The sequence below is a fragment of the Sycon ciliatum genome, chromosome 13 (assembly GCF_964019385.1).
Source record: "Sycon ciliatum chromosome 13, ocSycCili1.1, whole genome shotgun sequence".
NCBI lineage: Eukaryota > Metazoa > Porifera > Calcarea > Leucosolenida > Sycettidae > Sycon > Sycon ciliatum.
The window spans coordinates 4779694-5068051 of record NC_088655.1 but is presented as its reverse complement, the minus strand read 5'-3'; the positions used below and the strand labels follow the sequence as shown (position 1 = coordinate 5068051).

At 48.3% G+C, this 288358-nt stretch overlaps 11 protein-coding genes and 2 long non-coding RNA genes across 15 annotated transcripts in view; 4 read left to right on the top strand and 9 right to left on the bottom strand.

The window, feature by feature from the left end:
* The window catches only part of LOC135829902 (ankyrin repeat domain-containing protein 42-like), a 107587-nt gene extending 63879 nt beyond the window's left edge, over window positions 1–43708 (top strand). Inside the window, exons 6-7 of one of the 2 annotated variants that reach the window (XM_065342282.1) lie at window positions 5763–5861; window positions 43482–43708. In XM_065342282.1, coding sequence (XP_065198354.1) covers window positions 5763–5861; window positions 43482–43619 — 237 coding nt within the window. In that variant the 3' untranslated portion in view covers window positions 43620–43708. The remainder of the gene's footprint in view (window positions 1–5762; window positions 5862–43481) is intronic. The other variant, XM_065342284.1, reaches the window with a different exon arrangement.
* An 11145-nt stretch (window positions 43709–54853) lies between these two features.
* Window positions 54854–56044, bottom strand: LOC135829079 (uncharacterized). The gene has a single exon (XM_065341484.1). It carries the CDS (start codon window positions 56042–56044, stop codon window positions 54854–54856), a length of 1191 nt encoding a protein of 396 aa, XP_065197556.1.
* A 7847-nt stretch (window positions 56045–63891) lies between these two features.
* On the top strand, window positions 63892–206732 carry LOC135829588 (uncharacterized). The gene is made up of 16 exons (XM_065341979.1): window positions 63892–63983; window positions 65161–65259; window positions 73273–73371; window positions 90073–90171; window positions 164102–164200; window positions 175924–176040; window positions 181896–181964; window positions 183303–183696; window positions 186727–186953; window positions 188177–188383; window positions 189862–190962; window positions 191383–191560; window positions 191893–191953; window positions 197755–197831; window positions 200369–200692; window positions 205084–206732. Exons 6-15 carry the CDS (start codon window positions 175930–175932, stop codon window positions 200686–200688), a joined length of 2745 nt encoding a protein of 914 aa, XP_065198051.1. The 5' UTR covers window positions 63892–63983; window positions 65161–65259; window positions 73273–73371; window positions 90073–90171; window positions 164102–164200; window positions 175924–175929; the 3' UTR covers window positions 200689–200692; window positions 205084–206732.
* On the bottom strand, window positions 86968–89410 carry LOC135829825 (uncharacterized). Its single transcript, XM_065342215.1, has 2 exons — window positions 87572–89410; window positions 86968–87473 (listed from the first exon to the last, which is right to left on the bottom strand). Exons 1-2 carry the CDS (start codon window positions 89042–89044, stop codon window positions 87471–87473), a joined length of 1476 nt encoding a protein of 491 aa, XP_065198287.1. The 5' UTR covers window positions 89045–89410; the 3' UTR covers window positions 86968–87470.
* On the bottom strand, window positions 102934–106071 carry LOC135829078 (uncharacterized protein K02A2.6-like). The gene has a single exon (XM_065341483.1). The coding sequence runs from the start codon at window positions 106069–106071 to the stop codon at window positions 102934–102936; it is 3138 nt and encodes a 1045-aa protein (XP_065197555.1).
* Window positions 109931–110557, bottom strand: LOC135829077 (uncharacterized). Its single transcript, XM_065341482.1, has one exon. The coding sequence runs from the start codon at window positions 110555–110557 to the stop codon at window positions 109931–109933; it is 627 nt and encodes a 208-aa protein (XP_065197554.1).
* On the bottom strand, window positions 111643–113754 carry LOC135829075 (uncharacterized). Its single transcript, XM_065341481.1, has one exon. The coding sequence runs from the start codon at window positions 113752–113754 to the stop codon at window positions 111643–111645; it is 2112 nt and encodes a 703-aa protein (XP_065197553.1).
* Window positions 141133–141612, bottom strand: LOC135829074 (uncharacterized). The gene has a single exon (XM_065341480.1). It carries the CDS (start codon window positions 141610–141612, stop codon window positions 141133–141135), a length of 480 nt encoding a protein of 159 aa, XP_065197552.1.
* Window positions 142067–143788, bottom strand: LOC135829073 (uncharacterized). The gene has a single exon (XM_065341479.1). It carries the CDS (start codon window positions 143786–143788, stop codon window positions 142067–142069), a length of 1722 nt encoding a protein of 573 aa, XP_065197551.1.
* LOC135829072 (uncharacterized) lies at window positions 156053–157791 on the bottom strand. The gene is made up of 3 exons (XM_065341478.1): window positions 157383–157791; window positions 156757–157302; window positions 156053–156606 (listed from the first exon to the last, which is right to left on the bottom strand). The coding sequence occupies exons 1-3, from the start codon at window positions 157789–157791 to the stop codon at window positions 156053–156055; spliced, it is 1509 nt and encodes a 502-aa protein (XP_065197550.1).
* Window positions 206733–221750: 15018 nt separating the features above from the next.
* On the top strand, window positions 221751–263477 carry LOC135829695 (uncharacterized). 2 transcript variants are annotated; one of them, XM_065342085.1, is made up of 24 exons: window positions 221751–222790; window positions 225296–225353; window positions 226247–226427; window positions 226712–226822; window positions 229783–229911; window positions 230235–230381; window positions 230890–231282; window positions 231677–231796; window positions 233510–233588; window positions 234711–234910; window positions 235539–235605; window positions 236675–236885; window positions 237666–237978; window positions 238501–238777; window positions 239355–239445; window positions 240748–240803; window positions 241705–241831; window positions 252412–252573; window positions 253127–253219; window positions 253403–253465; window positions 258523–258605; window positions 259558–259657; window positions 260015–260053; window positions 262891–263477. In XM_065342085.1, exons 1-24 carry the CDS (start codon window positions 222771–222773, stop codon window positions 263023–263025), a joined length of 3255 nt encoding a protein of 1084 aa, XP_065198157.1. In that variant the 5' UTR covers window positions 221751–222770; the 3' UTR covers window positions 263026–263477. The 2 variants fall into 2 exon arrangements, with proteins under 2 accessions (XP_065198157.1, XP_065198158.1); XM_065342086.1 differs by lacking the exon at window positions 225296–225353 and having other exon boundaries at window positions 221752–222790.
* A 305-nt stretch (window positions 263478–263782) lies between these two features.
* Window positions 263783–274118, bottom strand: LOC135829920 (uncharacterized). The gene is made up of 4 exons (XR_010555947.1): window positions 273818–274118; window positions 267125–267284; window positions 265180–265231; window positions 263783–264433 (listed from the first exon to the last, which is right to left on the bottom strand). It is a non-coding gene; the product is annotated as an uncharacterized LOC135829920 (long non-coding RNA).
* A 581-nt stretch (window positions 274119–274699) lies between these two features.
* LOC135829446 (uncharacterized) lies at window positions 274700–276348 on the top strand. The gene is made up of 2 exons (XR_010555825.1): window positions 274700–275022; window positions 275602–276348. It is a non-coding gene; the product is annotated as an uncharacterized LOC135829446 (long non-coding RNA).
* The last annotated feature ends 12010 nt before the right edge of the window (window positions 276349–288358 follow it).

The window sequence follows — 288358 nt, the reverse complement described above, 5'->3', positions numbered from 1 at the left end:
CTGAAAAAAGGTGACGTCAACTGCAGATTGTGCAGGAGAGATCCGGAGTTGCACACTCTTGTTTATCTACTCTTGGTATTACTTATAGATTATTGTCCCCACCGTCACCTGTTCACAGGTCTTTGTGTGGATGGATTTTCATTGAGCATCACATTCGTTGAGAACTTGGTAGTTATGTGCTCCCATGCATCATTACGGTAATAAGCGTATCCTTGTGCTATCTATTTGTTGCAGGTGTGCTGATCTTCAGAAGCTTGCGGAACTGAGTGCCGCTGAACATTTGCATGGCCATGAGCAATGGTGAAGCTTGCTATTGCACTCTCAGCATGTGCTAGTATTATGCTGACTACTGCACTATGTTACTCTCTTACACTACTACATGTATGTAAACGTGCGTGCATCCGCCCACGTATGCATTCGTTTCGTATAATTATTTGTTATTCCTCTTGACTTTACGTGTAAATGGGTGGACGTTTGCATGGCTGTTGGAGTTGCGTGTGTATTGTGTCTCTACTCTTTTCTTGGTGTTTTCTTGGCGTTGTATAAATTTGTGTGTGTGTGTGTGTGTGTGTGTGCGTGTGTGTGTGTGTGTGTGTGTGTGCGCGCGCACAATAATTTGAAAACAAATAATTAATCCTTGGCTCTCCATTATTCTCTTTCGATTATTGGTTTTTTCTAGGTATTTTCTTGGCGTTGTGTGGGTGTGTGCATGTGTGTGGGTGCGTGCACAATAATTTGGCAACACCACATAATTGAGATATTGTAATTTGCAGCGTCTGCGAAGAGACCACTTGATTTGAGGATGGTGTTTGTAGGGTTTTTCATGTAATGAAATGGCTGCAGTGGCGCGCCTCAATACTTATTTTTTTATCTTGAGAAGTAAATGATGTAAAAAGGATGAAAGGGAGAGGCCGTTTTCTGGTTAATATTCACTGCTTACAGCAGATCCTATGTCTAATTTCGAACTCTGGATAGGGGATGCCTAATTGGCTGGACTTTATACAGGGAGTGTTGTCCACATAAAGACTCCTTATAGTTGATTTCAAAGTTTGGACTCCATACAGTTGATTTATGACCAATGGACTCTATATAGGGGTGAAGCCAATTGGCTGGACTCTATACAGTGGGATGGTCTAAGACCATGATTGAGAAACAGAGGGTACCAGGTTCAAGTCCTGCTTGGAAGCGGAAGGATTTTTTCCAGCCGTGCTGCGACCCACAGTTAATTGGGAACTCGTGGCCTGGCACGAGGAAAACATGGATGCAGTGAATGGGATTTTCGGTCTTTGACCACTTGCTGGTGAGCTGATCTACTCACCTCCCACCGCTTTAGGAGCTGCATCTGCGCCTTGATCCTTGAAGGGTGGTGGCGTTCCTACGGATGTGGAAAACCCGGCTTCCAGCCGAGTCTCACGCGAACCGTGAAATTTTTTATACAGGGAGTGATGTCCATCTAAACTTTGAGCTCACAGTTGATTCAAAGTTTGGACTCTGTACAGTGGATTTTGGACCAATGGACTCTATATAGGGGTTGGACATCATATAGGGGCTGGACGCTCTACTGAGTCCAACATGTATATGTACAGTATGGTGTAATATTATGCTATATGCATTATAGAAGGTCCCAGCCGGTGCTTGTGTTAACTGTTAATAACCAAGCAACTAAAACTGAATCACTATCCGGACATTGTCATCAACGAGGCGCGCACACGAGCTAGCAAGCCAAAGCGTCGGCGTTGGACAAACCCATCCAGTGCCTTCTTGAAATAACCATACAAATCTGACCAAGTGGATTATGCTGTAAACAAAGCCATACGAATATATAAAATACCCGTCAGAGTCGTGTACGAGAATGCTGGAAGCCTGAAGCGTATATTGTGCCAGTCTGCCCTAGTACGTCCATTATGCCTTAAAGCCAAAAACCCAACTCAGCGGAGAACGAGAGGTCGGCCCAAGGGACCGTGCCTGACATGCCAGACTGGGGCCCAGGATGCATGCATGCAGAAAAATGTGGTATACGAAACATAATGCAAGAAATGTGTACAGCAATTTGTTGGCGAGACGGAGCGATTCCTTGAGACCCGGCTGGATAAGCATACTGGAGAAGCACGAAGGAGGACAGTAGACAAGCCCTGGGGGACCATTACAGAACCAAGCACCCTGACTGCACTTTGGCTTGCGGAGAAAGTGCATTCTCGGAAGTCACCGTCATCGCCAGAGAGCCCGACAGAGCCCGTCGCAAGCTTCGTGAGGTTATTGAAATACGTGACACCAAGCCACCAGTTAACACAAGCACCGGCTGGGACCTTCTATAATGCATATAGCATAATATTACACCATACTGTACATATACATGTACTAGTATACTACTTTCATTACCTGGGCTACCATCTGCACTTGCCTCTTTTTCACTTTTTGACCACACTGCTTCATCACACTTGACATACATGTACTTTGACTTTTTCTGCGACTCGGCGACCCGCCATCGGGGGCAAGTCGTCACTCTACACCTGTTTCCTACCACCCTGTCTCCCTGCTTCACACCTGACTCATACTCCCAGTCGACTAGTCATAGTGTAATGGGTAGCCGAGTGGTAGGCGCGGTGCAATTAACAATAATTACTTTTATTCTACTTTCAGGTACACACCTGAGATATAATCGTTCGTGAAAGAAGAAGCGGCAAAATAACTAACTTTCTCTCCGGTGCTCACCTAGAGGCTGAATCCTTATTCTCCGAGTTAGCTTTCATTGCTATCCAATCTAATCTGATCTTCTCTTCATCAAAACAGAAATGCGCAGCCGCTTTTATGCAGCAGACGACGTACGCTTACATACGGAGATACACTAAATATACATCAGGCAAGCTCCGTATTAGTTCCGTACTGCTTCCGTATTGGTCGGGCAGGGATACTACACCCTCCCTTCCTACAGATAATCACGCCCTCGTGATTTTAAAAAATTAGTGAAGAGTTACGAACACAGCGTCAACCGGAAGATGGCAAATTATATCGGAAATGATAACGTTCAGAGTAGACAGAAGAAATGAACTGATAACAAATCATAAAGTAGAAGCACACCAGTTTCACACGATCTCACGGGGTCAAAAGGGGAAAGAACTGTCCTCCAAATAGGACCTGAAACCACAGCACTCTTGCTGCACTACGCTGGCACAACCCGCCAGGAACATCGCAGTTCAAAAACCGAACTGAATACACTATAACTATAAGGGGCGTTGTCACACACATTGTCCCACGTTAGCTGGGTAAACCGTGGCTCACCATGATCAGACGCCTACCAAACTAATCTGGATTCACACACTCGCATAAAGGAAGACTGAAGAGAACAGGGAGACTTAAGGAAGACAGGAAAGAAAATGCCATACCTGGAATCAGCGTTAGTAACCACGGCGGCGGCTGGAGCTACGGCGGAGAGCAAGCCAGGTTTTATCTTCATCTTGGTTGAGCCGGTCACCCAGAGCGGCTAGCTCGGCGTCAGACAAATGACCTCCCTCCTCGTCTTGAATCGTGGTCTTCACATTGTCGATAGCATCACTTTGCGCGACGTAAAGAGTGATGGTCTAGCCAGGAAGAGTGTGACGAAAATCTGCATCAAACCACGGAGGCGAAGTACCAAAGTGAAGAGTGGGCTCCTGCTTCCGACTGCGTGCCGGCGAAAATCAAACGCTGCTGGTCTTGGGGAATACCCTCCTTGTCTTGGTCAGCAGCCTGCATGTCGTCGTCCTCATCCGCTTCGCTATCACCACCGGTAGTATACATGTAGGTGGCGGGTCGCTTGGAATCGCCATCGGAGTCTCCAGTGTGTGCCGTGCGGAAAGAATGGTGATCCACGTTAGCACCCTGACTGTGCTGCAGGCTAATAAGCAGTGCCAGGCCGAGGAAGGCAAGAAACATGATTCTCATCTTGATTCGTCGCACGGAGCTGTAGCGGGTTGAGCCATCGGAGTCTGGGGTCGAATCACGTTGTTTTATTTAAAACTACACCGCTGCCACCAATGTAATGGGTAGCCGAGTGGTAGGCGCGGTGCAATTAACACGAATTACTTTTATTCTACTTTCAGGTACACACCTGAGATATAATCGTTCGTGAAAGAAGAAGCGGCAAAATAACTAACTTTCTCTCCGGTGCTCACCTAGAGGCTGAATCCTTATTCTCCGAGTTAGCTTTCATTGCTATCCAATCTAATCTGATCTTCTCTTCATCAAAACAGAAATGCGCAGCCGCTTTTATGCAGCAGACGACGTACGCTTACATACGGAGATACACTAAATATACATCAGGCAAGCTCCGTATTAGTTCCGTACTGCTTCCGTATTGGTCGGGCAGGGATACTACACCAGCTTGCTACTGCCCAGCGCCCTGCCGTCGGTGCGGGTGGCAAACTTCTCTCCCCCCCCCCCCCCTCTGGATAGCGGTGACATAACTCGCATCCCTTTTTTTGGCGCTACACTCTGCGTAACGCCATGGCATGCGCGCTTACTTCACAGAGCAAAGTGCAATGGCGCGCTACCTTCTGCTGCTTCTTCTCCGTGATGTGCTAGTTGCACCTTCTCTCTCTCTGCCCCCCCTCTTCATACTAGGTGACATAATTCGCATCTTTTTTGGCGCTATACTCTGCGTATATATACTGCTCTTGTGTGGCTTCCACGGTATTCATTGTTATTACCGGACGATGGCCAAGTGCCGAAACGTATTATAATGGAATGGTTCAGATTTGCAGAGAATTGTGGAATGGGTGAGTTCACCCAATTGTGTAAATACTATGAAACTGCAGGCAGCCTCAAAACTTCTTCTCAAAAATGCTTCAGTCGGAGAAATGAAAAATACATAACATCTCTTCGTTTTTTTCGCCTAAGTCATCAAGGTGGTGGACGGTGTCGTATTACCCTCGAATGCAAAGAGAACGTTTATATAAACCAATAAATTCTGCAATTACTTTTGCGTAACTCGTATTCAAACCGATTGAAATGTTTTTGCAAAACAATGATGTAACCAATCAATGGAAAAAAACATTTCCATCAGTTCTAATAACATGCATGATGAACTAGGCATAAAAGCATAGCGTAGGGCACTGACCTTCCAAGCTCTCACTTTAATAATTCTTTTTTCAAACGGGTCCAAGTAACCCGCCTCCCCCCCCCCCCCCTCCCCAGCCCCCCCCCCCCCCCACAGGGTCGCTGACCTGCTTGAACTGGCACTGGAGCTGACACTGCTCAAAGCCCATAACCAACTTAACCCTTTATGTACAGAAAAAATTGTACACAGACTGAATTTGATCTCGACTCACCTCAAATTCTATAATTATCTGGGTCATAACTTTAGTCTCCTTTTGTCGATTTTTTCAATCTTGGGCTTCCTGGAAAGCTCGGCGCAAGAGGAACACATTGAGCCCACGCTTGCCACCGTGAAGGGCAAAACGCCAGCGCTACAGCCCAGCGTCTTAGCTGCAAAGCCAATATTCCGACAGAAGTCGTCTTGCATCAGCCATTTCGCTCTCCTTGCTCGTAACAACTAACTGTTACTTCAAAAAAAGTTCACAAACTGCCATGAGTCCGTTTACCATTTTGAACGTGTTTCTACGTCACTGCATGCCCAGAATGATGGGGAAATCCCTCATTCAAATTGTGTGCACACGCATGTGCGCGCATATGCGTTTATGTGTGCATGTGTATGTATGTATGTGTATGTGTTTGTGTTTGTTTGTGTGTACATGATTTGTATTCATTAATGATGCTACTTCCAGGGTGGTTGGACACCACTCCACTATGCAGCACAGGAAGGTCATGTGTCCGTACTAGAATATCTACTTAATGCTGGACACCCATTGGAAGCGAAAGCTTCGGTAAGTCAGGATATCCCTGGTGCATGCTTGTTTGTGTAGGAGCAGAAAAGAAGGATTACCGTGCTTTCGCGATTAGACCCCTCTCTTGAATAGTGCTCTATGTTGAAGAGTGCCCCAGTCTATAAGAGCACGTGAAAAAAAATAGCCCTCTATTGAATTGTGTCCCCCCTATCCCCCCCCCCCCCCCCCCCCCCCGGCTTGCTACGAAGCACATGTGCACATTTGGTGTTCCAGGCCATGTGATAAGAAATCATGGTCGTTCTGACGTAATGTCCTGGCACTTCACGGACATACCATTTTTGCCGCAGAAGTCTTTGAAAGCCAACATTTTTTAAATCTCGACCCAACGATAAAAGACTCCGGGAAGCTTTTGAACGAACACATTTTCCCTGGAAACCGCACAGAAACCTTGTTGCTCTCAGCAGTCCACTTGTCAAAATTGGTGGCACGCACAGCGCGGAACTTCATGCCATGAGGAGGGCCATCGTGGCCACCTTTTCTCTTCCCAATCTTTAAGGACTAGAACTGATCTTGTCGAATGCGAAATCGGCATTCTTGCACATACTTCTTCTCCCACGATAAGTTGAATAACTCCACTAACTTGAAGGTCGATTTTCACAATCTTGAGCTTTCTGGATGGCTCCATCCATAAGCAATACACTTCCTGTAGACATGACGAGCATCAACGTAAAAGCACAGTGAGCGAAGCAAGCGTACACGCCAGGGTGATGTTAAGGAGGTTTGGGACAGTTTAGGCAAAATTTCATAATCATGATATGGCCCAGAATCTGCGAAAACCAGGCTTAGGGTGAAAATCTTTTTTTTGAGAAAAATGATGTTTTGTAAAAAGGTTGTGTCGCGTGGACGATCGAGTGCAGTGAAGTGGAACCAAAGAGAATCTCGCTCGTTTGAAGAAGTAGCAGTCATGGCAGGAAGGGTTTCAGCAGTCAGGGAAGTCAAAGGGCTTCCGGTAGAATATTCCCTGCTACTCCTCTAGTCACAACGAACAGTTTTTGAGCTGATCGAACGGATTCCATCTCCTAAACTCAGGGAGGGGGAAATTTCTGCGCTAGCTGCTGCTTGCGGAAAATGGTGAAGAAATCGTCTCCAGTTAGAGTCGTGATGGCGATAGCGAGGAGAACCTGGACGACATCGATCCAGCCAATCGAAGTACGGAGCTACTAGCTGTTTCTGGGCCTCACGCAAAGGGAACGCGCGCAGCAGAGCTCATACGTTTGCAGCAAGTTCACAAAGAAAAAGATTTGAAGCGCAGTGTGAAAACTGTTTTGAATTGAAGTCCTTGGCGATGAAGTGCTACTAAATGCCAGGCGAATGAGCGAGCAGATCGAGCGGCCTCCACTCGAAACTTTCCTCGCTGGACAGCTAGCTGCCAGGGATTGTACGGCGTGCCGATATTTCACTTGCTGATCAGCACCAAGCAGACACTGCAGCACGCCAGCACACTACTCAGTATGCGCTTACTATGAACAGTGGAGCAGTTTGAAAGGCTGTGTTCTTGCTTGTTTCTGAACAGTTGTACTAGATTCACCCTTCAAAAGGTGCCATCTCAACTGGAGTCAGGTTTCCTTGTGGTGTGTAGCGCCAGAGCATGCCAGTACATGACTCAGCCCCAGAATGTGCTGAGTGAGGAGCAAACAAAATTCATGCACAACTGTGCATGGCCACTACAGCCTGCAGCATAAAGGCGCCACAACAAGCCTGCCCCCAGATGCCTACCTTGTCATGTCACCTAAACAAAAATCATCCATGTCTCTTCCTTGAGTCTGGTGGATCTCTCTTCATTTCTTTCCTGTGATAACAATTTTGTTTGTGTTTTTTTGGGATTTTTTAACACAAAACCCTGGTGTGTTTGAGATACTTTTAATACCACTATGAGTCGACCCACACATGTAATATTTTGTTTCCTGACCTCCCATGCCCAGTAGAAGCTGAAAATGGGAAAAGTCATTTTGTGAAATTTCACCCTAAGCCTGGTTTTCGCAGATTCTGGGCCATATTGTGATGTGAACAGATTGCGTGGAGTCTTAGGTACCTTAGGTTTCAAATTCTGAAATAAAAAGGATGGTCCCCATATCCGTTTTGTCAACTTCAGCCACTTTTCGACCCCTAATTTTGACGGACATTGCTGAGTGGTTGCACATTTTCTACTATAAGTATTATCTTTGTTATGTTCACGATTTCACATATGCACGCACTTGCACACTCGTACGCACTCGCACACTCGAACTCACCTTTACAGGCGCGCACTCACTTTCACTCTCGTACTCACCTTTTCAGGCGTGCACTCACTTTCACTCTTGTACTCACCTTTTAGGGCGCGCACTCACTTTCACTCTCGTACTCACCTTTACAGGCGCGAACTCACCTTTTCGGGCACACGCTCACTTTCACTCTCGTACTCACCTTTTTAGGCGCAAACTTACCTTTACTCTCGTACTCACCTTTACAGGCGCGAACTCACCTTTTCAGGCGCGCACTCACATCCACTCTCGTACTCACCTTTTCAGGCGCGCACTCAACGTACTCACCTTCACAGCCTCGTACTCACCCTTGGTGCTTTTCCTAATCTTTTCTTTCTTTGGCCTGGGTAGCTGGACTCGCGCTTTAGCACATTTATCTCCATAGCTACCCAGGCCCTAGATAAGCCACGTACGGCAGCTCCTGCCTTAAATGACCTCCACATCAAGGTGCGTGACATGATTGAGGAGGCCACCGAGTCCAGATTGCGCTCCAACAATGTCATACTGCGTGGCCTGGAAGAGCTCCCGTCCGAAGACCTCGCTACTCTAGTTCCGACACTGGTGCCCAATTTAGCCGCCGCTGACGTGAAGTCCGCATCCCGTATCGGCACGCGCGGTTCAAATAATGCAAGCACCACTGCCCACCAAATAAAGCCGCGGTTAGTCCACGTTGCCCTAACTGAGAGCGGGAAGGCAACCCTGATGAGGCACCGTCGCGACGCTACCTTCAAAGGGGCTAATGTTTACATTCAGCACGATCTGACACGGCCCGAACAAGCACGGAGAAGGGCTCTGGTGCCCAAAATGAAGGCCCTTCGCAGTAAGGGTACACAGTGCCACCTGCCCCGCGATACAATTATCTCCGGAGGCAAAGTGCTCACAGATGAGAACATTGAACGGATGCTACATGACCATGACGTGACCCAATAGGACACACCAAGGGCATCCCCAGTGATACAACCACCCACTGACACCAACGACGGAAAGCTAAGTATCACCCGTGCATGCATTTCTAAAAAAGATTCTCCTTTGTTAATTGCCCACATAAATATCTGTAGCCTTTTAAATAAACTGCATGAAGTTCAATACATTCTATTCAAACACAAGATTGACGTCCTAGCAATCTCGGAGACATGGCTGAAAACAGCAATCCCTGACGGCTTAATCAAACTGCCTGGATACGAAGTACACAGAAGAGACCGCAAGCTAAAGACAGGAGGCGGTGTATGTATCTACATCAATGACAAACTTAAGCACAGACAATTACATATCCTCCAAGATATCGAAGCCGTTTCCATCCAGTTAGTATTGCCGCACAATCCCCTGAACATAGTATGCACGTACAGACCCCCTTCATCCCCCGTCACATTTTGGGAGGAGTTGCTCAACACCGTTGATGACATCGAATCACACACGAGAGAAGCTCATACCATCGTGCTAGGCGACCTCAACGTCAACATCGCAGACCACCAACACCAGCAGTACAGGCACTTCCTAAGCTTCTGCCATGCTACCAACTTACAGAACGTAGTTACGTCCCCAACCAGATTTCCGAGCCAATCGGTGCTAGACTTAATCTTACTACCCCGTACAATTTATCCACCAGCACGCATCTCTCATTCCTCAGGGAGACAGAGCATCATCTACCATGGCTGTTCCGTTGAGCCATGCGACGCTTCCGATCATCAACTAGTAGTTTTAGAGCTGTTGGCTACATCGCACTCTGCGCCGCAGAATCCACCAGTCAGAACCCGGAAGCCTCCAATAAGAACCATAAACGCACAGGCATTCCAGACAGAGATCACTTCGAAGATGTCAATCGTCGAGAACCAACCAACTGACCTCAATGCAAACATTGAACTTTTTCAGGGCTCCATCACTGAAGCACTTGATCACCATTGCCCCGTGAGGATAGTTACCTTTTCCACTAAGTATAAACCCGCACCATGGGTCGACGACGAGCTACGTAAACTGCTCTACCGCAGAAAACGAGCTCATAGACTCCTGCTGAAACAGCCGGGTGACCAGCAGCGAATCCAGTCTTTCCGAGCGCTTCGCCGACAGTGCAAAATCACCATGCGCCGTAAGAAAGCCAATTACTTTCAGGCCGAGTTCATCAACAACAGACGGAACCCTAGACGTCAGTGGAGCGCTATGAACAGCCTACTTGGCAGAACGAAAGTCAGCCGTGAGCCTGGAGCTAGTATTGCAGACATTACATCTGTATTCTCAGAAATAGTTGGACCTTTGCTGCCGACAGAGACTTCTGACGCCCTGACGCTGGCATCCATGCCTGATCAACCATCCAACATTCTACCTGGTCTGCCGTGTGGCCCCCAGTCAGACGGCACTCTAGTTTCTTTTACCCGAATCACAGCGGAGGACGTTAAGTTCCATCTCCGTGCTATGGACAGTCGCAAAGCAAGCGGTCCTGACGCCATCCCCCCGCTCGTTAACAAACTTGTGCCTGATCAAATTGCACCAACGCTTGCCTCTCTCTTGTCGTTATCCCTCGAAACTGGAGAATTCCCAACGCCCTACAAGCTAGCACATGTCCGTCCGATCCACAAACGTGGGGACGCTTCCGACCCTCGCAACTACAGACCCATCTCCCTCCTTCCTCTCATGTCCAAACTTCTCAAGCGGTGTGCGCTAGAGCAACTTACGCAATACATGGATAGCGCCAGTCACATGGAATCCCTCCCTGCAGTTCAGTTTGCGTACCGCAAAACCCACTCCTGCGACGATCTTCTCGCTCTGGTGGCAAATGATTGGAGTCAAAGTCTAGACCAGAACGAGTATGTGGCTGCAGCTTTCCTCGACATGTCCAAAGCCTTCGACACTGTCATCCACAGTTTGCTCCTCCAAGAACTGTTCGAGATTGGCGTGGGAGGGGTTGCACTGCGTTGGTTCGCATCATACCTCACTGACCGGCAGCAGAGAGTTGTCACCAAGTCTAGCAGAGGTGCCTGTTATTCTGCCTCCAGAGGTGTACCTCAAGGATCTATCCTTGGACCTGTCTTGTTCAATCTTGCTGTCTGCAAACTGCCAGAGTGTGTTGCTAGTACCAAGGTCCGTCAGTTTGCTGACGACGTTTCTGTCTACAAATCCGGAAGGGATCCACAGAAGCTCACTGCAGACTTGGCCAGAGACGTTCTGTCAATCCGCAACTTCCTCCGGGACCACGGCCTTAAACTCAACGCGGAAAAGACACAGTTCATCATATTCCGCCCAAAGTCCAAGGCGGTCCCAGCTAATCTCCAATTGTCAATTGACAGCACTAGCATACCGCCTTCAGCCACGATCAAATACCTTGGCCTCCTGTTCGATGAGCATCTTACGTACCGAGATCACATCACGCTCCTGGAACGCAAGATAGGCACTAAACTCGCTGTGTTCAGGAAAATCAAACACAATCTAACACCTGCTGCCAAACGAGTCTTCTACTGTTCCTTCATTCAAGCCCAACTTGAATACGGCTCTAATACATTTGCGCACAGCCTCCAAGTCTCACAAATGGACCGCATTACTCGTATCTCCAACCGTGCTGTTCGGATTGTCTTCGGCTACCCGAAGTACTACGATGCTTCTCTTGTTCTAGCTAGGAACTATCTCGCTGCTATCTCCCTTAGATATCAATTTCGCCTGTTTGTACTGGTGTTTCGAGCCCTCCATAAGTTGTGCAGTCCACTACTCTCGACCTGCTTCCTCCCTCGCACTGCCACTTCACAAACCTCAGCCCGTACACGCTCTCAATCCACTTTGTCACTTAGTCTTCCTTTAGTTTCTCGCCGCTATGGTTTATACTCGCTTAGCTTTCTTGGTTCTGATCGTTGGAATGCGCTTCCTGCTGATATTCGCACAATCTCCTTGCTCAGAAACTTCCGTTCATCTATTCAACAATTCATAGGGTACCCTGTAAAAAGGCCCTAGGCCTGTGGGACTGCCCTATTCAAAATTTAATAATAATAATAATAATAATAATAATAAGCTCTTGCTGGAACATTTTCTCTTCCCTTGTCTTGCTTGCCTTGTCTTGCCTGTCTTGCCCTTGCCTTGTCTAGTTAGTCAGCCTTGCCTTGTCTAGTTAGTCAGTCTTGTTTGTCAGTTTATCGAACTTCTGCGATTCTCTTTCCTTGTCGTTGTCGACTGGAACCTGTTGATCCGCTCGTTCTATTGTGACTGTGCTTGATCTTACCATCTTTATAATCTCTTGCAGCACTGCATTGAAACTTTCGGAAATACAAACCGACTCGGTTTGGATTGTAAAGAAAGAAGGAAAATGTCATTGGGACTAAGCAACCCACCGAAATTGCAAAATGCAAAGCTGCGATTTTCCTTGAAAAAGGAGAAAAGAAAGTAATTTAAAAGAGAAAAGGACATATGGATACGAGTTAAGAGTAACTCTCCATCACTGTAACATGATACTTTATGCAGTCAGAAAGTGCAATAACTAGTTTTCGCAAAGCTTCCCTTTCTTTACTTATCTTTGATATTTATGACCCACCCAAGTTGGGTGGTGTGCTGCTTTGCTGCTTCGAATTGTAGTTAGACCGCTTTGTCAAATATCGTACCGGTCTCGTCATCGTCCAGTAACAATCGACATTCTTTGTTCCGTTGGGACTGTAGCTTTTGCTCGTTTTCGTTGCGCTTGCCTTCCCCTCTTTGGTCTTTCCATAACCTTGAACCTTCCAAGTTGGAAGGCTGTCGGTTAGCGCTACGGAGATGTGTTGAAGCTAGGTGTCAGGACGTCGAATGTTTCAGTACTCTGTCAGTTTTGTGCCTAGTTATTGCACTTTCTGACTGTATAAAGTATCATGTTACAGTGATGGAGAGTTACTCTTAACTCGTATCCATATGTCCTTTTCTCTTCTACATTTATTTATGGCTCAAAATCCGAGTTTCAGAAAGTAATTTCTCACATGATTTCCAACGTAATATTTTATGAACCTGGGTTTATGGGATCCTTTCATGGAAAGGAACAGGTTTGCCAAATAAAACACAGGGTGTCCCCATATTCGCTGAGACAATAAACACTACTAATGAATGTACGAAAAATGTCATATTTTGATACTGTATGTTCAGGCATGCAAAGTGGCTGAATTTGATTTGTTAAAAAGGTAAAAACAACCCAGATAGTTCTGTCTTTTTTGGTAATGCCTCCTAGGCGATTTAAAAGCAAGTATCAACGTAGTTGAGAAGAAGTATCGACGACCCGGCCATTATGGAATCCAATGCACCACACCACCACATTGCGCTCTTGGCCGATCCAAACCCTGCACTCACATCACCATCACCACAGCGAGGACAATTCCGGTATATAGATTGATTTTGACAAAGACCCTCCAGACAGCTGTTTCGCTCCTCCTGAGCACATCAGTGGAGGCATACGATGTTCAATGAAAGAATAATAAGAATAGACTGATCTTTATAGGGATAAATTGTCTGTAGGGTCATTGTCAATATCAATCTATAATATTATACCGGAATTGTCCTCGCTGTGGTGATGGTGATGTGAGTGCAGAGTTTGGATCGACCATAAGCGCAATGTGGTGGTGTGGTGAATTGGATTCCATGAGCAGGCGCGTAACGCCGTATCGCAAAACTCGCAAACAAAGCAGCTAGAGTTTGCCGCACTATGTTCGCAAAACGCCCAAATAAAAGCAGGATAAAAAGTATCACAAAGTGCCCGCATTAAACATAACCTCGTTCATCAGTGTTTCGATGTGTGCACTGTACTTGTACAATCATGTACTGAATAGGTTCATCACACATGTTTTCTACACGCTATACTGTATATCAGTCTTGAACAGGATTGTACATGCAGCCATTTTCGGCACCTTTGAAACCGTACAACAGCTGCGCGACCTGAGCGCGCGGCGGGGGGGGGGGAGCTGAGTGTGAAGCAAGGAGCAGCAAGTACCGGTGTTTTAATGCTCCATGGTGTGAACTGACTACACTGTGCTGTTTTTGTTCCAACTTGCTGCTCCCTGTTATTTGAGGAAAAGAAGCCATGCTTGTTTGCAAGTCCAACTGTCGCAGCCTCCAGAAAACCCTTTTTAAGAAGCAGCCGATAGTACATGTACATGTAGTTCAAGATCAAAGGGAATGATGTACATGTACAACGTATACCATGGTATACAATGTAGTCTGCTGCATCACACTCATTTCTGTGTGCAGTTTACCACGAAACTTCAAAATAAAAGGAGCTGGCCGAGCAAAAATCCTTGGCTGCAAAAATATATATATAGAATTTTGTACCGTATGTCACGTCACATGACCGTCCAAAGCAGACTAATAGGAGCTACGCTACGCCCCTGCATAAGTATCAACGTAATTGAAAGAAAAAGAAAATTGCCCATATTGGGATTCAAACCACAAACCTTGATTTGGGAAAGAAAAAAGAAAAAAAAGGTCGCCAAAAGTGGGGTTCGAACCCACAAACCTTGATTTGGAAAAGAAACAAAGAAAAAAAGGTTCCCGAAAGCGGGGTTCGAACTCACAACCTTCGGTCTTGGCCAAAATGGCGATAACTGTCGCCAAGAGTACATAAACCAGAGTGTGCAACTCGGGATGGTTCCTATGGGAGCGTAATTCGTGCAGTACGTCATTTCTGACGGCATGGTAAGCCACAGGTACGGTGAAAAGTTGCGCTATGAAACATGAAAATTTGAGCTGTACGCAAGTCGCGGCTTGGCTGACCTCATCAGGGTGGCGTAGTGTACGAACTGCGCTGTTTCAGATCTGATATGCACAGTTGCACACTCTGGTTTATGTACTCTTGCTGTCGTGAACCTCCTTAATTGCGAGGGAAATACTCAAAGCAATACAATTCCCTCAAAGTTTATCGTAGAACGCTGGGATTTTTGCAAAGACTTCGGGATGCCCGTAGCCTGATTGGGTCGTAGCACCTGACTGGCTAGGGAAGCGCAAAAAATGGGCAAAACCCAGCTTAAGTGCATTTTACAAGCTCATAATAAAGCTTGAGATATAGCCCCACTGTCGACGTCCGCACCCTGTGGTGTTCTGTCACGTACTGAGTATGATGCTGCTGACTGATTCTGACATTGGACGCGATGTGCTGTCCCAATTCCTTGCGAGATCACTTTGGGTGGGGGAGCACTGCATTTTAAGCTTCTAAAGCTGACATCGCTCCGCCGAGCCATGATAGTGATGGCAAATGAGAGCACGTTCTTCGCTTGCGGAGTCGTGAAGTGATACTTCCATTTTCAGAGGTGACGGTTAACGCCGTGCTAGACAAGTCGGAAGGGTTGCTGACCTGTGCCTTGAAGATACCCGATCGGTGATTTCAAGGGATGAACAATGTGATGATGGCGCATGCGCTAGTGGGGCCTACAGTGAGTGGTGTTCCCGTACGGGTGTTGAATTACTCTGACGAGGCAGTTGCTCTAGAGAGGGCGCTGCAGATTGGTCGGTTAGAACCAATATCTGAGGTCATGAACATCGGGACCGAAGATACTGTGGCCGATGGCCAGCGAGAAACCTCGGTTCAAATAGGTAAGACAGAGGATCCCATCAGAGTCTTGAAGCAGTTGTGTATTGGCGCAAAGGGTCCAGTAGCAGGCCCGCGTTGCAGGTTGGACGAGCTGGACTCGATCCTGGAGCCTGGTGGGTTGGACGAGCTGGACTCGATCCTGGAACCTGGTGGGTTGGACGAGCTGGACTCGATCCTGGAGCCTGGTGGGTTGGACGAGCTGGACTCGATCCTGGAGCCTGGTGGGTTGGACGAGCTGGACTCGATCCTGGAACCTGGTGGGTTGGACGAGCTGGACTCCATCCTGGAGCCTGGTGGGTTGGACGAGCTGGACTCGATCCTGGAACCTGGTGGGTTGGACGAGCTGGACTCAATCCTGGAGCCCTGTGGGTTGGATGAGCTGGACTCGATCCTGGAGCCTGGTGGGTTGGACGAGCTGGACTCGATCCTGGAACCTGGTGGGTTGGACGAGCTGGACTCGATCCTGGAGCCTGGTGGGTTGGACGAGCTGGACTCGATCCTGGAGCCTGGTGGGTTGGACGAGCTGGACTCAATCCTGGAGCCCTGTGGGTTGGACGAGCTGGACTCGATCCTGGAGCCTGGTGGGTTGGACGAGCTGGACTCGATCCTGGAACCTGGTGGGTGGGACGAGCTGGACTCGATCCTGGAGCCTGGTGGGTTGGACGAGCTGGACTCGATCCTGGAACCTGGTGGGTTGGACGAGCTGGACTCAATCCTGGAGCCCTGTGGGTTGGATGAGCTGGACTCGATCCTGGAGCCCTGTAGGTTGGACGAGCTGGACTCGATCCTGGAGCCTAGGTGTGTGGACGATGTGTACTCGATCCTGGAACACACGGGAACGCGGGGTGCTAGAGACGGCCTTGGGACCGGTTTCGGACAAGACATCTCCTTGGAGGAGATGGGTTGCGTACAGACTTTTGTACTTCGGTACCGTGATGCGGTCGCATTGAACCCATACGAACTTGGTCGCACTTCGGTGCTTCAACATAAGATTGAGACACGTGATCGTGGCCCTGTTGCACAGGCTGCAAGGCGTATGCCATGGAATTCTCGTGAAACTGCTCGCGAGCTTGTTGACAATATGAAACAGCAGAGGTTGGTGGAAGATTCCACTGGTCCTTGGTGGTCGCCTATTGTACTTGTGGAAAGACATCCAGTTTGACACAAATTAGTGTTGACTACAGAAAGCTTAGTGCTGTGACAAAGCGGGACCTGTATACCCTCCTGCAAATTGAAGAGACGCTTAGCGCACTGTAAGATGCAAACATGTTGCACCCTAGACCTGTGTTCAGGTTGTTACTATGCCTTTGGCAGTTGCAGACAAGGAGAAGACTGTCTTCTCTAGGCCCGGTGGCAATTATCAGTTCTTGTAATGCCATCCAGAATGTGCAATGAGCTCAGCTCATTTCAACGGCTCATGAATTTACTGCTCAGGGACCATTGCGGCGTATCTAGTTTATCTAGAATTTTCTAGTGGATCTAGAATGAAATCACTGTTTCAGCGTTCATTGATGAACATCTGGAATGTTGCGATGCTGTGTTCAGCGAGTTGGTTGCAAAACCGTACTGTACTACCACAGAACTGTGCTACAGTGTGTGTGGATTGCATCTGTCCTTGTTGGCAGCAATGAACCTACCGTGGAAGTATTGGCGAGGTCGCCAAGGTCTTTTGTAATCGATGGAGTGTGGGTGCAACCGATTCGTTGGATACCACCTAGTCTATGAAATGGCTCTTGGAGCTCTGCGGCAGTTTGTACTGAACCCGATACCTACGTGGTAGAGGGGTGTGTCTACCACACGTTATGGCCTATGGTCTACCTCCATCTCGGATGGCACGAAATGGCGAACCGTCATACGTATACGCTCTGAGTGAGTGATTGGCAAACGTGCATTCAGTTGCACGTGACAAGCTGTGTGCTGTTCATCAGCACCAGGCTCATATCACGATAGTGGCACCAGGCTCATATCACGATAGTGGAGCAGTACCAGTTTCAGCTGAAGTTGGATTTTTTGATGGAAATTTCCCTCCAGTTGAGCCACATTTCGTACTCTATGCCTGTACCTGTTGTGGTACTGAACAAGTTGGCTTGGCCAACGAGAGCTAGGCGGTTACATTCACGACTCGCTGACTTTAATGATGGTTGAGATCACGGGACGTGATTCTTGAGAGGCCGGGGAATTGTCATGACCCGGATCAGACTCGTCGTGAAAGCGACCACACATTGAGTTCAGTAGCCAAAAGCTGGGCTCCGGAATATTCTAGAGTTCTGTAACGACCATAATTAGTCCTTCGTTAGTTGAGCAATCATGGCTTAAAGCTCGTGGCCTAGATTCGTAAAGTGTTGTCGTACGTCGGCAACACCTTCAACACAAGTCGTCAGCATTGTACTCACTACATTGTTGATGTTGCATGACAGCACTGACTCACGGCACCCTTTTCGTTTGTGCTTTGCCCAGTCCGCTCTGGCTGGTGAGTGGCCTCCTCAGGTGACAGCTTCCGGGCATACCCCTGTTCCAAATAGCTGTCGATCTTGCTCTGGTAGCCTACAAGTGCAAGGCAGTCACACACCATGAATCTCACCACCCACCATTTCATGGCAAGGCTGTCCACTGCCAAGGACTTGCCTCAGTTCTCTGGACATGCTGACGAGTGGCCAGCATTCATCTTCGCCCTGGAGCACACAACCAGAGAGTGCGGATTCTCGAAAGGGGAGAACCTTGGACGACTGCAAAAGGCGCTGCGCGGAAAGGCAAAGGAAGCTGTACAGGGGATGATGACTCTCCCCGACAATGTAGGGGAGGTCATCTCCATCTTGAGGATGAGGTTCGGCCGCCCGGACCAGATTGTCCAGAATCTCATTCTGAAGACGAAATCACAGAGAGGCATGAAGTCGGAGGAGGCCATCGAGGTACTGATTGAAATCAGCGCCCTGTGCCGCAACCTTGTGGCCACTATGCGAAGCACAAAGTGCACCGGCCATCTCTACAACCCTCAATTGGTCAAGGAGCTAGTTGGCAAGCTGTCTGGGGGGCTTCGGATCCAGTGGGGAGAGTACGTGCTTAAAACCAGCACAGACCCGCACCTGGACACCTTCTCTGCCTGGCTTCAACAGAGGGCAAAGGCTGCACGCCTAGTCGCTCAGCCGAGCCCATGTGACGTCACTCATGCCACTCCACGCACAGGCCAAACGTTCAAAGTCGTGGAGGCCACCGCCGGTAAGCCACATTGCCTATTCTGCAGCAAAGCTGGGCACACCACAAGTAGCTGCCGTCAGCTAGCCGCGGAGTCACTTAACGCCCGTCGGCAGTTCGTTAGTGACAGACGGCTGTGCTTCCGCTGCCTTGGCGAAGGCCACCTGGCGAGGGTATGCGAGGAGAAGGCCTGCTCGTGTGGCAAACCCCACCATCCTCTACTACAACGTGATGGCCGCGGAAGTGTAGCACCGCTAGGACGCATGTCAGAGACGACATACACCTCGGCAACCCACGTGTCTGAACACAGTGGAAGGGTGCTGCTGAGGGTTATTCCGGTCACGGTACGAAACGGAGACACAGCGGCTGATACGTACGCACTCCTGGACGAAGGCTCAACAGTGTCCTTGATTGAAAGCGAACTGGCGGAGGAACTTGGACTTGCAGGACCAACACGGCCCCTGAGGTTGTCATGGACGGATGGCAAGCAGCACCAGGAGTCCAGCTCCAAGGTAGTAACATTCAGCGTAGCTGGCAGGCAGAGACAGGACAGCTTCACCTTAACAAACGTCCACACTCATGCCAAGTTCAACCTGCCAACACAATCAATCAACCCTCAACGGCTGAAAAACTGCCCCCACCTGGAGGGACTTGAACTACCAACGCTGTCTTGTGCCAAGCCCAGACTCCTAATCGGACAGGATAATTACAGCCTGATCGCACCACGGGTGATCGCGGAGGGCCCTCCAAACGCACCCGTAGCTACACAGACCAAGCTAGGGTGGGTTGTTCATGGCAAAACGATCGCCGACCGCTGCAGAATCGATGAAGGCGTGGTCCTCTCCACCTGGGGTCTCGACAGCGACCTCCATGACCTGGTCCAGCAGTCGTTCGCCCTAGACTCCCTCGGGGTCAAGCCCGCGAAAATCCGCAGCAAGGCTGACGACCGCGCACTCCAGCTGCAAGACACTCCCACCACGCGTACCGGACGCCGGTGGCAAACGGGTCTTCTCTGGCGGGAGGACAACATCACCCTTCCACGGAGCAAGGCAACGGCTGCCCAGCGTCTCGAGCAGCTGGAGAGGCGCCTGCGGAAGGATGACACGCTTGCACAAGGCTACCAGAGCAAGATGGACAGCTATTTGGAACAGGGGTTTGCCCGGAAGCTGTCACCTGAGGAGGCCACTCACCAGCCAGAGCGGACATGGTACCTGCCACACTTTCCTGTGTACAACAAAGAGAAAGGCAAGGTGCGACTGGTGTTTGACGCCGCGGCAAAGTCGCATGGAAAGTCTCTAAACGACTTCCTCCTCACCGGCCCGGACCTCCTGACGCCGATCACACAAGTTCTGTACAACTTCCGACTGTACGAGGTTGCCTTTGGTGCAGACATCAAGGAGATGTTCCACCAGGTGAAGATGCGTCCCGAAGACCGTCATGCACAACGCTTCCTCTGGCACGACATGGATGCAAGCAGACCAGCTGATGTGTACCAGATGGACGTCATGACGTTCGGTGCAGTCTGCTCACCAACCGCCGCCCAGTTTGCGAAGAACATCAATGCACACGACTTGGCTTCCGGAGATGCGCGAACCGTGACGGCCATAGAGGAGTGCCACTATGTCGACGACTATTTCGACAGCACCCCAACAACCGAGGAAGCTGTAGCACTGACTCGCAAGGTGATGGACGTCCACGAGGGGGGAGGGTTTGTGATCCGTAACTGGGTGAGCAACTCTCCGACGGTCCTCGAGAGCCTTCCATCAGATCTGAAGTCACCAAGAATCGTGAACGTCCACAGCCACGACCTCCCCATCGAGAAGACCCTGGGCCTCCGATGGGACCCTGCGAAGGACACTCTTAGCTTCTCCTGCGGTACGAAGCCAGATCCAAAGGCACCAGTCACGAAGCGAAGCGTCCTGCGACACACAATGTCGGTATTCGACCCACTCGGCCTGGTGTCCTGCCACTCCATCATCGCATGCATGCTTCTCCAAGACGTGTGGAGAGCTGGCATAGGCTGGGACGATGAACTCCCTGCATCTCTGGCAATGAGATGGACAGATTGGGCTGCAGAGCTAGACCAGGTGGCCACCGTAGAAGTTCCACGGTGCTACACACCGTTGATTGCAGTCGCTACAGACATCCAGCTGCACGTGTTCGCTGACGCAAGCGAGAAAGCATACGGCGCCGCTGCGTACTGGAGAGTAGAGAACCACGGTACTCAGCTGGCAGTGTCCCTAGTTGCAGCGAAGGCACGCGTTGCTCCACTGAAACCGGCCTCGATACCTCGTCTGGAACTCCAGGCTGCGGTCCTCGCCTCGCGCCTATCCAGTACCGTACGGGAGCAGCTGCGTATTTCAATTCCACGGGTCATATTCTGGACAGACTCCAGAACGGTGCTGTTGTGGATACGCTCAGACGCCCGGCAATTCAAACCATTTGTGGCCCACCGGATCGCGGAAATAACAGACACAACAGAAGTAGATCAGTGGCACTGGGTACCAACAAGACTGAACCCAGCCGACGACCTCTCCAGAGGCATCTCTGCCCAGCGCTTGCAGCCGGACGATCGCTGGTTTGGCGGCCCGGACTATTTGAGGCAAGGCGAAGCAGACTGGCCCGCCGAGGAGACTCGTACGCCGGACCCGGATGATCTCGAGCTGAAGCGTGCGTTCAGTGGCGTCCACGCAGCAGCCGGAGACAGCTCAGAGCCACCCAGCCTGAAGGCAGCACTACCAGAGATCGAGCGCTTCTCAAGCTGGTGTCGCCTGGTAAGAGCAACCGCCTGGGTGCTACGCTTCACTCGCCACCTGAGACACGGAGGAAGAGACACTGCCAAGCCGTCGCTGACAGTCCCCGAGCTACGAGCCGCGGAGAGTCTTTGGTGGAAAGCTGCACAAGCGGAAGGCTTCCCAGAAGAACTCGCTGCGCTCCGCAATGGCAAGCCAGTCAACAAGGACAGCCGCCTGGTCCAGATGACACCCTTCATCGACGACAATGGCATCATGCGCTCTGACAGCCGCGTGCGGAACGCAAAGGTTGAAAACAAGAACCTGCGCCAACCTGTCTTGCTCCCGCCGAAGCACGCCTTCACTAGGCTGCTCATACAGCAACACCACGTCTGGTCGTTACATCAAGGACAGGATCGCGTAGTGAACGAGCTGCGTCAGAAGTACTGGGTACCCGGTATTCGCACAGCGGTAAGAAGCACCTGGAGCGAGTGCCAGCATTGCAAGAATCTCCGTGCCAAGCCGCAGCCACCAATCATGTCGGCCCTGCCAGAGTGCCGCACTGACGCCTTTCAGCGACCCTTCACACAGACAGGACTGGACTACTTCGGCCCGCTGTCTGTCACTGTTGGGCGCGGACATGAGAAGCGGTACGGCGCTCTCTTCACTTGTCTCGCCACTCGAGCCGTTCACGTGGAGCTGGCGCACGACCTGTCCACAGACTCAACGCTAATGGCCATCCGGCGATTCATCAGCAGGCGAGGCTGTCCACTGGTGATCCACTCAGACAACGGAACCAACTTCAAAGGCGCCGCCAAAGAGCTCCGCCAGGCCATTCGTGAGCTGAATGAAGCTCGCATCCAGGACCAGCTTTCTCATGACGGCATTACATGGTCGTTCAACCCGCCGGCGGCACCCCACATGGGCGGAGCCTGGGAGCGGCTCGTTGGATCCGTCAAGACCGCACTTCACGCCATCCTCAAAGAGCGCCATCCCAAGGAGGAGACCCTCCTGACCGCACTTGCAGAAGCAGAGGCACTCGTGAACAGTCGACCTCTCACACATGTCAGTCTGGATGCCGCCGACGACGAGGCCCTGACTCCAAACCACTTCCTGATCAGTTCCTCGTGTGCCATTCTTCAAGGAATCGCGCAGGCAGGAGATGTCTCGCTGCGGCGCCAATGGCGCGTTGCGCAAGCCCTTGCAGATATGTTCTGGCGCCGTTGGGTTCGCGAGTACCTTCCAACTCTCGCTCGCCGCACAAAGTGGAACCGCCAAACTTAGCAGCTTGTCGTAAACGACATTGTCATTATCGCGGACAACAATGCACCACGGGGTTCCTGGCCCAAAGGTGTCGTCTCAGCTGTCCATCCAGGCCGCGATGGTGTTGTCCGTGTTGTCGACGTCAAGACCGCATCAGGTAGCGTTTTTCGCCGACCCGCCGCGAAAATTTGTGTACTGGACGTGCGGTCGTAGAGCTGTTATGCCTCCCGCACTTCTGAGCTGCAGCTAGCTGCGCTGTTTTTTCTCTTTTTCTTGTTTTCCTTTTTTCTTGTTTTGTGCGTCCATGGACCATCCACCTCTATTTCTACTCGAATAACACGATGGTTGCTAGGTTTAATACAGTCTTCTTCGCTCTTCTTCTGTTCTTTTTTGCATGTTTATGTTAACTCTCCCACGTTTCGTAACCAGGGGGGAGAATGTTGCTGCATGACAGCACTGACTCACGGCACCCTTTTCGTTTGTGCTTTGCCCGATTGGGCACCCATTGTAAAGAGCACGATACAACACTTTTCCATGCATGTCCGACTCACTTTCCACACTATTTTTCCTATAATCACACAACTCCCGAGAACAGGGACAGATCAATAAAGAACACCTTCTAACCAACAAGAGAATTAGGAGCTTGTGTCTGTGACGAGGGTTGTGCCACGGGGCACTAGGATCTCACGAAAACAGTTGAGCTTGAGGGGACCACGCTTAATCCTGCAAGGGAGCTGATACATTTGTTAGTTGAGCAAGAGTGGCGCCTTTTCTCATGTCGTAAGACGCAAAGGGTAGAGAGTACTTCACGTACTCTAGACCGCAGGCCCGTTGGAGGGAGCACGGCATTGCTGTCTGCTGCTATGTTTGGGGGAAGAGCCCATATTGGGTGAAGCCACGAGAACGACATAGCTACGCTTTCTGCCTGTTGCAATGCATCCCAGCCACCGGATCGCGGGCCAAGATCATGCCAGCATTTGGAAAACACTGTATTCACATTTGTGTGAGCGGGCTCCCGTACTGATCTTTGTACTAACGTTATATCCTAGTTTGCCTGATTGCATTACTGTTTGAAATATCGAAAAGTATTCTTTCTAGACCAAAGAGTGGTATATTTGATAACATTTAATAACTAGGCACAAAGGTGTCAGGACGTCGAATGTTTCAGTACTCTGTCAGTTTTGTGCCTAGTTATTGCACTTTCTGACTGTATATAGTATCATGTTACAGTGATGGAGAGTTACTCTTAACTCGTATCCATATGTCTTTTTTCTCTTCCACATTTATTTATGGCTCAACATCCGAGTTTCACATTTAATAACGATAGAATTTTTTTTTTTTTAGAAATTTTTGGAAAAGTATCGTAAAAATTTCTATCGTTATTAAATGTTATCAAATATACCACTCTTTGGTCTAGAAAGAATACTTTTCGATATTACAACGAGAGTGAATAATCAACGGCTTGTCCACCAACTCTTTGACTGTTTGAAATATTGAATTAATCCTTACGCATTCTTTTCGCTGTTGCCTACTTTTGATCACATAATGTAGCATATACAAGGAGCTGTTTTTCATCCTCGACTCTTGGGGAGCTGACTACTCCTCCGACTTTCTCCTGTTTTGGGTCTTTGACTGTTCACGCTTGATTCTTTCGATTCAGCATTGCAATGGTTCAATAAACTCTGTTCAAGTGGAATTAGAAACCTGTTGTTCTGTGTGAGCTAGCTAACTTGGATGGCGACTATATTGGTCTTCTACCTGGTTAGCCACTAGACTGATCTAAGGCAAGTCACAAACCCTCCAACGCACGGCCATGACACTAGCGCAGACGCCGTAGCTGGTCCGAACCTGGAAGGCTTGGCGGACGGCGGTGACTGGGAGCCCAGTGTTGTGTTGGCGATGCTGTGCAGCATCTAATCCGCCTCCGTGCAGAAGTCTGCTTCGCGCAGCACCCACTGCAGTAGGTGGGGTACAGACTTTTCAGCACCTGTGTCACATCGCCATCTGTTGTAGTTGGTCAGCAACTCCGGGCCCAACTTCTGCTGCAATTGGGCGCAGAATGTCCTTGCAGCCAATTCGGCATGTCGCCCAACATCCTGCAGGTTTATGATCGCGACTTGCAGCAAGTCAGCAATTCGCTCGAACTCTGCGGCAGTGCCCCAATCCCGGATGTGCGTAAACTGCGAGAGTGCGGTCATGTGGACGGCCGTCTTTCGACGGAGGCCACCATACTTGTGCTCCAGGCGATTTATTGCAAAGAACGCAAAGAACGCTCCTTCGCACAAAGACAGCTCAGCAAAACTCGTCTCCAAAAAATTAGACGCCGCCTCCACGACTGTCCATAAAATTTTGACAGGCCACACACTGCGCACGCGGCTTAGTCACGAGGTAGTCACGTGACACTCACTCGCAGCACTTCACCACCAGCATGCGTGTGCATGAGCTAACTGGGCTTTGCTGCGCAAAGCCCACCTTTTTCTCGTTAGTTGCATGCAAGAGAGACGATGCGACAGAAAGCAAAGCCCTTTGTAGTTTTCTCTCTCACACTGACAATGGTCTGCTGTTGGAGTTGAAATGCTAAGACACAATCCTGGTTTCGCTCTTATGTGTACAAGTAGTGTGAAGAGGTCAACGAACATGTAGAGCTCACTTTGGTACAGTAGGCAAGGCCGTGAGCGCTGTGCGATAGGCCGTAAATCTCACGAGATATTTCGAGTGCTATTGTTTGTTGCGAGCGCTTCGTCTTCGATGAGTCCTGCCTCTTTCCTGGCAGGTGCCCTCCTATAGGACCAACCACAAAGTGACGGTACTCATCTGCAGCCGATCAATGTTTTATTGCACAAGAAGATAGCGTTTTCGCCAAGCCTGTGCCACGCCAAAGACCATCACCGTGTCACACCGTCGGAACGAGTTCATGATGAGAAACATCATTCGTGCGAGCGTGATGAAGAACTATTCGAAAGACAACATAGTCTTTACCTCCGGGACGACAACTATGCGCACACCCTGCAAGTGGAGAATGTCACCAGCGACATCAACGAAGACGACGGCAGTATTTCGGAAACCTGGAATCAACGAAAGTCGTCAAGCTCCTCCGCGACCCGGTACATGTACAGTATAGGTGACATGTCGACACGAGCGTGCGGAAACACAGCATACACTGTCGTAATGTTGCGAGAGTTTGCGGAATGTGTCCAAGTCGGGAAATCCATCAGCTCCAAAAGCTACCTGCAGGTGGGCGATGAGACTCCAGCTTCAGACTATAACAGTCAGAACTTGTAAATACCGGTAGTTGAACTTTGTGAAGCAGCGATCGAGAAGTTAGTTGAAATCGTAGCTGTTGCAGTAGGTCGACGCTATGTAGCTTGTATTATTTTTACGGAGAGTCGATCGCCACGCGAATGTTTCTCTCCTCAGCGAGAGCTAGCTGGCCTCCAAACTCCGTCAGGGTCTGCCTAAGGTACCGAAAGTCCTTTGACTAGCTGCTGGCAGAACTCCATCAAATCCTTTAGCTTCAGCTCGGCGAGCAAAAGTCTCTCTCTCCTCTGCCATGAGCTGACACACACAAACTGAATACAAAACTATGCACTTCACACGAGCTGGCTTGCACACGTGCTCCCTTTAACGAACCCAGACAATCTTTTCGGGATTGGTCTATTAGGTAGAAATGGTTCAAGTAATGTGTAATGTTTGGTGTGGCCAAACTTGGCTGGTAGAGTTTTTATTTTATTTATTTATTTATTTATTTTTCACTGAATACCACAGAACCATCAGATGCTGCAAAACGGGGTGGTGGCATACTGGATGGAAGTCGGGGCGGGGCAAAAGTAACTCCTGCGACCAAAGGTCTCGGATTCATCATTACTCATGTGTGCCGATACGTAGGAGAAAAGAACATGTGCATCCAAGAGGGAAGCACATTTGCAAACGATAATGGGGAGAATTTGAGATTGAGATAATTGTGACATAACGCAATAGTAAAAAAGCAGTGCACCGTGGGTTAGGAAGATGGAGAGAACTGATAGTCGTACAAGGTATGATGACTGGGAGATATAAGCTAGATTTAAGGCTGAGAGAAGGGGATCAGACAGGGGTAGAAGGGAGCTGGAGTTCTAGGTGAAATGCACCGCTGTTTAAGTTTATGACTTCGTCAATCTTTTTCTCTCTCTTCTTTTTTCATTAGCACATGCATTCGTGATTTCTCTTGCTTTGGTTTTTAAAATTCACACTTGTGTTGATTACTCCTGTTGGTATTGGTGTTGTTTTACGTTAGTTTTCTATAATGTGTAAAATGGGGGTTTGTCAACTGACAACCGCTATATCCCTTTGCTATTCACTCAGCGCATGAGCTGTATGAAATGATTCTATTAGTGATTGATAAATATGGTGGTAAAGACACACCTGGCAATATGGCGGTAAACACACGCCTGCCAACACACGCTCTGGCACAGAGCTCTCCTTCTCACCACCACCACCATCAGTTCGCGCCTGGCGCCTAGTCGATGCATGGTTTGCGGTATCCGACATAGCAGGCTGGTACATCAAGTAGCGCATGGCACATAGAAGATGACACAGCAACAGCATTGCTCGATTGCGACGTACTTTCCGTCCCTGCTGGACTCATCAGGCAATCTTCTTCTTGGATGTCTTCATACGGAGCTTGACTCGGGAGAATACAGTTGAAGACACCACTGCAGCTGTACTTATGCTTTTACCACCATATTTATCAACCATAAGTACAGCTGCAGTGGTGTCTTCAACTTCATTCATTAGTGATGTCGAACAAATTATTGACGTTTCGGGCCAGTCACTCATCGTCAGAAAATGGTTCTGATGATGGGTGAGGGCCCGCAACGTCAATACGTTTTTCGACATCATGTATATAATAATTTTCATCCAGCGCATACGCCGAGGGAAAAGCACTAGAGCAGAAGTCAGTTGACTAACCCCCTTTTACTGACAATGCAGTTGCGTGATGTCCACCACTTTCTGAATTTCTATAACATTAGGAAATAATTGAAGGTGTATCCAATTTCGAAAGAAATGGTGTCAGCACCGGCGCAATCCACACAGTTCAGTAAAGTCAATTTAGTAACCGAACGTTTTCGTTCCCTTCTCATTATGGCTAAGTACAAGGAATAATGGAAACATGTTTCTTTTTTATGTTTCTTTTCTTTCTATAATAGTTCAATTTTGTTTCATTGACAACGACAGTTCACTTTACTGTATAGTCTCGGACCCGACGCCGACCCTGTGTTTAAATACCAGCTGGGCTTGTCCGCCGCCGACAAAAAGAAATATGCTGAGGTTGTCGAAGCATTCGACACGTACTTCCGTCCTGCAACGAATGTCGTCCACGAGCGGGCGCAATTCGAAAACCTCATCCGACCAGGACAAACTCTAGAGGAATTTGTCCGCGATCTGTACAAGGGAGCCGAATTCTGTGACTTTGGCGGAGAGAAAAACCCCGGATCAGGGACCGTCTTGTGGCGCACATGTGCAAGAAACGCGTCAGCCGTGAGATCCAGATGAAGGCAGACCCTTGCCAAGGCACTCGCGTATGCCCGGCAAGCGGAGAAAGTTGAGGACCAGGCTGCAGTTCAGGGTCGCTCTGCAGCTGCTTCGTCCGTATCGAAACCAGTCTCCTCATCAGCCGTCTCTAACTGCCCTGGGGACTCGGAACGCAAGCAACCGACACAGCAGCAGCCCAACAGTGGCGCCCGGGGGAGTGCTCGAACTGTGGCCGAGCTCATGCTCAGGGTAAGTGCCCAGCTCACGGCAAGTCGTGTAATGCGTGCGGCAAGCGAAATCACTTCGCACAAGTGTGTCGGTCCAAACGCCAGGTATCCGATGTCTAAGAGTCTGCACCAGTGCGTGACAGTGACAGTGAAACTGTATTCATCGGTTCTGCTGAGTCAAGTGGGCCTACTTCACCGTGGTTTGCTGATGTGCGAGTTGGAAACCGCCCTGTTCTATTCAAGCTGGACACCGGCGCGGACGTTACAACGATGTCATTAAAGGCATTCAAACGACTGTCGCCAACACCTAGCCTTTCTGCCTCCACCATTCAGCTACGTGGCCCTGTTGATCACCTTTTACCTGTTCATGGTGTTTTCACAGCATACTGCTCACATCACCACAGATCCACAGACATTCCTGTGTATGTCCTGGAAGGAGCTACCACTTGCCTCCTAAGTCGGTCAGCATGCTCTGATCTCGGTTAGATCCAGCGCCTGGGATCTGTGTACAGCAAACCTGAGTTGGTACAGTGTATGAAGGGCCCAGCTGTAAACATCCAGCTCATGTCTGAAGCCACACCTTACCACTGCATGACTGCCCGAAGAGTGCCTCACCACCTCTACTCCAAAGTGCGCGACGAACTAGCACACATGGAAGAAGGTGACATTATCGCAAAGGTGGATGAGCCGACTGATTGGTGTTTACCAATAGTTCCAGTGTTAAAGCCCAATGGGAAAGTGCGCATCTGTGTTGATTTGAAGCGCCTCTACGCATGCATGAACGAGAAACTCTCCAGCTGCCAACACTGGATGACGCGCTTGCCTCGCTGGCTGATGCCACGGTGTTCTCAACACTAGACGCAGCTAATGGGTTTTGGCAACTGCCGCTCGCGCCAGACGCTGCGCACTTTACGACATTCATCACACCGATTGGCTGGTATTGCTTCAAACGGCTGCCGTTCGGTATTACTTCGGCACCAGAGATTCTTCAGAAGCGCATCACCAACCTCCTGGATCAGCTCCCTGGTGTCACCGTGTATATGGATGACAACATTGTCTCTGGACGCACCGTTGAGGAGCATGATCGAAACCTGGAAGCTGTTTTCGACATCCTCAAGAAAGCCAACGTGACCGTCAATGAGTCCAAGTGTCACATTAGGAAGAGTGAAGTGAAGTTTCTGGGCCACATCGTCTCCAAGGACGGTCTGCGGCCGGATCCACGGAGAGTGTCTGCTGTTACTGACCTCAAGCCACCGAAGAATGTCATGGAGCTGCGACGGCTTCTTGGCATGTTCAACTTCATGTCACGGTTCATCCCGAATCTGTCAGAAGTCAGTGCTCCACTTCGTCTTCTGCTGGCCAACGACGCAGTCTGGGAATGGTCTGCAATGCAACAAACAGCCCTGGATCGGCTAAAACTGCTCGCTGCCGACACCCCCTGCCTGTCATTCTTTGATGCGAGATGGCCGACAGTCATCAGTGCAGATGCAAGTAGCTATGGTCTCGGCGCTGTTTTGCTGCAGAACCACGACGGCAGTCTTCGTCCAGTTGCGTACGACGTCGACTGAGCAGCAGTATGCGCAAATTGAAAAGGAGTGCCTCGCCGTGGTTTGGGCCTGTGACCGGTTCCATGGCTTTGTGTACGGCGACCCGTCATTGACGGTCCATACTGACCACAAGCCATTGATACCTCTGATCAACACGCCCGACTTGAACCGTGTACCACTGCGCTGCCAGCGACTGCTCATGCGTCTTATGAAGTACAACCCCGCAGCTTGTTGTAGCGGACGCCCAATCACGCGCTCCGGACGCGTCGGTCGACACGCCAACTGGCGGAAGAGATCTTTCTTCACATATCAACGATCACCAGTGAAATTGTCTCGGCACGCAAAGCGGAAGAGCTTGCGGCCAACACTGCAGCAGACACCGTCTAGCAGCTAGTCCTGCAGTACACGAAGTCTGGGTGGCCCGACTCAGCCCATCTTGTAGAGGATGCAGTCCGCCCTTTCTTTCACGAACGTGCCCTACTGTCATGCAGCAATGGCGTCCTGTATCATTGCACCAGGATCGTCATCCCACCCAAGCAGCGTGCCTCGGTCCTTGCCACTCTACACGAAGGCCACCAGGGAACCACGAAGTGTAAGGCATTAGCGCGAAACTCAGTGTGGTGGCCAGGCCTTGCCAAAGAAGTATACGCACTGGTTTGAGCATGTCCCGTCTGCTGTAAACACCGCCTCCAGCACCGCGAGCCACTTCAGCCGGTTCCGCACCCTCAGCTCCCAAGGCACACCATTGGCTGTGATCTGATGGAGCATAATAGTAAAGTGTACCTCCTGGTAGTTGACTACTTCTCGCGATTTCTCGCCGTTATCCCGCTGCGTTCCACGACGTCTGCCAGCATTGCCTCCAAGCTGCATGGTCTCTTCGCCACCCATGGCATCCCAGCATGCCCCAGTTTGCAAGTGCGGACTTCCGTAGCTTTGCCCACTTGTACGACTTCAGTCACAGAACCTCCAGTCCTTGCTACCCCCAATCGAACTACTAAGCAGAACGAGCTGTCCGAACTGCTAAGGAGCTTCTCAAGAAGAACTTGAGTCTGCCTGATGCTCTCCTAGCGTATCGCAACACGCCGCTAGCCAACGGCTTTGCGCAAGCTCAGCTTTTGTACGGTCGACGTATCCGCACGACCGTCATGACGTCTGCAGAGCAGCTTCACACAGAATGGCCCGACATCACCGCTCCCCTGACCACTGAGCACACCCTGCAGGAGAAGCAGAAAGAGGTTTACGACAGCCGCCATGCTGCCCGACCTCTACCGCCATTAGGGCCCGGTGACAAGGTGTGCATCCCAGACTTGAAGAAGGAAGGGAAAGTAGTGGAACGCCTGTCAAACCGTTCGTACAATGTGGAGACAAACACCGGCACTGTTCGTCGCAACCGCGGACACACCATCAAGCAACCCTTGGACGACACCGCAGTTGTTGTTGATGTTGAGCCAAACACCGCTGACCAGCCAGCAGCACCACGTCGTTCGGAACGGGCAACTCGAGGTGTCCCAGGAAACCGTCTCGAGGTGTCCCAGCAAACTGTCCCACAGTACCGTACCATCAAAGACAGCTGGCCACAATATTCAAATAGGGGTTTCAAATGCAAGATCATAACGTGAAGCAACTTGGAAGAATGAGTATGTATGCGAAGTGTATCGGGATAATGCATGCAGGACGATAGTGCGGGTTCGAATCCTAGGTTATATTATCTTGAAAAAATACTTCAGTATTTACACAATTGGGTGAACTCACCCATTCCACAATTCTCTGCAAATCTGAACCATTCCATTATAATACAACGTTTCGGCACTTGGCCATCGTCAGGTAAGAACAATGAATACCGTGGAAGCCACACAAGAGCAGTATATATACGCCGAGTATAGCGCCAAAAAAAGATGCGAATTATGTCACCTAGTATGCAGAAGGGGGAGGGGACGGAGAGAGAGAGAGAGAAGGTGCAACTAGCACATCACGGAGAAGAAGCAGCTGAAGGTAGCGCGCCATTGCACTGTGCTCTGTGAAGTGAGCGCGCGTGCCATGGCGTTACGTAGAGTGTAGCGCCAAAAAAAGGGATGCGAGTTATGTCACCTCTATGCAGAGGGGGGGGGGGGGGGAAGAGGTTTGCCACCCGCACCGATGGCAGCGCACTGGGCAGTAGCAAGCTATGACTAGTCGACTGTGAGTATGAGTCAGGTGTGAAGCAGGGACACAGGGTGATAGGAAACAGGTGTAGAGTGACGACTTGCCCCCGATGGCGGGTCGCCGAGTCGCAGAAAAAGTCAAAGTATGTCAAGTGTGATGAAGCAGTGTGGTCAAAAAGTGAAAAAGAGGCAAGTGCAGATGGTATCCCAGGTAATGAAAGTAGTATACTAGTACATGTATATGTACAGTATGGTGTAATATTATGCTATATGCATTATAGAAGGTCCCAGCCGGTGCTTGTGTTAACTGTTAATAACCAAGCAACTAAAACTGAATCACTATCCGGACATTGTCATCAACGAGGCACGCACACGAGCTAGCAAGCCAAAGCGTCGGCGTTGGACAAACCCATCCAGTGCCTTCTTGAAATTACCATTCAAATCTGACCAAGTGGATTATGCTGTAAACAAAGCTATACGAAAATATAAAATACCCGTCAGAGTCGTGTGCGAGAATGCTGGAAGCCTGAAGCGTATATTGTGCCAGTCTGCCCTAGTACGTCCATTATGCCTTAGCCAAAAACCCAGCACAGCGGAGAACGAGAGGTCGGCCCAAGGGACCGTGCCTGACATGCCAGACGGGGGCCCAGGATGCCTGCATGCAGAAAAATGTGGTATACGAAATAAAATGCAAGAAATGTGTACAGCAATATGTTGGCGAGACGGAGCGATTCCTTGAGACCGGGCTGGGTAAGCATACTGGAGAAGCACGGAGGAGGACAGTAGACAAGCCCCGGGGGACCATTACAGAACCAAGCACCCTGACTGCACTTTGGCTTGCGGAGAAAGTGCATTCTCGGAAGTCACCGTCATCGCCAGAGAGCCCGACAGAGCACGTCGCAAGCTTCGTGAGGTTATTGAAATACGTGACACCAAGCCACCAGTTAACACAAGCACGAGCTGGGACCTTCTATAATGCATATAGCATAATATTACACCATACTGTACATATACATGTACTAGTATACTACTTTCATTACCTGGGCTACCATCTGCACTTGCCTCTTTTTCACTTTTTGACCACACTGCTTCATCACACTTGACATACTTTGACTTTTTCTGCGACTCCGCGACCCGCCATTGGGGGCAAGTCGTCACTTTACACCTGTTTCCTATCACCCTGTCTCCCTGCTTCACACCTGACTCATACTCACAGTCGACTAGTCACAGCTTGCTACTGCCCAGTGCGCTGCCATCGGTGCGGGTGGCAAACCTCTCCCCCCCCCCCCTCTGCATAGAGGTGACATAACGCGCATCCCTTATTTTGGCGCTACACTCTACGTAACGCCATGGCACGCGCGCTCACTTCACAGAGCACAGTGCAATGGCGCGCTACCTTCTGCTGCTTCTTCTCCGTGATGTGCTAGTTGCACCTTCTCTCTCTCTGTCCCCCTTCTGCATACTAGGTGACATAATTTGCATCTTTTTTTGGCGCTATACTCTGCGTACATATGTTGGACTCAGTAGAGCGTCCAGCCCCTATACGATGTCCAACCCCTATATAGAGTCCATTGGTCCAAAATCCACTGTACAGAGCCCAAACTTGGAATCAACTGTGAGCTCAAAGTTTAGATGGACATCACTCCCTGTATAGAGTCCAGCCAATTGGCTTAACCCCTATATAGAGTCCATTGGTCCAAAATCAACTGTATGGAGTCCAAACTTTGAAATCAACTATAAGGAGTCTTTATGTGGACAACACTCCCTGTATAAAGTCCAGCCAATTAGGCATCCCCTATCCAGAGTTCGAAATTAGACACAGGATCTGCTGTAAGCAGTGAATATTAACCAGAAAACGGCCTCTCCCTTTAATCCTTTACATCATTCACTTCTCAAGATAAAAGTAAGTATTGAGGCGCCACTGCAGCCACTTCATTACATGAAAAACCCTACAAACACCATCCTGAAATCAAGTGGTCTCTTCGCAGACGCTGCGAATTACAATATCTCGATCATGTAGTGTTGCCAAATTATTGCGCACGCACACACACACACACATGCACACACCCACACAACGCCAAGAAAATACCAGAAAAAAACCAAGAATCGAAAGAAAATAATGGAGAGCCAAGGATTAATTATTTGTTTTCACACACACACACACACACACACACACACACACACACACACACACACACACACACACACACACACACACACACACACACACACCTGTCCTGTCCTGTCCTGTAGAGTCACTGCCGCAAAAGGGTCACGTGATCCCATCACTGGGAAACTTGAGAAGAGAGAGAGAGAGGACACGACGCTCGATGACGCTCCAGGTGCACGGGTAGTCGCATCCGCTTGCCGCATATGCACACGTGCTGGAAGGCTGAGCGCTCCTCTGCTGTTGGTCTATGAGCCACCCTTGAACAGCGATGCCTTCCCCGTCCCCGGACACCGCGAAAGCAGCGACCACACCTGTCACAATGCGCGGCACAACATCCCTCCGCCGGTGCCGACGCTCCGGTAGTTCCAGGTGGCACTGCGGCATCCACCGTTGAAGCACACACATGCCGGACCAAGCCACCGCGGCTTCTCAGCCACCGCCCACACCGCCCGCACTGACTGGCGCCCCGCTGCTCAGACACAGGCCGCGCACGCTCCTCCAGACACTTATGCCGAGCCATGTCTCCTTTCCGTGCAAAATCCCGTCCGCATACCGTACATACCACTCGGGGCGGAGGCTCAGGCACATTGTCAGGCTCTTGGTAGGTGCTGCGCCACTCCGCGCGAGACTCACATGCAACATCATACCATGATGCCTCCACGCCACGGGCACGTAGATCTCGGACAGCGCAGTCCTTCCATCTGCGGCGTGGGCCATGTGCTGGGCGACGCTGCAAGAAGGAGCCAAACAGTACCTGTTTTGGGATGCGGTTGTCCGGCATCCGCGCCACATGCCCCAACCACTCCAACCGCCGATGTGCAATTTTGTCTTTAATCGTCTCGGAGTCTCCCCAGCGCACCAGCAGCTCTTCGTTGGTGATGTGTTCGTCCCACATCCGGCTTCGAGAGACCCCGAGGATGGATCGGATGCACCTCATGCTGAAGGTTGAGAGCTTCTGCAGGTCATGCTGAAGGGGCGTCCAGCACTCAGAGCCATACAACAGCAGGGACAGAACGCAAGCATTGAATACGCACCGCTTGGTGCACACGCACGCACGCACGCACGCACGCACGCACGCACGCACGCACGCACGCACGCACGCACGCACGCACGCACGCACGCACGCACGCACGCACGCACGCACGCACGCACGCACGCACGCACGCACGCACGCACGCACGCACGCACGCACGCACGCACGCACGCACGCACGCACGCACGCACGCACGCACGCACGCACGCACGCACGCACGCACGCACACACACACACACACACACACACACACACACACATACACACACACACACACACACACACACACAAACTCATACAACGCAAAGAAAAGAGTAGAGACACAATACACACGCAACTCCAACAGCCATGCAAACGTCCACCCATTTGCACGTAAAGTCAAGAGGGATAACAAATAATTATACGAAACGAATGCATACTTGGGCGGATGCACGCACGTTTACATACATGTAGTAGTGTAAGAGAGTAACATAGTGCAGTAGTCAGCATAATACTAGCACATGCTGAGAGGGCAATAGCAAGCTTCACCATTGCTCATGGCCATGAGAATGTTCAGCAGCACTCTGTTCCGCAAGCTTCTGAAGATCAGCACACCTGCAACAAATAGACAGGACAAGGATACTCTTATTACCATAATGATGCATGGGAGCACACAACTACCAAGTTCTCAATGAATGTGATGCTCAATGAAAATCCATCCACTCAAAGACCTGTGAACAGGTGACGGTGGGGACAATAATCTATTAGTAATACGAGGAATAAGATCGTTTGTGCACACTCAAAACGCACAGACACACCACCATACATGTAGTGTACGTATATAATATAACCTACTCAGTTGATTATATGGGAAATATAAACCTGTATACAAACCGAGGCGAAGCCGAGGTTTGTATATTGGTTTATATTTCCCATATAATCAAATGAGTAGGTTATATTATGCTTATACTGAGCTGATACAAACTCCCCTCTCCCCCACAACTCACAAGGGTAGAGATTACCAACCCACAACCATGGCTCGTCGAGTCTTCCTTTCACCAACCCAGTGCGGATCAAGTACAAGACTACCACTGACTCTGTGCAGTACATGCAGTGCAGTACCATCACACACTCTTTGTGACTTCAGTTTAGTACTGAAGTACTAGTTACATCGGAAGTAACAGCTATGCGCCAAGTAAGTTAGTTTGAACCTCACAGTGCTAGTGACCGTTACCGCGCGCAGATCTCACCGCGGGCTCTGTAAAAGAACCGTTTGCTCATTAGACTTTAGAGACATAGAGTTCGTCTCCTTTCCAAAGTAAGAGTAAAATGAATCAGCACGAGCCTGTTGAATCGACTCCCAAACGTTTCTTCTGGGGACGACCACGAATCACGATGTCATTATTCAAGCAGCAGTTTCTAAGAACACTGGCAGTGCCACGGATTATGGCTGCGCATGTTCCGTCCGCTCTGCGAGGGACGCGGAAAGGAGGGGGGGGGGGGGGGGGGGGCGATTGGAAAACCATCAGTAGTGAAGTTCCGTCGCCCCTGCTATCTGCATTCTATGTCCATGCAAAAACGCAGGAGGAGCGGCACGCGGGCCGGCCGCGGGGCTCTTCAGCCGCACATGTCGAGTGCTGCGCTTGACAGACGGAGTGCTGAAACAGCGAAAGAAGGACAGCCTCGAACATCAGGTGCAGCACATGGCACATGTTACAAAGGACGACGTTTGAATTCTTTATTCTCACGATGGCACCATCGCCAATAAGAGATAAATTGATGAGAAGGTGAGATTGTGGGTTAAACAGTTGGAAAGTGATTTACATCACTTTGAACTTTACAAGTATGGGAGAGGGTGAGCGCTGCAGGAGCAGATTGAGTTAATCAGCAGTGAGCAGATTTCTTGTTTGAAAGCAGGTCGGGAGGAGATGTCACGAATGCTAGCAGGGAGGGCATTGTAGTATTCTAGGGACTTGTACAGTGGGGAGTCTTTACAGCGATCGGTTCTGGAGGGTGGGAGGTGCCAAGTGCGTGCGTGTCGAAGGCTGTACTGGGCCGTAACTTGAGCGGGGGTGTTGAGCAAGCGTATGTGTTGTGGGGCATATTGGTATTTTATGGAGTGAGCAAGAAGGGTGAGCTTCACTTTGCGGCGAGAGAACATTGTCGGCCATTTGAGCCGATGGAGCAGTGTTGAATGATCCAGAGGAGTGTAAAGGGGGAGACGGAGGCAGATTCTGGCCGCCTTGCGCTGGATTCGCTCAAGACGGTCAAGAGCTGCGATTGAGAGCGGGGTGACAGCAATGCATGCATATTCAATTATAGGCAGGATATACGTTTTGTAAATGAGAGAGAGTGATTTAGTGTGTAGAGTTGATTTGAGCCTAAAGAGAATATTAAAAGATTTTACGGCTTTCTTCAGCACAAAGTCAAGGTGGGCTGACCATCTTAGGTCGTGCTGAAAGATGATGCCGAGGTGACGATGTTGTGTTACTGTTTCTAATAGGGTTTGGCCAAGTTTTATTTCGGGTAGTCGTGGTGGGGGTCGGTTAGCATGGTAGAACGGGAGGATGACGGTTTTCGTTTTATTGACTAGCAGGTGCCAGCGCTCTAGCCATTCTGCTGCGGCATCGACGCTTCTTTGTAGCGCAGCCTCACACTCAATGTAGCTGCCTGCAATGGCAATCAATGCGGTGTCGTCCGCGAACTGGCTACACGAGGTTGTAGCATTTTCACAGGCAGTGGGCAGGTCAATGGTGTACGCCAGGAACAGAAGTGGTCCCAGGACCGAGCCCTGGGGCACTCCTGCTGGTATTGGTATGAAGGCGGATGTTGCCCCTTCAACCTGCACCCGCTGTCTGCGTCCTGTCAAGTAGGCTTCGAGCCAATTGTGAGCCTTGCCGTCGACACCATAGTGGCTCAGCTTTTTCAGCAAGCCTTGATGGCATACACGATCAAAGGCTTTACTGAGATCGAAGAAACACGTTACAACATGCTTCCCCGCATCCCTAGCTGTGGATATCTGGTGGACGATCCGTGCGAGTTGCAGTTCGGTCCCGTCTTGTTTCCTGAAGCCGGATTGGTTGGAGGGTAAGTGCGGTGCTATGTGATTGTACAGACGAGAGTGGACTATTTTTCTTGTGTTTTTGATATTATACTGAGCAGGGAGATGGGTCGGTAGTTGGTAGGATGGGAGGGGTTGCCCGACTTGGGGATGGGTGTAATAGTTGCGTCTTTCCAATCCTGTGGTATTTCTCCGGTTCTGAAGGACAGATTGTAGAGACTAGTGAGAGATGGGGAGATTTCCTTTGCAGTTTCTTTCAGGAGCCGAGTTGGGATGTTGTCAAAGCCTGGGCTCTTGCCAGTGTCTAGACTGCATAGAAGCTTCTCGACCTCTTCCACTGTTGCTGCGATTGTATTTAGAGTATGACTGATGTCAGGGGTAGTGTTGATGTCTGGTGTAGTACAGGTGGTCTTGTCGATGGAATGTTGGCTTTGGGAGATAAAGAACTTGTTGAGAGCTGTTGCTTTCTCCATAGCCGTGGCTGCAGTGGAGTTGGCTGTCGATAGTGTGGGAATTGTTTGCTTAGGCGGTTTTTTCAGGTGCTTCAGTAGACGGTGGAGGTTTGTACCCGTTGACGTTGTTTGCTGGACAAAGTCGGACTTAGCCTGTCGCAAAAGAGCGGTTACTCGGTTACGCTGGGCTGTGTACAGTTTCCAATCTGAGTCTAGTTGGGTCGCCTTGTAGGTGCGGAACTGTTTGTGCTTTGTTTTGATCTGGCTGAGGAGATCCTTCGTCATCCAGGGACGAGTGGGCGTAGAATTTTTGCGGGACTTGCTTCTGGTCACTTGGCAGTGGTGCACGGCTAGTTTCAGTATCTGGTCTCTCCAGAAGTTCCAGAATGAGGTTACTGGCTGAGGGTCAGTGGGATGTGGATCGTACTGCAGATTGCAGGTAGCAAGAGCTTCACGCAGGGACGCAATGCGTTCCTCGCTCCACAACCAGTATGTGCTGGAGGTGCTTTGCTGTGTAGTACTGCTCTCATTTTTATTATTATTTGTATTATTGTTTCTGTGGGTGGTGTGCTGCTGGGGTCGTATGTTGCCTTGTATGACAACATGATCAGAGGCACCCATAGGGGGCAGGCTTGTGATGGTGATGTTATGGCGGCTGAGGCTAGAGATGGCCAGGTCCAGGCACGATGTAGGTGTGTGTTGGCGTAGGTGGGTGGCAAAGGAGACGTGTTGTGTGAGGCCACGAGTCTCGCACAGCCAATGCAGGTCCTCACCTAAGGCATCCGTGGTGTCGCTGGGGTGCCACAAGCAGTTCTTGGCGTTGAAGTCGCCAAGGAGAAGTATCTCATCCTGGGGTCTTTCAACTAGCTTTATGGCTCTCTCCAGTTCCATCACGAACTCTGCGGGGTCGGACCGCGGGGGACGGTAGATGTTCCCTACCACAAGGGAGGCTTGGCCGATTGTTATTCTAATCCAAATACATTCCGCTTGAGTCATGGGAATGGTAATTGTCTCGTGTTGGCAGCTGTGTGGTATGTATGTGGCGACTCCTCCACCAAAGGTGTCCCGGTCCGCTCTTATGAGTTTGTAGCCGTTGATGGCGTACATCCCGTCGCTGTCCGATGGATCCGCCCAGGTTTCCTGGATGGCGATTATTGACGGTTGTTGCAACTTTGCCACGTGGCTAAGCTCGTCCATCTTGTTGAACAGACACCTGACGTTCGAGCTGATGAAATTCGCGACTTCCATTATTTTTTATTTATTTTTGTAATTTGTTTCGTTTTTTTTTGGGTATTTCCGCAATTGAAAGTATTGTTCTCACTGATATTGTGTGGAGGACAGCGCTAAGATTGAGTATTGTGTGACACCAGTGGGCTGAAGCGTGAGCCCTGTGCCGGGGCAAGGGGTTGGCTTTGGCCAGGGTCGATGGTGTTGCTCTCTTTTTGTTTTTTGAAATCAGGTGAGGATTCCGCATTGGGACTGGGTCTCCTGCGTCGTTCGGAGACGTTGTATTCTTCATCGTTGACGGGAAAGAGATCCTGAAGTTGGGACCGTCGTGCATGTCGAAAAACCATCAAGGCGGACTGCAGGTCACTAGTGTAATCCTAAAAAAAAGGAGTTTATATACCAGTTTATACACCAGTTTATATACCAGTTTATATACCAGTTTATATACCAGTTTATATTCTCGTCATCGAAGTACCTGTTATATGCAAAATACAAGTCTGGAGTGTTGTGTGGGGAGAGATGGGAGTTTGTATACAAGCTCAGTATAAACAGTGTTTCACTTCACTGCAACTAAATTGAAATGATATGATTTTTTAAACAATCTGTACAGCGTTGCCGTCAGTCAGTCTTCCCCAAGATGGAAATGCAATGATATGTTGTCACGAGGCAGTTTCACTGACACAATGTCATGTTTGTGACATCAAAACGGTTACTTCATGGAATACGAGTACATGTATTGGCTTGAGAAGCTTTTTCTTGTCATTGGCATACAAGAAATCCTCCTCCTCCTACTACTACTAGTACACTGGCACTGCGGTTGTAGATTCCATTGCATTTGACATCATACTAGAGCCTAGTAGTAGAGGAAGAGTGTCGTGGAGTTCACATAATTATCACAGGGATAAAAATACATTTCTCATGAAATAAAATTATTGATGATAGCTAGACGATCGTATACGATTGATGCAAAGACAGTACTTGCAGTCCTTGAGGACTATTACGAAGTGGTTGATTACTTTTAGGGCATTCATTCAAGCAACATCAAACAAACGCGATACGATCCTTGAAAATGGAAAAAAATTCAAGCATAACAACAGAACAGCAGACCAATCGAAACGAGTAAAAGCTTCCTTACCTCAGTCATCGTCCTGCCATGTAGTTGGACAGCCTTTTGACACGGTGGTACAGGCAGCTCTTGTCCAGTCTAACAGGGGTATCCTTGTGGCGTCGAACGAAAGAGAGTGTCAGTGTATCTGACTCGTCAGATTGGAACTGTGCTGAACGTTTCTCGTTCTCCGCTTTCTGCTTTCATCCCTCGCTCTGATGAAACCGTTCAAACGCCTTACTGGCAACAATGGCCAGCCAAACAGGGGATCCTTGTGGCGTCGAACGAAAGAGAGTGTCAGTGTACCTGACTCGTCAGATTTGAACTGTGCTGAACTTTTCTCGTTCTGCAATTTCTGTTTTCATCCCGCTCACTGATGAAATGTCTTCAGAGAACCACAAGACGCTCGCTTTCCAGATTTGATTTTGAACGTTTCCTTATCCTCCTTGGTTACCTCGAGACAGATTACTGTCAGCAACTGCACAGCAGAACTGGCAGCCATGGCTGAAGTGAAGAAAGGAATGCGCTGCCACGAGGCAAGCAAAACTGAAAAGGTGTTTCTTCTCTTTCGGGCACAACACACAGGACGGCGTGACTGGATAAACTGGACTCCTGGACCGTGAATAGGGGACTTGTAGAAAAAGTGTACTCCTTATAGGGGATTGCGCGGCAGGATGAAGCTGATCAAAACTAAGTGGACTCCTGGACTCTGTATAGTGGATTTTGGACCAATGAACTCTATATAGGGTGCTGGACATCATATAGGGCATGGACTCTATACTGAGTCCTACATAATTATATACTGCTCTTGTGTGGCTTCCACGGTATTCATTGTTATTACCTGACGATGGCCAAGTGCCGAAACGTTGTATTATAATGGAATGGTTCAGATTTGCAGAGAATTGTGGAATGGGTGAGTTCACCCAATTGTGTAAATACTATGAAACTGCAGGCAGCCTCAAAACTTCTTCTCAAAAATACTTCAGTTGGAGAAATGAAAAACTACATAACATCTCTATGTTTTTTCGCCTAGGTCAAGGTGGTAGACGGTGTCGTATTACCCTCGAATGCAAAGAGAAAGTTTATATAATACAATAAATTCTGCAATTACTTTTGCGTGACTCATATTCAAACCGATTGAAATGTTTTTGCATTACAATGATGTAACCAATCAATGGAAAAACACATTTCCATCAGTTCTAATAACATGCATGATGAACTAGGCATAAAAGCATAGCGTAGGGCCCTGAGCTTCCAAGCTCTTTCGTTAATAATTCTTTTTTCAAACGGGTCCAAGTAACCCCCCCCCCCCCCAAGCCCCCCCCCGTCCCACAGGGTCGCTGACCTGCTTGAACTGGCACTGGAGCTGACACTGCTCAAAGCCCATAACCAACTTAATTGAAGACCAAACCATCTCAGATGCTAAGTACAGTAAAACCTGTAACTAAAGATCACCATGACTAGCGACCAGCCTGGTACTAAAGATCACCGTGACTAGCGACCAGCCTGGTACTAAAGACCACCGTGACTAGCGACCAGCCTGGTACTAAAGACCACCGTGACTAGCGACCAGCCTGGTACTAAAGATCACCGTGACTAGCGACCAGCCTGGTACTAAAGACCACCGTGACTAGCGACCAGCCTGGTACTAAAGACAACCGTGACTAGCGACCAGCCTGGTACTAAAGACCACCGTGACTAGCGACCAGCCTGGTACTAAAGACCACCGTGACTAGCCACCAGCCTGGTACTAAAGACCACTTCGCCAGGCACAGAAGGTCTCACATTCATACATGGTTGGGCGGTGCAAACCTGTAACTAAGGACCACCTGCCACTAAAGACCACTTTCTCTGGCCCCAAGGGGTGGTTGTTAGTCACAGGTTTCACTGTAGAAGGCATCAATTCCCTATGAATTCTTCATCGATAAGGATGCGGAACTCTCTATGCCAGTGCCTGTGTTGCCTTTACTAACTAAATGCATGTGTGTGTTTGTGTGTCTCTGTGTGTGTGAGTGTGTGTGTGTGTGTGAGTGTGTGTGTGTGCATGTGTGTGTGTGTGCGCGCATGCGCGCGCTTGTGTGCATGTGTGCACACGCACGTGCGCGCATATGCGTGTATGTGTGCATGTGTATGTATGTATGTGTATGTGTTTGTGTGTGTTTGTGTGTACATGGTGTGTATTCATTAATGATGCTACTTCCAGGATGGTTGGACACCACTCCACTATGCAGCATCCGGAGGTCATGTGTCCGTACTAGAATATCTACTTAATGCTGGACACCCATTGGAAGCGAACACTTCGGTAAGTCAGGATATCCCTGGTGCATGCTTGTTTGTGTAGGAGCAGAAAAGAAGGATTACCGTGCTTTCGCGATTAGACCCCTCTCTTGAATAGTGCTCTATGTTGAAGAGTTCCCCAGTCTCTAAGAGCACGTGAAAAAATATATAGCCCTCTATTGAATTGTGCCCCCCCCCCCTGGCTTGCTACGAAGCACATGTGCACATTTGGTGTTCCAGGCCATGTGATAAGAAATCATGATCGTTCTGACGTAATGTCCTGACACTTCACGGACATACCATTTTTGCCGCAGAAGTCTTTGAAAGCCAACATTTTTTTAATTCTCGACCCAACGATAAAAGACTCCGGGAAGCTTTTGAACGAACACATTTTCTCTGGAAACCGCACAGAAACTGTGTTGCTCTCAACAGTCGACTTGTCAAAATTGGTGGCACGCACAGCGCGGAACTTCATGCCATGAGGTGGGCCATCGTGACCACCTTTTCTCTTCCCAATCTTTAAGGACTAGAACTGATCTCGTCGAATGCGAAATCGGCATTCTTGCACATACTTCTTTTCCAACGATAAGTTGAATAACTCCACTAATAACTTGTAGGTCGATTTTCACAATCTTGAGCTTTCTGGATGGCTCCATCCATAAGGAATACACTTCCTGTAGACATGACGAGCATCAACGTAAAAGTACAGTGAGCGAAGCAAGCGTACACGCCAGGGTCATGTTAAGGAGGTTTGGGACAGTTTAGGCAAAATTTCATAATCATGATATTTTGATGTGAACAGATTGCTTGGAGTCTTAGGGACCTTAGGTGTCAAATTCTGAAATAAAAAAGGGTGGTCCCCATATCCGTTTTGTCAACTTCAGCCACTTTTCCACCCCTAATTTTTACGGACATTGCTGGGTGGTTGCACTTTTTCTACTATAAGTATTATCTTTATAATCTTTTGCAGCACTGCATTGAAACTTTCGAAAATACAAACCGACTCGGTTTGGATTGTAAAGAAAGTAGGAAAATGTCATTGGGACTAAGCACCCCACCAAAAATTGCAAAATGCAAAGCTGCGCTTTTCCTTGAAAAAGGAGAAAAGAAAGTAATTTCTCACATGATTTCCAACGCAATATTTTTATGAACATGGGTGTATGGGATCCTTTCATGGAAAGGAACAGGTTTGCCAAATAAAACACAGGGTGTCCCCATATTCGTTGAGACAATAAACACTACTATTAAAATTAATGTACTGCATAAGTATCAACGTAATTGAAAGAAAAAGAAAATTGCCCATATTGGGATTCAAACCACAAACCTTGATTTGGGAAAGAAAAAAGAAAAAAAGGTCGCCAAAAGGGGGGTCGAACCCACAAACCTTGATTTGGAAAAGAAACAAAGAAAACAAGGTTCCCGAAAGTGGGGTTCGAACTCACAACCTTCGGTCTTGGCCAAAATGGCGATAACTGTCGCCAAGAGTACATAAACCAGAGTGTGCAACTCGGGATGGTTCCTATGGGAGCGTAATTCGTGCAGTACGTCATTTCTGACGGCATGGTAAGCCACAGGTACGGTGAAAAGTTGCGTATCCAGTCGCGGTGGTGCAGGTCACTGAGTTTGTCCTTTTTGTTTGTTTGTTTATTTAGAGTCGAAGAACAAACAGGCAAATTTGCCTAATTACATGAGCCGCGCCAAGCTAAAAAGTGGCTTAGCGTTTTGCCAACAAATCGAGAAAATCACCAAAACGTTACAGTCGGCAAAATTCTACTCGAGCGCAGTCGCGAAAATATTCACTTTCGAGCACCCTTTCAAGTAAAATAGTTTCCAAGAAGAAAGAGGGCTTTTTATTTTTGAGCAACACTTCTTCAGTGTTCCCTCTTTCATCGGTGTGGGGATTTCTTGCCGCTGCCAGAGATCGTAATGGAGCGTTCTGGAGAATGTGGAGGTGAGCAGGATGACATTCTGTCTCCGTGTGCGCCCAACCCTACTTGACGAGGAAGATTCGCTCATTCATAGTGGCCGTGTTTCTCATCGTGGCCACGACTAGAGCGGCTAGTATAGCTATGGGGAGACGTCTACAAGCCGTCCGACTATCATTCTGACAAGCTGCCTAGTGAGTTGGCTCTTGCTGCGATGTTTCACTTTATTTCGGCACCTTGAAATATTCATGACGTGGCGTACTGTATTCCAAAATTTCCTCATTTCAAGGCCACTGGTGCCACACAACGAAGCGACGCATTGACTCTACCTGCTAGCATATCGTCCCGTGGTGCCTTCTACCACTACCTACACCAGGGAAGGAGAATGACATGGACTAGGGCGGACAAAGAATCAGTGCCGCTTTTTAGTGATGTGCAGTCTGCTGGACCTACGTGCAAGGGACCTATGGAGCTTGATCTCTGGCACAACACTACAAGCTACATGAAAGGATCAATTCATGCTGGCATAGGTGATTGGAGAGAGTATGACGGACTGTCTTGGTAAGATGCCATGGGTTCCCAGCCCAGCGAAAATGTAGTTAGTCACAGGCTCACAACATCATTGAAGGATATGAAAATTCGTGTTGCGTGAATAAATGACATGACATACATAGATCAATTATTCATTCTTTTTTGGATCTTCTAATTAGAACACAAGTGCTCGTTCTTCTTGCATTGCTTCCACACCGGCTAAGCTTTATCTCCACTTGATGTCCCATGGTTTTTGGAGTTTGGGCAGGTCTTCAAATCCTTAGTTTCATTGATACCAGGTATGCTGTGACATGTGCGCAATGTATACGTATTTATGGCACATATACATTTCAGATGGGCACCAAATTTTCCCTGATGGAAGTTGGATAGGTAGACATCACTTTGGCATGAAAAAAGAAATTTCCAAAAATTATGCCTAAGCCACCTTTTTGCTTGGCTCGGCTCACATGATATCGACTAAAAAGGAGAATAAATTATAAAAGGCCAATGAAGGTAATGACACTGAGTAGAGTGGGTAGTAAAGTATTACTTTGTTAAAGCCAGTTAGGCCAGTAAAGGAAATAATAGTACAGCGGGCAGTGGCATTACTGAAAAGCAGCATGTGCTGGGAGGGATCGCATGAAACGGTGGTACTGTGGGATTTTCCTGATGTCGGGCTGGAGCCTGTTCCACAGTGATACACATTGGAATGAGGCAGAATGTGTGCCAGCGGATGTCTTAGTGACTGGAAATTTAAGTGCTCGATTTCCCTGACTACGTGTAGCACGGCCGGCATTAAGAGGACTGAACATATCGGTAAGCAATGTGCTGCATTTACCCTGAAGGCAGCGCCAAGTGTAGCCAAGCAGCTTGTGGCAGTACATAACTTCTAGCGAGTGCAATCGCAATTGGCAATACAGCGGCGCAGATGGTGATGCAAATGGAGCGTTGTAAACACAGCGGACTGCGCGCTTGAGTAGCCGCTCTAGGCGCTCGAGCTGATGTGAGGTGAGGCCAGCAGAGAAACAGTTGCTAGCATACAGGAAGTCAGGAAGGATCAGGGACTTCAGGTATGTGATGCGGCACGGGAGGGGCATGCAGCGCCTGTTTCTAAACAGGACAGCTATTTTACAGGCAGCTCGCTTGGCGATCTGGTTGACCATTGTGGTCCACTTTAGATCTTGGTCCATGTGGACACCAAGATACTTTGCGGATTCTACTTGTGCCAGTTGAACCCCAGAGCACGTAACGCTGACACGAGGATTCACAGAACGATGGGCAGGGATGAACAAAATCTGGGTTTTACTCTCGTTTAGTACCAGGTTCCTGCTGGCAAGCCATCTGGCCAGGTGTGTAACTGCAGAAGACATATTGCGTTCCAGCTGATGTTTGTCCCTGCTACTAATATAGAGCATGATGTCATCTGCGAACTGAACTGTCCGCACACCATACGGTTGCACTTCAGCTGCCACACCACGGACATAGAGGACAAACAGCAGAGGACCAAGTACGGAACCCTGGGGCACACCACTGCTGGGCTGGAATACCTTGCTGTGCTGGTTCCCAATGACAACTCTTTGCTGCCGGTCACTTAAGTAGTCTGCCAGCCAATTCAGCGCACTTCCACCAACACCAATACTGAAGAGGTCGCGGATGAGGGTGCCATGTTGAACCTTGTCGAATGCCTTCGACATGTCAACAAAGGCGGCGCAAGTTGAGAGTCCGGAGTCTTTGGCATTGGCAAAGGCCTCTGATGCCATCACAACAGCATCCTCTGTTGAGTGCTGTTTCCGGAACTGTGCCCCAAAGATGCAGGCACGGCGCCCTAAGAAGCGACAACATCGCATGATGCAGATAGAGCGGTAGCGTACCGAAACTAGTATAAAATACAAACAAAAACAAAATAACTGAGAGAGAGAGACATGCAGATACACAATAGAATCGACTCGACTGCATGTAGAGTAGCTGCCTCTAACTGCAGCAGATTGGAGCACGCAGGTACGTGATCAACTCGGGAAAAGTGACAAGTGAGTGAAACAAAATACAAATTAATTCGAACGAGCAAATACAATAATTTTGAATTCACGTGCAAGTGTCTGTAACACCATGGATGTAACATTCTCCCCCTGGTAAGCCAACCCGGTAAGGCAACCCGGTAAGCCAACCTGGTAAGCCAACCTGGTAAGGCAACCCGATAAGGCAACCCGGTAAGGCAACCCGGTAAGGCAACCCGGTAAGGCAACCTGGTAAGCCAACCCGGTAAGGCAACCCGGTAAGGCAACCGGGTAAGGCAACCCGGTAAGGCAACCCGGTAAGGCAACCCGGTAAGGCAACCCGGTAAGGCAACCCGATAAGCCAACCCGGGAGACTTACCAATTAAAAAAAAAACATAACAGACATTCTAGGAAAAAGCGGGAAGTCTAAGCATTGGCTTTTGCGAAAAACCATAAACAAGTCACCAGTGTCCGCCGCCACACGAGAGTTCATACCTGCTTGTGTACGTCCAGCTTACACAACCGAGCTACTGGCCTGCGGTATGTACCCGTCTGAGTCTTTACATCCACAACACGTACACGACCATCCTTGCCGGGGTGAGTGGCGACGACTCTGCCACAAATCCAACTCCCTGGGGGTAGGTTGCTGTCGGCGATGATGACCACATCATCCATTGCCAAGTCAGCTGCACTTGCGTGGTCCTTGTGCCACTTCGTTTGCCGAGACAGCTCTGGCAGGTACTCTTTCACCCATCGCTGCCAGAACATGTCAGCTAAACACTGAGCGATACGCCAGCCCTTGCGCAGGCACAAATTGGCATCAGTACTTGCGGTGATGTGGTGGTTGGGACTGGACGTGCCGATCAGGAAATGACTCGGCGTCAATGCCTCCGGATCGTCTGGATCAACGGAAATGTGTGTCAGTGGCCTACTGTTTACAAGGGCTTCAGCCTCTGCGAAAGCTGTAGCGAGCACCTCGTCGGACGGCGTACGCACATCCATGATGGCCCGGAGCGCACTCTTCACCAAACGCACCAAACGCTCCCAGGCTCCACCCATGTGCGGCGCGGCTGGCGGGTTGAAATGCCACTGGGTGCTGTGTGTTGTCAGCTCTGCGGTGAGTTGATCTTGTTGCAGGGCTGACAGTGCTGTCGACAGCTCCTTATCTGCTCCATGCAGGTTTGTGCCATTGTCGGAGTACATGATGTCGAGTAGCTTTTGGCACCACGAACGCCACCGAGCTGGTAGACTAGTTGGGAGCTCTTCATCCCAGCCGATGCCACTGAGCCATACGTCCTGCAGCAATACTCCGGCAGTCACTGTGAACGCACCTAACAGACCAAGTGGATCAAACACGGACATGACGTGACTCAGGACCGCTCTCTTGGTTGGGCGTAATGACGAATCCGACAGCTGGTTGAGGCGTGATGGATGCACGGCGAACAGGAAGCGGTTACTGTTCGGGTTCCACCTCAACCCTAGCGCACGCTCCACTGGCAGCTCAGTGTTGGCGGTGAATGTGACGTCACCCTCGGCGCGGAGCTCTGGGGTGATGCTCTGGAGGACAGTGTGCAAACTGCTCACCCAGTTACACACCTTGAATCCACCACGAGCTTGAACTTCGATGTTCTGAGCCACCATCTTGGTTGCCTCAGCTTCTGTACTGCGGCTATCGAAGTGATCTTCTATGTAGTGGTCCTCTTGGATAGTGGCGGCCGTCTCTGGGCACTGAGTAGCGAACTGCTGTGCGTTGTGTTGCATCACGTACTGCGCTGATGCGGGCGATGAAACCGCACCGAAGATCATGGACCGCATGCAGTATTGCTCAGGGTCACCATGGCGGCAGTTACTGCGCCAGAGGAAACGCTGTGCCGACTGGTCGTCCGCCCGGATATGCACTTGGTGGAACATCTCTTTGATGTCTCAGCCGAAGGCTAACTTGAATTGTCGAAAGCAGAGTGGGACACCAACCAGAGGGTTAAGTAGGTCAGGACCCAGGACTAGCGCATCATTCAGACTTGTGCCACCGGACTTTGCAGCCGCGTCGAAAAAAATCTCAATTTGCCGGGCTTGTTGACTTTGTACACCCCGAAGTGCGGTAGGTACCAGGTAAGGCCGCTGATGTTGGTAGCTTCATCGGGTGAGAGCTTGCGCGCGTATCCCTTTTTCAGGTAGTCATTGACCTTGGACTCGTACTTGGCTGCAAATTCTGGCTGGGCATCCATCTTCCGTTCCAGGTGACGGTGGCGACCGAATGCCATGTCGTAGCTTCCTGGGAGCTGTGGTCAGTCCTGCTTCCACAGCAGGCCCGTCTCGTAGCGGCCATCGGTCCATCTGCTCGTCTGTTGTAGCAAAGTTTCAGCGCGAGCAATCGCTGGCGACTTCAGCGTTTCTGCGCACAGCTTTATGCCAAAGTTCTCTACTGTGAATCTGTCCTCGACCAACTGGTGCAGAGTGTCATGGTCGGACTTCTCCCACATAGTCAGCGTGACATGCGGGTCCGCTCGGTTGCGAAACTGTCCGCAAAGGCTGCCATGGATGACCCAGCCGAGTTTGGTCCGGGATGCCATGGGAGCATTGGGCGGTCTCTCAATCACTTCCCGTGCCACAGTCAGGTGGCCGTTGTCCTGACCAATCAGCAGTTGCGGTGGTGAGCCGTTACACTTCGACAGGTCAATGCCGTGCAAGTGGCCCCACTTGCTCTTGACCTTGTCCAGATCGACCGATGGCGCTGCTAGAGTTAGGCCTAGCCTAGTCCGCACATTGGTGAGGATGAAAGATGCAGAGCTGCTAGTATGGATAGTGAGGTTGACTCTCTCACTCGCTCTATCCTGCTGTGTGATGCCGTTGGTCCACTTCAGGAACAGAGGATCACTGGGCCCAGTAGCGCCTAGGCGCCGTGCCAGGTCTGCGTTGATCAATGTCACTGTGGATGCCTCGTCGAACAGTGCTTAGGTCTCAACTGTTCCACTGGGTCCTTCCAGTGTGACCGGCATGACACGGAGCAATACATTATTCCGTGTGGCCGTTGCGCTGACAGATTCCGCCGCATCGGTTGACTTTGTTGCATCGGCCGGCGCTTCGTCAGCGGATATATCATGGGTGGCATTCATCACGTCTGACCTGGGGGCGTGATGAAGCAGAGAGTGGTGTGGCTCCTGACAGCCATCTACCTCACACTTTTTGCTGTGAGAGCAGTCTTTCAACATGTGGCCGCGGTTTAGGCAGGCATAGCAGAGGCGGTTCTCTCTACAGATCTTCCACAGCTGACGGATAGGCTTGCCACCAAACTCCGAGCACTTGCGGATGTCGTGCTCGCCTGTTCCACAGCCATCACAGGATTTCTTGCCATCGCGTTTGCTTGACGACTTGGCATCAGCTGGTCCCTGGTGATTGTGTAGTTCACCTCTGGACGACGACCTGCCTTGTCCAGCACTTGAGTTCCGGTACGTGGTACGTACACATGTGCGGCAGCTTCTGCTATTTCCAATAACCATTTGGAAAATAGAGCGATACTGATGTCACCCGACGTTGACGACTGCATCACTTTCCCCCACTGCAGCCGCAGACTTGCTGGTAGCTTGGAGACAAGCTCCTGGCGGAGTTGCGGGTTATATAAGTGTCCGACGCTGTTCAGCAGACTCATTGTGTGGACGAGTGTCTGGACGGACGTAGTGAAAGCCATTATGCCGTCAAAATCATCATTTCTGATGGTGCTGAAGGACCTGGCTCTCTGGATCAGGGCGCCGATCACAAGCTCAGGCCTGCCGAAACGGAGTTCAATGGTACGAAACACTTTGTTGATGTTGTCTGGTACTGCTAGCAGTCCAGACACGGCGTCCTTGGCCTTTCCCCGCAAACATTTCTGAAGGTGCACGAGATTATCGGCATTTGAGAACCCACACTCCGTTGTGGTGGCTGAACAAAGGCCACTCCTCTGGGGCTCCGGAAAAGAGTGGTAGATCCTTTGCCATCGTCTGCCGAGCAAGGAAGCGGTTGGTGGTCCTGGATTGTGGTTCCGGAGGTGCTGGTGGTGGAGGGGGCACCTTCAGTTGGGTGGCCTGAGGAGGACCCTCACTCAATGTCTGGTGGATGGCCAGCTCAGAATGCACACGTTCCAGCTGCTGTTGCAGGAACAGTCCCCGGGGAGATGGTGGGTCACTGTGGGTCAGCACAGGTGTAGCCGGCGTTGCTACGAACAGGGCTGCTGTCGCATTTAGCAGGACTGTCCGCCCTGGCACTGGACCATTTCTTGCTGGTGGCACAAACTGCCCTGCACCCAAGAAGGTCACCTGGTGCGTGACAGGGTGCTGGAATTGGCCTACTGCCGGCGTTTTGCGCTGTGCGAACAGCTCGTGCGTAGACGACACACTATTCAAAGTTAGAACGGCGGGCTGAGCAGCATGTATACGGGCCGGACGCATGCAAAGTCGAAACGGGTAGACCGTGCTGCGCAAACAGCTCACGCTGAGGGGGCGCACTATGCTGTGGATCAGGCACGGGTCTAGTTTGTGTGTCAGGTGCACATGGCTGCGCAGCACTCTGGGTGTTTGGGAACGGCTGCAGCAACTTCACAACGCCATCGAGCATTGTCTTTCCCAAACCAAAAGTGAATTTATGTATTTCCAAAACACAAATTATATGAATGGAAAACATGGAAAACCTCCAGTCAAGTACGCGCTGGTACTATGAATTGCCAGTACAGAACTGTCTCTCGTACCGCGTACATATGTATGACAAAAAACTCCACAGCGCGACACAGCGCCGCGGCTCGATCCCAAAGTGACAAGCGAACAGCATGCACACATCAAATAAATGCACAACGTAGAAACAGAAATCTTTGAACAGAAACAATAACAAAGTAACTGGAATGTAAGATTGTTCATCTACAGATATTCAAAGACTTTCACACTCAATAGTGGTTGCACGACATCCTCCCCACCAAAGTCTTCTCAGGCGTAGCGAGCTGGAGGCCGAATTGTGCGCGTACGGGTCGATCTTGCAAGCGGACCCGCTGGCGCTGGCTCTGATGACTGTGGAGCCTCTGGCCATGGCACCGCAACTGGCGTGACCGGCGTCGACAACTAGCACGGGTTCGTCCGCAGGCTGCTCCTCGACCACTCACACCGGGTCACGATCGCCCGAGGCGACCAGCTCCAAAGGAACCAAGCGCCGAATCGGACTCAGCACAGAAGAGCACTCTCCATTCTCCTTCATGACACGGACCTCAGCCACTCTGACTCGCCCGTCACGCCCAGGAAAGAGCTTGACGACTCTGCCCATCTGCCAGCGCTGGCGCCGCTTGTTGTCAGCAATGATGAGGACGCCATCATCAACCACGATCGGCGACGAGCGCCCAGCATGGTACGCATTCAAGGTGACCAGGTCCTCATCTTGCCACCGGCTTTCTGGTGTCCCGTCAAAGCAGTGACGTACTTCTGACGCCGACCCAACTGCTCAGCCGTCACGTGCTGATCGGTGACCTCCGTCACGCCGGGCCAGAGCTTCCCACACAGCATCGCCAACGTGTGTCAGTGGACGGTCGTTGACAGCAGCCTCGATCTCACACAGCAGGGTGCGCAACTCGCACTCCTTCACCAACGCCTTGCCAAGCACTTTGACTAGCGGGCGCTTCACGGCGGCAACGAGCCGCTCTAAAAACCCGCCGAACCACGGTGCCGCTGGTGGGTTGAACAGCCACTCTACCGACAACGTCTTCGCCGCTGCTCGGAACGTTGTGCCGTTGTCTGAACGGATGCAGGCTGGCTCTCCCCACCGTGCTCAGAACCGCCGGTACGCCAGGAGAAACTCTATGTTCTCCAAGCTCCGCACCAGGTCGATGTGGACAGCTCGGGTGGTGCCGCACACGAACAGCACGATCCATGCCTTGCCGCCATCCTTGACATAGAGAGGGCCGGCATTCCACTCCGCATAATCCAAAGGGATGCTGGTGCACCACGCGGTCTCGTGGAAGCGGTGCGGAAACTTCATCCGCGGCTCGCACATCCTGCCGACGACAGATAACGCATTTGCTCTTCACGCTGCGCAACGCGCGTCGACCGCCAATGATCCAATACTGCTGCCGCGCAAGAGCTAGCACACTCTCGACACCCTGATGTAGCGACTTCAGGTGGAGATGGCGCAAAAACATCTCGGCGACGTGGTGTTTAGCGTGCAGGACCGGGTGCTTAGCGCCGTACGTCAAGTCGCTTGACGCCAGCCGGCCGGCCGCCAACTCGCATCACCCCGTCGTCGTCGATGAACGGCTGGTACTGGAAGAGCTTCGACTCCTTCAGCACCAGTTGACCTGCCAACAGCCGTTTGACTTCCTCCGGGAAGAGCTCCAGCTGCACCTTCTGGAACACGAGTGCCCTGGCTCGTCTCTCCAGATCTTGAGTCGACAACGGTGGGCGGCTCTGGGGACGCCAGCTCAGCAGACACTTGGCGACTCCCAGCAAGCGCGGCCACCTCGATAAGCGCGACCACCAGAGCTGCTCGGGCTCCAAGCTGGCGATGACGACATTCACCTTCACTGGTAGCGACTCTTCTTCGGTGCACTCTACTGTTGGTCATATTGGCCAGGCGGGACCATGCTGCCAGCTCGATTGATGCAGCTCCTTCAGTGTCGCACCACGACTTGCCAGGTCGGCCGGGTTGTCGCTGCCTGGACAGTGATGCCACTCCATTCCGAGGCCGTTGGATACGTCCTGGATTTCGCTGACCCGGTTGGCGACGTACGTTCGCCAGCGATGGGGTTGGCCGGCAATCCACTGTAGCATCGTCATCGAATCCAACCAAGCGTGCGTCTCCTTGATAGGCAGGCGCACCTCTCTTGCGACGAAATGCAGCTAGCGACTGCCGACAAATGCTGCCTGCAGTTCCATCAGTGCCAGGGTCTGCTGCTTCATCGGAGCAACCTTGGCTTTGCTGAAGATCAGCTCGCTGACTCTGGGCCACGTGGCGTAGATACAGCAGCTGAACCCGCTCTCAGAGGCGTCGACAAACAGATGTATCACTGCTTCGGCGCTGCAGCTGAGGTAGCGCGGCAGTGGCTGGTGCTGCAGAGCTGTCCTCTCTCTCCACCATCGCCGGATCAACACCTGCATGCTTGCAGCCGCCTGGTCATCCCACGCGACAGCCTCCTGCCATAGCTCCTTGAGGAACAGCTTTCCCTGCAGGACGTACGGCGACGCGAACCCAAGAGGGTCGTACAGGCTGGCCACGCAGTGCAGCAGCTGGCGCTTTGTCGTCGGATCGTCACAGTCTGGAGGCACCGGAATGCGAAGCGAATCCTCTTCGCCATTCCAGCAGAGACCGAGCACCTTGCCGCTCGACTGTACCTCGTCATCTCCAAGCGAAACATTGCACTTCCACTTCCGCAGATCCATGCCCGCTGTCTCCAGGCACGCGGTGCCGATCTTCTTGAACTGGCGTGCCGCGTCATTCGTTTGCACGCTGGCAATGCAGTCATCGACGTACAGACTGTCGCGCAACCGGCCAAAGACGTCTGCCTCGGTCGGCGTGGCATGCTCCAGCGAGGACTCCAGGTGCGTCCGCAGCACTGCTGTGAGCAGAAACGGTGAACAATTCACCCCGAACGGCACCCTCGCCAGTCGCCAGACCTGCATCTTGTCTGACGCATCGCTCCACAGAAATCGGAGATAGCGCCGGTCGGCCTCCTTCATACCGATCATAACGAAGGCCTTCCTGATGTTGGTTTGCACGGCGACCGGCTGTTCCCGGAACGGAATCAGCAAGCCTGCTAAGCTCGGTAGTAACGACGGGCCCGGGTCCAGCAGAGCGTTCAACGACTCGCAGCCGGCCTGTGACGCGGACGCATTGAAAACGACGCGCGTCTTCGTCGTCGTGGATTCGGCCTTGAATACTGCATGATGTGGCATGTAGTATCCCGCCGTCGACGGGTCCGGCTCAAGCTCGATCGCGCCCAGCTCACCGTACTCGCACAGAAGGACGTCGTCATACAGCGCCCGCCGGCCGTTGCGGTCGAGCCTTGCCATAAGTCGCGACGCCGTTGCCATGGTCTGCGCATAGTTGTCGGCTGGACGCTCCGCCGACTTCCAGAGCAGGCCGACTTCGTAGTGCTGTTCCTTCCGATCTCCACAGAGAACTGTTCACTCTTGTGCATGGTGTCTGCAGTGAACTGACCCTTGATGGATAGAGGTGCACCAGATGGACCAAGGAGTTTGGTACTGGATGGTGTGAGTACAGGGCGTTGTACGAGATTCTGTTAGTGGAGTGCATGATACACGATACATCAGCACCTGTGTCGATCTTGAATATCAAATTTGTCGAGCAAACAGGCCGACTTACTGACCAGGTCAGTTGACTGGGAAGGACTGGTGTTAAATGACAGCTCTACCACAACACCCATGAGTGGCGACGGGGACGCAATGATTCATTTTCGACAGCTCTGGCACCACGCGTGGTTGCTGGAGTGGAAAGACAGACGGCGGCAAAGTGGCCCTTCTTTCCGCATGAATTACACTTGCGACCAGATGCAGGACACGCAGAACGGTTGCTCTTGTGCGAACCAGCGTGGCCACACCACGGACTTGTTGAAGATGTAGTGCCGCTCTTCCTCTGCATGGATGGCGTTAATGCAGGCTTCAATGGAATGTCACTGCGCTGGAGACGACTCCTTGCATCTTGCTGCTTTCCTCCAAAGCGGGATGCAGCATTGACTTGCGGCCTGGCGGCTTGTGCTGCAACGTCTCCGGAGATTTTCTTGGCCTGCCTGGCCCTGAGAACTGCATCCGTGAGGGTGAGTTTTGTGGGCTCAATCTGCTGCAGCTCCTTGGCGACTTGACGATCCAGAAGGTGAGCCACGAGGCGATCTCGAATTCTGTTGTCCTTCTGGTCACCGAAGTCACAGAATTTCGCTACGGCGTGAAGTTTCCGAACAAATTCTTCCACGGACTCTCCTGGAAGATAGACGCACTGTTGGAAAATGGTCCTCTGGTGAAACACGTTCAGTGCTGGCGTAAAGTAAGCGTCCAGCTTCGTCATGACCTTGTCATGCTTGTCCTCGTCTCCAAAGGCGTCAAATACCAGTTGATCGAGGACAGTTTCGGCCTCTGGGGCCAGCCAGTAGAGCAACGTAGAGATTTGTGCTTTCTCGTCTTTCGCGTTGAGCTCTGAGGCGAGGCAATATCCCACAAACCTGCGTTTCCAAGCCGGCAAGGCATCTGGAATGGAGAAATCAAAGTCTGCAGGCAGCGCGAGCTTGGCCATTTCTACTCGAAGTGTAGACCTGGTTGACTAACTTTTGACACCATGTTGTGCCATGCACTGACATAAGGAAGTGGTTTATTTTACAGACAGATGAGTGTAGATAATTATAGTGAAGAGTCAGGGAGGCCATGCCCAGCAGAGCATGGAATCGTGCGTAGCACGGGGGTAGTGTGCGGTCACGTACCGTCTATACATGGCGACAGCCAGGGGAAGGACTGTCGTGAATGGGTGAAAGGATAACATGATACAGGATAGGACACAAACCAAATGTACAAGCATGAGGAATAAGAAACATGCATGACGAATTTAGAAAAGGGAAATTAAAGTTGCTGATGCGATTTCATGATAAGTATTAAATTATATGCCCAAGGTCCGAGTCTAGAGTCGTACTGCCACAGTATTCCCACCCAGAGAACGAGTGCGGGAACAATCAAGTGAATGATAAGAAATCAAAAAATACAGGAAAGAAGTACAGTATGAAACACTAGTAGCGGAAAGCGGATGATGCCCAGCGCAGCAAATCAATCAAGCAAATGCGCAGGCTTAACACGATCAACAGAGACAGTCTTGTCCATACCATTGATACGCTGAGTGAAGTACTTGGGAGTGCGCTTGACCACGGGGAAAGGACCATCATACGGCGGTTGGAGTGGTAGCCGAACTGCGTCACGGCGCAAGTACACTTCAGCGGCTGTGTCCAAATCGCTGGGCAGATAGACAACAGGATTCATGCTAGTACGGACGGGAAGAGGACGGATCTGCCGCAGGAAGGTAGACAGATGAGATGCGTAATCACTGCGGTAGCTGGCAGGAGTCAGGGAACTAGATGGGAAGAATTCACCAGGAAGGCGCAGCGTTGTACCGTAGACCAGTTCTGACGTTGAACAGTTGCTATCAGGCTTTGTCGATGTCTGGATACTGAGCAGAATAAGCGGTAGCGCTTCTAGCCAGTGAGTTGAGTCAGAGAGAGAGTCCGGAGTGATGACTTGACATGCCGATGGAATCGCTCAATTAAACCATTGCACTGGGGATGGTAGGCGGTATTGCGCTTACGCTGGTATCCCAGTAGCTTCATCAAACTGTTCCAGAGGGCCGACTGAAAATGAGCACCACGATCTGTGACAAGAGAACAAGGTACACCAAACCGGGCAATCCAGCCTGAAGCTAAGGCAGACGCAACAGTGGATGCAGTGGCATCGGGGATTGAAAACGCCTCAGGCCACCGGGTGAATCGATCAATGCATGTCAAGAGATAACGATTTCCGTTGCATGAAGGAAGAGGACCAACGACATCGATGTGGATGGAATCAAAACGCTGAGCCGGCACAGGAAAGCTACCAATAGCAGAGTGGGTATGACGCTGGACCTTAGTTCGCTGGCACGAGTCGCAGGCCTTGGTCCAAGTGGCAACATCCTTCTGCATAGATGGCTAAACAAAGCGAGCAAAACCGGGTAGCACGAACACCAGGATGACGGAGACTGTGGATTATTATTATTATTATTATTTAATATTATTTGAACCTGGTACCCTCTGTTTCTCAATCATGGTCTTAGACCATCCCACTATGCCTGCCTGCTTGGAAGCGGAAGGATTTTTTCCAGCCGTGCTGCGACCCACAGTTAATTGGGAACTCGTGGCCTGGCACGAGGAAAACATGGATGCAGTGAATGGGATTTTCGGTCTTTGAGCACTTGCTGGTGAGCTGATCTACTCACCTCCCACCGCTTTAGGAGCTGCATCTGCGCATTGTTCCTTGAAGGGTGGTGGCGTTCCTACGGATGCGGAAAACCCGGCTTCCAGCCGAGTCTCACGCGAACCGTGATTTTTTTATTCATTTTTTTAATATTATTATACGCACTATCGCCATGCAAGCGGGAATGCCTACTTCACTTGTGCCATTCAGGATGATGATAAAGAAAAAGACAAACAGAAAGCTCAGAATCTTGAGGAACAATGCTGCAGAGCAGAAAAGCTGTGATCGATAGGATGCGCTACAGAAAGGTGAAAATTATTACTTCATTGATAATAGCTGGTGAGTTGTCTCTCGAAACTGTGGATAGACAGACATATATCATGGCGAAATTTATGCGGCACAAATGGGCGAGCTACACCAGTAGACACGTCACAGATAAGCAGAGAGGGACTGCCGGGCACTGGAAGGCGCTGGAGCTTGAGTGGTGAGTCGGGCTTCGACATGTAGGTAGCCAACTAAGCATCAGTCTCTTGGGCAGTGGCAAAAGCGGTGAAATCAACAGCGTGCGATTGGCTAACAGCATCAACGTCAGGGCGGGATAGAGCATCAGCGACAGTATTCTCCTAGCTAATCATGTAGCGAGTGTCGGTCGCAAACTCGGCAATGTACAACAGTTGACGAAACTCACGAGAACTCACGTGAATGACGTGAAGAGGACAGATTAATAGCAAATGTCAGCTGCTTGTGGTCTGTCAGGATATGGAATGAACGGCCCTCCAAGTGATGCTGAAAATGCCGGATTGCGAGGTAGATACTTGGCAGCTCACCACGTCGGCGTCATCATGGCATTTGTATGTGGCGCGCAACGTGGGCGACATGCAAAATCAGGTTGACGTCGCACTCGACGTGTCTTGCCAGAGTTTGCCTGGCTATATGTAGGACTCAGTGACCAGTCAAGGCCCCGTGACCAATCACGGTCCCCGTGACCAGTCAAACAGTCACAAACCCCCCATGACCAGTCACAAATTAGTTTACCAGTCACAATGCCCCATGACCAGTCACAAATCACCATACATGTACATGTGTAAAGTACACAGTTCGTGACTGCTCGCGGGGTGCTTCGTACTGCAGGATTTGTTGTGGAAACTATAATTCCCTATGAGCGGTCGCAGAATACAGTTGTGACCACTATAATTCCATGTGCAATGTACAGTTGTGACCACTCTTTCTCTGTGAGTAGTCACAGGCAGAATATAGGTATATCTGTATTACAAGAGAGATTGGAGGCTTTGTCACAACTCTGAGTTTCACGGATTACTACGATCGTCAGGCAACTGATGGCTCCTAAACGGGCAGCCTGAACATAAGGGGGAGCAAGGGGTTAGGTGGGAAATTCTGAGGGGTATCATAGGCGACGGGTATTATAGTGCAAGAGTCAGGTGCAGGCGTGAAGTTGCCAAGTCCTCAGACTTGGGGCTATGCAGCAGCAGTTCCAGCGTGAATGACATAGAATAGAGCTGGGGACCACACATGCCCACACCATTACACACACATACACCCACACTCTCTCCCTTTTCTCACATACACTCACACACGCGCGCGCGCGCGCGCACACACACACACACACACACACACACACACACACACACACACACACACACTCATTCTCTAAATCTCTCTCTCACACACACACGCACATATGTCATTCATTCTCTACATCACACACACACACACACACACACACACACACACACACACACACACACACACACACACACACCTGGCCTGGTGTACAGCTGCCAAATGCTTAGCCACGCCGCCCCCGAGACAGGGGGAGAGTAGAAGAGAGAGTTTGAAACACACACACACACACACACAACTGGCCTGGTGTACAGCTGCCAAATGCTTGGCCACGCCGCCCCCGAGACAGGGGGAGAGTAGAAGAGAGAGTTTGAGACACACACACACACATCCACACACACATACACACAAACATCCACACACACACACACACACACACACACACACACACACACACACACACACACACACACACACACACACACACACACACACACACATCCACACACACACACACACACATCCACGCACGCACACACAAACACACACACACACACACACACATTCTCTCTCTCTCTCTCACACACACACACACACACACTCTCTTTCTCACGCATGCACACACACACACACACACATGCGCGCGCACACTTACTCACACACACACACACACACACACACACACACACACACACACACACACACACACACACACACACAAATAGGCAGCGGGACTACCAGCTAGATTCACGTGACCTTGCGGACAAAGTTACGGAGGTAGAACTTGTTTTCATGACGACACTTGGACACAAGTACTTCTTTCTGTATTATTATTTTATCTCTTTTCAACCAATCCACAAGCCAAGAAGAGATGCGTAGACGGAAGAACCGTACTCTTGGTGATACTGACCGCAAACATGATTAATTCCTCCAGGCCTTTGAGCACCCAATTCTAAACCTTATCTAAGCAAAGCAGCATGCCAGTTCAAGAACATGTCGTCAGACATACATATCGATACATGTCTGGTGCACTCTCACTAACAAGCAGGCATCGCGGGCTACATTCGCACCAGCAATCAAAAGAAGTTGAAGTGAGTGAATATTTCTATAAAATTAATAATTGGAAGACAAATGAAGGTGTGGAGGATCGCCCAAAAACACTGACAAGGAGAAAGTAAACGGTACACAGTACTCGTATGCATGTACTTACACACGTTATAGCAGCACAACGAGAAAGACCATGATGCATGATGATTAATGTTGCATCAATAAATTTTACAGAGTTATTTTGGGAGTAGAAATGAAGATGTGTTCGAAGCAGTAAACTGCGTAAGCACTACGTTGAGCCAGAATATTGAAATACAGTTTCCTGCAGTCAAAACAAGACACTCACACTTCTCTGGTCTAGTTCGCCATTCTTATCGATAAACATGACTTGATTTAATTTCTTACGATGGTTCTTGAGAATGGATCAATGATGTCTTGAATAGATGTCTTCCTGAACGACTTCAACTGAGAGGCAGTTTCAGTTTCAACAAGCTGGACATTGTTTTTCTGTGGAGTCTTCCACAAGAAAGACAGAGCTACACACACGAAGGTGCTTGATGTACTCAGTACCTTCTTGGAAATGAACATATTTTCATTTCCATCTTCATTATATTTTCGTCTCTGCATCGTCGACGATGTCCACTTCTGACTCCGTAATCTTGTCACCTATCCTCTCCAAAAACACAAATCGAGTGCTGCTTGCATGCTGGTTCAGTTGAAGTCAGTCTCTGCTCTAGCAAGATCGGCATGCAAAAATTACATGACTGAAAATATTCCGGAATAGCTTTTCTGAACGACGAAGTTTGTTCTTCAAATATGATGAATAGCACAACCTACTAGCCAGAACGTCCTCTCAAAAGAGATTCTATCTGAAGCCTGCAAGATTTTCGACCACCCTTCGTTTTGGAGAGGAGCCCACACACACTCGAGCTACAAGTAAACTACGCGGAGATCGAGAGTTGATCGAAATCTTTCTTGCTCACTTCTGAAACCTGTGAAGGAAAAAAGTATGCTGAACGCGTGAATGCCTACAGTTGAGTCGTAATATTTTGACGTGGATCCTGTGACCGTTCACAGAGAAAGTCGCGGCCGTTTCTGACTGGTCATCGGGATTCAAACTGGTGTGTGACTTTATGACTGCTCTTCGGGGATTTGTGACTGTTTGATTGGTCACGGGGATCGTGATCGGTCATCGAGACGTGACTGCTCACTGAGTCCTACATATATATTTCGATCCGTTCTGTGTTTGAATCATTCTTGTTTGCTTGTAGTGTTTTTAAACCATCCCACCTCCCTTTTCTCATCACTAATTCACTTTGATAAAGTGAATAAATGAGGTGTTGGCCACGTTCATTTCCAGCTACTCAGGGTCGTCCCTCGGACTCAGACTTTTGTAGAAACTTGGCTCCGCCAACATTCTGCTCCGGCAGTGTCTACCAGGCCGACTCTGAATCCTCTCTCGTAGAAACTTGGCTCCGCCAACATTCTGCTTCGGCCATGTCTACGCATTTCTCTCCGTAGCCTCTCACTCTGATGGCCGGTACTCCCCAGTACCGCAAATTGCTGTGTGTTGTAGTAGATGTGCGTGTGCGTGTGTGTGTGCGCGCGCAATTGGTGTTCGGCGAGCTGCCTGCCCCCCGTCCTCGTCACGGCCCGAAGAAGAGGTGGCAAGATGTGATGTCGAATGACCTTGCGGACCTCGGCATGACCACCTGGCTTGAGAGTTGCCAAGATCGTCCCGGCTGGAGACGAGTTGCGAGTAGCACTCCGCCGCCACAGCCCGCTCCTGATCCTCTTCTCTGTGTCTGTGGTCGCCCGTTTCGTCGACCAGGAGACCTGAAACGACATGCCAAGTTCTGCGCTCGCGTTCTCACTTGAACTTTACGACATTCGCTATCATTGCATACGCAATGGGCAAGATCAAGGTCAAGGTCAAGGTGTGTGTGTGTGTGTGTGTGTGTGTGTGTATGTGTGTGTGTGTGTGTGTGTGTGTGTGTGTGTGTGTGTGTTTGTGTGTGTAATCCCAGCACTAGTTGCTGTGTCTAACGTAGCTGTTCGCTATCATTGCTTCTGTGTTGGGCAGGTCTGAGGTCTGGGGTCTGAGGTGTGTGTATGTATTTATGCGTGTGTTTTTGGATGTGTGTGTTTGTGTGTGTGTGTGTGTGTGTGTGTGTGTTTGTGTGTGTGTGTGTGTGCGTTCATGCATGAGTATGTGTGTGCGTTCATGTGTGCGTGTGCATCAACATGTATATGCTCGTGGGTATATGTGGACATGGTTTTTCTTTGTTGTTGCTGCTACTTCCAGCATGGTTTCACACCATTACATGTTGCAGCAGGGGAAGGTCATGTTTCCGTAGCAGATTGTCTACTTAATTCTGGACATTCGTTGGAACCAAAGGATGATGTAAGTCAGATTATCCCTGATGCTTTCTCGTTTTGTATGAGCAGAAAGAAGAATTAAGCAGTTAAATATTTTTTGGGAGTATACTTCTGTGCCTTCTCTTCATATCGTGACGTACCTTCTCCCGTACGTTGTCTCCTTCCGCATCACCAAGGTGATATAGCGGCACGAGCAAATGAGAGCAAGAACAATGAATTATAATGTATTATTGTGAAAAGAAGAAGGACAAAATGTTACGAGTTCTGACAAACTGTCCACTAACGTAACCAGATCTTATCCAGTCAGTGAGCGCGACAAATTGGCACAAAACTGACAAGGTTTACTGAGACATTCGGCGACCTGACTCCTAGCTCTAACAATTCTCCAAGGTGCAAAGGAAAGCACAACGAAGAAGAGCACGAGCTATGCGCCACGGCAACAAAAATGCCTAAAGTTACTGGATGATGGCGAAAATAGTAAGACTCTTGGACATACCGGCCTTACTACAACTCGACGACGCAAAACAACTGACCACCCAACTTGGGAGTCTCAAGTTTATGTAATATACATAGAAAGGGGAAGCTAACCAAAGACAAATTGTCTCAAACAAAACGTCAATATCCTACTGAACTCCACTATTATGTAAATGTGATGGACTAGTTATGTACAACAACAATGCTCTCATGCGTGCACACACGTGTGTACGCCTGCGTGTGTGGGCTCAACATTCCTGGACATGCACGAGCACACACACTTACACACAACATGCGCCATGCCATGTTCATTAGATTTTGCCTTTATCCACCTAATGATCAGGGATGAAAGTATACTAGTGAAAATTGTATTCTTGTCTCCAAGTTAATTGTTCATCAATTCCCAAAGAAATCTAAATTGATAATGATCCAGAACTCCCTATGTTATTGCCGATGCTACCTTTACTCATTAACTGTGTTTGTTTGTTCCTGTGTGTGTGTTTTTGTGCATGCATGGTTGTGTGTGTATGTATTTGTGTGTGTGTGTGTGTCTATGTGTGCATGTGTATGTGTGTGTGTGTGTGTGTGTGTGTGTGTGTGTGTGTGTGTGTTCATGCATATGCGTATTTTTATGTGTTTGTGAATCGTCATGTGTATGTGTGTATTTGTGTATGTTTATGTGTGTTTGTGTGTACTTGGTTTGTATTCATTAACAATGCTACTTCTAGTATGGTAGAACACCATTACACTATGCAGCATGGAATGGTCATGTTTCCGCAGCAGAACATCTACTTAATTCTGGACATTCGTTGGACCCAAAGGATAATGTAAGTCAGGATATCCCTGGTGCATCCTTGTTAGTGTATGAACAGAAAAGACAGATTATATGGGTGTACATAGTGAGGTCCGGTGGATGTTTACCAGGTCTCATGTTCATCTGTTGTACGCACAATAATACATGCACAATTGGAAAACATTTTCCAATGAGAACAACAGTGTTCACTATCTTCAACAGCCTAGACAACACTATTGAGTTCCTTGGGTCACCTCAAAAATACTTATAAGTCCAGTGTCTTGGTGAGATTTGGTGTATGTTTTCATGTGAAATCGCAATGAACACAATTTTGGTTCTGTAAAGCAACCGGCTACTAGATTGGAATTCTTTGGTATTTTTTACACCTGCACAATGTTACACTTCCAGTGGCAGGTAAGATAGTTGAACAGCACAATCAGTCATGTCTTTGTGCGTAACTCGTACAATAATGGTGGTTTGTGTAAATCTGCATGAAGAAGTCACATCCGAACTTGGTTGGTTCAATTTCCAGTGGCGTACTTTCTTGTCCTGAACAAAACCAATTTACCAACCCACATGGGGAGAACACTCCGGTATGCCAATGTGTCACCAGTTTTTTGTTCATTGCAGGCATCCATGCTGTGCTTTTGAATTGCCTGTCGTTGGCAGCAGAGGATTGGGCGTATTTTGGAGTCTTCTTTTATATTGCTTCCTACGTTAAGCAAAACTTCGTTGCGTTTTTACAGTTCAGTCCAAATCATTCTATGGCTACAAACACGCTTTGCAAAGTGGAAAACGGCAGCATATGAAAGATATATAATTACAGATGACACACAGCTCGTTTCTAAGCCGTCCAGCTTCACTCTTCGTCTGAATCTGATGACGACTCACTGATGACATCGAGTCTGGATCCTCACTGACTTTTGCCTCCAGCGCTGCCAGCTTTTGTACCGCAGCATTTACAAATTGCCAAGACACAATTTGATCGTGGAGATCGCCAAGTTCTTCGCTCGAACTGTGAGCTTGACGACCTCCACGGTGGCGCTGGTAGTTGTGGCCACTCTCCGGAACGCCATGGAAGGAGCCATACAGACCCAAACAAACGCTCCCCATCTTTGCAGGGGTGTAGTCGTGCCAGAACGTTTCCACACCCTGCAGAAGCTCCTTTTAGGTTTCCTTCGCCACGAGTAACACGGCTATCTACAGGCTGTGGAAGAACGCCAAATCGTCGACGTTGAGATCAGGATTTTGCGCCGATTGCATGACAACATGAATGTCGAACATTTTTGATTTCCCCTGCGCTGCAAACAAAAATGCATTGATTTTGGTTGTGTGCGGATGCACACCATCGACTCGTGCTAGTACAGCAGTGCCTGAGCGCTGGCAGGCTCCTGGATACTTCTTCGAGCCAGCGTCTTTCAAACTGTTTCTCACTTTCGCACTTTGGTGTCATGCGTGCACGCCTGGGGTTGTGTTCTGGTGACATCCTGTCGAGAAACGGTTCTGCTTCGCCGATTTTTCAAAGGACTCCACGCTTTTCGGAGGTTCAAAAACCTGTCAGAACAATGGACGACAACTCGGCTACCCTACGTAGGGGATAGATCACTAACATGTATGTCTAATACCCACAGAAAATATCATGACAAGAACACTAAAAACGCAACGAAGCTTAGCGGAGGTAGTAAGTTCTTACCCTATCCCTAATGCCTTCGAGTTTATCACAGGCAAAAACGACCTTTTGGGGAATTAGTGTGCTGCTTTGAGTAACTTGTATTGCCATGCAAATGTTCAACAAGCTTGAATGCAACGCCACACTGCTGCCTGGAACTAGCTCGGGAATACCTGCAATACACTTACAATAGTTGTAAAGTGAAATACCAAGCAATGGACAGCAGCTGGCTAATGAGGAGCTATAGCTGACTTGTAATGAGCGGGAACAAGTGAAGCCAATGCCGGTTAGAAAGAGCAGAGCTAAACTTCCCAATCTACCATATGGAAGACGATTTTATTAGAGAAATGGAGCATGAAAAAAAAGGAAATTATCGTATCCGTTCCAGAAGGGAACTCACGACGGCCGCTAACACCCGATAAACCCTAGCGGCAGATGCAGCGCCTAACGGTGGGGGTGAGTGGATAAGTCTCACAACCACTGGCACAAGTGCCGAGAACGACCCTATTAGCTGCATCCATGTACCCCTTGTGCCTGGCCACAAGTTCCCAGTTGACTGTGGGTAGCAGCACGGCTGGAAAAAACGCTCCCAGGCAGGACTTGAACCAGGTACCTCTCGTATCTCAATCATGGTCTTTGACCAACCCACTGTGCCTGCCTGGTCTAGAAGCAAACAAATATGTTGACGTTGCATGGATCGCACTACAAAAAAGAAAGTGAAAGTAAGCAGTCATGCACATACAAGAGCAATGTCATTATGGTTGGTGTTGTTGTCAACTACCCTGTCTACACTGGCCAACATGCAACACTCACTGCCCACTCGACATTGGGCTAGTTACTTGGTTTTGCACAAGAAGAAATAAAAATTTTAAAAAATTCAAAAATTCACGGTTTGCATATGCATCTGCATCTTCGCAGCTGCATCTGTGCCTTGATCCTTGAAGGGTGGTGGCGTTCTTACGGATGCGGAAAACTCGGTCTCTATATATAAAACTAAAAGAGCTAGAGAAAAAGGATAAAGGCTTGCGAACCAACATGACACGGACACAATGGCGACCTACATCATCATGTGCACGCACAATAATACTGGAAAAAGGAAGAACGTCACGACCACAGCGCGAATTAATACTACAAAGCCTAACAATAATTGGTACGTAGTGATCAACAGTAAATGTGCTTGATATAAAGAAAGGAATAGACAGAGAGATAGAGAGAGAGAGATAGAGAGAGAGATAAATAGATGAGGTGGCGTCGACAGTTACTTAGTCAATCTATTACAACTCTGCCTCCAGACGCCAATACTCCAGAACAATATCGCATTGGTACTGAGTCACTGCCTCCGCCGTCAAATTTCAGGCCCCAGGCTCCACTATCACTAGTGTCACTCTCACTGTCACTCTCGGCAGGGCTCGGCTGAGCGCTGTGGACATCCGCAGTGTCTGGTAATACAGGAGCTGAGTCTAGCTTCATAAGGTCAATGTTGACCACTTACTCTGCATCATTGGCATGTCTGATCACAATGGTTGATGGTGACATCATCTTCTCCACCTTCCAGGCACGTACGCAGGGTAACCTCTAGAGGGTTTCCAGCCGAATCACAACCAATAAGTTTTAAAAATCTCAGTTGAGGCGTAGTATTAACTGTAGTTAACACGCACCTAACGATCTCTCAGCGCGTGTTAACTGTACTTAACACGCACGTAACGCTCTCTCAGCGCGTGGCCGCCTGCGTTTACTGCACATAGCACTCCACATTTACCCGTAGCTACTTCACACTGCATTCCACATCTACCCGTAGCGCTGTCGTTGAGCTGCTTTCCCGGTTGATGCGGTTGATGCAATCCGAATTGATGCAATCCGAATTCGGACCCCACGCGGAGGTCTCTGAGACCCCCGCAGTGGCTGCGCGACAAAATGTCGAGGACAGGGACACCCACGAACCTACTTTACCTGTCGCTCCCGTGTCCGCCGCCATCGCGACCGCCATGAAACCGTTTATGGACCGACTGGACCGTCTGGAAGGTGCAGCGCAAACAGCAACCTCAGCCCTAGGTACGTCCACTTTGCATTCGTCTAGTGTTTTCTGCGCCGTGCTGCATGATGAAGGGCCTGTAAAAATCAAGCGCACCCCAGAGCGTGATCGACAAAATCATAACGCACCATTTTGTTGACTTACAACAACTGTTGCCACTGACCGCCACGGACGTGCCAAGCCCCCACGCTCTGGTGTTGGGCGAGGAGGCACCCGGAAAATTCACGCTGTCCTCCCAGCCACGCATGTCCCGGCCCATTTCGGACATCGAAAATTGGCTTGAAGCATGTACGATATTCGCAGCCGTCTATCTAGATGCGCATCCGGGGAGAGCAGTAGAACTGTTGGCGTATCAGCACCATATTCTGAACGCCAACAAAAAATACACGTTTTCCGCAGTTGCGGAGTATGACTGCACCTTCCGCCACAGCATCGAGTCCCATCCGTCACGTCATTTGGACACAACACCACACACACTGTATACTACCGTGTTCGATGCCCGTGCTGTGCGGCCCTTTCGGCCCAGCTCCGCGGCAGCCCCCGGCGCCGCACGCTCATCAACCGAGCGGTATCGACTCTACAACCGGGGCTTGTGTTGTCGAAACCCCTGTTTGTACGCTCGCCAATGCAGCACCTGCAACGTCTCCGGACACGGCGCATGGGAGTGTCGCACAGGGCAACCAGCCGGCAGGCGTTCCGTTGCGCCAACAGTCGCACTAGACGCCCGTTCACCTGGATCGGCTTGAGTCGGCTCTGGCTAGGCACCCTGACCGCGCATTCGTTAACTCCCTTATGCATGACATGTCCTCTCCATTTTTGTTGAACAGGCTCGCCGATGCCCTTTGCTGGGTAGCCACGAATAGATTCTATGTGCATGACCTGCTGCAGTACCTCGATGATTTCCTCACAGTTCAACCTCCACAACCGCCAAACTATGTTTGTCGGCAATTTTACACATTACTCGCAGTCATGGACCACCTGCAAGTCCCGTTAGCCAACTGCCCTGACAAGGTGTGCCCGCCGTCCACAATTGTCACATTTTTGGGCATAGAGTTAGATTCCCAGGCATGGGAGATGCGGCTGCCAGCCTCAAAGCTGTTGGAACTAAAGGGCACCCTTGACACCTGGGTACACCTAGTACAGCGCACCAAACAGGAATTGCTCTCGTTGGCAGGCTCTTTGTCATTTGCCGCCAAAATAGTACTGCCCGGGCGCACTTTCTGCCAGCCAGTACACGTCTCTTGACAGGACCCAGCGCCTGAGCCAAGAGGCTCCAAACGATATAATCCCGGTGGCACGCTTGCATTGAGTCATGGAACGGCCGGTCACTACTGCTAGACCCATCCTGGTGCAAACACACCGAGATGCAGCTGTTTACGCATGCTTCTGACCATGGCTATGGCTTGGTCTGTGACAAAGAATGGGCGTATGGCCAGTGGGAGGCACTCCACAAGGATCTGTCCATAGAATGGCCCTTATCTGTGTGACGCTAGGCAAACGACTGTGCAAGCGTCGACTATTAGTTCAATGTGACAACGAAGCGGTCTTGCCAATCTGGCGCACAGGAATGTCTAGGTGCCCAGAGATCATGACACTTGTCAGGATTGCGTTGTTAGCGGCTGCCAAGCATAACATGGTTGTGTTTTCACCACACATACGTGGTGTTGACAACGTCCTTGCTGACTGTTTGTCCCGGCTGTAGGTCGACAGCTTCCGGAAGCTACATCCCCAGGCGTCTCCATGTCGCTAGAAGCCCGGCAGCTGATATGACCACTGACCACACCATGGGCCTTATCCTTGCGGGAGTGGCAACAAGTACCGCCCGGTCGTATGCTGCCGGCGTGACAGCATACGAGAGATTATGCCAGCCTTCACCGTGTCGCGCCATAACCCATTCAGGCCACCCACCTACTGGATTTCCTAGCGTACCGTAAAGTCTTGTATAAAAGCCGCACTTGAATAGAAGCCGCTCTCGAATAGAAGCCGCGATTTTGGGCCCATCAAATCACACATAAGCCTGGTTTTAGTGTTGACATACATAGAAATACCTGTCTTGTATAGAAGCCTGTCTGACATAGAAGCCTGCAAAATTTCACGAAGAAGGTCATAGAAGCCGCAGCTTTTATACAAGACTTTACCATACATGTCATCCAAGTGCCGGCTGGCAACTATCAAGGTCTACCTCCATGTCCTCTGGCATTACAAAATCGTCAACATCCTGTCGTTGTCCCCGTTCCAGGACGGGCGACTGGACTTGCTGCTCCAGGGTATCGCCCGCAACCAGTGCACGAGCAGCCAGGTGCAGGAACGCCGTGCTGTCCCGCTGCAACACCTCCGTGCAATCCAGGGCTTCCTGTCGCACTCCGGTCTATCACCGGCCGACCAAGCCATGCTCTGGAGCACTATCACACTCACCTACTACGCGTTCCTGCTAGTCAGTGAGTACGCCTCTACCGACCCGCAGAAGATGTTGACGCGGGAACGCGTCTGCATCCGGGAGAACGCAGTGAGGCTGGCTGTCTCATTCTCCAAAACAATGCAACTGGGAGAGGAGAGAGGACGGTCGGCGCCACCAACAATAACACCTGCCCGGTAGCCGCATTAGGGAAGTACGCACAGCTGCGCCCCCAAGTGGCGGGAGCGTATTTCCGCTACCAGTCTCGCCAGCCGCTTCGCCCCTCGGACATGAACGACTTACTTCGCCGAGCTCCCCCTGGCCAGAAGATCTCCAACCATAGCCTGCGTATCGGTGCAGCCACTGCCACCGGAAGGAATGGCCTGCCACCTTACGTCATCCAAAGGGCCGGCCGATGGCAGAGCAACGCTGACCTCTGATACATCCGTCTGTCAGAATCGGACATGGAGCCAATCGCGAAGGCACTGGTGACAGTGTGAGTACATGCACCGCCTTCCTAGCACTATCAGCTGCCTGAGTGACGGCACTGCCCTCTTCACACTATCTGCTGTATGAGTGACAGCACTTCCCCCTAACACTACTCGCTATATGTCGTGGTGACCACACTACTCCCATAAGCACTGCTGGCAGCAGGAGCGTCTGCACTGCCCTCCTACCACTCCTCTCTGTACGAGTGCTCGTGCTCTCCCGTGCTGCTCCCTGCATAGTTAATGGTACCTGCCCTCTTGAAACTAACTGCTGTAGACTCAAAATTATGTCCTTGAACATCGCTGTACACTTTCATGTAGTTTCCATGTTAAGGTCAGCTAGATTGGGGCTTACGCCTCCCCCAGCAATTTCATTTTTGGGTGGCATCCACATGGAGTGGGTGGCTGCAAAGCACCCCGTAAGCCTTTGAGCTGACACGCAACTCTAGGTTACCAGCCCCTCTGCATTCGTCCTACCATGCAGATGTCCGGGTGTAAGCGTAACCCCGTTAGCAGCCTACTTCCACATCTGTCCTACCATGTGGAAGTGCGGTGTAAGCCTAACCTTGTTAGCGGCCCCCTCCACATTCGTCCTACCATGTGGTGACCTGGGTGTAAGCCTAACCCCATTTCCCTCCGTGAATCCCAGTCTAGCCTAAACCTTGTCTTCAATATTGTGTGTGCAATGGGATGTTAACCCTTGTTTAAAGAGCCACAGGTAGCCCTTGGCAGATCATGCTGGCATAATTTCTGGCATAATCTTCGGATTTTGCCTAAAAATGATGCCCTGCCATAATGGACTTCTGAGACCAGACAGTTAGCATAACCTTAAAATGCTGGCCGAAGATGTATTGCTCCATGGATATTTAGGCATGTTAAAGGAAATAACCTGATGAAACTAGGCCAGCAGTGAAAGGGTTAATGGGGTGTTGCCCACGCTCATTTCCGGCTACTGAGCGCCGTCCCTCGGCCGCAGAATCTTGTAGAAGCTTGGCTCCACCAACATTCTGCTCTGGCAGTGTCTACCCGGCCGACGCTGAATCCTCTCTCGTACATACTTGGCTCTGCCAACATTCCGCTTCGGCCGTGTCTACGCATTTCTCTCCGTAGCCTCTCCCTCCGATGGCCGGCACTCCCCCGTACCGCAAGTTGCTGCGTGTTGTAGTTAATGTGTGTGTGTGTATGTGTTATCCCAGCACTAGTTGCTGTGTCTAACGTAGCTGTTCGCTACCATTGCTTCTGCGATGGGAAAGTCTGAGATCTGGGGTCTGAGGTGTGTGTGTGTGTGTCTTTATGTGTGTGTTTTTGGATGTGTGGGTGTGTGTGTGTGTGTGTGTGTGTGTGGGTGTGTGTGCATGTATGCATGATGTGTGTGTGCATGCATGTGTGCGTATGCATCAACATGTGTATGACTGTGGGTATGTGTGTACATGTCTTGTCTTTAATTTTGCTGCTACTTCCAGGCTGGTGACACACCATTACATGATGCAGCACAGAGAGGTGATGTTTCCGTAGTAGAATGTCTTCTCACTTCTGGACATTCGTTGGAACCAAAGAATAATGTAAGTCATATTATCCCATGAATGCTCGTTTTATGAGCAGAAAGAAGAATTACGTAGGTGAATACTTTTTAGCGAGTAGACTTCCGTGCCTTCTCTTCATGTTGTGACATACCTTCTCCCGTACATTGTCTCCTTCCGCATCAACAAGGTATTATAGCGGCACAAGCAAATGAGAGCAAGAACAATGATGTATGTATATGCATGGTGTATAATGGTCACGCATTAATCATTGTTGTTTTTCGCTATTCTGCTTTGACCCGGTTTTATCACTACACTGCTGGACATACTTCAGTGTGAAAAGGAGAAGGACAAAATGTTCCGAGTTATGACTAACTAACTGTCCACCAACGTAACCAGACCTTATACAGTCAGCGAGTGTGAATTTTTTTATTTTATTTACAATGAACACAGCTCGCAGGCAAAGACAAAAAATTGCATAGTGGGCTTGCACACGGTCGAGTCTTGCAAGATGGAATCGGGCTTCTTACATCCAGATGATGGGGCAGTACTCCATCACTGGGCGCACAAAGGCATTGTAGGCTTGGATGCGACCGGGCGCGTCAAAAACGTGGAAAGCCTAACACAAAGCGCCAAGTCGCTGCTGTGTTGCCGGAAGGTAAGCTGACCATCAAAACTGACGCCCAAGATTTTGAGCTCCACTTGTTCCCTCAGGTTAGATCCGTTGAAATCAATCTGTGGCATGTTCCATTGGGTGCGGTGGAAGCTGACAATCACTACTTGGGATTTGGCTGGTTCAAATATCTATCTTCCATTCTTGACCCCAGAGGGAGATGTTGTTGACTGCTAGCTGGAGGGCTTGGGTGGTATCTTGTTGGATGGGGGGGGGGGGGGTGATGTTGGTATGCAGTGTAGTGTCGTCTGCGAATGAGGCTAGGTCAGCACCGGCTGGTAGGTGGTCCTCGCAGTCGTTCACGTATATGAGGAAGAGAGTCGGACCCAGAATACTGCCCTGGGGGACTCCAGCCTGAATTGGGAGCCTTGAAGATGTCTGGCCACAAATGACCATTTTGATGGTAGCATTCACTAAGGTAGCTGCTGAGCCACTGGTGCAGTTGCCCACGTAGGCCGTATACGTTGGACTTGTGTAGCACACCGGGGTGTGATACACGATCAAACGCGCCGGCTATGTCAATGGCGAGTATGCGTACTACGCCTTTCTCCCCGGCTGTATGCAGCCACTGATCGTGGAGGCTGGAAAGGAGGTCGGCTACATGATGGCCATGGCGAAATCCAAACTGTCTTTTGGAGAAGACGTTGTTCGACTCGAGGAAATTAGTTATTGTTCTGTTAATAATTGTCTCCATCACTTTGGCCAGAATACACAAGAGCAAAATTGGACGGTAATTGGAGGGTAGAAACTTTGATTTCCGTTTAAATATAGGGACTATGTTGGCAATATACCATGTCTTGGGCTGTATCCTAGTGTGGAAGCACCGCGTGAACAGTGTAGAAATAGGTTGAACCAGTTCAGCAGAACAGGTTTTCAACACTCGTGCCGGTATCCCATCCGGCCCGGTTGCCTTTGATGGGTTGAACTGCCGAAGGGTTCGCTCGACAACAGCCACACGGAAACGGACATCCGAAAGAGCCTGTTAATTTCGAGGCTTGACATATGGGAATGAGGCTGACAGGTCATCTTGCAAAATAGCGGGCCATGCATTCTCCTTTGTCTGCGCTGGCTGTGTACTCACGTCCATCGGGATGACGTATTGTCGGAACAGTTTGACTACACCCATTCCCAGAGGCACACTAGACGGTGTGCCACCAGTCACTGGGTGGCAGCTGCTTTGTTTGTTTGTTATTTGTATTCTTTATTTAGAGTGGGAAGTCCAAAACAGGCCCTAGCCTAATACCAATGGTCCCACTAGAGAGGGAATGCTGTATATATGTGCATAAGGATCAGTGAGGGTAACAGCAACTAGTAGGGAAAGAAAAAGAGAGAATAAATACAACTCAAAACAGGAGTTGTGACTTGCATAGGAAGAAAATAATGGAAATAGCAGTATTTTGAGGTCATTTTCTGTCTCAGTTTCGCCATGAAAGCACTCTTCGCAGTTTTGAGACAGGCAACCGTTGAGAGCCTAGCATCTTGGTAAGCTTACTGCCGATCGTCGTCAGACGGGTCATCTCTCAGGCATCTCCATGCACGTCATTTCCTCACTGTGGCAGCAGTGCACTCAGGGTCCACTATGGAGGATCGAATGCACGGGTTTTCAGGGTTTTAGAGGGTATGAATCTCTTCATTCCCGCCAGGATCCTCTCTGAGATGCCAGTGCATGACAGGTCTAGATCAGTTCGAGCAATAGCTGCCCAATTGGTGGTTCTGAGGAAGTGACGAAGCCTGGCCCAATCAGCATGCTGATACCTCCATACAGTTCATGATATGGGAAGCTCGCGTGACACACGGATCTGGAAGTTGGCAAGTAGACAGGCATGGTCAGATTTGCCAAGAGGTGGCAAGACAGAAACCAATGATTCTACGGGTAGGTCGGATATAATCAGGTCCAGTGCGTTGCAGCCGTGCGGTGGTTGATCGACTAGCTGTTCAACACCGTGCATGTAGCACATGTCCTCTGCATGCTCGACACCTCAAGTTGTTCTGCTACTGTGGAGCCACTCTTGGTTGTGTACATTGAAGTCCTAGCAACTATCACAGCAGAGTTGCGGCAAAATGGCACAAAACTGATAAGGAGTACTGAGACATACGGCGACCTGACTCCTAGCTCCAACACTTCTCAAAGGCGCACAAACCAACAACCTCCCAACTTGGAAGACTCAGGTTCGAAAAGGTCCAAGAGGGGAAGGAAAGCGCAATGAAGAAGAGCACGAGCCCCGCGCCACGGCAACAAAAATGCCAAACGTTACTGGATGATGACGAAACTAGTAAGACTATTGGACATACCGGTGTACTATAGTAGAATGACCCCCCAGCAGATGGACCCCGGGCATTGTACTATAATTATAGTAGAGTGACCCCGGGGGCAATCTACTATATAGTACAATGACCGGGGCGTCGTTCTACTATATAGTAGATTTCCCCCTGTCATTCTACTACAGAGTCCACCAGACGGGTCGTTTCGCATGTGCAGGTAGAAAGGGATGGAGTTTACACCACAGATTCCAAGTGGACATTATGGATTGTGGCAAGAGTCCGGGGTTATGTACTCTTGGTTGTGGGAATATGTGGTGAAAAGTCCACAACATTTGTACATAGGTCGCGCACTTTTCCTCTTTAGGAGACATGAACATCCCACCTTGAGTGGGATTGTTTTTGTTTCGGAGTTGGAAGAAAGTTTGCAGAAAGTTCAGTGTTTCTTTGCGTTTTCTGTGTGCTCCTTGCTCCTTTTGGATTCTACTATATAGTACAATGACCGGGGGGGGGGGAGGGGGGGGGGGGCCTTCCACTACGGGGGTCATTCTACTATATGACACCGGCCTTACTACAACTCGACGACGTAACAAACCACCCAACTTGGGAGGCTCAAGTTTATGTAGTAAACAAAGAAAGGGGAAGCTAAGCGAAGACGAATTGTGACAAACGGAAACGTCAGCATTCTACTGAACTTCACTACACTGTATCATGTAAATATGATAGACTAGTTATGTGCAATAACAAGTTGTTCCACATGACGTACGTTTTGCCGAATAGGTCATGGCGGCTCATACAGTGTGCAAAGTTGAACTCCGATGGTGAGCCAATTAAATTAAATTATGGTGAAAAAGGAGAAGGAAAAAATGTTACGAATTATGACTAACTGTCCACCAACGTAACCAGATCTTATACAGTCAACGAGTGCGACAAAATGGTGGTTGGTGGACAGTTAGCATAACTCGTAACATTTTGTCCTTCTCCTTTTTCACCATAATTTAATTGGCTCACCATCCGAGTTCATAATTCATTGTATTTGCTCTTGTTTGCTCTTGCGTGTTTATCACCTGAGGAGAAGGTACGGAAGTTTAGTCGCGAAACCATTAGTTTTGAGAATGTTGTTGAAGAGCCGGAGGTTTGTCCTATCAACATTTTTCCTTAGCTTCATTAGCCTGGAAAACGATAATGAGTTACTTGCGTCACCTCAAACTCGCTCGTAAGTCCAATGTCTTGAAGAGATCTGGTATATGTTTCCAAGTTGGCTGTTCGAGGATCGCAGTATCTCGGCTTCCTCCGGAATCCCTCTGGAGTGCTGGACTCCATGTGTCATTGTGTGATCTACAAGCGCTTTGTCCGCCCGGGCACAAACCACTCTGGCTCGCCTCATCCAACAGGATGGCCATCGCCTAATCAGTGAGAAACCCTACCTTTGCCTCCTGTACAATATGCATTGTCTAGATGCACATCGCCTTCTACAGATGATGTTGCCACATGTTGTACATAGATACATAGATACACACGAGTCACAGAAAAACCACGCGTCTTGATGGCTGTAACTTAAAGTTTCATGCCATAATTATAGCAATCTTCAGACAACTGATTACAGTGATGCACAGCTAGTGTGGTATTTATACAGCAGCATAGGAAGGAATCTGTGAAGGTTTGAGGTCTGGTGGGTGCAAAAGTCCTGGATGGAAAATGTGCCAAACTCACATGGTCCGTGAGTGAGAAAAGAAATATGATATGGCAGGAAGGCAAGCAAGGCTGTGTGAAAGGATGATAATGATAATGTGGCTTGCCTGTAATCACAATCATGCAGGTGCAAGATGCCACACACTTTGGTAAGCGCTTAAAGGGGAAGTTAAGGCAAAAATTAAAATTTCACCAGTTGCAGTCTCCGGGGTGCTGAGTCGAATGGTCTTGGTCAGAGAAAGCTGACACGCTCCCTTCCTACTTGAATCCCTATCGAACTCGCACACTTCCACCGAAACTGGGTGACTGCGCCCTACTCGATGGGGATTTGTATGCAAAATGTCACTAAAAGCGCCATTTCGTTCTTATAAAAGCACGGATGACCGCGATTGGCCCAGCGTTCCTCCTTTATTCCCGATCGAACATGGTTGAACAAGTGGTCACGTGCTCCTGGGTGCCCAAATCACCTGGTCACCACGCCAGCAGGCGACAACTTTCACACCAAGGTTCAACTCGAGTTCAACTAGAGTGACAGGACTGCACCCAAAAAAGGTCAAACAGGCTAGTAAGTTGTACCCTGCAGGCACGGTGACCAGGTGATTGGTGTACGCAGGAGCACGTGACCGCTTGTTCAACCATGTTCGATTGGGAATAAAGAAGGAACGCTGCATCGCAGCCTTTTCCGACCAAAACCAGTCGACTCAGCGTCCAAAAGACTACAACATATGGGCCAATCACGGTCATCCGTGCTTTTATAAGAACGAAATGGCGCTTTTAGTGACATTTTGCATACAAATCCCCATCTAGTAGGGCGCAGTCGCCCAGTTTCGGTGGAAGTGCGCGAGTTCGATTGGGATTCAAGTAGGAAGGGAGCGTTTCAGCTTTCTCGGACCAAGACCATTCGACTCAGCACCCCGAAGACTACAACTGGTGAAATTTTAATTTTTGCCTTACCTTCCCCTTTAAAATAAGTTGGAGGAGGGGAGATACTTGCTCTTCAATGCACCAACTAAACAGGTGCAAGATGGAAATTTCCACGCGCTGTGATGGCTATATGTGCTTAGAATGGGCGAGGAACATGAAAAGAAATGACCACGATGACGCGACGTCAAGCGAGGCTATATGCAAGATACCACACCCGTAATTAGAAGGTCTGCAGACGGGTGCAAATGGCTGTCGTGCGTCATGTGGCTGCAAGTCACGTGACTCCGTACCCACCAAGCAGGAACTTGGCAGAGTGCCTGCACTTTGATACGAGCTCCGTTCGTTTGTTGAGGAAGGTGCTGCGATCGGATATGCTGATGTGATATTTCTCTGCGATACATAGGTTGCAACGCTTGGTGACATTGGTGTAAGCCCGTGTACATTCCTTGATGGACCAGCCAATCTCATAGGCCTTGTTCTGGCGTTTTAGGCTCCAGACATACTTTGCCAGCTTCGTACTTGCTTCATACCGCTCGTGGCGCAGCGACGTCATATGATTTCCATACCTGGACTTGAAATCCGGTGCCCACATTCCAGTGTATGTCTTCAGGGCGCTGTCCAACGTTACTTCGGCCTCATACACCACATTGGTCGACTTGCATTCACCTTTCAGTGGACAAGATGCGGCGACTCGGCAGTTGCAGGGGACTCTCTCGTGCTTTGGTTGCATCATTTTCTTGTTGTGGCCTTTGATCCGCGTTTCCATACTAGGCATGCAGCTATAGCCGACTTTCAAGGTGTTTCTGTTGAAGAGCTTTCGCAGTTTGGCGTTCTTGGGGAAATGCTTGCTTACTAGTGCGAGAAACTGGCCTCCGATGTTTGTCCTGACATTGGCGCTATACGGAGAATAGAACCAGATGATGTCTCGCCCGCATTTCCTCTTGCGACTTGACTGGGTGTTCACATCGTCGTACACGAGCACTCTGGGGTGGCCACTGGCAGCTAGCGCGTCGGCGAACTCAGGCACGGCTTCCTCAAAGACTTCCTTTGAGCTGGAAATCATCGCCAGACGCTTGTTGATGCCAACGGGTAAGCTCTTCAACACTTGCAGTGGGTGGTTGGACTTTGCGCTTACGTAAAGCGGAGTGTCGTTTGGCTTACGGTATGGCTTGAACGTACCGGATTCCAGGCACATGGTTATATCCAGGTAGTTGACTGTGCGCAGGTTGCTTTCTATCGTTATTTTCAGGCCGCACGACTTGAATACTTCAATTACCGTAGTTCCGCGCATATAAGCCCATGAGCTAATATACGAAATAATGCATTTTCCGGGAAAAAAATGGTAATAATGGTTCGCTTTTTAGCCCTGCGCCTATATTCGAATTTTGAAGGCAGCTGGCATGCGAAAAAGTACAAGTCTGTGCGCGGTTGTCCGCCTTCCGTAGGTACCGGTACTGGTAATGTAGTCTGCACTGACAAGTGACATGCTGTACTATCGGTTCCGTAACGGTGTTGGGTTTGTTTATTAGCCCATGGGCCTATAAACGGAGGTGGGGTTATATGCGGATATAGGCCCATGGGCTTATATGCGGATATAGGCCCATGGGCTTATATGCGGATATAGGCCCATGGGCTTATATGCGGATATAGGCCCATGGGCTTATATGCGGATATAGGCCCATGGGCTTATATGCGCGGACCTACGGTATTTGTTTTATCACTCTGTCTGCTACGGGTCCACTCGCATCCTTCAGCACTGCAAGTCCATCGTCACGGTAGAGCCCCACCGACGTCCAGTCCAGGTGCACAGCTAGCTTGGGGAGGATGTAGGCTCCAACAATTTCACAAGCCTCCGCACCGTCGTATGCGCCCATGGTAACGTCGAACATATCACCTCGGTTTTCTTAGACCATGCCTGACCCTGGGCAAATAGCAGTGACTTGCAGGCATCAATAATCACATTCATGTCGTCGTCGCTGACCTGCACATGCTGCTTAGCGAATTCCAGGTCGTCCTACAAGAGCTCCTTCGTGATCGACGGGTAGAAATTGACAATGTCAAATACTACAAACGCATGGCGCTTTTTCTCCTCTATGCTCTTGAACCAATTAATAACATCGGCCGTGCTTCTCCAAAGCATCGCTCCTGTAGCGTCATGGAGCTGCCTTGTGATGTTAGCTAGGGTGCTCTTGCTGACGATGCCTAGCTCACTTTTTGCTGGATTTATTAGGCGGCACGGTAGGGCACGGTGGAAAATCTCTTTATGGTCTTTTAGCGTTATGAAACATTCGGACTTGGCGAGTACCTCCGTCCTGTCCGCTATGTCAAGCCGTTCCGCAATTTCCCTTGCCTCCAGGTTGATTTGACTGTACGCACCCTCCGGTGCATGCTGATAGGTCTTGGTGATGTTGTCGTGTAACAGTTTTTTGTAGTTATCGACCGTCGTAATATACAGGTTGCGCGTCTTGTCGGCGGGTACTATCACGTCTGGCGAGTTGCTGATACGCTGCAGGTCTTTCTTCATCTTTGCTTGGTTGTCATTTGTTGCTTTCCACCGCATCCTCTTTATAACGCTTTCTACTTCTCAATTAGTCGTTTCCGGTATTCCTTGGCCGTTGGCATCGGGATGTTCTTGAGCGAGTATCCCAAGTTGATGCGCGTGGTTTTTCTGTGACTCGTGTGTAATAAACATAGAAAGGGGAAGCTAACCAAAGACAAATTGACTCAAACCGAAACGTCAATATTCTACTGAACTCCACTATCATGTAAATGTGATGGACTAGTTATGTACAACAACAAGTTCTTCCACACGACTTACGTTTTGCCGTATAGGGCATGACGGCTCATCAGGTGTGCATAGTTGAACTCGGATGGTGAGCCAATTAAACTATAGTGAAAAAGGCGAAGGACAAAATGTTACAAGATATGATTAACTGTCCACCAACGTAACCAGATCCTATACAGTCAGTGAGTGCCACAACATGGTTGTTGGTGGACAGTTAGTCATAACTCTTAAAATTTTGTCCTTCTCCTTCATCACCTTAATTGAATTGGCTCACCACCCGAGTTCATAATTCATTGTATTTGCTCTTGTTTGCTCTTCCTTGTATATCACCTGCGGAGAAGTAACGGAAGTTTACTCTCGAAACCCTAACTTTTCAGAATATTCTTGAAGAGCCTGAGGTTTGTCCTGTAAACATAGCCAGCATTTTTCCTTAGCTTCTTTAGCCTGGAAAACAATAATGAGTTTTCTTGCGTCACCTCAAACTTGCTCGTAAGTCCAATGTCTTCAAGAAATCTTGTATATGTTTCCAAGTTGGCTATTCGAGGATCGTAGCATCTCGGCTTCCTCGGAATCCCTATGGAGTGCTGGACTCCAGGTGCCATTGTGTGATCTACAAGCGGTTTGTCCGCCCGGTGCTGGAGTATGGCATGGTCATGTGTATGAGCTCAACACAAACCGCTCTGGCTCGCATCACTGCTGTCCAACGGGGTGGCCATCGCCTAATTGGTGAGGGAACCTACCTTTGCCTCCTCTACAATATACATTGTCAGGATGCACATCCCCTTTCTACAGAGTATGTTGCCACCCCAGCAGCCCCAACACCAAACGGTCCACTCCACCCGTAGTACATTTCAAAGATGTAATGCCCACGCACACCAACAGGCAAATAAACTTCCCGTCCCATCCCGAGACAACCTGTGTCGAGCCTATCGTCACGCAGTTGCCCCGTCTGGAACCAGCTGCCGGCTGGAGTCTTCTCTGGTTCATTCTGCACCAAGAACTTGCAACATTTCAAGGTTGCAGCCGACCGCTATTTGAAGAACAACGACTGATCGTGGGTGGGCACATGATCATCTCTGAGTATCAGCATCATAATTATCTGCCTCACCCCATCACATTCAAATTCCGCTCCACATACTCCTCCATATTACAGGTGTCCTTCTTTTCTCTCCTTCTCCTCCTTACACTGTCTTTCTTATCCTTCCCATCCTTCTAATGTACTGTCTCTCCTTCTAACCTTTAGTATCATGTACCTGTCACTCCTTTCATTTTTACTTCTTTCTTTTTGGTGAATTTCACCTTTGAACTCAGCGACGCCAGACATAAAGTTTACCGCGTAAGAAGAGGACAACGGTGGAATTGCTTTCTAGACGTATGGATTCAGAGGTCAAATTCACGAGTTTCAACAAACGTCTACAGGAAGTTTACACAGAAGGGACGTTACATTAACTTCACCTCGCACCATCCAAAGTCCTCTAAACGCACCATTGACATAATTATGGGAAGGGAGCTGATAGGTCATCTTGGCCAAGACTGCATTTGCCTGCAATATAGCGGGCCATGCATTCTCCTTTGTCTGCCCCTGGCTGTGTACTCACGTCCATCGGGATCACGTAATATCGGAACAGATTGACTGCGCCCATTGCCAGAGGCACACTTGACGGTGTGCCACCAGTCACTGGGTGGCAGCTGCTTTGAGGTCATTTTCTGTCTCAGTTTCGCCATGAAGGCACTCTTCGCAGTTTTGAGACAGGCAACCGTTGAAAGCCTAGCATCTTCGTAAGCTGACTGCCAATCGCCGTCAGACGGGTCATCTCTCAGGCATCTCCATGCACGTCATTTCCTCACTGTGGCAACAGTGCACTCAGGGTTCCACCATGGAGGATCTAATGCACAGGTTTTCAGGGTTTTAGAGGGGATGAATCTCTTCATTCCCTCCAGAATCCTCTCTGAGATGCCAGTGCATGACAGGTCTGGATCAGTCCGAGCAATAGCTGTCCAATTGGTGGTTCTGAGGAAGTGACGGAATCTGGCCCAATCAGCATGCTGATACCTCCATACAGTTCTTGATATGGGAGGCTCGCGTGATGCACGAATCTGGAAGTCGGCAAGTAGACAGGCATGGTAAGATTTGTCAAGAGGTGGCAAGACAGAAAGCAATGATTCTATGGGTAGGTCGGACATCATCTGGTCCAGTGTGTTGCAGCCGTGCGGTGGTTGGTGGACTAGCTGTTCAACACCTTGCATGTAGCACATGTCCTCTGCATGCTCGACACCTCTAGTTGTTCTGCTACTGTGGAGCCACTCCTGGTTATGTACATTGAAGTCCTAGCAACTATCACAGCAGAGTTGAGGCAAAAATGGCACAAAACTGACCAGGAGTACTCAGACATTCGGCGACCTGACTCCTTGCTCCAACACTTCTCCGAGGCGCACAAACCAACAACCTCCCAACTTGGAAGGCTCAGGTTCGCAAAGGTCCAAGAGGGGAAGGAAAGTGCAACGAAAAAGAGCACGAGCTACGCGCCACGGCAACAAAGAATGCCAAAAGTTACTGGATGATGACGAAACTAGTACTTCATAAGACTATTGGACATACCGGCCTTACTACAACTCGACGACGCAACAAACCACCCAACTTGGGAGGCTCAAGTTTATGTAGTAAACAAACAAAGGGGAAGCTACGCGAAGACGAATTGTGACAAACCGAAACGTCAACATTTTACTGAACTTCACTACACTGTATCATGTAAATATAATAGACTAGTTATGTGCAATAACAAGTTGTTCCACATGACGCACGTTTTGCCGTATAGGTCATGGCGGCTCATAAGGTGTGCAAAGTTGAGCTCGTATGGTGAGCCAATAAAATTATGGTGAAAATGGAGAAGGACAAATGTTACGAGTTATGACTAACTGTCCATCAACGTAACCAGATCTTATCCAGTCAGCGAGTGCGACAAAATGGTGGTTGATGGACAGTTAGTCAGAACTCGTAACATTTTTATCCTTCTCCTTTTTCACCGAAATTTAACTGGCTCTCCATCCGAGTTCATACTTCATTGTAATTGCTCTTGTTTGCTCTTCCTTGTATATCACCTGAGGAGAAGGTACAGAAGTTTACTCGCGAAACCATTAGTTTTCAGAATGTTGTTGAAGAGCTGGAGGTTTGTCCTGTCAACTTTTTTCCTTAGCTTCATTAGCCTGGAAAACGATAATGAGTTACTTGCGTCACCTCGAACGTGCTCGTAAGTCCAATGTCTTGAAGAGATCTGGTATATGTTTCCAAGTTGGCTATTCGAGGATCGCAGTATCTCGGCTTCCTCCGGAATCCCTCTCGAGTGCTGGACTCCAGATGTCATTGTGTGATCTACAAGCGCTTTGTCCGCCCGTGCACAAACCACTCTGGCTCGCCTCATCCAACAGGGTGGCCATCGCCTAATCGGTGATGGACCGTACCTTTGCCTCCTATACAATATGCATTGTCCAGATGCACATCGCCTTCTACAGAGGATGTTGCCACCCCAGCAGCCCCAATCCCAAACAGTCCACTCCACCCGTAGTACGTTTTGAAGATCCACCCACGCACACCAACTGGCAAATGAACTTCCAGTCCCTTCCCGAAACAACCTGTGTCGAGCCTACCCTCGCGCAATTTTCCCTGTCAGGAACCAGCTGCCCGCCGGAGTCTTCTCTGGTCCATTTTGCAGAACAACTTACAAAGTTTCAAGGTTGCAGCCAATCGCTGTTTGAAGACCAACGACTGATTGTGGGCACATGATCATCTCTGAGTATCAGCATCATATCTGCCACACCCCATGATTTTTAAATTCCGCTCCATGTACTCCTCCCAATAACGTGTTTCCTTCTTTTCTCTCCTTCTCCTCCTAACACTCTCTGTCTTATCTTTACCCGCCTTCTAAATGTACTGTCTCTCCTTTTGCTTGCTCATCATGCACAGTAGTAGTAGTAGTAGTAGAATTTTTTTTTTAAATCCCTACAGACGTTGCCGTCTTTTTACAGGCAACCCTAGGTGCTCTTTGCAGAGAGAAATGAAAGCATGTAACCTGGTAACGTGTCAAAGCTGTGTAGACCCTGGCTAGTGGCTAGCGTCAAACCATACTGAACTAACGTCTGTTGCATAGCTACGGGATTAATATTTTATTTGGTATTTATTTTTTATTTTTTAACTTTTTTTGTGTCACGCCTAGCCTTGTGCTATCCCGTATTTGTCCCGCACCGTACCGTACCATGAAAGACAGCTGGCCACAATATTTTTGGTTGTTTGTGCCATCAGCATGCCTGGCGCTATCCCGTACCTGTCTCGTTTCTGACGGTCAAGGGCGTTCTGGAGTCGACGGGATGTCTGTCCTGACGTTTCCTGTGACCAGCGCTGACTCTGCCGATCACGGGCGTTCTGGAGTCGACGGGATGTCTGTCCTGTCGTTTCCTGTGATCGACGCTGACTCTGCCGATCACGAATGTTCTAGAGTCGACGGGATCTCTCTTCCGACGTTTCCTGTGACCGGGGCTGACTCTGCCGATCACGGGCGTTCTGGAGTCGACGGGATCTCTTTTCCGACATTTCCTGTGACCGGCGCTGACTCGCCCGGTCAGGATTATTTTGGAGACGACGGGATCTATCTTCCAAAGTATGATTTTGCTGACGCTTCCAGACACCTATTCGGCAACTAACGTTCATTCTAAATACATTATTTACTTGTCTTCCTACTTCGTATTTCTTTCCAGAAAATCTCCCCAAACAGAAGGGAGTCGTTTACATAATACAACTCCCTGCTATACATCTATACGTTATAATTATTATGCTATCGGCCTACATGCGATTCCCGGGCTGGTCGACAGGCGGCCCAGCCAGCCTGCTAGTGGGATCTCGGCCTCGCACACAAATCCACACAAAATGTTACTGCACTGAATGCATTCCCCCGATACACTTCGCATATATACTCATTCTCTTAATGGTACCGTACTCTTGATGGTACGGGACAGGTACGGGATAGCGCCAGGCATGCCGATGGCACAAACAAACAAAAATATTGTGGCCAGCTGTCTTTGCTGGTACGGTACGGTACGGGACAGATACGGGATAGCGCCAGGCGTGACACAAACAAACAAACAAACAAACAAACACCAAATCAAAGCTGTGTGGACCTTGGCTAGCGCCAGACGTTACTGAAGTAACGTCTTCTGCATAGCTATGGGAATAATACAAAGCTCAACAAGAATTGATACGTAGTGATCAATAGTAAATACGTTCGATATCAAGAAAGGAATAGAGAGGGAGAGGGAGAGAGAGAGAGAGAGAGTAAGTTACATTTATAAAGACAGGTAAGTCTAACAAATGAGGACTGAGACCTCTACAACAGGGTTTTTACGCCTGAAAGCAGGTGCATGATTTAACAAGCAGGTTGTCAGTCTAGATTTTATGCGCAGATGGAGAAAAAGCGCAGAAGTTTTGTAATGAGATGAAAAGCAGAAATAATAAGAAATAATAAGAAAAGATGAAATGAAAGCCTGCTCACAACCCCGCCCAGCCTTGCGAACTGGGTATGGTGGATTAAGAACCCGGTTCAACGCTCGAGCAAGCGCTCTCCACTCAAGGTGTTCACAGCAACTGATAGGAACTCATATGGGGAAATTATAGAAAAGAAATAATAAGATAAAGAGAATAAATTTCAACGCACCTCAATAAACGGAGCCCCACATACAGTACCTCAGAAAAGTGGATCTTCCGACCAGTGTTTTTGTTGACGCCGCAACCAGATGATGTAGCTGCTTCGCAGAGACGTCTTACTGCACAAATTACAAATAAATTTTATTCTTCGATTAGAAAATCCAAGCGCTTTCAGAGCCCTCCGAAGAGAGTCCGGGATGAAACCACGCACACCTACCTCAACCGAAAAAGAAACGACCTGCCACCCGTTTGCTCGGCATTGATCGGCCAGATCCGCATACCGCCTGTCCTTCCGCGAGTTACTGACACTGAATCTGTCCTCAGCACAAACTGTCAACTCCATCCAGAATACAATCCTACGACTCGTAGAGTACAGAACTATATCTGGTCTTAGGGTGGTAAGTGCAACACAGCTAGGGAAAGAAATCTTTGCACTAACTGAGTCGACAAGAAGTTTCCAGTCTGAGGCCGCTGACAGGAGATCAGTCGTAACCAACTTTCGTCTGGGCTGAACGCGAACTGGCTTCTCTCCCGCCTTGCAAAACGAGATGAAGTCAAGCTCATTTGAATTTTCGGTTTGTACGGTGTTTGCAGCAGTGCGGATTCGAATCTCCTCACGCATGTTCCTGACGATGACCCCGAGTACGTTGTCGTGCCTCCAGGTGTAACGTCCCTGGTCCAGCGCTACGCGACAAGCGCCAAGCACGTGGCGCGTAGTACAGGCCCAGGTACGGCACAAACTACAGTACGGATCCACTACGGTGTTTCCCCAACGGCGTAGGTTCGTCGGAGAAGGTAGCACGTCGAGGGTTGATGCGAGAAGAAATTTCAAATCCTTACCAGTACCACCGTACAAAAGGGATTTCCACGAGAGGTCCTGCCACATCACCGATGTCCACTCCAACCACTTGCCTTGCACCTGAAGAGTCTTCAGCCTCAAAATCTGCTCCTGCGCGTTGATCTCCTCAAATGTTTGAAGGAGATCCTTCCTCGGGGGTTTGGAATGCTGCTTCGGAGCAGGAGCACCCAACCCTGCACGATGACTTGAAGATGACGGTGGACGGCGAGTCCCTGAACCTACTGATGCCTCTGCACACTCCAGCTCTATTGTCGCCGCATATCGCTTTGTCAGCTTCGCATCCTTACTCCGACGCAGAGTGTACAGCGCCCTCATGCGCGCGTCCCCACTCGATCGAAGAATGTGCCATTTGATGGACTGGCACTTTTTCCACACCGTAGGAAGGTAGTGGAGGCGTAAGCCAAAGCGTTTGCGACTGCCAATAAAAAGAATGGCAGAGTTTGCGCATCGAGGTAGGCCTGACCATTTCTTCAGAAATGGTAAACACATAAAGTGCAGTTCACGTACAAAACCTTGTGTGAGTTCAAGAACCTGGAAAGACCAAGAAAGCTTGGGCACTACAAGATGGTGGTAAAGCCATAGCTTGTGGTGGTCTTGAAGCCAAGAGCCATCTACTTTTTGCATGAGAGATACAGTGAGTTGACGGATGTCTTCCCGCTGGGTCTGCTCAGAGCAATCAGCATGCAGCCTTCGCCCCAGGAACTTGAACTCTGCAGTGTCAATGAAAGCGATCTTCCTCCCTGACATTGTCAGGCAGGGATCGTAAGGTTTGTACCGGCCATCTACAAGCTTTGCTGCACTGCTTTTGCATTTGTGCGGCGCCGCCTGCATACATTGGGTCCACGAGAGAAAGTCCTCCGTGACCGCAATGAGTTTTTGACAACCTGCACTAGATTTGCTATAGAGGCCTAAGTCATCAGCAAAAGCTGTTTGGGACACTTGCAAAGGGGCAGATTTAAAATCATAGGAGAGGCAACTTAATTCAGGGGCTGCAAGTGAGTCCAGCAGAAGCTGGAAACAAATATTGAAAAGGACCGGGGACAAGGGGCACCCCTGGAAAACACCAATGTTGTAATTAAAGGTGGGTGTGTGTGGTTGTACGACGAAAGCGCAAAGACTGTCGTAGTAGGAAAAAATTAATTTCCTGAATTGCAAAGGAAGGCTGTAGTGGGTTAGAGCATACTGTATCAGATTGTGGCGCACTGAGAGAGAGAGAGAGAGAGAGAGAGAGAGAGAGAGAGAGTGAGAAAGAGAAAGACATACTCACACTCACAAACAAGTACCCCTTGCTCACACAAATACGTCACATACACACACCTGCAGTTACATACATTTATGCATAGTAAACGGCATGCTCTCATGCGCGCACACACATGTGTACGCCTGCGTGTGTGTGCTCAACATTCGGTGACATGCACGAGCACACACACTTACACACAACATGTGCCATGCCATGTTCATTACAAGTAGATTTTGCCTGTATTCACCTGATGATCAGGCATGAAAGTATACTAGTGAAAATTGTATTCTTGTCTCCAAAGAAATTGTTCATCAATTCCCAAAGAAATCTTCATTGACAACGATCCAGAACTCCCTATGCCATTGCCGGTGTTACCTTTACTCATTAGCTGTGTTTTTTTGTTCCTGTGTGTGTGTTTTTGCGCATGCATGGTTGTGTGCATGGTTGTGTATTTGTGTGTGTGTGTGTCTATGTGTGCATGCGTATGTGTGTGTGTGTGTGTTCATGTAAATGCGTATTTTTATGTGTTTGTGAATCGTCATGTGTATGTGTGTATTTGTGTATGTTTATGTGTGTTTGTGTGTACTCGGTTTGTATTCATTAACAATGCTACTTCTAGTATGGTAACACACCATTACAATTTGCAGCATGGAAAGATCATGTTTCCGTAGCAGAACATCTACTTAATTCTGGACATTCGTTGGACCCAAAGGATAATGTAAGTCAGGATATCCCTGGTGCATCCTTGTTAGTGTATGAACAGAAAAGTCAGATTATATGGGTGTACATAGTGAGGTCCAGTGCATGTGTATCAGGTCTCATGTTCATCTGTTGTACGCACAATAAGACGTGCACAATTGGAAAACATTTTCCAAGGAGAACAACAGTTTTCACTATCTTCAACAGCCTAGACAACACTATTGAGTTCCTTGGGTCACCTCAAAAATACTTATAAGTCCAGTGTCTTGATGAGATTTGGTGTATGTTTTCATGTGAAATCGCACTGAACACAATTATGGTTCTGTAAAGCAACCGGCTACTAGATTGGAATTCTTTGGTACTTTGTACACCTGCATAATGTTACACTTCCAGTGGCAGGTAAGATAGTTGAACAGCACAATCAGTCATGTCTTTGTGCGTAACCCGTACAATACTGGTGGTTTGTGTAAATCTGCATGAAGAAGTCTCAGCCAAACTTGGTTGGTTGAATTTCCAGTGGCGTACTTTCTTGTCCTGAACAAAACCAATCTACCAACCCACATGGGGAGAACACTCGGGTATGCCAATGTTGCACCAGTTTTTTGTTCATTGCAGGCATCATCGCTGTGCTTTTGAATTGCCTGTCGTTGGCAGCAGAGGATTGGGCTAATTTGGAGGCTTCTTTTATATTACTTCCTCCGTTAAGCAAAACTTCGTTGCGTTTTTACAGTTCAGTCCAAATCATTCTATGGCTACGAACACGCTTTGCAAAGTGAAAAAAAGCAGCATATGAAAGATATATAATGACAGATGAAACACAGCTCGTTTCAAAGCCGTCCAGTTTCACTCTTCGATGACGACTTACACTCACTGATGACATCAAGTCTGGAGCCTCACTGACTTTCACCTCCAGCGCTGCCAGCTTTTGTACCGCAGCATTTACAAATTGCCAAGACACGATTTGATCGTGGAGATCGCCAAGTTCTTCGCTCGAACTGTGAGCTTGATGACCTCCACGGTGGCGCTGGTAGTTGTGGCCACTCTCCGGAACGCCATGGAAGGAGCCACACAGACGCAAACAAACGCTCCCCATCTTCGCAGGGGTGTATTCGTGCCAGAACGTTTCCACACCCTGCAGAAGCTCCTTTTAGGTTTCCTTAGCCACGAGTGATACGGCTGTCTACAGGCTGTGGAAGAACGCCAAGTCGTCGAGGTTGAGATCAGGATTTTGCGCCGACTGCATGACAACATGAATGTCGAACATTTTTGATTTCCTCTGCGCTGCAAACAAAAGTGCATTGATTATGGTTGTGTGTGGATGCGCACCATCGACTCGTGCTAGTACAGCAGTGCCTGAGCGCTGGCCGGCTCCTGGATACTTCTTCGAGCCAGCGGTATTTCAAACTGTTTCTCACTTTCGTACTTTGCTGTCATGCGCGCACGCCTGGGGTTGTGTTCTGGTGACATCCTGTCGAGAAACGGTTCTGCTTCGCCGATTTTTTCAAAGGACTCCACGCTTTTTGGAGGTTCAAAAGCCTGTCAGAACAATGGACGACAACTCGGCTACCCTATGTAGGGGATAGATCACTGACATGTATGTCTAATACCGACAGAAATATCATGACAAGAACACTAAAAACGCAAAGAAGCTTAGCGGAGGTAGTAAGTTCTTGCACTATCCCTGATGCCTTCGAGCTTATCACAGACAATAACGACCTTTTGGGGAGATAGGGAGCTGCTTTGAGTAACTTGAATTGCCATGCAAATGTTCAACAAGCTTGAAAGCAATGCCACACTGCTGCCTGGAACTAGCTCGGGAATCCCCGCAACACACTTACAATAGTTGTGAAGTGAAATACCAAGCAATGGACAGCAGCTGGCTTATGAGGAGCCATAGCTGACTTGTAATGAGCGGGAACAAGACAGTGAAGCCAATGCCGGTTAGAAAGAGCAGAGCTAAACTTCCCGATCTACCGTATGTAAGACGATTTTATTAGAGAAATGGAGTGTAAAACCTAGCATGAAAAAAAAAAGAAGTAAATTATCGTATCCGTTCCCGAAGAGAACTCACGACAGCCGCTAACACCCGATAAACCCTAGCGGCAGATGCAGCGCCTAACGGTGGGGGTGAGTGGATAAGTCTCACAACCACTGGCACAAGTGCCGAGAACGACCCTATTAGCTGCATCCATGTACCCCTTGTGCCTGGCCACAAGTTCCCAGTTGACTGTGGGTAGCAGCACGGCTGGAAAAACCGCTCCCAGGCGGGACTTGAACCAGGTACCTCTCGTATCTCAATCATGGTCTTTGACCAACCCACTGTGTCTGCCTGGTCTAGAAGCAAACAAATATGTTGACGTTGCATGGATGGCACCACAAAAAAAGAAAGTGAAAGTAAGCAGTCATGCACATACAAGAGCAATGTCATTATGGTTGGTGTTGTTGTCAACTACCCTGTCTACACTGGCCAACATGCAACACTCACTGCCCACTCGACATTGGACTAGTTACTTGGTTTTGCACAAGAAGAAATAAAACTTTAAAAAAAAAAAAAATTCACGGTTTGCCTCTGCATCTGCATCTTCGCAGCTGCATCTGCGCCTTGATCCTTGAAGGGTGGTGGCGTTCTTACGGATGCGGAAAACTCGGCCTCAATATATAAAACTAAAAGAGCTAGAGAAAAAGGATAAAGGCTTGCAAAACATTATGACACGGACACAATGGCGACGTACATCACCATGTGCACGCACAATAATACTGGAAAAAGGAAGAACGTCACGACCACAGCGCGAATTAATAATACAAAGCCTAACAATAATTGGTACGTAGTGATCAACAGTAAATGTGTTTGATATAAAGAAAGGAATAGACAGAGAGATAGAGATAGATAGATAGATAGAGAGAGAGAGAGAGATAGATAGATGAGGTGGCGTCGACAGTTACTTAGTCGATCTATTACAACTCTCCCTCCAGACGCCAATACTCCAGAAAAATATCGCATTGGTACTGAGTCACTGCCTCCGCCGTCAAATTTCAGGCCCCAGGCTCCACTATCACTAGTGTCACTCTCACTGTCACTCTCGGCAGGGCTCGGCTGAGCGCTGTGGACATCCGCAGTGTCTGGTTATACAGGAGCTGAGTCTAGCTTCATAAGGTCAATGTTGACCACTTACTCTGCATCATTGGCATTCCTGACAATGGTTGATAGTGACATCATCTTCTCCACATTCCAGGCACGTACGCAGGGTAACCTCTAGAGGGTTGTCAGCCGAATCACAACCAATAAGTGTTAAAAATCTCAGTTGAGGCGTAGCATTAACTGTAGTTAACACGCACGTAACGATCTCTCAGCGCATGTTAACTGTAGTTAACACGCACGTAACGCTCTCTCAGCGCGTGGCCGCCTGCGTTTACTGCACATAGCACTCCACATTTACCCGTAGCTACTTCACACTGCATTCCACATCTACCCGTAGCGCTGTCGTTGAGCTGTAGTGCCGCTCACACGCGATGGTCTGCCATGGCGCGATTATCGGTGACACTAGGCTCGCCGTTGCTGTGGATCCATGGAACTGCCATGGTGACTCGCTGATCATGGAAGCTGATGGATTTCGCAGCGATCTCCTCAGCCAGCTTCTCTACAGAGGTGATGTAGGTGCCTTCGTGCTTCATACCGACTGCCTCCAGATTCCAGAAATTCTGGACCAGGCTGTCTATGCTGCATTCGTCGTATAAAGCATGCACATAGTTGACGGACAACTCGTCATCACTGGGTGCACTGGGCGTTGGGCCATACACACCCATCCCAGTGGCGTCTTGCCGGCAATTGGTCCACCGCTGCTGCTTCTGTACTCCGCGAGTGATGCGTGGGCATCAATGACGTCCAGACTGATCAGGAGGTCGACCATGGTGCTGGAGATTTCGGGAAAGTCTATGAACTTCAGATGCTCATAGCTGGACTTGTGCCGGCTCCAGTCGACGACCTGCGTCTTCTTGGTCACACGGTCATATACGCATCCTTGAGCGGGTATGACACTGTTCCATCAATGGATTCCATCTGCACCTTGACCAGTTCCCGATAGCTGGAGGTCTGCTGTGCACCAATCGTGGATGTGTTCAACATGTGAACTTCACCTGCCATGTCCAACTCATGGGCTACATCCTCCCGTATGAAGTTTACAGTCGAGCCTGAGTCCAGCATGGCCGTACAGATTGCCGACTTGCCAGTTGGGCCAATAATCTTCACTGGCACTGGCTGCTGACCGCATCGAAGCGGGATTCTGCGCTGCAGCTTGTTGTGGCTGCACTGACTTGCTGTAGTGCCGAAGTGAGTGGTGCCTCTCTCCACAGTGGGAACGTTCCAGCTTCTGGCACTCACGCGCCCAGTGTCCATGCTCCAAACAACAGCTACACAGCTTGGCACGCTTGGCCAGGTCCCAGCGGCGCTTGGTTGTCAGCGCCCTGAATTCCGGACACTCTGCTGTGGCATGGCTCTTGCTTAACTTGGCACACTGCTGAGTACTGAACTCCACAGCATACACAGCAGATGACCTAGGCTTTGGCGGGACCGCAGGAGGTGTCTTGTTCAACTTCTCTGTGCCGACTGTTACCAAGATGTCATCATCTCGCGTTCTGGACCCGTTTTACCAGCCAGAACGACAATGTGGTTGCGTTGCATTTGCTGTCTGGATGTGGTTCGTAAAATTGTATAACTACACTTCTGGGTAGCTTCTCCAGCGCACTTAGGAATAGCTCCCTACCAGGGGTATCTCCAGCCAAGTCCAGGTTCATGAGTACATTTCTGAGCTTGACAGCAAATTTCCGCAGGGCTTCTGAATCACGGTCTGCGATTCTGGGATGGTTCAGGATTGCCTTCTCCTGTAGTTCCAGGTGGCGGTCTTCTCCCCCATACCACTGGTCAAGTTCTGCCCAAGCAGTAGCGTATGCGCCTGGCCCGTCAAACATCTGGGCCACAATGTCCTCAGCCGAGCTTCCTTGGAGCGCCTCCTTTAGCCTAGCCAGCTTATAATCGTCGGATACGTAGCGATCCTCATCCACCAGCCGCTTGAACGATTGACTCCACCGCACAAACTGTTGCGCGTTTCTGCTAAACTTGGGCAGCTCCAGCGTCTTCAAGTGGTGTAAAGCACTGACCCCATGCGGGCGTTGCATACTGACAAGCTAATGATGCACATGAGGCTCCACAGCAGGTTCCGGATGAGGAGACCACTCAGAAAGTCTACTCATTGGAGCAATATAGCCAACTGACGTTTCTCTGCTGCTCAGACTCCGTGGCTTCGGTGGTGGTGTCGGCCGTGTGTGTGGTGCTGGGATAGGTGGCACAGGCCGTATGTGCAGTGGTGTAAATGGTGGCACAGGGGTAACCTGTTCTGCGACTGCTGATTGTTGGCCTGATGCCACTTGGCCAGAAACCGACTCAACAGGCGAATCCAAAATCGCCTCAGCAGCAGCCGTCACACCACTCTCCTTATCAAACTTCGCCTCCCACTCGTCCAACTCATTCAGCAGTTGTTCACTCTCTTGGGATTCCAACATACTGCGCATAATTTCTAAAACCAAATTCAGCTCTGACCGTACAAATTCCAATTCACGGACATCAGGCTGCAAATATCGGCGAGACGGCAAGGAGCAAGCAATCAGTGTTCGCAAGCGGTTACTTATCCGCGTGCGGCGTCTACGAAGGTTTGTTCTGCGACGAATCAATTCTTTCCAGCGGTCCTCAAGTTCCTCAACAGGAGTTTCACCCACGCTAGTACCATAATAGCGTGGCGTAAAACTACTAGTCACAAACTCTGGTGGTGGCGGAAACGCCATTACCACCGCTGACACTACCAGTCTAAACCTGTCGGATCCAGCTCGAAGGACCAAATGTTTCACCGGTTCCCTCGCAAACGCACACTGACATTAAACACAACCATTGGAGGCATTGATCTATTTAGAAGACTGTATTACCAAACATGTTCTCAAAACACCATTGAAGAATCTAACTCAAAAAGAACAAAGAACGGAGAGCTGGGGACGCACGTACCCGGCCCTGTACCGGACACACAGCCAAGGAGGATGACATCGTAGCGTCCCCTCGCTTGATTGGCAAAGAAAACAGCAAGCAAAGAAAATCGGTCAGCGGGCGTAGTTCAAACATCTTGAACGACACGCGCAAAGCAAAACATGTGACAGAAAATAATGCATGATGTCATCTGTACTCAAGCGGACATGCAAAAAAGGTCAAATCTACACAAAAGCGAGTGGCGCAAGAAACAGCACAAATACATAATAATTCAAACAGCGAAGAACTAGAAAGGAAGATTTTTAATTATCGAAGAACAAGAATGTATCGTAGAGTCCCAGCGCAACTGCTGGAGGATGCTGGCACCCACCAGACAGATGGTGGCTGCCCCTGCCAGGGAGATAGAATGAAAACTGAAGCAGAGAAGCCACGTTACAAATAGTGAAACGCACAAGGTAAGAATAATCGAGCAGTGTCCAATTACGACATACTGAGTAATATACATGTTAAACGAAGACAAACACTAACAAATGGAGAACGTTCCAACACTAAGCCAAGTGTGAAGACGTACTGGAGAGGACCGACAATTAAAATAGAAGTGATAACAAAAGTGGATGTTAGACAACCTGGAAGACCGCGTAATTAAACCAGAACTTTGAGACTAGAGAAGCTAGAGTGAGAAGCTCCATGAAAAACAATACTGGAGGAGATGCAGCTGAAGGGACAATGAGCGTCACCAGGCCATGAGATGGGTACTGTGATGTCACGCAGAGGAGAGATGACAGGACACGGGAGGGGACAACAAAGAAAGGAGCCCAGAGTGGTACTTCATCTATCAAGAGCCATCTGTCCACGCATGCTTATTGTCGGGAGTACTGTCACGTGGTAGAGGTCCATTGCATTCGGCTGTGTTAGAAGCGTCGTACAAACTTAAGTTTTATCCTGAGCTTTGTTTCCAGAAAGAAAATGTGTTGTCTGTACAATTGTTTGATGCTATTCCTCGTCGATGTGTGAATAATGCTACATAATTTCTTCACTACGCTGTTGTTGTTATATCATATCTCCTTCTGAGAACTCAACCTGGTCACGAGAGTTATATCTCAGGACATTTTCGCTATATGTTGTAGTATTTTCATTTCAGCCATTCCCTGTATAATCCTGGAGAGAAGGGAAGAAAAACGCCTGATACATTGTTGTGTAACGCACGCACAACAATTATTCACCACTACTACTCCACACATGAACACAGCACTCACAACGGCGGACTCTGACAGTAGTGTAAATAAAAGGACTGATACTTGGAAATGAATTAGTTAGGTAAGGATATAGAAAACCAACAATTCAATCTTGGGAGAGCTAATCAACAAGGAGAAATTAAATTGGAGCTCCACGGAACCGGCAGGGGCGATGCAAGGCAACGTGGAAAAGCCCGGCTGATGTGTGCGAGTACGCACGCGGCGCGTTCAATGAGGCTTCGGCCAGCAAGCGTGGGGATGCTAACCTGTGCAGCAGGCGCGGCATGCAAATAAGGCAGAAGGCAAAAGCAATGTGCGTGCTCGCAATAATGACGCGTAACTGATAGCGCATGACGTCAACATAACTCGTGAAAATGCCTACGCAAAAATGTTTACGAAACGTAACCGTGAACTTCAATGCAGGAACGATCTCTGCGATCCGGCAGACGATGAAACAATTTGAAACTAGACAAATTGACAGTCAGTGTGAGTCAGAGAAGAAAGGTAACATGATAATAGCAAGAGAAGAAAGGAACAGAGCAGGCGCGGAGAATGCAGAGTATTGATAGAAGAACAGAACGGTAAACAAAGTCTCAAACGAAGAACACGACGTACAAATTCAAATCTATAACTCGAAGCAATAAATAGTCGTGCAGTATAGTATCAAAATAATACTTGTGGAGAAAGAGGCGAACTATTCTACTTCAACCTCATGTGAAATGTCTTCTTGACTGGATGCGTTAATTGCGCAGATGTACGCGAACTTCGCTTTGTTTTAGAAAAAATTGAGAAAAGGTTACATCAAGTTTTAAATTACCACCTAAGCGTCATTAAAATTTTTGCAGTTTGACTTTTGAAATAAAACGGGGTATATAATCGCCAGCAGTTGCACCACAGTTAAGAAATCGGACATAGACGATAGTCATCAGTATAGTCATCGGCATGACCACCTGGCTTGACAGTTGCCAAGATCGTCCCGGCTGGAGACGAGTTGCGAGTAGCACTCCGCCGCCACAGCCCGCTCCTGATCCTCTTCTCTGTGTCTGTGGTCGCCCGTTTCGTCGACCAGGAGACCTGAAACGACATGCCAAGTTCTGCGCTCGCGTTCTCACTTGAACTTTACGACATTCTCTATCATTGCATACGCAATGGGCAAGATCAAGGTCAAGGTCAAGGTGTGTGTGTGTGTGTGTGTGTGTATGTGTGTGTGAAGCCGATTGCTGAGCAGCGAGGGGCTTGCCACTGTGGAGATTGTGGGCGTTGGTTTCGCAGCAAGGGTGGTCTAGCAGTTCACCGCTGTTCCGCACCTCAGCCTCAGCCTCCCGAGCCCCGGCAAGTCTATGTGCAGGATGCCTGCTGTGCTGCGCACTGTGCTGTGTGAGCCCGATGCTTTCGGTCTGTGCAAGGCCGCGGTCGTCACTGGTGCTCGAGGACTGGCCCGCGCCCGACTGCCCAGCAGCGTAATTAGTTCAGCCATGTATGCGTGTGTTCTCGCCGGTTCCGTTTGCCCCACCATCTCCGGCGTCATCAGGCTGCGTGCTCCATCTTCCTCTCTGATGACCCTCCGGGGCCCACGTGACCCCTGTGTCAGTGGCTCTGCAGGACAGGACAGGACAAGTGTGTGTGTGTGTGTGTGTGTGTGTGTGTGTATGTGTGTGTTTGTGTGTGTGCAATCCCAGCACTACTTGCTGTGTCTAACGTCGCTGTTCGCTATCATTGCTTCTGTGTTGGGCAGGTCTGAGGTCTGGGGTATGAGGTGTGTGTATATGTTTATGCGTGTGTTTTTGGATGTGTGTGTTTGTGTGTGTGTGTGTGTGTGTGTGTGTGTGTGAGCGTTCATGCATGAGTATGTGTGTGCGTTCATGTGTGCGTGTGCATCAACATGTATATGCTCGTGGGTATATGTGGACATGGTTTTTCTTTGTTGTTGCTGCTACTTCCAGGATGGTGACACACCATTACATATTGCAGCACAAGATGGTCATGTTTCCGTAGTAGATTATCTACTTAAATCTGGACATTCGTTAGAACCAAAGAATGATGTAAGTCAGATTATCCCTGATGCTTTCTCGTTTTGTATGAGCAGAAAGAAGAATTAAGCAGTTAAATAGTTTTTGGGAGTAAACTTCCGTGCCTTCTCTTCATGTCGTGACGTTCCTTCTCCCGTACATTGTCTCCTTCCGCATCACCAAGGTGATATAGCGGCACGAGCAAATGAGAGCAAGAACAATGAATTATAATTAATTATTGTGAAAAGAAGAAGGACAAAATGTTACGAGTTATGACAAACTGTCCACCAACGTAACCAGAACTTATACAGTCAGCAAGTGCGACAAAATGGCACAAAACTGACAAGGAGTACTGAGACATTCGGCGACGTGACTCCTAGCTCCAAAAATTCTCCAAGGTGCAGAGGAAAGCACAACGAAGAAGAGCACGAGCTACGTGCCACGGCTACAAAAATGCCTAAAGTTACTGGATGATGGCGAAAATAGTAAGACTCTTGGACATACCGGCCTTACTACAACTCGACGACGCAAAACAACTGACCACCCAACTTGGGAGGCTCAAGTTTATGTAATAAACATAGAAAGGGGAAGCTAACCAAAGACAAATTGTCTCAAACCGAAACGTCAATATCCTACTGAACTCCACTATCATGTAAATGTGATGGACGAGTTATGTACAAAAACAAGTTCTTCCACACGAAATATGTTTTGCCGTATATGTCATGACGTCTCATCAGGTGTGCAAAGTTGAACTCGGATGGTGAGCCAATTAAACTTTGGTGAAAAAAGCGAAGGACAAAATGTTACAAGTTATGATTAACTGTCCACCAACGTAACCAGATCTTATACAGTCAGCGAGTGCGACAAAATGGTGGTTGATGAACAGTTAGTCATAACTCGTAACATTAATTTTTGTCCTTCTCTTTTTTCACCAAAATTTTATTAGCTCGCCATCCGAGTTCATAATTCATTGTATTTGTAATTGCTCTTGTTTGCTCTTCCTTGTATATCACCTGAGGAGAAGGTACAGAAGTTTATCGCGAAACCATTAGTTTTTAGAATGTTGTTGAAGAGCTGGAGGTTTAGCTTAGCTTCATTAGCCTGGAAAACGATAATGAGTTACTTGCGTCACCTCGAACGTGCTCGTAAGTCCAATATCTTGAAGAGATCTGGTATATGTTTCCAAGTTGGCTATTCGAGGATCGCAGCATCTCTGCTATTTTTTATTATTCCTCTGGAATCCCTCTCGAGTGCTGGACTCCAGGTGTCATTGTTTGATCTACAAGCGCTTTGTCCGCCCGCGCACAAACCACTCTGGCTCGCCCCATCCAACAGGGTGGCCATCGCCAATCGGCGAGGACCCTACCTTCGCCTCCTGTACAATATGCATTGTCCATATGCACATCGCCTTCTACAGAGAATGTTGCCACCCCACAGCCCCAATCCCAAACAGTCCACGCCACCCGTAGTACGTTTTGAAGACCCACCCACGCACACCAACTGGCAAATGAAATTCCACTCCCTTCCTGCAACAACCTGTGTCGAGCCTACCCTCGCGCAATTTTCCCGGTCTGGAACCAGCTGCTCGTCGGAGTCTTTTCTGGTCCATTTTGCACCAATAACTTACAACGTTTCAAAGTTGCAGCCAACCGCTATTTGTAGAATAATGACTAATCGTGGGCACATGATCATCTCTGAGTATCAGCATCATATCTGCCTCACCCCATGATTTTTTCAAATTCCGCTCCACGTACTCCTCCCAATAACGTGTTTCCTTCTTTTCTCTCCTTCTCCTCCTAACACTCTCTGTCTTATCTTTCCCCACCTTCTAATGTACTGTCTCTCATCGTAACATTTAGTATCATGTATCTGTACCTGTCAGTGTGATGCAAGCCAGATATGGATTGATCGAAGAACGATAGATTGACCATCACTGTGGATAAGAGTCATACTGTAGCTCAGTAGGTTAGAGCATTGCTCGCGAATAGCAAGGTCCCTGGTTCGAGTCTCGGTGGTGTGACTGATGATTTTTTCTGTCTTTCATATCTGGCTTGCAAGTGTTGAGTTTCGGAGAGAAAAGAGCAGTACGTGGCAGTACGTGGCATGTGGCCTCTGATTTTATAATACTTTGCAATTCTCCGTGAAGTCCAAATTTGAAATTGCTACCTGTCATTTCTTTCTTTTTTCTTCTTCTTTCTTTTTGGTACGTTTTATGTAAAATAAACACAACAACAACATGTCCCCATGATGTCGAGACCTCAGGTCGGTTGAGGGCAGAAAGCCTCGCCATCAATGCTCCCACTATGCATTTTTTTGTCTCTTCCCCAGAGCCGTGATCAATGTTGATAAATAAAAAAGAAAGAAAAAAACCTCCCTAGCCTAGGCATTCACAGAACGCTTGGAGCACTCTGCTTTCTTCTTTCTGCACAAGCTCCATTGTTCAACTGGCCCAGATATGCTCCTCGCCCGTCTTCCACCCTGAACTACCAACGCATCAAGCCATAGCACCCAACTGCATTCATCACACCAGTTTCAGCTCACTCCCACTCTTTCCCTCAGAGAACGGAATGATGTACTTTCGTCCTTCCCTCAGCATGTTGTGGAGGTCTGGGACCAGCTCCCGCAGTGTGTTCTGCTGAACCCGTGAACAAGGAAAGAATCGCAGATGTTCAAAGAGAAGGTCAATGCCCACCTGCACATTACTCACTGGGAGTGGGCAATGGATAGGCTACGAACTAAAGACAAAAGACGAAAATGCTCTAGCTCTGTTCCCTCTTCCATTAACTTCTAGATTCTCGCTCCACACATACTGGCATACACAGAGACATAGACAGCAATAGCGACAACACACAAAGTGGTGGGTAGTTGGCCGCATGTTATGTCTGGCCCTAAGGGCCCACACACAGCATTACTCAGGTTCGTACAGTTATTGTAATAATCAAGGAACAGAAAGACAAGGAAAAGAGAGCTCACATTCTCGGACCTAGTCCAGCACAGCAAGCATGCAAAACCAGCCACGAGCCCAGGCGCGCATGCGCGCCTTATCACATCACGTACACAGCAATCGCCCCCCAAGAATTTTTCCCGGGGTAAAATTATAACATAAGCAAAGAGGCACTCAAATTTGGCGCCGACAGATATAGCTGTTGACACTACAACGGCCAGATAATACAAAAGCAAAAAAGTTCAAAAACATTGCACACATATACTTATAACAGTTACTGCAGCTTCCAGAATAGTCCATGAGAGCTGAGCTATAGATCGAGGTAGGAATGACAGATAAAGTCAGCCAATATTGCATAGCGTTGGGGAATTAGATCAGATCGGAAAAGGAACCATGCAAATGTTTCAATGAATTAAACGAAAACAATCTTATGTGAAGACTGTTCGTCATGACCTACATGTAGAATATTCATCTGGCCCAGAAATGTCCACTTCCTACACTCAGGCCGCATCAGATCAAAGTAACAGGACAAGCAATACATACTCAAAGGCAATAGTACGGATACTTAGCAGTTCTCAATCAAGTGCTTGGGCGCGGAGACATGTCGGTCGGAGCGACGCAAGGGTGCCGGTGCAACAACACTGGGAGCCGTCTCGACTCCAACGGCGTCTGCTGCTGGGGCTAGCGTATCATCCGGCCTGACAGTGCTACTGTTGCTGCTAGCGTCCGGAAGTGGTAGAGGAGAATCTAGCACTGTCGGCGGGTCACTGGTCGGTGTAGGCAGCTGTGCGACCGCCTGGTCCGCAGAAGACGAAACGGGTACTTGGCCAAACTGCACCGCCCGCGGTCCTAGTTGGTCCCTATGGCGCTTCCAGATGACATCATCCACCTGTACTCCGAAACTGTGAGGGCTGTGGACATGCACTACAGTAGCTGGTACCCAAGTTGCTCCACGACCAAAGTTCAGGGCGAACACAGCGTCACCGGTGTTAAACTTTGGCGTAGTCAAGCTCTCCTGGTACACCTTGACCTGCCGATGACTCTCAGACTGCCGCAATGCACTGAGCCGGATTCTCGGTTGCCGGCCCATTAACAGCTCCGCCGGCGTCTTCCCACTGGTGGTCGGCGTTGTTCGATGCGCTAAGAGAAACCGGTCGAGCCTGACGTTGAGTGGTTCACCAGTATTCGACATTTCTTTCATCTTCTGCTTGAAGACGCCAACGTAGCGTTCGGCGAGGCCATTAGTTGCTGGATGACCTGGTGCCGTTGTTGTGTGTAGAATGCCATTGCCATCCAGGAACGCCTGGAATTCCGCACTCGTGAACTGACTGCCGTTATCTGTAACCAAGTGCTCAGGCAAACCAAACACAGAAAACAGATGGCGTAAAGCAGAAATCGTGGTCGCACTGGTTGCATGAGCCATGGGTATTACATCCAAGTACTTAGAGTAAGCATCTACCACCACCAAGAACATTTTTCCCAGAAATGGCCCGGCAAAATCAATGTGTATCCGTTTCCATGGACCCGTCGGCCATGACCAAACACCGGGTTTTGCCGATGGGCATTTGGCATTCTCTTGGCATTGCAAACACGCATTGACTTTAGATTCTATATCCTGGTCAATATTGGGCCACCACAAGTAGCGCCGGGCCACTTGCTTCCTTTTCACCATGCCAAAATGCTCTGCATGCAGATCTCGTAGCAAGAGCATTCGAAGTGAGTTAGGAATCACCACCCGGTTGTCCCATAACAAGATATCATTCTCCACAGACAATTCCATTCTCTTGCTAGCATATGCCTTGAGGTCTTCCTCAATTTCAGCAGGCCACCCATTAACCGTATAGCGAATTACTTTAGCCAATACAGAATCCTTTGCCGATTCTGCTCTCACCACAGCTGCTTTGATTATTGAGTCATTCTCGATAAGCAAGACCTGTACCGTGACGGTCTCCTCCTCGCTCGGTAACACAGATTGCATTGGTTGTCGCGAGAGAAAATCCGCATGGACGTTTTCTTTCCCCGCGAGATACTGCATTTCGTAATCATATGCCGCCAGTTGCAATGCCCATTTCTTGATTCGATTAGAGGCGAGAGTGGGGACATCCTCGTGATTTCCCAGTAACTTCAAGAGTGGCCGATGATCAGTGACCACTATGAACTCTCTACCGAGTAGGTACTGGCGAAATTTGGTCACTCCGAACACCACAGCCAATGCTTCTCTTTCAATTTGAGCATAGCGTGACTCTGCTGGGGTCAGCTTACGCGACATGAATGCGATCGGTCGTAATTCGCCATTCTCCTGCTTCTGCAGTAGGACTGCGCCAAGGCCCCCTCCCGAAGCATCAACTTGCAACACTGTTGGCCTTTGTAAATCATAGTGTGCCAGTAGGGCTTCTGAACACATAGCATCTTTCAATTTGCCAAAAGCTTGCTCGTGAGTGGTCTCCCAGTGCCATTTCCCACCCTTTTTCAAGAGGTCGTACAAAGGAGCTGCAATTTCTGCGAAATGAGGCACAAACTTCCGCACGAAATTTGCAGAACCGATGAAAGATTGCAATTCGGCAACATTCTGTGGTGGTTTGGCCATTTTCAGTGCCTGTATCCTGGCTGTTGAAGGGGAGACGCCCTGCCCACTGATCGTGTGACCTAAGTAAGAGAGTGCCTCAGCCATGTAACAGAATTTCTCCGGATTCAATTTGAAACCTTTCTCATCCAGTCGATGGAGTACCCGGTCCACGTTTTCCTCATGGATTTCATCATTTTCCCCGGTACACAGCACATCATCAATGTACCCGCCGCTGCCTGGTAGCGCAACCAAGGTTTCTTCCATTACCCTTTGGAAAATGGATACGGCACTGTGGAAACCAAACGGTAAGCGTTTGTACTGGTACAGGCCCTGAATTGTGTTGATGGTGGTGTATTTCCTGCTTTCCGGTGCTACCTCTAGCTGGTGGTATGCTTGGGACAAGTCGAGTTTGGTAAACTTCCCTCCCGGGCCCAACTTGTGCAACAATTCCTCGAGGGTGGGGAGTGGGTACTGTTCACATTCTGAATGCTTGTTAATAGTCCCACTGTAATCTGCGCAAATCCGTAATCCTCCTCCTGGTTTCTCTACTTGTACCGTTGGTGAGGCCCATTCGGAATGCGTCACTTTCTCAATCACCCCATCAGCCTCGAGTTTGTTCAACGCGTCGATGTACCGCTGTCGAATTGCTAGAGGTACTGGTCTTGCTCGTTTGTAGACCGGTTGTTCATCTGACACGTGCAGCTTTACTTGCACCCCTTGCACCGTACCCACAGTGGAGTTGTCAAACAGATTCGGGTATTTCTTAACGAAATCGGTAGTGGATTGCCCGCCAGTGCCCACTTTGAATATAGATTTCCATGGCAAAGTAAATCTGGACAAGACACCCCGGCCTAAGAGAGAAGGACCATCACATTCAATAACTCTGACCAGAACATTCTCCTCTACACCACCCAAAGCCATTTTCATTTCGATTTCACCCAGACATTTGATTGGATTTCCTGTGTATGTAGATAGGGTGATGCTGGACGGTACCAGCTCAGACACGGAGCCATTGCATTTCAGAAAATCATTTTTTCCTAGCAGTGTGACGGTGCTACCGGTATCAATTTCCAAGTGCACCTGGACCCCATTTAGCTCGACAGGCGTAGTGTACGGTGCTACAGCTCTGTCACTCATTGTGGCATTCACATTCAACATCGGTACAGAATCATTACAAGGAACAAGCTCACCGGGGGTTTGATGTTGTCCCGACATGCTTGACGGACCTGGCCGCTTTCTTCTTTAGGCAGGCTCGTTCGATGTGTCCCAGTTTGCCGCAAGCACGACACTTCGCAGATTTGAAGTGGCACTCATCCGGTCGATGTCCCAGCTTGTCACAGCGGAAACAGGGCTTGTCAGATTTGAACGTGGCGTTGTCGGCGAGCCCCGGCTCTCCGCGTACTGCATGAACCTGCGTTGAAAACTTCTCAGACTCGCGGAAAGCTGTCTCATGAGCCGTGGCCATGTCGACAACCTGCTGAAATGTTGTCGTCTCCTCAGCCTTCGCCAGGATTTCCTTCGTCGTGCTGGTAGAACCGATCGCAGTGATGAACTGGTCACGCAAGGCCCTGTCGAGATAAGCTTCAAACTTGCAGTCCATGGCTGCCCGTTTCAATCGAGCCGCGAACATGATCGCAGACTCGCCCTCCTTCTGCAGGGTTTTCTGAAATTGATAGGTAGCAGCAACTACACTGATCTTGGGCTTGAAATAATCACAGAGGAGCTTCAGCAACTCTTCGAACTTCTTCTGCCCTGGTTTATCTGGGAGGCACAAATTCTTCAGTGTGGAATAAACCTGACCCGATAGTTGACTAATCAGCACGGCGCACTTTTTCTTGTCTGCCGCTGTCTGTACTGTCTCGGTTGCATCGTCTGCAACTTGGCCAATGTCATTAGCCAGAAAATGAAAATTGAGTCTCTCTGCATACTCGTCAAAATCCCCAGTTTCGAAAATTTCTAATCTGGAGTTGCGTCCTGCCATCTTCGTCGCCAACTGTTATGTCTGGCCCTAAGGGCCCACACACAGCATTACTCAGGTTCGTACAGTTATTGTAATAATCAAGGAACAGAAAGACAAGGAAAAGAGAGCTCACATTCTCGGACCTAGTCCAGCACAGCAAGCATGCAAAACCAGCCACGAGCCCAGGCGCGCATGCGCGCCTTATCACATCACGTACACAGCACCGCAGCCAGATGTGACTCAGAAAAAGCAAAGCGCGGCGACAACGAGGAAGAAGGCAGAGAGATGCAAACATAACAGGAAGACTGACAGAGAGAATACATGACAAAAACGAGTAGGCTATGATGTACACAAAGTTGCTCATAGTCCAAGGAGCTAGCACCCTGATCTGGTGCCGTACGTCCCAGTTCAGTGATGAGGAACAACTCACCAAATTGAGTGTGACAGTATGTAGGGTGTCTATAGTAGTTCAGGTGTCAGGAACTGGCCAGCCAGGACTTGACCATATCGAATGATAGTGGCTGCTTCGGTGAAGAGCTGAGCAGTGCTGGCCGTACTGTAATAACAGGTAGGTGATAGTGATACGTCCACGCAGTGCACATGAACAAGGCATCTGATTCTCAAACCTGACTGAACAGCAAGTGGCGACTATAAAGATCACATAATATTATAGCAGATATATCGGTTCAGTTTGGGCTGAACAGAATCAATCCTCCCATAGCCAACCCCTGAAGTACTCTAAAGCAGGGAGTAGAGAAGAGAAAGGAGAAAGAACAAGCAGGAAAAGCACACAAAACAGCAGAGTAAGTCATCTGGATGCAAGAATCATGTACAGGGTTGTACCACAAACAGACTCAGGACAAGTGAAAACCGATAGGGACGGCATGATTAAGTTCACAGCATAACATTGTTGGAATTAATCCAGGAATATTCACACAGTGCCGCCAGGCCTCACACAGAACACACAGAGCCCATGCAAGAACCCAGTAAGTTAGGTCTGATCTGTTTTGCAAAGTGCACGTAACACATGTCCAATCTGACTAGTACAGTGGACAAAATTTGACTTCACACAGTATAGAATGAACTCCTCCAGTAAGACATTTTTACTGGGATACAGCTGACACCACACAGTATGCAAGACACTCCTCCAATAGGTCAGATAATGATACTGGAACTCAATATTTTACTCTTGGTGACCGAAACGTATAGCCGGTAAGATCATTCTACTGGGACCCGTCCAACCTGGTACATGGCGAACGCATTCATTCATCGAGACGCTCATACAGACTCAACTGACATCGCATATTGCACAATACGTCAACTACATGTAGTAAGACATTGATATTGGGAGGTGGCGGACATTACACAGTACCCAATGCAACCATAAAGACTGTTAGACTGGGACTCATCTGACATCGTATAGTACACAATCGGATGAGCGAATAAGACATACTGGAATGAACTCCTCCAGTAAGACATGTTGACTAGGACACAGCTGACCCCACACTGTATGCAAAGCACTCCTCTAATGAGACATACTGATACTGGAACTCAACATATAACTCTCGGTAAACAATACGTACGCCGGTAAGACCATTCTACTGGGACTCAACCCAACATTGTACGTGGCATAATGCACTCATTCGTTGAAACAATCGTACAGAGACTGAACTGACATTGTACATTGCACAATACGTCAACTAGTAAGACATTAATATTGGGAGGTGGCGGACACTGCCGGGCTGGACGTGCCTTACATTGATTGGTGCATGAGGCGCTCATCCAATGAGACAGTTATTTGGGCACTCATCTGGCGTCACACAGTGTAGAACGCAATCATCCCGGGCGACAGATCTACAGGGGTCGTCTGGCATTGGACAGTGCGCAATGCACTCTTCCAGTAAGACAGTTATACTGGGAATCCGCAGTCATCTCGCAGCACACAATGCACTCTTCCAGTAAGACAGTTATACTGGGAATCCTCCATCATCTCGCAGTGCACAATGCACTCTTCCAGTAAGACATTTATACTGGGAATCCTCCGTCATCTCGCAGTGCACAATGCACTCTTCCAGTAAGACAGTTATACTGGGAATCCGCAGTCATCTCGCAGCACACAATGCACTCTTCCAGTAAGACAGTTATACTGGGAATCCGCAGTCATCTCGCAGTGCACAATGCACTCTTCCAGTAAGACATTTATACTGGGAATCCACTGTCACCTCGCAGCGCACAATGCGCTCTTCCAGTCAGACATACCGGGATTCGTCGGACGTCGCACAGCTCCCAATGCACTCCTTCGGTGAGACAGTTCTATTGGAACTCATAATGATATTGCACAGCGCATAATGTGTTCGTCGATTCAGACAGTTACACCAGGAATCAACACTGACACTCAGCGCACACTGTCCTCATCAAGTAGGACAGTTCTGGGGTAGCACAACGCATGATGTGTTCATCCAGTGAGACAGATACAACAGGACATGTCCGCCCGCACAGTATGTGGAGCACACTTATTCCGAAACACAGTTATGCCACCAGCACACGGTGTGCCATACGCGCGTTCACAAAGATAGCTTTGCTTACACGAGTTTGTAGATTCATCCACAGCCGCACAAATATTGCACCGATGCTGTACAATGGATATACTAGAAGCGGAACTAGTGTAGTACCCTACCCCACAAAAGTATTGGAATTTCAAACATTGCCTGTAGAGGTGTAACAAAATTGCACAATTACTACAAGCTGGAGCATATTCGATTGTACAACTACGCTTGACCAGATACAGTTAAGAAAGTACTTTATACCACACTCTACAAATCGGGCATGGTTGGCGGCGCTACTCTCGTTACCGAATTATTTGGTGCGTGCCGGAGGAAGAGAAAGGGAGAGACAATATCCATTATATTACAGAGGATGCTTGGAGTACAGAAACAAGTAATTTCATTCACGACCGCAGCAAAGCTCGAGCAGAGCCAACTGGAGTAGACTACGGCACCAATCTGTCAAACCTATGAGAAAAAGCATACAATAAAATCAACATATCTGGATAGTCACTGGCGGCAAGCCACAAGCCACAACGCAGAGGACGATGTTACTGGGCTTGATGTTGCGGCTGCATCGAGACCATTGCTGAAGCACATTCAGCCGAGGCACTATTTCTCGAAGCCATCGCCGCCATACCTCGCGTAGGAGCTGCTGGAGGAGCCGCCAACGATGCTGTGGGTGCAACTCAGCGACTTCTTCGAGTGGCAGAGTCAGCTCACACTGTCCATCTAGGAAGTGCATCGGTGTTAGCGGTGCGGCTTCATCCACGTCAATCCGGACAGCGGTCAACGGGCGCGAGTTGAATAGGCCTACCGCACTCACCATGGCAGTTACAAGTTCCTCATCAGTGAGATTGGCCTGGGACAGAGTTGCCATCATTGCGCGCTTTTTTGCCTTGACCACACACTTAAATACGCCGCCAAAGTGCGGAGCGAGAGGTGGATTGAAGCGGCAGTGAACTCCTTGGCTGGCCATACTTGTGGCCACTTCATTAGAACCTAGCGCTTGATCGGCTTCTCTTAGCTCGCGCTCTGCACCGACAAAGTTCGTCCCTCTGCCCTTGCAGAAACGGGTGAATGCTAGCAGAAACGACTCGGTGTCCAGGCCATACGCCATCTAGAAATGACAGGCTCAGAATTGCGAACAAGAGAAGGCACAGAGGTACCTCTTGAGCTGGGTCTTGCCAAGTCCTTGTTTTGTCCGGAACGGACAGGCATAGTCAACTCCCACTCTTGAAAATGCTCGGTACCGTGGATCTGTTCGGAATAGCAGGAGCGGTGCTATCTGCTGCCAAGCCACAGTGGCCCACTTCTTCTTCCAGAGCACGCAGTGTGCACGGTGAGATCATGTGACAACCTTGCCACGGATGATCCAAAACCGCAGCATCAGGTTTGCCAAGAGGTGGTTTGGGCCCACACTGTGATCACACTTGCGATCTTTGGCGTTGACTATCAGCTGAGTAACCCGATGGTGCTGGGGCAAGATTATCGGATGCCGGGTATGCTCAGGCAAGTGGCTGGCAGTCTTCAGACGACCTCCAAAGCGTAGCACACACGGGTAGTCCTTGTGGAGCACTGGATTCAGCCTTAGCAGCGAGTCATTCGCTGCAAGGGACTTCCGTGACGTCAGCTGCCGATACGAAGCGGGATAGCTCTCTGCTTGTGGAATCGCATACCAGTGACATTCGGCTTGCTGGAGCTCCTCAGACTTCAGCTCCACAGAGTCGACTGCTGTACTTGCTGCTTCCGGATCCCCTCTCGTGCTAGCATGACGTCGACGACAATCTTACTAGTCGTTTCCATGACGAGTAGTTGTCGGGGTGGAGAAGAAACACCTCCGCTGAAACTTGCTGCACAGCGAGCGCCATCACTTGCGCTCGCTTTACCATTCCGGGCAACTCTTTTGGCACGGTTATCTGACGAGAAGGCCACTGATTGTGCTGCTGGACGAGGAACTCGGGGCCCCTGCACCATACTGAATCACTGGCTAGCTTGGCTGCTGTCAAGCCTCTGGTGCCCGTGTCGGCTGGGTTCAGCTTTCCAGGAACTTGTTTCCACTGGTCGCCAGCTAAATACTCTTGTACTTCAGCTATCCGGTTGCCCACGTCGACTTTAAACTTTCTGCAATGTGCTCTCACCCAGTGAAGCACGTTCATCGAGTCGGACCAGTAGGTGGCATCAGCCTTCGGCAGATCTAGCCCGTCATTCACTGTATGGGCCAGGCAAACACCAAGCATAGCACCCTTCAGCTCCAGCTTCGGGATCGACATCTTCTTTAATGGGACATGGACGCGCCTTGGCGAGTGGTAGCGTCACTCGCACATTGCCATCTGGGTACTCAGCACGGACGTACACATTAGCGGTGTAGGCGGCATCTGAAGCATCCGTGAGCACGTGCAGCGACAATGTAGCGACAGACGACTCGCGACCCGGACACTTGAAGCAGCGCGGCGCACGGACCCGCGCCAGATCTCCCAGCTCGCTAAACGAGGATGTCCATCTCCGCGTGTGGTCAGCATCTAGTGGATCATCCCAGCCCACGCCGAGGATGCACAGCTCCTGGAACATGACACGAGAGCGAATGGTGAAGGGAGCTAGTTGTCCGCGTGGGTCGAATATAGATGCCATCTTACTCAGCACGGCTGGCTTGGTCAGCTTCTCTGTGGCAGGCGGCTTGAACTGGAAGGCGAAGGTATCATCCTCTGCCGACCACATCACGCCTAGCGTCTTGACTGATGGTAGCACACAGTTATCATGATCATTGATGCTAGCTAGGAGCTGCGGTGAGCTGTCAGCTTCCAGTACGCCGTCCATCACCTCCGAGCTATTGCTGAGCCACTTGCGGAGGTGGAAGCTGCCCTGCTCAAGGATGTCCTGTACTGTCTGCTGTGTGCGGATGGCTTCCGGTACGGAGACAGCAGAGTGCAGCAGATCATCCACATACATGTCTCGGTCAACGATCTGCAACATGGCAGGGTCATACTTGTCGGCTGTCTCGCGGCACACCACTTGTAGCGCCTTGCATGCCAGGTACGGAGACGCCTTGATGCCGAACACCAACCCCTCGAACTCGTATACGCTTGAGTCCCACACAAAGCGATGATATCGGCGGTCTTGCTCAGCCAGCACGACTTGCAGGAACATCTCGGTAATGTCCGCCGTGAGCATCACTGGCTCCTTGCGGAACCGCAGAAGCACTTTCACTAGGTCATTCTGCAGAGCGGGTCGAGCGTACATGCACTCATTGATCGACGTGCCGTCATACTTGGCAGCAGCATCAAAGATGACACGTACCTTCGTGGTGGCCTTGTCATCTCGTACAAGGGCGAAATGCGGCAGGAGCCACTGGTCGTCACCATCTGCCTCAACCTCTGCTGCCGACACTGCGCGCACGTTGCCTTTGTCAATGTGGCTACATATGACTTTGCCGTATGCTGCCTTCAGCTCTGGACGCTTGTCCAGTGATTTCCCTAGCATGCACAGGCGATGGTCTGCCATGGCGCGATTAGCGGTGACACCAGGCTCGCCGTTGCTGTGGATCCATGGGACTGCCATGGTGACTCGCTGATCATGGAAGCTGATGGATTTCTCAAAGATCTCCTCAGCCAGCTTCTCTGCAGAGGTGATGTAGGTGCCTTCGTGCTTCATACCGACTGCCTCCAGATTCCAGAAATTCTGGACCAGGCTGTCTATGCTGCATTCGCCGTATAAAGCATGCACATAGTTGACGGACAACTCGTCATCACTGGGTGCACTGGGCGTTGGGCCCATACACACCCATCCCAGTGGCGTTTTGCGGGCAATTGGTCCACCACTGCTGCTTCTGTACTCCGCGAGTGATGCGTGGGCATCAATGACGTCTAGACCAATCAGGAGGTCGACCGTGGTGCTGGAGATTTCGGGAAAGTCTATGAACTTCAGATGCTCATAGCTGGATGTGTACCGGCTCCAGTCCGCGACCTGCGTCTTCTTGGTCACATGATCATATACGCATGCCTTGAGCGGGTATGACACTGTTCCATCAATGGATTCCATCTGCACCTTGACCAGTTCCCGATAGCTGGAGGTATGCTGCGCACCAGTCGTGGATGTGTTCAACATGTGAACTTCACCTGCCATGTCCAACTCATGGGCTACATCCTCCCGTATGAAGCTTGCAGTCGAGCTTGAGTCCAGCATGGCCGTACAGATTGCCGACTTGCCAGTTGGGCCAATAATCTTCACTGGCACGGTAGCGAAAGCGGTAGTCTGCGGCACGCTTACACTAGCATGGTGAGAACTTTCCTGCCGAGGTGCCGGAGGTGCTGACCGCATCGTAGCGGGATTCTGCGCAGCAGCTTATTGTGGCTGCACTGACTTGCTGTAGTGCAGAAGTGAGTGGTGCCTCTCGCCACAGTGAGAACGTTCCAGCTCCTGGCACTCACGCGCCCAGTGTCCATGCTCCAAACAACAGCTACACAGCTTTGCACGCTTGACCAGGTCCCAGCGGCGCTTGGTTGTCAGCGCCCTGAATTCCGGACACTCTGCTGTGGCATGGCTCTTGCTGAAGTTGGCACACTGCTGAGTACTGAACTCCACAGCATACACAGCAGATGACCTAGGTTTTGGCGGGACCGCAGGAGGTGTCTTGTTCAACTTCTCTCTGCCGACTGTCGCCAAGATGTCATCATCTCGCGTTCTGGACCCGTTTTCCCAGCCAGAACGACAATGTGGTTGCGTTGCATTTGCTGTCTGGATGTGGTTCGTAAAATCGTATAACTACACTTCTGGGTAGCTTCTCTAGCGCACTTAGAAATAGCTCCCTCCAGCCAAGTCCAGGTTCCTGAGCACATTTCTGAGTTTGACCGCAAATTTCCGCAGGGCTTCTGAATCACGGTCTGCGATTCTGGGATCGTTCAGGATTGCCTTCTCCTGTAGTGCCAGGTGGCGGTCTTCTCCCCCATACCATTGGTCAAGTTCTGCCCAAGCAGCAGCGTATGCGCCTGGCCCGTGAAACATCTGGGCCACAATGTCCTCAGCCGAGCTTCCTTGGAGCGCCTCCTTTAGCCTAGCCAGCTTATAATCGTCGGATACGTAGCGATCCTCATCCACCAGCCGCTTGAACGATTGACTCCACCGCACAAACTGTTGCGCGTTTCCGCTAAACTTGGGCAGCTCCAGCGGCTTCAAGTGGTGTAAAGCACTGACCCCATGCGGGCGTTGCATACTGACAAGCTAATCATGCACATGGGGCTTCACAGCAGGTTCCTGATGAAGAGACCACTCAGAAAGTCTACTCATTGGAGCACTATAGGCAACTAATGTTGCTCTGCTGCTCAGACTTCGTTGCTTCGGTGGTGGTGTCGGCCGTGTGTGGTGCTGGGATCGGTGGCACAGGCCGCATGTGCTGTGGTGTAAATGGTGGCACAGGGGTAACCTGTTCTGCGACTGCTGCTTGTTGGCCTGATGCCACTTGGCCACTCAACAGGCGAATCCAAAATCGCCTCAGCAGCAGCAGCCGTCACTCCAACACTCTCCTTATCAAACATCGCCTCCCACTCATCCAACTCATTCAGCAATTGTTCACTCTCTTGGGATTCCAACATACTGCGCATAATTTCTAAAACCAAAATTCAGCTCTGACCGTACAAATTCCAATTCACGGACATCAGGCTGCAAATATCGGCGCGACGACGACGAGCAAGCAATCAGTTTTCGCAAGCGGTTACTAATCCGCGTGCGGCGTCTACGAAGGTTTGTTCTGCGACGAATCAAGTCTTTCCAGCGGTCCTCAAGTTTCTCAACAGGAGTTTCACCCACGCTCGTACCATAATGGCGTGGCGTAAAACTACTAGTCACAAACTCTGGTGGTGGCGGAAACGCCATTACCATCGCTGACACTACCAGTCGAAACCTGCCGGAACCGGCTCGAAGGACCATATGTTTCACCGGTTCCCTCGCAAACCCACACTGACATTAGACACAACCATTGGAGGCATCTATCTATTTAGAAGACTGTATTACCAAATATGTTCTGAAAGCACCATTGAAGAATCTAACTCAAAAAGAACAAAGAACGGAAAGCTGGGGACGCACGTACCCGGCCCCGTACCGGACACACAGCCAAGGAGGATGACACCGTAGCGTCCCCTCGCTTGATTGGCAAAGAAAACAGCAAGCAAAGAAAATCGGCCAGCGGGCGCAGTTCAAACATCTTGAACGACACGCGCAAAGCAAAACATGTGACCGAAAATAATGCATGATGTCATCTGTACTCACGCGGACATGCAAAAAAGGTCAAATCTACACAAAAGCGAGTGCCGCAAGAAACAGCACAAATAAATAATAATTCAAACAGCGAAGAACTTGAAAGGCAGATTTCTAATTATCGAAGAACAAGAATGTATCGTAGAGACCCAGCGCAACTGCCGGAGGATGCTGGCACCCACCAGACAGGTGGTGGCTGCCCCTGCCAGAGAGATAGATCGGAAACTGAAGCAGAGGAGCCACGTTACAAATAGTGAAACGCACAAGGTAAGAAAAATCGAGCAGTGTCCAATTACGACATACGGTGTAATATACATGTTAAACGAAGACAAACACTAACAAATGGAGAACGTTGCGACACTAAGCCAAGTGTGAAGACGTACTGGAGACGACCGACTTGCAATGACAATAGAAGTGATAACAAAAGTGGATGTTAGACAACGTGGAAGACCGCGTAATTAAACCAGAACTTTGAGACTAGAGAAGCTAGAGTGAGAAGCTCCATGAAAAACAATACTGGAGGAGATGCAGCTGAAGGGACAATGAGCGTCACCAGGCCATGAGATGGGTACTGTGATGTCACGCAGAGGAAAGATGACAGGACACGGGAGGGGACAACAAAGAAAGAAGCCCAGAGTGGTACTTCATCTATCAAAAGCCATCTGTCCACGCATGCTAATTGTCGGGAGTTGTACTGTAATGACGTTTTGTCAGTACTGTCACGTGGTAGAGGTCCATTGCATTCGGCTGTGTTAGAAGCGTTCTACAAACTTAAGTTTTATCCTGAGCCTTGTTTCCAGAAAGAAAATGTGTTGTCTGTACAATTGTTTGATGCTATACCTCATCGATGTGTGAATAATGCTACATAATTTCTTCACTTCGCTGTTGTTGTTACATTATATCTCCTTCTGAGAACTCAACCCTGTCACGAGAGTTATATCTCAGGACATTTTCGCTATATGTTGTAGTATTTTTATTTCAGCCATTCCCTGTGTAATCCTGGAGAGAAAGGGAAGAAAAGCGCTTGATACCTCATGTGAAATGTCTTCTGAACAGGATGCGTTAATTGCGAAAATGTACGCGAACTTGGCTTTGTTTTAGAAAAAATGAGAAAAAAGTCACATCAAGTTAATTACCTCCTAAGCGTCGCAGTTTGACTTTTGAAATAAAACGGGGTATATAATCACCAGCAGTTGTACCACAGTTAAGGAATCGGACATAGACGATAGTCATCAGTATAGGGTGACAGCAAAGTTCCATTTTCTGTCGCTGGAAACTGAAAATTTTGAACTAGACGCAATGTCTTCGCTGATGTTCCTGCGATGGTACTTTCTACTCGCTAAGATCAGTCAGGCATTGCAATCTGCACATTTCTCATGCTTACTAGTATAGCCATTCACTCAAAACTGATCACTGTTTTACCTGAGCTGGAGTGAGAATGACTTCGTAGAACAAGCCGCAGCGCTTGTAGAAACATCGAGGGGGATCAGCAAACTAATGTATGCAAGGAATGCTGAGACAGTCAGTACTGTACCTGCAAGGGTCGTGTAGACTCTGCGTGTACACAGTAGTGTAGAGCTAGTGATGCATGTGCAGATACTGAGTGAATCTACCAGTGATGCTGAAAAAGGGTGCGCGTTCGACGTGATAGTACACTTACCTGCATGAGCAGTGACCAAGCAGATAAATTGAATGGGCATCCCACGGCTAAAAAAAAGTTCATTATAAGCTCGAGGTGATTCCGTCGACGGTACTCAACCGACCTCGCAACGATCGTGTATTCTTACTGTGTTGGTGGTGAAGTAGAATTCATCCAGAGCTAGCAGACGACAAGCATAGCAGCTGCTGTCCTGTGGAGAAAGTCAAAGCATTTGACATAAGGCACGACCAACTTACAACCTTCCTGGAAAATTTGCGAAAGGATGTATTTTCGGCAATTTACATCGGCGACAACGACTCCTTCATCTCCGTGTTAAACTCTCAGCCTAACTGTCCTGGAACGTTACTCTTGACTTCAGACTATCATCATGTGCAATAATTTTTGTATGGTTTAGCTTATGGAGTTGTCAGTAACAAGTGACAAGTCACTATTCAAACTGCAACAATTTCGATGATGCGGATGAAGTATATGTTGCGCGTCGGAATATTCCTGGAAAAGGCACGCATGTGGGAGGGAAAAAAACAGAAATGGAGGAAAAAACTCCTTTCTATGTGTACTGAGCCATGTTGTACACAGAATAGCTGCCCTGCTGATCTATCTCTTACCCAAAACGACTAAAAGTCTCCACAGTACAGCTGGCAGACTGGGCTGGAGCGATGGGGCAACAGGCTTCATGGATGGCTCATTCTGTACTTTGACATGAGTCCGGTAGAATTCCTCTCCATCACGGTCCAGGAAAATCTTGGAGTCCTTGACACCTGGAATCTCTGCTCGCTTGGTGAACAGGCCCTATTGATAAATAGAATTTTCATCTCTCGCACAGTCACACTTTTTACTGTAGTACCATCGCCGGGCAAGATTATCGAGAAGCTGATAACCTTTGATTTGATACTGGCTAGAGAATGTTCACCAGAACAGCCATCGATTGACTCATCTGGGTGTTTGTTTTCTTTTTCTTTGTCAACTGTTGTGTGTAGTGTTTGTCGCCGTTTTGTCCCTCTCTGTGTTGCTTCTCTCTCATCTATTATACGCAAACTCGTTGTAATTATATCAGTCTTTCTTTTGACCCACAATGGACTCCTGCGTGGCTACAGGCAAACACATGGTGGCAGCTGTTGTGTCTACGAGTGTTGAATTAGGAAAGAACCCTCCCCTCCTCTAGCCAGCAGTTCGAGCATCCCAAGCTCCGAGACAGTCTCGTCATGCGTCGTCGTCGTCAGTCAAACGTTTGGGAACGCTAAATGTCAGTCCAGTCATGCCCGGCATGCACTACGCTCTGCTTGTGCCTTCCTACTTGTGACCTATATTCTTCATCAGCAGTCACGCCACTGCTCCTTGTCTCTCCTGACCGTCATCCCTGTTCAGCCAGTTCATCGTCCCGCATGCTCTGTCTCTCGGCAGCTCCAATAAGCCTGCTGTTGAGCACTAATCGCCATGTTCCCATGCCGTGCTCAATCCATCCGTCTAGGAGAGAATAAGATGTCACTGTATGGACGTGCCTCGGCCTCGAGCGTTCTGGATCCGCTCTGACTCATGAAGGAAGGAATTGTCAGGCGCATGGTTAGCTGTAGCTCATTCTCTCTTTGCGCTTTCGATTACACGTTTATACAATTCTGGAACTGTTTTTTTAAATTCTGGAATGACCAGAATTCCGGCCTTGTAAACGAACGACTGGAATTCACAACGCATTTTATTCATGTCATGTCACAAACAAAATTGATGAATCGTGAAAAGAGATCCTTCTGTCCCCTTCTTGCCTGAATGCAGTATGTAAGAATGTTCCAGAGCACTTCAAGATTCACGCGCGGGCTCGCAGCAAATGTCACCTAGATGGGCTAGAGGCTGTTTACATTGCCAAGCTACAGCCTGAGTTGTGTAGTCAGAAGGAGTTTGTTAGGAAGCTAGTACTATTTTGACTTCCCACCTCTCTGTTATAGTGCGTGTACTCTTTGGCGCAACTCACACTATCATTCAGCCTGTGTACGATTCATCACGATTTCATCACGAGCTTCGTCTTTTTGTGGGCTAATATGTTTCCCTCCAACTAAGTCTCTATATATAGTATTATCCTTGTTCTTTTTTTCTTCCCGAAAAAGGGATATATTGTATACATACGCCTTTTCTCTCTCTCTCTCTCCCCCCCCCCCCCTTCTTCCCCGGAAAGGGAGATGTTGTGTATAGTTCTTGTCGCCGTCTTCTCTCTCCGTATTGTCTCTCTCTCTCATCTATTATACGCATGCTCGTTGTAGATAATCAGTCTTTGTCTTGTCCCACAAGGAAATCCTGAGAGGGGAGAGAATCCTGAGGGGTCCCACAAAGGAATCCTGTGTGTTTGTGTGTGTGTTTATGTGCGTGTTTTTGGATGTGTCTTTGTGTGAGTGCATGCATGCATGAGTGTGTGTGTGTGCGTGTGTGTGCGTGCGTGTGCATCAACATGTGTATGACTGTGGGTATGTGTGTACATGTCTTGTCTTTAATTTTGATGCTACTTCCAGGATGGTAACACACCATTACATCGTGCAGCAGAGAATGGTCATGTTTCTGTAGTAGAATATCTTCTCACTTCTGGACATTCGCTGGAACCAAAGAATATTGTAAGTCATATTATCCGTGAAGCATTCTTGTTTGTATATGAGTAGAAAGAAGAATTACGCAGGTGAATAAATTCAGTGAGTATTGACCATGCCTGTGGGTTTGCTTTACGCTAGAAATTCACATTTGGCAATTTTTATGTCCACAAAAAAGTTTCGTTCGATTCAAATATGCTATAATACTAAGTAGTAGCACAAACGTCAGGCTCTTCAACATCATTATGAAAATTAATGTTTTGTGCGAGTAAACTTCCGTGCCTTCTCTGTATATTGTTACGTTCCTTCTCACGTACATTGTCTCCTTCCTCATCAACAAGGTGATATAGCGGCTCGAGCAAACGAGAGCAAGAACAATGAATTATGGATATGCATGATGTATATTGGTCATGCATTTATCACCGTTGTTTTTAGCTATTCTACTTTGACCCGGTTTTATCACCTCATTGTTGTACATAATGCATTGTATTTGCTCTTGTTTGCTCTTGCTTTTATATCACCTGAGGAGAAGGTACGGAAGTTTACTCGCGAAACCATTAGATTACTATGAATGTTGTTGAAGAGCCTAAGGTTTGTTCTATCAACATAACGAGCAGGTTTCCTTTGCTTCATTAGCCTGGAAAACATTTAATGAGTTACTAGCGTCACCTCAAACCTGCTCGTAAGTCCAATGTCTTGAAGAGGTCTGGTATATGGTTTCACGTTGGCAATTCGAGGATCCCAGCAACTATGCTTCCTCCAGAAACCCTCTCGAGTGCTGGACTGCAGGTGCCATTGTATGATCTACAAGGGCTACAGAGGATGTTGACACCCCAGCAGCCCCACTACCAAACAGTCCACTCCACCCGTAGTACGTTTCGAAGATGTAATGCCCACGCACACCAACTGGTAAATGAACTTCCAGTCCCTTCCCGAAACAACCTGTGTCGAGCCTACCCTCACACAGTTGTCCCCGTCTGGGCTTTTTTGGGCTTTTTTTAGTTGTGTAGAGACCGTCCCATGCCAGGTACAACACTGTCCTGGGCTATAGCGACAGGCGTGCCAGTAAATGTCGAGTGTCCGGCAGATCTGGTGTCCCCCAGCTTTGAAACGGCAAGTTCAAACCAGAGTATGGAGAAATCTTGATTTCCGAAGATCGTTGAAATGCTGCAGCTAGACCGCAGTGCAGCTGAGGACAGGGAGAAACGACTTCTAAATCGTATCGACCACCTTACGCGGAAGGTAGAAGAGCTCACACATGAGATGGCGGCTTTGCAGTCTGCTCACGACGACAGTAATGGCGGCCAAAGATGCCAAGGATCTCCCTCGGTGCAAAAATCATCCCAGAGTTTGTGAGTTATTCCAAGACATGAGTGCAGACAAGTACGCAAACAAGTACAAATATAGCAGTATCAAGGTCATGATGCTGAGGCGAAAGTAGAGGCTGATTGCCGTGCAGTTTTGACGAAAGATAAGCGTGAGAATGGAGGAGAGCTAGAGAGAGATAAGGACATAGTACATTATGGATTGGGAGTTTGATGAGAAGGGAGTGCTCCGAGAACAGGAACAGGGTCGTAATGGCAGTAGCCTAGGGGGCGTTGTCCGTGGCCAATGACCACCCCGACCGTTTCAGGTAGCGGTAGGTCAGAACCTTTAACTGCTGCATCCCTTTGGTAGACGGTGCATCGCGGAGGAGAGTGGCTGGCAGTTCATTCCAGGCTTCGATGAGGCACTCCGGGAAAGAGCGCAGCGCAAAATTGCACGATCTGGCAGGTAGGGCTGTCTGGAGTTGAAGCTCAAGGTTGGCGGCCGAGCGGCGATGTGTGGCAGGCGTGATGGTGGGTGCGATGGCTCTGGCTGGGAGTGTCGCTGCAAGAGCTGGTGGGCTTGTGATGTAATGCAGCTTGTACAGGGTTGTGAGGCCGGCCACACGGCGCGGCAGGGACAGAGTGTCCATTGCAGCCCCTGTCCCAATCAGGGTTAGGGCACGATGCTGGACTCGGTCCAGCTGTGAGAGATGGAGAGCCGCAGCTCCCATCCATACAAGTGGGGGGTACTCCATTAGAGGCCGAATGAACCCCCGTAATGCTGTGGCCCGGCCCGGTGGGTCCAGGACATGGCACGCCTTCCGGAAGAAACCAATTCGCTGTGTGGCACGCACTGCAGTTCCTCGAAGATGCTCTGAGTATGATAGATGGGCATCAAACGTCACTTCAAGGAGCATTGAACTTGTACATACGAAGGAAATTGGGCCATCTTCGTATTACAGTCGAAAATGGAAGTTCCACAAGTACCCTAGGTCTGGGAACTTAGTGGATATGCAGCAGCCTGACGGAACAACAGATCAGTCAACGACCAGCGATCTCAACGATGGAGTGCTCACCCCCAGCAAATCTAAGGGTCAATGCCGACAATCTCATTTCTGAATGTTAGCCCACATCCCACATGCACATGCAGTTGCCACACCACTATGAAGTACACCAACACACAGGGCACAGAGTTTGGAGTTTTATGGGTGCTGGCGTATGGTGGCTCAACGTGGGCGAGCGGGCTCCCCACGGCCCAATTTGGTCATTCTTCTTCCCATGTCTTTCTTTCTCTTTCTTCTCGAATGATTTCGTACGTGCATTCTGCTTTACTGCTGAATGGTTGCTCATATTCCAGTTTTACCTGTTCTAGTATTTCCTGGAAATACCTCGTACCATTCTAGGCAATGATCACGCCATATCTCTAAATTGCGCTACATAAGAAGCTCTCGCGCTCTCTTTCACTGCAGTCGAGACTCTGTCTCAGCTCTCTGTCTTTGTTTATTTTGAGCTCGGATTTGAATGACTACTCACAACGTAAAACTATATTGGTTGGCCCCTGGGTTGTGTTGGGCTTGTCGTGAGGCCACACATCTATTCAGTCGCCGCTCGTAGTAATTTCTGGGTCCGGTCACTGATAGCCATGGATGCGACAGATGCGCCTTTTTTTGTTCATTGAAAGCATCTGTGCTGAACTTATGAAATGGCTCGCAGTGGCAGCAGAGGGTTGGGTGTATTTTTGAGGCTACTTTTAAGTTCTTACCCTATACCTCACACCCTCAAACTTATCATAGCCAATAACGACCATTTGGGGAGATAGTGTGCTACTTTGAGTAACTTGTATTGCAATGCAAATGTTCAAAAAGCTTGAAAGCGCGGCCTGCAACTAGCTCGGGAATCCCCGCAATACACTTACAATAGTTGTGCAGTGAAATACCAAGCTATGGACAGCAGCTGGCTAATGGGAAGCCATAGCTGACTTGTAATGAGCTGGAGCAAGTTAAGTCAATGGCCGGATAGGAGGAGCAGAGCTAAATGTTCCAATCTACCGTATGGAAGATGATGTGATGTGAGAAATGGAGGGTGAACACCTAGCATGAACTAGAAGCAAACAGTTATGTTGACGTTGCATGGATGGCACAAGATAAAAAAGAAAGTGAAAGTAAGCAGTCATGCACATGCAAGAACAAAGTCATTAATGACTCATTATGGCTGGTGTTGTTGTGAACTACCCCGTCTACACTGGCCAACATGCAACACTCACAGCCCACTCAACATTAGACTAGTTACTTGCTTTCGCACAAGAGGACTGGTGTTGGATGACAGCTCTGCCACAACACCCATGAATGGCGATGGGGACGCGAGCGATTCATTTCCGACAGCTCTTGTAACAGGTTTAATCAAACTTGAAAAGTAAGAGGCCTGGTTGAGCGTGCCTCGACCAGTTATATGCAAAATGTGATAGTATACATGTGGCAATGGCGCCAATGAAGGTGCTAATAGACAGGCGTAAGACGCATGAGGTGCGAGGGAGTGTAAAGTTATAGAGAACAGGGGAAAACTGTTACATCATCCCCCTCCTATGGAGAGGAAGGAGCTTATAACCCAAATGCTCAAGTGGAATAGAGTACAATAAGCGCAAACACGTGCGAGACGAAAAAAGGCTTCGCACTGAAGTAACACAATAAGACGACTGAAACTCCATGCAAATAAAGTGTAATAAGCTCAACAAATGTGTAAGGTGAAACTAGAAGTTCAACTGCAAAACTCAGCGGGCAGAAGCCAAGGTTTTGTACTTCTGAAGTGGAACAATGTCATTACCAGATTCATCCAACAAATAATGTTCAGGCTCCCAAGTGGCATCAGAGTAGCCTTGCCACTTGACTAGGTACTGAAGCTGATTCTGCCGGCGGCGGTGACTGAGAATGTTCTCCACCACATAGCGGGCATGACCATCAAGGTCCGTGATAGGCGGAGGCGTAGGCTGTCTCCTATTAGGAATAGCGTTCTTCTCGTAGGCACGGAGTGCCGACACATTAAATACCGGGTGACAGCGGCTGGTATGAGGCAACTTGAGCTTGTAGGCATTCGGGCCGACCACATGGGTTATAGGAAAGGGGCCAAACCACTTGGGGCGTAATTTATGGGATGGTCGGTCCCGAGCTTCAGGAGTCAGGAGGAAATCCCGGTAGACCATTACCAAATCTCCCACCTTCAGCTTTCAATGCCGCTATCAACCAAAGACGAGCGTTTCCAGTCAAAAATCCTGCCGCGTAGTCGACCCTCTGTGCCGCATTTGGGAGCGCCAACGACCGTAGGGCCATGTCCATTGCAAACGTCCATTCTTTGAATGTAGCGGAATCTCCTCCAAACACAGGCGGCTCTTTCGTAAGGCGGGGTGTTGGCTCCCACGGTTCCGAGTTCGGATGTATCGTTCGGTTTCCTTGGCTAACGCGCTGAGCGGTCTTGATATCGTTTATCAGCCGAACGACGAGTACGAGGAGCGTAAGCAGAGCGACCAGAACACCTGCCAAAAGCAGAGTAGGAACCATCCTCTGCTACCAGTGTAACAGGTTTAATCAAACTTGAAAAGTAAGAGGCCTGGTTGAGCGTGCCTCGACCAGTTATATGCAAAATGTGATAGTATACATGTGGCAATGGCGCCAATGAAGGTGCTAATAGACAGGCGTAAGACGCATGAGGTGCGAGGGAGTGTAAAGTTATAGAGAACAGGGGAAAACTGTTACAGCTCTGGCACCACGCGTGGTTGCTGGAGTGGAAAGAGTGACGGCGGCGAAGTGGCCCTTCTTGCCGCATGAATTACACTTGCGACCAAACGCAGGACACGCAGAATGGTTGCTCTTGTGCGAACCAGCAATAACACTTTCTACTGTAGTATCATCGCCGGGCAAGATTATCGAGAAGCTGATAACCTTTGATACTGGCTAGAGAATGTTCACCAGAACAGCCATCGATTGACTCATCTGGGTGTTTTTTTCTTTCTTTTCTTGTCAACTGTTGTGTATAGTGTTTGTCGCTGTATTGTCCCTCTCCGTATTGCCTCTCTCTTATATATTATTAACATCCCACTGCACACACAGACATTCAAGACCAGGTTTGGGCTAGAGCTGGACTCACAGTGGGTGAAATGATTAGGCTTACACCGCACTTCCACTTGGTAGGACAAATGTGGAAAGGGCAGCTAAAGAGGTTAGGCTTACACCGCACCTCCACATGGTAGGACAAATGTGGAAGGGGCAGCTAAGAGGTTAGGCTTACACCGCACTTCCACATGGTAGGACAAATGTGGAAGGGGCAGCTAAGAGGTTAGGCTTACACCGCACTTCCACATGGTAGGACAAATGTGGATAGGCTGCTAACACGGCTACGCTTACACCCTGACAACCGTATGGTAGGACGAATGCGGCGGGGCTGGTAACCTGGAGTTAAGTGACCCGCTCAAAGGCTTATGGAGTGCTTTGCAGGCCACCTAACAAATACCACCCAAAAATAAGACTGCCTACGGCGGCTTGAGCCATGGACTAGCCGTTCAAACCAAGAGCAGAGCCATGCTCAGTGCGTTGCAATCAAGACGCGAGAGAGAGAGAGCAGTTAACTTTATACCCAGTCGGCCACATAGCTAACATATGCCGCTAAAGGTAAGACTGTCATACATCAGGCATGAAAGTATACTAGTGAACATTGTATTCTTGTGTCCAAGGAAATTGTTCATTAATTCCCAAAGAAATCTTCATTGATAATGATGCAGAGCCTATGTTATTGCCGATGTTACCTTTACTCACTTGCTGTGGTTTTTTTGTGTGTGTGTTTTTTTTGCGCATGCATGGTTGTGTGTGTATGTTTGTGTGTGTGTGTCTATGTGTCCATGTGTGTGGGTGTGTGTGTGTGTGTGTGTGTGTGTGTGTGTGTGTATGTGTGTGCATGTGCGTGAGTGTGTGTGCGTTCATGCATATGCATATTTATATGTGTGGGAATTGGCATGTGTATGTGTGTGTTTGTGTATGTTTATGTGTATTTGTGTGTACGTGGTTTGTATTCATTAACAATGCTTCACATAAACACAACCAACCAACCAACCATGCTACTTCCAGATTGACAGCACACCATTACACATTGCAGCAGAGAATGGTCATGTTTCCGTAGCAGAGTATCTACTTAATTCTGGACATTCGTTGGACCCAAAGGATGATGTAAGTCAGGATATCCCTGGTGCATCCTTGTTAGTTTATGTACAGAAAAGAAAGATAATACGGGTGTACATAGTCCGGTCCGGTGCATGTGTGCCAGGTCTCATGTTCATTTGTTGTACGCACAATAATACAAGCACAATTGGAGAACATTTTCCAAGGAGAACAACAGTTTTCACTATCTTCAACAGCCTAAACAACACTATTGAGTTCCTTGCGTCACCTCAAAAATACTTATAAGTCCAGTGTCTTGATGAGATTTGGTGTATGTTTTCATGTGAAATCGCAATGAACACAATTATGATTCTGTAAAGCAACCGGCTACTAGATTGGAATTCTTTGGTATTTTGTACACCTGCACAATGTTACACTTCCAGTGGCGGGTAAGATAGTTGAACACCACAATCAGTCATGTCTTTGTGCGTAACCCGTACAATAATGGTGGTTTGTGTAAAACTGCATGAAGAAGTCTCAGTCAAACTTGGTTGGTTGAATTTCCAGTGGTGTACTTTCTTGTCCTGAACAAAACCAATCTACCAATCCACATGGGGAGAACACTCCGGTATGCCAATGTAGCACCAGTTTTTTGTTCATTGCAGGCATCCGTGTTGTGCTTTTGAATTGCCTCTCGTTGGCAGCAGAGGGTTGGGCGTATTTTTGAGGTTTACGTTATATTTTAAAGTTCTTACCCTATCCCTCATGCCTTCGAACTTATCATAGACAATAACGACCTTCTCGGGAGACAGTGCGTTGCTTTGAGTAACTTGTATTGCCATGCAAATGTTCAACAAGCTGGAAAGCAACGCCACACCGCTGCCTGCAACTAGCTCGGGAATCCCCGCAATATACTTACAATAGTTTTGAAGTGAAATACCTAGCAATGGACCGCACCTGGCTAATGAGGAGCCATAGTTGACTTGTAATGAGCGGGAACACGTGAAGCCAATGCTGGTTAGGAGGAGCAGAGCTAAACTTCCCAATCTACCGTATGGAAGACAATTTCATGTGAGAAATGGAGGGTGACCATCTAGCATGAGCTAGAAGCAAACAAATATGTTGACGCTGCATGGATGGCCATCCGAAAATGCCACACCTATCTTGCTGGCATGTCGCTTCATGTAGTTGTTGACCATCAGCCTCTTGTACCAATATTGAACACCTAAACACTGGACCAGGTTGAGAGCCCTCGGCTCCAACGTCTGATGACCAAAGGCCAACTCTATTGATGCACGAGCCATAGCCGACATTTCCATTGGAGTATGCCTGCGCAGATCTCTTCTCCTGCCAAGGCTGGCAGTTCCTGGAATATTCTGACCACCTGTCCAGCCGGCCATGTGTAGCTCGAATTGGCCGTACCGCTACCTCCCATGACATCATCTGTCACTTCGGCCGTTGGTTTTGAGATGTTGTCGTACCGCCAAGGTATTACAGATGGAGGCCCGCAGTTTGCCGCTTCCCGTGGACGTGAGTTCTGCAAGCGTTGGGGTGTGGAACAGTGCTTTTCCACCCCACACTACCCTCAATCCAACGGTCACGCGGAATCAGCAGTGAAACTGCAGCAAAAATGCTCATTGAGAAGACGACCCGGAATGGAGATCTGGATGTAAACTCCTTCCAACACGGCCTGTTGGAGTGGCGCAATACTCCACGCTCCAATGGCAGCAGTTCCGCCCAAGTGTTGTTCGGCCAGTCCCTCCAGTCGTTCATGCTCTCCGACCGTGCTAGTTTTGATCGGCACTGAATTGCATCTGATGACGCTGTGGACTCTGTAGACCCGAAAACACATTATGACAAATCGGCACACTCTCTTCATTCTCTATGGATTGGCACCCACATTGATGTTCAGCACTACCAGACCAAGCTGTGGTCCATGTGTGGCGTCATTGTAGCAATTGGCAGTCGGCCAAAACCGCCCAATATCGGAGTCACTAATTTTTCGTGATTTCTTAAAACCAGCGAGTTTGGGATGGCAAAAGTTCGTGAAGCACTGGGGCCACTTACATACACCCATTGTTGAAGTTAGATTTCGCGATGGTTAATATTCGCGTTACGCTCTTCTCGCCAAAAAATAGCGAACATTTATCCGCGCGAATATTATGCAATTTACAGGACTTCGTTAAGATCCCTAGTGGCCGTGTCCTATGGCGTAATCGCCTGCTCCAAGCGGAGTCATTTGCTGGCTCAGCTGCGAGCCATCTAGCTGCTCCAAGCAGAGCCAAAGCAGAGCCAGAGTTGTGCAAAGGAAAGCACAACGAAGAACAGCACGAGCTACGCGCCACGGCAACAAAAATGCCTAAAGTTACTGGATGATGGCGAAACTAGTAAGACTCTTGGACATACCGGCCTTACTACAACTCGACAACGCAAAACAACTGACCACCCAACTTGGGAAGCTCAAGTTTATGTAATAAACATAGAAAGGGGAAGCTAACCAAAGACAAATTGTCTCAAACCGAAACGTCAATATCCTACTTAACTCCACTATCACGTAAATGTGATGGACTAGTTATGTACAACAACAAGTTCTTCCACACGACGTTTTGCCGTATAGGTCATGACGTCTCATGAGGTGTGCAAAGTTGAACTCGGATGGTGAGCCATTTAAACTATGGTGAAAAAGGTGAAGGACAAACTGTTACAAGCTATGATTAACTGTCCACCAACGTAACCAGATCTTATACAGTCAGCGAGTGCCACAAAATGGTGGTTGGTGGACAGTTTGAATTCTTTTATTCTCACGATGGCCTGTGGCCAATAAGAGAAAAATAATTACAGGCACGGGGATCAGATACAGAGAGATCAAAGTTTAGCTGCTTGCTGAGGCAGTAGCGATGGTAATACTAATTGGGAGTTAATCACGTAGGCTGGGCGCAATGGAGCTATAGATGTGCTGAGCAATGTGAGCAAGTACATATGGAAGAGATGACAAGTGGTAGGATGTTTGCTTTGAAATCTCGTCTAGGGTTGATTTGCCGGATGCTGGGTGGGATGCTATTAAAGAGATCAAGAGAAGCATAGATGGGGGAGTCTCTTAGCCGGTTTGTACGTGTTGTGGGCAGCTCAAAGGTTCGGGGGAACCTGAGCGTGCGAATGGGTTGTATTCGGGGTAGGTGAATTGCAAGAAGGTGTGGTGGTGCATATCTATGATGCAGGCTGTGTGCAAGAAGGATATGGGAGAGGGTACGGCGGCTGCTGAGTGATGGCCATTTGAGTCGGTGCAGCAGCACGGAGTGGGTTCTGTGTTCAAAGAGGGGGAGATGCAAACAGAGGCGAGCAGCGCGCCGTTGGATGCGCTCAAGCCGGTCGTTCAGGGTTGCGGGGAGGGGTGAGAGGACAGTGCAAGCATACTCAAGAATAGGGCGAATGTAGGTTAGATAGATGGAGGAGAGAGCAGAAGTGTTTAAGGAATAGCGTAGTCGCAGGAGAAGGAACATCTTTCTGGTCGCTTTAGTGATGATGTAGTCAACATGCGAGTTCCAGCATAGATTCTGCTGTATGAGGAGGCCAAGGTGGCGATGCCTTGAGGCCACAGTGAGGTTGGTATCGTTAAGTGTGATTGATGGTGGTCTGGTAGGTGGCCGGTTGGTGTGGTGAAAGTGGATGACAGTGGTCTTACTTTCGTTGACCAGGAGATGCCAATCCTTCAGCCACTGTGCCGCGGTTGTCACAGCTGACTGGAGGTGCTCTTCTGCGGCTAGAAAATTCTCGTGAGCGGCAATGATGGCAGTGTCGTCGGCAAACTGGCTGCACTCAGTGTTGGCATTTATGCAGGCGGTTGGCAGATCAACTGTGTAGGCCGTGAACAAAAGCGGCCCCAAGACAGAGCCTTGGGGGACCCCCGCTGGAATGTTTAGCCATGTTGATTTGCTGCTCTCCACTTGCACACGTTGTCGTCTATTGGTGGGATAGGAGGCAAGCCACTGGAGGCATTTGCCATCGAGTCCGAGGTGGGCCAATTTTGCAAGCAGTCCTTGGTGCCACACCCGGTCAAACGCCTTAGAGAGGTCGAAGAAGCAAGCAATTACTGTTTGCCCGGCGTCTCTTTTCTCGGTGATCTGATGGATTAACCGAGATAGCTGCTGTGTGCTGCCATCGTTTGGCCGAAAGCCTGATTGGCCGTTGGGGAGGTGAGGTTGGATGTGCTTTGAGATGCGGTCAGCAACTATCCTCTCTTGTACTTTCGACGTCACGCTGAGTAGCGATATCGGTCGATAGTTGGAGGGCTCGGTTTTGCTGCTCTTCTTGTGGATGGGGGTGACTGTTGCGTCCCTCCACTCTTGCGGGATAGTGCAACGTTCGAAGGAGATGTTAAAAAGGGTTGCTAGGGACGGCGCAAGTGAACTGGCTGCCTCTTTCAGCAGGCGGGTTGGTATGCCATCACAGCCCGGGCTCTTTGACGGGTCCAGGTTAGACAGTAACTTTGAGACCTCTGGGGCTGTTTTTTCAAGTGTAGTTAGGTCAGGTGTATTGGGTGTGGGGGAATGAATGGAGGGAAGTTCCTCGTGGCATCCTGTGACTGACTGTTGGCTTTGCGAGATGAAGAAAGCGTTCAGGGCGGTTGCTTTTTCAGCGGGGGTTGAGAGAGTCTGGCCCTGGGAGAGCATGTCTGGCAGAGTAGGTCGTTGTGAGGACTGGAGGCCGCGCATCAGTTTGTGTAGGTTTGGTGTGGAGTGGCTCGTCCCAGTGCCATTACTGACATATGTAGACTTAGCGATTCGGAGAAGGTGAGTAACTTTGTTGCGTTGGGTGGTGTATGCTGTCCAGTTGCAGGGCGTCCGGGTGCGCAAGTAGGCACGGTAGAGCCGGTGTTTTTCTCTGATGGCGTTAGTGAGCTCTGGGTTCAGCCATGGCTTTGCGGGGTGGCTAGTATGCCTCGGGGAGTGAGGTACTGCACAGTGTTTGCGGGCGCAAGTGAGGACTTTGTCCTTCCATGAGTGCCACAGGTTGTCTATGTTGGTAGTGTTCAGGGTGTCACCTTCCGGTAGCAGTTGTGTGCGTTCAATTTCGGCTTTCAGACTGCTGATGCTTGGGTTTGACCATTTCCAATGGGTGGTGTTATGGGTGGGAGGTGGTACGGCTCGAGGGGGTGCAGCGACTGGCTTGATTAAACCCCTGATGGATAGGTGGTCCGAGTTGCCGATCTGCGGGAGACTAGAGATAAGGACATAGTCGCTGTCTACATCCGTGACGACGAGATCTAGGCAGGATTTAGGGTGCCCATTCTGCACAAGAGTGGGGAATGTGACATGTTGGTGTAGAGAGTAAGTTTGGAACAGCACTGCTACATCCTCGCCAACAGCATCTGTCGTGTCAGAGTGGCACCAAGCGGCGTTCTTTGCATTAAAATCACCGAGGATAATCTTTTGCGTTGTTGTTGGTATGGCTCGTATCAGTTCCTCAAGGTGCTGGCAGAATAGCCGATGGTCGCAACGGGGTGGTCGGTAGACGCATGTTGTGTTGATGGTGCTGTCGTTGGCTGACAGTTTCAGCGATAATAGGTCAAAGCTGTCTGGGGTTGTTGTAGGGACGAGTTCATGAGGTATAGTGTCGTTCACGTAGAGAATCACTCCTCCACCTTGGCGGTCTGGGCGGTCTGCACGATGTAGTGTGTATCCACTGAGGGCAAACAGGGAGTCTGGATCGTGCTGGGTACACCATGTTTCAGAGACAGCAATGACATCATAAGGTGGCGTTGTTGACGATGCTATTGCTGACAGTTCGTCCATTTTGGGGTAGAGACTGCGAGCGTTGAAGGAGAAGAAAGAGATGCTATTTTGTTCATTTCCGTTTTTCATAATAATTTTTTTTTTTTTTCACTGGTGGGACCTGGTGTTGATGATGATTCCAGTTCAGGCGTGGTCCATGGTGACTCCTGTAGGACTCTGGTCAGCTAGCTTATTTTGTTTTTGTTTTTTAGAGGCATGTGGATGTTGTGCGCCTGGGGGCGTCTGCTCTAGCTGGTGGCGTCTGCGTCTGCGACGTCCGGTGTAGAGTTTCCATTCTTCCTCCGCTGCATTGAGCTTCTGCAGGAGTTGTTCGGCGCGATTTCCATCTTCCTCAAATAGGCTCTCGTCGTTGCTGTCGTCTTCCGCTGCCGTGCGAGGTGAGCCTGGCGAGTGGCAGTACATGCTTGCGCTGGGTGATAGTGCGCGGACTGCGCTCTCGTCGGCTCGATCGATATCTGTACTAGTTCTACGAGTACGAGTTTGGTGCTCATCAGAGGCACTGGCAGTGTGTCCGTGCTGGTCTACACTTTTGCTGGGCTGGCTGTGTTCAGTGACTTCCTGTGCGGGTGAGCTGGCAGAGGTCACAGGGGACGCTACCTGTGCGTACAGTAAGCTGACCTGGCCTGTGGAGGCTGTCGGATCTGGTGCTGGATCGTCGTTTTGGGTCTGTGTGTTGCTTGTTTCGGTGATTTCCTGTACGAGTGTGCTGGCAGGGGCCGGGGTCGCTGCCTGTGCGTACGGTAAGCTGGCCTGGCCTGGCAGGGCTGTCGCCAGTGTTGGATCTGGTGCTGGGTCTTCGTTTTGGTTCTGCCGCGTGTTGGTTGAAGTGCGGGTCCGTGTGTTTTGTAGCTTGTTCGATTTAGGGCAGGAGCCGGCAAGGTGATTTTCTGAGTTGCAGAGGCGGCAAGTTGGCGCCTGGCCCTCATGCTTCACGCGGAAGGTATTGCCTTCGGCTGTCCGCACGAAAGATGGCACCTGCCTGCAGCCGTTGTTCAGGCGAACAGTTGCGAAGCGTACGCCTGTTCCGACAAATGCGCCCGACTTTGTGCGGGTACGGCCGTGGCGAATGGTGCCTTGCACCGTACCGTATTTTGTGAGTGCATGTATGATGGCGGCATCGGAGATCCAAATCGGGACGTCAAAGATGTGCACTTGCAAGGAGAGAGAATGGCGGACAGAAATATGTGTTTCGCCAAGAAAGAAACCGTGTTCTGCAATGGACTTAGTTGTAGATTGGCTGCAGAACGTTACCTTACAGGCTGATCCGGTAATTTGGACGGAGGCGACGTCAGCATAACCCTGGTCGATGAGGGTGTCCGCAATTTCTACTATCTTCTGGCCCGCGAGGCCGTCGACAAATATTACGGTATTGGCCTTCAATTCGGCCGGCGACATCGACCTCCACAGTGGCTCTGGGGGCTCAGGCTTTGGGCTGCCTGGCGCTGGGGAGTCATCCATGCTAGATAGGTAATACTAGTTAGAATAGCAGTGCATATACGCTTCTAGGGTGGGGACGTGGTCACGACACTCAGAGCTTCAAAACTTGCTTCTTACTCCTGGCGAGCTGAGAGGGTTGTTCAGTTAGTCATATGATTGTCTTAAAATGTCCTTCTCCTTCATCACCATAATTGAATTGGCTCACCATCCGAGTTCATAATTCATTGTATTTGCTCTTGTTTGCTCTTCCTTGTATATCACCTGCGGAGAAGTTACGGAAGTTTACTCTCAAAACCCTAACTTTTCAGAATATTCTTGAAGAGCCTGAGGTTTGTCCTGTAAACATAGCCAGCAGTTTTCCTTAGCTTCTTTAGCCTGGAAAACAATAATGAGTTTTCTTGCGTCACCTCAAACTTTCTCATAAGTCCAATGTCTTCAAGAAATCTGGTATATGTTTCCAAGTTGGCTATTTGAGGATCGTAGCATCTCGGCTTCCCCGGAATCCCTCTCGAGTGATGGACTCCAGGTGCCATTGTGTGATCTTCAAGCGCTTTGTCCGCCCGGTGCTGGAGTATGGCATGGTCATGTGTTTGAGCTCAACACAAACCGATCTGGCTCGCATCACTGCCGTGCAACGGGGTGGCCATCGCCTAATTGGTGAGGGAACCTACCTTTGCATCCTGTACAAAATTCATTGTCCAAATGCACATCCCCTTCTACAGAATATGTTGCCACCCCAGCAGCCCCAAGACCAAACGGGCCACTCCACCCGTAGTACGTTTCAAAGATGTAATGCCCACTCACACCAACTGGCAAATAAACTTCCCGTCCCATCCCGAGACAACCTGTGTCGAGCCTATAATCACGCAGTTGTCCACGACTGTAATATACTGCATGCACTAAAACTAGTTGTACTGCGCAGCCGCGATCGCGTGATGCGGCGTGAGTGCATGTAGCGAGTACATGTACATGACCAGCAAGGCAGTAGGCAGTACGACTCGTACACTACTTACACTAGTTACACTGAAATGACACCAAATCATGGCAAATGCCTGAAAATGCTTGCAATTGCCTTCAATTTTTGAATTTTTTTCCCGGGGGAGGATAATGAAGAATTCTTGTCCCCGATCGTAGCGTCTTCTTGGCTTGTTGCAGAATCAAAAAATCTGTCATTGCAGTTACACTGAAATGGCACCAAATGCCCGGGAACGCTTGCAATTGGCTATAGATTTTGAATTTTTTCCCCGGGGAAGGCCCCCGTACCCCATGGCCGCCCCACCTCCAAAGTCGGTGCGACGGGCCTGCTATCAGCGAACTTTTTCGTGTTTTCCTGTACAAAATTCGTGTGCACCCCCTGTAAAGGGGTCCGGTGACGCCCCTGAAGGACCATTATGTTCTTACTCGAACATGCTTCCGGATTGCACACGACTCGTTGTTTTAGAAGACTGTATTATAATGTTTTACTCTGACTATGCTGGAAATCATCTTGCAGTACAAAGGCAAGTTCTGGCAGACTCTGCTGGAAATCATCTTGCAGGAAAAAGGCAAGTTCTGCCTCTCTCGAAGCAGAAGGGGAGATTCAAAACATTCAAATCAAAAGATCGCGCGAAAGCAGTGTACGCGACTACGCGCATCAGACGTAGATAATCAGTCGAGTATAGTTAATCAGCCGTGCCATCTTATAATCCTCTGTTTACATGAGACCGTCGTCTACGAGACACATGAAGCGCTGGCGCCATAGAAGATAGCTCTCCTGTTGGCCATTAAATTTGGGCAGTTCCAGCGGCTTTATCTGGAACTGCGGAATACCAACATACCCAGCACTGTGTGGCACACTGTTTACCCAGTTCTGAACGTATCGTGCAGATGCAGTGGCATCCTCTGGACCATGTGGATGGGTGGCTGGATTCTGTGCGCTCACAGACCGGTGTGGCGCATCAGAGTCAAGGTGCGTTCTACTGGCTGCACCAGCCTTTGCTGGCTTTAAGCTCCTGGCTGCAGCATTCATGATAGGTGGAAGCTTGGCCTGTACACGGTGTACAGGATGTTGTGGTGGTGACCTGGCAGGTCTTGTCAGCTCAGACTGGGGTACGACAGTTACTGCAGGTTGGACGCAATCTCCTCTGTGATTGCTCAAACTAACGTTACTGCGTCGTCGGCTGTCAGACTCCACTTCCTGCACTGACTGCTCATCCACAGCGTTCATATATCCAGAACTGCAGTTGGAGATCGAGAGAGCACCGCTACGATTTGAGCGCACACTTGTAGTTGAGGAGCGATGTGAGCTATGTTGGCTACTGTCGTCTGGAACACTTTCCTCATCGGAGAGCCTAGCTAGGTCCTCGGCCAACTCCAGCTCCACCAGTCTTTTGTCTTGTTCGAATTTCTTTGCCAGAAATTCCTTTTCAAGACGTAATGTCTTCGCAGCGGCCTGAATCTTCACTTGTCGTCGTGAGGATGATGGTGCTCTGGACGTACTCCTAGTACCTGACCTACTTGATTCTGCGCTTCCTACAGACATGGCATCTGCCGTTTTCCTGGCTGCCAACGAAGGGAATTCGAAGCCTTCTGCCTCATCCCTTGCTGGTGGAATGCCTTTTAATCTCCTGCTTTTTCGAACTCACTGTTCGCTCTCAGCTCGCTCTGTCTCTAAGTCCACCATCCGGATCGAAGGACAGGGGTGTCACCCGTGATGGGCACGGGGGGCATGTGCACCTCCCTAAAAAATTCAACCTTGGTTTTTTGCGAACTTCTGGTTATGAAAAGTGTAGTGCTGGTAAAATCTACTAATGCTTTAAAAAAATAGTACAGTAGGTATCGGGTATAGCGTGGGTGTTTGAAAAACGACTTTCTATTCTTATTTCCGATATTTCTTACACACCATAAATCAAGTGTGACATATCATGTGCATGTGCGCAGAGGCAGGAAGATCATCGCACATACAAGGTAGTGCTGCTGTGCATGCGGCTGGTCACAGTCACATAGGCTTACCATGTGGCTATGCAACATGAGTTACATGAACACAATAGTTGAACCTGCAGCACTACGACCCAACGCAAGTCAGATCAGAACTGCTTTGGACGGATGTTATTACTACAGGCGATATACTTTGTACTGATCTGGCATGTTTCGCTACACAAAGTCCATTCTCAGGAGCGATATATTCTACTGTACCATAAAATTGCTTGTAAGAATAAATGTGCACAGGAAATCCATGTTATGATTATGAAAACATGAGAGTTCATTCTTGTAGGCAGTATACTCTTTTACACGACAACGCTTTTAACCGATACGCACTGTAATTGTCGCTGACCTGCTCATTGATATTTGTTTGATTTTATTTATTTGTACCTTTTCAGCACTGCACAGTTTGTACGAGGACTTGGAGATTTATGCAGTACATGTCTACAGCTTATTTGAATGCGTGCCTACTGTGCAGTACTAGTCCTTTGTATAGTACGCGAGTTGTAGTGCGGGTTAGCATACAGGTGTGAACGCTTCGCCCTTTTCATGCAAGCTACTTTTCTGCATTCTGTACTTGCTTTCATGCTCGTGTCGCTGGCATACGCGATACGGGCCGAGTTTTTTGTATTGGTTTTGAACCATGTTGTTCTTCTTTTCAGTTTAGTTGTTCTTTGGTTGCTTGCTTTGGTTGGAGACAAAGATGGCTTTCCGTTTCAGTAATATAATGTAATGTAACTATAACTGATAGTATACTGTTGAGTGTTGGGATGCGTTGGGACCCCGACACCAATATTTGGCGACCGACCAGTAAAATTTGAATCGTGCATCGTAGAGTGCTAGCTTAGCATGGCCGAGTCCGAAGCCGAAGAGAAATCGCCTGGTGCTGGTGGAAGCGCTGAGGCTTTTGGATGGATGAAGCTGGAGACGAGTTACCTAAAGCTTGGCAAGGATTACGGGTATTCTGGCGAGGCACTGGTCTCTTTCGTGGAGCGCAAGCTCACCGAAGCAACCGATAGGGACCAGAGAGTACAAGAGCGTGCAGAGAGAATTGCTGAGAAGGAGCTGGACAGTAGGAAAGAAATAGAAAAACTCCAGGCTGCGAGTGGTAGTGGCAGTAACGACGCGCAGAAGCGCCCCCACAAGTTGGACGTGCCGAAATACACCGACAAACAGGACATCCGGCGTTATTTGATAACATTTGAGGCTGTTGTTCAGCAAAATGGCTACGAAAAATCGACATGGTTGTTGGCCCTCCGTTCGGCTGCGATGGGGACAAAGCTTGAACCGGTGCTGGATTATGTCACAACTTATGAAAGCGCTAAAGTTCAAGTGACACGTAGTTTTGGCAAGACTGCCGAGAAGACGTGGTCTGAGCTCTTGTCTCTGCATCAGCAGACGGAGGACACGTTTTTCCGGTACGTAGCCCATGTAGTGCAACAGGTGCAAGAGTGGGCATCGCTATCTGGAGGGCCGCAGGGCCAGAAGCAGAGCAGTGGGAACAGTGAGATGTTCATGGCAATCGTCCGCCAATTTGTGCTCCAGGGATGCTCGCTTCACCTCTGTGCGTACTTGCTGGAAAACAAGATCGGCGAGAAAACGTTGGAAGAGATCACGGAACTGGGTACAGCGTATCAGGAAGCCCATGGTGTACGTTCTGGGTCCGACCAGAAACCCATGGCCTGGGAGCCCGAGGGTGCATCAGCACAGTGCTTCACGCTGTCCACTGCGGATGATGAGAAAAAGCTCCACAGAATGCCTGTTGCTCAGCGGCGCGAGCATGCGCAAACCAATGGCCTTTGCTATCGTTGCCTGCGGACAGGGCACAGCCGGAGAATGTGTGATAGTAGTGTTACTTGCAGTAAGTGTGGCAACAAACACCATACCCTGCTTCATGATGACAGTAGCAATGGTAGCAGTGGCAGCAGCAGTGGCAGCAGCAGTGGCAGCAGCAACAACCATAGCACCTCAGCAGCTACAGGCAATGCCCTCGGCAACTCCTAGTGTTTGACAGCCGGCACACTCTCCCTCTCACGTAGCGATGCAGTGTCAACTGCCACTCTGGAAGACATGGACGAGGCGCACCCTATTGAAGTGCATAGCAGCGACATTTGATCCGCTCGACTCGGTGTCACCGGCAGTATTGACAGGCAAGATCCTCCTGCAAGAGGCCTGGAAGGAACAAGGCAAGTGGGATGATCCGCTACCTTCTCCGCTCGCCCAGCGTATAGCGACAGGCAATGGTTGGACTTGTAAAACCTGCACAAGGTTTTGGTGGGGAGGATGTCGCTGACCTGCACATTGATATTTGTTTGATATTTATTTACTTGTACCTTTGCAGCACTGCACAGTTTGTACAAGGACTTGGAGATTTATGCAGTGCATGCATGTCTACAGCTTATTTGAATGCGTGCCTACTGCGCAGTACTAGTCCCTTGTATAGTACGCGAGTTGTAGTGCGGGTTAGCATACAGGTGTGAACGCTACGCACTTTTCCTACTTTTCTGCATTCTGTACTTGCTTTCATGCATGTGTCGCTGGCATACGCGATACAGGCCGGGTTTGTGTATTGGTTTTGAACCATGTGGTTCTTCTTTCAGTTTAGTTGTTCTTTGGTTGCTCCGCGAGTTGTTGCTTTGGTTGGAGACAAAGATGGCTTTCCGTTTCAGTAATATAATGTAATGTAACTATAACTGATAGTATACTGTTGAGTGTTGGGATGCGTTGGGACCCCGACACCAATAGTATGCACATCAAAACCACGCCTTGTCAACGATCCGTTCTTTCTCAGTTTTAACGACCACACTCAGCGAAAAGAAAACAACAACGAAGCACAACGACACACCAACGCTGATGTGGCATCGCAAATCCCGTACCGTGCATGCAGGCACTGGGTTGCAACAGAAGAAAGACCCGCTGCAAGCGTGCCAAGCAGCGAGTGAGTACGTAACGCTGTACTAATGCCAGTCATGGCAACGGGAGATAAATAATTATGCAGATCGATCAGCGACTAGTTTGATCGAGAGCAGAGTACGAAAAAGGCACACATTCAAAGTTCAAACTGTGCAACAGAAGCAGAAGAGGAAAACGAAAATGAACACTTGTCGTGAAGTGAAGTGCTTCTGTCCGGTGCTTGCACCCGACGGGGTGGCAGCGCCCCTAGTCAGACAATACAAGGCAAACGAAATAGAAATTAGCTGAGTCACAGCGCGGGACTCCGAAACGAAAACCGGTGAGTATGTAAATATTAATTGTTTGTACCTGCTGTACAACGTAACAATTGCTCAAATTCGTATTTTCAAACTAGCACTCGTAGATTTGTAGTGTGAATGTGCCACACGATTAGAGTAACAACGACAAAGAGATACTCTTCTAAACACGGAGCACACTCATTCTGAAACACAGTTATGCCACCAGCACACAGTGTGCCATACGCGCGTTCACAAAGATAGCTTCGCTTACACGAATTTGTAGATTCATCCACAGCCGCACAAATAATGCACCGATGCTGTACAATGGATATACTGGAAGCGGAACTAGTGTAGTACCCTACCCCACAAAAGTACTGGAACTGCAAACATTGCCTGTAGAGGTGTAAAGAAATAGCACAATTACTACAAGCTGGAGCATATTCGATTGTACAACTACGCCTGACCAGATACAGTTAAGAAAGCACTTTATACCACACTCTACAAATCGGGCATGGTTGGTGGCGCTACTCTCGTAACCAAATTATTTGGTGCGTGCCAGAAGAAGAGGAAGGGAGAGTCATTATCCATTATATTACAGAGGATGCTTGGAGTACAGAAACAAGTAATTTCATTCACGACCGCAACAAAGCTCGAGCGGAGCCGACTGGAGTACACTACGGCACCAATCTGTCAAACCTATGAGAAAAAGCATACAATAAAATCAACATATCTGGATAGTCACTGGCGGCAAGCCACAAGCCACAATGCAGAGGACAATGTTACCGGGCTTGATGTTGCGGCTGCGTCGAGACCATTGCTGAAGCACATTCAGCCGAGGCACTATTTCTCGAAGCCATCGCCGCCATACCTCGCGTAGGAGCTGTTGGAGGAGCCGCCAACGACGCTGTGGGTGCAACTCAGCGACTTCTTCGAGTGGCAGAGTCAGCTCGCACTGTCCATCTAGGAAGTGCATCGGTGTTAGCGGTGCGGCATCATCCACGTCAATCTGGACAGCGGTCAACGGGTGCGAGTTGAGTAGGCCTTCCGCACTCACCATGGCAGTTACAAGTCCTCATCAGTGAGATTGGCCTGGGACAGAGTTTCCATCATTGCGCTCTTTTGCCTTGACCACACACTCAAATACGCCGCCAAAGTGCGGAGCGAGAGGTGGATTGAAGCTCCAGTGAACTCCTTGGCTGGCCATACTTGCGGCCACTTCATTAGAACCTAGCGCTTGATCGGCTTTTCTTAGCTCGCGCTCTGCACCGACAAAGTTTGTCCCGTTGTCTGACACGACCTCAGCTGGCACGGCTCTGCACTTGCAGAAACGGGTGAATGCTAGCAGAAACGACTCGTTGTCCAGGCAATACGCCATCTCGAAATGACAGGCTCAGGATTGCAAACAAGAGAAGACACAGAGGTACCTTTTGAGCTGAGTCTTGCCACGTCCTTGTTTTGTCCGGAACGGACCGGCATAGTCAACTCCCACTCTTGAAAATGCCCGGTACGGTGGAGCTGTTCGGAATAGCGGGAGCGGTGCTATCTGCTGCAAAGCCACAGTGGCCCACTTCTTCTTGCAGAGCTCGCAGTGTGCACGGTGAGATCGTGCGACAACCTTGCCACGGATGATCCAAAACCGCAGGATCAGGTTTGCCAAGAGTTGGTTTGGGCCCACACTGTGATCACACTTGCGATCTTCGGTGTCGACTATCAACTGAGTAACCCGATGGTGCTGGGGCAGGATTATCGGATGCCGGGTATGCTCAGGCAAGTGGCTGGCAGTCTTCAGACGACCTCCAGCGCGTAGCACACATGGGTAGTCCTTGTCGAGCACTGGATTCAGCCGTAGCAGCGGCTTCCCTGACGTCATCTGCCGATACGAAGCGGGATAGCTCTCTGCTTGTGCAATCGCATACCAGTGACATTCGGCACGTTAGCTCCTCAGGCTTCAGCTCCACAGAGTCGACTGCTGTAACTGCTGCTTCCGGATCCCCTCTCGTGCTAGCATGGCGTCGACGACACCGGTTGATGAAACGGTAGCACCAGGCCATCAATCTTACTAGTCGTTTCCATGACTAGTAGTTGTCGGGGTGGAGACGAAACACCTCCGCTGAAACTTGCTGCACAGCGAACGCCATCACTTGCGCTCGCTTTACCATTCCGGGCAACTCTTTTGGCACGGTTATCTGACGAGAGGGCCACTGATTGTGTTGCTGGACGAGGAATTCGGGGCCCCTGCACCATACTGAATCACTGGCTTGCTTGGCTGCTGTCAAGCCTCTGGTGCCCTTGTCGGCTGGGTTCAGCTTTCCAGGAACATGGTTTCACTGGCTGCCAGCTAAATACTCTTGTACTTCAGCTACCCGGTTGCCCACGTCGACTTTAAACTTTCTGCAATGTGTTCTCACCCAACGAAGCACGTTCATCGAGTCGGACCAGTAGGTGGCATCAGCCTTCGGCAGATCTAGCGCGTCATTCACTGTCTGGGCCAGGCAAACACCAAGCATAGCACCCTTCAGCTCCAGCTTCAGCTTCGGGATCGACATCTTCTTAATGGGACATGGACGCGCCTTGGCGAGTGCTAGGGTCACGCGCACATTGCCATCTGGGTACTCAGCACGAACGTACACGTTAGCGGTGTAGGCGGCATCTGAAGCATCCGTGAACACGTGCAGCGACAATGTAGGGACAGACGACTCGCGATCCGGACACTTGAAGCAGCGCGGCGCACGGATCGGCGCCAGATCTCCCAGCTCGCTAAACGAGGATGTCCATCTCCGCATGTGCTCAGCGTCCAGTGGATCATCCCAGCCCACGCCGAGGATGCACAGCTCCTGGAACATGACACGAGAGCGAATCGTGAAGGGAGCTAGTTGTCCGCCTGGGTCGAATATAGATGCCATCTTACTCAGCACGGCTCGCTTGGTCAGCTTCTTTGTTGCAGGCGGCTTGAACTCAAATGCGAAGGTATCATCCTCTGCCGACCACATCACGCCTAGCGTCTTGACTGATGGTAGCACACAGTTATCATGATCATTGATGCTAGCTGCGAGCTGCGGTGAGCTGTCAGCTTCCGGTACGCCGTCCATCACCTCCGAGCTATTGCTGAGCCACTTGCGGAGGTGGAAGCTGCCCTGCTCAAGGATGTCCTGTACTGTCTGCTGTGTGCGGATGGCTTCCAGTACGGAGACAGCAGAGCGCAGCAGATCATCCACATACATGTCTCGGTCAACGATCTGCAACATGGCAGGGCCATACTTGTCGGCTGTCTCGGGGCACACCACTTGTAGCGCCTTGCATGCCAGGTACGGAGACGCCTTGATGCCGAACACCAACCCCTCGAACTCGTATACACGTGAGTCCCACACAAAGCGATGATATCGGCGGTCTTGCTCAGCCAGCACGACTTGCAGGAACATCACGGTAATGTCCGCCGTGAGCATCACTGGCTCCTTGCGGAACCGCAGAAGCACTTTCACTAGGTCATTCTGCAGAGCGGGTCGAGCGTACATGCACTCATTGATCGATGTGCCGTCATACTTGGCAGCAGCATCAAAGACGACACGTACCTTCGTGGTGGCCTTGTCATCTCGTACAAGGGCGAAATGCGGCAGGAACCACTGGTCGTCGCCATCTGCCTCAACCTCTGCTGCCAACACTGTGCGCACATAGCCTTTGTCAATGTGGCTACATATGACTTTGCCGTATGCTGCCTTCAGCTCTGGACGCTTGTCCATTGTTTTCCCTAGCATGCACAGGCGATGGTCTGCCATGGCGCGATTAGCGGTGACACCAGGCTCGCCGTTGCTGTGGATCCATGGGACTGCAATGGTGACTCGCTGATCATGGAAGCTGATGGATTTCTCAAAGATCTCCTCAGCCAGGTTCTCTGCAGAGGTGATGTAGGTGCCTTCGTGCTTCATACCGACTGCCTCCAGATTCCAGAAATTCTGGACCAGGCTGTCTATGCTGCCTTCGCCGTATAAAGCATGAACATAGTTGACGGACAACTCGTCATCACTGGGTGCACTGGGCGTTGGGCCCATACACACTCATCCCAGATGCGTCTTGCGGGCAATTGGTCCACCGCTGCTGCTTCTGTGCTCTGCGAGTGATGCGTGGGCATTAATGATGTCTAGACCAATCAGGAGGTCGACCGTGGTGCTGGAGATTTCGGGAAAGTATATGAACTTCAGATGCTCATAGCTAGATGTGTACCGGCTCCAGTCGGCGACCTGCGTCTTCTTGGTCACATGATCATATACGCATGCCTTGAGCGGGTATGACACTGTTCCATCAATGGATTCCATCTGCACCTTGACCAGTTCCCGATAGCTGCAGGTCTGCTGCGCACCAGTCGTGGATGTGTTCAACATGTGAACTTCACCTGCCATGTCCAACTCATGGGCTACATCCTCCCATATGAAGCTTGCAGTCGAGCCTGATTCCAGCATGGCCACCGTACAGATTGCCGACTTGCCAGTTGGGCCAATAATCTTCACCGGCACGGTAGCGAAAGCGGCAGTCTGCGGCACGCTGACACTAGCATGGTGAGAACTTTCCTGCCGAGGTGCCGGAGCTGCTGACCGCATTGTAGATGGATTCTGCGCTGCAGCTTGCTGTGGCTGCACTGACTTGCTGTAGTGCAGAAGTGAGTGGTTCCTCTCTTCACAGTGGGAACGTTCCAGCTTCTTGCACTCACGCGCCCAGTGTCCATGCTCCAAACAACAGCTACACAGCTTGGCACGCTTGACCAGGTCCCAGCGGCGCTTGGTTGTCAGCGCCCTGAATTCTGGACACTCTGCTGTGGCATGGCTCTTGCTGAACTTGGCACACTGCTGAGTACTGAGCTCCACAGCATACACAGCAGATGACCTAGGCTTTGGCGGGACCGCAGGAGGTGTCTTCTTCAATTTCTCTGTGCCGACTGTCGCCAAGATGTCATCGGCTCGCGTTCTGGACCCGTTTTACCAGCCAGAACGACAATGTGGTTGCGTTGCATTTGCTGTCTGGATGTGGTTCGTGAAATCGTATAACTACACTTCTGGGTAGCTTCTCTACCGCACTTAGGAATAGCTCCCTCCAGCCAAGTCCAGGTTCATGAGCACATTTCTGAGCTTGACAGCAAATTTCCGCAGGGCTTCTGAATCACGGTCTGCGATTCTGGGATGGTTCAGGATTGCCTTCTCCTGTAGTGCCAGGTGGCGGTCTTCTCCCCCATACCATTGCTCAAGTTCTGCCCAAGCAGGAGCGTATGCGCCTGGCCCGTCAAACATCTGGGCCACAATGTCCTCAGCCGAGCTTCCTTGGAGCGCCTCCTTTAGCCTAGCCAGCTTATAATCGTCGGATACGTAGCGATCCTAATCCACCAGCCGCTTGAACGTTTGACACCACCGCACAAACTGTTGCGCGTTTCCGCTAAATTTGGGCAGCTCCAGCGGCTTCAAGTGGTGTAAAGCACTGACCCCATGCGGGCTTTGCATACTGACAAGCCAATCATGCACTTGGGGCTCCACACCAGGTTCCGAATGAGGAAACCACTCAGAAAGTCTACTCATTGGAGCACTATAGCCAACTGACGTTGCTCTGCTGCTCAGACTACACGTGGCTTCGGTGGTGGTGTTGGCCGTGTGTGTGGTGCTGGGATCGGTGGCACAGGCCGCATGTGCGGTGATGTTAATTGTGGCACAGGGGTAACCTGTTCTGCGACTGCTGATTGTTGGCCTGATGCCAGTTGGCCAGAAACAGACTCAACGGGCGAATCCAAAATCGCAGCCATCACACCAGCACTCTCCTTATCAAACTTCGCCTCCCACTCGTCCAACTCATTCAGCAGTTGTTCACTCCCTTAGGATTCCAACATGCTGCGCATAATTTCTAAAACCGAATTCAGCTCTGACCGTACAAATTCCAATTCACGGACATCAGGCTGCAAATATCGGCGAGACGGCGACGAGCAAGCAATCAGTGTTCGGAAGCGGTTACTTATTGGTGTGCGGCGTCTACTAAGGTTTGTTCTGGGACGAATCAACTCTTTCCAGCGGTTCTCAAGTTCATCAACAGGAGTTTCACACACGCTCGTACCATAATGGCGTGGCGTTAAAACTACGAGTCACAAACTCTGGTGTTGGCGGAAACGCCATTACCACCGCTGACACTACCAGTCGAAACGTGTCGGATCCAGCTCGAAGGACCAAATGTTTCACCGGTTCCCTCGCAAATGCACACTGACATTAAACACAACCATTGGAGGCATTGATCTATTTAGAAGACTGTATTACCAAACATGTTCTCAAAACACCACTGAAGAATCTAACTCAAAAAGAACAAAGAACGGAGAGCTTGGGACGCATGTACCCGGCCCCGTATCGGACACACAGCCAAGGAGGACGACACCGTATCGTCCCCACGCTTGATTGGCAAAGAAAACAGCAAGGAAAGAAAATCGGCCAGCGGGCGCAGTTCAAACATCTTGAGCGACATGCGAAAAGCAAAACATGTGACAGAAAATAATGCATGATGTAATGGAGGATGCTGGCACCCACCAGACGGGTGGTGGCTGCCCCTGCCAGAGAGATAAAACGAAAACTGAAGCAGAGGAGCCACGTTACAAATAGTGAAACGCACAAGGTAAGAATAATCGAGCAGTGTCCAATTACGACATACTGAGTGATATACATGTTAAACGAAGACTAACACTAACAAATGGAGAACGTTCCAACAGTAAGCCAAGTGTGAGACGTACTGGAGAGGACCGACTTACAATGACAATAGAAGTGATAACAACAGTGGATTTTAGACAATGTGGAAGACCGCGTAATTTAACCAGAACTTTGAGACTAGAGAAGCTAGAGTGAGAAACTCCATGAAGAATAATACTGGAGGAGATGCAGCTGAAGGGACAATGAGCGTCACCAGGCCATGAGATGGGTACTGTGATGTCACGTAGAGGAGAGATGGACACGGGAGGGGACAACAAAGAAAGGAGCCCAGAGTGGTACCATCTGTCCACGCATGCTAATTGTAGTTGTACTGTAATGACGTTTTCTCAGTACTGTCACGTGATAGAGGTCCATTGCATTTATTTATTTTATTATTTATTTCACTCAACTCGTGGTTCATGACCAATTGGCACGCAAAGTGCGAGAGAGGGGTGATAGCCAACCACGGCAAGAAAAGAAAAGAAAGGAATATAGAAAAAGAGAATAAAGAAGGATAGGCAAGAATCCAGCAATGAGATCCTATCGTACTACATTATGCGATCGGAGTGCATTTTTAAAGCTGGAAAGACATGTTGATGTCTTAACATGCTGGGGAAGTTGCAGCCAAAGGCTGTAGGACAAAAACAGAGGAGAGTTGGTAAATGCGGCTGAATTAGCACGGGGAAGTGAGAGACTATTACGAGTGGACCGGGACAGAGAAAACCAATTGAATACGGAGAGATGAATGGGAATTTTACCTAGGCGAATTCTGTGGATCAAAACGCAAAGCTGCTGTTTGCATGCATTCGGATGTGTTAGTAGCGTTGTACAAACTTACTTAAGTTTTATCCTGAGCTTTGTTTTCAGAAAGAAAATGTGTTGTCTGTACAATTGTTTGATGCTATTCCTCGTCGATGTGTGAATAATGCTACATAATTTCTTCACTACGCTGTTGTTGTTATAATTATTATATCTCCTTCTGAGAACTCAACCCGGTCAAGAGAGTTATATCTCAGGACATTTTCGCTATATGTTGTAGTATTTTCATTTAAGCCATTCCCTGTATAATCCTGGAGAGAAAGGGAAGAAAAACGCTTGATACCTCATGTGAAATGTCTTTTGAACTGGATGCGTTAATTGCGAAAATGTACGTGAACTTGGCTTTGTTTTAGAAAAATGAGAAAAAGGTCACATCAAGTTAATTACCTCCTAAGCGTAATCGAAATTGTCGCAGTTTGACTTTTGAAATACAACGGGGTATATAATCACCAGCAGTTGTACCACAGTTAATGATAGCTTGCATACCGTCCTACCGGTAGGACCCAAGAAATCAATCTGCAAAAGTGTTTTTGGTTGAGAAATTTTTTTAAACAATTGTTGAGATGAGGTCTTTGTCAGGCAAAGTAATGGCGCAAAATGCAAGGCTATGTCCAGTGCATTGCATATGCGCAATTTTATCGATTGTCAAAATGGCCGCACATAATCCTGTCGGTGCGCTAGCAACTCTGTCCAAAGTGAATTTTGACCATGGCACATCAATTGTGGTGAGGTCCTAATGTTTTTATTAGCTTGCCAAGGCCGGGGAATGCATAATACCATACTCTGTTTCCATGGTTACCATGGGTTGTTACCATGGAATTTCGTAGTATTCCTTGTGCGATCACGTCTAAAATTTATGGACTCCTTCATTAGCCCCATAGCAACAGCTTAGGGTCAAGTTTAAGGTCAATGTTAGAACAGAGGCCATGCAGCATGTCTGTGTATGATGGTCCTACCGGTAGGTCCTACCGGTAGGTCCTACCGGTAGGACCGAGGTCTATGCAAGCTATGATTAATGAGACGATAGTCGTCAGTATAGGTTGACAGCAAAGTTCTATTTTCTGTTGTTGGAATCTGAAAATTTTGAACTAGATGCAATGTCTTCGCTGATGTTCCTGCGATTGTACTTTCGACTCGCTGAGATCGGTCAGGCATTGCAATCTGCACATTTCTCGTGCTTACTAGCATAGCGATTCACTCAAAACTGATCATTGTTTTACCTTAGCTGGGGTGAGAATGACTTCGTGGAACAAGCAGCAGCGCTTGGAGACACATCGAGGGGGTCAGCAAACTAATGCATGCAAGGAATGCTGAGACAGTCAGTACTGTATCTGCGAGGGCCGTGTAGACTCTGCGTGTACACAGTAGTGTAGAGCTAGTGATGCATGTGCAGATACTGAGTGAATCTACCAGTGATGCTGACAAAGGGTGCGCGTTCGACGTGATAGTACACTTACCTGCATGAGCAGTGACCACACAGCTAAATTGAATGGGCATCCCACGGCTAAAAAAAGTTCATTACAAGTTCGAGGTGATTCCGCTGACGGTACTCAAACGACCTCGCAACGATCGTGTATTCTTACTGCGTTGGTGGTGAAGTAGAAATCATCCAGAGCCAGCAGACGACAAGCATAGCAGCTGTTGGGCTGTGGAGAAAGTCAAAGCATTTGACATGAGGCGCGACCAACTTACAACCTTCCTGGCAAAAAAACCTTTCGGCAGTTTACGTCAGCGACGCCTTCATCTCCGTGTGAACCTTTCAGCCTAACTGTCCTGGAACGTTACTCTAGACTTTGTTTGTTTGTTTGTATTCTTTATTTAGAGTGGAAAGTCCAAAACAGAACAATGGTCCCACTAGTGAGGGAATGCTGTATATCTGTGCATAAGGATCAGGGAGTGTAACAGCAAGTAGTAGGGAAAGAAAAAGAGAGAAGAAAAACAACTCAAAACAGGAGTTGTGACTTTCATAATAAGAAAATAACGGAAAGAGCAGTGCATACAGCATTTATAAAGAGGCTTATTTATCTGGTAAGCAAAAAGGCAAGAGCCATTGACTTAAAGCGATTGCGTTTTCTTTCTTGCCTGACCACAGCGGGGAGCAGGTTCCATAAGATGGTCCCAGCATAGGTAACACGTTTGGCAAGGTATCCAGTTGGGCTGGCTGGGACAATCAGTAAATTGCTGTGCCCACAACGAGTTTGAGTGGAATTACTGCGGCTGAAAAAGTTAGCGAACAACATACTGATGTTAGAGGAGTCATGGAGACAACGCCAGATAAAAACCAGAAGGTGCATGTTGGCGTATGTGGTCAATGTTTGGATGTTCATGCGTGTAAGAATATTGCTTGTGGCTGTCCCCGGAGGTACCCTACAGACTGTGCGTACAGCACGCCTGAAGAGCCCATTAAGCTGTCGACTTTGATACGCCGTGGGAAATGGTAAGTAAGCAGAAGCGGCATACATAAAGTGTGATCAAATGAAAGAACGAAAATAGGCTATGCGACATTGAAAAGGCAGGAATGTAGCGTATCGTCTGAGCACGGCAACTTTTGAAGCGACGCCCCTTGCGACGTGGTCAACCATGGTGTTCCAGCTCATGTCCGCATCAAGGTGGAGACCTAAATATTTGGCAGAGCAAACAGTTGGCAGAGGCAGTCCATTACATTGCGCTTGCAAGTCAAATGTTTGAGATTGTACTGGCGATATCGACATGATCTGTGTCTTCGTTTCATTCAAGATAAGACCGCGGTTCCTAAGCCAATCGGCGAGGTACTGGACAGCACTTGAGAGATTTTGGGACACCTCATCCGTGCTCATGCTACTAGATCTAATTGAGATATCGTCTGCAAATTGCAGGGACGCAACTTTGTAAGGGGACAGCTCTTTCGCAATGTCACGGACGTAGAGAACAAAAAACAGTGGCCCGAGAACTGTGCCCTGTGGTACTCCGGAGAAGCTGGTGTATGTGACTTCAGACTATCATCAATAATTTTTTTATGGTTTAGCTTATGGAGTTATCAGTAACAAGTGACAAGTCACTAGTCAAACTGCGACAATTTCGATGACGCGGAAGGAAGTATTGTTTCGCATCGGAATATTCCTGGAAAAGGCACGCATAATTATGGGAGGGGAAAAACAGATATGGAGGAAAAACAAAACTCCATTCTATGTGTACTGGGCCATGTTGCACACAGAATAGCTGCACAACTGAACTACTGTAAAACCGGAAAGTCTAATGAGTCACAATGTCTAATGTTTTAACGACCAATTATTTTAGGTTATTTCAAAAAAACGTTAGATGGCTGTGTATAGATTCTCATACAGATGGGTAACCACTAACCAGGTAGCCATCGTTAAATTTTTGCACGTTATCATGCCAAAATTACAAAAACGTTAAACGTTTTGGTAGTTGGACTTTCCAGTTTCACAGTATCTCTTATCCAAAACGACAAAAAGTCTGCACAGTACAGTTGGCAGACTGGGCGGGAGCGATGGGGCAACAGGCTTCATGGATGGCTCATTTTGTACTTTGACATGAGTCCGGTAGAATTCCTCTCCATCACAGTCCAGAAAAATCTCGGAGTCCTTGACACCCTGGAATCTCTGCTCGCTTGTTGAACAGGTCCTACCGTACGGCTTGGAAAAATAGAATTTTCATCGCTCGCACAGTCACACTCTCTACTGTAGTACCATCGCCGTGCAAGATTATCGAGAAGCTTCTAACCTTTGATTTGATACTGGCTAGAGAATGTTCACCAGAACAGCCATCGATTAACTCATCTGGGTGTTTCTTCTTTTCTTGTCAACTGTTGTGTATAGTGTTTGTCGCTGTATTGTCCCTCTCCGTATTGCCTCTCTCTCATCTATTATACGCATGCTCATTGTAAATACATCCGTCTTTGTCTTGACCCACAAGGGACTCCTGCGTGGCACCAAGCGAACACAACATAGTGGCAGCTTTGGTTCCTACACCTGTAGAATTAGGAAAGAACCATCCGCCTCTAGACAGCAGTTCGAGCATCCCCAGCTCCGGGACAGTCTCGTCATCGTCGTCATCGTCATGTGTCGTCGTCAGTCTGAACATTTTGTTAACACTAAATGTCAGTCCAGTCATGCCCGGCATGCACTACGCTCTACTTGTTTTGTTCTCCTCGTGAACTCTATTCTTCATCAGCTGTCACGCCACTGCTCCTTGTCTCTCCTGACCATCGTCCAGCCAGTTCGTCGTCCCGCATGCTCTATGTCTCGGCACCTCCAATAAGCCTGCTGTTGAGCACTGATCGCCATGTCCCCATGCCGTGCTCAACTGATCCGTCTGGCAGAGATAGAGATGTCACGGTACCTACGTGCCTCGGCCTTGAGCGTTCTGGATCGACTCTGACTCATGAAGGAAGGAACTGTCAGGCCCATGGTTAGCTCTAGCTCATTCTCTCTTTGTGTTTCATTTGTTTTGTTTTGACCTGTTCACTTGCAGTATATGTACATTCTCAAGCGTACATCACTGAACAGCAGACGTGCAGACATTCTCACGCAGTAACATCTTGTTCTTTATGTTGCTGTAGCCCAACCAGACGTTGTACCTCTCTGCGATGGCCTTGCCAAACAATGAGAATCCTGGACGCGCGTGCTTCTTTATTCACTCTGGATCTCTTCATTTTTTGCCTCGAAATTCTTCATTAATTGTTTCAAACAAAATCATACTCTCTAGTGTAGCTGTGCAAATGCTAGGCATGCCCTGCCACTTACTGTATGTTGTGTAGGCCCTAGCTCGTCTCTCAATCTCGTTGATTTGCACTATTTAAATATATAGTATTTTCCTTGTTCCTTTTTCTTCCCGGAAAAAGGATATTTTGTATACATACGTCTTTTCTCCCCCCCCCCCCTTCTTCCCCGGAAAGGGAGATGTTGCGTATAGTGTTTGTCGACGTATTGTCCCTCTCCTTATTGTCTCTCTCTCATCTATTATACGCATGCTCGTTGTAGATAATCAGTCTTTGTCTTGTCCCACAAGGGACTCACGCGTGGCACCAGGTGGACACAACATGAACTATTTGAAAAGAAACGCGCGCGGTGACGCGAAACATAGAAATAACCTGGTGTGGCCTAATACACATGAAATAGGAATCCTAGGACAGAACGTAATACGGTTTTGTAAAGCAAATAACTACTAGATGTAGGAACCTGTAGGACACGTCACTCACCTTCATTAGTGAAAGTGGATTGTGAGCAACACTGGCTCACGTAGAATCATATCAGGAAAATATTTTATTGTTTCCGTCATAAAAATTCCCATCATCAGAAATGATAATAACAACAAGGACATCAAGAATGAATTTGGACATGGACACTGTTCTTACTCGAACATGCCTCCGGATAGCACACGACTCGTTGTTTTAGAAGACTGTATTATAATGTTTTACTCTGACTCTGGTGGAAATCATCTTGCAGTACAAAGGCAAGTTCTGCCTCTCTCGAAGCAGAAGCGGAGATTCAAAAAACATTCAAATCAAAAGATCGCGCGAAAGCAGTGTACGCGACTACGCGCATCAGACGTGAATACAACATGAGAAGTGAAAGCAGTGTACGCGACTACGCGCATCAGACGTGAATACAACATGAGAAGTGAAAGCAGTGTACGCGACTACGCGCATCAGACGTGAATACAACATGAGAAGTGAAAGCAGTGTACGCGACTACGCGCATCAGACGTGAATACAACGTGAGAAGTGAAAGCAGTGTACGCGACTGCGCGCATCAGACGTGAATACAACATGGGAAGTGAAAGCAGTGTACGCGACTACGCGCATCAGACGTGAATACAACATGAGAAGTGAAAGCAGTGTACGCGACTACGCGCATCAGACGTGAATACAACATGCGAAGTGAAAGCAGTGTATGCGACTACACGCACCAGACGTGAATACAACGTGAGAAGTGAAAGCAGTGTACGCGACTACGCGCATCAGACGTGAATACAACATGAGAAGTGAAAGCAGTGTACGCGACTCCGCGCATCAGACGTGAATACAACATGAGAAGTGAAAGCAGTGTACGCGACTACGCGCATCAGACGTGAATACAACATGAGAAGTGAAAGCAGTGTACGCGACTCCGCGCATCAGACGTGAATACAACATGAGAAGTGAAAGCAGTGTACGTGACTACGCATATCAGACGTCATTACAACATGACAAGTGAAAGCAGTGTACGCGACTACGTGCATCAGACGTGATTACAATGTGAGGAATGAAAGCAGTACAGCGTACGCGACTACACGCACCAGACGTCAGCTGATGTGAATACAACATGAGGAGCGAATGCGTAGTAGTATGATAATGCAAAACAGTACAACAAGCAGTGCTGATATACACATTAAACGGAGTGGCTCTGCACCATAATCAGTGGGCTGGATATGGACTGCACATATCCCCCTTCCTGCTCGAATGGCATAGTGGAAGGAGAATGATCAATGAGTGCAGAACAAAGATTAGAGAGATTATTGATGTAAACAGGAGAAAGAGAAAAGAGAGAGAGAGAGATTTCACTTGGCAGGCACCTTCGGCTTTACCTCAAGTGGAACCAGCAAGTAGGTCGGACGCCGATACGTTTTGCCTTTGACGAGGATGTCCACCACACGCACGAGACCATCTCCACCGGGGAAACCATCCACCACTTTGCCGAGAGGCCACATTCCACGGGGAGTGTCCTGGGCCATGTACAATACCATGTCACCAACCATTATGTTCCGTCTGCGCATTCTCCAACGTTGTCGGATATTAAGCGTGGGCACAAATTCCTTCAACCAACGTAGCCAGGTGTGATCCACAGCAACCTGCACAGCTTTCCACCGTCTCTGCGGGTGTGCGGGTCTCGTAGAAGCTTGTGCCGCTTCTATGGCCGTTTCTACCTGAATGTGGCCAATGAGGAACTGATGAGGTGTCAACGGGACGAGATCATCAGCATCTGATCCAACTGTGGTCAGTGGCCGGCTGTTCAACAAGGCCTCTGCCTGAACGAAAGGCAGTTTGCAGCTCTTCATCAGTGAAGTTAGCAGAATGCAGTATAGCGAACACTGCTCGCTTGGCTGACCGGACAAGCGCTTCGAAGAAGCCGCCATGGTGTGGTGCCCGGGGTGGGTTGAACGTCCACGACGTGTGCTGTTTTGTCGCTGTACAGGTGACCACTTGACCTCGGTCAATAGCTTCAAGGGCATCACACAGCTCACTTTCGGCACTCACAAAGTTTCTGCCGTTGTCTGACACTACTAGATGTGGTGCTCCGTGGCGCTTACAAAATCGGTCAAAAACGCATCGTAGGCCATCTCTAAATGGCATGCTCGTGTCTCCAGACATGTGAAGAGGCAGAGATAGCACTTCAATTGTGAGCTTCCACGACCTTGACGGGTTAGGAATGGGCCTGCGAAGTCTACTCCAACATGCTGGAAGGCCTGCTTGGTCATAGCAACTCGAGCGGCAGGAAGTTGGCCCATGATCTGGTCTGCAGGCTTCCGCCACTGCCGAATGCAGCCATTACATCGTAAGCGATGCGATTTGTTCACTTGTTTGCCTTTGATCAGCCAATACGAAGTTGTCAGGTTGGCCCACAGATGATTCGTGTCGACGCATGGTGGGTTTTGCGATCCTCATTGGCAATGATGAGGTCAGATACTGGATGCTGATACGGCAGTATCAGTGGCTGCCTCGTACCTTTCGACATTGCTGATGCCTGCTCCAGCCTGCCTCCAACGCGTAGTACAAATGGCCGTTCAGCGGTGTCTAGGACTGGATTGAGCCGGAGCAAAGGGTCCGAGGGCTTAACACTTTTCTCCCCCTGTAAGGTCGAAATAGTGGCCGAGTAACACTCCTGCTGGGCAATGCTGATCCAGTGCCGTTCTGCTCGCTGTATTTCAGTTGCCGACAGTTCGGGAACTGCTACATTCTCTGCTGACGACACTGCTATACGAGAGACCGCATCACTGCCCTCAGGTTCTTCCCCCTTCTTGGCACCTCGGCAGTTTGAGGAGAACTGGAATATCCAAGTCGTGACACGCTTCAGTCAGTTCCAGGATGAAAAGTGGCTTCGGCGACAAACGTCAGCGCTTGGTGTTGCTTAGTCTCTCCTAGAAGCTTGCTTGAGATGGTGATATCGCGTTGCGGCCACTCGGTCGATGGCTTGGACAGAAACTCTGGTCATGTCCACCATGTGCTGCTCGTTGCTAGCGAGGTGGCTGGCATTGCTCGTGTGGGTAGGTCTGCCGGGTTGATTTTACCGGGCACATGTTGCCATTGCAGAGGTGATGTGGCACGTTGAATCTCCGAGATTTTTATACCGATGTCTGTGCTGAATCGTCGGCTGTGGGATCTCAGCCAGTACAACACATTGAGGCTGTCCGTCCAGAAACGGTACTCGGTCAATGGTATCTTCAGCGCTGCTTCCAGCTCTTTACTTAGCTGTACTCCAAGGACTGACACTACTAGACGTGGTGCTCCGCGGCGCTTACAAAATCTGCCAAAACACATTATAGGCCATCTCTAAATGGCATGCTCCTGACATGTGAAGGGGCAGAGATAGCGCTTCAATTGTGAGTATCCACGACCTTGACGGGTTAGGAATGGGCCTGCAAAGTCTACTCCAACATGCTGGAAGGCCTGCTTGGTTATAGCAACTGGAGTGGCAGGAAGTTGGCCCATGAGCTGGTCTGCAGGCTTCCTCCACTGCCGAATGCAGCCATTACATCGTAGGCGATGCGATTTGATCGCTTGTTTGCCTTTGATCAGCCAATACGAAGTTGTCAGGTTGGCCCACAGATGATTCGTGTCGACGCATGGTGGGTTTTGCGATCCTCATTGGCAATGATGAGGTCAGATACTGGATGCCGATACGGCAGTATCAGTGGCTGCCTCGTACTATCCGACATTGCTGATGCCTGCTGCAGCCTGCCTCCAACGCGTAGTACAAATGGCCGTTCAGCGGTGTCTAGGACTGGATTGAGCCGGAGCAAAGTGTCCGAGGGCTTAACACTTTTCTCCCGCTGTAAGGTCGAAATAGTGGCCAAGTAACACTCCTGCTGGGCAATGCTGATCCAGTGCCGTTCTGCTCGCTGTATTTCAGTTGCCGACAGTTCGGAAACTACTAAATTCTCTGCAGACGACACAGCTACACGAGAGACTGCATCACTGCCCTCAGGTTTTTCCCCCTTCTTGGCACCTCGGCAGTTTGAGGAGAACCGGAATATCCCAGCCGTGACACGCTTCAGTTGGTTGCAGGATGAAAAGTTCTCGGGACGCAGTTTAGATACAGTGGCTTCGGCGACAAACGTCAGCGCTTGGTGTCGCTTAGTCTCTCCTAGAAGCTTGTTTGGGACGGTGATATCGCATTGCGGCCACTCAGTCGATGGCTTGGACAGAAACTCTGGTCATGTCCACCATGTGCTGCTCGTTGCTACCCAGGTGGCTGGCATTCCTCGTGTGGGTAGGTCTGCCGGGTTGATCTTACCGGGCACATGTTGCCATTGCAGAGGTGATGTGGCACGTTGAATCTCCGAGATTTTTACACCGATGTCTGTGCTGAATCGTCGGCTGTGGGATCTCAGCCAGTACAACACATTGAGGCTGGCTGTCCAGAAACGGTGCTCCGTCAATGGTATCTTCAGGGCTGCTTCCAGCTCTTTACTTAGCTGTACTCCAAGGACCGCTCCATTCAGCTTGAGCTTTGGGATACTTAGCTTCTTGATGGGAGTTTGCCGCGACTTAGCGAATGCCAGTGTCACCTTCACGCGTCCGTCTGGATATTCAGAACGGACGCAGCAGGTTGCTGCTGTAGCTGCATCCGATGCATCGATGAATGTGTGAACTTCTGTCTTCACGCAGGTTGGATCCGCATCGGTGTACTTGAAACATCGGTCAGCGTGGATCTGTGCCAGGTCGGGTAACTCTGATAGCCTGCGCTTCCAACGGGCCGTGTCGTCGTCATTCAGCTGCTCGTCCCAAGCATATCCAGCGACACATGCCTCCTGAAACAGTACTCGTGCACGCATCGTATCTGAAAGTAAAATACGTCCTTGTCAGCAAACCACATGACGCCCAGGGTCTTAGACGATGGTAGAGTGCAGTGCTGGTTACTGTTGACACCCAGGGACGCCTGCGGGGTTTTGTCGGCTTCTGGCACAGACTCAACCACCTCGGTAGAGTTGCTTAGCCACTTGCGAAGCTTGAAACCACCAGACTGTAGTAGCTGTGTCAGTTGTTGTTGGGCATCTATTGCCACAGAAGCTGACTGGAAGGAGTCCAGAAGATCGTCGACATAGAAGCTCTCCTCGATCACTTGGAGAAGGTCGTTGCTGCGCATCGAGTCGGTCGCGAAATCTTGTGCAGTTTGCAGTAGAGCCTTGCCGGCGAGATAGGGTGATGCTCTTAGGCCGAAGACCAACCGGTTAAACTCATACACTTGTATATCATCGTCTGGGCTGGCATGCCACAGAAACCGAGTGAACCGCTGATCTTCTTCTTTGAGCCCTACTTGCATAAACATCTCACTGATGTTGGCAACGAGAGCTACTGGTTCCGCAGAGAACCGCAACAGGATGCGAACGATGTCGTTCTGTAGGCGTGGTCATGTGCACATTTCTGCGTTGATGCTGCGACCTTTCCAGACAGCAGCGACATCAAACACAACACGAATCTTGTTGGTGCTCTTGTCCTCCCGGTCGATTGGGAAGTGTGACAGGTACCACTGGTGCTGGTAGTCTGCTGCGGCGATGGCTTCAGGCACAGTCCGGATGTACCCTTTCTCCAGATGTGCTGCAAGAACGCGGTGATATTCTGCCTGGATCGCTGGCTTGGCTGACAGGGTTTTTTCTAGACCTCTCAAGCGCTGTTCAGCTTGAGCGCGGTTTGATGTGATGTTCGGACCAGTTGGGCGGATCCCGGGAAGGCCGATTTCGTACCGCTGCCCATCATGGTGCATAGTAGCCGTGGCCAGTTCCTCCGCTTCACGTTCTGCTGGTGTGCGGTATCGCTGGTCAGCGTTTACAACACTGATGGACTCAGTGTCCCATAGGTTGAGGACGAGCTCATCCAGACGCGGTTCTGTGCCAGAGGAGGTCATCTCTGATCGTACAGCGGCAGTGGCACAGTTCGTGATGATAGACTGGGACGTCTTGGTGCTTGTACCTCTGGGGCCATAGCAAACCCAACCGAGCGGGGTCCGACAGGCAATCGGCGCATCATCGGGGCCTCATAGCTCTTCCAGTGCTGTGTGGAGTGGCGCAGCATCCACACCAATCAGCAGACCAATGTCGCCGGTGTTCATAGTTGGGAATGGTATGCCGTGCAGATGAGTCCAGGCATCTTGGTGTTGACACCAGTCGACTGCCATGGTGTCAGCTGTGACGCATGGCAGAACCCAAGCGCTGATCTGATGGGTCAAGCTGCAGTCTGTACTTTTAATGGTCACCGGTGTACGTCGGCGCATGGCTTCAATCTGGCTGCCACCGAGTGTGGTCACTTGGAGCGGTTCCGGATCTCCAGTCAAACCGATAGCTTCAGCCACTGCGGCTTTGATATATGTGCTGGTGGATGCAGGATCAAGTAGTGCTCTGCATACGGTTTCTTGACTTCCGTTGCAAACTGTGACCGGAACTGTCATGAATGATATGGCAGGGAGAGACGTTTGTCGTGGTTGAAAGCGGCACGCATGCAGAACCTGCTCCTTGACAGGTACCTTGCCCTGAATGTTACTGCTATTAGACTGCTTCTGCTGAAGCTTGTTGCTGCTGAACTTGTCGAAATACAGCAGTGCATGGTGCTTGCCGTTGCACTTTGTGCAGGTGGACCCACTACAGGACATGCTATGGTGGCTGGGTCGCAAGCAGCAAATACAGAGAGGTGTGGGTTTCACTAAATCCCAGGGTTCTCGTACTGACATTGCTGTGAAGGCAGGGCACTGGCTCAGGAGATGATAACCATCACACTTGAAACAGGCATTGGGAGTGTCCGCTGGCTTACCCCTCGAGGCATGGAATGCATGTTGGGTTGCGTGCCGGCCTGAGCTGGGTGCTCTGCTGTGGACGTCGTATGGCTCGCGGATAGATGCTGTGGCGGCTTCTCTGGGCAGTGCGAGGCGCGCATCCACCTGCTGTGCTCTGTGCACCTGCTTCAGCAGCCAGGTAGACAACACCTCCGCATCACAGCTATGGTCATCATACCGATCCAGGAATCGGGACAGCATCCGTCTTTGGAACTTCTGAGACACTGCTATGTACAGTTCGCGTCCGGGTGCGACGTTGGCCATTTTCAGGTTAAGCAGGACGTTTCTCAGCTTCACTGCGAGTCGCTGCAAAGCTGTTGTGTCATCTTCCCGAGAGATCCGGGGACTGGCCAATAATTCCTGCTGTTGCCGTTCCAGCTCCCGGTTGTCGCCGCCAAACCACTGGTCGAGCTCGTTCAGCTCGGCACTGTATGCCCAGGGCCGTCCAGAATGCCACTGACAAGTTCTTCAGCCTTCCCACCATCCAGTGCCTCACGCAGTGGTGCCATCTTATAATCCTCTGTTGAAATGAGATCGTCGTCTACGAGACGCATGAAGCGCTGGCGCCATCGAAGATAGCTCTCCTGTTGGCCATTGAATTTGGGCAGTTCCAGCGGCTTTATCTGGAACTGCGGAATACCAACATACCCAGCACTGTGTGGCACACTGTTTACCCAGTTCTGAACGTATCGTGCAGATGCAGTGGGATCCTCTGGACCATGTGGATGGGTGGCTGGATTCTGTGCGCTCACAGACCGGTGTGGCGCATTAGAGTCAAGGTGTGTTCTACTGGCTGCACCAGCCTTTGCTGGCTTGAAGCTCCTGGCTGCAGCATTCATGATAGGTGGACGCTTGGCCTGTACACAGTGTACAGGATGTTGTGGTGGTGACCTGACAGGTCTTGTCAGCTCAGACTACGGTACGACAGTTACCGCAGGTTTGACGCAATCTCCTCTGTGATTGCTCAAACTAACGTTACTGCGTCTTCGGCTGTCAGACTCCACTTCCTGCACTGAATGCTCCTCCACAGCGTTCATTTATCCAGAACTGCAGTTGAAGATCGAGAGAGCACCGCTACGATTTGCGCGCACACTTGTAGTTGAGGAGCGATGTGAGCTGTGATGTGAGCTATGTTGGCTGCTGTCGTTCGGTGCACTTTCCTCACCGGATAGCCTAGCTAGGTCCTCGGCCAACTCCAGCTCCACCAGTCTTTTGTCTTTTTGTGCCTTGCTGGTGGAATGCCTTTTAATCTCCTGCTTTTTTGAACTCACCGTTCGCTCTCAGTCCGCCATCCGGCTCGAAGGACAGGGGCGTCACCTGTGATGGGCATTGGGGGCACGTGCACCCCCCAAAAATCGACCTTGGTTTTTTGCGAACTCCTGGTTATGAAAAGTGTAGTGCTGGTAAAATCTACTAATACTTAATAGTACAGTGGGTATCGGTTATAGCGTGGGTGTTTGAAAAACGACTTTCTATTCTTATTTCCGATATTTCTTACACACGATAAATCAAGTGTGACATATCATGTGCATGTGCGCAGAGGCAGGAAGATCATCGTACATACAAGGTAGTGCTGCTGTGCATGCGGCTGGTCACAGTCACATAGGCTTACCATGTGGCTATGCAACATGAGTTACATGAACACAATAGTTGAACCTGCAGCACTAGGACCCAACGCGAGTCAGATCAGAACTGCTTTGGACGGATGTTATTACTACAGGCGATATACTTTGTACTGATCTGGCATGTTTCGCTACACAAAGTCCATTCTTAGGACCGATATATTCTACTTTATCACTCCCTTAGTATTGACTCACATAGATTTTTGCCATACCTAAGCAGTCAAATATTCCTGCATATTTCACTCCTTAGGGCTATATTGACTGCTTATATTTGACTACTTAGGGGTTGCGCAGTTGAACGGTGCCTAGTGCAGCATTGTCACTGCATGAGTAGGTGGTGGTGCAACGGCTGTGCAATCATTAAACCGGGATTCATGAGGTTATCGTTGTGAAATTTGAAGTACGGACTGTTTGTCGTTATAAATCTAATATTGACTTCGTACTTGGTCAGCATAGGAAATAAAAACCTCGTAAAAGACCTCGGCTTCGCCTCGGTCTTTTACTCGGCTTTTATTTCCTATATTGACCTCGAACTCAGTCAATATTAGATTTGTATGTTAGAGTCAACTCGTAAAAACTCCAAGTCCATCCCGGCCTGCCTACGTCATTGTGGCACGGTCTGAATCTAGGTGCATTATTTTAGTATGAAGTACAATTTCAAGGAAAGCTGAGCTATTCCAAACAATTCTTTGTACCCAGCAATGAAGGCAGCAATGCTGAGGTCAGTGAAGACCACCATCAACCGACCGCTGCGTATGGTTGGGGCAGGGAGCCCAGATACTCTGCCGAGGAGCTGCCATCGCGTTTTGAACACATGTTGAGGAAGAAGATGCCTCGGCAGCTGTGTCCGACAGAAGACGAGTAGCTTGGCCACCAGAATCTCGAATCGTTTGGGACTTCGGCTGGTGCGAGCGTGGACAAAAATCGAGGCAAGGCCTAACAGGTGTAGTAGGCTTGTGCTCCTGGCTGACTGCAAGCCATAGCAGAATTGCAGCAGGAGCTCCGTGTTCCTCTTCATCATGCTCAACGAGCCATCCATTACTGATCCAGGAGTCCACTTCTTGCTGGAACAGCTTCTCCTGATCATCACTAAGTTTCTGGGGTACTCCCCAATGCCGCTGCCGATGCGTCCGGTAAGTGGCTTGTCATCCTTCCACCTCCATGCTGCCTGCCAACACTGCTCAGCTGCTAGCCACTTTATCTGACCATACTCGAAGGATAGCGTCACGTCCTCACCGTCTTGCACCACGCTAACATGCCGAGACGGGTGCTGATCTGGCGACTGCACAGCATCACTCACGGCAGATGACACAGGCTCAGAGTCACTAGCGGTTGACGAACAAAACAACACGGACTGCAGATCACCTGACTCAGAGTACTGCAACCTGACGCCACCAATGGCACGGACAAGGTGAGATCTCAGCAACAGGTCAGCATTAATAACGGACAGCTCAGAAACTACAAACGAAACAACACGGGTAGGCGGTAAATTTACGGGTCCATCCAGGTGACGAATCGTTAATGAAATTGACCCCGAAATCGGCAGGACTCCGCCATCCAGGGCGAGGAGCTTCTCCTGCTTTACCGCCGACACTTGGCTGCACATCTTAGCCGCACGTATAAATGTAGACGACTCTAGCGTGCGAGCCGACCCGGTGTCCAGCATGGCCTCTCCACGGCGCCAGTCATCCGGCTTGACCGACTCCACGTCCACATAGATCCTCGGCATGGGGCAGCTTCAGTGGACAACGCACACAGGCGCTTGTCACTGCTACTCTGCGACGTACCAGCAGCCGCCACACATTCTGCTGCCTTGGCGTCTCGCCACTTCTTTCTCTCATAGCACGCTGGCTTTGCATGCCCATGCTGGTCACAAAAGTGGCACACTACTGGTCCACGGAAACAAGGCTTCTGCTTCTTCTTGAGCTCTAGGCAGTTAACTCTCTGCCTGAACCTGCTCGTGTAACGAGCATCCGTCTCACAGGCTCTAAGGCCACGTATACGCTGTAGACAAGCAGGTATCGTCAGTTCTTGGCCAGCCAGCGACATTCTCAGCTGACGGCCAAATTCGAGCAGCAGGACAGGGAACAGTTGCTCGATCACGATCGGATCCTTGCTGGTGTCACCGCCCGGTTTGTGCCCCGACAGCGCTGCAAAACGCTGCAAATCGGCCACATACGAGTCGACACTTTCATCCACACGCAAACAACGGCGCTTGAACAAATCATACGCTCTGGATGGCGTCACACTGAACGCACTCACTAAAACGTTCTTGACCTCTGCTTGTTTGCTTTTGTCACTGTCTGCCATACGAGCAAACACTCGAAATGCTGAGTTTACTTTCACCTAGCGTTGGCTGAATTCCAATTATCAAGGTTCGTGAAGTATTTGTCTTGTGCAGTTAGCAATCTTCAGATGTGACGTTAGACGTCCGTGATGACTTCCTTGATGACTTGTTGGCTTTCACTTGGCGTCGACTTTTCACCTATCTATGTCACCGCCTCAGTACTCTTTGTGACATTTAGATTAGCACAACCTATTCCTGTGTACTTGTGATTGTGGTGTTTGGTAGGGTTCATAACACCTCCATTCTGCACTATTCCTTTTGTGTTGATTTGTCACATAATTATGTGAGTTAGTTGAGTGTTTACACCTTGCACCTGTGTCTTCTCTAATGAACCCTTCATTCAACAACTGCTTCTCCTCTGATGAGTTCCCCGTCAACTTTATGGAACGAAACAAGACTTGTCAGGAGTAATACTACTTGCTTTCGTGGAGTGTGGCTGGTGAACTGTTCGTGCTGTTGTCTGCAAGCGTCGTGTGGTCTCGTTGGGTCAAATGAAAAACCTATTACTACTATTTAACGGACCTATTGAAGATGGCAACAAAGAATTACAAACTGTTAGTTCGCCATCTTCTGTACACTGTTTCTTAGTACATCCTTTCTCTTGCTGGTCTGCACCCCGTACACAAAGCTTGCCGAGTTCCTGTATAGCAGCTGCTTGTGCACCTGTATTGGTCATAGGCACTCAGGCCATTTATCTACATTGTAGTTCTCCCCCTTGCTCACTCTCATTCTCCCCGTCTCTCTTGCCGTGATCAATCATGTAGTCATTTGTCTCTCTGTCTCTCCCTTAGCCCTTTCCCCGATACGCAAATATCTTCAATGTTCCTTCCTCTCCCTACTCCAGGATCAAGAAACACCATTGCACTTAGCCTGTAAATACGGCAACCCGGAGGTTATAGAATTTCTGCTTCAAAAGGGTTCAGATCTTTTTGCCTTGAGCAAGGTAAGTTACACTTTTAGTTAATGTGGCAGCATGGAGATAATAATCATAATATGCCGATGAATAGAATCAAGTGCGCACTCGTATCATAAACATTGCAACCAAAGATGTTATAAAGGGGAACTCCACGGAAAAAATGAAACTTTCATATCCTGTAGAGTCTGCGGTGCTGAGTCGAATTGTCTTGGTCCGAAGTCTCTACGACAAAGCGTTCTTGAGATATTTCACTTTGCAATTGCAAAAACTGGGCCCACGCCATGACATCATGTGGACATTTGGCTATGTCATCCCGGCCTGCCTACGTCATTGTGGCACGGTCTGAATCTAGGTGCATTATTTTAGTATGAAGTACAATTTCAAGGAAAGATGAGCTATTCCAAACAATTCTCTGTACCCAGCAATGAAGGCAGCGATGCTGAGGTCAGTGAAGACCACCATCGAACAACCGCCGCATATGGTTGGGGCAGGGAGCCCATATACTCTGCTGAGAAGCTGCCATCGCGTGTAACAAATGTTGAGGAAGAAGATGCCTCAGCAGCTGTGTCCGACAGAAGACGAGTAGCTTGGCTACCAGAATATCAAATCGTTTGGGACTTCGACTGGTGTGAGCGTGGACAAGGGTGTATAGCCATGCCCAGCCCGCGGGAATGATTTTTCTGGTAGGATGCTGCCGTCGCTGTCGAGAAGACGGCCCAAGGTTTCTTGCGTAGTGGACCTTGCAGATTACGAGATCGTAACCTTGCATTAGGCTGTACCCACCACTGCTCTTCAAGGTTATCTCGACATGCAGAAGCCGCCAATGCTAGTGACAGAAGAGTCTCACATTAGGTAAGCCTCAATTAGTTTGTCTTGACTTGTCTTGTGAGAATCGTGCATCAATATGATACGCTTATTTGTTGGAGAAATTTATTGTTGTCAGGCGCACTACAGTAGGCGTCGCACAAGATATACATTGTACTGGAAGTTATCATAAGTTCCTTGCATGACACAAAAAAAATTCTCTTTGCTCCGAGTACGTCTTGACTTGTCTTGTGAGGATTGATGTGCGTAATGTTTTGCGTGTAACTTACTTATTGTTGTCATGCATAGCACGAAAACATTGTACTGTAGTGCTAGTAGTATCACACGTTTTCATGCATGACTCAAACACATTAATTTTGTCTTTATCATCAAGATCTGCAAAGTATGGTAGTGTTCTGTTGGTGAAGAGAGCACTGCACACAGTTTATGAGCACCGTGGGTGCCTTTGATCATACCCGAACCCATACTTTATCGTTTCAAGCGATAGGCTTTGTCAATACACCCGTTCTCTAGTATACCATGTCATGCAACGTACAAGCGTGGGGTCAAGAAAGAGTACACCAAAATAATGCACAAATTCTGGCAGGAGAGTAAGACATCAGATTCTGTACTTTCTGACCAAGACATCTCTGTACTAGTAGGTAATCGAACGCGTCCTAATCAGAATTCATTCCCCAGATCATTGGAATTCAGTTTGAAATCAGCAATTATTGGAAATTCTACAAGAACCTCCATCTTTGTATCAGTGGACACTAAATTATTATGGCGCGCGCACTGAATATGCAGGTAGGTACCGGTAGGTGCAATACAGCGCATTTGTAGAGTAAATGAGTATTGACTACAGTATAGTCACTATAAATTATTACGGTCCAGCAATTTGGTATGTGTACAAGCACTCAGCATACACACTCCGTATGATATTCTATGTTTCTGTAGATCTCTACGCTATGCGGCACACAGGCAGTACACACTGTATGTACACGGCAAATTGGGCAAGCACGTTTGTTGTCGTCTTTCAGCCTGCGTTGTGAATACCATCAGGCAAAGATATCCAAATCCTGCACCACCTCAGCCTTCTCAGGAGGCTTCCACCTGGGATAAAGCAGGGAAACGGGCTTCTCCAAGGCAGGAACATCGAGGTTGCAATTTGCAACCGTTACCACCTCACACATGAGCTTGTCAACAATCTCGTAACTCTTTCTTTCGTATAAATTAAAAATTAAAAATTATCTATTTGGCCACTAAGTCTTCTTTATGCTTCAAGAACTGGACTTTATACCTTTCTATCGGGGTCTTTTTGGTTGTGCTGTGGCGACGGTTGACATTGACGTCGTCAAGAGCTGCGAGATGTGCGCGTCCAATCATCCCCAGAATTGAGAAACGAATGCGTTTCAGAATGTATTTTGGCATGGCACTGTGATATACCTGCATGGCGAAAAGAATGTCGAGGAAACACACTTGCTTAGACAATATACTATTAAGTGTTACAAACCACCAGTTCTCAAGTGGGAAAGGCCTTCTGGCTTATGACATTGTATTCGTTGCGATGTTGTATCTCGACTTCGCCGTACTGCTGATCTTTGCTGCATGGCGTAAGCTATTTATGCTGTGTGCGTTTTGCTGTATACGCTGTCATGTCATGTTTTACATGCATGTGCTTTGATTATACATGTACGCTGTTTTTGCATGCTATAAATAGCTGGTGTTATTAGTGTTAGTTATGGAGCATCTCATAAGTTCGCATTTTTTTTCTAAACGTAACGCATTTCGAAACGGTAGGGGGGTAGAGCCCTTTTCGAATAGAAAAATGACAGTTCGTAATCGCACATTTCCTGGATTTGTAGATGTACATACTGTTCATGCAGTGCATGTGCTTGATCGCTTCAGCAAATGAGCGTGTTTAGGTGTAGATCTATGTGCCTGTGTTTAGAGATCAGCCTTGCACTGCATGCATACAGGCTACTCAGAGGTGTCAAGTGTCACATCAGCAACTCTGTTTAGGTGCGTGTACATGTCATTCATTGTTCTTGTACTCAATACTGGATGCAGTACTGTATGCCATTCACTTTGACATTCATTATAATGTGCATGGACATGCACAGATCCACACGGAAAATGTGCGATAAGACTTTCAAATAGAGGGGGGAGGTAGGGGGTGAAGTCTATTCGAAATGTGTTACGTTTACAAATAAAATGCGAACTTATGAGATGCTCCCTTAGATTCAATGGAAGTCAAAATATACGGTTGAGAATATATAGTTGTCCTCGTGCCGTGTGATCGTTCGTTCCTGACACTTTAGAGAACCAGAGGGTTCATAACAGTTGGCGACCACGCCAGGATACGGAGCTAGCATGGCAGAGCAACTACATAATTTGGAAGCCAGCTTTATCGCCAATGGAGTTCGGTTAGGATTGGAAGGCGATGAGTTGAGGGAACATTTGAAGCAGAGGCTCCAACAGTACGGGCAGCGTGAGGAGCGCAGTGCCAGACGGCGAGAGGAGGCGCTCTGCACCGAGTTTGAAATAAGCTCAAGGAGATTAAGGAGCGCATCACCGAGGCGTATGAGGGTGAGGGCAAAGCCGCCAGTGAGAGTGCGATGGGAGGTACAGTGGAAGCTCCCAGTCACAGCGGTGTTCGTAAACCGTTGATGAAAATCCCCTCCTATGATGGAATGCAGCCAGGAGCATTATCTTGACCTGTTCGAGGACATCTGTTCCAAGAACGAGTTCGAAGAAAGCGAATGGCTGCTGCGATCGCGCATCACGCTAGCGGGTAGCAAAGAGGAGAGGACTCATGTATTGGATGCAATAATTGCGAGGAAGCAAAGAGAGAGTTGCTTGCCTCGCTCGGAAAGACTCCGGATAAAGCGTGGGAGACATTGCTGATAGGCAAGCAGCGGTCAGATGATTCTTTTCACCAATACATTGTCCATGTTTACCGAGAAGTAGAGGTAATACATGACGTGTTGGACGGAGCAGGTTACAGCAGGGAGAAACCGACTGAGATAGTAACGGACTCTGGACTCCGGCGCTGAGGCGTCATTTATGACTGCAGCGTTGGTGTCAGCAATCGATGCAGAACACGTTGGTGCTGAAAATGTAGAGGTGAAGCCGTTCGGCGCAGAGCCAACCCAACAGCGCATGGATAAATACGCCATCACAATCCAAGGTCGCTCCGCTAGCATTCCGTGAAACTAACGCTAGAGCTAGACCTGAAATGCGCGAGTCTGCAGACCATTTCTCAGTGGCACAGTTGGGAAGTAGAGCTGAGTGACAAGCCTCAGCAAGAAACATCAGACGAAATGCACATGCTGTTCGGTGCAGACTATATCAACGTAATACTGCACAGCAAGAAAGAAGTTAATGGCGAGACTGTGTGGAACACAGAGATCGGTAGTGTATTATCTGGTCCAGCGTCTGCACCCAGTGGAAACAGTCAGCCGGTGACCGTGTCATGTGTCACAGCCCATATCGAAAACTATGGCAGTTTTATCAACCTCCAGAGCGACATCAGCACTTGCCATCTTTCCTGCTATGTCGCCAGGGCGCCGGGTACCAAGTGGGTGTCTTGTGGTGAAATGAGCGTCGCCCAACGGATAACTATGCTCAAGCTAGAGTCATCACAACGCGGCTTCTGGAAAAGCTGAAGCGGAATGGGAAGCGTACGCTCAATGATGATGTGCTGATCAGGGACTACCGCGAGCTTGGAGCAATTGAGTTGGATCCATGTGAGAGCGATGCCGAGTACTATGTACCACATCATGGTGTATTCCGCGAGCACGCTGCAACCACGAAGATAAGAGTGGTGTTCAATGCCTCGGTGACGGCTCCAGATGGCAAGTCGATGAACGACATGGTTGACCCTGGACCGTCGCTATTGCCGAGTCTCGTGGGTATGCTACAGGGTTCCGTGAATATAAGAGCGCGCTGCAAGCGGACATCCGCAAGGCTTTCTTCATGGTCGCGGTTAATCTCGAAGACTGTTTGTACCTGCATTTCTTGTGGCCTGGTCGAAGCAACAGCGACGAACTGTTAACCTGGGGGCTAACGAAACTGCCATTTGGCGTAAATTACTAGCCATACATGCTTACTGCAGTGATTCAGCATCACTTGAAGGAGCTACGTGCGCTGTCTGCAACCAAAGAGCGAGACCGTATTGATCTCTTGCTCACGAGTTTCTACGCTGACGATTTGGTCTCTAGTGTCTCAAATGACCCGGAAGCCAAGAAGATGCAAGAGTTCATTGTGCGTGTGCTTACAGACGCTGGCATGGAGTTGCGCAAGTGGCGAGGCAACGAAATACCGTGCGATCCAGAGGCCGGAGATAAAGTCCTCAGGCTGAAATGGAAAACCAGTGATGACTTGCTCAGCTTAGCAGCGCTAGGCGAGTCCGATAAGCCGCCTGTTTGGACCTGGCGATCCCTCCTTCAGTGTGTTGTGTCAGTGTTTAATCCGTTAGGTCTAGCAGCGCCTGCAGTTGTGCCTAGAAAGATACTGCTACAGCTAGCCTGGAAATTTGGTGGCGACTGGGATGATGAGTTGCATGATGGCATCGCAGCCGCATGTGTGCAATGGTGGGGAGAGTTGGCATAAATGGTGAGCATTGACATACCACGTTGGATTTGCTGCAATCTTGACACGCCGATTGCGCTTCATGCCTTCGCGAATGCCAGTGAGAAAGCGTTTGGATGTTCTTTGTATGCCGTCGTCAATGGACAGTCGCACTTGGTATTTGCCAAGGCTAAAGTGGCACCGGTGTCTCTACCCATGTTAGCCCGCCTTGAGTTACAAGCGGTATGTCTAGCGGCTCGCCACGCTGATTTTGTGGTGAAGCAGCAGTGTGTGACCGTCATGCAAGTCTATGCTTGGACTGACAGTCTCACTACCGTTCATTGGATCAGTAATCCATTGTAAAATTGGAGAACATTTGTGGCTAACCGCGTGAGTAAATTCCAAGAGATATCGAAGAAGGTCGGCATTGTGTGGAACCATCGCCCGGGCCTTCACAACCCAGCAGATGTACCTACACGGGGGAGTAGTGCACAGCAGATCCGTTGTTCGTTCTGGATGGGCGAACCAACCTGGATCACGGAGCCCAATGACTGGCTCACCGCACCCTCAACCGCAGCTACAGATGAGTCCAGTGTAGAAGTGCGAGTGTCAGCCACCACTTGTAGTAGAGAATCTGATAATGAATGGTGGCTCCGATTCAGTAAGTGGTCGAGGGCACAGGGCATGGTGACTCGGATCTTGCAGTGGAAGCACACTGAGCCTCGTGCTGAACTCTATTATGCAGCAGACAACGTATTGTACTGCATCGTTCAAGCCGAATGTTTCACTGAGGATCTTGAGCTGATCAAGCAAGGGCAACCAGTGAAGCCTAGGTCGAAGGTGTATCAGCTTGCATCGTTTCTGGACGAGCATGGAGTGCTCAGAGCCGGGGGACCACTTCAGCACAGCAAGTTGGCATATGGAGCTAAGCACCCAGTCCTATTAGGCAAACATCATCTGACCGAGTTGTTGTTGGAGAAAACGCATGTCGAAAGGATGCATCAAGGTGTAGAAGGGGTCTTGTCGTACATCCGTCAGAAATTCTGGATTATCGGTGGTCGACGAGCGCTACGCAACATTACTCAGCGATGTGTTACATGCCGCCGCTACAAGGCTAAGGCTGCCGCAGAAGTCAGCCCGCCGCTTCCAGAAGACCGAGTTGTTCACGAGAGGCCGTTCACAACTACCGGCATCAACTATGCTGGTCCGTTGTACGTGCGCCGTGGCGAGTCATCTCCGAAGGTATGGATAGCATTGTTTGTGTGTGCCACCACCAGAGAAGTTCACTTGGAGGTGGTCGATAGTTTAAGTACTTTCTTGATAGCATTTCGGAAGTTTGTCGCGAGACGTGGTTTGCCGTCTAGGATCAGGTCTGACAACGCTACAACGTTCAAGGCGGCATAAAACAAACTGATTGTGCCATGGATGTTCAATCATCCAGCTGCACCACGGCATGGAGGCTTCTATGGGCGAATGGTTGGTACGGTGAAGAGTGCCTTGAAGAAGGTAATAGGAACAGCGTTCCTGAAGGTCCAGGAGCTTGAGACCCTCTTGTATGAGGTTGAAGCAGTGGTGAATAGTCGTCCGCTAACTTATGTGTCTGATAGCCTGGATGAGCTACCAGTGATTCCTGCAATGATGATGGGTAACATCTGGATGTCGTCAGAAAAGCCAGCAGTTACCCTCGACGCTACGCAGATGTCATCGAGATTGCGCTACCTCAGTCGCACACTGAAGCATGTCAAGAATCGTTGAGAGGTGGAGTACCTAAGTCAGCTGAACAAGCACCAACAGACCATGTCGCGCCCTTTAGCTGTGGGTGATGTTGTCTTTGTCCTTGATGAGACCAAGCGCAAGCAGTTCTGGCATTTGGGACGGATCGTCGAGCTATTCCCTGGTCGAGATGGTAAGCATTGTGTTGCCAAGGTTAAGTACCAGTACTCTGTTGTGGCCGATCCAGAGGCTAGTGCTATTAGAAGTATACTCACAAGACGTGGCTCCTGGGCCTGACGATGCCGCACAACCTGCTATCGTCCAGCAGCAACTAGCGTCTGTACATTCAGCACCGGTGCTACCACCACCAGCGCAGCAGGAGATGACGCACTATGGGCGCGTAGTCAGAGCCCCGGATCGTTTTTGACTTGTGTGAGTTGTTGTACGGCGGTGAGAAGCCCTTTGGTGGGGAGAATGCTACAAACCACCAGTTCTCAAGTGGGAAAGGCCTTCTGGCTTATGACATTGTATTCGTTGCGATGTTGTATCTCGAGGCCACCGTACTGCTGATGTTTGCTGCATGGCGTACGCTATTTGCACTGTGTGCGCGTTTTCCTGTATATGCTGTCATGTCATGTTTTACATGCATATGCTTTGATTATACAAGTACACTGTTTTTGCATGCTATAAATAGCTGGAGTTATTAGTGTTAGTTAGATTCAATGGAAGTCAAAATATACTGTTGAGAATACAGTGAGTATGGTTTATAAAGTAACGATATACCGGCTATAATGATAGAACTCGCCAAAATCAAAATCAAATCACAAAAAAATACAGCTAAAATATCACTATACACACTATTATCGGCTATACGGATATATCGCTTATTGGTATGGGTTTCAGGAAGCAAACCATATCAAATGCACAGGAAAATATTGCATTAAACTGATCAAGAGTGATGATCACAAAACAAGTGTTCTTCCAATATAGTTCACTTCTTCCAAAACTGATCGAATGTTGACTAGATGCACCTGGCAGCAGACATGATTGAGAGAATTTTTTTCCTGTATGCTGTAAGCAGCCACACGTACACATGGCTGCTTTTTATGCTTTTTCCAGCATGTGCGCATCATTTCATGCACAGTCATGTGCCATGTGTCAGTCATACATGCAAATCGGCTATAGTAATGCACCGGGTATAGACACAGTGATAAATTATCGAAAATCAAAGGGGCACGTTATATCCACTATTTACTGTAAATAGTTGTCCTCGAGCCGTGTGGTCGTTCGTCCTGGATACTTAAGAGAACCAGACGGTGCACAACAATATGAGAAAATGGAAACTTTGCCGTACAGGACGACTCTTGTTCTCAATTGCATTGTTCGTTTCATTCCTTGTATTGGCCATAAGAAAAGGGAGGAAAACGTTCATCAGATGTTTGTTGTCTTCTGGCGTGGAGTGGCGTCGTCATTAGATGTACACATAGTCGTTTCACTGAGGACACCACTACTACAGCATATGTACTATTCTTAGGCTAGCGTGCGTGCGAGTGAGTTTAGTATGTGTGTATGTATGTGTGTGTGTGTGTTGTTGTTGTTGTGTTTGTGGGTGTGTGCACGCACATGCGCGCGTGCATGTGGGTGAAGGTGTGAGTGCATGTGTATGTGTAGTTCCCACTGTATTCCTTGCACAATAGTTCTTCACTTACTTTCCTTCGCATACAACAAGAACCCATTCCCCGTTCGAAATTAGAATTTGTTTGGCCTGGTGATCCCGCAAGCGTGGAACTCGGAGTTGTAATACATTTTTGTTTCACCTTACTTGCACTATTCTTAGGCTGTCCAGACTTCTAACAACTGCTCTGAGTGATATGATATTCATGCAACCATGTCTAAAAGTAGAGTAATTGTTATAAATAGAGACATATCCACGCAATCAACTGTTACTTACGCTGGTTTAGTTTGGCAGGATTGGTCAGACAGTTCGTCGTGCATGCTGCCTGCAATCGCAAGCAAACAGTTCTGTAACCTTCGTTCTTGCTGGGGTCTGTCTATTTGCGTCCCAATTGATGACAGATGTGCACAGTTTGAGTACTGGTATGCGCAACGTTACTGGGATAATATCATATTGTTCATCAGCTAGCTGCAGTCGGAGTTGATGGGGTGATGCGCTCTTCTGATCCTGATGGTACGTACCTCGTCCTGCTTTCAGTTGCAGCTTGTTGAGTTCGCTTTGCTGGAGGCTCACGGTTCGGAGGGCACTGGTACACTGATGAGGGCTTTCCTGGATGGCGTACTCGTCAAAACTCAGCTCTCAAGTCCCTCTGGATCATAAATGCAGCGAGCAAACATAGCTCGTGCTGCGAAAATAGGCTTGAATTTTTCACGACGTATTGCAACATCTCGGCACTTTGGCAGGTCTCCATCCTTTGGCAATCTGAGAAAACTAACCCCAGGAGGATAATGTGATACTGGCACAACCAACAACACAACAATTTGGCATCGCAGCGGCTCAGGCGACTTGACGAACTACTTTCTGAAGTGACTTTTGTCCTGAAGAAAGTGAGATTCAGAATCCAAGTATTTTCGCACCGTGCCACAATGACGTCACACATACATTGGTATAGGGGTGTGTATAAAATTGAAATATCTCAAGAATGCTTTGTTGTAGAGACTTTGGACCAAGACCATTCGACTCAGAGCCCAAAACTCTACAGGATATCAAATTTTCATTTTTTCGTGCAGTTCCCCTTTAAGTCCAGAACGTTTTCTTGTCACAATCATGAGTTGAATGTCGCGACTAAAGGAACATGGGAAACAAGCTAAGAATATATAAGTTCAGAAACCAGAAAATGAATGTGTCAAAACAGCAACAATTGTTATTGGTTAAGAACGATAACGCTAGTGATGTGTGAGATAGATACATGGTGAGTATTGTGCAAAGTTAGGCAGACGGTTGTATGTGAGACAATGTGTTGATAACAGTAATCAAATTTTAATCTTGGGTGGCGAAACAATAATATTCATGTTAAAGAGTAAGGGCCAAAATGTTACGAGTTTTGACCATGATCCACCAATGTAACGAGATAATAAATGTAATAGGTAGCCGAGTGGAGGCACAGTGCTTAACACTAATTAAATTTTACTTAGACTTCCTCACGTACACCACCTGGATTATTATGTTAAAATAATATGAAAACAGAAATGCACAGCAGCTTTTATAAGCAACAGACTACATACGCTAACGTACCGGGGATACGCTACAATCAAGCAAGGCAGGGATACTACAATAGTCAGCTACAATCCAGCAAGGCAGGGATACTACAGTAGTCAGCTACAATCAAGCAAGGCAGGGATACAACAGTAGTCAGCTACAATCAAGCAAGGCAGGGATACTACAGTAGTCAGCTACAATCAAGCAAGGCAGGGATACTACAATAGTCAGGTACAATCAAGCAAGGCAGGGATACTACAATGATCAGCTACAATCAAGATAAGCAGGGATACTACAGCAGTCAGCTACAATCAAGCAAGGCAGGGATACTACAATAGTCAGCTATAATCAAGCAAGGCAGGGATACTGCAATAGTCAGCTACAATCAAGCAAGGCAGGGATACTACAATAGTCAACTACAATCAAGCAAGGCAGGGATACTACAATAGTCAGCTACAATCAAGCAAGGCAGGGATACTACAATAGTCAGCTACAATCTAGCAAGACAGGGATACTACATAAACAGTCAGATAGTGCGACAACAAGATGCTAAACTGGCAGAGGTACAGTCGAATGTCACCTATCCGGTCGCCAGTTGTCCGAGTACGTCGGTTATCCGACGAGCCCGGGAGTGGTAATTTTATGACTCTCAAAAGTAAAATTATTTAAAAAACTTTTTTGTGTGTATATTATATGGTGTAATAATGCATTTACTTGAAGTAGGTGTGGTCAAGTATGCTAACATGTACATGTATGTGTACATGGAGCAATTCATGAACATGCATGAATATATTTGGGTATTGTGTACATAAATCAGTGAAATCCAGCCATATATGCACATAAAAAATGATATCAGTTATCCAACATGTTCAGTTATCCAACATGCCTGATTCCCGAAGTGGCCGGATAAGTGACAGTCGATTGTACTGAGATATTGAACGACCTGACACCTAGCTGCAACGAATCTGCAAATTGAAAAATACCAACTGTCTTATATTACTTGGAAAGCTTACGTGCGGAAAGATCCAGTGGGGGGAAGAAAACGCAACAAAGATGTGCACGAGGTATATCCCTCGGGAGCAAAGAACGTCGAAAGCTACAGGATGATAAGGAGATTGGTAAGACCATTGGACAAGCCGGTCTAACTACAACTCAACAACGCGAATCAACCAATGACGAATTACATTATTATCTCTGACCAATACCATACTTGAAGTATACATTAAATAAATTGTACAATTTTCTGATCACAAGACATAGTTTGGCTCCGCTATTATAATGTGGGAGTTGTTATAATTCTCACAACGAGCATTACAAAAGTCATTAGTTTCTTGAATCTGCAAAGTATTCAAAATCAACTGCTGTTCTGGTTTACAGAGCTATATGCAATGTTTACTAAGAGGTCTGTTTTACTTTCTTGTTGATTTACCATTGTTCATTCTACCAGGATAACATGACATGCCTGGACCTTGCAGTAGCAAGCTGTTACTCCAGCCAAGCTATACCTAACTTAAGGGCTATTATCCGCCATCTTGAGAGCCAGTACCCAGAGGAGGAGGAGAAGGTAAGCGCAACTTAGAAGAAAAGAAAATACATGAAAAAGAATTTCCCATTCGAAAACTTGCGTAACCAATGAGGTAACAATATCACTATATTCCCTCCATACACTCACACAAAAAAGCCTCCCTGCTGCAAACACCGCTTTTGATTCACCAGATATTCAGGCATGGCTCAGTATCAGGTTACTGGTTCAAACTAATGATGGGATATGCCCAAACATTTAGTGACCCAAATGTGGCGTTCGCAGCAGAAACGTCCCTGTGTGGGTGTTTGGAATGAGTGCAATATTGTATGAATGGCTGCTATGCAGTTTACTAAGACTGCAGAAAAGATGCAATAGTTGCAAATATGAATAGTGTTAAGTACCGTATTTTCCGGGGTATAAGCCGCACTTTTTTTCGCTAAAAATCGGACCAAAATCGCCCCTGCGGCTTATACACCGAATATGCTTGCGCGAATGAATGCTTAGCATACATCGGTATGCATGCTGATGTCATGTGACATGTCATTCGACTCAGCTTCGCGCCTGTGTTGCTATCCCGGCACTTTTTAATACTAGTTTTAGTGCGCGGGCTACACCATACGGTACGCGTATACGGGGACTATTTTTTGCGTACTGGAAGTGCCGGTTTCCACACATCCTAGTAAACAGCGATACGATAATACTACTTTTTGTGTATAAATAGTGTCGACTGGAATCTTTCCATATTGTGAACAGGGTACTCCCTGGCCTGGTACATAGCTGTAACGGAACGAATGTTTGTTTCCAAACATTTCAATTCGTCTTTCAGTCGTTCAGATTATTTTGTTTCTTTAGCTATTCTTGCCGGTACTTCGATGGTGTCCTGGAGTTGACCATGCCGCGGCGGACAACATACTCCGTGAAGGAGAAGATACGCGCTCTGCGCTTCGCCGAAGCGCATGGAAATCGGGCCTGCGCGAGACACTTCGACATCGATGAGTCGAGGGTTCGTAGGTGGCGGAAACAGAAAGTCGAGCTGTCGAAGAAGAAAGTCGCGTCCAAATCGCTACATGCTGGACACGAGCCACGATGGAATGAACTTGAGCGTAAGGTTTTCGAATGGATCGAGAAAAATCGACAAGATGGGATTGGATTGAGTGGCACAATGATTCGCCTAAAAGCGAAAGTCTTCGCAAAGGAGATGAACGCCGTAAGTTTCAACGCAACTGTTGGTTGGTGCTATCGTTTCATGAAGCGACATAGCCTTGTTATCCGGACGAAGACTCACCTAGGCCAGCGACTGCCGGACGAGTTTGCGGAGAAGATTCTGTCCTTTCGGCGCACCGTCATCAGGTTGAGAGAACAGAACAAGTATCCGCTAGATCAGATTGGCAATATGGATGAAACGCCTCTGAACTAGGACATGCCCTTGTCCCGCACTATCAACAAAATCGAAGCGAAGACTATTCACATCAAAACGACAGGGCACGAACGAGAGCACTTTACTGTGGCTTTAGCATACCTTGCCGATGGGACAAAGTGGTGCACTAACACTTCATAATCTGATCTAACATGGTATTAGCTCCATAACCATAATAAATTTGTAGAAAGGCCATTTGTCAATGAGTGTGAAAAATCTTGGTTTGTGGGTGCGGCTTATACTCCAAATACCAACTTTAAGTCAATATTTTGCCTCAAAAAGGGGGGTGCGGCTTATACCCCGGAAAATACGGTATAACCTTCACACAATTCTCCAGACACAACAGACAACGGGATAGGTAGGTAGAACGACATTGATTGCGGTAGACGAAGAGACGGAGACAAAGACGAACTACTACGACTACATTATGGGAGAGAGAGAGCGAGTCGAGAGAAGAGCTTGCAAGATAAAGGGCCTGGGTAGCTATGGCAAAGATGGGTGCGCAAGTAGCTACCCAGGCCAACGGAACGAGAGGTGAGTATGAATACTACGAATACGATGTGTACAATTACAGCTACATGCATGCAGGCCAACCACAAAAGGTACGGGAGGAGGTACCTAACAATAGCAATGGGTACACTCAATTGTCTCTTATCCGGACGCCTCAGATACTGGCACGCCTCTCTACCGGGCACCTTTAGCTTGAGTTCCTATGGCAAAACTGCTTCCAATTTGGGGGTTTGAATTATTTTTCGTGTACACTAGTGTCAGTTTATCACTGCCCACCTGTGTAATTCACTCATTTTCATCAAGACATAATAATTAGGGGTGAAACGAAGGTCTCAATTTGCCAAACAAACCTTCTTCATGAAAACGAACGCAGGTGTCGAAGGATTCTTTTACCAGTTGACAGTTCCTCTTGAAGCACACTCTGTGCATCCTCTTGAAGCATCGTGACTCTGTGCATGTGCCCTACAAAGTACATGACTGTGCACATTTTTGCTGTGCAGTCACCACAATTGGCATGCCCAAAGCTTTTGCACTGCGCAGTTTGCACCCTAAACTGCCCAAGACTACTTCTGCACACCTTGGCCGTGACTGGCCACGCTCAAGCGCAGTCCGTGGCCTACTATGGACTTGCAGTGGCACCTACCGGGAGCCAACTGGACACAAAACTGGTCGACTGTACAAACTACAGTACAGTACCTCCTGTATACGAGGAAGATCAGTGCATGTATGTACAGAAATCGTGTGTTGACCTTCTTTTGAAGTGAAATCGAAGGTTTGTTTCAAATGAAAACGAAGGTTCTTCGAACCTTTGACACCTTTGTTTCACCCCTAAGACATATTTTTTATCCTGAATACGTGTAATATGTGCCAAAAACACTTCTTCAAAAAGTGATATAATACATGGTGGCCGAGCGGTCCTGAGATAACGGCAAACCTGAGATACGGGCAGTGACGTTCGAGCTTATACTGAATCGCTCACTCCAGCAATAATATTTATTAAAAGAGAGCATATCTGAGAAAACCAGAAAATTTGTGCAAGTCGATCTCTCCAATTACGCTCACAATTTGGAGGTAAGTTTCATTTGGGGTGTAGATTGACTTTGCAAATCATGTGCCCCGTGACACCAGAATGCCAGGTCTGGTAGATCACGGTTCAGCAGTTTTTCTGAGTCACCTTGATCAAGTGTACGTGCACTTACAAGGATCGCCTGTTGATATTTAGATTGGATCACATGCATTTCGATGCCCAGTTTAAGAGCACGCTGGTCGCGTTGTAGGCCTTCCAACCGGGACTTCCCTCAACATGCAGCGCAGAGACTAGGGTGAGTAGGGGTCAAATTGCGTTGTTCACCACGTAAGAAATCTGTGATGTCGGCATGTCACGTACCACATGGAATCAGTGTAGCCTGGGCTGGTCAACTCCAAGCGACCTTGATGGCATGCTCGATGGTCATTCCTTGCTGTTGCAGATCTACATCAAGCATCAGCATGTAAACTAGCAACGGTTCCTGTTGAGCCATGTTCGGGGTGTGCGAGGTTAGTGTGAAATATGCATACAGTCAACTTCGCCAATAACGACTGCGGATATAACGACAATTCGCGCATAACGACAGAATTTCCATGCCCAGAGCAAAGTCCCATCCCACTGTAATACATATAATGAGACTTCGGGTATAACGACACTTCGCTAATAAGGACACCTTTTTGACGCCCCACCGAGTGTCGTTATAAGCGAAGTTGACTGTACCAGTTCTTACTGCAAGAGGACATATCTCAAAGACGTCTTGCTAATGCAATACTGCTAACGCTGTAACGATAGTTCCTGTGGGTTCTGAGCCGAGCATGCAGGGAATATGATGCGTCTTACCTTCTCCATTATGGTCCGTTCCGAATAGCACATCAGGAACGATCGTGATCTTGTGTACTGTGTCGTGAACTGGAAAGCATTATTCTACATCATGAAGCATGTGATTTCATCATTCCTCTTGCCGTAGAATTCAAAAACTACACGCCAAATAGTCACTTTTTGCATCAAATGTTGCACCGAAAAATGTTGGAAGCGCAAGAAGAAGCTTATCGTTTGGAGTGGCAAGTTATCACCGCTCCTTTTCCTTGTCAGAGTCAACAATACACTTTGTTTTGCAGCTGGTCTACAAAGCCGAAGTGACACGCCGTAATGTTAAGGCCCACTTCAGACTAGGTACAAAACAGCCTATAATTCACATTTACATAGAAGTTTCCAAGACAACGACAAGAATCTGGTGGGGAGCGTAAAAAGCTGCCCAAACCTTTCAGGCAAGGTGCGAACCCTTGTACAAGGCAACTTTCCTGCATTTATCGTACTTTCTCACCAGGTAGTTAAACAAACGTACAGACTTTGAACCTGGGTACGACTGCCGGCTGCTTTCACACATCCCGGGTCCATTGCGCAATATCGTAGGGTCAAAGGTTGCCTGTATATTGCATGTAAAATGTGTAGTCTGAATACAGGCTTTGAAAAATGTTGCCTTTTAGGTTTTATGTGATTTTGTACTGAATGTTCTATGTACGTAGTCTGCAGAGGGACTAACCCAGCACGTGTGTACTTCGGAGCGACAGAGCCAACGTTCAAGACCCGGTACGGAAACCAGAAGTAAACATTCAACCACGAGCAGGGACGGAAGAGCACCGAACTATCCAAGTTTGTCTGGAAATTGGCGGAGAGACAGGAAGACTACTCGATCCAGTGGAGTATTTCAGAACGAGCACAAGCCTACGCCAACATCAGCAAGAGGTGCCAACTTTGCCTCTCGGAGAAGTTCCGATCATAACCGCGGATAAAGAAACATGCCTGAACAAGAGAAGCGAGCTCATCTCGAAATGTAGACATGCCAGCAAATTCTCGCTCACAAACTACACATGATGAGATATGCTGTGTTCCACACACACACACACACACACACACACACACACACACACACACGCACGCATGCACGCGCGCACACACACACACACACACACACACAAACACACACACACACACACACACACTCTATCTCTCTCTCTCTCATGCACACACATGTACACCCTCACTCTTTCACACTCACACCAAACCACATATTGCACGCCATTACCCACACAGGTATCTGCTATGTAACACATACTACCCAGCCCTTTGGCGTGACACAACTACCACTGAAACCTACTTAATTCCTGCATCGGTTCTACATGTAACTCCCATCTTGGTTATAGCAATATACCTCAGCCATGACACTTGCATTCATATTACGCACAGTGTATTCCAGGGCTGATGTTATCTCCTCAAGCTTCGTGGTTGCAGCACTGCCTTAGCCTACATTACAATTACCCTATATAACTAGCAAATAGCATTATTATGTTTTATCGTCTGATGAGTGTTTTTTGAAACACGAAACTCAGAGTTACGAGAAAGGTTTTTGGTCTCTGTTGTTCTGCCTCGTGTGGTAAGCGCTGCACATGTTGAGGTATTGAGCATTATTTGCAGCAAAGACCCCAGACACTTTGTTATAATGTACTACGTATACATGTATATTAAGTTAAGGGGGCGTTCGAATTGTCTTCTTCAACTGTTCGAAAAAATTTTTTTAAAGAGATTAGTTGAAGTGTCCCATTAGACCGTTTTCTATCATTTCAGAGCTTTCAGTGGAATTGTCGATGACGTCCGATAAGATCGACCATCTCCACGCACTTCGTGATGTAGCTATTGGAAACTCTTCGGAAGAAAAGTCAAAGAATGACAATTCGAACAAGCCAGAAGTGAATAGTCACAAAGAAAAGTATTCCTTTTTGCTCACGGTACCCTGTCCGTGACCGACTTTCCTGGCACCTCACTTCACTCCAACCATGTTTCTCTACGGACTATTCTCTACCAACCACCTGTCCTCTTCCTTATTCCTACTTTTACGTAATTATGTCATTGTGTTTCCTGTGTGTTCTATTGGCAATGTAGGTAATGGAAATTGTTCGACATGCCGCTTACAAGGAGACCGCTGCGCCTCGAAACCGTCGTTTTCTTCAGGTAAAATAGAGAAAAGACAAAATGTTACGAGTTATGAATAACTGTGCATCGATGTAACCAGGTATTATACCGTCAGCAAGTGTGACGAAAGGGCACAAAACTGATAAGGAGTACTTAGCTGAAAAACTGACAAGGAATGCTCAGCTTCCCCTTCCATGCTTACCATATCAACTTGAACCTCCCAATTTAGGTGGTCTGTTACTTTGCGTCATTGAGTTGTAGTAAGACCAGTATGTCCAATTGTCTTACTATTCTCGTCTTCATCCAGTAACGTTCGGCATTCTTTGTTGCTGTGGGACAGAGTCCATGCTCATCTTCATTGCGCTTTCCTTCCCCTCTTTGGATATTTCCTAACCTGAGCCTCCCAAGTTGGAATGTTGTTGTTTACACATCTTAGATGTGTTGGAGTGAGGTGTTAGGTCGTTGAATGTCTCAGTACTGCTTGTCAGTTTTGTGCCCTGATGTCTCACTTGCTGACGGTGTATTATCTGATTGCACTGTGGGACAGTTGGTCATAACTTGTAACATTTTGCCTTTTATTTATTTTTTACATGATTACATTGGCTACACATCCGAGCTCGTCAGGTAAAGTCATTATTATCTGTTATACTGAGTATTCCAAGTATCCCGTTGCTATGGAGAGTATCGTGACAATTGAGGTCATTCGCTGATGTTATGTTCATAATAATTGTTAAAAAAAGGATGAAGTTTCGTTTTCAATCCGTGCATATAGTAAAAAGTCGTCTGTACTTTCAATACGCTTCACAAAGCTATCACCGACTCATTTTTTCGATGTCCGCCATCCTAGTTTTGAAAGTAGCAAGAATCTTCATAGATTCATTTCCTGCCTGTGTTTAAATTCAGGCAAGTACATGTGTGCAGTGCATGCCGCTTGCCGAAAGAACTATAATAGCATGTGGACAAGCTGATCTTCTCATTTACATTGTCCGACTTATAAAAAAATTCATCCCCACAAAATGTTCTCCTCACATACTTTACTGTCCAACAGATGACCACTGCCAACTATGGAGCATTATCATCTTCACAGCTGTTTAGGAAAATTTGCCTTCAACACTTATATCCAGTAATTGTTATAATTTACTAAGAAAATGGTGGACATCACGCAACTGCATTAGAACGGAAAGGGGGTTTATCAACTGACAACCGCTCTATTCAGTTGCTATTCACAGTGAGTGGCCCGAAACGTCACAATATTTTGACGTCACTGATAAAGAATTTTCATCCAGCGCATGCGCCACGTGTGAATAGCAACTGCATTGAGCGATTGCAAGTTGCCCCTATTCTGTAATTGTTCTTGTGTGTATTATATATACGCAGACTTACCTTCAGCTGGAGGAATTTTATTCCGAAGGCCAAGTGGACGCTAACACTCTAGTTGTTCTAGTCAGCGGGGAACAACTTGTTGGGAAATCCACACTGATCAAGACATTGAGAAAAGAAGAAAACAATGGCACATCAAACGACTCGAAACGAACCCGAGGCATCCAGGTGTCCAACTTCACGGATGAGCGTGGTCAGCATTTGCGTATCAAAGATCTCGCTGGGCAGGATGCGTTTTCAGCGACACACGACATTTTCTGCCTATCCACATCAGTACCAAGCCTCGGTCTTGCTGTTGTCAATAGTAAATGGGACGCGAAACGGATGACAACAAGCATAACCACCACAGCTGGTCGGTTTTTGAGCCGGATGCCGCCATCGGTAACATCAGGTCAGTGCGATACTTTATCAAATGCGTTTTTGTTAATTTTTGTTTGTGTCTGTTGATCCGTATGTCGGCATGTACTGTAGCAGACATGGAAATTCAGTTGATTGACCGGGGCCGGCACCCTCAGCGCCTACAGAACACTGCGTGCAGTGCACAGTCATGTTGATCCGATGTGACCAGCGCGCTGCAGCGCATGTGTGTACCGCTTGTCCACGGCTGCATGGCGAGTGCCCTGGGGCCGCAAGATGTGTGACCGGATTTCCATGTCCACGACAGTACATGCATGAATGAATGATTAGGGCATGTGTTTGATTCTGTACACTGGTGCAGGGAGGGCACTGTGTGTGTGTGCATGCAGGCATGTATGTGTGTGTGTGTGTGTCCCATATGGTGCAGTGGTATGTGCAGCGATTTCCAATCGATAGGTTGCGGGTTCGATTCCCGACGATTATGGTCACACGTCTTTCTTCTCTTTCTCAGACTCTTCCTGACTTTTCTTTCTTTCTATTGGGTGGTTACCAACAGCCAGTGCATGCCGGAGTATGTGGTGTGGTGTGTGTGTAGAAAAAAGAAAAAGAAATAAAATGGAAAAATGAAAAATAGGGATTCACTGGCCAGAAAAAGTCACTTCAAACAGCTGTGTGGTGGATACCAGGCTAAAATAGTGGCGGTCAATTCATCAGCCTTGCAAGCTGTTGAATGGTGTAATCCCAGCACAAGAAAGTTGCTATGTCTAACATAGCTGTTCGCTATCATCGCTCCCGCGATGGGCATGTCTGAGGTCTGAGGTGTGTGTGTGTGTGTGTGTGTGTGTGTGTGTAAAAAATGGAAAAATGAAAAATAGGGATTCACTGGCCAGAAAAAGTCACTTCAAACAGCTGTGTGGTGGATACCAGGCTAAAAATAGTGGCGGTCAATTCATCAGCCTTGCAAGCTGTTGAATGGTGTAATCCCAGCACAAGTTGCTATGTCTAAAACATAGCTGTTCGCTATCATCGCTCCCGCGATGGGCATGTCTGAGGTCTGAGGTGTGTGTGTGCGTGTGTGTGAGTGTGCATGTGTGTGCGTGTGTGTGCATGTGTGCGTGTGTGTGTTCATGTGTGTGTTATTTATAGTGGTGTGCACGGGTAGTCGGATACCCATGCAACCTGTGAGGACCTCGGGTAGACGGGTACAGAATAGTACCTGAAAACCTGAAGTCGCTGATGGCATCATGTACAGTGCACATGTACAAATTCATGTAGTACTCCCCATTTCTATCTAGTGTGTAATGGAAGGGTGCATTGTGGTGTCACCATGGAAACATTACCCAATAGGGTATCCGTGCAAACCGTGGAAAACTACCCAAACCCGATAGCTGAAGAAAAGTCTACCTGACTCGGCCCTAGATATTCATCTCTCCGTGCATGGTAAAGGCCTGCAATAAGTCCCTGGGTAGACACATTGGTGAAGGTCCAGAACATGTGCGTCAATTTGGGCCCGGGAGCATATGTGGTCCCGCCCACATTTTGGATGCATGAAATCAGACTGTTTTTCACATGAACAAACAGTTTTATTCACAAGTGCTGTACACTGTACTTGTTGTGAACCATCTGGTTCTCTCAAGTATCAGAAACGAACGACCACATGGCACGAGGACAACTATTTAATCTTGACAGTACATTTCCCTTCGATCAACTAATGATAATGAATAACTAACACTAAAACCACCCAGTAGTTATAGCGTGAACATGACAGCGTATACGAGAAAAGCATACACATACAACATACAACTACAGCGCGCACAGCAAACCGCACCCAGCGCCTGTAGCGTATACCACGTCGTAAACACCAGCAGTACGGCGGAGTCGGGATACAAATGCATTGAAACGAACACAATGTCAAAAGCGAGAAGGCCTTTCACTCTTGAGAACTTGTGGTTTCGCAACAGTACTAACGAATTGTTACTGCACATCAAGCTGAACATGCACTGCCCCATGTACTGGGTCTTTCCTTTTGCCCATGCGTGTTTACACGGAGGCGGTCTAGAAAATGAGATAAGAGTGTCGACACATGGCATATGGGCGCGTCCACGGATAGTGGACATTATAAAAATCTTCAAGTTATTCCGAACTTTCCAGAGTTGGACTTTTCACGCTGTGTGTGTGCAGTGGTTAACAGTTTTACCACACAGAGCACTATGGTCTGTGCATACAGTTATGTACCACTACCAGTCTACTTGATACCCACACTATCATGCTACATGAATCACGTGGCACAAATCCACAGACTTTTCACGTGCACATACATGCAGTCAGGGAAAGTGAGCTTTGTGTTTGAGAAGGAAATTAATTATTTTATTTTTGGGCATGGAATAGACCGCCTCATCTTTGCTGCAACAATGAGTCCACAACTGACAAGTGAGAAAACAGCAAACAGCTTCTGGATCGAAAACGTTCAGATCCTTTATTGTTGAGAGCCTTGAATGGAAGAGCCGTGCCCTTGGTTCAAATATTCTGCTCTCTTCTCCAATTGAGCAACGTCCGAAATGTCCATACATTAATTGTCTATGCCCGATGGAGGCCAAGATTTTCGGAAACATTCAGAGAACTCGCATCTGTCTTCTCCATCTCCAGACTTTGCTCTCCAGAGATCTGATAATAGAATCAGCCTGGTCGGCATTAGCTGCTTCTTCTTTGTTTGTCGCAGAAACAGCAGCGCTCACTTCTGACTGGCCTGTGCCGCCACTTCTCCAGTAGATTACCAAGGTTCTCAGCCCGAGACCGAACACATGGAGGTCAGGCATGGTTCCATCCTCACTCACGAGATATATCTTCGAGGCCGCTCATAACACCCTAGTACGTACTATCGGTCGCCAATTCATTTGAAGTAGCATTAGCACAATTGCTTTAAAACACTCTTTTGACCATTTTTTAGCTGCATGCTATGATATTGCAGAGAGTGTGTTGCTTAAAATCACCTTTCCTCAAATCTCCTCACCACAAATTATATATTTTTGTTTGCGTTTCCCATCTCTTGTTGTTGCAAATACAGACCAGCCGTTCAATGTCATGATCATTGCGACCTTCCGCGACGAGATTAAGAGAGAGGATCATGGAAAACTTGCTGCAAAGCTTGCCACAAGCTATAGTAGTGTCGAGAAGGAGTTTGGTGATAAACTCCACTTTCGAGGACGCTTTGCTATCAATGCCACCATCAATGACGCAGACTTCGATCGCCTGAGAGTAAAACTTTCTGAGGTCTGCAGAGATATCTTGAGCGTAAGTAAAACTGTAAACCAGATTTCAATTACTACTAGTGGAGAAACTAGGGGATAGTAAAGGGATCAGGAAAGATAAAGTGTGATAGAGAGAGGCAAAGATGCAAAGATGGAAAGATGGAGAGAAAGAGGGAGAAGGATAAAGAGAAAGATAATGAGAACGAGAAAGAGAAAGAGAAAAAACAAGAGAGAAGAGAATGAGAGAAAGAGAGGCAGAAAGAGATGAAGAGAAAGATGGACAGAACGATGGAGAGAAAGAGTTAGGGAGACAGAGAGTGAGAGTGGGAGTTAAAGAGAGACGGAGATAGAACTGCAATGCACACTAGTGGAGTTCTTTCGAAAATCGGCACCAGAACACAACCCCAGTCAGGCCCAGACAACACCGAATTGCGAAAATGAGAAACAGTTTAAAAGATGCGTTGCTCGAAGAAGCCAGCCAGCCGCTGCATGCCGTACCAGCACGATGGTGCACGCCCGCACACAGCCAGAATCAATGCACGTGTGGTAGCAGCGCAGGGGAAAGCAAAAGGGTTCGACATTCGGGTTGTCATTCAGCCGGCTCAAAGTCCCAATCTAAACTTCGACGACTTGGTATTCTTCCACAGCCTGCAGGCAGACTTGTCACTTGTGACGAAGGAAACCAGAAAGAAGCTTCTGCAAGCTGTGGAAACATGTTGGCATGAATACCCAGTTGCCAAGATGAGGAGCATTTGGCTGTGTCTGTATGCCTCTTTCCATCACGGCATTCTGGAGAGTGCCAGAGACAACAACTACCAGCGCCACTTTGGAGGTCGTCAAGCTCACAGTTCTGGCAAAGAACTTGGCGATCTCCATGATTAATTAGTGTCTTGGCAACTTTTAAAGGCTGCGGAACAATAACGAAAGTCAGCGAGGATGCAGACTCAATGTCATCATGGAGTGAGTCGTCATCAGATTCAGAAGAAGAGTGAAGCTCGACTACTTTGAAACGAGCTGTGTGACATCTGTAAATAACTAATCTCTCATAAGCTGCTGTGTTTTCCACTTTTCAAAGTGTGTTTGTAGCCATAACATGCTTATGACTGAACTGTAAATATGCAAGGAAGTTTTGCATGCGGAGGAAGTACGTCATTAGTGGATTGGGTTCGTTCTCAGTGACGTATACATACGTCATTAACGATAAAAGGTTTAATCATGTTTGTGAACAGAGAGTACTTTACCCACTGTGTTGATATGCATGTTCAGAAATCTTGCAAGCAACCCAAAGTGCTCGGGAAGGCAGAGGAAATACTGGCACAACTGCATGACAACATCCAAGCGCCATTCTCAACAAGTCGGGAGTTTTCTCGACAGCTTTGTGCTGCTAGCCACGTAGAGTATGATGACAATGCAGACAGCATCAACACCGAACAAATCCGTCGATATCGCAAGATCCTCAATGCGTATGGCCTGGTATGTACATACTCTGCAGATCGAGTAATTTCAATTTGCTTGCAGTAGATGTATTTCATGTTATGATGTATGTCATGTACCTCATGTACATCTCTTAGGGGTCGTTGCAAAAGTGTTTTATCGTCCCTGAAATGAACATCGCTCATTTCTTACTCGGACACCCTCCACTCCCTTTGAAAGGAACGCAGCTTGCTATGCTGGATGATGAAAATTGCATGCATGTATATGTAGTCATGTACATATGTATAGTATCGGTCGACTTGTGTTTTTTCCAGATTTTTTGGAAACTGGCACCCTAACTTTTTCGTGTCTTCCGCACATAGTTGTAGATATCGTGAAAACAACAGTACATCCGGCATGGTGTGACCCGTGCAATTACTCCTTGCCACATTTGAGGGCAGAAAGACCCAAGAACAGGGAAATAAAAATTCAGCCAGGTTTACAAAATTTGGAGAGGTATGCATGGCAAAGTATGTGGAGAAGCAGATCCCAAACACATATTCTTGAAATTTAAAGTGGATTTTTGATCCTCAATTCGGCCCAAATCGAACTTTCAAAAGCCAGCGGGACAGTTTCCAATGAATGGACTGTAGTGTCGGTCGACTTGCGATTTTTGCCCCCTCCCCCCCCCCCCCCCCACCCCCTCCAACGAACGATGCTTGTTTCAGGGTCGACAAAAAAAAACTTTTGCAACGACCCCTAAAGTGGATTTGTTCTTATCCGTTGGTTTGAGGGAAAGATGCAACCGGTTCCATTTGTTCCTTCTTTTTTTCAAGCCCATATCTAGAACACTATGATGCCCATCCTGCCATTAGCTGTAGTTTATTATCTATTATTCAGTGGTAGACCAGCTATACACCGATACTAGTAGGTGTAAGGCTGTTGGAAACTTCAAGATGAAGTGAAAATTGTGGAACGGGTTTAGTGTGTTGCTGTGCACAATATGGCTAGCTGGGGCTTGACAGCAGGGGACATCACCTACAGATTGCTGGTTTTAGGCTCATAAAGAAATTATTGACAAACGGGTGCATTGTGCTTTGCACCTTTGATGGATTGATCTTCAACAGTGAGTTTCTATGAGGATGTGCTGCATAGTCCTGCTTTAGCTGGCACCAGAGGGTTGCATTTGTGTCCATGAGAGGATACGGCACTTATTTCTGCGCAGCTCAAGCCAGGGCATCTGTACTCGTTTCCCTTACATCCATTTCTTTAAAACTTAGGATGGTTCATTTAACAGTTTCGCATTGTCTCTCAATGTGGGGTCAGGGGAAGTGTGCTGTCATGACGCGTCGATGATTGGCTGGTTGACTTGCTTTGTTTTATTTTATTTTGGAGGTTTTTGGCCTTTTTATTATCCATCTGTCTGCGCATGCGTGTGGAATGTGTGTGCATCCATGTTTGGGCATGTACCGTGCGTCGGCTTACAACTATGTGTGTTGCCATGTGTATGTATTTGCATATCGTGTTTTTGTTTCTAGATTGTTTCTTTCTCATCCCCTGAGCTGGACGACATCATCGTTAACCGACCCAACTGGTTGCTCTCCACGGTCATTGGTCTCATTCTCGCACCACCTGGGCTTGACGATGAAGATATGCTGCACTTCATAGATGGTGTTGCGAAGGTCCAGGAAGTCCTTGGCAAGCTTAACAGCTGCGAGGGAGCAGAAGGTCAGGGCCCCCTGCTGCTGCAGATGGTGATACAACTAGGTGTGTTGCTGCAGGAGAAAGAAAGGATCCTGGCACCCAGCCGTCTTCCGACCGCTGACAACTGCCTCGGCTCACTGGCCAAGAAAGATTCATCATCTCAGTCGGCGTGCGCAGGAGTCTCTTTCACGACTCAGCACTGCTTCTCCACTGCTCTTGTTATCCGGCTACAGACAGAGCTGTACGCCTATTTCCACGAGCTTCACGGCATTCCTGCTGAGCTCTGGAAGAATCTGGTGGTAGTGGCTCCAGTCCATTCCCCAGCCCGTGGTTGCATCTCCGTCACGGACAGCCTGCGCCAAGCCGTCGCTGTTGTCCATGCGCCAGTTGAAGATACGCTAGATGGCTATTGTCTGCTGGCTCTGTTGCGCATGGTGTTTGATAGGCTGGCAGCACAGTATAGCCCGGGCACTAATTACTCCACGAGCATCCTCAGCTCCGCTTCCATTCGTCAGCACATCCACGAGCCAAGTACCAAGTTTGATTTCGCTGTGTACGATGCAGAGCAAGTCAGATCATCTGTAGCAACACAGGGTCATCTCTCCACTAGCCACCGTTACGTCGATCGTGCCCCGCTTCTTCTCAAATGGCCAGTTAACCATGCTTCACTGCTCTCTGCACAGTCCTTTGAGTCCGTCCGAGAAAGCCTTGGTGAGTCCGACCTGCCTGCACTGGCCACCTGCCTGGGCCTTACATCATCATCTTCATCACGTGGGCACAGTAATCATCTACACGCTGCAGCAGCATTGGTCCACAGCTGGGCAGTAACCGACTACCATCACACATCGACCAAGCTTCACCAGCTGCTAGTGAAATCACCGAACGCCCAGCGCTTTGCAAAGATCTGCAAGGTGCTACGGCAGCATGAAGAACTGGTGAGTGTGATCGCCTGTTGCATACCCCCCTCTCTCTCTGTCTCTCTCAGTCTCCCTCAGTCTCTTCCTCTCTCTGTCTATCTCTTTCTCTCTCTCAGTGTCTCTGTCTCTCTGTGTCTCTCTGTCTCTCTCTGCCTCTCTCTCTTTCTCTCAGTCTCTCTGTACTTCACCCCCCCCCTCCCCCCCCCCCCCCTCTCTGCCTATGTCTATCTGTTGATGTATGCAAGTTGTTCCACCATTTTACTCAACAAAACATCTGTCACCTTCCATTCACACATTGACAATTCACAATGCTTTCTCAGCCGTGTTATTCTTCTTTATTTGACTCTCAGTGGTGTGGATGATATTGACACTAACTGATGTTGATATCAGAGCCATGTTTGGTGCTTGTTTGTATCCTTGTTACTCTCCGCACTGCAGCTGGCCACCGATTTCCCGGACATATTCCGGAAGCGTCGGGTGCAAGTCGTCGAGCCGGTCTCCGCCGGAGCTACTTCCTCCACTGTTCCACCAGACTTGTCAGAGAGCGTTCTTTCGAGCAGCCAGTCACACTCTGATCAAGCCAGTCCATCCACTGCCGCTCGGCAAGATGATGCTGGTAAAGTTGAATGTTCTCAATACACCATGTGTGCTCCCTGTATGCTAGTGTTAGTTTACTTGTGTGCAAATGTCTACTTCACACTATCTTGCAACACAACTTGATCTATGGGCTTGCTCAGGTCCCAAAGAGAACTTCTGTTTGCATGGGATTCTATACGAAAAAAAAGAATAATTTCCTCTGTGGATAATGAACACGTGACTGGTTTGGTATGTGTGTTATGCTTACCTTTATGATTTGATACCCATTCCTATAATCGAATATTTCTGCACAGAGACATGGATAGTTTCTTTAAAATTCAGTTTTCTGTTCTTTCCTGTTGAATGTTCCAGGCAATGCTGAGCATCACGCTGCTGATGGAAGCTGTGGAATTTTCCTATCCACTTCCCCACTGTAAGTTCTACGCATGCATTGCTCAACAATGAAGTATAGAACAGTTGAATCAGTCCTAGGTAACATTCAGTGAAATGTACTGCACCATTTCCAACATAATGCGTCAGGCCGGCCCAGTGAGTGAGTTCTCTGACCATGATTGTGCAATGACAGGTATAGATGTATCATGATCAAGTCTTGACTTGAAGAGGATTGCTTCAACTGTGCTGTACACCACAGTGAGTTGGGAACACGAGGTGTGGAAAACAGGGCAACATTGATGCAGAAGGTGGGTTTTCACCTTTGCCCATAAAATTATACTGAAATTGGTGGATCCTACTTTTTCTCTCCATCCGTAAAGAAGCGGCAGCTGACGTCTTTCATGTGGTCTGGTCATGTTGTCTTTTCCTGTGGTTTTTTCATGTGGTATTTTCATGTGGCGGTGTCGTCATCCCTAGAAACCAGAAAGGTCTTATTGAGCTGTGTAGTTCCCAGATCCTCTTTAAAACACCCTTCCCTATTTGAAGTACATAATCAGAAGAAAGTAAAGATCGCAGATACGCAACAAAACCGGCTATGCAATTGTGTTGAGAAACACAACCAGTTTAGGAAGTTTTGCTTGTACAAGGCCACCACCATGCCTGAGATACCAGGGTGGCAGATATAGCACGTGACAGCGAGGGTGACTTAGTAAGTATCACAAGCAATGCCTGACAAGGTGCAAACTTCATTAGCTGCATCTATGTTACCCTCACTTCGAATACAGTGTAGTGAGTAGCCACTTGACAGTGGTTGTCAGAGCAATTAACTGCATGTAAAGTGCTTCACGCTTGCATCACAGCATTTGTTAGCAGAGTACACGCTCACTGGTGTCAGCACTGGTCTTGAACTCAGAACCTTGCGATTGGCAGGAAAGTCCACACCACTCGGCCAAAGTACTGGTCAGTAGGCAGTGGCAATAATTTCCTTACACTGCTCGCTTAATGACATGTTTTGAAAATTATCAATTCAGCAGGAAATTGTGGTGAGTGCATGCCTAAAGCCTGGTGTCAGGTAAAGTGTGTGAAGAGACCTGCGGGCAGAATTGTAGGCAGTAGTGTAGGCGTGTAGGCAGAAGTGTAGGCAGTTGTGTAGGCAGTAGTGTAGACAGAAGTGTGGGTAGAATTGTTGGCAGTTGTGCGGGAAAGTAGTGTATGCAGTAGTGTAGGCAGTAGTGTAGGCGGTAGTGCGGGCAGTAGTGTAGGCAGTAGTGTAGGCAGTAGTGTGGGCAGTAGTGTAGGCAGTAGTGTAGGCAGTAGTGTAGGCGGTAGTGTGGTTAGAATTGTCGGCAGTTGTTCGGGAAGTTGTGCAGGCTGCACTGAGGACTGAAGGCAGTTGTGTAGGCAGTAGTGTAGGCAGTAGTGTAGGCAGTAGTGTAGGCAGTAGTGTAGGCAGTAGTGTAGGCAGTAGTGTAGGCAGTAGTGTAGGCAGTAGTGTAGGCAGTAGTGTAGGCAGTAGTGTAGGCAGTAGTGTAGGCAGTAGTGTAGGCAGTAGTGTAGGCAGTAGTGTAGGCAGTAGTGTGGGCAGTAGTGTGGGCAGTAGTGTAGGCAGTAGTGTAGGCAGTAGTGTAGGCAGTAGTGTAGGCAGTAGTGTAGGCAGTAGTGTGGGCAGTAGTGTAGTCGGTAGTGTGGTTAGAATTGTCGGCAGTTGTTCGGGAAGTTGTGCAGGCTGCACTGAGGACTGAAGGCAGTTGTGTAGGCAGTAGTGTAGGCAGTAGTGTAGGCAGTAGTGTAGGCAGTAGTGTAGGCAGTAGTGTAGGCAGTAGTGTAGGCAGTAGTGTAGGCAGTAGTGTAGGCAGTAGTGTAGGCAGTAGTGTAGGCAGTAGTGTAGGCAGTAGTGTGGGCAGTAGTGTAGTCGGTAGTGTGGTTAGAATTGTCGGCAGTTGTTCGGGAAGTTGTGCAGGCTGCACTGAGGACTGAAGGCAGTTGTGTAGGCAGTAGTGTAGGCAGTAGTGTAGGCAGTAGTGTAGGCAGTAGTGTAGGCAGTAGTGTAGGCAGTAGTGTAGGCAGTAGTGTAGGCAGTAGTGTGGGCAGTAGTGTGGGCAGTAGTGTAGGCAGTAGTGTAGGCAGTAGTGTAGGCAGTAGTGTAGGCAGTAGTGTAGGCAGTAGTGTAGGCAGTAGTGTAGGCAGTAGTGTGGGCAGTAGTGTAGTCGGTAGTGTGGTTAGAATTGTCGGCAGTTGTTCGGGAAGTTGTGCAGGCTGCACTGAGGACTGAAGGCAGTTGTGTAGGCAGTAGTGTAGGCAGTAGTGTAGGCAGTAGTGTAGGCAGTAGTGTAGGCAGTAGTGTAGGCAGTAGTGTAGGCAGTAGTGTAGGCAGTAGTGTGGGCAGTAGTGTGGGCAGTAGTGTAGGCAGTAGTGTAGGCAGTAGTGTAGGCAGTAGTGTAGGCAGTAGTGTAGGCAGTAGTGTGGGCAGTAGTGTAGGCGGTAGTGTGGTTAGAATTGTCGGCAGTTGTTCGGGAAGTAGTGCAGGCAGCACTGAGGACTGAAGGCAGTTGTGTAGGCAGTTGTGTAGGCAGTAGTGTAGGCAGTTGTGTAGGCAGTAGTGTAGGCAGTTGTGTAGGCAGTTGTGTAGGCAGTAGTGTAGGCAGTAGTGTAGGCAGTAGTGTAGGCAGTTGTGTAGGCAGTAGTGTAGGCAGTTGTGTAGGCAGTTGTGTAGGCAGTACTGTAGGCAGTTGTGTAGGCAGTAGTGTAGGCAGTTGTGTAGGCAGTAGTGTAGGCAGTAGTGTAGGCAGTAGTGTAGGCAGTTGTGTAGGCAGTTGTGTAGGCAGTACTGTAGGCAGTTGTGTAGGCAGTAGTGTAGGCAGTTGTGTAGGCAGTACTGCCTACACAACTGCCTACAGTACTGTAGGCAGTTGTGCAGTAGTGCAGACAGGACTGAGGAGGAGGGCGGGCAGGACTGAGGAGGGCGGGCAGGACTGAGGAGGGCGGGCAGGACTGAGGAAGGCGGGCAGGACTGAGAAGGGCGGGCAGGACTGAGGAGGGCGGGCAGGACTGAGGAGGGCAGGCAGGACTAAGAAGGGCGGGCAGGACTTAGCAGCGCGGGAGGGAGTGTGTGATGGAGTGACGGCAGGAGTGAGGCCAGGAGTGTCATCAAGAATGCCAGCAGAGAAGTGAGGGGAGGAGTATGAGGGTGGTTAGGAGTGTGGGCATGGGTCTGAATGTGCAGAGAAGTGTTGGCAGGGGAGTGTGGGCAGAGTGTACACTGTTCTTCTGAAAGGGGGTCTCCTGGGGAAGCTAGGTCCGCTCACACTATGGCCAGTGACTGTGTGGGTGCACTAACCACGGATGGCATAATGTCAGCCAGTAAACACATATCCGTGAACCTGGAGCCATGGTAGAGAAGTGTGGGCAGGAGAGTGTGGGCAGGGAGTGTGGGCAGGGGAGTGTGGGCAGGGGAGTGTGGACAGGGGAGTGTGGGCAGGGGAGTGTGGGCAGGGGAGTGTGGGCAGGGGAGTGTGGGCAGGGGAGTGTGGGCAGGGGAGTGTGGGCAGGGGAGTGTGGGCAGGGAGTGTGGACAGGGGAGTGTGGGCAGGGGAGTGTGGGCAGGGGAGTGTGGGCAGGGGAGTGTGGGCAGGGGAGTGTGGGCAGGGGAGTGTGGGTAGAGAAGTGTGGGCAAGGGAGTGTGGGCAGAGAAGTGTCGGCAGAGAAGTGTGGGCAGGGGAGTGTGGGCAGGGGAGTGTGGGCAAGAGAGTGTGGGTAGGAAGTGTGGGCAGGGGAGTGTGGGCAGGGGAGTGTGGACAGGGGAGTGTGGGCAGGGGAGTGTGGGCAGGGGAGAGTGGGTAGAGAAGTGTGGGCAAGGGAGTGTGGGCAGAGAAGTGTGGGCAGAGAAGTGTGGGCAGGGAAGTGTGGGCAAGGGAGTGTGGGCAAGGGAGTGTGGGTAGGGAGTGTGGGCAGGGAATGTGGGCAGGGGAGTGTGGGCAGGGGAGTGTGGGCAGGGAGTGTGGGCAGGGGAGTGTGGGCAGGGGAGTGTGGGCAGGGGAGTGTGGGCAGGGAGTGTGGGCAGGGGAGTGTGGGCAGGGGAGTGTGGGCAGGGGAGTGTGGGCAGGGGAGTATGGGTAAGGAGTGTGGGTAGGGAGTGTGGGCAGGGGAGTGTGGGCAGGGGAGTGTTGGGCAGGGGAGTGTGGGCAGGGGAGTGTGGGCAGGGGAGTGTGGGCAGGGAGTGTGAGCAGAGGAGTGTGAGCAGGGGAGTGTGGGCAGGGGAGTGTGGGCAGGGGAGTGTGGGCAGGGGAGTGTGGGCAGGGGAGTGTGGGCAGGGGAGTGTGGGCAGGGGAGTGTGGGCAGGGGAGTGTGGGCAGGGGAGTGTGAGCAGGGGAGTGTGGGCAGGGGAGTGTGGGCAGGGGAGTGTGGACAGAGAAGTGTGGGCAGGGGAGTGTGGGCAGGGGAGTGTGGGCAGGGAGTGTGGGCAGGGGAGTGTGGGCAGGGGAGTGTGGGTAGGGAGTGTGGGTAGGGAGTGTGGGCAGGGGAGTGTGGGCAGGGGAGTGTTGGGCAGGGGAGTGTGGGCAGGGGAGTGTGGGCAGGGGAGTGTGGGCAGGGGAGTGTGGGCAGGGAGTGTGGGCAGAGGAGTGTGGGCAGGGGAGTGTGGGCAGGGGAGTGTGGGCAGGGGAGTGTGGGCAGGGAGTGGGGGCAGGGGAGTGTGGGCAGAGAAGTGTGGGCAGGGAGTGTGGGCAGGGAAGTGTGGGCAGAGAAGTGTGGGCAGGGGAGTGTGGACAGGGGAGTGTGGGCAGGGGAGTGTGGGCAGGGGAGTGTGGGCAGGGGAGTGTGGGCAGGGGAGTGTGGGCAGGGGAGTGTGGGCAGGGGAGTGTGGGCAGGGGAGTGTGAGCAGGGGAGTGTGGGCAGGGGAGTGTGGGCAGGGGAGTGTGGGCAGAGAAGTGTGGGCAGGGGAGTGTGGGCAGGGGAGTGTGGGCAGGGAGTGTGGGCAGGGAAGTGTGGGCATGGGAGTGTGGGCAGAGGAGTATGGGCAGAGAAATGTGGGCAGAGAAGGGTGGGCAGGGAGTGTGGGCAGGGAGTGTGGGCAGGTGGAGTTTGGGCAGAGTAGTGTGGGCAGCGAGTGTGGGCAGGGAGTGTGGGCAGGGGGAGTGTGGTTGGGGGAGTGTGGGCAGAGAAGTGTTGGCAGGGAGAGTTGGCTGCGAGTGTGGGCAAGGGCAACGTGGGCAAAGTGTGCAGACAGGAATGTGGGCAGGAGTTTGGGCGTAGGCAAGAGTATGAGCAGGAATGTGTGCAGGAGTGCGGCTAGTAATGTGGGCATATACATGTGTGTGTGCAAGTATCGAATTATGTCATCAAATGATTAGAATTGTTCCATGTTTGTTCGTTTTGAATGTGTTCGTGAGTTTGTATGTATGTGTGTGTGTGTGTGAGTGTATTTGTGTGTGTGTGTGTGTGTGTGTGTGTGTGTGTGTGTGTGTGTGTGTGTGTGTGTGCTGAGCGTTGGCTCATGGAATGCTCGCTCTGTTGTGGAGAGTGATGGACCAGTTCTAGCGGCAGCCGTGAGAGGAATCGTTTCCGATGATAAGCCAGATCCATAGCTGCTGGAGATGGCTCTCTCGTACATGGTCCCGCTCGTCGTTCTATATTGTCGGCCCCGTAGTGGGAAAACGTGACCATAATGGCAGTGTTTACCAGGACCAGGACCAGGTGTGTGTGTGTGCGTGTGTGTGTGTGTGCGTGTGCGTGTGCGTGTGCGTGTGCGTGTGTGTGTGTGTGTGTGCGTGTGTGTGTGTGTGTGTGTGCGTGTGCGTGTGCGTGTGTGTGTGTGTGTGTGTGCGTGTGCGTGTGTATCAACAGCCATGGCATGTGGTCAACGGACGAACGCATTGCAAACCTGTATGAGGAGAATGAAGCGGAGCTCTCTGAACAAACAGGTTAGTTTTTTCCTTTTAACATAATACTGCTCTCTTTATCCTGTTCTCATCTATCTGCACTCAACTGCCCTTCAATTTGAGTGCTGTTACCATTGTTGTCTTAGTCTGTCTGTATGCTATATACATACACGAAAACATACAAAAATACATACCTTCTTGTCTACCTTCTTGCTCTACATACACTGGCTTATACTTCATTCCATACTCACCCTCATGCAATTGGCCATCTACATAAGTGGTGGATATTGTTCGATATTCACCGCTTATATTCACCACTTTTCGATACGTACTGTAAAGAGAGCAGTACTCGGTGCTGAGCTTAATTTCTCCTCAGTCAGCGCACCGGAGATGGCGAGTGCCGTAGAAAATTTCTACGCTAACTTCCGCACACAGGACTTTTCTGAGTACAAATTAAATCGGCATGTGACCAGGTGGTGACAAGTCATCAGCCAGCGAGCAAACAATGTTTTTTACGCTCGGCATGTCCATGGATTGCGGATCGAGTGGCAGGCAAGGAATTTCGTTTGTACTCAGAAATGTTCTGAATATGGACGTTGGCGTAGAACTTTTCTAGGGCACACAACAGCTCCGGTGCGCTGCCTGAAAAGAAAATATGGGAGGGCACAATCGCTTAGATTGCTGTCTATTAACCGACTCCCGAGAATGATGCTTACAGATTGGTCAAATCTTCTCATCGAAACGGACGATGATTGGCCCACGTAAATCACAAGCGTGCTTTCCAAGGTGATTGGCTCGAGCGTGTTCTCCAAGGTGATTGGCTCGAGCGTGCTCTCCAAGGTGATCGGCCCGAGCGTGTTCTCCAAGGTGATTGGCTCGAGCGTGTTCTCCAAGGTCGTCGCGTCCCGCGCCACAGGCACCAGTACGTGTCCACGATCTGTCCTAACAAACTTGAACAAGATTCTGTCAAGAACACAGTCATCGCTCTCCGATTCATTCAAGACAATGCCAGTCGGTAGTGAAGTAACAACGACTTACGTTAGTTCTGCGTACATGTACATGTATGACCACCGTGACTCGTTTGTTGAGCTGTAGGGATGATAGGGTGAATATGGAGAGGCATAAGTCTATTAATAATAGATATTACATATAGACAGACATACAGGCAATAGTAACTGTTTTCTGATGATCGCTTAGTGCGTGAAACTCAGAGTTAAAATACTTTCTTTGTCCTTTTATTGTCTGAACCGGCTCTGCCTCTCGGTATTGAGCACTCTCTTGGACAGCCTGGAACCTCTCTGTTTTAGAGACAGACATATTCATAAATAGGAACAGCAAACTAATTGAAGGACAGTGTTGACCGCAGATAGATGTGAACCGGATGACGAGAGAAGTCTAGAAATACTGACTGAGAACATAATTGTTTAAATAGAAAGAAGACAGTATGCGCGAGGATTGCAAGGATGGGTCACAATGCAGAACAGCACTGCTTCTTGAAACATGTGGGACGGTCAGATTAATTTTCATGGACCGCGCCAGGCGGAAAAAATCCTCGCGCCGAAGCACAGTGAGGGTAAAAACCAGGTGCATGTCCCCAATGGTGATTGTATGGCATCATGTAAGCAGGCAAATCACATCATAGGAAAAGTTTGAAAAGCAATATTTATGTGCATAGAAATGAAGGTTGGAAGGGCAGGGATACTGATGAGATTCAAACCTGATTGAGGAAGCCAGGAAAAGAAACAACGATAAAAAAAAGTCATCAGATGCCATAGTTGCGACCGAAAAATATTGCCCGAGAAATATTTTCTTGCCTACCTCGCTTCGCTTGCCTGTCCAGAAATTATTTTTTTAAACGTCCGGGCTTCGAAAGTGCTTGGCTTATGTTGAGTGGATGAGTCAATAGTGCGTGACTTATCACAAGTGTGTGGATTAACAGTCTGTGACTAATCATGAGTAGACAGATCACCAATCTCATTGCACACCTATCCCATAATTATGTGTATGCCTGGTGATGTAAAACAAACTGTATCATCTTGTCTTGAAATATGCTGGAGAAAAGAAAAGCATTGCAAGCACCGTGAATGCAAATACCACGCCAGGTACCTATGTGTAGGAGTATTGCAGCAATCTCGTTATTGTCAGATGTGAAAACTGTGCAAACATTCATAGCAAAGTCAACCAGAGTGTTCTGGCAGCATGCATTATGAGGCGAATGCACTACTTAAAAACTTGATGTCGATAAGGACATGTTTAACCGATAAAACAAGTCAAGAATAGTATAAGTGAGGCAGAGGTTACGAAACAAAAAGAAGAGAAGAATATAATGAATCTAAATGCAAAATTTCCTAATCAATTTTCATGACACACTCATCAGGGAAAGCTATTATCTCCTCGTCGGTTATTTAATAAAATTGACGAGCTGGCAGAGCTTCTAAGGGTGTTTGATCATTTGACGTAACAGGCACTTTGTCTGCAGAACATTTATACTGCCTTTGCTGCTTTGGTAGAAACAGTACCGGATCAAATTGCACATTGGCCTCAACAATATTATGATCACGTTCTTTTCTGCTTTTCAGAGACGTTCTTGGATAACCCATTCAAGCATGCCACCTTTATTGATGATATCCACATCTGGCTGCAATCACTAGGTGCTGCTGGCCTACGTAGCAAAGCACAGGGATACGGCTTCTTTACGGATTTTCCTCAGATGAAAAGGCTCATGATCACTGAGAAGTACAATGGTAACGAAGCCCACAACTGTGAGCTACTGGATATCATCATGGCACAGGAACGTGTTGGCTACATCAAGCTGTGCAAGATCGTCAAGGGTTATGGACAGTACACAACACGGCTTGAGCAGATGAACAGTTTGCTGACGGAGAGTGATCGAGTCTAATCAGGTCAGTGATCAGCACACTCCATTCTGATTACATCACCACTGCCGGTTGCCATGACAACTGCTTGAAAATTGTTTGGCCGCAGTGATAGCTTCCGCCTGATTGATGTAACACCTATGTGCAGATCGACTGCACCTCACTTCCTAAGTCACAACGACTTGCACCAGTCTTTTCGGCTAGTTTCCTGAAAGTCCTTTGCACGAGCGTTTCCCTCAGGACTTGGTGTTTATTTTGATTATCCCCTTTGCCCAGTCCTCTGTGAGCTTCAAAGTGTGTCCGCTGGATTGGTCTCATGTTCTGGAGATGTCGACATGAGCTGCAGTTTCTTCGTCAGCGATTTGCTGGTGATAACTCTTCACTAGGCGCTGTACTGTGCGAGAAATGAAATTCAAGCTTGCGAAGCACTTTTGCAGCTTTTCTATAACTCCCCGCGGTCAACCATTCTCGCACCAGACAGCTGGAAGTAAGCAGAAACTGTATTCTCCTTCGCTCTGAAATGCGAACATCCCGACCTTTTTTACGGACTGGAACAGAGTTTGCAGTGTTCGTTGGCGCCAGCTCCAGTGAAAAAGACTCAAACGAACCGATCGCAACTTCTGTGATGATTTGTGCTGCCATGTCGTCGGAAGCAATGCTCAATGGTTATGTTAGGATGGTGAATGGGTGCTTCCATGCCATATAACACGGGCAGAACACCGAAAAATCATCATATTAAGTGCAAAGATATGCGCCAATTTTAACTAGACGGACCAAGTATGCACTGAAGTGTGTTTAGTGCATGTGCGTGCGTGCGTGCGTGCGTGGTGTGGGTTATGTATGTGTGTGTATGTGTGTGTATGTGTGTGTGTGTATGTACGTGTGCGTGTGTGTGCATGTGTGTGTGCACGTGTGTGCGCGTGTGTTTTGTTTTCATTGTCTTTGTCGTTGGTGTTGGTGATTGTGTCACTGCCACCATCACCAACCGTGTACTGAAGTACACCTCATATTCGGGAGCAGTGTGGCCATTTCTGGCGGCTGTGAATAAATATAGTAGTGTGTGTGTGTGTGTGTGTGTGTTTGTGTGTGTAAGTATTTGGAAGTTGGACTAGTTTCGGCTCCACAATCCAGTGTGTCCTTACTATAATATCTTTCATGGCTGAGGTTGTTGGTATGTCTGTTGGCTCTGGGTTCCCAGTACTCAGTAGCCGAGGCTGGTTGGTAAAGTAACTCCGATTTCACTTCAAGGTACCAGTGCATCTAGTGTCTGCTTCTATCAAAGCAGCGTGCTGTATATACTGGTTACCCCAGCAAGTGTAGGGTGTGCATAGGTAACTGTCTTTGTCGTTTTATGCCGATGTACTCTGTGTGGTGTAGACCAGGTGTGTATTGGTGGTCAATTCACATGGCTTCGCCAGTTTTGTGGATTAGACAGTTATCTGGCGCAAGTCTTGATCTGTCTCATTCAGATCTTGTTCGCTATCGTTGTTATAAGAGAAAATCTGTGGGTGCACATCCGGTACATTTGCAGATTTTCGTGCTTCTCTTCTGATGGGCGTATACATGGTACATGGTACATGGTGTGTGTGCGTGCGCGCGTGTGTGTGTGTGTGTGTGTGTGTGTGTGTGTGTGTGTATAAATGGTGTGTACATGTATTTGTGTACACATGTGTATAAATGATGTGTACACTGTTGTGAATTCCAGCAGAAATCCAAGAGAGCTCGATACCGGGAAGGTAGAGCCGTGACACACTAGTCAGAACAACAGATGGCTTGATCAGTCACAACTTAAAGTTTCATGCCATCTCAGGCACTCATCAGGTGATATGAACATCAAGAAAAATAACCCACTATTTTTTTTAAAAGCCCAGTATGGCGGGACAAGGATAACAGAAAACGCTAGGGGCGTTATCAACTCATATCCGATTCAGTGTCATAGCCAGTAAGGATCGCGGTACTAAGGTGATAAAGGATAAAGGTGATAAAGGTGATAAAACTGAGCTGGCCTAGCTAGTGAGTTCCGCGGTGCAAATATGATGGTGACAAGGCGGCAGAGAGCTATCAACTGGCCCTACTGCCTGGAGGCAGGGTGCCGAGAAGATCATGTGTTGACAGCATGAATTTATTTTGATGTCGACATTTGGATATCAACTCTACCCCGCTTGTTGAGGCTCGATCTCCTGCCGGCAGTGATTATTCTCGCCTTCTCCTCGAGGCACAGGCTGCATCTTTTTGTTATGTTGCTGTAGGCCTTGGCCTTCTGAACCACTCGCCACTTGATGTCGTGCGTCTTGCCATTATCTTTTAATTCCCACACATGCTTTGAGAGGCCAGTGGATTTGCGATATCCAGGAAGCTTGATGGATGTCTTGTGGTTCCCGTATCGAAGCTTGAATGGAGGCTCCGTACTGCCAATGTAGGCTTTGGGCCCATTGCTGTGACCATCACTCGACACCTCCGCCGCGTAGACTATGCTGGTTGCTTGGCACGCTCCGTTGAGAGGGCACTGGTCCTTGCGACGGCAGTTGCACGGCTTGTCCGGTTCCTGGACGCACAATTGACGCTTATTGTGGCCACTGATAATGTGGGCCATATTCGGCAAACAGGAGTAGCTCACCTTCACATTGAAGCGGTTGAAGATTTTGTTCATTTTGGACCCCTTAGGAAAATGCTTGTCGATCAGCCGGAGAAAGGTGCCGGCGATGTTGGTCCGGACACTCTTGGAGTATGGCGGGTTAAACCACACCACATTTCGTTTCCTTTTTCTTTTTTGCTTGCTGCCGTTCATTGCAGCAGGTGGCGTTGGGTCAATGTACTTGATGTTGGCAGGTAATCCGCTGGCTGCTAATGCATTGCGATATGCAGGGGCAGCATCGGCGAATACGCCGCTGTCGGCAGATATGCTTGAGACACGTTGAGCGATCATATCAGGGATGTTCCGTAGTATGGATGGTGGGTGATTGGACATGGCGTTGACGTAGAGAAGTGCGTCTCCAGGTTTACGATACGGCTGGAATTTCCCGGTGTCGAGGCATTAACTGTCGAAAGATTAACATCGATAGTGATTTTTAGATCATACTGCTTGAATACTTCGATAATGGACTTCCTCGTGCGGTCGGCAACTGGCCCTGGTGCATTTTTCAGCACGGCAAGGCCGTCGTCTCTGTAAAGTCCAATTCCGGCCTCATCGACGTGCACAGACAACTTGCTCAATAGGAAAGCACCAACGAGCTCACATATCTCTGCTCCATCGTACGATCCCATCGCCACGTCGAAGTTGCATTGTGCGTTGTTCTTTATCCATGGACGGCTGCCCTGGAACAGGAGTGACCTACGGGAGTGCATGATGATGTCGATGTCACTTTGGGTCAGTGCAGCAAACTGCTCAGCAAATGCCAGTGCAGACCGGAGGAGAGGCTCGGTGATGCTTGGATAAAAGTCAACAACGTCAAAGCAGATGAAGGAGTGGCTCTGCTTATTAGGTATGGCCTGGAACCACTTGAGCACAGCCGCGGTGTTCTTCCAGAGGTTCATGTTCTGACGTTCCACGATGCTCCTGATCACCTTGTCGAGGATCCCCTTGCTGAGTCGACCCATGTCAGGCTTGGCAGGATTTATCAATCGGCAGGGAAGGCTGCTCTCGAACCTTGGTTTATGATCCTTCATAGTAATAAAGGCCTCAGCTTTGGGTAGGGTCTCCATTCTATCATCGAGCTTAGCCTTGCGTGATAGATCCCTTGCCTCGTTATTAATCTCGTCGTAGGTAGATTCAGGTGCTAACTGGTAGTGCTTAGTAGTGTTATCTCGCAGCAGCTTCTCATACGGTTCGGTCTTGACCAGATACGTATTTCTTGTTTTATCCGCGCGGACGATGATGTCATCGGTAGAGTTGAAGTTCTTAGAGTCTTGCTTGAGTTTATCTTGGAAGGGATCGGAAACTGTACGAAATGAAACCTTTTCGACCATATCCAGCAGATCTTCTTCAAAATGCCTCATCTCCTCAACTTGCGGGGGGCATTTCCTGTATTTGAAGACGGGAGTGTCGTCCAAATCTGCTTCATCGGCTTGGTCGTCTTTCAGAAAGAACCTGAATCGGATATGAGTTGATAGCCCCTCTAGCGCTTTCTGTTATCCTTGTCCCGCCATACTGGGCTTTAAATAGTGGGTTATTTTTCTTGATGTTCATATCACCTGATGAGTGCCTGAGATGGCATGAAACTTAAAGTTGTGACTGATCAAGCCATCTGTTGTTCTGACTAGTGTAAATGATTTTGTGTACCCGTGTGTATAAATGATGTGTACATGTATTTGTGTACGTGTGTGTGTATAAATGGTGTGTACATCATGTATTTGTGTACACGTGTGTATAAATGGTGTGTACATCATGTATTTGTTTGTTTGTCACATACATGTTACAGGTGTCTACACTCTCTAACCAGGTTATCGTTGTCATGGTCACTGAGGACAGAGTCGGAACAGTGGCTGATGTTTCCTATCATCGATCATTAGTCATGCTGGCTAGAAATTTGCCATTGTGGCAATTTGTTGTTTACTATTTCACTTGCATTTGCCATGCATGTATGTATACCAATCCTTCACTTGTTTGCCTCAGTATTGAAGAGCACTATGTATTTGTGTTTGTGTTCACTACGGCCTTCACTCGTTTTTTTATTTTTTTATTGCATGTATGTGTGTGTTTGTGAGTGTATGTGTATGTGTATGTTGAATGTATGTGTGTGTGTGTGTGCGTGTGTGCGTTTGTTTGTGCATGTGCACTTCTTGCCGCCTGCAAAATTTCCCTAGCTATTTTGTAGCACAAAGTGCTTGTGTGTAATGTCATTTCACTTGCTCTTCTTCGTCATCAATGATGTCCATGTGTGTGTTTGGCCTGAAGTTCCCGTTCGGCTTGCTTTTAGTACTACAACGTAACAGAATACACTGTCATGGTTGTTTGCATGTTGAACAGTTCGACTTGTTTTTATCCATCATTTCTGATCACAACATGCTTTGTGCATTTCACTGCAGCTTCACTTGCTAGTCTCCATCATTGCCTCATGGAAATGTATGTGTGCGTGTGCGCATTGCGATGTCACTTGTTTTTTACTTTTATTTTTACATGACACAATTATTATGTTTATGAACTACAGCACTGCAGTTTCGCTTCTTATTTTTCTCATCATTAAAGCACAGAATTTGTTTGTGTTACCCACAGTTTCCCTCTTTTTTACCCATCATTGCAGACCCCAGTGACCTTTTTTGTCATTGTTATTCCCTTGCCAGCCTACATCACTACTGACCTGCAATATGATTGCGGGTGTGTGTGTGTGTGCAGTGATGTTTTCATTTGTTTTCTGTGACAGTTACACAACATGACGTGTTTGTGTACACTGCTGTTTCACTTGTATCATTTCTTATCACTACAGCACAGAATACGTGTGTGTGTGGGTGTGTGGACTGATCATGCACTTCATTACTTTTATCCATGATGTGAAATCACAGTGTGGTCTTTGGGCAGCTCATCACTGTTTTCATTGCTGTTTTCGTTGCTTTTTCACTGCCAGCTGTTTTCGTTGCTTTTCACTGCCAGCTGTTTTTGTTGCTTCTTCATTGCCAGCTGTCTTCGTTCCTTTTTCACTGCCAACTGTTTTCGTTGCCGTTTTTGTTGCTTTTCGCTTCTAGTATTCTATATGGTGGAGTCGGCAATGTATTTTCATGCTCTGCTGTTTTCTGTATCAGTAAGGAACCCACTTTGTCGGAACTGCACTTTACTTTGCATGCCTTCTTTTTTAATTACAGCACAGAATGTGTGTGTGTGTGTCTGCACTGATCTTGCACTTATTTTCCTTATCATTGCACAACATGATGCGTTTACACTTTACACCATGTACCACTGCTGCAATTGCCTTGCCGGATCATTACGTCATTACGTCATTACGTCATTACGGTACACAACTTGTTAGTGTACTGTGCACTGCACTTTCGCTATTTTCATCATCATTATTCGGAAGTCTTGTTTTTGTTATCCATACGGAGACCCGACCTTCACAGTGTGCCGTCTGCTGCTCAATGTGTTGTGCTGGATGCAATGTACATGTATGAGTGCGGTGAAGCATGTTACTGAGCTGTTTTCATGCCTGTGTGTGCACTGATGGTGACTATAGTTCAGCTAATTCTGATGTAAATCCGTTTTTCCATCACTCTCAAATAGAGTAGGGATATGCTGAAGGCTGACATTTGATAATGACAAAATTGGTCAGTGGAGAAACGACGTGGGGACAGAGAGATGGCTGACTATGTACTTCATGATAACAGGAATCAGAAATAGAGCATAATTGTTTAAAGATGACTGCATGTGTGAGAGAGTAGTTATGTACGAAGTGCCTGTTGTCCTGGTAACTAATCTCACGGAACAAGGACTTATCCTTAAGGCCGTACTAACTACATGATGATTGTATTACATGTGTGCTTAGGTGTTGCACTGCACCATGCATTTTACACACTACATAGTACAGTACATGTGTACTTAGGTGTTGCACTGCACCATGCATTTTACACACTACACAGTACAGTTTGTCACAGAAATAACTACTTGCCGTCATTCCATAATTATACAATACAATACATGATGACTGAACAGTCGTGGCCAAAGAAATCCAATTGGCCAACCCACGTGCCGAAAGCAGCACCAAGGCTCATGCGGCCGCTGCGGCCCTCGAAATCAGTTTTGGGAACGTGCATGATGTCATTGGAGTGCAATCGCAAAGCTACGTTTGACTTGCGGGTGGGATTTCTTTGGCCAGGACTGAAGTACATGTCACGCTAGTGCATAGACCTATTCCGACAATGTAGGAAAGGAAGTGGCTTTCTTTTACATCACACCAAGCCCTACCAATGATGTATGAAAGATTTCAAAGGTTAGCACGAGAGAGCGCCGGGAAATAGCTTATGGGATGGGTCCAGATAAGTTGGCTGTTCCCGTAGGGTGGAGACCAAGAGAATAGCCAACAGATCGTCTCTATGTAACTGTTATCACTGAATGACACGATGTGTGTGACTAGGACCAGTTCCAGTACAGCAGGGTGCGCAATAGCAAGGATCCATCATCATTGAACAGTTATCACACTTGCAATGCACTGACACTCGCTAATGAGAGATTCTTGCATTCATCCACACAAATGGCACTCCAACGATTTCATGTTGTTCCCTGCACATAATATGTCCGTTCAGTCGTCCCTCCAGCCACTTTCCAGGGAGCGGTTTCCGCGTCGGTTGCCAACAACTGATGACCACGCTCGCTTAGATGTCGGTGTCAGGGATTGTGTGAAGCATTATGATGTCAAACCGTGCTGCACCTCTTTCCACTGTCTATCGAAATCATGAGAAGGAGAAGAGCGTTATCATGGAGAGCACGTGAGGACCGTAGAGCAGACATCATTGTGGTCTGGCTGTAATGTCCGCATCTTGAGGTTCCAGTCTGTAATGTCCGCATCTTGAGGTTCCAGTCTGTAATGTCCGCATCTTGAGGTTCCAGTCTGTAATGTCCGCATCTTGAGGTTCCAGTCTGTAATGTCCGCATCTTGAGGTTCCAGTCTGTAATGTCCGCATCTTGAGGTTCCAGTCGTGTGGCGGCGGCTTTATACATACACTAGCAGCACCACCGGCCAGCGTTGCCTGGCCGAATGTGGCATGCGGCCGCGTGAAGCAAGTACGTGAACATCACACGTGCTCAGCACGTGGTGGTGGCCAGACCGCTGAAGTCGGCCTGGTGAGGGCCTAGGGAGGTTCTTCATCGTTGGAACCTGCGACCCGAGAGGTCGCGGGTTCGAGCCCCGCAGTCGCACATCTGACTGCAAAATCCCCACGACGCAGCTCACCAGATCAAGGTGTGGGTCCTCTGCACTCAGTAGAGTCAAGTCGAGCGAGCTGCAACTCCCGGTGCCGAAAGGCGGGCTCCCGCCCCGACATGGCTACTTCCCCTTGTCTAGCCCCCAAGACGAAAAATGATAGTAGCCGACTGGCCGAAATTTAAAAAAAAAAAAAAAAAATCGTTGGAAGGAGAAAGAGGGACGTCTGTTACGCCTTCGGGAGGCTGGTCAGGGTTGTCCATCACCTGGTGGCGGATGAAGCGGCTCAAAACATTCATAAACTTACGAACAAAAGTGCGATGCGCTCTTCACTGCAGATCAGATGCAGAGTGCAGGCAGTGCAGATCTTTTGGATCCTTTTGTTGCAGATGTTTCTATTTGCAGAGAACGGTTCACGTGGTCCGCAGCGCTTGTGCGGTTGCTAGTACTAGTGCTACCTATGGCCTAGGCTAGGTGGCTACATGATTCGCACGCTTCGCGTGCTCAGTGCTTCTGCGCGCGGCTGCTACTGCTACTCGTAGATCTACTGATCGTGTCTGCTACCACCTACATACACTGTTCGCACGCTTCGCGTGCTCAGCACGTGGTGGTGGCTACACGATTCGCACGCTTCGCGTGCTCAGTGCTTCTGTGGTTGCTTCCGCTAGCTACACGATTCGCACGCTTCGTTCGCACGCTTCGCGTGCTCAGTGTTTCTGCGGCCGCTAGCTACACTTGCACTGTGCTACACTGTTCGCACGCTTCGCGTGCTGATCAGGGCAGCGCTGCTCCGCAGCGCTTCAGCGTGACACAAACACACACGTCACAGGTGCCTCTTCTTTATAAGGAGCGTGACACACACACACACACACACACACAGACACACGTCACAGGTGCCTCTTCTTTATAACTTACTAGCAGCACCACCGGCCAGCGTTGCCTGGCCGAATGCATGTGGCATGCGGGTGAAGCAAGTACATGAACAGCACACGTGCTCAGCACGTGGTGGTGGCCAGACCGCTGAAGTCCTGGTGTGAGGGAGGTTCTTCATCGTTGGAAGGAGAAGGAGGGACGTCTGTTACGCCTTCGGGAGGCTGGTCAGGGTTGTCCATCACCTGGTGGCGGATGAAGCGGCTCAAAAAATTCATAAACTTACGAACAAAAGTGCGATGCGCTCTTCACTGCAGATCAGATGCAGAGTGCACGTGCAGTCAGTGCAGATCTTTTGTATCCTTTTGTTGCAGATGTTTCTATTTGCAGAGAACGATTCACATGGTTCACGTGGTCCGCAGCGCTTGTGCGGCTGCTAGTGCTACCTATGGCCTAGGCTAGGTGGCTACATGATTCGCACGCTTCGCGTGCTCAGTGCTTCTGCGCGCGGCTGCTACTGCTACTCGTACTGATCGTGTCTGCTACCACCTACACTGTTCGCACGCTTCGCGTGCTCAGCACGTGGTGGTGGCTACACGATTCGCACGCGCGTGTAGCTAGCTAGCGGAAGCAGCCACAGAAGCACTGAGCACGCGAAGCGTACGCTTCGCGTGCTCAGTGCTTCTGTGGCTGCTTCCGCTAGCTAGCTACACGATATTCGCGATTCGCACGCTTCGCCTGCTCAGTGCTTCTGCGGCCGCTAGCTACACTGTGCTACACTGTTCGCACGCTTCGCGTGCTCAGGGCAGCTCTGCTCCGCAGCGCTTCAGCGTGACACAAACACACACGTCACAGGTGCCTCCTCTTTATAAGGAGCGTGACACACACACACACACACACAGACGTCACAGGTGCCTCTCTTTTATAAGTAAAGATTCGTAGTTGTGGACGTGGATGGATTCAGCGCTCTGTTTTCCGTACGAAAGTTCATTTCAAACTGGAGGGAAAGTGCGGTGTTTGATTTTCCGCAGTGCGCGGACTGCAGCTGAATGGATTCCTCCCGATCCTCGTCGCGGCTAAAATTTGTTCGGTGTTTGTCTAAATTCTCAAACTGACAGGGTTTACAAGAGAAATGTACCTAATTTTGTGCGATTGATGCAAATAAATCGGAATATGTCTGACTTCATAAATCCGTGCGGTAAACCGCATGAAAGGACGCCATGTCATTAGATGGTGCACATGAAGTCACCGTGTCAGGGCAGCTCTGCTCCGCAGCGCTTCAGCGTGACACAAACACACACGTCACAGGTGCCTCCTCTTTATAAGGAGCGTGACACACACACACACACACACACAGACGTCACAGGTGCCTCTCTTTTATAAGTAAAGATAAAGAAGAACTTGAACTCATCATCACTCACTCACTCTGAGTAAGTTCAGTCACGTGACAGCACGGTGAAAAATCTTCGTCACGCGTCAATGCATGCATTTTGACGCGAGCATGGCACAAAAATGTGCCACGTGGAAATATTGATTTTTTTTTAGACTTGTAGTTTGTTGAAGAAGGAGATGACAGGCATTTGACAGAGGAGATTTTTAGCTTTCGTTTGGTGTCTCACTCGAGGTCACAGTCGTGAGATGGGACTTCCCACGTCTTGCCGTAAAACTTTGAACGCGATTTTGATGTTGTTCCTTTGAGCGTTGACGGACGGTGATTCTTCCATCGTGTTCCTCGTCCCGAAATTAGGTAAGAACGATCGTCTTTCTTCATCTAGTTTGCAGCGGTTCCAGGCGGTAAGTAATATTTGTCTGCTCTGTATTTCTCTACAGCGAGAATTTGAATATTTGAATTCTTCATGGCCGATGAGGAGGAGAATAGCCCTGGACCTGCATGTCGGAGGCTTGGTATTTATTCAAGCAAACTGAGAAATGCGTTGAAATCAGACGAAGCTCTTACCTGTTTGAAGACGAGTGATTTTCCTGTCACCAACGATGTCGTTCTGGAGCTACTTACATTCAAAAATGCCTCGAAGTTTTCGTTCAACGATATGTTGAAATGGACTGGTTCTCTGATAGGTTCCAGTACCAAAGATATTGCTGTTGGCACGTTTGCCTCTAGAGTCCGTTCTCTGCAGCAACGTCGAGCAAGGCTGCTGAAGGACAAAGCCAGCGATCAGATTGCTGTCCTACTGGCTGAGCCCTTTATACTACCCTCTCCATCATCCGGCCAGTCGGAGTCAGGTAAGCGTGATAGGGAAAGCACCTCCAGCACTGAAGTTGGTACAACAACTGAGCCTTTGGCAGCAGAGGTTTTCCAGGTGCAGAGGGAAGCTAAGGCACAGGAGGAATTAGTGGGATCTTTAAAGGAGAAAATGAAGGTTGGGCAAGGGAAGCTACGAAATGTTAAAAAGAAATTAGGACGTCGAGATGAGACAATCAGATCACTGGAGGCTAAGGTAGCTTGTTCAGTAGAGGCTGATATGGTTGAAGATGAGTGTGATGAACAGGGCAGTGAGGATGACATGCCTATGGTAGATGAGCTGAAGAGGAAGCTAGTTAACACGCAGCATAAAGTGTATTATTGGCAGAAGCGTGCGGGTGATTTAGATACTTCCAGAAGGGAACTAGAGCGTGAACTGCAGGAGAAGTCTTTGTTGTTGTCCAGAGCTGACGGCAGAATTAAGCAGTTGGAGTTGGAGGTTGATGACTTAGGTTCACAGCTGCATGAAGAATGTAGTGGCTCCATGATTACAATATTTTCTGGCAATGCGTACCTCCCAGAAGTAGTCAAGTGTTGTATGGAGTTGTTGGCATTGAATGTGGGCATATGGAATGTGAAATCGGTCATTGATTGTGTACTTCATAACCTAGTCAGCAAGAATGTAGACAGACTCCCTAGTGTAGGAACTTTGTCTGGGATGCTGGTGCAGCTAAAATCAGTTAGTTCACAGCATGCAGCTGAAGTACTTTCTCAGGCAGAAAATACAACCTTGCACACTGATGGCACGAGTAAGTTTGGTCAGAAGTATGGTACCTACCAAATTGCCACTGAAAATCAAGTTTTTAGTGTGGGTATGGTAGATATGAAAAATGGCACGTCAGAGCACATCCTTGATAAGTTCAAGGAGGTTTTGTCCGACCTTCAGGATTCGTGCAAGGGTGTTGGCGAGTCTTGTGAAACTGGCAATAAGATTGTAGCGAACATCAAGAACACGATGAGCGACCGGTGTGTTGTACAAAGAAAGTTCAATGAGTTGTTACATGACTATCGAGAGAAGATTTTGCCTGATGTTGTTGCTAGCTGGGAGACATTGAGCAATGAGCAGCAAAGTTCATTTTCCAACATGAATAATTTCTTTTGTGGAATGCATTTCATTGTTGGCTTGGCCGACCAATCACAGATTGCAATGAGGAAATGGGAGGACATGCATTTTGGTGATCAGCCATTTGGTGCACATACTTTGCATGGTGTGTATGATACAGACAGGTCTCGGGTCTTCAGATTACTTCGCAATGCTGCAAATGCGTTTCAGAAACATGGGAATGAGCAGGCTGGGTGCATGCATGCCTTTCGTAGTTATGTGACTGACATGGGGGGAGTGGTGCCTTTGGCAGAGCAGAGAGGCAACCGCAGCTATGTTTGCTACTTCAATGGTGCTGGAGTGTATTACCTTCACGAGCTCATGACAACGTTCCTGCAGGATGTTCAGGCGGACCCCAACCAACTCCTCCGTGCTGTCAAGGCTGACCTTGCAATCCCAGAATTGTTATCTGGTGCAAGAGCCCTTGGAATTCTCTCCAAGCTCGTCATAATGCCATTGTGGAAGGCTTTGGAAAGCAAATTAATCTCCATCTCTGACATGTCCAACGTCTACAGTCAGCTCCAGAAGAAATTTGAGTACTGGACGAATGATTCTGCGGACCTCCTCGACGGCACCGCTCGGCCGTTCACAGATGCTTCTGTTTCCCTCACCGACCCCGTGCTCACTTACCTGCTGCAGCCCAGTCCGAGTGACACTACCACTGTTGAGATTTTGCAGATGTTATGCACCGTGTATGCTCGGTATACATCTAACCTACTCTCCGATCATCTGCCAGGCGGTGCGTTCCATAAACCTGACGAGGCAACCAGAGTGCAAACTGCCTCTGTCAGCAACACCAATGTCGTTTCTGAACGTGATTTCGCGCAACTGGATCGACTTATCCGAGAAAAGCCCAATTCAAGAACTATCGCGCTGGAGGGGATGATTATGTTTTCTAATAACAAAACCGCAGAATGGCTGACCAGTAAACCTGCCCAGGAACAAGCCGAAATCCTCCAAATGGCACGGCAGACAGCTCCAGCTATGCAGGAAGCCTTCAAGAAGCGCCAGAAGGAAATCCATGAGTACTGCGTTCAGCGACTTCGTGACAAAGCAAAGGAGATTGCAGAGAAGAGGGAGAAGGAGCTGAAGAGGAAAGAAGCTTTGACGAAAGATGTTGAGCGCTATGGTCTCTGGACATCCAGACAAGAAGTTGACGAAAAGGTTGCACTCCTGAGCACCATTGCAGCAAAGAAGGCGGCTTTGAAAGCGCAGCTGCAGTTCCGGAAAGTTGTCCTGAATCAGAAGGCATCAGGAGATCTCTTTGCCATGTCTAAGGGTGGAAAACAACATCCTGTTCAAACACTGATCAGCCATCTCTGCGAGCTACTGAATGTATCGAACACTGCCAGCTCAGGTGCTGCTGCAGCCAATCAGGAAGCAACTCCGCTTGACCCAACCGGCCACACCAGCAGCTCGGCTCATGTTGCAGGCAGTCAGCACGCAACTCCCCTGGAGCCAACCACTTACACCACCAGGCCGGCTGATGTGGACAGTCAGCGAGCAGCTCCGTCAGAGCCAGCCGCCAATACCACCACCTCGGCTGACAATGTAGATTGCGAGCTGGAGCCAACAGCAAAACGGCTACGCGTTGAAAATGAATAAATTTATTGTCCAAAGACATGGTCAAAGACATGGTCAAGACAAGTTTGTGGTTATTGTGTTGACTGTTTTTATTGTCTTTTTTGTGTCTTCCCCTCTTCCAACTGTTCTCTTCACTTTTTTTCTGTTCCGTTGCTATGGTAACAATGCTAGAATTTCCCGTTAACACTGTTAACCTACATTCCATTTTTGTTTTACCACGCTTGTGCAACTTTTTCACTCCATATTGTCATCATTGATATGTTTCGTTGCGTTTCTGCAATGTTGCTAGGGGTTGCCATGGAAACAATACACGGCGACGTGCCGTCAGGTAATTTTTGTACGTAGAAATGTTTGTACATTATTGCTTATCATATAGGCCTGTCATTGGGCTCTTTTCAGCGAACTTTTTGTTTTTGTCACTATGTCCCCTGGTCAACTTCCCCTGGGTCCGTTTGTCAGTTTGTGCCATGCGTGCTATACACGTTTACATACAATTCAACACAATAGACCGATCCCCTTATTATTGTCTGGGTTCGAGCAAGGGGGCAACTCCGCAGTCGCGTGGGATCCTGCTGCACACACGCGACCAACCTCACCTCGGCTGTGCGTGACTTCTCGCATGCGAAGTGCAGAGCACGCGAAATCTACACGCAGTGCAAGCCTGTCTACAAAAATGCCACAAGGACTTTTGATTTGAGCTGTTTTGTTTTTGTTTAGACGTCTTCCTTTTTACGACTTCAGGATGCCTTCTCAGGATCATTGCTGCGTTCCTCACTGTCAGAACAGGAGGACGAAGCAAACAAGTCATTTCACTCCTTTCCTCGTGTGGAGCCACAGCGGCCTGGAGCAAGCGGATCCAGGCTATTCCCCGTGAGGAAGGACGTAGTTTTAGGGTCACTCTGAATATTTGAGTTGCAGCGATCATTTCGATCCCGAAGTCGAAATCGTTTTGCCCAGCTCTACAAGGGCAGGATGAGTCCAGGAAACCAAATAGCTGTCCTACGGTACCAGGTTTGCTTTTCGCAAGAGAGTGGAGTCTGGACGCTCTGCTCCCCATGCTCGCAAAACATGAGCCTAGTGCAGTTCGGTCATGGAAGTGCAGCGTCTGCATCACGAGCTCCCCATGCTCGCAAACCAGTATTTTGCTGAGAGGCAACGGCATTTTGAGTTGGAAAGGAACCTGGCTTAGTGCAGTTTGGTCCTGTAATGGAAGTGCAGCATCTGCATCAGGAGTTGGCAGCAAGTAGAGCTCGTGTACAGAGTCTCGTGGAGCAGTTGGACGATGGGGTGAAGAAAGCCGAAAACAGCTTACGTACAATAACATAAAGAAAGACTCTGAGCCGCTCCAGTTTCTGACTGGTTTGCCTTCAGGTGTTTGGACCGCTCTGTGGGACTTCTTTGAGCCTAGCCGAGAAAATGTACTGCGCCGAGCCAGATCTGCGAAGACGGAAGCTGAGGGACGGCGGATACAGTTGGAGGTGGCCGTAAATCGCCAATGAGCATGTAATGGAGGATCAGCTGCTATTGGCATTGATGTGTCTAAGCCTGGGCCGAATGGAACAGAAGCTGTCATGCGTGGCACAAGTTAATCATCCGTTTCACGGTATCTTTACTTATAAAGAAGAGGCACCTGTGACGTGTGTTTGTGTGTGTGTGTCACGCAGAAGCGCTGCGGAGCAGCGCTGCCTTGAGCACGCGAAGCGTGCGAACAGTGTAGCACAGTGTAGCTAGCGGCCGCAGAAGCACTGAGCACGCGAAGCGTGCGAATCGTGTAGCTAGCGGAAGCAGCCACAGAAGCACTGAGCACGCGAAGCGTGCGAATCGTGTAGCCACCACCACGTGCTGAGCACGTGTGCTGTTCATGTACTTGCTTCACCCGCATGCCACGTTCGGCCAGGCAACGCTGGCGGGGTGCTGCTAGTATACTATATAGCTAGCTGAGCTGGAAAGATGTCTTGTTCCTCCGTTTGGGCATGATCCCCATTTGGGCGAGCTGGCGAGATGTTCAGTCATCAATGCCATGTACCGCAAGACATTCTGCATTGTGGATGAAACAGTTCTATTTTGCCATGCACTTAGGGTTCTCGCACCGGCACAACAAGACCCAACAGATCCTTGCGCTCTTATTTTCTCCCATGGTAACATTGCTGATCACAACACCCGGTAGCCAGTCGCAGATGCAACCGAATCAACCAGGTTCTCTTACTCTTTTTTCCAATACTGAAACCAAAGGTATACCAATATTTGCATCGAATGCAGTGATGATTTCAATGCTGTCCACTAGTACAACGCATTACCAGACTGGCATATAATCATGATAATATTATCCATTTCGCAATCACTGTCATTGCTTTCTTAGATCTTCAATCATCAATATCGGACCATAAACCGTCTATCATCTTATATTATATCATCATTAGTATCCTGCTACTATCCTCCTCTAACGATGAGCTCGAAGAAAAGAAACAGCGGTCTAGAGGCGTAAACAATATCTGTCAACGGAAGTGTCCTTGCTGTGCTGGTGTGTTTATGCTTCGTGCATTAGTTCGGCCAAGAGCGCATGGTGGTGGCGGGTTGAGGATGTTAAATATACTAGAAAATAGTTCACTCTGAACATGCAGGGGGTATATTCATAGGTTCGAAAGAACCGCACACACACTTTGCTGCAGACAGCGGCAAGCTTCAGCCCTCGTGCTTCGAAGAGGGAGCAATCCACTGCGCTACGCTTGCGATTAACAGCAAGCTTAGACTTTTCAAAGGTACGACTCATCATTGGCTCTGGGGTAATGTTCCTGGAACAAATGCCCCATTGCCAACTGAGGGCCAGGGAGCACGCAATCTGCCTTCCAGGGCGAGAAGTGTTCCAGCACAAGAAGCAGCACGAATACATGCTGACAAAGACCACCATCACCACCAGCCGGCACACAGCACACTGTTCTTCAAACACCATCCACTCCGTCCATGTGTTTGCACTGTCCTCCTCTAGCTCTTCACGCTCAACAAATACCACGCACTGCTCATCGTTTTTTTTATGCTTCCTCTGGGTTGGCTAGCCCTTCGACTTGACAAAACAGCGATCACCACTGAACTGCTATCGTCACCTCATAGCAGTCGCTTCCACCAGTGGCTTTTCCTGTCTTTGCAAGGTGTCCAAGGATGGCTGCTGTTGTCACTACAGGCAAATCAGAAGTACTTTAGTGGCTGATGTCCAAGCAGATCGTTGGAAAATCGATTTTTCCACTTCAGGGCTGCTGATCGCGACTTGGTGACTTGGCAGCACCACGGTTACCTTCATAGAAGATGGCTCTGGAGAGGAAAAGACAGACCAGAAAAAGGTTACTATTATCTTCAGCACCGATCGCAAGGAGAAAGAAATATGGTCTACTGTAGCCTAGGTAGGCACAAAATAAATCTCACAACACGATTCGCGATTCGAATATTTCAACAACAAAAAAACTCACCTCTGGAGTAACTCCTGTTTGTGGCCCGAGATCGTTCCCTCCTGCGCCTTGAAAAAATCCTGCAGCGGCATCACAGTCCATGTCTCTCTCGGAGACTCTGCTCCTACCAGCAGGAGGTTTAGCACCGCTCGAAGCCATCGCAAACTACTTGAACTAAGCAGAAGACATTCCAAAACAAACCTGAAACACACTGTCAAAGATGCTGTCACGTTCAAAATCTAGCTCGATCGCGAGTGAGGTTGCCCGCCCCGTGCTCGAACCCAGTATAATAAGGGGATCGGTCTATTCTATGATGATTGGCACCACAATTGAAATGACTGTATCTCAGGTTTGCTTTGAGATTTTCACATGAAATTTTCTGTGTGCTCTTGAAAGACGTGCTTATTCGATTTCCAACAGAATTTTACTGGGAATTCTGAATTTGATTTTTTTGCCTGAACTCCCTTTATACAGTAAAGACTAGCAGCACCACCGGCCAGCGTTGCCTGGCCGAATGTGGCATGCGGCCGCGTGAAGCAAGTACGTGAACAGCACACGTGCTCAGCACGTGGTGGTGGCCAGACCGCTGAAGTCCTGGTGAGGGCCTAGTAGTCCGTGAGCCAAATCTCAGAATCGGCTGTTTTAGCATCGACCGTTGCACCCAGAGAGGGACAAATCGTCCTTCAGCACACCGCTTCAGGATGGTATCCTGAAGCGATTACCACTTGTTGGACAATTCGAAACTGATCCAGGGAGGTCACAGAAGACGCCAAACATCCAACTTTGCTCACTGACAGCAGCGGCCATTTTCGCCTTCTTCACTTGATTTTTTTGCGCTTGTTCACGGATTCTCATTTTTTAAAGCCATGAGCAGATTCCACGAGTGCACATAACGCGGAAACCAGTGCACAAAACTAGATTTGAATTTTTTTTACCGCTGAGAATTATCAATCCGGATCATGCATGCAAACTGCAGCAAAGTTACAATGCATTCGTTCAGAACTAAACTGACTTCAAAGAATGTCCTAAATACCTCTCGAGATATTTGTTCACCACTTCCTAGGCGTAGAAGACTGTAGTGAGTAACCTTCTGGAGCGAATGGCGGACTCTGCCCCGAGCATGAACTTCTTTTCATCCTGTTCAAGGTCAAATATTACTCAGTTTGCGTTGAAGAATAACAATTACATTCGTGAATGGCTGAACTGAGAATACCCTTATGATTTCTCTTGGATTTCGTATCCCAAGTTCCTCTACTTGGCTGGATAAATCGCTTCTTGACTTCATCATACTGGAATTGGACTTGTAGATAATAGCGAGCAATGAATTGGTGAGTGAAGTATATTTATAATAACCACTCCATTACTGAATACATGTACGTAGAATACTCCAGTATAGAATGATATGAACACTGAAGCTAATGTGACATTACGGTAGTACAATAGGAAGTACGTCACCACTGTTGTAAATGCACGCGCTGATCCTATCCAACCTGACAGCCAATGCAAGAGGTTGGAATTGGCTATTGATTGCCTAACACACTCATACAGTACCGAAAACTATCTGTCATTGCTCATTTTCCACTCAACATAACACAGTTGGAAATCACCAGCTAGGTGCACATCTTGGCACATAATGTGTGCTATCGCAGTCCACCGCAGTACACAGTAATACACAGATAACTACCGATATAAGATGATGCCACATACATACATACACGTATACGCGCGCACCCACACCCACACGCGTGCGCATGCGAGCACACACACACACACACACACATGAAGCAGCTGCCGAATCCGACTATGCAGTCTCCCAGACACGCGCGCATGGGCACACACACGAACCAGCTGCCGAATCCAACTATACAGTCTCTCAGGCATGCGTGCACATCCACACACGCGCGCGCGCGCGTGCGCACATACACATGAACCAGCTGCCGAATCCGATTATGCAGTCTCCCAGGCACGCGTGCACGCGCACACACACACACACATGGACCAGCTGCCGAATCCGACTATGCAGTCTCCCAGGCACGCAACCCCAATGGCAATGGGAGAAGAACAGACTCCAGGAGGACGCCGGATCAGGAGGAGGACCCACCTCAGTGAGTGCAAAATGACCGATGCCCGTTGTCTGTTGTGGTCCTGCTGCCGTCAGTTGTAAATTGATCTCTCTTCACAAGACGGACAGCGACCGAACGAAGGAAAAGCAGATGTCCCTGGTGCCTGCCTGATCACCGAGGCAGAGTCCAGTAGCGGATGGGAGTGAAGGCAATCTAGGGATGCACGTGTGGTCGGCCAAAGCTCCTCTGCTGCAAAACCAGCAACACCAGCATGTCCCGCGGCCGGAACACACTTCCTGTCTTGTCCTGTCCTGAACATTGCCGTTTCCGGTTACATGTCCCCTCGTGTGAGGGGCCGACAGACATGGAGAGTTTGGCTGAGGCGCTGCTCGCATCAACGTCCTAGCGAGATCTAGACTTTTCTTGAATCCATTTGTTGCAGTTGTGCGGCTGGAACCCTCGGGTTGACTTGCAACATGATCGCTTTCGCTGCAGTGAGCTAAAACCCACCACTGACCTGAAACACGGATCACACTGACCACAGTGATTGTGGCAACACCGTGCCCCGACACCCACCATCCGGCCCGCAGTTGTAGCCTGGGGTGGTGTCACCAACAAAGGCAAGCGCCTAGCACGCACACACATGCACCCGCGCGCGCGCGCGCACACACACACACACATGTACGCACGAGCACACACACATGCACGCGCGCGCACACACAGAAACGTGCACGCACACACGCATGCACACACTGGCACACATACACAGACAATGGTATAGTATGTTCCTCGTCAAGCAGCCAGGTGCTCTGGCTTGGACCTCCAGCAGCGCTGGTTTCGCCCTCGCTACTTGTCGTCTTGCCCTCTCCAGTGCTGCCTGCAACAAAACATTCCCTTCCGTAAACTCTGGGTGGACCAGTTCTCGGTGTTGTGTTGACACCGTGCTCTGCTTTCATGGCATTCGTTGTTCGTATCAGCCACTAAGCTCCTGGTAGGTAGCCCCTTGTTGGCCTAAGGATGTGGCTCTGGGTTCACTACTACATGCACATCACTGTCAGTAAGTATAGATAAAGCAAAATCAGAGGCACTGGTCTTCTCCAGTGTTGCAAATGCTCAGGATCACATGCATGCAATTGGTGTAGCACTTTCCATGATACCACCCACACCATTTGCTCTTCCCTGAGCCCTTGTGCTGGCAGAGAAAATCCCAGACATGGTCGTCCTTCTCTCGAACAGCGCTGACGATGCGACGCCAACTTGTAGTCTCGATATTACTCGCTGCAGGCTTCTCGTTTCTACTAAATTGGGTGCTGTCACACAGACACAAATTCCAGCAATATTACTCCGCTGGGCTGTCATTTGCCACTTCGTTGCCGTCAGCTGCCCCATCCGGCACCTCGCTGCCACTAGAAACGTCTTCCTCCTCTTCCATTGTTGTCAAACAACATCAATGTACACGAAAGGAATAAACTTCAATAAAGTGATCACAAAACCCCAAATCCATATTGTCGTCAACGTCGTTATCTTCTAAAAAATAAATTATTTTTCCTCACTCCACCCGAAATCGTACTTTTGTGCTAACTCGTCCGATGCACACCTCACCACTCGCGTAAAAATATTTGTTCTCACGGTGGAATTTGGTCGAGAAAAGAAGCCCTCCCGAAGGTCTCTGGATCGCTTGTGGCTCAATGTAGCTGAACCATCGGACCTTATTCGTCAGCTTGGATCACGTGATCCATCCAGCTGCCGCGTGCGGCAAACAGCGCTAACTCTGGCCTGGCGCCGGCGAGCGTTTGCTGCGACTAGCGCGCTAGCGCTCGTGACATACACAAACGCGCTAGCCAGAATGCTTTGACTGACTTTGATTTTTTGAAAAGTAGCGCGCTCAGACCAGCTCGCTCACTCGTTTCCTCTTCCATTTTTTATGGCGATTGTTTTGTTTGATCGACGAAGCTTAGGGTCTCCTTGGATTTTCAGCCTCCTGGAAGAAAATCATAGTTGCTAGACTGCGACACTTCAGTCCAGGTACTATTAGAGCCGCTAATGGACGACAAGCTATTTTCCGGAGCTTGTGCTCAAGCATTTGAGCCTAATGGACGAGACTCCTTGGGTAAAGGATGCAGAGAACGAGGAGAAAACACTCGTATGGGCGCACTGAGAAGCGGTAAGTTCTAGGAAAATAAGCAAACGTAACAGTACTAACACCGACTCTAGCAACAACTGCAAGAATGCTTCATCACATCTGATGGAATAATGGGAGCGCAGCGATTCTTGTGGTAGGTTGAAAGCACATAGGCAGCACATCAGGAGCCAAACACAGACGAAAGGAAACAATTGGAATAAACAATACAGTGAACAATTCCGCTGCACGGCTAACAAAGAAAAACCACAGACAATCACTGGGTGATCGCCATCTGAGGCACGTCAATGCACAAAGGTAGAAACTAGTCAATATTGCAGAAGTATTCAATATGGCAGGAAACTACCTCTAACCAACTCTCCTTCCTCGTCCAAACACCTACATTTAGAAGCTACATGGAGTACTGTGGCTGTGCTATATCAGAAGTCATACTGAATGACTATGCACAACAGAAACTAGCAATGTCTTCCTGAACAATGCACACCACCATATTTCCAATCTGGAGGGATTCCATGGGGATAATGTGTAGGAGAATCCCACCTGCTTTGAGGGTAGCTCTTTCAACTCCTAGCTGACTTGCATGAGCATAAAACCAGGCGCCCCTTCTTGCAGATAGCCCATTTCATCTTTACTTGCTTCAAGCAGTGTGTCTTTTTTTCCTTGCTGAGGTAACATCTTGCCAACACTTTGGGAGGCATACAGCATCGAGGCTTGTTTTTCTTCATTTGAGTGTGGAGTTTTACCAAGAAACCTGGTCCCTGTGCAACAATGTCTTCCTTCAAGTTCAAGCCTTACCAACCGGATGGGCAAGAAAAATCCTTTGTAAGTTGCTTTCATTGAGCTATGTCATGTCAAATCCAATTTTAGTAACTAGTTACACTATTAGAGACTTAGGGGTGCGTTTGGTTGGTACAACCTAGAACAGGATTCACGGCAGAAGAGCACGTTTGGTTGGTTGGGACTGCACCTGTTCTGGGTCAGCCAGAACATGTTCTGCTTGCTCCGGCCTCCAGAGTAGACCGAGCAGTTTCACTTTTTCTCGTTTTAACGTTTTCACAGTGAAACCTGGCGGGAACACTGATTTTGGTCCCGAATGATAATGTCCATACGATTTTGGGTTGGGCTTGGCTTGGTGTGGTCTGTTTCTGGAGTACCGTTTGGTTGGCATGAGGCTGCTCCATGTGCACGAGCTGTACGATCCTGTTCTAAATCGTACCAACCAAACAAACCCTAGGTAAAGCAGAGTTAGAAAATCTCGTCAAGGCAATAGACAAGCGCGGCCCCTTGCAGTTCCATGCAGCATGAATTACTAACTTTTAAATCATCACAAAAAGCTGCAAATGTGATTGATCTTGTCCCCTTGATACATGTCTCTAAGCATTTGCACTCTTGACCAGTGAATACATACCAGGGAGTAGTAAAATACAGGGAGGTGACACGCCACTAATCGTGATTTTTGATGGGTGCCTCGCGCTTGTTTTTTTTTCTTTCGCAAAAAAAGATGATCTGCTGAATCAATCTTGAGTATTTGTCGAAGAACTAATTCCGTGAAAAGGTCTATCCATCTCATGGAACAGCATTTGTTTTGCTCTTGTGATACATCTGTGTCATCGTCATATGGAAAGGTACCACCCTTCCGAAAATCGTCCCGATCGACGGCATGGAGCAATAGAAGGAAGGTGATTTCCTTGAGAACAATACGTGTACGATTGGAGATGAAAAGCGAGTGCACAGATTTTGAAGTCGAAAAAATCTCTAGGACACCACACGATCGCCCCTAATTTCTCCTCAGTTGTGATCAACCAGTACTTCTCTACCTTCTTTGTGATGATGAGCATTTCATATTATGGTATGCTAGAGATTCGGGAGTTCACTTTTCGGAATGAAATGTTCCTAAGTTTGTCAAGGATTGAAATGCGGGCTACGTCGTCGTAAACAGCTTGTATCGACACAGGAAAAATCTACGGCACGCAGGGATATCTCGCAAAGTGATACCACTCTTGCTGGACTTCTATCCTGACATAGTGGTAGTTTGGTCGACTACCAAACTTTGTGAAGGCAGACAATTGTTGGAAATTCTCAGCGCTGAGTTTCTACGGGCTGCAGTAGGAGTCTCTTTGGCGGTAGGTATTTTACTACTCCCTGATCGAGAGAATCCTGATCCGCGCGCGTGTCTACACACTTCGGTACCCATAGTACCCCAATCTCACCCGCCGGGTGAAAACGGTGCTGAGGCAATCGTCAAACTGGCCGTACATGCTCGTGTCACCTCCCTGTATTTTACTACTCCCTGATACATACCCACTCACCTTTGGTCTTCGGGATGTTTTGCTGACCTTGTCCTTGTACTCACTATTTTTTCCTTACTTATGGCCAGACTTCGAAGTCAAACATTCTTTCGAACACTACTACCACTGAATACCGAGTGCAGACATGGTATTTTTATGGCTTCATGTACATTCAAATAACATGCGTGATGAGCTAGGCAAAAAAGCATAGCGTAGGGCCCTGAGCGAAAGAAATAAACTTTCTCTTTGCATTCGAGGGTAATACGACTCCGTCTACCACCTTGATGACCTAGGCAAAAAAAGCATAGGGATGTTATAAATTCTTCATTTCTCCTATTTTTTTTCCAAGACATAACCTAGGATTCGAACCCGCACTATAGGGCTTCAAAGTGATGACGTCAAAAACGGCCAGGGTGTACTAAGTTCACATCAGATTTCTATTTTGGATCCACTAAGGTGTGACTTTGCTATTGCCTCGGTACCGTATTTCCGCAAATAGAAGACCGTCCTCGTATACAACGCCTTCCTCGAATACAAGGCCGGGGCAGGGGGCGATTGAAAAAATACAAGACCGTCTCCGAATACAGTCAGACCTCGCTTAACCGCACACATCCGTTTTCCACAAAAATATCCGGATAGGCGAGGGAACCGGATAATCGAACACACATACTGTATGTGTGCATGGCATAATGCTGTAAATCGGTGACCAACAATTTTCTTCCGGATAAACGAGGACCGGATAAGTGAGGTCTGACTGTAGAAGACCGGGTCTACTAAATGAGTCTTACGACGTACGTAGGAACTGTACCTGCCATGGTAGACCGTGCTCAAACTGTGTAGAAGAAAATGGAAGAACGGGGGTAAAACTGTGTGGCGAAAAATAGAAGACCGGGGTCAAACTGGGTTGAAAGAATAAAAGACCGTCCTCGAATACAAGACCGTCCTCAATTATAAGGCCGGGTTAGGACGAGTTTGAAAAAATAGTAGACCGGCCTACTATTTGCGGAAATACGGTATGTGTTTTTTTCTTTGCCACCAGTTCTTACCCCACCCCCATTAGCCAATCCAGTCAATTTCACCGGCTACATCACCTTGCTGTGAGTAAGACCGCTTGAAAAGTGCTTGGATCCATACAAAAACTGGATTCAAGTGGATTCAGTTTTTGAATTTTTGAAATTGTTGCTATGCTGTGATGTAGCACTTTCAAGCCCTAATGCCCTGCATGCATTCCCCTGATGCACTTCGCATACATATTCATTCTTCCAAGTTGCTTCACGCTATGATCTTGCATTTGAAAGCCCTCTTTGAATATTGTGGCCAGCTGTCTTGATGGTACGGGACAGGTACGGGATAGCGCCGGGCATGCCGACGGCACAAACACACACACGGAATTAAAGCTGTGTGGACCCTGGCTAGCGCCAGACGTCTTTGCATAGCTTCGGGAATAATTGCTTGTACCTATTTACAATTGCGAGTATTCCGTATACTGTGTAACACGATATTTTTGGTGTACCGGTAACTTTAGTTTTGGTAATTTGGGTAGAGAAACAGCCACCTAAATTTGGATTATACCTAAAAGGCACCAAAGTATGCACTGTATGTTAAGGTAGTACTGATCACCTACTTCTATATTACACGTAGAACCGGGCAGGTCACAGACACCGAAAGTTAATACACCTTAGATTTCACGTTACCGTAACCTCCTGCGTATAAGACCATGGTTCAATATTCGAATATAAGACCACCTCCACTCCATGGTCTTATAAGAGAATGAAAATCACAAAATCACACAAGGATCATCATGGTTCCGTTGTACTGGCATTCACCGTTGTACTGGCATTCACCAAGAATATGTGTACTTGCACATGTCCATATCGATGCGATGTTTGTCTGATTACGGTATACAGTAATCACTTCACCCTACTCTTCAACCAGCTCAAAGCCTCAACCTTAACTATTGTACTGAATTTGAATGTTGTTCTGTTCCTAGGCATGTGAGGAATGTGCCACAAAATGTGCTAATGAGCGATCATTGAAACGTCACATCCAGAAGCACCACGCCGAGCCTAAGGACACGGATCGGAATCAGTGCTGTCTGCTATGCGATATGACCTTCAGTCGCGTGGCTACGTTAGTGCAACACTATGATCATGTGCACCACCAAACGATAGGTCAGTTTTCTTCAAGTAATGATTAAACAGAGTAGAAAGTACAGGAATTAAGGTCGTGTCTTTACCAATTTATGCTCCCCCCCCCCCCCCCCCCCACCCCTGCTGCGTAAGGGACAAACTACCAGAAACAGGCAGAAATTTCTAACGTTTCCCTCTAAATCAATTTGAAAACAATTTTTTGGCCAAGTCTTTCAGTTATGTTGTAGAGAGTTAAGTTGTCTGTTAGTATGTGAAAACAGATACATGTTCGACTGGTTTCATTCACATGTGTTACATTTCTTCAGAGACGGAAGATTTAACTTTTGCCACAGAGCAAGAATTTAAGGTGTGGAAGGATAGCGAAGAGGTTGCGACGGGGACGCACTTCATCGCACCTCGTGGCACGTACGTATCCGGTAAGTAAGTCACGGCTTCTGTATTCTCTTCTCTTGTGCTGTTTGGAAGTTAGTTGCGACATAATTAGTGAATGAATGTGTTCAGCACTTTTTTCCCACATGACAACTAGTGACATTAAAATTTTGATATGAGATACTGGGACCGTGCATGCCTAGGTGGGCCGTGATTTTGACGTCAGATCATGAGTGACGAAGAGCACTAGCGAAAACTTTGCTCTCTGGAAACTGAGTGTAATTGGTATTGGCATTGGTATTGATTTATTTGAATTAGGTATCTCAACAGTACAATGTAACAATGTAATGATATAATAATACATCACGTAGCTACGGTAGTGACGCACATAAAGGCCCGTTCCCATATGAATGAGTTTTGTGTTGATTGCTATTTTTTGCGGGTCGTTTAGTCTCGCAACCCACGATATGAATGATACATCATAAAACAAGCAAGAACTACTACTGTAAAAGCCATTATTCTAACGAGGCGCATATATAACGATTTCCCAAAATTGACTAGTTTACGTGTACCAAAGGTAACGATTCTCACTCATTCTCAACGCTCAATAGGACAGTATATGTATCGATTTCTGTATAACGATTTCTATTTTAACGACAGATTTGTCCTCGCTAACTCGTTAGAGTTAGCACTTCGTTATAATTATGGCTTTTACAGTATGCGAAAAAGAACAGAATAGATCCGGGGAGGCTGTTCACCCATTACCGATGGATCATACATTTGTTGAACACAGATGCTTCATAAATTCATCAATTTCCAAAAAAAATTACTATCTTAACTTGTCAATTCTCAGCCAGAAAAAAACTCTCAGCTGGCGTCTCGGAAAATTACCCAAGCGATGCGATAAATGTAGGTTTGCAGTAGGGCAAACCGTAGTTATCGCCGTGGACCGAGCAAGCCGGCCACGCGGCCGAGGCGGCCCGGCAACCTTGGGGGCTGTACGCACAGCCGCCCTGGCTGCCCCTCTCAGTATGGGGCGATCGCACGCGGGACCAAGGAGGTTGAGGGCACTCTTGTCTCCTGCTTGTTGGCACAGCAGCAACTCTTTGCCCTTGCGCCCTTTGAGGTTTTTTTCTTTGTTTTTTGTTTTTTTTTGTTTTTTTGAGCAGCAATTACCTCGTGATATGCACGTTTGCCAATGATGTCTATACGCCTGTCACGCGGTTGTGGCAGGCGTTCTAATACAAGCGCCCAACCCCAAACAGTATTGTGCCTGGATATGTGTGTGGCTCGGGAGATGGGCGATAACTTGATTAATTACCCAAGCGATACGATAACTTGATTACAATAAAGATTTATGCGTAGAAATGTGGAACATGTTAGGGAGCCCACTCACCAACGTGTCAAGTGGGTTTTCTTGTGCATCTACACACAATTGACGCAGTCTTCTCAGTCTGGGAGGCATTGGGTATTTCGTTGGCTAGCTCTTCCCCATTGAGTCGTATAGGGAAGTCCGGTGACAATTTAATTTCAGGGTCCGTAGAGTTGGGGCGCTAAGTCAAATGGTCTTTGTCCGAGGAGGGTGCGGTCCGTGGTTCGTCAGATATGCCCAATCGAACATGTGCGAATTTGAGCGTGCAGTCACCCAGATCCAGGTGATGACGTTACAGCAGGCAGCCAAGTATCAACACCATCTATTTATGTACAAAATGGGCCATCGTTCAGACCTCTTTCGATTGGGGAACCGTTTGTCGCAGCTTCTTCAGACCAAGACTATTCGACTCAGTGTCACAAACACTACGTTACTCGAGATTTTCAGTTCAGCAAATCTTGAGGTTATCCCATCTTGAGCCGTTTCCGAGTTTTGGCGTCCTCTGGCCTTGCGCATGTGCTATTCAGCGAACTCATCACAAGGAGCAGTACATGACTACTCTCATGCTCCCGCAGCGCACTGTCATGCTACGCGTGAGCCGCCTGATACAAGACAGATTTCCGCATTGAATAGTCCAGCCACATGCATGCCACAACCGTGACAAGTGACAGAACAGCGAACAGTTCCCGGACCTTACATTTTCAGGTCCCATAGTGAGCCTTGAATCGAAGAGGGTCGTGCCCGTGGTTCAAAGAGCCTACACTGTTCGCCAATCGAGCAGCGTCTGAACTATGCCAAGTTCGCACCAAAAAAATCCGGCACGATGTTTTTCAGGCCAATGGAGTCCAAGCGAGTCGGAATCAAACAACATTTAGAGCACTCGCATCACTCTTCTTCACATTGCCCGCTCTGCTCTCCAGAGATCTGATAATTATATCAGCCTCGTCTGCATTAGCTGCTGCTTCTTCATCTGTCGCTAACGCGTCAGCGCTCACTCTTGACCGGCCCTCGTGGCCATTTCTTCAGCAGAATACCGAGGTGCTCAGCTTCAGACCAAACTCGTGCAGGTCAGCCATACCTGCATCCTCACTCTCACATGGAGTTTTTTCTTCGTGGTCGCTTGCATCACGTACTGTCCGTCACCAAATCATTCGAAATAGCATTAACACTATTGCTTTCACACACTCCTTTTCACCTAGCTGCACGCTAAGACGCTGCAGAGGGTGTGGCACGGCCGCATGGCGTCATGGCGCAGCCCCCGAAACTCAGTTTTTTCAAACGGAAGTATCTCGAGAACACTTTGTCAGAGACACATGGGACCAACCCCATTCGACTCTGCGCCCAAATATCTACGGACCCTGAAATTTAAAATTTCACCGGACTTCCCCTTTAAAACACAGCTATCAATATTAGCCGATGGACACCATAGAGACCTATCGAATGTGTCTGTGCTGTGTGTTTTTGCATAAAGCCCGGATACAGTTTCAGGAAGTGTTCACTATGGTATTGTGTTCTTTGCATGTCACTTGCTTGAGACAGTTTTGTACTCGGGATGGATTTCACTAATCTTCCTCATACTAACTAGAACCTTCACATGCCTTCTCTTTACTATGTGTTTATCCATTTCTTTCCCAGGGACTCGCACGTATGTGTGCAACAGGAGCGGGGCATCCCGCGCACACCAGCCTCCAGATCAAGTCAAAGGGAGCCGTAAACTTGGCGTGACATGCATCTCAAGGTTGATAGTGCGGCTAGGAAAAGATGGTAAGGATCCAGGAGCACGGTATAGGATGTTCACCATTATAATTTCGTACTTGCCCACAAACGTGGAGAACGTGTTCCTCTTAGCACTGTACCTGCAAGTCAGATTTTTAAAAGCAGGAAATATCTGACCCTGGTGAAAGCAGAGTACCTCAATCCATGCCCTGCTATGTTCAAACTGATGCCAGCCATGTTGTATGTCTGATTTATCTATTTGCCCTGTCTTCACGCACGCATGCATACATGCATGCTGCAGGAAATTGTATTCTATTGGTGAGCCATGTTGCATGATGTATCTTCTGCATTGTGATCTTGTTGTTACCCAGGGGGTCTGGCCGTGCACTACGTATCAACTCACTGTGGGCATAACGTCGGAGAGGACCAGCTGCGGTATTTGCCCATTCCAGCATCTACGCGGAGTGAAATAGTCCGGAAGCTGGCAATGGGCGTACAAATAGAGAGGATATTAAAAGGTACACAGATTGGGTATTTTGGAATTTTCTAGTGATGGTTACCAGGTTACATGAATGGAAGTTCTATGTGTCCTCTGTTCAATCTCGGGGTTCTTTCTAATGCAGTAGATTCCACCAGCAAGGCTGCACTCCACAGTGGAGAGCAAAAGTAGTGAACAAAGACGGCACACACAAGCACACAAGCAAACACAAGAACGTTAAAAGGCCAGTTGACGTGGGGCTTCACCAGATATCCATTTATCACCACATGACACCATTCGCCGTTACAAAATCTCATTCGTTAAAACTGTGTATGCGCTCAAGTTTTACAGAACAATTCAACCATTAGGAAACTGTGAATATCCCTATTAATCATGCAGTGACAGTTTGCTATTTTCACCATAAGTTTATCCAATACAAGTACCTAATCATGGCAGCTTCATACTAGCCGTTACGCTACATTTCCACTTTTGGACAGGGTGCATGAACATCTTTGTAAGGATCTTCCCTCTATGCCTTTTGCATGTAGATATCCGTCAAGAGTATGCCGGTGAAGCTGAAGCTGCCTTGACCAGACGGATTCTTCTCTCTCGAAAGGAGATTAGGAATATTGCCCGTGGGTCGGAACTACTAGGAAGCATGCGGCACGCGAATGACCAAACTGCTGTCCGTCTTCTCATCGAAGAATGGAGCCAAGGCACTGGCCAGTCGCCGTGCCTTGGCATAAAGTACCAAGATCTATTGTCGGAGGCATGGCCCTATTTGCGAAAGGACACTTTTGTCCTTGTACTGCAGACTGCCCACCAGCAAGAGCTCTACAAGGCGCATGCATCGAAAATCATCTGCTGCGACGCAACCCACGGTACCAACATGTACCAATTCAAGCTCATAACACTGATGGTTGTGGATAATTATGGATATGGTTAGTTTTATTATTGAGTAGTTTTTGAGAAAATGTGGAGTCACCTCCACCATTAGTATTTGAGAACAACGTTGTAGGGCTTAGTAAGCGCACGTTCAGCTCGTGCCAAGGGCCTACTGGTATGTGATCTGAACTTCTGTATCATTTTCTTTGTATTTGTCCTGTGGTACGGCGATTTCAGATCTGTAATTCCACACCGTAGAAGTCAGCACGGTAGCTGCTGAGATTCTGCATTGGCTGTTGTTGCTTGGTATATGAGCAAACTTGCAAGCAAATTGTGAGGTGCAGTTTGTAGATCTGCTGCATAACCTAACCTGCGAAGGGTCTTGTATTCATATTCATGTTAGTCGATCGTACCCTGATTATTTCATGTATATGTGTTTCTTGTTCTCAGGGAGAACCGTGGCGTGGTGCATTTCGGACAGGGAGGATGAGGCAACCCTCACTGCTTTCCTTGGTGCAGTAAAAGAGCACAACCCCGAAGTCCCGATCACTACCCTCATGACAGATGGCGGTACGTTGTAGGTTTGAAAATGCATGTTCTTCCAAGAAGTAGATCAAAGGTCTCTGTGTATCTATCTCCATACCCCATTTTTCGCCACATACATTCCACCTCCATGACTCGGAATCCACTCTTGCCGCCGCAACTACCACCACATGTGGGTTTGAGCGAAAATCCCAAGTGTACCAACACTACAAGTTCATGCACATGCAAGTGATTTGCGTCGCCCAGCATAGCAAGCTGCGTTCATATCGGAGAGAGAGGGGGGGGGGGGTCTGTGTGGGTGTTGACTCCCCGTACAAACATCGTAAATCGCTGGAGTTTCACATTCCTGGAGGGTTATGTACTGTTCAAAACACGAATCACTTAGTCCTACGGAAAATTGTTCCAACGAAGAAATTTCAGTAGTTCAAAAACGTGATATTTACTTCATCATATTCTCATGTCTTAAAGCACATGCCTGGCGTGCTCTCCCTTGTTCTCGTGTTTACTGTGATTATTTGCAAAGTACTTGTAATTATTCTACTAGTCGGATGCAAGATAGCAATTACTGATAGAAACAAAACACATGGAGAACCAACGGACACCGATTTGTTTTGACAGAAACGTTTTACCCGAACTTATCAGTAACTACTTCTGGTAGATAATAGAGAATGAACGAAGCAGCTCATGGTAGCAGAAAATAAAGCTACTGCAGGTGTGAAAGCAGTAAGGCGGGAGCCGGCAAAATGAATAGCACGTGGCCAAGCGAAACACACACACACACACACATACCGTATTTCCTCGATTAATGGACCATGCTCGAATAATAGACCATGCTCAAATAGTAGACCCTCCTAGAGGCCTCACGGAAAAATAGTAGACCATCCTCGAATAAGAGACCCGGTCTCTTATTTGAGTTCATCGTTTTGCGCATGCGCACTAAGAAAGCACGTGGTGGATCAAAAAAGGACGCGATTTTAGGTTGCGCAACTACAATTTTCGTAGTGGCTAGTGCTTTCTTTCATTATTTGAGCACAGTCCACTATATTTTCATCGGCACATCGCTGGAAATGGTGGATTTTTAACACGTCATAATATAGAACTTCTATATTATGACGTGTTAAAGTTCTATATTATGACGTGTTAAAAATCCACCATTTCCAGCGATGTGCCGATGAAAATATAGTGGACCGTGCTCAAATAATGGACCATGCCCAAATAAGAGACCGGGGGTCCAACCCTCTTCAAAAAACAAAAGACCGGGTCTATTAATCGAGGAAATACGGTACATACACACACTCACACACACACACACACACACACACACACACACACACACACACACACACACACACACACACACATACACACACACACACACACACACACACAAACACACACACACACACACACACACTAGTATAGGTTCACACATTATGGAGAAGATCCAGGTGTGACTTATACAAATACAACGGGGCAATGTTCTGCTTCTGCTTGGGTTGCTGTGTGTGATATAAACAGATTCTAGCACCTTCAAATGAGAATCATTGTGATAAGAACTTTTTGGAACCAAATATGTGCTCCTTTTTTTTTTTACATGAGCGCCAGTATCACTTTGTTATAATAAGTTTATTCATAGCGATCTTAGTTTGTGGCGTTCATGTTTTTGGACTGAAACGCTATGCCGTGATAAGTTGGTTGTGTTTTAAGAACCACCTTTGTGTGTGGGTTTGTGATGTTTAGATCTGGCAGGTGCAGCGGCTGCAAGGAAAGTTTTTGGCGCAGATATCCGCCACCTGCTTTGCACTTGGCACATATTAAGGTAGGTTCTATCTGAGAGTTCCTTTCACTATTGGGTCTATGGATCAGTTATGATGTTGCACCATTGCCTTTGATGTTTAGTGTTTACAGGACCACTTGCACTGACAGACTCAAGCATGATGCAGAATCTGTGGGTTTGTTGTGAATAGTCCTCAGAATCTGCTTCGGATATAAGTGTTTAGTGAAAGCACTGCTTGAAATACAACCAGAATACCACTGGCAATCTAGACATTGCTACATGGAATCAGTTTCGAATACATGCATTATGTGGTGGAGATGTTATTAGGAATTGGGGAGGGGACAGGCTGCAAAGCTAGCCTTCTCAACATTATACACTGCCCACTCATGACGTGCTTCCGAGGGGACTATTTTGGCATGGTTGCCTTTCGTATTTCAGGTAGAAAAACTTGCCAGTAGATGATAGCTTCAGCATTAAAAATTTCCTTGAATGTATCTTTGACCGTTACTCTCTTTTGTACTAGAGAAATAAAAGACGGTGTGGGTTGGCAGGGCCGTTAAACTTGTTGTGCCCGCCAAGTGGGGAAAGTGTGCAAATTGTTAAACTTTAAGCCCGCATGAGTGGCACGTGCACCCCCCACCCCCTGAACATTTCGACCTAGGTTCAGCGTGCACATAATGACCATGATGACATGCACCAGCCATCCTAGGATACACGCATGATACAGCTGCCGTGCACCCCCCCCCCCCCCCCCCCATAAGAGGGGGACCAGCTACGCTCCTGTGTAGCATCCATAGTGACGGGTCATGAGCCACGGTGCTCCAACTAAAACCCTCAAAAACTATGAATAGATTACAGTGACATCACATCGAAGGGGGGGGGGGGGGGGACAAATAGGCGTAGGTCATGTGCCAGCATATTGAGGCCCTGAGTAAAAGCTCTCTTTTTCTTTTATTGATCACTCACATTTCTGCCGCAGCAAGTTGCTGTTCTCAGGGTGTTTGATGTACCAGTACAAGAAATTAGAAGAAATAGAACAGCAAAGCTTTGGTGTGACAGAGCAATAGGGTAGTAGTATGTGTCCCTGTGAGCAGGATGAAAATGTTTTGTAAATTGTGTCATTTATTTCTCTCATATTATTTGTTTTGCCTACCTAAACTTCAGAAGCGTGCTGCGCCAGATCCAGCACAAATTTCGTCAACAGAAGGAAACGGCCCAGGCTGTCTACTCATCTTTTTTTGTTCTCCTCTTGGAGAAAGATAAGGACAAGTTTGATATGGAGTGCAAAGGCTTCCTTCAGTATCTGGAGGAAACGTCGGAAGATTTTCTGAAGTACTTCACGGACCACCTTCTGCCAAAGAAAGGTAAATCCGTACATTGATAGTTTGTGTTGCAATGTGGTCTCTGCCAGTTGCCTTGTTGCGGGCAATTATGATAGTTTGTGTTGTAATGTGGTCTCCACCAGTTGCCTTGTTGCGGGCAATTATTCACTCAAGTGAGCACTGCATGTTCACACACAATCAAGTATTTATACTTTCCTCTTTGTACACTTATGTCTCTTCTTTTTCTCCGCCACTTGATAATATAATTGGTGGTGGTGCTGGTGGTGCTGGTGGTGCTGGTGTTGGTGCTGGTGGTGATAGTGGTGGTGCTGGTGGTGCTGGTGCCGGTTGCTGGTGGTGGTAGTGGTGGTGGTAGTGGTGGGAAGAGGGGGGGGGGGTGAATCATGCATACTTGCAGCTTATTCAACTCTGCATTTCCATCATGTAAGCTGTTCCGTTGGCCTTGTGTTCAAGTGCTTGCAGCTTATTTCAAAATAAAAATAAAATTAGGTCTTGTTTTGCTTGCTTCTCCGTGTGGTACATGCATGCACGCCCGCAAGTGCAGAGCTCTCCGTTCATATTTTTTGGAACATTTGACTAAGTGAAGAGAACTTAAATCTGTCTTGAAAACCCCTCAGTCACTGCCTATACTGATGTTGTTTGTCTGCAGAAAGCTGGGCCTATTGTCACCGTCAGTTTGATCACTGCAATGTCAACACAAACAACATCGTCGAAGGGTGAGTTTGGTGGTATAAGAGATCTTCGAAAGCTAATTAGCAAGACTTAACGAGTTTTTAATTGATACTGCACACCCCAAGTCAATGTATGCACCCTCACTTTTTCATTGTGCAGATTTTATGACTTGGGGTTCCCCGCGTGCTAGAGTGTACGTGAAGTGTGTGGGTACAGTGAGGGCTGCGTCCCACCCGCCTGTGTGGATTCACAGGAAGTGTGAGTTACGAAGTCTGAAGAAAATGTTGAACTGTCTCTGCTGGGATGACGACTACACCATAGCTCAGTGGTTAGAGCATCGCTAGCTACAAGCGAGGGTCCCTGGCTCGAGTCCTGGTGGTGACGGTCGATTTTTTCTTCAGACTTTTCCCGTTTGTCACTTTCCCTCAAACTAGTGAAAATAATAATAATAATAATAATAATAATTTGAAACTCGGGTATTGAGCCAATAATAAAAGTAGAAAGGAAAAGGACATATGGAAACAAGTTAAGAGTAACTCTCCACCACTGTAACTAGATACTATATACAGTCAGAAAGTGCAACAACTAGGCACAAAACTGACAGAGTACTGAGACATTCGACGTCCTGACACCTAGCTTCAACACATCTCCGTAGCGCTAACCGACAGCCTTCCAACTTGGAAGGTTCAAGGTTATGGAAAGACAAAAGAGCGCTAACCGACAGCCTTCCAACTTGGAAGGTTCAAGGTTATGGAAAGACCAAAGAGAGCTTCAAAGTGTTCAAGCTAGGTGTCAGGGCGTCGAATGTCTCAGTACTCTGTCAGTGTTGTGCCTAGTTGTTGCACTTTCTGACTGTATATAGTATCTAGTTACAGTGGTGGAGAGTTACTCTTAACTCGTTTCCATATGTCCTTTTCCTTTCTACTTTTAATAATAATAATAATAATAATACAACATTCAAATAATCGACGAAGAGACAGTAGTCGTAACATGGCAATAAAGAAGAAGTGGGAAGAAGTGTGCACATAGAATTGTGTAGTGACTCGATCAATTAAGTTATGAAATGGCTACCATTATTTGCTTCTTTTTAATCCAACACCCTTCTGCCAATAGCTTCCACAGTAAATTGAAGCACCATCCACAGTTCCTAAGCGGTTTGCAGAACCGCCGCATCGAATCTCTCATCACAAAACTCATGGAGTTAGAAATGGACGAATTCATCGACGGACAGCGTCTAAAGCATGGGATTAAAATTGGACGCTATCAGAGAAAGATGGCAGCGCGACATGAGAATGGCTCCAAGATTGTTAACTCGCATATAGAGGTGAGAGTTCACTAGCATTGAAAGCCTATATTTATCTTTGCAGGTGAAGAAACATACTACACAATAATAGTACATACCATCCCTGCTCCATGTGACGTTAGTCTTAGTTGCTACTATTCCTCCACAGTATGCTTCTGCTGAATGTAGTCTGTGAGTATTCCCACCACTTGAAAGTCATTTTAACAGCTTGTTTGCAAATAATCCTTCTCTTGGAAACCCAGTGTGGGGCAAAAGTGCTTTAAATGTGAATGGACGCTGTAGAAAAGGCGTTCGCTCCCCACACCAGAGCTCCCGCTTTCCCGCCGACTTAACTGACTCATGAATGCCATCCAGAGCAGAAAAGAAGTCCATCGAAGTTTGGACTCGGCACTGTCCAGGGGCGACACTGACTCTCGCTGCTATCTGGTGATCTCAAGGTATTTGTCATGCTGGAAATGGGAGTGCCTTTGTAAGTTTGTATACCTGGTGATGGTTTGGCCTGGAGAGCATTATATAAGTGGTACTCTCCAGATACCGTTTTCCTCAGCCTACTCAAGCTCACCTGATGAGGGGTGAATTCCCCAAAACACTGTGCAATAAGCAGGGAGTGATGCTTTCTTGCAGGTTTTCCGAGTCGAAGGTTCGATGGGTTTCTCATGTGCTCAAGATGGCGGTCGTGAGTCAGTCAAGTTGGCGAAAAAGCGCGAGCTCCGGTGTGAGGAGTGAACACCTTTTCTATGTAATCATCGCCGAAGTCGCTAATACTAGTAGACATTGTATCGTCTATTTTGCTCATTTCAGGAAACCGATGTTCAGGGCAAGTATCAGGTTGCCTCACAGTCAGAGCCAGGCTGGCAGCACACTGTTGTCGTCCAGAGTGTACCTCATGAAAACTGCACTACGACGTGTAGCCTTTGTGGAGGGTGTAGACATTCTGTCACGTGTACGTGTGCGGATTACCTCTCTGGGAGTCTATGCAAACATGCACACAGGGTGTTCAGCATAGCATTTCCTAACGAACGTTGTGATGTTGAACCAAACACAATGGACGATATTGGCAATCCACCAGAGCCGTCAATAGAAGTCCTGCAGCAGCCTGTCCGGCATGAAGCCAGTGAGTTTTAAATTCGATATTGTTGATCAGTATTATTGTGAGACTGTTTTCCAAGATATGGAGAAACGTGCATAAATGATACTTACCTGAAGATTGCACACCGCGCGGCAAGCTCGGAGTTGCGAGAATAAAATGCCTTGATCCCTTGTTGTTTTTGTTGCTTTTGTGCTTGTGTTTTTGGCTTGTCAAAGGGTATGGACAAGATTATGAAACATGAATAATATTGTGTTGGTAGCATTTCGTACTTGCCCACAAACGTGGAGAACGTGTTCCTCTTAGCACTGTACCTGCAAGTCAGATTTCACTTTCTTGCCTTCATTTATACACAGGGAGGACCTGAGGTAGGCGATTAGAAGCTATTCTGGTCAGGCTTGATTTAAAAGCAGGAAAAATCTGACTCTGGTGAAAGCAGAGTACCTCAATCCATACCCTGCTATGTTCAAACTGATGCCAGCCATGTTGTATGTCTGATTTATCTATTTGCCCTGTCTTCACGCACGCATGCATACATGCGTGCTGCAGGAAGTGCACCTGCCAAGGATATGGAGATTCGCGAGCTTGCCACAGCAATATCAGAGACTCCAGCATTTAGCCCGTTCATTATAGATAATGTACTGGGCTTGCTGCGGCAAGCAAATTCCATTATTTCAGCTGGCCCTGCTGCTGAGGCAGGCGATTCAGAAGGTTTTCCAGTTGGGCAAGCCATCCCTTCTCGGAAGATGCCAGAGAGACAAAGTCGAGGTCTCTTCCATGCTACAACTCGAAAAAGTGGTATGAAGCGTAAAGCTTCTCCGTTGCGGTGAGTCCTCAACTGCACACGTTCCTGCAGATCTCCCGACATAACAACACTTGTATTTAAAGTTTTTAAGAAGCAACTTCAAGGTCGTCGGAGTGCTTTCTCCGCCTCTTCCCCCTAGCAAGAAAGAATATTGTTTTATAACTCGACCTATTTTGTTTGGAACTCAAATGGAGAACCAAGGATTAAAATGAAAAAGGCGCAAAATTCTACATGTTTATCGTAGTTATTCAACATTTACAACAATTATAAGCAAGATATTGGTGGGTCGCAATGTGCAACAGTTAGCACAATAATGACTGATGTGGTACTGGCTTTCAATATCTTGCTTATAATGCCATTGTTGCCAACTACGGATGTAATCCTTTCTTTTTAATTCTATTTTGTATAGCGCAAGCATTTTTTGCAGTAGTGTGACTGAAGCGGTGGTATTCAGAAGAGTAATATGTACATGTAATATTTACATTCATCAGGGTAAGCGACCATATAGTTATGTTCACCGCACCCAACGGTGCCACATCTTGCAGTAAGTAGGTCCTGAGCCACTAGCAATAAACACCTGCTGTTTTCTCTTCCGCAGGGCACCCACTGAAAAAGAAAAACAGCACCTCACGGAAACAGTGTTAATGGGCATGGGCCCAGAAGCAGAAGTTCTCCTTTCGCCTACTTCGGTAAGGACTATCATGTATATTGAGTATTCATAAAATCTCTGGGTTGTGAGGTCACACCACATTGGGTGCCACTTTACGTTGTTGGGTGTGTTCCCTTTTCCCTGTGACTGGCTTCCAACACTCACAGTCACAATGTGTCTCGAAAACAGTTGTAGAGCGGAAAAGACCACTTTTCTTTGTGTACTGACCTGCAACCAACATAATAACTTCCATACCATTTTAATAAAGGGAAAAGATGTCTCTAAAAGCAAAATTGCACTACACTACTTATTTGGGTGCCGAGTGGAATGGTCTCGGTCCGAGGAAGCTGAGACTCTCCCTTGTCCTATTCCCAGTTTAACTCTAGCACGTCGCCCGAAGGTAGGCAAATGGTGACTAGAAAGGGATTTGTGTGGAAAATGTTGCTGAAAGTGCCGGTTCGTTCTTTAGAAGCACGGATGGAAGTGAAATCCCCAAACCCTGGAGTTTTCTTGTCCTAGAGTCGAACGATCTTGGTCTGGAGAGGCATTCAGCCCTTATTCCCATACCAAAACGGGCCCGGCCCAACCGTATGCGGTCCCATACTGAATAGTACACCAGTCAGGGAGTCAGTGGAGAGATGTGCCTCCTCTGCACATGGGCAAAACAAAAGATGCTGTGGAACTAATGGTACCATAAACATAGAAAGCAAAGGACTTCACACTAAAAGAGGGGGCTGTGAGACTCTTTATGGAATGCTGTGTCACTCCACTTGAATCCCAGGTACTGCAGGTTGTTACCTGCATGGTTCACTGCACTGCCCTCCCCCCCCCCCCCCCCCGTGACCAGATAACTGGCGTACGCAGCAGTGAGTGTGGAACCATGTGGATTGGGAATAAAGGAACTGTATTGCTGCCCTCTCCGACCAAGACCGTTTGACTCCAGGAACACTACACGTTCTGGGAGTTTCACCTCCTCCTGTGCTTCTATAAGAATGAAGTGGCGCTGTCAGCAACATTGTCCACAAAATTCCTATCCAGTAGGGTGCAATTGAGGGGGGGGGGGGCTATGAGTTTCATTGGAATAATTGGACGGGGGACAGACATGGAACAGCACATGAGATACATCTACAACACTGTTGTTGTATCTTCTTACCACCGCACCAAAGTAACAAGTATTGCCGAAACTGAGCAGTGTCGTCTCTACCCTGTGTAGCTTGTTTGTGACTGGCTATTTAAATACGAAATCCAAAATCTTCCTGCTCCATAAATTTGTCAAGATAACAGGACAATAGTATGCTATGTTTTCAAGGTTCATGTATTTCCTTTGTTAACTATGCTGAAGGTCTTGCCGTCAGTCTCAGACCTGTCACCGATGCCGACATCCCATGTCCATTCAGTGTAAGTTTAATTAAGGTTAAAAGATTTATGCATAACATAAAATTCAGTTTGTTTGGGAGGTAGAATTAAACTCATTCCACGGTCATCACCAATGTACATAATGTAAGGGTCACGTAGTCTGACAAAGAGAAATAAAACTGCATTGCTGTGACTGAGTTTCATATACAAACGATCAACATCACACTAGGGTACAAATCACTGCGTCTATGTCCACGTCGGGAGTTTTTGGTCGGTTGTCATGATGATCCATGTACGGAGTGCAAGCGGGAGCAGAGAAAACGAGAAATGTATCTTGTGTGGCACGTACCCTGTTACTTTTTACCAAGAGCGGTTGTGTTTGCTATCAGAGCTGGTGATGTGACCTATAGCTGTTACTGTTAACACCATTGTCCTTGCTGAACCTTTCTCCAGGAATATTGGAGAAATACATGTACTTGCTTGCTGGCAGAAACCTTGTAAGGGACAGATCCATTTATCAGGAAATTTGAGTAGCCATAACCATGAGCAAGTCCATATGCCTGTAACATTGCATTACATTATGTTGAGTAACTTTCTCCTTATGCCAGACACAATGGACAACGGGCACGGGTAGGTGGAAAGACTTTTTATTCTAGACGGAGAGAAAGACGAACTACAACAACTATGAGATTGGGTGGGAGAGAATGCAAGATAAAGGGCCTGGGTAGCTATGGCAAATATGGGCGCGCAAGTAGCTACCCAGGCCAACGGAACAAAAGGTGAGTACGGGTGCATGCAGGCCAGCTTGGGAAAGGTTGTAGATTGTACCGGAGGAGATACCTAACACACATATTTACCTCTACCGATCGTCCAGTAAAATGACATTGAATTTTCTTCTGTCTTCTTACTGTGATTTATTGTTATTTTCTCTGTAAAATACCAGAACTCATGTGACAGAGTCAATTCAGGAACGAAGTGAGCAGATGCCTGCAACTCCAACTGCAATCAACTTTCGAGCAGTTGATTGCAGTTGGTCTTCTATGACATTATCAGGAGATACCCATGTACAGGTTAGTCGGTCAACTTATTCTTCAGCGTTTTACCTACCTTAGCATCCGCTTTGGACAATATAAATCAGTACCATGATAACCTTAACGCCGCGTATTAAAGCCAGGCTTATTCCTGTAGAAGCTGATGTCAGAGCTAGGCTTATATTCACATCAGGCTTCTATTCAAACCAGGTATTTCTATGTGTGTCAACACTAAAATCAGGCTTCTATTCCAAATAGACTTCTATGAGATAGGCTTTAATACAAGACACTACTGCATATCCACCCATTGCTTTAGTAGTAGTACCAAGAGTCCGTAAACAAGAGTATGCAACTGTGATCTCTATTCTATGGGCCAGATGCGCGGCGCGCTGCCTTCATTACATCATTTGAACTTTCGTACTTGGAGTTCACGTGCCAAAATTGAGAGATTCCGTAGGTACTGGAACGATTCGAGCAAAAACGAATGGACTCGTAAAGTTACGTAATGAAGGCAGCGCGCCGCGCACTGTCCCATAACCACAGTTGCATACTCTTGTTTATGCACTCTTGGTAGGAGTAGTAGTATTTTATTAGGGGAATCCCCACAGACTGTCAGTCTTTTTACAGGGTACCCTAGGTAAGTGCGTGAAATAGAGCTGAATGAAGAAAACCGTAAGTGCATGAAATAAGAGTAAAGAAAAACGGTGGCTGCATACTATGCCATTATGTATTGCAAAAGAGGCTGCGTAGAATATTTTTTTTCTTCTTTACCATGGTTGGCAACTCGGCTTAAAGCTCGTAGCTGCACTGATGAGGCATTTATGGCCGAAACAGCTTGCTGCCTACAGCATTGGGCACTGATTGCTTTAGAGATTTCAAAGTTGCTGTCTGTCGTAGTTCATATCCTGAACCTTTCTCTATTGTAAGCCACTACCACTCCTTGTCCTTTTTCTTCGTACTTGATCGAGCCAGCATTTAGAGGTGTAAAATTGGAATAAAGGTTATGAGAGCTCTTAGAGGCATAGAGACGTTCAACATGCTGCTAGATCATTCTAGTGGAGTTACCTCCATTCCTAACAGTATAAGTCCATTCCCAACAGAATGTAGAAAGGAAAGGAAAATATGGATACAAGTTTAGAGTAACTGTTCATCATTGTAACTGTTATTATCCCCCATCAGCACTCGACCAAAGTATTATTATTATGATTACTGTAAATATGGAAGAGAAAAAGACATATGGATACGAGTTAAGAGTAACTCTCCATCACTGTAACATGATACTATATACAGTCAGAAAGTGCAAAGCGTCGTGTGAAACAACTTGTTTTGTAGTCAACTAGTCCATCACAATGTCATGCATGAGGAGTACTGTAGGAGTTTGGCTTTCGGCTTGTACAATTCGTTTTCGCAAAGCTTCCCTTTATTTATTTATCTTTGATATTTATGACCCACCCAAGTTGGGTGGTGTGCTGCTTTGCTGCTTCGAATTGTAGTTAGACCTCTTTGTCAAATATCGTACTGGTCTCGTCATCGTCCAGTAACAATCGACATTCTTTGTTCCGTTGGGACTGTAGCTTTTGCTCGTTTTCGTTGCGCTTACCTTCCTCTCTTTGGTCTTTCCATAACCTTGAACCTTCCAAGTTGGAAGGCTGTCGGTTAGCGCTACGGAGATGTGTTGAAGCTAGGTGTCAGGACGTCGAATGTTTCAGTACTCTGTCAGTTTTGTGCCTAGTTATTGCACTTTCTGACTGTATATAGTATCATGTTACAGTGATGGAGAGTTACTCTTAACTCGTATCCATATGTCTTTTTCTCTTCCATATTTATTTATGGCTCCACATCCGAGTTTCAAATTACTGTAAATCATGTAATTTTCGGTGTAACTTTAATTTCGGTGATTTCGGTAGAGAAACCAGGCACCTAAATTTAAATTACACATAAAAGGCACTGGCGTATGCACTGTATGTGAAGGGATCGCTGGTCACCTAATTCTAAATTACACCTGAAACCTGGCAGGTCCCTGGCACCAAAATTTTAATGCACCTAAAATTACATGTTTTACAGTATTAGGAAATTAGAGGCCACATGCCACGTACTGCTCTTTTCTCTCCGAAACTCAACACTTGCAAGCCAGATATGAAAGAAAGAAAAAATCATCAGTCACACCACCGGGACTCGAACCAGGGACCTTGCTATTCGCGAGCAATGCTCTAACCAACTGAGCTACAGTATGACTCTTATCCACAGTGATGGTAAATCTATCCTTCTTCGATCAATCCACATCTGGCTTGCATCATACTGGCAACTCACACCAATCAAGAGGGCCATCGGCCATTCGCTTGATATCATGGGGAGCGCATCAAACTATGTCCACTGCAAGCAAATACAATGTGGCCTCTAATTTCCTAAAAACTTGAAATTCTCCGTGAAGTCCAAATTTGAAATTGCAATTATGATTATGATTATTATTATTATTGGACGCCAATATCTAACGGTACTCCTCGTGCATGACAGTATTGTGGACGAGTTGACTACGATAGCAAGTAGTTTCACACAACGTACGTTTCGCCGTATTGTTCGTGACGGCTCATCAGGTGTGCAAACTTAACTTGGATACTGAGCCAATAAATGTAATTAAAATAGAAGAAATCACATGGAAACTAGTTATGAAGCAACTATCACGACTGTAACAAAATGAGCCGTCAGAAAGTGCGATAACAGGCTGTTGGTTTGCGCACTGCAGGTGTGTGAGAGCTAGGTCTCAGGTCGTTGAATGTCACAGTAGCATGTCAGTTTTGTGCCCTGTTACCGCATTTTCTGACCGCTTATTATCTTGTTACAGTCGTGGATAGTTGCTTCATAACTCGTTTCCATGTGATTTCTTCTATTTTAATTATATCAGCGCATAATTATTACTTCTAAAACAATAGGGGAAGTTTGCTTGTACCCAAAAATCTCGTTGGCATGCATTGTCAAGTATGTGTGGCGTCATCACTTCGAAGCCCTATATACAGTCAGATAGTGTGACAACAAGGCACAAAACTGACAAGGATATTGAGACATTCGACGACCTGACACCTAGCTCCAACATGTGGTGCATCCCCTTCCCCTCATTGGCACCTTCCGCACCTGAGCCTTCCTATTTGGAAGGTTGGTGGTTTGCGCTTCGTACATGTGTTGGAACTAAGTGTCAGGTCGTCGAATGTCTCAATATCCTTGTCAGTGTTGTGCCTTGTTGTGGCACTATCTGACTGTATATTATCTCGTTACCTTGGTGGACTGTTAGTCATAACTAGTAACTTATAGATCCTTTTCTCTTTACACATTACTATTGGCTCAACATCCGAGTGATGAGAACTGAGACTAACTTTGTAGATCATGTTACGTTCAAGGACCTACCTACATTATCTCAGCTGACAACTGACGACCCTAGAAGAGATGGCTTTAGTTGTGGTGCATTTCGTGCTCACAAGGGACCTGGAGCGGCCTCAGCAGCCTTCCATGCACGGGTGTTTAAAGCAGCCATCATGGGTGATCTGGTAGCTTTCACTAATCCACTAATGTCGTAGCTGCGGCTGGTCACTGAGGATCTGCGATTGGTGGTGCTTGTCTCTTCTGTACTGACCTGCGACTTGGCACGTCTGGGGCCATGCTGTGAAGATGTCATACTTTGCATATGTACTGTCTGGCCAAGTTACCAGCGGTAAAGCTGCTGACCCTGGGAGAGATGGCTTTAGTTTTTGGGCATTTCGTGCTCACAAGGGACCTGGAGCGGCCTCATCAGCCTTCCATGCACGGGTGCTTGAAGCAGCCATCATGGGTGATCTGGTAGCTTTCACTAATCCACTAATGCCGTAGCTGCGGCTGGTCACTGAGGAAGTGGGATCAGTAGTTGTAGTCTCTTCTGCACTGACCTGCAACTTGGCACGTCTGGGGCCATGCTGCGAAGATGTCATACTTGGCATATGTAGTGTCTGGCCAAGTTACCAGCTGTAAAGCTGCTGACCCTGGAAGAGATGGCTTTAGTTGTGGTGCATTTCGTGCTCACAAGGGACCTGGAGCGGCCTCATCAGCCTTCCATGCACGGGTGCTTGAAGCAGCCATCATGGGTGATCTGGTAGCTTTCACTAATCCACTAATGTCGTAGCTGCGGCTGGTCACTGAGGATCTGCGATTGGTGGTGCTTGTCTCTTCTGTACTGACCTGCGACTTGGCACGTCTGGGGCCATGCTGTGAAGATGTCATACTTTGCATATGTACTGTCTGGCCAAGTTACCAGCGGTAAAGCTGCTGACCCTGGGAGAGATGGCTTTAGTTTTTGGGCATTTCGTGCTCACAAGGGACCTGGAGCGGCCTCATCAGCCTTCCATGCACGGGTGCTTGAAGCAGCCATCATGGGTGATCTGGTAGCTTTCACTAATCCACTAATGCCGTAGCTGCGGCTGGTCACTGAGGAAGTGGGATCAGTAGTTGTAGTCTCTTCTGCACTGACCTGCAACTTGGCACGTCTGGGGCCATGCTGCGAAGATGTCATACTTGGCATATGTAGTGTCTGGCCAAGTTACCAGCTGTTAGCATCCCCCCACCTCACAACAGAGCAACCGAGTTTTGCATTAAGCTGGGAGTGCCGATTCGAGCAACTGGTATAATGGCTCGCAGCTGAGCCAGCAAATGACTCCGCTTGGAGCAGGCGAATGACTCCGCATGGAGCCGGCAAATGACTCCGCATGGAGCCGGCAAATGACTCCGCATGGAGCCGGCAAATGACTCCGCATGGAGCAGGCGAATGACTCCGCATGGAGCCGGCAAATGACTCCGCATGGAGCCGGCGAATGACTCCGCATGGAGCCGGCGAATGACTCCGCATGGAGCCGGCAATTGACTCCGCATGGAGCCAGCGAATGACTCCGCATGGAGCCGCCGAATTACTCCGCATGGAGCTGCCAATTACTCCGCATGGAGCCGCCGAATGACTCCGCATGGAGCCGCCAATGCCTCCGCATGGAGCCGCCAATGACTCTGAATAGAGCCGCCAAATGCTAGATATATAGAGATGCATAACCAGTTGAGAGCATATATTCTCATGGACTATACAGATACCGTCATGTGTGCGCCAGAAACATGAGTTGAGCTAGTGGGTGGGAGGGTGGGAAGGAAATTGTTTCGGGAACACCTGTTCCGCAAGTTGCACGCTCGAAAGTCCAAACAGCAATGACATGAAAGAGACATTGTACAGGATATTGAAGGGCGCGTGCCCACGTGACTCGCGCATGCGTGCAGGTTGGGCCAGCTCGCTGGGCTGGCTGCTAACTCGCGTTAGCATGCTAACGCTCATTTAGCATCCCCCCACCTCACAACAGAGCAACCGAGTTTTGCATTAAGCTGGGAGTGCCGATTCGAGCAACTGGTATAATGGCTCGCAGCTGAGCCAGCAAATGACTCCGCTTGGAGCAGGCGAATGACTCCGCATGGAGCCGGCAAATGACTCCGCATGGAGCCGGCAAATGACTCCGCATGGAGCTGGCAAATGACTCCGCATGGAGCAGGCGAATGACTCCGCATGGAGCCGGCAAATGACTCCGCATGGAGCCGGCGAATGACTCCGCATGGAGCCGGCGAATGACTCCGCATGGAGCCGGCAATTGACTCCGCATGGAGCCAGCGAATGACTCCGCATGGAGCCGCCGAATTACTCCGCATGGAGCTGCCAATTACTCCGCATGGAGCCGCCGAATGACTCCGCATGGAGCCGCCAATGCCTCCGCATGGAGCCGCCAATGACTCTGAATAGAGCCGCCAAATGCTAGATATATAGAGATGCATAACCAGTTGAGAGCATATATTCTCATGGACTATACAGATACCGTCATGTGTGCGCCAGAAACATGAGTTGAGCTAGTGGGTGGGAGGGTGGGAAGGAAATTGTTTCGGGAACACCTGTTCCGCAAGTTGCAGGCTCGAAAGTCCAAACAGCAATGACATGAAAGAGACATTGTACAGGATATTGAAGGGCGCGTGCCCACGTGACTCGCGCATGCGTGCAGGTTGGGCCAGCTCGCTGGGCTGGCTGCTAACTCGCGTTAGCATGCTAACGCTCATTTAGCATCCCCCCACCTCACAACAGAGCAACCGAGTTTTGCATTAAGCTGGGAGTGCCGATTCGAGCAACTGGTATAATGGCTCGCAGCTGAGCCAGCAAATGACTCCGCTTGGAGCAGGCGAATGACTCCGCATGGAGCCGGCAAATGACTCCGCATGGAGCCGGCAAATGACTCCGCATGGAGCCGGCAAATGACTCCGCATGGAGCAGGCGAATGACTCCGCATGGAGCCGGCAAATGACTCCGCATGGAGCCGGCGAATGACTCCGCATGGAGCCGGCGAATGACTCCGCATGGAGCCGGCAATTGACTCCGCATGGAGCCAGCGAATGACTCCGCATGGAGCCGCCGAATTACTCCGCATGGAGCTGCCAATTACTCCGCATGGAGCCGCCGAATGACTCCGCATGGAGCCGCCAATGCCTCCGCATGGAGCCGCCAATGACTCTGAATAGAGCCGCCAAATGCTAGATATATAGAGGTGCATAACCAGTTGAGAGCATATATTCCATAAATCGGCACTCCCAGAGCGGATCACAAAGTGCAGCTACCTGTGATATTTGTAAGCAGTGCAAGCTCGGTAACGATTGACTAACAGGAACTCGATATCATGGGCTGAGGCCATTGCCACAGCCACCCATGCTTTGGCTGCTGGTGGCCTCTGAATGTTACTCGGGCAGACATGGCTTTCCACCTTCCCGCCTCTCTGAATATCGAGTCCGGCAGCTGATTCGAAACGAGTGGCCGGTGTATGACGCCAGGCCATAGCCACAACTGATGAGCAAGATTTTCGCAGTTGCTGCAAAGCCGATCGATTGGCATCTGCTGCTGGTGCCGCTAGCTTTTCCAGGTGCTGCCACAATTGCAAACCACTCTTTGCGATTGGCTGGTCTGCTTGATTGACTGTCCATTGCCCTATCCCCGGTTGCAATTGTTTGCGCACCAGCCAAGTGCACCACTTGCATCAGTGAATAGCTTGATTGACTGTCCATTGCCCTATCCCCGGTTGCAATTGTTTGCGCACCAGCCAAGTGCACCACTTGCATCAGTGAATAGCAGCAAGTTGGGGGACGGCGTCCACTTAGGGTGTAGGAAGAAGGACCGGCCGTTCTACTATTCCAGGAGCTAAGGCCATCAGCGAAGGTATTTGAGGCACTCTTCGGAGAGCTTGATCAGGTAATACGGCTGCCGGTACCAGTTGGCAAGTGACCACAATCTGCAATGTGCGTCCTGGGACTATCACTCTTGTAGCAAACGAGAGCTTTCCCAAAAGATACTCGAGTTGACATTGGGTAGTTGAAGCTGTGTTGAGAGTGGCCCGTAGGAGGTCGTGAAGCTTGGCAAGTTCGTCCATCGGCAGACTGATGTGAGCGCGCGGGTGTCCAGGATGACGCCGATAAACGTCAGGACGTGGGCTGGACCCTCCACTTTTGCTGACGCCAGAGAAATACCGAGGTATGTAAACGCACGGTGCCGAGTAGCGAGTTGCTGGCGAGCTAACACAGGTCCAGAGCATACATCGAGGAAGCACTTTTGCTGACGCCAGAGAAACACCGAGGTATGTAAACGCACGGCGCCGAGTAGCGAGTTGCTGGCGAGCTAACACAAGTCCAGAGCATGCATGGAGACAGAAACGTTAGTCGAGGTATTTCCCGTAATGGGAAGATGCCAATAACGTCAGGAATTGAGCTGGACCCTCCACTTTTGCTGGGGCCAGAGAAACACCGAGGTATGTAAAAGCTCGGAGCAGAATAGCGAGTTGCTGGCGAGGTAACACAAGTCCAGAGCATGCATTGAGGAAGTAACATTAATTGAGGTATTCCCCGTAATGCAACAGGCGTGGGAGTGCGAACTGCCCGCACACAATCCATTCACTGGCGGATGCGACAGAGTTCCATATAGCTGGCCTGGAGCGTAGTACAGTCTGAAGGGCAGGACGCTCTCATAACAGTATTGATCCTGCCAGCGGTTCAACAAGGGCCACTCCTCCGGGCAGACGGGAATTCGGCAGAATGCACTTTTAACATTGAGCTTAGCAAGATACAGCGGGGCGAGCAATTGTCTAATCATGTTTGCAGCATTGTCATCTTGACATTGTGGAGAGACACGGTCTGCTGGAATGTAATCGTTGACACTTCGACCCTCCAGGCTTTACAAAGGGTGTGTCGTGTGTAACTTCCCGTTCGTCTAGGAACCGCATCTACGCCGGAACAGCACAGAGGCGAGAAAGGGGGTGAAGAACACGGGCCAGCTGTTTCAAGCCTGCTGCAAGAAACGGATCGGCCAGCTGTTTCAAGCCTGCTGCAAGAAACGGATCGTTGCGCAGAAATAGAATCTGGGTTAGCATGTGACCGTGTTAAATTCAATGGATCCCAGTTAGTTGAGTGGTTGCCGATGAAACCTACCACAACCCCACAATTACGACCATGTGCAACATACCTCCGGAGCATAGGATCAGGATGTGAGTCCAGTAATTTTTTGAGAAGTGAGAAACTGAGTGCTTACACAGTTACTGATGAGGCCTTACACTTTGCCCTGGGATGCTCCTGTCGGCACTGGAGGTAGCACTGCCTGAGCTGACGCGTGCAAGCGCCGTACTCGTAGTAGCGGCATACGGTTGCGGTACGTGATGCGGATCTGTACTGGTGAGTAGGACGAAATGCGCACGGAAATGCTGGCGAGTGCACTGAGCTGCACTGCTGGCAGGCGGGTCGTGCTGTTCCAGTACACCGCGAGGCGCAGTTGCCACAAGTTGATATTGATAACCTGGCTTTGGAGATTTATTTTATTTTCCATTGCTATCAGGTTCGGCTTAATTCCCTCTGTGCTGCGCTGATGAGTCCACAAAGGACGAAACAGTTGTCCGCAGATTGAGTATTGATAACGTCCAGTTTCTAGGTGGCAAAAGCTGGCGATTGGCCGCGACGATCGTGGCCAAATACGTCCACAGGCACTCGTGAAACGCGGTGAGGAACAGTGGAACACAGACCATTCATGAACACTGTCCAGGTCTCAACTCAAGTGCTACCGTCATGCAGCCTACGAAGCGCAGTTCTGGGTTCGGATTCAAATAAATGCTAGTGCGCCAGAAGAGCAACATATGAGGGGCTACGGAGTTGGAACGTCGCCGGAGCTGGACTGACTGCAACTGTATCGGGCAGCAGGAAATCGAAGTCCACGAACTCGCCTCTCTGGACGCGATCGAGAAGGGCCCGTATAGGACAGTCAGGTTCACCTGCTGTTGGTGCTGCATGCGCATATGGCGGTCGTCACTGCACCGGGCTCCCAGTAGGGTCCGGCCTGCTGGCGGCGAGCGGCGATACGGATCCAAGTAGAGCGAGGAGAAGCTGGGTGGCGTTGGTGACGGCAGTGGACAACTCCCGTTGTTACTTCCAACAGAAAATCAAAGTCCACGAACTCGCCTCTCTGGATACGAATTACGATCGTCAGGCTCGCGCCTGCTGTTGCAGTGGTGGTGCTGCGTGGCGGCCGTCGCTGCGTTCGCAGTAGGCGGGCGGCGGAGCCAGGTAGAGCGAGGCGATCCGGAGAGGCTGGACGCCGGTTGGTGACGACGACATTGTTTCAAGGCACAAACAAGGGTCGCTGAGATCGCGTGGAGGTACTTCATTTCAGGAAACCTGATGATGGCGCAAGCTAAAAAACCACAGTCGACGTTCCACTGTAGACGACGACATTGTTTCAGGCACCAACAGGCGTCAATGAAGTCTGAATTGAAACGCAGAGATACGAGAATGCAAGCTTGAAAGTCTAACGAAAGGAAATTGTTTCGGGAACACCTGTTCCGCAAGTTAGTTGCACGCTCGAAAGTCCAAACAGCAATGAAAGGAAATTGTTTCGGGAACACCTGTTCCGCAAGTTGCACGCTCGAAAGTCCAAACAGCAATGACATGAAAGAGACATTGTACAGGATATTGAAGGGCGCGTGCCCACGTGACTCGCGCATGCGTGCAGGTTGGGCCAGCTCGCTGGGCTGGCTGCTAACTCGCGTTAGCATGCTAACGCTCATTAAAGCTGCTGACCCTGGAAGAGATGGCTTTAGTTGTGGTGCATTTCGTGCTCACAAGGGACCTGGAGCGGCCTCATCAGCCTTCCATGCACGGGTGCTTGAAGCAGCCATCATGGGTGATCTGGTAGCTTTCACTAATTCACTAATGCCGTCGCTGCGGCTGGTCACTGAGGATCTGGGTTTAGTAGTTCTCGTCTCTTCTGCAGGGCGGTGACTTTCTTGGCCAGGGTGGTTAAAACAGGGGGAGCACCTCCCATCTGTGATTCTCCTTCAGCAACACTGCCCCAGAATCCATGAACAGGCGTACTTCGATGGACAGAGACGAATTCCCAATGTAAAATTCAGTTAGCCGATGGCCTGTGACCCCAGATCACGGATGGTCAGCCAGATCTCTCCAACAGAATAACAGTACTGAATAAATTACTTCTCACTATCTGCACAGATATTTCAAAGTATTAACACTTTTTTACATTGTCCCTTTGCCTCCTTCAGGTTGAGAAGGCTTTGTCCATGCCTTCCAATGCTGCCGTTTGCCGCCTGAAGAGGGGTGCTGTGACAGGACAGGCTATGGCTACCCTGAAGAGTGGTGTTTGGCTTGATGACGAGATCATCAACGCATTTGTTGAATGCTTGATGAACTCTGCCAACGATCTGGTATGCTCAGAATCCTAAATGCATAATCACAAAATTGAGACTGTGCAATCACAAGTATTAAATTGTATCCATTTTACTTTTTGAAAAGTCACACATGCATGGCTGTGTGACACAGAGATATTTCTACTACTTTAAAGAAGTAGCTTTAGAAACCTGGAATGTGTGAGCATTAGCCGGCTGACCTTCCTAGGTATGCCCTGGTAACAGATCATGATGTAAGATATTTTTTTAGGGTGAAGTGAGTGGATGAGACCAACCAAAGCAGTCCATGGAAGCCCGCCCCCCCCCCCCCCCATCACTTACATTTATGTTACCAAGAGGACATACATGTAGCTTCCCAGATTGTGCAGCTTGAAGTATAGAGCTTACTTCTAAATATATTATAATTCTGAGAACGTGTCATGACAGCTACCCATTGTTCTGCGGCAAGTAAAGTTCATTTCATTTATTTATTTATTTCAGTTCTGCGGTTCAGTTCAGAGCATAGGATTGCCCTTATTTCTAAGTACATGCTGCACCATATCTGGCGTGTTTCGCTGCTGCAACCTTGTAGATGGGCCCTCGCACTGTGTTGGCCATGCCAACCTTTGCATTCACGGATGACGGGAAAGCAACTCGTATCATCGATGAGTGGAGAATATTTCAGGTAAACTTCCAGCAGAACCAGTACCAGCAGAGTTAGTCGTAACTCTGCGACTGATAGCACTTTCCATGTAAAATAAAAGGTGTGCTTTTTCATTTCCAAAATGGTATCGAGTACCCAATTACTATTGTGTTAGTAATGTAGGGAACGGGTTCTGCTTCTTTATCATCTCCTTTATCTCTTTAGGATCGGGCTGAGTTCAACGTTATCATCATGCCATTACACTTCACTGCCCACTGGGCACTAATGGTAAGTAAGATGGCACCTAACCACTATGCGGGCTTCTGCAGTATACGTGGCACATCCCAGTTGCGGCTCACTCTTGTTTCAAGGGTATATCGTTATTACACATAGGTACAACCATGTAAGGTTAGCCAGGGCTTTAGCTCCCATGAGACTGCATAATATGTATCTACTATTGCACGAATTTTCAGGGAAAATTGAAAGTACATGGATGCTCGACATGAAAGTGCAACGGCACCATACGAGTACTCGAAGTTCATAATCTGCCGATTTTTTTGCATGTACGCGTCTCTCACTTTTAGCGCCATGGCGTTAAAACCGAGGCTATTTTCTACGTTTAGTCCAAAAATGTTCGGTTAATGTTGGAGTTAACCGTTGTTAACAGTCACATACCATTGCTTCACTGTTGGCCTTTATAACGGGTTGCATAACCCTCCTTACGTGTGTGCACAATCTTGCTCTCTCTACATACTGCTGTGTATCATAGACATCACATGCCCACGCTCTGCGCATGCGCAGATTTCCTGCGCGCACAACAGAGCTTGCTGTCTTTCCAGTTTCCTTGCCTGCAGTCAGCTTTCAAATTCTGAGTTTCAAATTCTGATTTGAGTTTGCCTCCGTCCTGCTTCAGAGTGTCAGTCCTAGTTCTGCCGATTGGCTGCCGCCTTTAGTATTCGCTTTCCTTGTTCTCTCTCAGCTCAGTCCCGTCAGACTACGTGTCTTCAGCGGCCAGAGATTATTTGAGTATTATATTCTCACGATGGCTCGTTTCTCGACCAGAAAAAAGACGCCATCGGCCAGAGTGGCAGCTCAACCTTCGGATACAGGGCGTAATGTGCGTGTGCGGCGAAATCCTGTTCGTCTTCAACCGCCCAGAACTCCAATATCTCCCCACTTGGATTCTGTTGTCTCCGACGTTGCGCCGTCAGTTTCTTCTGCCGCCGCCTTGGATGTGGTCCCTGATCCCGGGGCGGCAACTCAAACTTCGGCTGCAGGCAGTAATGCGCGTGCGAGGCCAACTCCTGTTCGTCGTCAACCAACCGGGACTCCATTATCCACGGCCTCTGTTGTCTCCGACGTTGCGCCGTCAGTTTCTTCTGCCGCCGCCTTGAGTGTGGTCCCTGATGTACTTGCTTCGGCTGTTTCTCAGGCCGTCGGCCAGGTCCTCCAGCCCCTGATGGAGCGAGTAGAGCAGTTGGAATCTGCTGCAGCCGTCGTGCCGCTTGTCAACTCCAGCTCCGTTCATGCATTCCGGGGCCATCTGCCGGCTGCTCGTCCGTCGCTCTCTGTTCCTGATAAACTCCGCGGGCGAATTGAACGCGGCGAGTTTATTGACTTCGACGACCTCCTCCCGGACCAGCTGGGTGTGGAGCCCGATGTGGTCCAGCTAGCTGTGGGGGCCAACCGCTCTGTCCAACTTGTACAGAAGCCAACTCAGGCCCAGCGCCGCCATGTCCACGATGTAGCGTCATGGCTCGAGGCGTTTACTGTCTACACAAGAGTAATTGTCGCGGCGGCTCCAGATAGGGCGAATGATTTGCTGACATATCAGGCCACTATTCTGGATGCAAATAACTCGTATCAGGTGGACGCATGGCTAAGTTATGACAGGCGTTTCCGGCGCGCCATAGCCTCCCAACCACTGTCGTACGACTGGGCTATCATCGACTCTAATTTGTGGCAGTCGTCATTCACCAGCCGTGGTCGCCCGCCATGTTCGCGCTGTTCTCTGGTGCACCCAGTGGCCCAGGCCCGGTGTCCCTTTAGACCAGGGCCTCCATCCGTCGGCGCTGGGAGTGGAGGTCCGCCGCAGTCCAGCGCGCCAACCCATCTTGGGAAGCCTATCTGCCGCAACTTCAACAAGGACCAATGCAACAACTCATTCTGCTATCGTGCCCATGTGTGCCTTCAATGTCGCGGGAAGCACCCAGAAGTCAAATGTGGCAGGGGACAGTCCGCCACCTCAGCGTCTGCTCCGTAAACATTCTGTGGAGACCCCCATCAATGTACGCCGATTAGCCGGGCTCCTTAACCGTCATTCTGATCACTCCTTCTCTCACTTTGTGCTGCATGGGTTGTGTCATGGTTTCACGATAGGCCATTCTGCTGCTATATCTGGTGTTCATAGTTCTCCCAATCACCTGTCGGCTATCCGTAATATGCAGTATGTTTCTTCCTATTTGACCGAATGTTGTGAAGCTGGGCAAACAGCAGGTCCATTTCCGGAGCCACCCTTTCTGTGCATGCAGACATCTGGTCTGGGTGTTGTGCCGAAGTCCAATGGAAAACTTCGTGTGATACATGACCTGTCGTCTCCCGATGGCAGCAGTGTCAACGATGCTATACCACGCGGGCAGTTCAGCCTGCATTACGACTCTGTGGACACCGCAATTGCCGCCATTATGCGCCTCGGCAAGGGCTCCCTCTTGACAAAGGTAGATATCCGTAATGCATTTCGCCTGTGTCCCGTCGCCCCCTCGGACTGGCATCTTCTCGGGATCCGTTGGAACGGCATGTACTATTACGAGAAGGTCCTTCCATTTGGTCTCCGCTCCTCACCATTCATCTTCAACCAGCTGGCAACGGCTATCAACTGGGTCCTTGTCCATGTCGGCTCCTTGCCCGACGTAATGCACTACCTCGATGACTTCCTCGACATCTGCCCACCAAGCTCCTCCCTGGCGGCCAAGCACAAGGCCATCATCTTGGACTTGTTCCAGTTCTTGAACATACCTGTCGCCACAGAGAAAGTTGAGGGCCCTTCCACTGTCCTCACCTTCCTCGGTTTGGAACTGGACACCGATCGCTTGGAAGTGCGTCTGCCTCAGTCCAAGCTTCTGGCCCTACGTCGTTTAGTCTCTACCACCCTCGACCAGGGTTGCGTTCTCAAACGCGAACTCGCCTCCCTCCTGGGCCACCTCTCGTTCGCTTCCAGAGCAATTCCTGCCGGCCGTACATTCTTACGCCGCCTGTATGACCTCGACAAGGCCACATCTGAGATGTCATCTCACCGAATGCTGCACCTCTCAGCCTCAGCCAAGGGCGACCTGAGCTGGTGGCACCAGACTCTGTCAACATGGAACGGAAAGTCATTTTTCCTGCTAGAGAAGTGGATGCCCAGCGCTGACCTCCAGTTGCAAACCGACGCAAGTGGCACCATTGGATTTGGAGCCTTCTTCAATGGTCGCTGGTTCAGAGGTGACTGGTCTCCGCAGCAACTGGAACTAAGCATTACCTACAAGGAGCTCTTCGCCATTGTCGCGGCCTGCGCCACATGGGGGATCGAGTGGCTGCGGCTGCGTGTGGAGTTTCAGTGCGACAACCAAGCTGTCGTGGAGTGCCTGAAGACGGGCACGAGCCGGTCCCCTGCAGTCATGGCACTCATCCGCACCCTGTACTCAATCTGTGTGAAGCACAATTTCCTGGTCCGAGCATCGCACCTGCCAGGAATTTCCAATACCATCGCTGATGCCCTGTCCCGGAACAAGATGGATGCCTTCAGGACCTTTGCTCCTACAGCTGCGGAGCGGCCTGACACCATGGTCCAGCCGATCACCGAGTAAGTGCAAAGACATTCACTTAGGATGCAGATAGCGTTCTCTGTCGATCCTACTCCACAATATCAGTCTGACTTTATGCCTCTAGAACAACGCTCTTGTGCAATACATACTTACCATCTATATTGGCTGTTATCACCCGCTATCTCCTCTGGCCCTAATGGGAATGTCGGCATGGGCACTCCTCCGTAACTGGCCTCTCGCGCACTACTATTAAACTCGCATGGGTCATAAACCGCTCCTGCTCAACGCAGGCCGACCCACCAACTCGCATGGGTCACAAACCGCTCCTGCTCAGCGCAGGCCGACCCACTTGGTCATATACAGCTCCTGCCCTCGGTAGGCCGACCACACGATTCGTTAACGCGCACTCAATTGAGGCCAGCTACTCTGCCCGACATTCCCATTCTTCCAAACTCACTCTCTTGTCTTTTGGTGTGTCGCGTCCTGCACGCGTGTGTGTCTACTCTATACTCTAGCATGGGGAGTAGAATGTTAAATGTTCGGTTAATGTTGGAGTTAACCGTTGTTAACAGTCACATACCATTGCTTCACTGTTGGCCTTTATAACGGGTTGCATAACCCTCCTTACGTGTGTGCACAATCTTGCTCTCTCTACATACTGCTGTGTATCATAGACATCACATGCCCACGCTCTGCGCATGCGCAGATTTCCTGCGCGCACAACAGAGCTTGCTGTCTTTCCAGTTTCCTTGCCTGCAGTCAGCTTTCAAATTCTGACCCACCCTCCTCATCCCATTTCTTACTCTTGCACTCCACTCCATATATTTTGAAACACATGGATGCGGGCACTCCTCCGTAACTGGCCTCTCGCGCACTACTATTAAACTCGCATGGGTCATAAACCGCTCCTGCTCAACGCAGGCCGACCCACCAACTCGCATGGGTCACAAACCGCTCCTGCTCAGCGCAGGCCGACCCACTTGGTCATATACAGCTCCTGCCCTCGGTAGGCCGACCACACGATTCGTTAACGCGCACTCAATTGAGGCCAGCTACTCTGCCCGACATTCCCATTCTTCCAAACTCACTCTCTTGTCTTTTGGTGTGTCGCGTCCTGCACGCGTGTGTGTCTACTCTATACTCTAGCATGGGGAGTAGAATGTTAACAGCGATGTTTCACATAACGCCATGGCTTTATATGCACTGAAATAGGGTAGGAAGAAAGGAATACTATTGTGATAAATACTACAGGGAATAATGGAAGTAAACTAGGAGGCTACAGGTATAAAGATAAGAAGTTCAGAGATACAGCACTCCGATTATGTGTAGAAGTGACACGAAGAAAAATAAAAAATGTGATGAGTCAAAAACAGCGTGCAAACCACTAAGTGAGAAAAACGTGCTGTATCTGAGTGCTGCATCTCTGTTCTCTGCTTCCCCACCAATCAGGTCAAGTTTGTTTATTGTGAATAGAATCTCCTAATAGCTGTGTAGCATTGCTGAAGTTCTACTATACTTTTCTATTGTTTGCTTTGGCCACAGGTAATGGACACGAAGGCCCGTGTCATTTACCACTACGACTCGGCTAAAATCAGCAATCCGGCTATACATGCTGCAACAGCCATGTAAGATGCCCGTGTCTGTACATGCTCCTACCTCTGGTCAGCACAACTAATGCCACTCGACTTTACACTGGATGCATCAGTACTGCATTGTGGTACCACCAAATTCTGTATGCCATGCATTGTTGTCACAGTGAAAATACATACCGGTAACAAACTTACAAGCTTTAACAAGGAAATGGAATACAGAATTATGCTATTAAAATTCCAGTGTACAGCTGCCAAATGCTTGGCCACGCTGCCCCCGAGACAGGGGAGAGTAGAAGAGAGAGTTCGAGAGAAGTCAGCACTACCACTAGGAAGCCGCTCCGCCACGACGCCGTCCACGATTGCAATTGTGTCACACACACGCACACGCACACACACACACACACACATGCACACCAACACAGCAACACACACACACCATTGGACCATTGGGCGCCCATCGCCGGAGGCGATGGTAGCGATGCTACAGCAGAAGCCATAGCAGCTTGTGCTGGGATTGCATCATTCAACAGATTGCAAGGCTGAAGAATGGACCGCCACCATTCAGCCTGGTCTACACCACACAGCTATGAAGTGGCTTTTTCTGGCCAGTGAATCCCTACTTTTTGGTCTTTTTCATTTTTTTTCCCGCACACACATCGCACCACATACTCCGGCATGCACTGGCTGTTGGTAACCACCCAGGAGAATGAAAGAAAAGTCAGGAGGAGTCTGAGAAAGAGAAGAAAGACGTGTGTGACCATAATCGTTGGGAATCGAACCCACAACCTATCGATTGGAAATCGATACCACTGCACCATATGGGACACACACACACACACACACACACACAACACCCTAACTTGCACACGGACAGACGCACATACAGACACCCACCCACCTAAGCCGACTGCCTCTGTCTTCTTATAACTGTAGAAATCGGTTTTATAAATACCGACTTTTGCAAATCCTCTGTGTCTATCTCCAGCGAACACATTGGCCCGCCTGGGCAAGTTTGGGAGCAGGTGAAGGTGGACAACTTGCCGCAACAAATAAATGCGTTCGACTGCGGAGCCTTTGTTTGCCTGGTAAGCTCACTGAAAGGGAGAGCACGTGTATCGTTATGATTACTTTCCCCCTTTCCATTCCCTCAACTAACAAACTCGGCCATCGAAGGTGATTCTTATAATTATTATGTTCCCTCAAACCAGTTTGTATTGAAACTGCACTTTTGGAATAAGTGATCTACAAAGATATCGAGGTTCTGTGAGTGATGTAACTTGGATCATGTGTGACTGCAAGTGAGCGCATGGGACTACTTTCTTTGGTGCATTACCCTACTTTCATGACCTGTAGAATAGCCCTGCACTGACAGACACGTATACTAACTGAATTTTATCTTGTCCCTGGTTTGTCTGTCTACCTTTTATCTTCATGCCGCCTAGTCTGCAGCGTGTCACATATTCGGGACGCAGCTTGTGGACGTGAGTTTGTCTAATGCAAAAGTGCAGTTGTACTAGTAGGCATTGCTGTATGGTTGTACTGTACGGGGCTGATAAAAGCAAGTTGTATGCAACTGTGATCTTTCTTGTTATGGTCCATTGTTCGTGCTGCCTGCATTACATCATGCAGCGTCACCCACCTGTGCAGTACAGAAGCGAAATCCCCTTTTGACAAGTTTGCCTTTATTTTGAAGTTCTTCCATCCTTTGCCGTTGATGGCTCTCCCTTGCCATCACGATATAACTGGAGGAACACAGCGGCAGCGGCAAGACTGGCCAGGCGCACCAGCGACTTCTGGGGGCCGTTAGAGTTGGACTCAATGGTTTGGCCTCCAAGTATCAGCAGTGTAGTTTGACCAACGGCGCTGGTATGTGGACGAGCAGTTGGGAAATGTACCACTGCTATATCATCTGCAAAAACACATCGAGCCGTGCCAAGGATCTCATACATGTAGCTTGCATTCAACTAGCAATGCCAAAGGTAAACCAGGCTTCCAAGTAGGCACGCGCTCGAACACGTCACCACTCTAGCTGCTCAGAGGTGAGTATTGTCAGCAGGCTAAGAGCATAGTATATTATTGGTGGCTGATTGGCATCATCCAGAAGAGTCACTGTCCTCCGCATTGCCTTGCTCGCATTGTAGCTGCAACTCGTCAGAGTCCACGAGATGTCGCCGTTCCGTTTAACTGACCGACACCTTGGATGGGAACACCATCTTGTAGACGGAAAAGCAGCATGCACAGCAGCCCAGGTTACGATCGGGCTCCCCAGCAACCTCGATGCCAAGATTGTCCGACTGAGGTTGAAACGAGGCCAGCACAGCACCACCGCCTCCGCCACTGCTTCCTGCCGTCGGATTTGCTGAGTCAGCTGACAGGAAGTGGTGCATATGATCCTGGCGCGTTGCTGCTAGCGATGACAGCATGGATTGTGCAGCAGCGCGAGACGCAGACTTTGATGCTGACCTAGGTGCCGGACCATTCATTTTGCGCAGGCGCCGCTCTGCAGCCACAACAAAGAGAAAGCAATGAAAGAACCAACGGATATAACTCATGAAATCTAGAAAGCCGTCAGTTTATTATTACCAGGGAGTGGCAAAATACCCAATGAGAGACTGTAGAGGCCTGGTCGGGACATGAATGGGGGGAGAAAGAGACTACTGAATATTGGCCTCTGGTTTGTGAGGTAGTGTGGGTAGCATCATTTCGGGTTGTGAAGATTTGGGAGATGAGGGGACTGCCAAGGGAACTGATGGGGTTAGCCTGGGATGTTCCTATTTTGTCAGTAATCTGGCTGCGTTCTTATCGCACGTTCTTAGAAACAATCCGTCCTGGATCATATGTACCCCATAAGCTGCCAGAAAACCAACACCGCCGTTCTTAGCTTTAGGCAGCTAAGGCTGTTCAGGCTGGACGTTCTCGTTCTTGGGCTCAACGTTCTTCAGCGCGCGACTACTGTACATGAACAAGTACTCACCCTACGAAAACTGTTAGGTGCATCTCGTACACCAACCAAAGGTAAAGAGCCAGGAGTCGTACGAGCACGCATTGCGGTCCTTTCATAATCCAGGCTTTGCACCATACATGCATGTATACGTAGGCACGTCTGTGAAACTTGCTTTGTGATTTTGGGCAATATTTGCACAAGGTTCGTGTCGTATGACCTACAGACAGCAGACCACCTCCACAATGCGGCCACGAAAGGACGAGATGATGGGGCACTCTGGCGGTACTTTACGGTACATGTAGAACTACCAGACCCATCAGCACTCAGGGTTTCTGCGATCCCCGTTCAAGAGGGTGGGCATTGTTGCGTACATTTCCAACCAGGTCGAGCACTCGACTGCAGTACAGTACAGCATCACAGAGTCATACGATGGTACAATCAATCGCAGTCCGGGAGGGGCGGATGGGAGAGACAGGCGCTCTGGCGGGATTTTGTTTTCCGGTGTAGGTGAAATTTGCCTTGTAGTGAAGCGATAAATAGTGTTAGATGATACAGCATTTTAATATGGGCACTTTACTTGGACCTTTGAATGAATGTGCTGCGCTGATGAGTCCACAAAGTTGTACTATTCTTATTTTTTCACCTTGTCATGTCCCTTCCTCCCTCTCTCATAACAGCCACCTTCACTTCCTTTCCCCAGGAGACTCCCTTTGATAGGCATCCATTTGCCTCTGGAGATTCCTTGAAAATATATATCAAGAATCGAAAACAAAGGACGAAACCAGTTCTGTCCACAGATTGAGTGCCATGCCTAAAAAATGCTCATGGGCTGTTTATTCTTGCTCCCCACACCTGAGCTCGCGCTTTCGCCGACTTGACACTTGTATACTGTCACACCTTTTTTACCGGTTCTTCAACATGGACATTTTGAAGGTTTCCACTGGTATACTTTCAAGTCATCACTTCAGGTTAAGTAGAGGCAGGAGCAAAGAAACAGAAGCAATAAATTAAGCAGCAGAGAGGTGATAGAACAGCCCCCCCCCCCCCCCCCAACTTGAAAAGCTAAAAATTAGGAGGTTCAACAGTAAGTATACTGGTGGATTACTTTCAAATGTTGTTACTAAAGAGTTGGGTTGTATGCTGACAAGAATTCTGACAATATACCAGCCATTGTGTGAGACCTGAACTAGGATGAAGGGTTAGACGCGTATTTTACAGCTCAACTCATGGCGCAAAAAGTGATTCAACACACGTTAGCTCTCACTCCAGGTGAAAAAAAGCTATTCATCACACGTTTTTCTCACGTTTGAGTGAAGAAGAAAAAAGGTGAAGCGTGAACTCTCTATTGTGTATATCTTTGTTTCCATGTTATAGGTCGACATCAGACGAGATTCCGCTGCCATGCGGCACTGGATATGTGCCCATGTGCTTCAGCAGCACATGCAGGAGCACGCACCGTCTTCGGCCAAGAAGGCCTGCACATCGCTACCACCACCACCATCATCATGAAAACGGCCTCTTGTACGGGCTTAAAACGGTGATAACCGCAAAACGTATCAAGAGAGGTGAATCATCATCATCATCATCTGGAACAGCCTCTTACACGGGCAAGCAAACAATACCGGTATATCAAAATTCAATACAGTGAAAGAAGGAACGCAAAGTGGAACTCAAATAAGTAAAATAATTTTGTTCACATAGCTATCACCCTAATGATTGTAAAACGTGCACTCAAAGTTACCCAGTAGCAGCTTTCCTGAATTTCCAGGAGCAACATTATTACATGCTGTAATTATGATTGTATTATGGATGGTTTGGTTCTTTTATAACTGGCTAAAGAGGTGATACCCACTTGCGAATTATACTGCTTTCAATGGACTATGCATTCTATTAAATAGCATTCTTTTTGCTATCTGCCTCAATCCTTGAGGGTGCTGGAGTTCCTGTGACTCTCAACCGAACAGGGAAATTTAGTATTGTGTGTGTGTGTGTGTGTGTGTGTGAGAGAGAGAGAGTGTCGTATCCGGTCGGCCCGGGGTTAGACCCCAAGGCTGCGGTTCGACATGAACTAACTAGTTACTTACTAAACCTTCACATTACAAGGCCGTGCAGCGGTGGCCACTTGGAGAGAGTCCACCAACAGAATTACTCTTACGCACGCACGCACATATACCTAGACATACTCTCACACACACACTCAGGCATATACAGACACATACACTCACACCAGCGATCAGGTTTACTCACATCTTGAAAGGAGCTAACTGTTACTTAGTTCAAGAGCCAATATTGAGAGCACAAGGCAACTTTGACAGACGAAAGCCGAAGCTTCTGTCTGAAGGCGGAAGGCAAGAGAGAGCGAGAGAGAAAGGCGATTGCCATAATCATGATAATATCTAACTACGGGCAGGAGGCTGATCCACCGTACGAACTATAGGACAAAATGAACCATAGTACACCCGCATGCCGCAGTGTACCAAACCTTAGCAATAATGTGTATAAACTGTATCACAAAGAGCGGGAGCCAGCTAAGGAAATAACAGGGTATACCAAATAAGGAAGGCCCCAGGCCTTGTGTGAAGACATAAAATAAAGACGATTATGAACCCGTTTACGGGAGATAGATAAATAATTAGACACCTAAATAAGGCAGACTTGTCACGTAGAGGCCTAAAAGGCAACGTGTCAATAGCATGGATACGACATGAGCATGAAATGCTGCAAGGTGCAAACTTGACTCGCACGATTTCATTGAGCAGCAAACTCTTGCAAGACTAGCAGTCGTATGCATGGTACATGCTTGTACATCACACCCGTACAATCATGCCATGAAAACCAGAACCTTTCAAGTACTCCTCCACGAGGAAAAGGGTGATGCAAACTTCCTTTTCGCTTAAAAGCGAAGAACGCGCCATACCTGTGTGGCACAGACAACAATGATGACGACGATAGGACAAAACATACCTGTATTGATTCACTTGGCATACTAACGGGAAGAACATTTTTTTAAGCTCTTGCCTTGCACTAACTACACATACATCAAAACCAAGCAGCAAAATGCAAATCCGAACGCATGTTTACTGGAACTGAACTAGTGAAGTTCAGAATGTTTCTAATGGGCAGGCTGTAAAGACTCAAATTTTGCACTTCTGTAGTTGTTGTTGTTGTTTATTTTACTTCGCAGATTCTAACAGACATTGTAGTGTACTAATATACAGTGCTGGCCAGAGAAATCCAACCTCATGAATAAAATAGCACCGGGCTCTAACGCGGCACAACTTTAATTCATTAGGTTGGATTTCTTTGGCCAGCACCCGTACTAGTAGAACGAACACATTGTAAGCAAATGAACAACTGGCGATACTAAAGTGGCATGCTGATTTCGGATGGAATTTATTTCGTACAATTTCGTACATGGCCTCTTTTGGACTAAAATAAATTCTGTACTAAAAATAAAATGTGTTCATGTGAAATTATGTACACTTTACAATAAGATACATGCGTACTGCTTGCGAACACGTGCATTTAGCATGTAACACTGTGCGAAAATAAAAACCGTACGAAAGGTCGAAATTCAGCTTTGTCCGAAAATATTTCTGTCCGAAGATTTCCTGCTTACAGTATAAGCAATAGAGTGCATAGAGAGTAAGATTCAAAGCCTACCATGAATCACTTCGTTGTTCAGGGTGCCGATCATGCTGGCGATGGCTTGACCCTGAGAAAAAACAACACAGAGTGAGGTAAGCTACAATTGAGCACAGTTTCGTAGTGATACGTACGCCAGTCACCCTACCAGTACACTACATGATACAGCACCCCACATATGCCTGAGCCAAAAGGCATGATTCCACAAAGTAAAGAGTTCTTTATTCCTTTCTTTTCTTTTCTTGCCGTGGTTGGCTATCACCCCTCTCTCGCACTTTGCGTGCCAATTGGTCATGCACCACGAGTTGAGTGAAATAAATAAATTACAAATATGGTGCCCCGGCAACTTCAACAGGAACACACCAATACAAACACGGCCCTGGCAACAGCAAAAACGGGAACGCCATTACAAAGATGGTGCCCTAGTAATTTCAACGGGAATACCGTAAAAGCCCGTAATAGGGCCCTGGGCGGAAATGTCAGTGAAGGTCCAGAACATGGGCGTTAATCCGGGCCTGGGCGTTACTTCGGTTAAGTGAAATCATACTGTACTACAGTCAGACCTCGCTTATCCGGTCCTCGTTTATCCGGATCCCTCGCCATCCGGAAGAAAATAGTTGGTTACAAATGTACAGCATATGCCATGCTTACATACAGTATGTGTGTTCGATTATCCGGTTCCCTCGCCTATCCGGATATTTTTGTGGAAAACGGATGTGTGCGGTTATGCGAGGTCTGACTGTACTGCATGTACAAATCAGGTTAGCACAGTGCACGAAGTTCTACTACAGTACCGTACATACACTGCATTGTGTACTGGACTTGTGCTTTCGGCAAAAGCCTTTTGCCCATGGGTGTTTTCACGGAGGTGGGCTAGAAAACAGGACAAGAGTGTTGGCACTGGGCACCTAAACGGGGAGTGGGCGATATACTGGGTGGGCGTTCACACGGGCTTTTACGGTACATCAATACAAGCTAGACTGGCAACTTCAAACAGGCACAACTGACAAAACACGGCGCCAGGCAATAGCAAATAGGTACAGTGAAACCTGTCTAAGGCGACCCCTCAAGGGACGAGAAAAAGTGGTCGCCGTGGCCAGGTGGTCTTCTTATCCAGGTTCAGTGGGTCACGTGACTATATCCACATGTGATACATCATTTTGATCAGTATCACAGTGCACTAGTGCACACACCTATGCTACTCTAGCACGACTCATGTACCTGGGGTCCTCAGACCTGTCAAGTGTCGTGCATGCACCCTGTGTAGATCTACCATGCATGCATGGTGCACCATGCAATGCGTACATTTACATGTGCTAGCACTGTGCAAAGCGGTCGCGGGCGAGTGATCGTCGGTCGCGTTGAGCGGGTGCTCGCCTTATACGAGCTGTTTTGAATGTGAATGCGTCCGTGACAAGGAAATGTGATCGCCATGGTCGAGTGGTCGCCATTACAGGTTTTACTGTACACCGTTACAAGATCAGTCCACCACTTGAAGATGCTGCTGGTACAACATAGTGGCAGCAACACACCACACATGCATACAGTAAGAGCGGACGCCGAAAAACGCAGGGGCTCAGAGTGTGCAGCCTAGCATTGCTCTAACCTGTTGCAATGTCATTAGTTTTGCTCTTATTCATGAACAGCACCATGCGATCACACCTCATGGAAAACATGTAGAAAACGGTACATGTGCTAAATCTGTAAATCTAGCCTGAATTGTTCTTAAAATCTGGGCCATTTTCCAGCCTAAGTCAGTGTTCTTCGGCAAAGCGTTCTTCGGGGGCCGACCTTACTGTATGTGGCCCTCCCCCAAAACAGATACCTGGAGCTAAATGCATCCTTCATACTGCTTATCAGGGCCGAATTTCCGAGTGACAATGGCAAAGGGTTACAATATGATGGGATCTGTATTGACTATAGTCACAGAATCAATATACATCAGCAGAGCATAAGAACTCACTTGTGCTCATACCCTGTCCCGTACAGATGCTGCACAACTTGTATTGTTCAGATGTCCATTGGGGTGGCATGCCAGCCTCTGCTCACCATATCACCACCTCATTCGCGCCTCTGGATGCCACGACTGTCGTCCCACTAATACGCATGGAGCCGGAGCTAACCTGATAACAGTTGAGAGCATGACAAAGTATCTTATGTAAATATGGGCGAGTATTAAAGTTGGCTTCCATCGGCAAAAGTAAACACAGACGTAGTGCTACAGGCATGGTCTATCATGCACAGGAATAGCTGATACCGCGCACGTTTCATCACCAGTGGATGGAACTGCGACAGCTCCACCATTGCCGGATTGTCGTGTCTTATGCCTGGTTCACACTAGGCCGATTTTTCGGCCGACATGGACTCGTACGAAAAATCCTCAAGATCGGGGCGAAAATTGCGTAGTGTGAACGGTGTTGTCGTACAGGGTTCCGACAAATCTGCGGCGATTTTCTTGTCGCACTAGTTTTTGGCCAAGTATCGACTGGTCGATATTTAGCCGAAAAGCCGGCCGATTTTTACTGCTTGCACGTGATGGAGCGGGATTCGGACCAATCACGGTAGGCTTTTCACCATGACAGCAAAGAGCGTCGATGTCGAGCTCATGACCCCTTGTACTTTGTACTCTTGATGAAATGTAAAGTCCTACCGGTATATCGCCTTGTTTCTCTTCGGACCATACGCGCCATAGGCCTAGTTGAATTATACTTTATAGTAGAGAGACAATGGTTTGACGTGACAAAGAGTATCCAACACCACCACGAACAACAACATGCCCGGAGTGTGGTCTACAACAAAGACCTGCCTCTTCGCAGAAGAGCTCAAACGCTTTCCTGCAATTTGGAACGTGAAAGCGAAGGTGAGATTGAGATAAGTGTCTGGCTGTGTCGAGCGTCCGTCTTTAAATTATAGCTATGTTTGGCGAGCCTCAGTTTGTTTGCTCCCCGATGAAGCAACAATGGCGAACTCTTGAACTCTCAACCATGAACTCTTGCTTTTATGGATAATCGATGCGAGTGAGTCGTTCCCCGTGTGTGAACAGGACGTCCGACTCATCCGACACAGTCGGCAGACTCCATGTCGAAGTCGGTGCCGGAGCATCGGCCGGAAAATCGGCCTAGTGTGAACCAGGCTTTAGGCTGCGTTTACATGAGAATTGTCAACCAGGGTCGAGTTCAGCCCGGGTTGAAAGTCTGTACAAAAGACCAATAAGTGGGTGTCTACAGGCAAAGCTGGATGTTGACACGACATCATCTGAAGACATTGATTTGGCGTGCAATGAAGTGCTGCCACCAGAGCCGGTGGAAAAGAGTGCGTTCGAACGTGAGTTCTGGTATGAAAATAAGCTGACCGGCCATGGCACGATGGCCCAAGAACTTCTCTTCCACTCAGCAAGTGAGTACATGTTGAACAACGTGGATGATTTGGAGCCAGCCAGTGACCAAGAGCGGCCAAGTCACTGCCGCTGGCCACCGGTAGCGCCCAGGTGACTGTTGCAGCGTTTGTGCCGCATGCTCCGCCGGGCCAGGTTGTCGCAATACCGGCAGGCACTGCCATGACGGGCTCCATGCCAGTGCAGCAGTTCACGCTGTTTTCACCGGCACCGCAGCGGCAGGCTGTACCGGTGGCGTCGTGTCCACTGCCAATGCACGTACCGCAGTGGTCTGCACCTGTGACAGTCGCCGCCAGTCCAATGGTCTTCAGACCAATAGTGGCCACCACACCAGCTTCGACTGCGGGCATTCCTTTAGCACCCAGGCAGGCCAATCCATTCACAACTCAGTATCATATCTACTAGGGGTGAAAGGGGTGATCCGGGTAACCCGGGTACCTGTCTGTTTAGCTGCTGATCCGTTAGCAAACGAGTACCCAATAGTCGTGTAGGATTGCAGGGTACAGTATTATAAGCTTGCTTGTACAGTCGTACAGTTCGGTGCACAGTTTTGAGTGTGTTTTTGCTTGTTCAATCCTGGTACATATCACTGTATCCATTGTAGCTACGACAATTTTGACTGTTTGCATGTAGCGCAGTGAGTGTGGACGCTGTGCTTGTCGCGGTGTAGTGTACTTGCATGACTTCGCATATCCTCATGGCGCGAAGTCCGGAAGGCTATTGTAGTAACTGTTGCCTGAAAATCTCTCTCCTTTCAGAATGCCTGTAAAAGACACGTTGCGCTTAGGGACCGTCCGGGGTTACCGGTTGTTTTTACAAAACGAAAGGTTTTAGTATTTTTCAGCACCCTCCCACCCTTTCTGCAGGTAAAACGAATTCCAATAAAATATTGTTGTTAATTTTCGACACCCAAAAGTAACTGGGCATTCCCCATCTGCATTCAATAATTATTTTCAAAACGAAACTCCATCAAACCCACCCACCCCCAAACAAAATCTTTTCGTTTGGAAAATAATTCAAAATATTATTGGTAACCTTGGATGGCCCCTTGCGATCACAAGCAAATGCAATGTTTTTTGGAAAAGGTATGGCGGATAAAGGGCACCTGATAACCCACCCGTTAAAGGGGAAGTTAAGGCAAAAATTAAAATTTCACCAGTTGTAGTCTTCGGGGTGCTGAGTCGAATGGTCGTGGTCCGAGGAAGCTGAGACGCTCCCTTCCTACTTGAATCCCAATCGAACTCGCGCACTTCCACCGAAACTGGGTGACTGCGCCCTACTAGATGGGGATTTGTATGCAAAATGTCACTAAAAGCGTCATTTCGTTCTTATAAAAGCACGGATGACTGCGATTGGCCCATATGTTGTAGTCTTTTGGACGCTGAGTTGACTGGTTTTGGTTCGAAAAGGCTGCGATGCAGCGTTCCTCCTTTGCTTGTGGCTCAATGTAGCTGAACCATCGGACCTTATTCGTCAGCTTGGATCACGTGATCCATCCAGCTGCCGCGATCGAACTCGCGCACTTCCACCGAAACTGGGTGACTGCGCCCTACTAGATGGGGATTTGTATGCAAAATGTCACTAAAAGCGTCATTTCGTTCTTATAAAAGCACGGATGGCTGCGATTGGCCCATATGTTGTAGTCTTTTGGACGCTGAGTCGACTGGTTTCGGTTCGAAAAGGCTGCGATGCAGCGTTCCTCCTTTATTCCCAATCGAACATGGTTGAAGAAGCGGTCACGTGCTCCTGCGTACGCCAGTCACCTGGTCACCGTGCCTGCAGGGTACAACTTAGTAGCCTGTTTGACCTTTTTTGGGTGCAGTCCTGTCACTCGAGTTGAACCTTGGTGTGAAAGTTGTCGCCTGCTGGCGTGGTGACCAGGTGATTTCGGCACCCAGGAGCACGTGACCGCTTCTTCAACCATGTTCGATTGGGAGTAAAGGAGGAACGCTGCATCGCAGCCTTTTCGGACCAAAACCAATCGACTCAGCGTCCAAAAGACTACAACATATGGGCCAATCGCGGTCATCCATGCTTTTATAAGAACGAAATGGCGCTTTTAGTGACATTTTGCATACAAATCCCCATCTAGTAGGGCGCAGTCACCCAGTTTCGGTGGAAGTGCGCGAGTTCGATTGGGATTCAAGTAGGAACGGAGCGTCTCAGCTTTCTCGGACCAAGACCATTCGACTCAGCACCCCGAAGACTACAACTGGTGAAATTTTAATTTTTGCCTTAACTTCCCCATTAAGCCAGATACCCGTTTGTTACCTAATATCTACAGTGGAAAACTGTGATTCTAAGTGATCTGGTATCTGTGGCCTCATTATTCTGACGACCTTTGTTGTTGTTTTCTTTCTCGCAAATGAGAACAAAGTAGCACTGTGTCAATGAAATTGAACACCGGAGTATATGGCTATATCAAACCGGTAATTCAATGGTTAACAACAGTTACTATAGGTGATCGATAGCCAATTTTCAGGGATCCTTTCACCCCTACTTCAAAGGATTCCAACCCAGTAGTCGAAAGTAGGGCCAAATTTCCATTTCAATAGACCAACCCCAAAAAGATTGTCTGGGTACGTGAAAGGGGGCACGCGTGGAAGCCAGCTCGTGTGAAGTGCACCGTTTTGTATTTATTTTGTATGTGTCAGCTGATGGCGGAGGAGAGAGAGAGACCGTTTGCTCGCCGGGCTGAAGCTAAAGGATTTGATGGAGTCCTGCCAGCAGCTAGTCAAAGAACCTTCGGTACCTTAGGCAGACCCTGACGGAGTTTGGAGGGCAGCTAGCTCTCGGCGAGGAGAGGAACATTCGCGGGGCAATCGACTCTCCGTAAAAAAAATACAAGCTACATAGCGCCGCCATACCGCAAACAGCTACGATTTCAAATTACTTCTCGATCTGCTGCTTCACAAAGTTCAACTATTTACAAGTCCTGACTGTTGTAGTCTGAAGCTGGAGTCGCATCGCCCACCTACAGGTAGCTTTCGGAGCTGATGGATTTTCCGACATGGACTTCTTCAGCAAACTCTCGCAACAATACTACAGTGTATGCTGTGTTTCCGTATGCTCGTGTCGACATGTCACCTACTGTACATGTACTGGATCGCGAAGGCGGAGGAGCTTGCCAACCTCCGCTGACACCAGATTGCCGAAATACCGCCGTCGTCTTCGTTCTTATCGCTGGAGACATTCTCCCCTTCCAGAACCTGCGCATAGTTGTCGTCCCGGGGGTAGAGACTATGTTGTCACAGGTTTTCGAAATAGTTCTTCATCACACTTGCGCGAATGATGATTCTCATCATGAACTCGTACCGACGGTGTGACATGGCGATGGTCTTTGGAAAACGCAATCTTCTTGTGCAGTAGAACATCGATCGGCTACAGATGAGTACAGTCACTTCGTGGTTGGTCCTATAGGAGGAAACCTGGTAGGAAAGAGGCAGGACTCATCCAAGACGAAGCGCTCGCAACAAACAATACCACTCTAAATACCTCATAAGGTCTAGGGCCTATCGCCGCTTTGAGCCACAGCGCTCACAGCCTTGCCTACTTCATCAAAGTGAGCTCTACATGTTCGTTGACCTCTTCACACTACACAGAAGAGCGAAACAAGGATTATGGCTTAGCATTTCGACTCCAATAGCAGAACATTACCAGTGCGAGAGAGAAAACCCACAAAGGGCTTTGCCTTCTGTCGCTTCGTCTCTCTTGCATGCAACTAACGAGAAAACAGTGTACTTACCCCCGCATTCACACGCAAACTATCAAACACGTCCTGTGCCGCATGCTGATCAGGTAGTGTCATGTATGTGTTGTACAGTGTACTCTCAGTTAACATGCCCCCTTTCGAACCCAGACAATCTTATCTTTTCGGGATTGGTCTATTACATCATGCATGTCCCAAAAAGAAGGTGGTGGCAACCAAGACAAGCACAAGCTGAAAATCTTAGCTGTCAAGGACGTTGGCGGATGTACATTGTCAAGTAACTGGTGGTGTTAGTGGACATCATAGCACTGCAGTTCCTTGGTCCTTTTCTTTTCTATAAAAGTATCCTTTGCTCTCCATCCGAGTCCATATGATACGCATATCAATTTTTTGGCAGATTTGGATAAAAAGAACTCCGGATAAGACAAACAAACTTGTTCAGTCCCTTGAAGTTCGTCCTAACGATGTTTGACTGTAGTCGTCAACAGGGTCGCTTGAACAGCCTCTGGAGGAGACACCGGTATTCCAGGTCCAAGGTTGCGGGTTTTTTTTCTAACGCTTCATGTGCTTTCATAGCCAAGGTTTCTCATTTTCTTCCCAAGCTCTTTTGGCCTTAAGAGTTGACGACTGCTTATGTTTGTGTTGGCTGAAACATGTCAGCTAATCTGACAACCGTCCAAACCCATTTTACTAGTAAGTAGTCAGCAAGTGGCTTTGATGGGGACGATTAGACATGGAGATGCCAGCGGCACATTACAGAAGAACAATGTTGTCAAGTTGTTTGTTTATGAAAAATGGCTACACTTTTTCAAATTGCTATTGAAGTTGGTTAGGCATAGGGAAATTGCGGTTAAGGTGCAGTTTAGCGTGCCAGATTATTTCGCACTTTCTCAGTGTTCTGCGTACTGTCATGCGTGCTTTCTGTGTACTTTCTAGCGTGCCTGAGTGTGTTTCGAAGTTTTGTGTCGTTAGCGTTGTTTCCTTTGACTTTGTGCCTTTTTGTGGTAATGGCTGGGCGTCCCGGTGCTCAATACCAACAATGTCGAAAATATGTGGATGCGCGCGAAGCGCTCAAAACGCAACTTCGGCACGTCCCGCAAGTTGCTTCCTAACTACATCTGCGAGTTCGTGTTGAGGCAAAGAGTTCGGCAGGAGGAAAACACCTTCGGCTCACTGCTCCAAAGCATGCGTCAACAGTACCTTGTCTGATCGGTTCTGATGAAAATAAAGTCCATGTCAACAGCTACTGTGTTTTGAAGCACGCGGTGACAGTACGCAGAACACTGAGAAAGTGCGAAATAATTTGGCACCCTAACTGTACCTTTACCGAAATTGCTATGAAATCATTTTATGCAGCATAGATCATTATTATGTACTATAGCTACACACTCTGGCGATGTACTCTTGCTGCAAGTGTACTGGCATTACTCTATGCAGTCTCGGTCTGGCAGGAGAATTTAGGAATATTAGGAGACCTACTTGTACGAAGACACCAAAAAAGAGAACGTATGGCGAGAAATTAATTACTGGCTAGGAATTGCACTAGAACTTACCTGCTTCTCAGTGCTCCCACATACGAGTGTTTTCTCTTCATTCTCTGCATCCTTTCCCCAGGAGTCTCGTCCATTATCGCCTCAAATGCTTGAGTACGAGATCCGCCAAATGCTTCATTCTCTGCATCCTTTCCCCAGGAGTCTCGTCCATTATCGCCTCAAATGCTTGAGTACGAGATCCGCCAAATGCTTGAGGTCATCCAGTACCAGCTCTGAAGCGCTGCAGTCTACCAATTATAATTTTTTGTCCAGGAGGGTATGCTTTCCTTTCTCTCTCAAAAATGGACTAGTAATTATTCAAATTTACAGCGCCGTCTACTGCTATTCTCTCTCAACAAAGGTCGGAGCGCGCCAAGCTAAAACTAACAGCCACAAAGCATTCTGGGCCAGCGCGCTTGTGTGCATCTCACGAGCGCGCGCTAGTCGACTAGTCGCAAGAAACGCTCGCGGGTCAGACTTAGCGCTCTCTCGCTGCTGTTTGCCGCACGCGGCAGCGGGGTGGGTCACGTGATCCGAGCTGACAAATAAGGTCCGATGGTTCAGCTACATTGAGCCACAAGCCTCTGGATCGGTTCTGGAACGTCCAACAAGCGAAAACGTATCCTTTGTGATGTCCTTGACCAACACTGTAAGCGGCGACTTGTCCCTCCGAGAGTGCAACGGCACTTGTGATTTTGAGTTTTGGCTCACGGACTATAGGGATCGCTAGGGAGGTTCTTCATCGTTGGAAGGAGAAGGAGGGACGTCTGTTACGCCTTCGGGAGGCTGGTCAGGGTTGTCCATCACCTGGTGGCGGATGAAGCGGCTCAAAAAATTCATAAACTTACGAACAAAAGTGCGATGCGCTCTTCACTGCAGATGCAGAGTGCAGTCACAGTCCGTGCGCCAAGGCCCTTGAGAGACCGATTTTCATTTTCTCGCGGGAATCGTAGCCTCCAAGGCGCCGCACCTGCGGGCTTGTTTTCTGTTGATTTCGCCTATCTCCGAATGGTGAATATTTGAATGAAATTTGCTGCTTAGAGCCCTTCTAGTCTCGTCAGGAGACCTTTCCTACACTGGAGAGATGGCTCGGAGTGATGTAGACACCTATGGCCGTACCCTGGAAAATTATTTTGGAGCTTGCAGTTCGTGAGCAGCCACCAAGGACGAATGTCTCATTTTTGTAATTGCTGAAACGAGGAATATGGTCACCAATTTCACACTAGGTAAGGCATTTACCCATCGCGGACACTAAAGCCGCTTTGTGGGGTGATAGACCAAAGCTTTATCTTTCGAATGCACGAGAAATTAGAGTGATACCTTTGTGCCCCACAATTGCACCCGAAATAAACCACGCACAGGCAATATTGTGATTTTATGAGAAGAGACAATTGAGCATGCTCTAAATCGTCATGACCTGTTGTGTTACTTTTCAAACACCACTCCGAGTGAGCATCTACCAATCCTTTATCAATTTTACAGGGACATTTGAGCTTAGGGGATAGAGGTGGGATATTTCACCAGCTGAAGTACTAGATTTTTTTCTGAATTTGTTGACTACTAGGTTGCATAGTGTAAATATGTCAGTATTATGTGCATTATTGTGGTGAAATTCTGAGCATCTAATTATTATAGGCACAACAGCACTGGTGCATGCCCTCTCCTAGATCCTGCTCTCTGACTTTTTTCTTGCATTACACGACTCAAATTCGTCGAATGAAAATGAAGGAGTAAATTTGTTGCTGCCAATTAACTGCATCGATTAACTGCATCAGTTCTGTTTTCCTCTGCTGTTCTTCTTTCAGTGTGGTGACTTCTGATCCATGAGGCGATGGCATGAAGTCAATAGTTTGCAGTATGTGCAATATGCGGCAGTCTCTCTGTCAATGGACCTGTGACAGCTGAAGCCCAGATGTTGCAGTTTGATGTCTATGGCCAGCAGCAATCTAATATTGTTGCACCTTTCCTTCCACACACAGCAATGCGGAATATGTCATGGACAGACATCGCTAAACTGCCTCTTTTGAAGAAGCATCGCAATTCTTGTCTGCCAATAAACAACAGACTAGCCAGCTATAATTACAATTTGGAGGTCGGAGACGCGATCCCGTGAACGCATTGCGCCAACTGCAATGAAGAAGGCCTTAGTGATCTGGATTTATTACCATTCTCGTGTGGATAACTATGGCGTTCTGATCCAAGTCATGCAGACTATAAAATGCCTTAGACGTGATAATATAGTGAAGGTACTGCCGACAGCAAGCCAACAGTGGATATGAACCACGCCGCCAGCATCATTCTGCACACCAGGAGAATCCAATACATATAGCTGCCAACTCTGATGGTATAGACTCGATAACTTGTTTTGTTTCTCTAAGATTGGTATACAATTATACATGTCCTAGTGCAATCTCTATCCATATGCGTAATGCACTGTATTTGTTTCCGGTGACTGGAGGTAGTTTATCATAGCACTGTTTTATGTCCTGGTTTTGTTGAAGATGAGCATTATCCAGTTAACTTGCTAGGTACCGTATCAGTCAGCTCTTTCAGCATTTGGCTTTGTGTCAGGGGTGGTTGGCGGTGTCGCGGGTCATTCCACAGTCCGCAAAGTTGACGTTCTCGGCAACGGAGCGACCCAGTAAGCAATTGATCACCGATAAATATACTGTCATTGGTATCACGGTGCACCACAATGGCATATGGTGTGAATATCATTATGTTATTCAGACTTATTCTGCAGCGAGTCCTTGTCGTGTAGCTTGCGAAAGTTATTGCAACGGTCATTACGTGCATAATGCATAGTACTGTCTGTACACTCAAGTTTCAAGTCCAGTCCATTTTTCGGAAATATGGGCTGGACACTAACGAGGGCCTGGTGACGTGTTCATAGGGCTGAGTTATGCCAAATGGTGCCATTGGCTGGGAGTGAAAGCCTTGCCCCACGCCTGCACCCTAAAAAATGTTTCGAAAATACTCAAATTCGACGACGGCTGAGAATCTAGGAAGATGCCGGACCACAGCGAAACAAGTCATCTGGCTGAAAAACGGAATACACCATTGCGTTGCCACGGCTAAGCGCAATTTTTAGGCTCACCACACAGGTAGCGAAATGCCAAAACAAACGAGCCATAGACACAAAACCATTTTCCAAAATTGTCCACCATTGAGAATGCGACTCAAAAAGTACCCGCAAACTGCCCAGTGCAGAAAATGAAAAGTCAACTTTTAGACGACTTTTTTGAATCTGGCGCACGGACTGGTCAGTGCAGATCTTTTGTATCCTTTTGTTGCAGATGTTTCTATTTGCAGAGAACGGTTCACGTGGTCCGCAGCGCTTGTGCGGTTAGTACTCAGTATAGGGCTTGAAAGTGATGACGTCAAAACGGCCAGGGAGTAGTAAGTTGACATCAGATTTCTACTTTTGGATCCACTAAGGTGTGACTTTGCTATTGCCTATGTATGTGGGTGCATAGCAACCCACTCATGTCGCATGCAGGTGTGACTTTTATTTCGCCACCAGTTGTAACCCCGCCCCCAGTAGCCAAATCAGTCAGTTTCACTGGCTACATCACCATGCTGTGGGTAAGACCGCTTGAAATGTGCTTGGATCCATACAAAAACTGGATCCAAGTGGATCCAGTTTTTGAATTTTTGAAATTGTTGCTATGCTGTGACGTAGCACTTTCAAGCCCTATTGCTACCTATGCCTATGGCCTAGGCTAGGTGGCTACATGATTCGCACGCAGCTTCGCGTGCTCAGTGCTTCTGCGCGCGGCTGCTACTGCTACTCGTACTGATCGTGTCTGCTACCACCTACATACACTGTTCGCACGCTTCGCGTGCTCAGCACGTGGTGGTGGCTGTATGGAATCGAGCATGAGTACGAGGACGAAAGTGCGGAATCGGAGCCCGACGCGCGCTAGCGCGGAGGGCTCCGATTCTAGCACTTGAGTCCGAGTACGAATGCTTTGATACCATTTCTGACATGCATTGCACGAACTACTTCGTACTACTAGTACTACTACATGTAGTACTTCACACATACCTAGTACCTACTCAAGGCACGCACACTAGACCAGACAAGGAACACAACTAGTCGCCAGTTTAGTACTTCAGACATGTTACATAATGACTAATGTACACAGTCACAACACAGAGATAAAACAAGGGCGGTCTAGTCAGCTAAAAACCAGGTCAGTTCAGCTTCTCTTCTTCGCAGTGACTACAGCCTACAGCCTACAGGTGCAGGTGAACATTGCAGTTTGCACCAAACTGAGCTCCGGAAAAGTTGATGGTCTTCGTAGCTTTCTGCATCAGAGACCGTTGGTGAGTTGGGGATTGCACTGTTGGGTCACAAGTTGCGGTGTACTCATCAATGTCGGGATCGTGGAACTCAGTCTGCTGCTGTGATCGCTGAACGCTCGTTGTTGGCGCTGTAAGAGCACGGGTAGCAGCATTGGTTGCAGTTGGAGACTCTCCATCCAGAACTGCAGCCAAAAAAAAAAAAAAAAAAAGCGGCCTCTGATGGCTGAATCGGAGCACGCCTAGGCGTGCTCCGATTCAATCGGAGCACGCCTGGGCGTGCTCCGATTGGAAAATCGGAGACCTGCAAGCGCTCACAGGTCTTCAGTGGCTGATTCAAAGCACGGCAAGTCGCGCTAGGATTCGCTGTTGCCATGTCGATTGTCATGTGACATGTCAGAAACACGATTCTGACATGTCACATGACAATCGACATGGCAACAGCGAATCCTAGCGCGACTTGCCGTGCTTTGAATCAGCCACTGAAGACCTGTGAGCGCTTGCAGGTCTCCGATTTTCCAATCGGAGCACGCCCAGGCGTGCTCCGATTGAATCGGAGCACGCCTAGGCGTGCTCCGATTCAGCCATCAGAGGCCGCTTTTTTTTTTGCAAACTGCAATGTTCACCTGCACCTGTAGGCTGTAGGCTGTAGTCACTGCGAAGAAGAGAAGCTGAACTGACCTGGTTTTTAGCTGACTAGACCGCCCTTGTTTTATCTCTGTGTTGTGACTGTGTACATTAGTCATTATGTAACATGTCTGAAGTACTAAACTGGCGACTACCGGTAGTTGTGTTCCTTGTCTGGTCTAGTGTGCGTGCCTTGAGTAGGTACTAGGTATGTGTGAAGTACTACATGTAGTAGTACTAGTAGTACGAAGTAGTTCGTGCAATGCATGTCAGAAATGGTATCAAAGCATTCGTACTCGGACTCAAGTGCTAGAATCGGAGCCCTCCGCGCTAGCGCGCGTCGGGCTCCGATTCCGCACTTTCGTCCTCGTACTCATGCTCGATTCCATACTTCGCACGCTTCGCGTGCTCAGTGCTTCTGTGGTTGCTTCCGCTAGCTACACGATTCGCACGCTTCGTTCGCACGCTTCGCGTGCTCAGTGCTTCTGCGGCCGCTAGCTACACTTGCACTGTGCTACACTGTTCGCACGCTTCGCGTGCTCAGGGCCTAGGATAGGGCAGCGTGACACAAACACACACGTCACAGGGGCCTCTTCTTTATAAGGAGCGTGACACACACACACACACACACACACACACACACACACACACACACACACACACACACACACACACACACACACACACACACACACACACACACACACACACACACACACACACACACACACACAGACACACGTCACAGGTGCCTCTTCTTTGAGAACTCTGGCAAGGTACGTTCGGGCCTGATTGGAAATTTTTATTTCCATTGCTATCATGGTTCGGCCTCATTTCCTCTGTGCTGCGCTGACGAGTCCACAAAGGACGAAACAGTTCTGTCCGCAGATTGAGTATTTCGCTCCTGCTCTTGTAGCAGTTGAGCACTCTTGCGTGGGGTAGTGCCTTTGCTGTTTGCGTTATGCAGAGCTCACTGACTTGTCAGTTTGAGCACTCTGGCAAGGTACGTTCGGGCTTGATTGGAAATTTTTAATTCCATTGCTATCAGGTTCGGCCTCATTTCCTCTGTGCTGCGCTGACGAGTCCACAAAGGACGAAACAGTTCTGTCCGCAGATTGAGTATTTCGCTCCTGCTCTTGTAGCAGTTGAGCACTCTTGCGTGGGGTAGTGCCTTTGCTGTTTGCGTTATGCAGAGCTCACTGACTTGTCAGTTTGAGCACTCTGGCAAGGTACGTTCGGGCCTGATTGGAAATTTTTATTTCCATTGCTATCATGGTTCGGCCTCATTTCCTCTGTGCTGCGCTGACGAGTCCACAAAGGACGAAACAGTTCTGTCCGCAGATTGAGTATTTCGCTCCTGCTCTTGTAGCAGTTGAGCACTCTTGCGTGGGGTAGTGCCTTTGCTGTTTGCGTTATGCAGAGCTCACTGACTTGTCAGTTTGAGCACTCTGGCAAGGTGCGTTCGGGCCTGATTGGAAATTTTTATTTCCATTGCTATCATGGTTCGGCCTCATTTCCTCTGTGCTGCGCTGACGAGTCCACAAAGGACGAAACAGTTCTGTCCGCAGATTGAGTATTTCGCTCCTGCTCTTGTAGCAGTTGAGCACTCTTGCGTGGGGTAGTGCCTTTGCTGTTTGCGTTATGCAGAGCTCACTGACTTGTCAGTTTGAGCACTCTGGCAAGGTACGTTCGGGCCTGATTGGAAATTTTTATTTCCATTGCTATCAGGTTCGGCCTCATTTCCTCTGTGCTGCGCTGACGAGTCCACAAAGGACGAAACAGTTCTGTCCGCAGATTGAGTATTTCGCTCCTGCTCTTGTAGCAGTTGAGCACTCTTGCGTGGGGTAGTGCCTTTGCTGTTTGCGTTATGCAGAGCTCACTGACTTGTCAGTTTGAGCACTCTGGCAAGGTACGTTCGGGCCTGATTGGAAATTTTTATTTCCATTGCTATCAGGTTCGGCCTCATTTCCTCTGTGCTGCGCTGACGAGTCCACAAAGGACGAAACAGTTCTGTCCGCAGATTGAGTAAGTAAAGATGTATATAGCTGGGCTGCTGTCAGAAAATCAGCCAGAGCCTTACAGCCATGCTATCGCTTTCATTCGTGTAACGCTGCAAAGTGCAACAAGAGTACAAGGGCACAGTGTGCCACCATCCTTGGCATAATACCAGCATAATTGTTAACGTAGCAAAATCACTGGCATAATGGAAAGCATAATTCAGCAAATTACCGAGCGTAATCCGCCAAGGACTGTTTGTACTGAGTTCACCATACTAGTAGATTGGACCGCAGCATAGCATAGCGCCATCATTGGCATAATTCCAGTATAATGTACATGTAGCATAATCACTGGCATAATTTGGGCATAATGGGAAGCATAATTCAGCCTTTAATAATAATAATAATAATAATAATAATTCTCGTCTACGTTCCAAAGGGAACTCACGACAATGGAGCGACAAAAAGCACCGCGGCAGAGAGAGAAAAGAGAAGATATGATATTTGACGAAGACGATCACGGTGAAGATTTCTCATGAGTTCAAAATACACCACATCAGCAAAGCTCTTTCTTAGAAAAAATAATTATCGCCCCTCCCCCCGAGACACACACATCATAGCACCATAGAATGGGGTTGCATTTTTGTTGTTTTTGCCATGTGATTAAGCAATCACGAGTGAAACGAGGGTTGCCTGCTGCTCCTCGTTGCTAGTCTTGAAGAAGAAAAAAAAAAAAAAATCACGCCCATCTGCTGCTGCTGCTAGCTGCCAATATTGATGCTGTCCCTGCGTTCGCCACCTCCAACTGCTGAGGTGCCTCGTGCTGTGGCACTACCACACCGTGGTCCGCCCTGCGTTGATCCGGCATCGTACTCTCGTACTCTGCTATGCTGCCGTACTCTCGCGTTGTGGCCTCGTGGGTACGTCTTACGCTATTTGCGCTTGCCACGTGCTTATGCGGCCCGCCTTGTATGTATGTATGTATACTTTATTTGAATTCGCAAATCCAAACGAGCACAAATGCTCAATGACAAGGCAGCGAATATGTTATTATGTTACAGGGAAGGAGGGTTGGGGAGAAAATAAGGAGAACAAAGAGAGAATGGTAGATATCTCAATGAAGAGCGAAGCGTTATCAAACTACAGCGAAGCGTTATCAAACTACAAGTAAGCCAGCGAACGATAAGTCGATAGTTCTGTAACCCGCCTAATAAACTAAGTACTTTTTCCAGGCGTGCAGTGGACTGTCATTAAAACAGAAACAGAAAAATAATAATAAGGCACCCATTTTGTTTGGCCAGGGGATGGCCCACGCCTGGTAAAGAGAATAAAATAGAGAAAATAAAAATAAAATAAAAATAAAATAAAAAACAAACAAACAAAGTACTAACGGTTACTGCTAACGAGAGTACCGGTACTTGCTACTAACATCGGGAGGATGAAAGGCCCAACCCTGCCCTGCCAGTTACGGACTTACGGAGGTCGCCATGGCAAATAATAATGGTAAACAGTGAAAATCAATCACAGACAGGAAGCTGTCTCAGGGCAAGTTTCTAATCATAACATCAGGAAGATCGGAGGGTATACGGTACGACGGCAGCTTTGAAGCTGCTGAGAGACGACAGTACTCTGACTGCATCCGGTAGGACGTTCCAAAGGGCACTACCTCGGGAGGCAGGGCGAGATCGTCCGGCGCGGGTTCGTGTAGCTGGTAGACGGAGCCCCAGGGCGAGATCCAGGCGCGTCCTACGATCCGCGCAGCGTACGAAGAGCTCCTGGAGGGATGGACTCGCACTGGCGTGTATGCACCTCCAGACAAAGACCAGGACCTTCTGCCGATGTATTTCTCCAATCCTGAACACCTGCATGCGTTCCAGGAGATCACTGGCACGAGAGAACCCCGGCCGGCCATAAACTGCTCTTGCCCCACGGTTTTGTGCTACTTGGAGCCGGTCGGTCTGGGCCTGAGTGAGACCTGGGCTAAACGCAACGGACCCATACAGTAGATCCGGCATGATAGCTGCCTTGAAGAACAGCACACGGCTAGCAAGTGTTAGCGACTTTCGTGTCCGCCACAGAGTTCCAATTTTCTTATTGGCTTTCGTGATGCTCGCATCGACCTGGGGCTGCCATGACATGCGTACATCCAAGGTGATGCCAAGGTAGCGGGCACTGGTGACGCTTGGCACGGGTATGCCATCGCACTTTACCACAACGTTGGGACTCTGGCCATTGGATCCTGCAAAGACAAGGAGCTGACTCTTGGTGGCGTTGAGGATGAGACCACGGGAGGCTAGCCAGCGAGCTAGGTTAGAGACGGCTGTTGTGAGCTCAGAAGAAACGAGGTCAGCGCTGCGGCGGGTGGAAGTCAAGGCTATATCGTCTGCAAACTGGATTGACATAATCGGGCAGGTAACAGCCTTACCTGGTGGGCTCTCACGCCTTATTTCCCATATAAGCATGGTGGTGTCTGTCATTGTGGACCGGGCGGCATCCGGGGACTTCGCCTCTTCCATACGTGGTATGTTTGCTCCGCCACACCGCCTGTTCTATCTTGCGTACTCGGTTAGTACTGTACCTTGGCTGAGGCTTAGTACGCGCGCTGGAGTCCTTTCGTGCCATGAAAGGAACTGCTTCCTAATATAGAGATTAGGCGCCATGAGCCCTGCTTGTAGTAAACATTGTATTAGTAGTGCTGATACCTTTATGCAAATATGGGGTAGTCTCGCCCGCGCATATGGGCGTACTCGTACTGCGGCCTGGGCTTTCCCCAGTACGGCTGCCCGCCATTGCATGCCAGACAGCCCCATTGTTGTGCGCCTAGCCACGCGCGTGGCTTTTGCCTGCTGCTCGGTTGTCAGCGATAACTACGGTTTGCCGTACGCTGCAAACCTACATATAAATAAATAAATAAAATAAAATAAATAAATAAATAAATAAATAAATAAATAAATAAGATAAATGAAATGAAATCATTGGTCATCACAGTTAGTCATGTGCGTCCACACCAAAATCACAGCCGGTCATGTGTGTTCACACCACCGCAGAACAAATGTTACTCCACTTCTGCCGGTCAACTGCACAACTTCTTAGGGTTTCGAGGTGCCGGCTCGTCTTCAATGCGACGGCGGTGAACTTGACGTCTTGCTGGGGGGTGGTGACTAAACAGGACCTTGGAGCTCCCCTCCTGTGCCTCACAGCGTCCTCCATTGATGCGTATGCAATCATTGCTTGATTGCCTGGTGTCGATGATGGCTGGCGTAGGATGTGTCCAAGCAGACGCCATCTCGCTCGCTTTGCCATAGCGGATATTGGCTCAGTGTGAGCAAGCTCATACAGGTCATCATTCGGCACGACACGAGGTTCACCGAGCATAATCCGCCAAGGGATATTTCGCTCCCTTCTCATCAAGGATAATACAGGGAATGGCTCAATTATTATTTGGAAAGACTAACACTGAAATAGGGTAAAGATCAAGAAAACAACACTCGTGACAAGGTGGTAATTTATCAAGTTTAGAAAAACACAAAATTTGTCTAAATAGAAATGAAAACAAAAATGACACCAACAAAGTGAGCAAACTATGTAACATCGTTTACACCTCTAGGAGTAACACCAAACAATTGCAAAGACAACTCATTTTCATTTTTGCACACAGACCTCAGGATTATTATTAGTACAGTATTCTCTTTATTTGAGGGATGACCCAGAGGTCGGTAGCCTAAAAAAGGTTATTGTGTTCTGGTCCATGGACCCCGTCTAAAAAGAAAGAAATTAACGAAATGTGATAGCCGAAAATTAAAGTTTCACACAAAACCTCACAATAATCACAACACTTGAGGATTTTATAATAGCGATGATGAGAACAAATTCTGGAGTCATCGCCACACTACAACGAAGTCATGAAAGTTTACCAGAATTAATTTTCTTGTCACATTCATCAGTGGAAAGTCGTGACTGAAGAGTAACCATGCTGAACAATGATTAAAAGTAATATACATTCAATGATGTGTTACGAGAACAAAATACAGTGCCAAAGTAGAATGAGGGAAGGTGAGACAATAGAAGTGAAGTGAGAGCTACATGTAAGTGCAACGGCGGGTGAGAAACTAATAATTATAACGCTCAAACGGTGTAGTGAGACAAACAATCATGCTGTGCACCTACGAAAACAATTTTAACGCAACTACATGTTTCTTTTGCTTACAAAGATCAGGCTTATGCAAACGAATACAAACAGCCTCAAGTACTTTCAACTGACTAGCATACCGTGCACGACAAAGAACAGAAAACTAAAATCATCATACACCTGCAGAAACTTAGAAAAACGGCAGATTTCTTACGATCACAATCACCATCTGATTCCTCGTCTCCAACAACCGCAACCTCGTCCTCCGTCTCATCTCCCAACTCGTCGTCAGTGTCATCCTCCGTGTCATTCTCCACATCAACACCGATCGGTCCCAGGCTCGCTTCATGTTGTTTAACCTCTGTTCGTTGACTCCTCCTTTGATCTTGATGGTAAATTGTTACCATTGTTGTTGTTGTTGTTGTTAAATCGTGGTACGGAAAATTGTACAGCAAACTTACTACGCAGTACATTTTGTACCCGTTTTCACAACTGTACGTGCGTTCACGGTGAGGAAGGATGTCCTACCAACCCAACTTGCATCTAAATTGGTATACCAATTTGAGTGCCGACAATGCGGTAGTCGGTACGTTGGTAGGACTCTTCAACATCTGAACGCACGTATCAAGCAGCACGTCCCACTGCATATGCTGACTGGCTCGGCACGGGCACTGCGACCCAAACGCGGCAGGCCACTGAAGAACCCTCGGCCACAGCCATCGTTAGCACAATTTCCGTCATCGGCAATAGTGCCTACATTACCCGTATCGAGAGCCTTGGAGTCGGGTAATGGGCATATTGTCACCACAACACAATGCACCATAACAACACAAGATAACACACCACAACAACATTCAGCTCAAGACCAAAGTGGACGTTGTGATGAGGTAATGCCCTCATCGCCGTCTTTGCCGTTGCCTCCCCCAGAACCGCCACCTACATCTATCATCGGCGGTGCTGGGGCTGAGTCTGTGGTGTTGGTGGCACGTGCATATATGGATGAGGCAAGCACTGAACGTGAACAACGAGAAAGAAGGCTGAAGGGAACGGAATTCAACAAAGAAAGTAACACAATCAACATTCAAAGACCTAAACGATCAACGGCTAATTATTCAATGAATTATTACAGTACTGGAGATCAAGCACCGGCGAGGACACTGGGAACACAAGATTTAACAACAACAACAACAACAACAACAACAACAACAACAACAACAACAACAACAACAACAACAACAACAACAACAACAACAACAACAACAACAACAACAACAACAACAACAACAACAACAACAACAACAACAACAACAACAACAACAACAACAACAACAACAACAACAACAACAACAACAACAACAACAACAACAACAACAACAACAACAACAACAACAACAACAACAACAACAACAACAACAACAACAACAACAACAACAACAACAACAACAACAACAACAACAACAACAACAACAACAACAACAACAACAACAACAACAACAACAACAACAACAACAACAACAACAACAACAACAACAACAACAACAACAACAACAACAACAACAACAACAACAACAACAACAACAACAACAACAACAACAACAACAACAACAACAACAACAACAACAACAACAACAACAACAACAACAACAACAACAACAACAACAACAACAACAACAACAACAACAACAACAACAACAACAACAACAACAACAACAACAACAACAACAACAACAACAACAACAACAACAACAACAACAACAACAACAACAACAACAACAACAACAACAACAACAACAACAACAACAACAACAACAACAACAACAACAACAACAACAACAACAACAACAACAACAACAACAACAACAACAACAACAACAACAACAACAACAACAACAACAACAACAACAACAACAACAACAACAACAACAACAACAACAACAACAACAACAACAACAACAACAACAACAACAACAACAACAACAACAACAACAACAACAACAACAACAACAACAACAACAACAACAACAACAACAACAACAACAACAACAACAACAACAACAACAACAACAACAACAACAACAACAACAACAACAACAACAACAACAACAACAACAACAACAACAACAACAACAACAACAACAACAACAACAACAACAACAACAACAACAACAACAACAACAACAACAACAACAACAACAACAACAACAACAACAACAACAACAACAACAACAACAACAACAACAACAACAACAACAACAACAACAACAACAACAACAACAACAACAACAACAACAACAACAACAACAACAACAACAACAACAACAACAACAACAACAACAACAACAACAACAACAACAACAACAACAATTTACCATCAAGATCAAAGGAGGAGTCAACGAACAGAGGTTAAACAACATGAAGCGAGCCTGGGACCGATCGGTGTTGATGTGGAGAATGATACGGAGGATGACACTGACGACGAGTTGGGAGATGAGACGGAGGACGAGGTTGCGGTTGTTGGAGACGAGGAATCAGATGGTGATTGTGATCGTAAGAAGTCTGCCGTTTTTCTTCACTTGTTGTCTCACCCTAAGTGTCTGCAGGTGTATGATGATTTTAGTTTTTCTGTTCTTTGTCGTGCACGGTATGCTAGTCAGTTGAAAGTACTTGAGGCTGTTTGTATTCGTTTGCATAAGCCTGATCTTTGTAAGCAAAAGAAACATGTAGTTGCGTTAAAATTGTTTTCGTAGGTGCACAGCATGATTGTTTGTCTCACTACACCGTTTTAGCGTTATAATTATTAGTTTCTCACCCGCCGTTGCACTTACATGTAGCTCTCACTTCACTTCTATTGTCTCACCTTCCCTCATTCTACTTTGGCACTGTATTTTGTTCTCGTAACACATCATTGAATGTATATTACTTTTAATCATTGTTCAGCATGGTTACTCTTCAGTCACGACTTTCCACTGATGAATGTGACAAGAAAATTAATTCTGGTAAACTTTCATGACTTCGTTGTAGTGTGGCGATGACTCCAGAATTTGTTCTCTTTATTGCTATTATAAATGGGTTTACCATTGGGTCCAGTTCTGGCCAATGTGTTTGTCGGGTTTCATGAATCGAAGATTCCAAGTGCGATGTGGCCTAGCTTATATGTTAGATTCGTGGATGATTCGTTCACGCATTTCCGTAATCTGGAACAATCGAATGAGTTTCTTGGTATGCTCAACAATCTACATCCCGCTCTGAAATTTGCATGTGAACATGAGCAGTCAAACCGTTTGTCTTTTCTCGATGTGTTAGTCGAGAAAACGGAGATGGGTGTTTCAACTTCAGTATATCGAAAACCAACGTTCATCGGGCAATACATTGTCTACGACTCCTATTGCTCGACTTTATACAAAACTAATCTCGTACGAAATTTGATCATGCGCGCTAGGCGGATTTGCTCGCCTGATAAGCTTCAGCAAGAGCTTTGTTTCCTGAAGAAGGTATTCGTTCAGA

Coding starts and splice junctions, on each gene's coding strand:
- LOC135829695 (XM_065342085.1), top strand. CDS start 222,771: ATGGGCAAGAAAAATCCTTT. Junction 225,354..226,246: donor ACCGGCTACATCACCTTGCT/GTGAGTAAGACC, acceptor TTCTGTTCCTAG/GCATGTGAGGAATGTGCCAC. Junction 253,466..258,522: donor CTGCCCACTGGGCACTAATG/GTAAGTAAGATG, acceptor CTTTGGCCACAG/GTAATGGACACGAAGGCCCG.
- LOC135829077 (XM_065341482.1), bottom strand. CDS start 110,557: ATGGCGTATGGCCTGGACACCGAGTCGTTTCTGCTAGCATTCACCCGT.
- LOC135829072 (XM_065341478.1), bottom strand. CDS start 157,791: ATGTTTATGCAAGTAGGGCTCAAAGAAGAAGATCAGCGGTTCACTCGG. Junction 157,303..157,382: donor GGCGTCCCTGGGTGTCAACA/GTAACCAGCACT, acceptor TTTTACTTTCAG/ATACGATGCGTGCACGAGTA. Junction 156,607..156,756: donor GCAATGGCAACATGTGCCCG/GTAAGATCAACC, acceptor ACAAGCTTCTAG/GAGAGACTAAGCGACACCAA.
- LOC135829588 (XM_065341979.1), top strand. CDS start 175,930: ATGACATGCCTGGACCTTGCAGTAGCAAGCTGTTACTCCAGCCAAGCT. Junction 188,384..189,861: donor TCCTCAATGCGTATGGCCTG/GTATGTACATAC, acceptor TTTTGTTTCTAG/ATTGTTTCTTTCTCATCCCC. Junction 191,954..197,754: donor TTCCTATCCACTTCCCCACT/GTAAGTTCTACG, acceptor GTGTATCAACAG/CCATGGCATGTGGTCAACGG.
- LOC135829825 (XM_065342215.1), bottom strand. CDS start 89,044: ATGCAGGCGGCGCCGCACAAATGCAAAAGCAGTGCAGCAAAGCTTGTA.
- LOC135829078 (XM_065341483.1), bottom strand. CDS start 106,071: ATGAGTGACAGAGCTGTAGCACCGTACACTACGCCTGTCGAGCTAAAT.
- LOC135829074 (XM_065341480.1), bottom strand. CDS start 141,612: ATGACGTCAGGGAAGCCGCTGCTACGGCTGAATCCAGTGCTCGACAAG.
- LOC135829075 (XM_065341481.1), bottom strand. CDS start 113,754: ATGCGGTCAGCACCTCCGGCACCTCGGCAGGAAAGTTCTCACCATGCT.
- LOC135829079 (XM_065341484.1), bottom strand. CDS start 56,044: ATGGCAACGGCGTCGCGACTTATGGCAAGGCTCGACCGCAACGGCCGG.
- LOC135829073 (XM_065341479.1), bottom strand. CDS start 143,788: ATGGGCCCAACGCCCAGTGCACCCAGTGATGACGAGTTGTCCGTCAAC.